This window comes from Mesoplodon bidens, assembly GCF_964165515.1.
Source record: "Mesoplodon bidens genome assembly, chromosome: X".
Classification (NCBI taxonomy): Eukaryota; Metazoa; Chordata; class Mammalia; order Artiodactyla; family Ziphiidae; genus Mesoplodon; species Mesoplodon bidens.
In genome coordinates, this window is record NC_138163.1 from 93,983,446 (window position 1) to 94,244,508 (window position 261,063).

A 261,063-nucleotide genomic window follows, 5' to 3' on the forward strand; every position below is an offset into this window, starting at 1 on the left:
AATGTCATGAAGAACCTAGGGGCAAAACGAGAATAAAGACACAGACCTACTTGAGAATGGACTTGAGGATATGGGGAGGGGGAAGGGTAAGCTGTGACAAAGCGAAAGAGAGGCATGGACATATATACACTACCAAACGTAAGGTAGATAGATAGTGGGAAGCAGCCGCAGAGCACAGGGAGATCAGCTCGGTGCTTTGTGACCGCCTGGAGGGGTGGGATGGGGAGGGTGGGAGGGAGGGAGATGCATGAGGGAAGGGATGTGGGAACAGATGTATATGTATGACTGATTCACTTTGTTATAAAGCAGAAACTAATTAAAAAAAAAAGAGAGAAATCTAGAAACAATAAATGCTGGAGAGGGTGTGGAGAAAAGGGAACACTCTTGCACTGCTGGTGGGAATGTGAATTGGTACAGCCACTATGGAGAACGGTATGGAGGTTCCTTAAAAAACTACAAATAGAACTACCATATGACCCAGCAATCCCACTACTGGGCATATACCCTGAGAAAACCATAATTCAAAAAGAGACATGTACCAAAATGTTCATTGCAGCTCTATTCACAATAGCCCGGAGCTGGAAACAACCTAAGTGTCCATCATCGGATGAATGGATAAAGAAGATGTGGCACATATATACAATGGAATATTACTCAGCCATAAAAAGAAACGAAACTGAGCTATTTGTAATGAGGTGGATAGACCTAGAGTCTGTCATACAGAGTGAAGTTAAGTCAGAAAGAGAAAGACAAATACCGTATGCTAACACATATATACGGAATTTAAAAAAAAAATGTCATGAAGAACCTAGGGGCAAAACGGGAATGAAGACGCAGACCTACTTGAGAATGGACTTGAGGATATGGGGAGGGGGAAGGGTGGGCTGTGACAAGGCGAAAGAGAGGCATGGACGTGTATACACTACCAAACGTAAGGTAGATAGATAGTGGGAAGCAGCCGCAGAGCACAGGGAGATCAGCTCGGTGCTTTGTGACCGCCTGGAGGGGTGGGATGGGGAGGGTGGGAGGGAGGGAGATGCATGAGGGAAGAGATGTGGGAACAGATGTATATGTATGACTGATTCACTTTGTTATAAAGCAGAAACTAATTAAAAAAATAAATAAATAAACTTAAAAAAAAAAAAGAATAAAATATCTAGGAATAAACCTACCTAAGGAGACAAAAGACCTGTATGCAGAAAATTATAAGACACTGATGAAAGAAATCAAATATGATACAAATAGATGGAGAGATATACCATGCTCCTGGATTGGAAGAATCAATATTGTGAAAATGACTCTACTACCCAAAGCAATCTACAGATTCAATGCAATCCCTATCAAACTACCACTGGCATTTTTCACAGAACTAGAACAAAAAATTTCACAATTTGTTTGGAAAAACAATAGACCCCGAATAGCCAAAGCAATCTTGAGAATGAAAAACGAAGCTGGAGGAATCAGGCTCCCTGACTTCAGACTATACTACAAAGCTACAGTAATCAAGACAGTATGGTACTGGCACAAAAACAGAAAGATAGATCAATGGAACAGGATAGAAAGCCCAGACATAAACCCACACACATATGGTCACCTTATCTTTGATAAAGGAGGCAGGAATGTACAGTGGAGAAAGGACTGCCTCTTCAATAAGTGGTGCTGGTAAAACTGGACAGGGACATGTAAAAGTATGAGATTAGATCATTCCCTAATACCATACACAAAAATAAGCTCAAAATGGATTAAAGACCTAAATGTTGTGAATGGACTTGAGGATATGGGGAGGGGGAAGTGTAAGCTGTGACAAAGCGAAAGAGAGGCATGGACATATATACACTACCAAACGTAAGGTAGATAGATAGTGGGAAGCAGCCGCAGAGCACAGGGAGATCAGCTCGGTGCTTTGTGAGCGCCTGGAAGGGTGGGATGGGGTGGGTGGGAGGGAGGGAGATGCATGAGGGAAGGGATGTGGGAACAGATGAATATGTATGACTGATTCTCTTTGTTATAAAGCAGAAACTAATAAAATTAAATAAATAAATAAAGACCTAAATGTAAGGCCAAAAACTATCAAACTCTTAGAGGAAAACTTAGGCAGAACACTCTATGACATAAATCACAGCAAGATCCTTTTTGACCAACCTCCTAGAGAAATGGAAGTAAAAACAAAGATAAACAAATGGGACCTAATGAAACTTCAAAGCTTTTGCACAGCGAAGGAAACCGTAAACAAGACCAAAAGACAATCCTCAGGATGGGAGAAAATATTTGCAAATGAAGCAACTGACAAAGGATTAATCTCCAAAATTTATAGGCAGCTCATGCAGCTCAATAGCAAAAAAACAAACAACCCAATCCAAAAATGGGCAGAAGACTTAAATAGACATTTCTCCAAAGAAGATATACAGACTGCCAACAAACACATGAAAGAATGCTCAACATCATTAATCATTAGAGAAATGCAAATCAAAAGTACTATGAGATATCATCTCACACCAGTCAGAATGGCCATCATCAAGAAATCTAGAAACAATAAATGCTGGAGAGGGTGTGGAGAAAAGGGAACACTCTTGCACTGCTGGTGGGAATGTGAATTGGTACAGCCACTATGGAGAACAGTATGGAGGTTCCTTAAAAAACTAAAAATAGAACTACCATATGACCCAGCAATCCCACTACTGGGCATATACCCTGAGAAAACCATAATTCAAAAAGAGACATGTACCAAAATGTTCATTGCAGCTCTATTCACAATAGCCCGGAGATGGAAACAACCTAAGTGTCCATCATCGGATGAATGGATAAAGAAGATGTGGCGCATATATACAATGGAATATTACTCAGCCATAAAAAGAAATGAAACTGAGCTATTTGTAATGAGGTGGATAGACCTAGAGTCTGTCATACAGAGTGAAGTAAGTCAGAAAGAGAAAGACAAATACCATATGCTAACACATATATATGGAATTTAAGAAAAAAAATGTCATGAGGAACCTAGGGGTAAAACAGGAATAAAGACACTTGAGGATATGGGGAGGGGTAAGGGTAAGCTGTGACAAAGAGAAAGAGAGGCATGGACATATATACAGTACCAAACGTAAGGTAGATGGACGGTGGGAAGCAGCCGCATAGCGCGGGGGGATCAGCTCGGTGCTTTGTGACTGCCTGGAGGGGTGGGATAGGGTGGGTAGGAGGGAGGGAGACACAAGAGGGAAGGGATGTGGGAACTGATGTATATGTATGACTGATTCACTTTGTTATAAAGCAGAAACTAAAAAAAAAAAAAAAAAAGAATTAACGTCAATCCTTACAAACTTCCAAAACATAGAAGAGGAGGTAACACTTCTTATATGAGGCCTGATACCAAAACCAAAGACATCACCAGTAATGAAAACTCCAGATTAATATCCCCTATAGATATAGATGCAAAAGTCATCAACAAAATATTAGCAAATCGTATTTAGCAGGACACAAAATAGATTATACATCATGACCAAGTGGCATTTAATCCAGGAGTGCAAGGTTGGTTTAATATGCAAAAACCGGACTTCTTTGGTGGTGCAGTGGTTAAGACCAACACAGGCAAAAATAAATAAATTAATTAAAAATTTAAATATAGGCATTTAGCAGGTGGGGTCAAGATGGCAGAATAGGAGGATATGGAGTATACTTCTCCTCACAAGTACATCAAGAATACATCTATAAATGGAACAATTCTCACAGAGCACCTATTGAACAATAGTGGAGGACCTTGGACACCTAAAAGGACAAGAAAAATCCCTGTGCAACCAGGTAGGGTGAAAGAAAAAAAAAAGAAAAGAGGAAACAGGATGGGGCCAGCACTGCTTGTGGGGAGCTGAAGGAAAGGAGAGGTTCCCACAATCAGGAACGCCCCTTCACAGTGGGGACATCAGCTGGAACACAGAGGGGGCTTTGGGGGATCAGAGGGCAATGCAGCAACCAGCCTGTGAAAGGCAGGACAGAGTAAGACATATGTGCATGGTCCATGCCGAAGCCCTGAACACCCCAGGCTGAATTGTGTGTCTCCTGGTGTAGAGGGGGGCTGGGTGCTGGAAAGTGATGTTTGGTGAGTGGACCCAGGGAGGGGACAGCTGTTGGCTGTGAAGGGACAGACTGAAGGGATGGGACTAAGGAGCTCCACAACCAGGAAAGTTTGTGGAAGAAGCCCGGACCAACGTAGAAACAAGGTGCCATTGTTGAGTGGTGTGCAAAGGGAAGGTTGCCATTGCAACCCCCTTCTCTACCCACCGGCCCCTGCCTCCGCAGGCAGTAGCAGGGACATCCGCCTGAGCAGACTTGTCCACACCTCAAGCCAAAGACTCCTCCGCCTGTGCAGGCCCCAGTGGACCCGAGTACCACACCTGCCAAAACTTCCCCTGTGCAGGCTCCAGTGGGCCTGAGCACCATCCCCGACAAAGCCTCCTCTGGCCATGCTGGCACCAGCAGCCATGCCCATCATCAACACCTGTGCCCGTGCTGGCCTGCACGGACACATGTGCTCTGGGGCAGCCTTGGGAGCAGACTCTGGTGGGAGGAACACATGCAGAGGTGGGGTTGAAACCACAGCTGAGCCCCAGGGACTGTGCAACTAAGGAAGAAGAGCTGAAATCTCTCCACACAGTTACACAAACTACAGAGCTACACCTCTGCTCATAGCTTCCTAAATTTAACGCCTGCAGAATATCCAAACGGACAAGTGCTCCTGCAGCTGAGACGGGTCTGGCTTCAGCAGCTGTGGACTTTGTGGGCACGTACACACAGGGTTCTGTGCTGCTTTGATAGCTCCCACAGTGGGTCCACGTGCACAACTACTGCAGTCCTGGGACCTGACCTCAGTGGATCTGTGCTGGTGACCTGGTGAAAACAACACCTGAGAGTCACCAGGGCCAATTGCCAGTATACCCATGGTTAAGATGGGACTGAGAGCTGTGCCAACAACAGTGTACTTTGTGAGCTCACACAATAGGTGAAAGGGGACACAACAGAGCACACTCACAGGTGAACAGCCCCAGAGGAGGAATACCCAGAGGCTTCTCACACAGTGGGAGTGCTCCAATCCCACCTACCTCACATTGCAGATCAGAAACACAGCTAAGAAACAGACCTCGGGGCCTCTACTTCAACAACTAGGGAGCACACCATGTCCCTGACAGGACAGTGACAACCACAGAACAAATGGGAGGCCCTGCTCAATATCCACCTCACCCACTGGGGGCAGACACCAGAAGCAAGAGGAGCTATAATCCTGCAGCCTGCAGAAAGGAGACCACAAACACAATAAGTTAGACAAAATGAGATGACAAAGAAATCTGCTGCAGAAGAAGGAGCAAGATAAAAACCTACAAGAACGACTAAATGAAGAGGAGATAGGCAATCTACCTGAAAAGGAATTCAGAATAAAGATAGTAAAGATGATCCAAGATCTTAAAAAAAAAAATGGAGAATGGAGGCATGGATTGAGAAGATGCAAGAGATGTTTAACAAAGCCCTAGAAGATCTAAAGAAGAAACAAACACAGATGAACAATACAATAACTGAAATGAAGAATACTCTATAAGAAATCAATAGCAGAATAACTGAGGCAAAAGAATGGATAAGTGAGCTGGAAGACAGAATGGTGGAAATCAGTGCTGCAGAACAGAATAAAGAGAAAAGAATGAAAAGAAATGAGGACAGTCTCAGAAACCTCTGGGACAACATTAAATGCACCAACATTTGAATTATAGAGGTCCCAGAAGAAGAAGAAGAGAGAGAAAGGGCCTGAGAAAATATTTGAAGAGATTATAGTTGAAAACTTCCCTACCATGGGAAAAGAAATAGTCACCCAAGTCCAGGAAGTACAGAGAGTTCTTTCCAGGATAAACCCAAGGAGGAACACGCTGAGACACACAGTAATCAAACTGATAAAAATTAAAGACAGAGAAAAAATATTAAGAGCAACAAGGGAAAAACAACAAATAACATACAAGGGAGTCTCCATAAGGTTACCAGCTGATTCTTCAGCAGAAACTCTGCAGGCCAGAAGGAAGTGGCATGGTATATTTAAAGTAATAAAAAGGAAACACCTAAAACCAAGATTACTCTACCCAGCAAGGATCTCATTCAGATTCGATGGAAAAATCAAAAGCTTTACAGACAAGCAAAAGCTAAGAGAATTCAGCACCGCTAAACCAGCTTTACAACAAATGCTAAAGGAACTTCTCTAGGAGGGAAACACAAGAGAAGAGAACAAAAGAGGGAGGGAAGAAAAAAGACCTACAAAAACAAACCAAAAAAATTAAGAAAATGGCAATAGGAACATACATATTGATAATTACCTTAAATGTAAATGGATTAAACGCTCCAACCAAAAGACAGACTGGCTGAATGAATACAAAAACAAGACACATACATACACTGTCTACAAGAGACCCACTTCAGACCTAGAGACACATACAGATTGAAAGTGAGAGGATGGAAAAAGATATTGCATGCAAATGGAAATTAAAAGAAAGTTGTAGTAGCAATACTCATATCAGACAAAATAGACTTTAAAATAAAGACTGTTAGGGCTTCCCTGGTGGTGCAGTGGTTGAGAGTCTGCCTGCCGATGCAGGGGACATGGGTTCGTGCCCCAGTCCGGGAAGATCTCACATGCTGCGGAGCGGCTGGGCCCTTGAGCCATGGCCGCTGAGCGTGCGTGGCCAGAGCCTGTGCTCCGCAACTGGAGAGGCCACAACAGTGAGAGGCCCACGTACTGCAAAAAATATATATATATAAAAAATAAAGACTGTTACAAGAGACAAGGAAGGTCACTACATAATGATCAAGTGATCAATACAAGGAGAAGGTATAATAATTGTAAATATATATGCACCCAACGTAGGAACACCTTATTATATAAGGCAAACGCTAACAGCCATAAAAGGGGAAATCGACAGCAACACAAAAATAGTGGGGGACTTTAACACCCTACTTACACCAATGGACAGATCATCCAGGCAGAAAGTTAATAAAGAAACATAAGCCTTAAAGGACACATTAGACCAAATAGACTTAATTAATATTTATAGGGCATTCCATACAAAAGCAGCAGAATACACTTTCTTCTCAAGTGCACACGGAACATCCTCCAGGATAGATCACACCTTGGGTCACAAATCGAGCCTCAATAAATTTAAGAAAATTGATATCATATCAAGCATCTTTTCTGACCACAATGCTATGTGATTAGAAATTAATTATGGAAAAAAATTGTAAAAAACACAAACATATGGAGGTCAAACAATGTGTTATTAAATGACCAAAGGGTCACTGAAGAAATCAAAGAGGAAACCAAAAATTACCTAGAGATAAGTGACAATGAAAACACGTCAATCTGAAATCTATGGGACACAGTAAAAGCAGTTCTAAGAGGGAATTTTATAGCAATACAATCTTACCTTAAGAAACAAGAAAAATTGCAAATAAACAACCTAACCTTACATCTGAAACAACTAGAGAAAGAAGAACAAACAAAACCCAGTCTTAGTAGAAGGAAAGAAATAATAAAGATCAGAGCAGAAATAAATGAAATAGAGATGAAGAAAACAACAGCAAAGATCAATGAAACTAAAAACTGGTTCTTTGAGAAGATAAAAAAATTGATAAACCTTTAGCCAGACTCAACAAGAAAAAAAGGGAGAGGACTCAAATCAATAAAATTAGAAATGAAAAATGAGAAGTTACAATGGACACCACAGAAAAACAAAGGATCATAAGATATTACTACAAGTAACTATACACCAATAAAATGGACAACCTAGAAGAAACAAGTTCCTAGAAGGGTACAACCTTTCAAGATGGAACCAGGAAGAAATAGAAAATATGAACAGACCAATCACAAGTCCTGAAATTGAAACTGTGATTTAAAAACTCCCAACAAACAAAAGTCCAGGACCAGGTGGCTTCATAGGCAAATTCTATCAAACATTTAGAGAAGATTTAACACCTACACTTCTGAAACTCTTCCAAAATATTGCAGAGGAAGGAACACTCCCAAGCTCATTCTACTAGGCCACCATCACCCTGATACTAGAACCAGACAAAGATATCACACACACACACACACACACACACACACACAAAAGAAAATTACAGGCCGATATAAAACATAGACGCAAAAATCCTCAACAAAATACTAGCAAACCGAATCCAACAGCACATTAAAAGGATTATACACCCTGATCAAGTGGGATTTATCCCAGGAATGCAAGGATTCTTCAATATACACAAATCAATCATTGTGATACACCACATTAACAAATTGAAGAATAAGAACCATATGATCATCTCAGTAGATGCAGAAAAAGCTTTTCACAAAGTTCAATATGCATTTATGATAAAAACTCTCCAGAAAAGTGGGCTTAGAGGGAACACACCTCAACACAATAAAGGCCATATACAACAAACCTCCAGCTAACATCATACTCAGTGGTGAAAAGCTGACAGCATTTCCTCTAAGATCAGGAACAAGACAAGCATGTCCACTCTTTCCACTTTTATTCAACATAGTTTTGGAAGTCTTAGCCATGGCTATCAGAGAAGAAAAAGAAATAAAAGGAATCCAAATTGGAAAAGAAGATGCACTGTTTGCAGATGACATGATACTATACGTAGAAAATCTTAAAGATGCCACAAGAAAACTACTAGAGCTAATCAATGAATTTAGTAAAGTTGCAGGATACAAAAATAATACACAGAAATCTTTTGCATTCCTACACACTAACAACGAAAGATGAGAAAGCGAGATTAAGGAAACAATCCCATTTACCATGGCATCAAAAAGAATAAAATACCTAGGAATAAACCTATCTAAGGAGGCAAAAGACCTGCATCAGAAAACTGTAAGAGGCTGATGAAAGAAATCAAAGACAACACAAACAGATGGAGAGATATACCATGTTTCTGGATTGGAAGAATCAATATTGTGAAAATGACTATACTACCCAAAGCAATCTATAGATTCAATGGAATCCCTATCAAATTACCAAGGGCATTTTTCACAGTACTAGAACAAAAAATGTGGCAGTTTGTATGGAAACACAAAAGACCCCAAATAGCCAAAGCAATCTTGAGAAAGAAGAATGGAGCTGGAGGAATCATGCTCCCTGAATTCAGACTCTACTACAAAGGTACAGTAATCAAGGCAGTATGGTACTGGCACAAAACAGAAATATATATGAAAGGAACAGGATAGAAAGAGCCCAGAGACAAACTTACGCACCTATGGCCACCTAAACTATGACAAAGGAGGCAAGAATATACAACAGAGAAAAGACAGTCTCTTCAATAAGTGGTGCTGGGAAAACTGGACAGCTACATGGAAAAGAATGAAATTAGAACACTCCCTAACACCATACACAAAAATAAACTCAAAATGGGTTAAAGACTTAAATGTAAGGCCAGACACTAAAACTCTTAGGGGAAACCATAGGCAGAACACTCTATGACATAAATCACAGCAAGATCCTTTTGGACCCACCTCCTAGAGCAATGGAAATAAAAACAATGATAAACAAATGGGACCTAATGAAACTTCAAAGCTTTTGCACAGCAAAGGAAACCATAAACAAGACCAAAAGACAACCCTCAGAATGGGAGAAAATATTTGCAAATGAAGCAACTGACAAAGGATTAATCTCCAAAATTTATAGGCAGCTCATGCAGCTCAATAGCAAAAAAACAAACAACCCAATCCAAAAATGGGCAGAAGACTTAAATAGACATTTCTCCAAAGAAGATATACAGACTGCCAACAAACACATGAAAGAATGCTCAACATCATTAATCATTAGAGAAATGCAAATCAAAAGTACTATGAGATATCATCTCACACCAGTCAGAATGGCCATCATCAAGAAATCTAGAAACAATAAATGCTGGAGAGGGTGTGCAGAAAAGGGAACACTCTTGCACTGCTGGTGGGAATGTGAATTGGTACAGCCACTATGGAGAACAGTATGGAGGTTCCTTAAAAAACTAAAAATAGAACTACCATATGATCCAGCAATCCCACTACTGGGCATATACCCTGAGAAAACCATAATTCAAAAATAGACATGTACCAAAATGTTCATTGCAGCTCTATTCACAATAGCCTGGAGATGGAAACAACCTAAGTGTCCATCATCGGATGAATGGATAAAGAAGATGTGGCACATATATACAATGGAATATTACTCAGCCATAAAAAGAAATGAAACTGAGCTATTTGTAATGAGGTGGATAGACCTAGAGTCTGTCATACAGAGTGAAGTAAGTCAGAAAGAGAAAGACAAATACCGTATGCTAACACATATATATGGAATTAAAAAAAAATGTCATGAAGAACCTAAGGGTAAAACGGGAACAAAGACACAGACCTACTTGAGAATGGACTTGAGGATATGGGGAGGGGGAAGGGTAAGCTGTGGCAAAACGAAAGAGAGGCATGGACATATATACACTACCAAACGTAAGGTAGATAGCTAGTGGGAAGCAGCCGCAGAGCACAGGGATATCAGCTCGGTGCTTTGTGACCGCCTGGAGGGGTAGGATTGGGAGGGTGGGAGGGAGGGAGATGCATGAGGGAAGGGATGTGGGAACAGATGTATATGTATGACTGATTCACTTTGTTATAAAGCAGAAACTAATAAAAAAATAGATAGCTAGTGGGAAGCAGCTGCATAGCACAGGAAGATCAGCTGGGTGCTCTGTGACCACCTAGAGGGGTGGGATAGGGAGGGTGGGAGGGTGGGAGGGAGATGCAAGAGGTAAGAGATATGGGGATATATGTATATGTATAACTGATTCACTTTGTTATAAAGCAGAAACTAACACACCATTGTAAAGCAATTATACTCCAATAAAGATGTTTAAAAAAAAAAAGAGGACCCACTCCACTTGATTTCAAAACATAGTGTATAGCTACAATAATCAACACTGTGTGTTATTGGTGGAAGGATAGACACATAGATCAATGGAACATGTAGAGAACCCAGAAATAGATCCACACAAGTCCAGCCAACTGATTTTTGATAAAGATGCAAAATAAATTCAAAGGAAGAAAGAGCCTTTTCAGCAAATGGTGCTGGAGCAATAGGGTATCCATTAGCAAATAGAGGAACCTCAACCTAAACCTCAAACCTTACACAAAAATTAACTAAAAATGGATCATATATTTAAATATAAAATGTAAAATTATATTAGAAGAAAATATAGGAGAAAAATCTCCAGAACCTAGGACTTATTGAAGTGTTCTTAAGCTTGACACCAAAAAGATGATCCATAAAAGAAAAATATCAACAAATTGGACTTCATCAGTAATTTAAGCCTTTGCTCTGCAAAAGACCTTGTTAAGATGATGAAAAGATAAGCTATATACTAGAAGAATACATTTGTAAACCACATACCTGATAAAGGACCTCTATCTAAAATTTATAAAGAAATCTCAAAACTCAATGGTAAAAAATAGACAATCCAATTAGAAAATAGGCAAAAGATATGAAGAGACATTTCACCGAACAAGACAAGAGGATGGCACATAAGTTTATGAAAAGTTGTTCAACACCATTAGCCATTAGAGAAATGCAATTTAAGATCATAAAGGGATGCCACTACACAACTATTAAAACAGCTAAAATAAAAAATAGTGGCAAACTCAATGCTGGGAAGGATGTGGAGAAACTGTATCTCTTATGCATTGCTGGTGGGAATGTAAAATGGTACAGCAACTCTCAAAAATAGTTTGACAGTTTCTAATAAAACTAACATACAATGACCCAGGAATTGCACTCTTGGACATTTATCTGAGAAAAATGAAAACTTATGTTTACACAAAAACCTGTACACAAATGTTCATAAGAGCTTTATTCCTAACAGCAAAAGTGTTGGCAACAACCAAAATATCTTTCAATGAGTGAATGGCTGAGCAAACTCTGATACATCCATATAATGGGCTAATACTCAACAATAAAAAAGGAATGAAATATTGATACATGCAAAAACTTGGATGGACCTCAAGAACATTATACCAAATGAAAAAAAAAAGCCAATCCCTAAATATCACACACCGTACAATTCCTTTTATATTACATTCTTCAAAAGACAAAATTATAGACATGGAGAACAGATTAGTGGCTGCCAAGGGTTAGAGATAGTAGGGGGTAGAGAATGGATGGATGTAACTATAAAGGCATCAGGGGATCATTGTGGTTATGGAATAGTACTGTATGTTGATTGCAGGGATGGTTACACATATCTAGGTACTTTATACTAATACCTATTAGGGAAACTGGGTGAAGAGTACACTTCACCTCTTTGTACTATCTTTTTAACTTTCTGTGAATCTATAGTTAGTTCAAAATAGTTTCTTTAACAAACAAATCAGGTTGCTTACAAATTAAGCTGACCTTCCCTTTAACACTAAATGCCAAAAGACAAGAGACTTTTTTCTATATTTTTGAATGGAAATGCTTGTGACCCAAGAATCTTATACTTAGCCAAGTTGTCTCTCATATGTGAAGGAAATATAAATATGTGTTCAACTTCATTCATTTGTTCTACAAGATATTTTGAGCTCCTATTCCATAACAGGGAATGTGCTATGTGTTGCAGATAAAAGAGTGAAAATAAAGATATATTTTCTGCCCTCATGAAACCCCCCAAAAGTACTGTGAAGTAGGTTTAGAATAAATAAGCAAAGAAACAAATGAAGAAATACTTTAAAACTGAGATAGATCCCATAAAGGAAACAAATAGAGTGCCATGATTCAGAATAACATGGGAAAACCTAATTTAGAAGATGTGAATTTGCACTTACACAAGAACTAGTACTTACTTTTGGTTTCCTGTTCCAAAGCATTCCCAGCCCCTTTATTTGTTGACAGAGACACGTTCTCATCACAGACGCTGAGAGAGCTAAACACCCACTTTCCCAACCTCCCTTGCAACTAAGGGGCAGACATGTGATCCAATCCTGGCCAATGGGACCCGAGAAGTCAGCTGTGAGGCTTCTTGGAAAGGTTTCTCTCCCTGATAAAATGCAAAAGAGAACTTTTTCTTTTCTATTTTTTGATGTGGTTGTATGGGAGCTTGATGTCCAAAGCTGTGGCAGCCCCCTGAGGAGACTGGGTTGAAAACAAAAGCCAAAAGTTTTTCTGCTTTAGACCACTATTTTCCTAGTCCTTTGGCTAGAGGACCAGGCCATTCTTGGAGTTTTTGTGTGTGTGCCTATTGGCAATTCAGGGTTGGAGGTTTCTGCAGTGCCCTGTCCAATTGGGATATATGGGAGGCACTAAGGAAACCCAGGGAACTCACTGCTGTGTTGTTCCTCAAGTCCCAAGGTCCCTAGGCAGTCTATCTTCTTTCCACCTTTCAGAGTCTTCCTTTGCTTATTTGCTGTGTTATGTCCAGGACTTGTTAGTTGTAGGAGGGAAGACTTGGGAGGAATGGGATTATTCCATCTTGGAAAGAAGTGGAAGTCCAAAAATTAGTTTTAAATGTTTCTTCTGGCTGCTTTGTAAGAGTTTGGCTTATATGGAGGCAAAGATAGTATAACATGTATACTTGTTAGGAGACAATTGAGTTGTTCCAGGGCCGAGATGGTAGCTTGGACTAGAGTGATGACAGTGGAATCAAACAGACACAGATGGATCTGAGATATATGTTGGAAATAGAATTAGATGGACTTGCTATTGGACTGGGTATGAGGAATGAGGAAAAGAAAGGAATCAAACAGAAACTGTTCAATATCTTCGGCATTTTCTGAGATAGAGGAGACAGAGGCAGAGATGGGTTTCAAGGGGAGGAGTGAGGAAAGCAGCATTTTCATTTTGGACATGTTGAATTTGAAATGTCTGTATGATATCCTAGCAGAGATGTCATGTAGGCAGTTGGATGTATAAATTTAGAGCCTGGAGGAATGGTCTGGGCTAGAGAGTTTAAATTGGGAATCTTCAGGTTAAAGCCATGAGACTAGACAAAACCACTTAGGGAGGACAGGTAGAGAAAGAAAGGGGCCAGGACCAAGTCCTGAGGAGCTTGAATATGTAGAAGAAGAGAAGTCATAAAAGAAATACGGGAAAATAAAGCCAGTGATAATAGGGGCAAACCTACAAGTCTTCTGTGACTGTGTTGTCACAGAAGCTGAGAAAGGAAAACACTTCAAGAAGGAAGGAATGATAAACTACCAAATTCTGATGAAAGCAGGAATTAGAAGTCAGCAAGTTGGCCATTGGATTTGGCAACGTGGGGTCCACTTGTCATATTGACAAGAGCAATTTCCGTTAGATTATGAGGGTGGAAGCCCAATTTGAATGGGCTGATGAGTAAAGGGAAATCAAGAGGTGGCAGCAATACGTAAGGGTATAGACAACCATTTTGAGAAGTGTGGTTGTGAAGGAGAACAGAGATATTCATTCATTCACTCTGCAAGTAGTTACTGAATGACTAATATAGGTTAGGCATTATTCTAAGTTCTGGGGCTATATCTGTGAACAAGACAGGGCGACACATGCCCTAATGTGGAAAAGTATCTGGATAAGGACTCCAAAGAGGGTTCTTAAGGTTGGATAAACTAGAGTATGTCAGTAATCTAGTGGAAAAAGAAATACTCTTATGCAGCAGAGGGGATAACCCAAGGATAGAAGTCCTTCAGAAGGCAAAAGATAATGATGGGTTCAAAAATATACATCCTCATTACCTGCTTGTGAAAATTACTTGAATATGATCTCCAAACAAATGAGGAAGCAAAGTTTAAGAACTGTCTTCCAGTTTGAAAATAATTATTTTTTAACATTTTACTACGATTTTTTCAAACATATAGAAAACTCATAAGAATTATACAGTGAACACTAACATACCCACCACCTAGATTCTATAATTAATATTTAGCTATATTTGTTTTATCATATATCTATCCATCAACCCATATTACTTTTTGATGCATTTCAAAGTAAGTTAGAGACATCAATATGCTTTTTCACAAAGTATTTCAGTATGCATAAAAGATAATGATTTCAGCACATGTGTTTGTCTTTTTCTTTCATAATCCCACTGAAACAACCCAAGAACTATAAAAATAGGACAAAGTCTTTATGAGTTAACAATGAATAGATCAGAAACTTTTTAAAACAACTACAAGACAGTTTGATAAAAGCAGTGAGTAACCTACAATTCAATTCAGGCAAAGTAGTAAGAAGTAAGAGAGCTATTACCCAGAAGAGCTTTGGAAATGTCCAAAGTCAGCAGCAGGGCCTGGGAACAGAGGCAGGCCATAGGACAGATGCCAGGGAGAAAACCAAAGGACTGGAGTAACTGTTCCAGCATGCCACATGTGAACAAACTGGCTGAAGTCTGACTCTAGCCTTCATTTCCTGCAGATGGCAAGCAAAGTTAGAGGCATCACCATAGCAAGATTCTAAAATAGATAGTTGAGGGGCTTCCCTGGTGGCGCAGTGGTTGAGAGTCCGCCTGCCGATGCAGGGGACACGGGTTCATGCCCCGGTCCGGGAAGATCCCACATGCTGTGGAGCGCCTGGGCCCGTGAGCCATGGCTGCTGAGCCTGAGCTTCTGGAGCCTGTGCTCCGCAACGGGAGAGGCCACAGCAGTGAGAGGCCCATGTACCGCAAAAAAATAAATAAATAAATAAATAAAATAAAAATAAAATAAAATAAAATAAAATAGATAGTTGAACCAGTTAGAGAAGGGCTGTTGTGCCCCAACTAGCTTCAGGCTATCACAATAAGCACTGGCACATCGGGAACATTCCTTGTTGTACTGTAGGCTCCCTATTTTCCATGGGCATTTAGACTTATGACCAGTCACAGGAGTTCCAAATCTCAGACAGCAGAAGCCTGAGGTGAAAGGAATGAAAGGTCACTCTAGCGAGAAAATTCGAGTCATGAGAGACACTGGGACATGGTGCTGGCACATGGAATGGTTGGGGGGAACATTGATCATTTTATAAAACAGTTAACTTCCCCAGCATATGATCATCTTTTGGTAGCTCATTCCATCCTCTTTGTGTCCCAGTTGAATTCCCCCAATATAGCAAAATAAAACTAAAGGAAATATAAACTTCCTCTTTTCCCCTTGGTCTTGGATAGCATCTATCCTAGACAGAGGGAACCAATCTCTAACATCAGTAATAGACAAATATAGGCCCCCTCTTCAGAATAAGCAGTCAGAGACAATTAATGAGCTCAAAAAAAGATTCAATAATTTAAGACAGGAGACCATTCTGAGAAACTGTTTACCTTTGATAATAGGTGACAACTTTAGAAAATTGCAAATAGGTATATCTCAATGAGATTTGAGAGGACATTTCAAAAACAAGTCAAGCTTACTTTCAGATGAAAAACTTAATTATCAAATTTGAAAACACAATGGAGATAGTGAACAGTACATTGGATCCCGCTGCAAACCAGGTCAGTTATTCTTGAAAGAAATTCTTCTATAACCTAAAAAATAAAAAGATGATGATAATGAGTAAAAAGAAAAGCAACATGAAAGAATTTCATGAGTAAGGAAAGAAATCCTGTAAGAATCCAGAAAGAAAAAAGCAGGTTAACAGCAAAGGGGGAAAAAAAATCAGGTCACCCTCAGATTTTCTTTCACACCACAAAATGTGAGAGGACAATTGAGCATTATCTATGGAGCCAAGGTTATGATGCCAGAATTCTATATCCCACCAAGCTATCACTCACATATAAGGGCAGAAGAAGAGACATTCCCAGATATGCAGGGACTCGGACAGTATACACATTCATTTCCCCTATGTCTAATCCTGTTCTGTAGAGAAACTTCCCTGTGCACAGACCATGCAAGGTGGTCCCAGACAACTGGCCACAGCTCTTTGGACCAGTGCTGGACACATGTCCCAAACTGAACCAATCAGGTTATTCTGAGAGCTAGAAATGGGACCCTGAGATACTGGTCAAAGAGATAACTCTGGGCATTTGAATCGAAAGGTCATTTAGAGTCAGCGTGGGAGTCACTAGCATTGTAGACCCTCAAGTTGAAATTGTGGTGGAGCAGTGGGGCTTTGAGAGGGAGGAAGAACCTGATTTGCAGAAGGAAAAGGAGGATGGAGTGGATCCAGAGAGAGAAAGGAAATAGAAACAATGATTTATTTTCCTGTCCTTGATTATCTAAAGAGGCCACCTGTTGTTTTTGTTTTATAAAATCCATTTTTGTCATTTTCATGTTTTATTTCTGTAGTAGTTAATGTTCTTATAGACGCAAGTAACAAAAACAAATTCTAGCTTATGCAAGAAAGAGAATACTTTATAGAGATACAAGAGTAGCTAAAGAAATCCAAAGACAGAAACTGGGCCTCAGGAAGGAATCAAATTCTCAAACACCCAGAAAGTCCTCTCTTTCCATCTCTAGTCTCTGCTACTCAATACATATTTGCTTCATTCTTCTCTCTCTTACTGCCAATTGATTCTCACTGCTTCCTGGTCTACAGGGTGGGAAATGATTATCAACAGCTTGAGAGTTTCCATCTCCTCCATCATTTGAGAGAGTTATCAAACTGAGACTGGAATCTCTTAGTCTCAGTTCCAAGGGCCCCACGGAAAGGGCTTATTGTTTCTGTTTGGATCAGATGCCCACCCCCAGTCCAATCATCTGTGGCCAGAGAACAGGGTCATGTTTACAAACTTGGTGTCTGGAAGCCCACACCTGTGAATCTAGGGTGGTTCCTGAAGTCCTCCTTAGAGGAGTCTACTGTAGATTATTTTAATAACAAAAACGAATACATTGGACAATGACAAATGTTGGTGAGGATGTGGAGAAATCAGAACCCTCATATATCGCTCATGGGAATGTAAATGGTACCACTGCTTTGGAAAATTGTTTGGCAGTTCCTCAAATAGTATAACATAGAGTTACCGTATCACCCAGAAATTACACTTCTGTGTATATACTCAAATGAATTGAGAACACATGTCCACATGAATGCTTGTACACAAATGTTCATAGCAGCATTATTCGTAATAGCCTCAAAGTGGAAACGACTCAAATGTCCATTGGTTGATGAATAGACAAACAAAATGTGGTATATTCATACAATTTAATATTATTCAAGCATAAAAACGAAGTGTTACAACATGGAAAACTCTTGAAAACATGCTAAGTAAAAGAAAGCAACATAAAAGGCCACATATTGCATGATTTCATTTATATGAGATGTTCAGAAGAGGCAAATCTATAGAGACTAGAAGTGGTTGCCAGAGGCTGGGGGAAGGAGAAATGGGGAGTGACTGCTAAGGGGCATAGGGTTTCTTCATGAAATGAAGAAAATATTCTAGAACATTCAATACCTAGAATTAGATATTAGTAATGATTTACACAACCTTGTGGACACACCAAACATCATTGAATTGTACACTATAAAGGGACGAATTTTGGGTATGTGAATAATAATTCAATAAAATCATTGCATGAGAAAAAATAATGAAAGAGACCTTATAGGACTTCCCTGGTGGCACAGTGGTTAAGAATCTGCCTACCAATGCAGGGGACGGGGGTTCGATCCCTGGTCCCAGAAGATCCCACACGCCGCGGAGCAACTGAGCCCGTGAGCCACAACTACTGAGCTTGTGCTCTAGAGCCCGTGAGCCACAACTACTGAACCCGCATGCTGCAACTACTGAAGCCTGCGCACCTGGAACCCGTGCTCTGCAACAAGAGAAGCCACCACAATGAGAAGCCAGCGCACAGCAATGAAGAGTAGCCCTCGCTCGCCACAACTAGAGAAAGCCCACGCGCAGCAATGAAGACCCAACGCAGCCAAAAATAAATAAATAAATATATTTTAAAAATAAAATAAAAGAGACCTTTTTTAAACATCTTCATTGGAGTATAATTGCTTTACAGTGGGATATGGGATAATTGCTATCCCATATCTCCTGGGATAGGGAGGGTGGGAGGGAGACGCAAGAGGGAGGGGATATGGGGATATATGTATACATATAGCTGATTCACCTTGTTATACAGCAGCAACTAACACAACAATGTAAAGCAATTATACTCCAATAAAGATGTTTTTTAAAAAATCACGTTTTTAAAAAAATCTAAACAATAAAGAACTCCACAAAGTAAAAAATAGAAGTAGTTTCCTTATCACCTCTAATGAGTAACCACCGTCAATTGGTTACTGTATATTCTTCTAGACCCTTTGTTATGCATATAAAATGTATACATAGTCTCCATAAATAGGTTTGGTGAGTTTTTTTCCTTTTTCACAAAGATCAAATAGATGGAATCATACTGTATGCTGATTTTGAATTTTCTCTGAACCTTGCATGAGTGCTACATTGTGTTAACCAGAGCCTGCATTCAGTGTTGGGGTATGGGGTCAGGGTACTGCTGGACAGAGTACACTCCTAGGTAGTCTTTTGGGGATAGGAGAATTCCTTGCCTTCTGGGGGCATCAGCTGCCTGGATACTACCTTACCTCTGCAGCCCAAGTGCTTCTCCTCACACAGCTGCCCTTGTTTCATCCTTCAAGCAAACGCCTTTGGCTCTCTTTTGCTACAAGTTTCTATTATCTCTAAGCTTGGAGCATCTCCTCCTCTAAGATGCCTCCACCTTTTGCAACAATTTTTGCCTGTTTTTGCGATTCAAGGGTTTGGTTTCCTTTGTCTTTCCAATTATATTTGCCTTCCATCTTCCACAGATACCTCATAATTCTGGGTCTACTGGGAGTGCCTCTTCCAGTTTTCAAGCACAATACTTATTTATTTTTAAAATATATCATTTCTGTCCTTTCCAAATATTTAGAGTAGGAGCAGGATGCTGGAGCATGTGCTTAGTCCTCCATCTTGATCTATTCTCCTTCATACTGTTTTATGACTTGCCGTTTTCACCCAACAATATATACTGGGGTATTAGTTAGGGCCCCTTGATTGCAAGCAACCAAACCTGATTTATTCTAACAAAAGAACCAAAGGAATTTACTGGAAGAAGAATGAGATAACTCACAGAATTAATGAAAAAAAAACCCAACAACTGAATCTCAGAAAGGACAAGAACAAGGACAACTCCTAGGATCTAGCTAGTCAGTTCTAATTGACAAGATGCCATTGTCATGATGGATCTGCTCCAACGATATTTTTCCTATCTTTGTGTTATTACACAAAGGTTCAAGTTCCTGAGAGAGTCTTACTGACCTAACCTAGATCACATGCTCACCCTTTCACCATGGGAAATAAGAGGACTTAAATGGGAGTTTCATCAAGAATGTGTGTAGGTACATATATACAATAGAATGTTACTCAGCCATAAAAAAAGAATGAAATAATGCGATTTGCAGCAACATGGATGGACCTAGAAGTTATCATACTAAGTGAAGTAAGTCAGAAAAAGAAGACAAGAGTGTGTGTAATTATTGGGGTGGGATAGTTCCCCATAGGAAAAAGGAGGAGTTAGTACTAAAAGAAGGATGCTGCACAGGCACAAACAATTGCTGTCCACCACAGGCCACTTCTTGTCTGCCCAATAGCCACCTTCCTATACTTGTAATTTTAAAAATTGCATAATGCAACCCCTTATATAATGCAACTATTCCATGTACAACTGAAAGTACATTTACTCCTTCTTCATAGACAATCAACAAAAGTCTCACCAGTTATTACATCCAGCCCCAAGTCCAGGATCTCTATGTGATGTCTTTCCTTCTCCAGTTCCATCCTGATCTTATAGTCTGTAACCTTTGGACTAAATGATGAAGTTCACCATCACATCCATCACATCTACATATAGCAATGGATGAGAGTGAAAGAAAAATAATTTTTAAAAATATGTAAATATATACATACATATGTGTAACACATAAAGTAAAGATATTCAAGTGGAAATATTCATTTCTGTAACTGGCCAGGAGCTTGTGGCTGGTATTTATGACTCCCCTTCCCAACTACCCATTATAAATTCTTAGCCCTTAGAGGTCCTGCCTATATGGAGTTGCTTTAGTCTTCCACTAGCTTTTACTTCTGGATACGGTAGCAGCAGGAAGTGCCCCAGAAGAACCCCTTCAGGTGCCATCCATACTCATCCTTGACTCATTGGGCAGTAGTAACCCTATTTCCCCTTGATAAACTCAATCGTTCCAACATAATCAGTAACTCCCTCTTATTTTTCTGGCCTGTCTTCCCAGTGGCATTAGAAGCTTGGAATGACAAGGTGGTTGTTTTCAAATATATCTCAGGGGAAGCATTCCTCTCTTCAGTATTAAAACCTCTTAACTGGGAGAGTTCAGAGTCACAGAGACAGGAAGCAAAAATTTTATAAATAATTCATTAAGTGTAATAATGAGAGAGATCATGTCCCTTTTCAATCCTTGATTCCTGGATCCATGTGTTCTGGCTGTGAGAAAGAAGCACTGTATATTTATCAGTTACCGTAGAATGGCACACCAACCTAACAAGGTGCTGTCTCCCAACTAGTGCCATAACTTCCCTTCCCATTCTATAAGGCCAGTTGCTTTGGGGTGATGGGATATGTAGTAAGACCAGTGAACATCTGTCCATTGCCTGGCTTTTTCTGCTATGAGTTCCTTGGCCAGAACAATATTTTATGTAATATCATAATGGTGAATGAAGTATTCAATACACCCATGGATAGTGAGATTTGCAGAAGCATGGTGGGCAAGGAAGGTAAATCCATTTCCAGGATAATTTGATATTACAGAGACAACAAATCACTGCCTGCTGCATGAGGGAAGGGGTCTAGTATAATCGAACGCCACTTTGTGGCTGGTTTGTCCTCACTAGCCATAATCCCTCATTGGAAGCTCATGGCAAGGAATCAGGGTTAAAAAAAATAGTCACTCAGCAAAGACCAGTCCAGGTTTATAAGGGGAAGTTGGCCCTTTGCTCACGAGTACGTTGAGGAAGCACTGGGGTGGTTGGGAAGGGAGGGTGACTGACGTTCACAGGATGGGTCATCTTGTCCATCTGATTATTGAGAGCCTCTTCTGTAGCTGGGGACTTTCGTGAGTATTATCAAGTTATACAAACAGTTCCAAATTCTGGCACCATTTTGAGGGTTCTGTGTGCATGCATCTTCCCCAGGTTTTTATGCCATTATACCTCTAATCTTGTTCCTTTCCAGTTCCCAGCCCTCCAAACAAACCAATCGAAATTGTCTATGATCTAGTGTACGTCCCACGCTTCTATCTCTCCTTCCTGGCAATTGAACAACCAGTTTCATTGCTTGAAGTTCTGCCCACTGATAAGATGGTCCTTCACCACTGTCCTTCAGGAACATTCCTGAGTAGAATGGTAACACTATAGCAGTCTACTTCCAACTGGTAATATCAAACATAACATGGAACAATTTGTAAACTAGGCCAAATAGTTTTTTTATTCCTCTATAATCTAGCCATAGGTAATTCTTTTTTTTTTTTTTTTTTTTTGCGTTATGCGGGCCTCTCACTGTTGTGGCCTCTCCCCTTGTGGAGCGCAGGCTCCGGACGCACAGGCTCAGCGGCCATGGCTCACGGGCCTAGCCGCTCCGCGGCATGTGGGATCCTCCCGGACCGGGGCACGAACCCGCGTCCCCTGCATCTGCAGGCGGACTCTCAACCACTGCGCCACCAGGGAAGCCCCCGGTAATTCTTATTGATTCCATTGGTGTGAGATCCAGGAAATGTGAACCACCATTCATGCAACTTACTTGTGCCTCCAGGATCTGCTTGAATGCAATCTTGTATTTACTTCACTTTCATTATGGAATACTTATGGGAACACCATATGCTATTGCTTGGTAGGTCAGAAAAAAAATTACTGATAGGGCTTTCCTGGTGGCGCAGTGTTTGAGAGTCCGCCTGCCGATGCAGGGGACACGGGTTAATGCCCCGGTCTGGGAGGATCCCACATGCCGCGGAGCGGCTGTGCCCGTGAGCCATGGCCGCTGAGCCTGCGCGTCCGGAACTTGTGCTCCCCAACGGGAGAGGCCACAACAGTGAGAGTCCCACGTACCGCAAAAAAAAAAAAAAAAAAAATTTCTGATAGACAGCTTAGTTTATACACCTAGGGGTGTTGTATGCCTAGGGTCAAGGCATTCAGTCTCCACCAGAGCAAACCAAGATGTGTTACTCAAAAGGAGATCAGTGCTTGAGGAAAGGGGCACAGATATATTTCAAACCCCTAAAGATCTCAGTTGTGATTCCCCTAATAGGGCCTTCCATGGGGATCCCTACCCACTAAAGATTAACCTGTTAGTTCTGTAAAGGAGACATGGGCAAGACTCTGGGTGGATTTTGGATTTAGCAGAGGCTGCTATTCCACTCACCCAGCCAGCACCACAGAAGGAAAGAGAGAGGAGGATTCTTCTTCTGATTCTTCTCATTCTATTGTGAGAACCCAAGGTGGGGGGATTCCTGGAGGAAAATGCAGAAAGAAGTTGAGAATGCTGCTGTCACTACAGCTCCCAGGAGATCCAACTGTCACACTAGCTCACAATCCAGCAATTGCCTCCAGCAATTGCCTCCAGCAATTGCCTCCAGCAATTCATCAAAATTTCTAGTTTAATGTTCTTACTGGCTTATATGGCATCAAGTAATGTCTACCCCAGGGAAGCAAATGTTTGGGTCCTGTGTCTCCCTGCAGGCACCTGTGTCTCTCCATTTGACTTGTGGCTTCAGTTCTCTGAGGGGTTCATGAAGAGCCATTGATTTGCAGTCTGACCAGCTTTCTTCTTATTAGGGCAAGTGTGACATCTTTTCAGCTCTCTATACCTCCAAGTTGAAACTGGAAGTTCTTTGGACACTGAAATTTGAATTTCATATAATTTTCACGTCACAAAATATTATACTTCTTTTGACTTTTTCATCCCTTTAAAAATGTGAAAATGATTATTAGCTCACAGACCATATAAAAGTAGGCAGCAGGTTGTATTTAGCCCACTTGTGGTAGTTTGCAAACCCCTGATCTAAGGGATTTATGCAGTTTATGGATTATCATGTGATATAGGGAAAGGTCTGCTGGGGCTTTTCCAAGAAAGGTTTCCTCACTCTGAGAGACACATAGAAAAGACAGTCCAGATTCTTCCTTTTGATGTTGCATGTTTGTATGTGATACACAGAACTTTAGCAGCCACCTGGCAACTGTGAGGAGACCTAGCCTGAAGATTAAAGCCAGGAGGCTGAGGATGGCAGAGCAAAAAGATGAAAAGAATCCAAGTCCTTGATGACACTGTTGAGTAGCTGAATTAACAAACACTGGAGCCATCCTAGTTCAGAACTTATTATATGAGATAATAAATTTTTCTTATTTTTAATTATCATTTTATTATTGAGTTACATTTTCTGTTAGGAATTCTAACGAAAACAAAGAGTCAAAATTCTTTGTTTTTAATTCATCAAAATAAAGAATTCTGCTCATTGAATGACACTGTTAAGAGAAGGAATACACAGCCACAGAATGGGAGCAAATATTTGCAAATCATATATCTGATAAAGGACTTGAAACCAGAAGCTAAATCGAGCTCTCAAAACTCAATAATACAAATTGTGAAACTTTTTGCTCTAGTTCTGTGAAAAATGCTGGTGGTAGTTTGATAGGGATTGCATTGAATCTGTAGATTGCTTTGGGTAGTAGAGTCATTTTCATAATGTTGATTCCTCCAATCCAAGAACATGGTATATCTCTCCATTTATTTGTATCATCTTTAATTTCTTCCATCAGTGTCTTATAATTTTCTGCATACAGGTATGGAAACACAGAAGACCCCAAATAGCCAGAGCAATCTTGAGAAAGAAAACGGAGCTGGAGGAAACAGGCTCCCTGACTTCAGACTATACTACAAAGCTACAGTAATCAATACAGAATGGTACTGGCACAAAAACAGAAATATAGATCAGTGGAACAGGATAGAAAGCCCAGAGATAAACCCACGCACATATGGTCACCTTATCTTTGACACCAGAGGCAAGAGTATACAGTGGAGGAAAGACAGTCTCTTCAATAAGTGGTGCTGGGAAAACTGGACAGCTACATGTAAAAGAATGAAATTAGAACACTCCCTAACACCATACACAAAAATAAGCTCAAAATGGATTAAAGACCTCAATGTAAGGCCAGAAACTATCAAACTCTTAGAGGAAAACATAGGCAGAACACTCTATGACATAAATCACAGCAAGATCCTTTTTGACCCACCTCCCAGAGAAATGGAAATAAAAACAAAACTAAACAAATGGGACCTAATGAAACTTCAAAGCTTTTGCACAGCAAAGGAAACCATAAACAAGACAAAAAGACAACCCTTAGAATGGGAGAAAATATTTACAAATGAAGCAACTGACAAAGGATTAATCTCAAAAACATACAAGCAACTCATGCAGCTCAATATGAAAAAAACAAATAACCCAATCCAAAAATGGGCAGAAGACCTAAATAGACATTTTTCCAAAGAAGATATACAGACTGCCAACAAACACATGAAAAAATGCCCAACATCATTAATCATTAGAGAAATGTAAATCAAAACTACAATGAGATATCATCTCACACCGGTCAGAATGGCCATCATCAATAAATCTACAAACAATAAATGCTGGAGAGAGTGTGGAGAAAAGGGAACACTCTTGCACTGCTGGTGGGAATGTGAATTGGTACAGCCACTATGAAGAACAGTATGGAGGTTCCTTAAAAAACTACAAATAGAACTACCATATGACCCAGCAATCCCACTACTGGGCATATACCCTGAGAAAACCATAATTCAAAAAGAGTCATGTACCAAAATGTTCATTGCAGCTCTATTTACAATAGCCAGGAGATGGAAGCAATCTAAGTGTCCATCAACAGATGAGTGGATAAAGAAGATGTGGCACATATATACAATGGAATATTACTCAGCCATAAAAAGAAACGAAATTGAGTTATTTGCAGTGAGGTGGATGGACCTAGAGTCTGTCATACAGAGTGAAGTAAGTCAGAAAGAGAAAACTAAATACCATATGCTAACATATATATATGGAATCTAAGGAAAAAAATGTCATGAAGAGCCTAGGGGTAAGATGGGAATAAAGACACAGACCTACTAGAGAATGGACTTGAGGATATGGGGAGGGGGAAGGGTAAGCTGTGACAAAGTGAGAGAGTGGCATGGACATATATACACTACCAAACGTAAAATAGATAGCTAGTGAGAAGCAGCCGCATAGCACAGGGAGATCAGCTCGGTGGTTTGTGACCACCTAGAGGGGTGGGTTAGGGAGGGTGGGAGGGAGGGAGACACAAGAGGGGAGAGATATGGGAACATATGTATATGTATAACTGATTCACTTTGTTATAAAGCAGAAACTAACACACCAATGCAAAGCAATTATACTCCAATAAAGATGTCAAAAAAAAAGATGTGGCACATATATACAATGGAATATTACTCAGCCATAAAAAGGAATGAAACTGAGTTATTTGTAGTGAGGTGGTTGGACCTAGAGACTGTCATACAGAGTGAAGTAAGTCGGAAAGAGAAAAACAAATACCATATGCTAACACATATATATGGAATTTAAAAAAAAAACATGGTCAGAAGGACCTAGGGGCAAGACGGGAATAAAGATGCAGACCTACTAGAGAATGGACTTCAGGATATGGGGACAGGGAAAGGTAAGCTGGGACAAAGTGAGATAGTGGCATGGACATATATACACTACCAAACCTAAAATAGATAGCTAGTGGGAAGCAGCCGCATAACACAGGGAGATCAGCCCGGTGCTTTGTGACCACCTAGAGGGGTGCGATAGGGAGGGTGGGAGGGAGGGAGATGCAAGAGGGAAGAGTATGGGGACATGTATATGTATAACTGATTCACTTTGTTATAAAGCAGAAACTGACACACAATTGTAAAGCAATTATACTCTAATAAAGATGTTAAAAAAACAAAACAAAAAACTCCCATCAAGGAGGAGCACAATTCTCTAATTTTTTTCACAGTAGGAGTGCCCTCTGTGTCATTAAAGTTGCAGCATATTTGTTCCTCATGATTAGGTTATATTTATTTTTCTGCTAATTGATCCGTGTGAAGCATCTATAAGTCAAGTATGACTACTTTAATCTATAAAAACAAAACAAAACAAAACAAAAACTCAATAATAAAAAAAAATTTTTAAGGGACTTCCCTGGTAGTGCAGTGGTTAAGAATCCACCTGCCAATGCAGGGGGCGCGGGTTCAAGCCCTGGTCTCGGAAGATCGCACATGCCGTGGAGCAACTAACCCCATGCACCACAACTGCTGAGCCTGCACTCTAGAGCCCCTGAGCCACAACTACTGAAGCCCACGCACCCTAAGGTCCGTGTGCGGCAACTATGGAGGCTGCGTGCTGCAACTACTGAAGCTCGCGCGCCTAGAGCCTGTGCTCCGTAGCAAGAGAAGCCACCGCAATGAGAAGCCCGTGCACCGCAATGAAGAGTAGCCCCGCTCGCCACAACTAGAGAAAGCCCAGATGCTGCAATGAAGACCCAACGCAGCCAAAAAGTTTTAAAAATTAAAAAAGAAAAATTTAAATTAAAAAAAGGCAAAATATTTGACCACTCTACCACAGAAGATATATGGATGGCAATAAGCACATTAAAAAGGCGCTCAACACCTTTAGTCATTAGGGAAATGAAAATTAAAGCCACAGCGAGATACTACTACTACCATATAGAATGGCTAAAATTAAAAAAAAACTAGCCAACCCAATTGTTGGAGTATGTGGAGGAGCTGGAACTCTTACACACTGATAGCAGAATATTAAACAGTCCAGCCACTTTGGGAAACCGTTTAGCAGTTTTGCAAAAGTTAGCTATATACCTGCCATATGCTTCAACCATTCTTCTCCTAGGATTTATCTAAGGGAAATGAAAGTATGTTTTCACAGAAAAAGACTTGTACAAGAATGTTTATAGCCACTTTATTAAGTCTCCAACTGGAAACAATCCAAAGGTCCATCAACAGGTGAATTGGATAAAAAAAATTGTGGTACGTCCATACAATGGAATTCTACTCTGCAATAAAAATGAGTGAACTACAATACCCCAACACAGATGAATCTCAAACTAAAGTGTGCTGAGTAAAAGAAGCCAGACAAAAATGAGTACATACTGCATGACTCCATTTATATAAAGGTCTAGAAATTACAGCTAATCTATAGTGACAGAAAGCAGAGCAGTGGTCACCTGGGGGGGGGCAGGGGGGCAAGGGTAGGTGAGAGGAATTACAAAGGGGCATAGAGAAATTTGGGGTGGTGATGGATATATTCATTATATTGATTGTGGTGATGATTTCATATATGTATGTGTAGATATATATATATATCTACACATACATATATATGTCAAAACGTATCACAATTAATTGTGCACTCTAAATATGTGCAATTTATTACATATCAATTAAATCTCAATAAAAATATTAAAATAATAAATCTCTGTTTGCTTACACAAGTTCATATGGGTTTTCTATCATTTTTAACTAAAATTTTTAACTGATACAATTGTCATAGTTAGGCAAACTATGTCTAAATGATACATTTAATCAACCTCTAATATACCCAGTTGCACAATGGTGGAAGGAAAACCAGATAACTGAAATTAAAACTAGCATTTGGAAAAGAGGAAAGGAAACAGCACATAGCAGTCGGCTACCAGTCCAAAATCCAGACTCTACTTGGGTAGCAAAGGTTCCCTTCCTCTGCCAGTAGAATGCATCCCTTAATCAACCAATCTGTCTGCTCCCACCTCTGGGTCTGTCTTGGGAAAACTTATCCAGCCTGTTGTCCCCCTTGGCCCCATAGAAGAGGGTTATTGGGGAGAATTCCTCTTCTTGGGGCTGTATCACTTTAGTGGCCCACTTGTTGTTGGCAGATTCAGTGTTTCTGAAAGTATGATCCCTGATGTGTCTGAATCACAATCACCTGTTTAAAATGCAGGCTTCTGGGCCTCACCCCTGAACTACTGAATCAGAATACCTAGGGGCCTAGGAATTTATATTTCACTAAGCATTCTAGGTGATTCTTAGGTATATTGTAGTTAAGAAACATTGGATTAAGCCTTGAATTGTCACTCTCATTTCAAACAAAGAAAAGTCCAATTTAGGTTTCAATATTATTTCATCTCATATTGATAATCCCTTCTGAGGCTGTCCTAACCTAATGTTTCTCAAACTAAGGTCCATGGCCTGTGGGGGTTCCAAAAGCATATTCTCAGCTGTCTACATATTCTTCATAAAATATTTTAATTTTGTATTTTTCTTTTGATGATAATCTAATTACAACAATTGTGATTCTAGATTTGGATGATTATCTTATAGTCAAGTCCAGCCAACTAATTTGAATACCCATGTTACCACTGCTTTTGGTACTAAGGTTGATACTAAAACATATTATTTCAGTTGTCATGTGTATAACAGTGTCTATGCCCCTCTGTCCCTAGGTAGTGATATATTAACATGCCCCAGTTCTTGTCTCAAAGAGCTCCTCTCTGACACCTGCAGATGTCCAGGGTGACCAGAAAGCACCCCTTCAAGTGCCATGGCTAACGGTCCTCACACATTGACTAGATGATTGTGGTACAAGGTCATGAGGCAGAGACAGGATCTTGTTTCCACTCATGTAATAAGAAGGCAGTGAGAAGGTGAGGTTTGGAGGTACAGGCGGGGCAACAGTTCACTTATGCAGATGCTCAGGTGGCAAGATGTCAAAGCACAAATAAGGTGATGTTTCCATTCATGGGATGGATACTCTTGAGACTTAGCTCCTGGACATGGTTCTGGGTTTGGTTCTCTGGTCCAAATCAGTGTTTCTCATGGCAATATCCCTCATCTACTGACCTAGCCCTTCTCAGGCCACTGATCAGCTTTGTAACGACACCCAGTGGCTGGTCTCCATTACCTTAAAAGACAGGTCAATGTTTTTATTTTTTCATGATCTCAGCCTACTCCCAAGAAGGACTTCTTGACACAATATGTGTGTCACGATTTGAGCTCTCATAACCTACTACCTTATGCTCCCAGTGAAAATCTTTATGCCTCCACAAAGAAAACTCACTCTACATCCCACATCCCTCTCCATGAGAAAATGGAAAACATCATTTTCTAAAACGGGTTCAAAAATTCCTGCATGGTAGTTTCAGGGTTGATTGATTCAGTAATCAAACAACATCATCAAAGGCACAAGGGCTTCCATTCTTTTCTCTCTGCCTTCCTCTACTGACAGCAGATATTTCCTCCTGGTTGTAAGATGGCTGTAGCAGTTCCAGCACTGCATGCAGACATAGCAAAATCCTGTTAAAAAAGAGGGGAGTTTCCTCCTATACATCTCCTTTTATTACTGAGGAAAACCATTCCAAAATTCCCCCAGTAGACTTCCCCTCAGGTCCTAGGACTGGGTCACATTCCCATACCTAAACCAAGGAGAATCAGGCCATCAGCGACTGGCATTGACCATTCAAGATTCCACCACCACCTCAACATGGGGCTGGGGTACGACCCATCCCTAAGCACATGACCACTTCAGGACCATACCAGCAAGGAAGAAGAGGGAGAAATGGATGTAGGCAAACAAACAACTAGCCTTATCAGCTTTACCCACCTACATTCAGATTCCCCACATATGGACTGTTTGGTTCAAAGAGTGCTGCACAGGATTCTCCAAGGCTGTAGGTGGGTGGACAGCTTCTCCTTATTCCCACTTGAATTCACTGCCCAACTCCCTCACTCTCTGATGGTTAAGGTGCTGTTTCCTTCAATTTAGTATAAAGCTGAATCCCTCAAAGGATTTGTTCTTGCCTTCTGTTCTGGGTGTGGAAAGATTGTTCCCTGTCTACACTGGGGTATGTGGGGGTAGTTTTCCTAACCAGTTCCTTTATGAACAATAAGTTATTTTGGTAGATCACTTTATCTGGACTTGCCCCACTTTCTGACTACACTTTGTACACAGCAGAGGGACCCAAGTTTCCTTACCACATGCTAGGAAGTTGTTGCTCACAGGGCAGCCCCAAATTTCACAGCAGCACCCAGGCCCCTTATCCTGAAGTTCCCCTTGCTTTTTCCTCTTGTTCACGGTAAGAGGCAGTAGTGGCTAGCTTACCAGCCACTACTGAGGATACTAACGGTAGATGAACAATAAGTGAAGTTCCCTGTAGCCTTGCCTCCCTCACCCATTCCAAGTCAGAGATCAGTGAACAGCCAAGTGTATTTTCCAAACACCAAAAAGCAGCAGCAAAACTTATGGCATTACTTTGTGACCACCTAGAGGGGTGGGATAGGGAAGGTGGGAGGGAAGGAGACGCAAGACGGAAGAGATATGGGAACATATGAATATGTATAACTGATTCACTTTGCTATAAAGCAGAAACTAACACACCATTGTAAAGCAATTATACTCCAATAAAGATGTAAAAAAAAAAACAAAAAAAAAACTTATGGCATTAATTCCTCCTGGTGGCATTTCAGATGTGTTCCAAGAATGCCTCATATTGGTTTCACTGCATTTTCTGATTAGGCCTGAGCATCCCAAATACATTTAATAAAAGTTAGTTAAACCCCTCTGGTTGTGGGTCTCCCCAGGCACAGTGGGGCTCAGTCCTGAACCTCTGCACCCCAGTTAATTGAAGTACTGTTGTCAGCAAATGTCAATCTAGGGGAAAGTTCGTTCACTGAGAATTTTAGGGCAGGAACTTCCTAAAGTTGTTATGCATAAACCTCTTAGTTTTGGAACCAAATGGCTACAATCAGGACGTATACTGTGGTGCCTGATTTTGTCCCTAGGTATGTTCAGGTGCTTCTCGTCAAAGGATCAAAGGCAATGGCTTGCTGAGAAAAGCACTCTAAATTCTCTCCCTCCACACACCACCACCACCCACTTGCTCCCAGATCACCCAAGTCATCATGCCACGGTCTCTAGACAAGGAAGTTATGTATTCTGAGGATGACACTGATTGCTTCCTCTGCCTTGTACAGGGCACTGAAGCTCCGGATACATCCTCCACCTCCAACGATTAGGCACTTCTCATTCCCTCCAACCTTGCAAGAAAATATTAAGGTCCCAAGGGAAATAGAGCCCTTGTTTCTTTCTTTGATCACTTTCCTCAGCTCAGGGTCAGCCCACTCTGTCTTCCTCTACTCTGCACCCAAATGATGTAGCAATGACTACTAACTTGGTGCCACGTGACACCAAGCAGCCCCCCAACCGTCAGCCTGTGCTGGATCTTTTGCTACTCTTTCTGGGTGTGCATTTGAACCCACTTCCTCTGGTTAGGGACTTCCCCATCTTACGATTCTTGGAAGGAGGCAGGGCCTGCCTCCCGCTACATACTTGAAAATGCCACATTTACTCTCCTTTGCAGCTAGGGTGTTGGCACATAACCTAGACCAGTCACCTTAGATTTTGTCAGAGTTAGAAACAAAGAATCAGGGACACAGGCAGAGTCTCTCTCGTGGGCAGCACTGGCATTCACAGAAAGACAGAGCTCTTTGCAGGGCGACAGTGCTGAAAGCTGCAGACTGGAGTGCTCAGAGGTGCTGCAGTGGGCTCTTTACCAGACCAGTTCTGCGGCTGGTTTGAGTGCTTGTTCCTGTGTGAAACCTGCTTCTCCAGACCACCTGCAGATTCTGGGAGCTGCCCAATATCCTTTTAATGAATTCTTTTCCTGCTTAAATCATCCAGTCAAATTCTGTTGCTTACAGTCAAAGACCTGGACTGATACACAGCTATATCTCCTTCAAGAATTTGTTCTACTTCTGAGAAGCCCCTAAGGGCTTTTTTTTTGTCCCTAGGGAGAGTTGAAGGGGATTCTTTGTAGATGTCCATTCTGTTATGAATGCCAAAATTAGAAACAGTAAGTCTACCCACCATTGTCCCACAGTATCTCATTTAGTATCAGTGAGCATATATGTTCTGAGCAATGTTGGAAAGCCCCTTTCAAAGATATTTTGCCCCAGCAAAAAACTTTACAACGTTTCTTGAAATAATTAGTTTCATGACTTCCTTTATACAGTAGACCTGCTCTCTGTGAATACGTTATTTTGAAATGGGGATTTAAAATGTGCTTTGGCAGGAACTAAATATTCAAATATAATGAGTTTAATTGATTGTGAGTGTTTCTTTTGAGATGATGCAATAACTGCCTCGTATTGAGTCTGCTGCTCCAGAGTGCGCTGGCAGGAAGGCTTTCAAACTTTATCTTGATACATTTGAAATCTGGTAAGTGATTGGTTCTCTCTCTAAGCTCTGGTACAGAATCTAGCCCTAAATGATAAGGTACTAACATTTCCCTAAAACCTGACCAAAATAGGGCCACCCCTTGCTAAAACTTTGAATTCCAGCCATGTGGGTCTATCTGGGAAGGCTCTGGGGGCCACCACCTCCCTCGCATGACTACCAGGACTCACCTTTCGTATTTACCTCCACCTGCTGTGCCCACTTCAGGATGGTCAAAAGTGGGCTGCACTGGGGTTTGTGCCAAAACTGTCTACAAAGGCTCTAAGCATCTGGGGCTTGGGGGGATGCATACCAAGTATATATGTGCTGGTAAAGGAATTTGGGGTGTAAAGGAACTGTTCTATACCTTGATTGTGGTGGTGGTTATATGACTCTAGGCTCTGTCTAAACTCATAGAACTGTATACTAATAAGAGTAAATTTTATTACATGTAAATTAAAAATGAATTAAAAAAATTTAAAGAATATGAGTGCTATAATATCCATTTTCGTGAATTATGGCTGTGCAGTGGCACAGCATGCAGGCACAAGACCACAGTGGAAGACAGTGTCTCTAGCTAATCTGAAAGTACTATGTGGCTATCAGTTCATGCTCAATAGCCACCTCAAACATGAAATTCTAATATTTGTGAGTGACTGCCCTTTTTAGGGCCAAGAATTCAAATTTGTAAGGAGGGTACTGGGCATGGCTTTTTTTCAGGCTCCTGCAGAAGGCTAAATCTGTTCCCCTTTTGTATTGCTATAGTACTATTTATTCCTAGACCCTAAAAACTGACATCTATGTGCATAACAGGCCTGGTAGAATCACTGAATGCCAGGAAAGCAGTTTGCACTGAACAACAGTCCACAGGATCCAAATTCCCAGTAATAGGACCAACTTTCCCTAAACGTTGTATGGAGTGGCTGGATTCCTACCATTCTCTTGCTTTGTTGGTGAAGCCCTGGTTTCATTCATCTCCAGTTGCTGTCCCACACAACTCTTGGTTGACCTCCTATCCTAACAGTTCTCAAACTCTCAACAGTTTAGAATTACCTGACACCCAGGACACCACCCAGACTAATTGGATAAGAATCTTTGGGGTGTGGAGCCCAAATAGCAGTATTCTTTAAAAGCACCTCAGGTGATGTCTATACTTCTGAAAGGGGGTGAGTTTCTATATCATGGACTGACAGGAACACAGGAAAAAGAATACCACAGACTAAGTGACTTAAACAACAGAAATTTAGTTCCTACAGTTCTGAAGGCTGGAAGTCCAAGATCAAGGTATCAGCAGGGTTGGTTTCTCCTGAGGCCTCTCTCTTTGGCTTGTTGTCTCTTCACAGGGTCATCCCTCTGTGCTCACTTGCCTCTGGTATCTTTGTGTGTCTTAATCTCCTCTACTTATAAGGACACTGTCAGATTGGATTAGAGCCTACCCTAATTGAATTTCCTTTTTAAAGGCCCTATTTCCAAATATGGTCACATTCTGAGTTACTGTAGGGCTTCAACATATGAATGGAGGGGGTTACAATTCAGCCCATTACAAAGGAGAGGTTCCTCTAAGACTTCTCAACCTTTTTGTTATCTTAACATCTTGGGTTTAATAGTCAAACTGATGATTCTTTGGGAGTATGGCTGCCTGCATCAGGGGGAGGAACTAGAGTTCAACAGGGCAGTCCAGGTTTCACCTTCACGAGACCATTCTCCCAGTACTGACCCCTGCTCCTCCTAGGACCAATGTTGGGCACCTCTGCTTTGTCTTCAGCAGGCTCTGAAGTGGATCAGAATAGGACATTAATCAAATTAACTCCAAGTTCCCTGCCACATCCTAGGCCATAAAGTCTATCCCTGTTGTATTTTCCCATCCTAAATTAAGCCCAGCCACATTGTCCAATATGGTTCACCAGAAGTTACACATTCAGCCAAAATGATAGCATTAAAATGTCCCAAATAATATATAAATGTCCTAGATTTGAACAGTGTGAGATCTCTCCTCTTCTGAAATCCTTGGGAAGAAAGTAAATTCCAAAATTACAAAGAAATTTAAATCCAAAATCATTTCCTCCCCAATTTCTGTCTCTGCTCACTTTCAGCTAGAAGGATCTCACTCTGAGGTATGATGAGAGTGGAAGTTCCTTTGGCAACTGCAAACTGGGCTGTCATCCACTGGAATAGGTGAAGTTCATACAGGACCTCCAAAAAAAGAATTAATCCAACTCCAAGATTCACTTGTCTAAGAGTTCAAAAAGGATGCGTAAGATTTTCCCCGCACCAATGCCACATGTACAAACTTTAGATGAAAATAATGCAAGGAAGCAATCAGACAAACCCAGTAAGTGGAACACTCTGCAGAACCATTGGCTTGGTATCTTTGGTCAATCAGTATTATTAAAAATGGTGTCTGTGTTAGATTAAAAGACACTTAAGGGACATAAGGATCAGATGCAATGCATGGTCTGGATTGGCTACTTTTTTGGATGAAGCAGCTATAAGGGACATTTTTAGGTCATTTGGGGAAATATGAATATGATCTGGGTGTTAGATAAGTTGAAAATTTACCAAAATAGGAAAACAGGTTGATGACTGAAAAAAAAGCAGGCTATAGAACAGTATGTGTAGTAAGATCTCAGCTTGGTAATAAAATAAAAGCACATATACACAAACACACACACACACACACACACACAGTGTGTGGGGAGAAACTGCAGGTTACGTACTAGGGTCTCACAGTGGTGATTTCTAGGTAGTGGAAATTTTACTTTTTAAATCATTTATTATATTTCTGCTTGTCTATATTGTCTAATTTTCTACAATCCATCTGCACTGCTTCTGCATTACTAAAAAGTTATTTAAAAGAAAAAATTCTTAGCCACAAACAAAACTCAGGCCTTGAAGCAGTTATCCCAAGCAGAATTATGTTGCTAGAAACTAGTACATAATAGTGTCCAGACCCACACTGGTGTCAGAAAGCAAGTGTATATCCGAGACAGTGATATCTGGAGGAAAGAAGGGTAACCATAGAAAATGTGAGAGAAAGAGGGAATCATCTTGCTTTCAGCCTCAATAGGAGGCAACTTAGAGTGTGTTAGTTGTCTAGGATAGGGTTGACAACCTCTCAATTTAAACTCTACTGGGATTTATCAAGAGATTAACAATGGCACTCAGTTTACCATACAAGGGAGAGTGGAATTCCATGTATGTTTACTGTTTCCTCTCTTGGAGAGTGGCATTTGGGACAATCCTGTCTTCTTGAAAAGTTAAGAGATATTCTGGGGTGGCACCCCTAGTCCTCAGGTCATCATTGTTTCTGTTTGAAACCACTTACATCTCTGTTTAGAACCCCAAGCTCCTGGCATCCCAACATTGCCCTGAGGATGGGCTTGGTGTGGTGACCCAGCCTCCACACTCTTGTGAGCAGCTTCCTCCCTCTAAAGTAAAGTAAGCATAGCTCTGAGCCTGGTTCAGAATCTTGCTATAGGAGTTTCCTATTGCTGCCGTAACAAATTACCACAAAATTAGCAGCTTAAAATACACGTGTGGTCTCTTACAGTTCTGGAGGTCAGATGTCCCACACAGGTCTCACTGGCTGATAATCAAGTGTCACCAGGCTTGTTCCTGTCTAGAGGCTCCAGGTCAGAATCTGTTCGTTGCTCATTTGAGCTGTTGACACAATTCAGTTCCTTGCAGTTGTTGGACTGAGGTCCCCATTTTCTTGCTGGCTATAAAGTGAGGTTAACTACATTCCTCCTCTTGTGGCCCCTCCTCCACCTTCAAAGTCAGCAACATGGGTCAAGTCCTTCTCATGTCACATCTCTCTATCCTACTCTTCTTCCACTTTTAAAGACTCATGTGATTGTGATTAGACTGGACTCTCTCTGTTGCTGACCCCTGGAGAGCTCCTTTTTTGTTAGTTTTCAAGTTCAGCTGTCCATTTTTTTTAACTTCAAAAATATTTTATAAAAATGTGGAACAAAAAAATGTGGAACGAATGTTTCAAATTCAAACAAACTAAAAGATATAACAAAATGCAATGCATGAAACTTGACTGGATCCTGGTTTTTAAAAATGCTATGAAAGGATATTTGGGGGACAACTAGGGAAATCTTAATATGGCTTGGATGATATTATTAGATGATATTAAAATTTTATTGTGAGAATATTACTGTTCATTTCCTTAGGTGTGATAAAGGTGTTATATGTCAATTACACCTCAATAAAACTGGGCAGGGGGAAGAAAGAAGTTCTGGATCTGGAAAAGCATCCACAGTTCAACAATTGTTATCTACTTTCACCTCCCAGAATTGGATAATTCCACAAGGACGTATTCTCCCATTAAAATCAATGTCTATTCCAGGCTTAACTCAATCTATTACTGTCTTGCCTCACTCTCGTGTTATGTGTTTCATCTTCCTTGTTTCTTTCTCTTGGAGTCCTAACCCCATACTTGTTCTGAACTTCTGCTCACAAGGACATGTCGTACCTGCTTCTCCACCCATAATTTTTTGCCTTGAAACTCGTCTAAAATGCTTGAAGTAAAGGTCTCTATAAATGTATAAAATTTGAATAAATATTTTATATTGCTTCCAAGAAAAATAAAATAAAGTAAAACACTTGAAGTATTTTACAATGATATTCTTATCTCCCCTTCATAAATCAGTTCAAATGTTTTATATCCACTTAATATTATGGTATATAGTATTTTTCTATTGCTGTTGCAACAAATTACCACAAACTTCAAGGCTTAGCAATACGAATTTGTTATCTTACTGTTCTGTAAGTCAGCAGTCTGGATTGGCTCAACTGGTTTCTCTGCTCTGGGTTTCACAAGGCCATAATCAAGATATTGGCCAGCTGGGCTCTTATCCGAGGCTCTGGAATCTGTTTCCAAGTCCATTCAGATTGTTGTTAAAATCTAGTTCTATACTCTAGTAGACTTGAGAACCGTGTTTCCTTGTTGGCTATCATCTGAGGGCAGCCCTTAGCTCCTAAAGGCCCCTTTCCAGTCCTCGCACATCCTACCCTTGGAATCCCTCTGACTTCTGCCATATCTCTCTTGCTGACAGCCAGGGTAGGTTCACTGCTCTTAAAAGGCTCATGTTATTAGATTGGGCCTACCCAAAAAATCCAGGATAATCTTCCTATCTTAAAGTCTGTACCCTTATTTATATCTGCGAAGTCACTTTTGTCATATAATATATCATATTCACAGGTTCTAGGGATTAGAGTGTGAACATGTTGGGGGGGTATATTTTGCCTATACTATGTGGGGTTTTTTTCCCAGCTGTTCTAAATATACCGTCTAGGGTCAGCTTTTGGAGAACAGTTTTCTGCGGGAATACCTCCTCATAGCATTGTAGATCAGGACTCTTGCTGGTAGAGTAATTCCAGTGCACTTTTTTCTTCTCTCCTTGGTTCTTTGGGACCCAGACAACCTCTCTGACTTACTAACAATTAAAATATCTCTGTTTTCTAGTTACATCTTTAAGAACCTTTAGATCTGAGTGTACCTTCTTTTTCCCTTTCATCTTTGTATAGTTTGTTCTCCAAGATCACATTTTCCTAAGAAAATCTCTCTTTCTCCAGCTTAAATAGTATATCTTCTTAGATCTTTTTCTTTCACTCTGTCACTGATCTTGTTCTGATAGTAAGATCAAAGCTTATTTTTATTTTTTAATGTTTTATTATGGGAAATTTCAAACATACACAAAATTAGAATACTGTAACAAACCCCTATGAATAATAATGAATCACTCAGCTTCAACAATTATCAACACTTTGCCAATTTATTTCTTGCTTTTTTTTGTATTTGCTTGTTTAATGTCTAGTACATTCCTTGATAGACTGTTAAATTCCACCAGAGTAGGGACTAAGACTGTCTTGGTCCCTCCCATAATCTCAGCATGTAGTAGGTGCTGACTAAAATGTGTTAAACGGAGAAAAAGCTCTTACCACCTGTACTATAATCCCTCCCCCAGTAGGGGCTCCTTGCGGGCGAGGACCACATGTGATTCATCGTGTCTGACCCATACCCAGCACATACTTAGGAACCAAAAACAATGTTCTGACTTCAAGAAACTCACAGTCTAGCTGGGAAAGAGATCAGTTATCAATCACAGGGCAGGGCAGTAGCATAGTGGCTATGTTACTTATCCCCTCCGAGCCTTGACTCCCCACCTGTTGACGTTACTTCACGGGATCGCTGTGCACCTCAAACGAGCTGATCCACTGAAAGTACTTAGAACACGACTTGGCGCACAGTGAGCACTCACTGAATGATAGCTTTTATTACAAGCAGAAAGCTCTGTGGCCGGGAATTCTGAGGGGGGGGTTCAGGGAAAGCACTCCACTGGTGCTAATTTATAACGACAATTACAATTTGAGGGTCAGGATCTGCTGACACTCCTTTGCATCATCTCGTTCTACACATGAAAAAATCGAGGCTCGGCAAAACTGACTCCCGGGCCAACCGCAGAGCCTGATCGGGGCCAGTGGGCTGGGCTGGGGCAAGGGACAGACCGCCATTCAACCCGGGAGGCCTCCGGCCTCAGGCCAGCCCGAAGATGAAACTATAACAATGGCACCCTCCCTGCCTGGGGAAACTTGCCCTTCTCACGCACCTTCCATGCTGGCCACAGAGATCCCAGGAGAACACTTTGCCAATTTAAATTCATCTATTCATACATTTTTTCTGGAATATTAAGCTAATCTCAAACATCATGTCATATCACTCACAAATAAATTAGTATGAAGCATTATTTTGAAAGAAATCCAGTACCTCCTTGATTTTGTGAGCAAACTGTATTCCTAGAGAAGGTGGTCTTTAAAGTTTTTTGCTTAGCCTTTGGAATTTTAATAATTTTAAGACAGGTTTCTCCACAATACAAGAAGATGCTATATCCTATATATGGTAAGGACTCCCACTTCTCTATCTGTACCTTGATAAAGAACCACCTGCTTTCCTAAGTTAAGCCCATAGTCTGGGTGTTTAAAATCCAAAGTCATGGCCGTGGCTCATGTCATTAGTAAATTCAGAGTCAACCTGAGACCATGTGGAGATGGTGTATGTTTGGTGGGGTAAGTCTAGAAGTCTGTGGATGTGCCACAAAAGTTCAAGAAGGCAGCTCCTCCAGAGTTTTTCCTTGCCTCTGGGACAGGATGCAATTCAAATCAAGATAGAGAAACAGCACTGATGGAATGCCACCTACTGAATGTAAAGATATAATCTCACTCCTTAGTACTCACCTGGAACTTTGCTACTTTTGCAATTAAAAGCCCCAGCCTATGGTCCTGGCTAAGAAAGAGGAAAAGGGGAGCAAAAATTTTTCAGCCCTCTGATGCTGCTTTGAAGCTGCTTTGAGGTGAACCTTAAGAGGTACCAAAATATTATTTTCCTGATACCCTAACCCCTGTCTCTGCCACAAAAGCATGCACAGTCTGTTCTTGCTAGGGTTCACTTGGGCCCACCTGCTTTTAGATACCAGCCATAGTTGTAAGGTCAAAAACCTATGAGGCCTGTGCTTTCTAAAGCTGCTGTCTATTAGAAGCAGTTGTGTGCCTTCAGACACCAATCATAATATAAACTTCTGCAAACTCCCAAAGTCAATGATGTGCATGGCCAGTGCTTTCTAAGGCCTACCCTTATGAAAAAAAAAGCAGCTGCAACACATGTGCATGCCAGCCACCACACTCCTGCAAGGAGAGCTGCCTCCCTCAAATGTTACTCTAGATCTCAAAGGCCAGACACTGTATCCACTTCCAAAGTTTCTTGACCCGACCCATGGGATCTCTCTAAAGGTCCTATAATCAGCCCAATCTCTCCCTTTGAATTACAAAGTAATTGAGAGATATACATAGCAGTCAAAGAAGGATAGGAATATTGAGATTTACTGTTGACAAGACTGGTTTGGAGAATAAGTCTATGGCCTGCAGTCTGAATCAGGTTTTCAACTTTTTCATCCTAAGCCTAGACTTTTGTACATTTCTGAGGGAATAGGTGGGTCTGTATAGCAGACCCTCACCCTGCTGAGCTCACCCTAGTGGGGCTGACTACACAGAGGGGCAGAGAGGAGGACACAAGCATGCTATGAACAAGGGAGCTCTGAAAAATAGAGAGCAGGATGCTCGACAATCCTCGATGACATTTTGGAATCTCACCCAGCAGTCACTGTGGGGAGGAGGTGAGTGAAGGTGAGGGTAGTGGAGGGGGTGCTGAGAAGCTCTCTTCCTAATATTTCTGAAAGGGCAAAAGTTTCTAGTTCAGGGCTTCCCTGCTGGCGCAGTGGTTGAGAGTCCGCCTGCCAATGCAGGGGACACGGGTTCGTGCCCCGGTCCGGGAAGATCCCACATGCCGCGGAGCGGCTGGGCCCGTGAGCCATGGCCGCTGAGCCTGCGCATCCAGAGCCTGTGCTCTGCAACGGGAGAGGCCACAACAGTGAGAGGCCCCCGTACCGCAAAAAAAAAAAAAAGTTTCTAGTTCAGGTACAGATGGGAATACTAGAAAGGGAAATATTACGTCATTAATAAATATGGTCAAAGGAGAAGCACCAAGAGAAGGGCTCCCTTCCCAAGAGGGCAGGGCTTTCTCCAGTGGCTTACATCCTCACTGCATGACTGGAACAAACTAGAACACAGTGATATGTAGAAATGGGTGCCCCAGTGCCCAGTAGAAACAGTGTAACATACTGCTTTCATCCCATGAACATCTCTTAAGAGTCGTGCCTGATTACTGTGGCCATTTGGGAGAGAGAGAACTTTAAAGTCAATTTAAACCCAGTTATTGGTGGTGGTTTTTTTCTTTTGCCCCAGATGGCAGAAGACATCAAGTCCAAATGTAAGACAGAGGATAAAAGAGAGCTTAAAACAGAGCTTGCAAACTGGTAGCCTGCTGAACAGACCCAGTCTACAGATGTGTTTGATTTGGCCTATAAGAATTAAAAAATATATTTTAAAGTACTTGCCAGCATATAAAAATTGGTAGAGTTCATATAAAAACTCAGATTTTATGGCTTCTCTGGAAAAGTCGGGAGATTCTGGCTATGTAGATGTGCATTTCTGTATGGCAAAATTAGCTGTACAAAGAAGTCATGCTTCTTTTAGGAAGAGGCACAGTCTCCATGTAGGCTTTTGTGTGACCTGCCTAGCCCTTGCCTACATTTGAGCTTGTGATCGCTGATTTAAACTGACCAGCATTAGATATTGTTTGTGATCTGAAAGACATGCAAATCATCCATCTCCATAAGTTTTTAATCACGTCAGAGCAAGTATTTGGCAATGTGGAGAGTGCCAGGGAGGTGTGTGCCAAGAATCTGACCATCCATCAGGAGGGGGAAGAATAAGAAGACATCTGTCTATGTAATGAGGATGGAGAGATTGTTATGAAAGGCCGGAGAAAAGGGAGCCACAGCCCGCAGTGTGGAGAAGCAGGCTAGGTTGGAGCAGGTGACAGCGGGAGTCAATTACAGCCAAGTGTTGCTAGGGCAACTCAGGCTTCATGAACAGCCTGGAGGGCCTCTGGCCTTCTCACTGCTAAGGCAGCTGATTTAGGAGGCTAGAGCTCTGAGGTCAGGGAAGCTTATGAGGAAAAAGATAAGGTTGCAGAAGCATTGTCCTGAGGTTAGGGCTCAAGTGTTGGTAGTAGATACAGAGGGAGCCACAACGTCCCACACAGAGCCAATGGTGGCCACTCTAAAGGCCTCTGTAATTGAAAACTATTACATCTCCCCCCTTAAGGGCACCTTCTTCCAAACTATAGGTTGTAACACATTGGTGGGCTGTGAAGTTGATTTAGTGGGACGAGATCATAATTTTTTAATGAAAAGAAATAAATACAAGTTTTTAAAAACAGAGTTGTATTACACACAGTAAATACTGTTTTGTGAAACGCTGGTTTCAGGTATGTGTGTGTGCATGTGTGCGCAGGTGCACGTATACTGAGTTGTGATGTTGGATATGTTTCTTACTCTGTGAATTGAGCTCAGAAAAGTTTGAGAGCCCCTGTCACAGGCTACAGAGTGAGTCACTGTGGCCAGCTGACTGTATGTGCCTAATTTGGCAAGTCTAGTGGATTTTTTTCTCTTTTGTTTTTGTTTTTGCTGTTGTGAGCAAGAATGGCAGATGTAGGCCAATTATAGCCTTCTAAAGAGGACTCTCCAGTATCAGAAAAAACACAGGTAATGTTGGGCCAGCTGGGAAACAGGTTTTGGGGTGTGGCTTCTCAGGAGAGGCACAACTCCACCTGGCTGCTCAAGACTCTCCCTCCTGGGAGTGGTAGCACCGCAGGTGAGTATGCAAATGAAGCCGAAAGGAGAGACTGCTCTGCAGTGCTGGACCCCAAATCTGTTTTTGTCTGGAATTTTCCAGGGTTCTAGGAGCAACATCGTTCCCATCATTTTTTGCATGGTCCGCACTGTTGGTACCCTACCCAATGGCCATCCTTCACTTTACAGTCCCCATTTTTGTGAATATTTAGGGCAACCCTGTGCATCATGGGAGCTGGGATTCTCAAATGAAGACCTACCTACAAAATGCCAGCCCCCAATTTTTATTACATTCAAAAGGCATAACAACTACTCAGTCAACTTGTTATAAAAGTTGCCAAATGATAGACAGAAGACAAAGGGGGAAAGGAGGGAGGGATAAATCAAGAGTTTGGGATTAACAGATACACAGTACTATATGTAAAATAGATAACCAACAAGAACCTACTGTATAGCACAGGGAACTATATTCAACATCTTGTCATAACCTATAATGGAAAAGAATCTGAAAATATACATAACTGAAATGTATATAACTGAATCACTTTGCTCTACAAGTGAAACTAACACAACATTGTAAATCAACTATACTTCAATTTTTTTTTAAAGTTTCTAAACATATAATCTCAAATTCTGCACCTAGCTGGTAACCAACAGTTTGCAGACTAGTACCAGGCTAGGGACCATACTGAGAGGGGCACTCGTCTGAGGCAACTAATCATGGTAATTCTATTTACCTTGCCAAATACTTGGTTTCAGCATGGGCATGAGACATGATTTCTGGCCATTGAGCTAAGAGAGGATGTCTACTGGGGGTTCCTGGAAAAAGTTTCTCTTAGTCTTAATAAGGGATACATGACAGTTATGTTCTTTCTTCCAGCCTCTTGATGTTGGTATATGACAACGTGATGACTGAGTAGCTACGGCCATTTCGGGATCATAAGGTGAAGGACCAATAGGCTGAGGATAGTGGTACAGGATGGAGGTAAAGTGGGTACTTAATGATGTTGTTGAGCTGCTGAATCACCTACTTTTGCGTCCCTCCCTCTATGTATATATGGGAGATAATAAAATGGGCTTACTTGTTGATCCACTTTGTGTTGGCTTTGCTGCTACTTGCAACCGAAAGAATTCTAATTGATGCACCTTGCAGGACATGACAGGGTTAACTAGTCTAGTACAGAGGCCTAGCTGTACTTAGGATATTCTATTGTGAGCTTAGAATTCTCAGAAGAAATTTTTCAAATAAAAAATGGTTAAACAAAGCTGCAGTTGTGTACGGACCCACCAGACATAGCAGATGTCATTCTAATTCTAGTATCATTTTTTTGTATTTTCTTTTTTAATTAACATACAGTAAATTTAAATTTTTGTGTATATAGTTCCATTTTAACACATGCATAGATTTGTGTAACCACCACTGTAATCATGATACAGAACAGTTCCATTGCCCCATAAAACTCTATCATGCTTTGGCTTTGAAGTCACACCCACCCCCCACTCCTAACCACTGATCTTTTCTCCATCACTATATTTTTATCCTTTCAAAAATATCATATAAATGGAAGTATACAATATGTAATGTTTTGAGATCATATTCCTTCATTCAGCACAATGCCTTTGAGATTGATTCAAGTTGTTGCATGTTCGTTTCTTTTTATTGTTGAGTAGTATTCCATTGGATGGATGTACCACAGTTTGTTTATCCATTCATTCCACAAAGGATATTTGTTGTTTCCAGATTTTGGTGATTATGAATAGAACACTTTAAGCTTTTATGTACAGGCTCTTTGTGAACATAAGTTTTTATTTCTCCAGGGTAAATACCTAGGATTAGGATTACTTGGTCATATGTTGTGTATATTTAACTTTATATGAAACTGACTAATTCTTTTCCAGGGTGGCTGTACCATTTTTCATGCCTCCCAGCAACATAAGAGAGTTCCAGATGTTTCTGTATGCTTTTTTCTAAAAAAAAAATATAGTTTTATGATTGATATTCTGATCTATTAGCCACTTTGAGCTAATTTTCATAAAAGGTGTGAGGTTTTGGTCAAGGTTCATTTCTTATACATGGATGTCCAATCGTTCCAATATCATTTGTTGAAAAGACTGTCATTTCTCCATTGAATTCTTTGCACCTTTGTCAAAAATCAATTGACCATATTTGTATGGGTCTATTCTCTCTTTGGTTGCATTGGTCCATATGTCTATCCTTTCTCTATACCACACTGTCTTGAATACTGTAGCTGTATAGTAAGTCTCAAAATCAGATGGTGTGATTCCTCCAACTTTATCAATATTTTCAATATCATTTTGGATTATACGTCCTTTGCCTGTCCACATAAATTTTAGAGTCAGCTCATCTGTATATACAACAAATCTTACTGGGATTTTGATAGGAACTGCATTACATCTACAGATCAATTTAGGGAAAACTGACATCTTTAATATGTTGAGAGCTCCAGTCCATAAACATGGTATATTTCTCCAGTTATTTAGGCCTTTGGAGATTTCTTTCATCAGTGTTTTGCAGTTTTCAGCATATAGATCCTGCACGTTTTGTTTGATTTTTATCTATTTCATTTTTTGGAGCTACTATAAGTAGTATTGTTTATTGCTAGTATATAGAAATGTGATTGATTTCTGTGTGTTGATCTTGTATTCTTGAACCTTGCTAAATTCATTCATTAGTTCCAGGAGGGTGAGTGTGTGTGTGTGTGTGTGTGTGTGTGTGTGCGTGTTATTTGTGACTGTCTGTGTAGACAATCATGTCATCTGTGAATAGGGACAGTTTTACTCCTCTCCCTTCTTTCCTCTCCTCCCCCTCCCTAACCGCCTAGGATTAAGATGCCTAATTTGGATGAAATATAAGAGTGGAGGATAAGTAGAGTTGTTATAGGTCATCTGCAAATTATTCAAGTTGCTTAGAAGTCATTCTACACGCAAGAGGGAGGGGATATGGGGACACATATATACGTATAGCTGACTCACTTTGTTATACAGCAGAAACTAACACACCATTGTAAAGCAATTATACTCCAATAAAGATGTTAAAGAAAAAAGAGAAGTCATGCTACAACAAGATAATAGAGGGCTTCCCTGGTGGTGCAGTGGTTGAGAGTCCGCCTGCCGATGCAGGGGACACGGGTTCGTGCCCCGGTCCGGGAAGATCCCACATGCCGTGCAGTGGCTAGGCCCATGAGCCATGGCCGCTGAGCCTGCGCATCTGGAGCCTGTGCTCCGCAGCAGGAGAGGCCTCAACAGTGAGAGGCCCGCATACCACACACACAAAAAAGATAATAGAAATACATATGCAGATGATATCATGTACTATGAAAAAATAATTAAAATTTTAATAACAAATATTATAAAAATACCAGTACTCCTATGTGCCAGGGACTGCTCTAATAATTATACATAAATGAACTTATCTAGTAATCACAATGCTATCATATGGGTACTATTTTCCCCATTTTACAGATGCAGAAACTGTAAATGGCAGAGCTGGGTACAAACCCAGGTAGTCTGGCTTCAGCACTTGCACGCTTTACTATTACACAATGGAACATAAGATTCTAGAAGCAAACTCTAAGATATCTGGGAGATTAGCATTTAATAAAGGGGGCATTTCAAATGAATGAGTAAAATGTCAACTATTCTATAATTATGTAGGAACAATTGGATAGCCATTGGGAAAAATTAAAGTTGGAAATCTACATTTGTTCTGTACATCAAAATAAAACCTGTATGGGACAAGTATTCAAAGGTAAAAATTAAAAGCATAAAGTTGCTAGAAGAAAACATGGAGAAAGAGTTTTATAATCTTGATGTAGGGAAAGCTTTTCAAAGTACAACACATATGCCAGCTATTATAAATGAAATGAACAATAATTTGATTATATAAAATATTTTAAATTTGTATATTCTAAGAAAAAAATTTACAAGTTTCAAAAACAAATAACAAACTGAGGAAAATATTTGAGACAGGAAGACAAAGGGTTATTATCCATAATATAAAAAAGAGCTATTCCATTTTAAAATCTGGTTGTTTGAGGTTTTGTTGTTGTTGTATGAATTCTTTATATGTTTTGGATATTAGTCCCTTATTGGCTATATGATTTGCAAATATCTTCTCTCATTCAGTAGGTTGTCTTTTTGTTTTGTTGATGGTTTCCTTTGCTAGGCAAAGCTTTCTAGTTTGATGTAGTCCCATTTGTTTATTTTTGCTTTTGTTTCCCTTGCCTGATGAGATATATTCAGAAAGATATTGCTAAAGTCTATGTCAAAGAGTGCACTGACTCTGTTTTCTTCTAGGAGTTTTATGGTTTCAGGTCTTACAGTCAAGCCTTTAATCCATCTTGAGTTGATTTCTGTGTATGGTATAAAATAATAGTGTAGTTTCTTTTTCTTTTTTTTTTTGCATGTGGCTGTGCAGTTTTAACAACACCATTTAGTGAAGAGACTATCCTTTCTCCATTGTATATTCTTTGTTATTTTGTTGTAAATTAATTGTCCATATATGTGTGGGTTTATTTCTGGACTCTCAATTCTGTTCCATTGATCTATGTATCTGTTTTTCTGCCAAGACCATGCTGTTTTGATTATTATAGTTTTGTAACATAGTTTAAAATCAGGGAGTGTGATACCTCCAGCTTTGCTCTTTCTTCTCAGGATTGCTTTGGCTATTTGAGGTCTTTGTGGTTCCATATAACTTATAGAATTTTTTGTTCTGTTTCTGTGAAAAATTTCCTTGGGGTTTTGATAAGGATTTCATTGAATCTGTAGATTGTTTTAGGTAATATGGACATTTTAACAATGTTGATTCTTCCAATCCACAAGCACAAAATATCTTTCCATTTATTTGTGCCACTTTGGAAAACAGTATGGAGATTCCTCAAAAAATTAAGAATAGAACTACCATACGATCCAGCTATTCCACTTCTGGGTATTTATCCAGAGAATACAAAAACACCAATTTGAAAAGATATACGCACTCCTATGTTCATCACAGCATTATTTACAGTAGCCAACATATGGAAACAACCTAAGTGCCCATCAACAGATGAATGGATAAAGAGGATGTTTTACATACACACACACACACACACACACACACACACACACCCCAGAATACTACTCAGCCATAAAAAAAATGAAATCTTGCCATTTACAACAACATGGATTGATCTTGAGGGTATTATGCTAAGTGAAATAAGTCAAATACTACACGGTTTCATTCATATGTGGAATACAAAAAACAAAGAAACAAAACAAAATAAATGAATAAACCAAACAAAACAAAAACAAACATGTATATACGGAACAGAGTAGCAGTTTCGAGAGGAGAAGTGGCAGGGGGGAGTTCAAACTGGTTAAAGGGGGTCAACTGTAGGGTGGTAAATGGGAAATAAATTTTTGGTGGTGAGCACGCTGGCATGTATTCAGAAGTAGAAATATAATGTAGTATAGATTAAACATATAATGTTATAGATCAATGTCATTGCAATAAAAAAATTTTTAATAAAAATTAAAAAAGGGAACTATTCATAATCAGTAACAAAATACTAAATTCAATAAAAACATGGGCAAACAACACAAACAGGCTACCCATTTGAAAAAGGAAGAAGAATACAAATGGCTAAGAAACAAATGAAAAGGTGCTCAACTTTACCAAAAATCAAAAACAATTAAAGCAATGACATATCACTTTGACATATCAGACTAACAAAGAAAAAATAAATGAAAATGCACAGCTTTGGCAAGGGTATGGGGGGAATCACTCTCATACTCTGGTACTACAAATATAAATTTGTATAATTTCTTTTAGAGGGCAAGTTGGCAATAGCTATCCAATTGTAAAATGTGCATACCCATTGGAGCAATTCCATTTCCAGCATTTGTCTTACAGAAGTACATACATGTGGGGCTTCCCTGGCGGTGCAGCGGTTAAGAATCTGCCTGCCAATGCAGGGCACGTGAGTTCGAGCCCTGGTCAGGGAAGATCCCACATGCTGCGGAGCAACTAAGCCCGTGTGCTACAACTACTGAGCCTGCACTCTAGAGCCCGCAAGCCACAACTACTGTGCCCACGCACCACAACTACTGAAGCCCACGCGCCTAGATCCCATGCTCTGCAACAAGAGAAGCCACTGCAATGAGAAGCCCGTGCATCGCAACGAAGAGTAGCTCCCGCTCGCTGCAACCAGAGAAGAGCCTGCACACAGCAACGAAGACCCAACACAGCCAAAAATAAAATAAATTAATTAAAAAAAGAATTATACACATGTGCAAAGCTATTTACAAGGATGTTCATTTTAGCACTCTATAATAATGAAAAATCAGTAACAATCCAAAGGAGCACCCACCCCATGCAACTAATTTTTTAGAAAGGGTAAAGTTTTAAGTATTTATATATTAAGAAACCCATAATCTACTGTTACCTTATCCACTTATTTCTGAGGATCCTCAGGGGATTCTTATAGGGTGACTATTACTTAAATTAGCACAGCTTTGTAACTTGTAGAATGGGCATAATTGTAATACTTGCCTCATAGGATTGTTTATTCATTCTTTCTTTCAAAAAATATTTATTAAATAGATACAAATGTTAGGTACTGTGCTAGGTGCTGGGGTACAAATATAAACAAAACAGACATAGTCCCTGCTCTCGAGGAGCTCACTGTCCACTATAAGGTGTGTGTGTAGGGTATATGTATGTCTGTGTGTGGTGGGGGGAACAGGCATTAATCACACAGCTGTACAACTGTCTTGGGTGCCTATGGAGTAAAATAGCAGAGTATCATGAAAGTGTATTACAGGCTGCCTTGGTCTAGTTTTGGGAGGGGTGAGGGAGGGCTTCCCTGAAGTGATATTTGAATTAAAAAAAGATAGTGATGGACCAGGCACTTTGTACAAATGCTCACTCCAGAGATTAGTTAAAAAAAATAAGGTAGATGTATATACACTGACATAGAAAGCATGTCAAGAATACATTGTCAATAAAGCAAGTTGTAAAACAGATATAGCATAATTCTCTCCCGTTTTATGATTTAAAAATCTATAGTATAATACATATATCTATCAATGTATAGATAAAAAAGATCTGGAGGAATATATATCATACTAACAGTTGTTAACTCTATTTGAATAATTTGTCTGTCTGACATTCTGTAATCAGAAAAAAACCAATAAAGACGTATATATATAGGAGCAACAGCATTAACGTTAGAAATGTTAGTATTTGAGGCAAAAAATTTTAAATAGGGTAAAAGAGATACTGATAAAAGATACTATCTATCAAGAATATCTTCTGTCATGAACATATATACCAAATGATATTCCATTAAAATATAGAAAGAAATCAGAAAAATAGATAAGTTATATTTTATAAGGTAACTTAAAAAAATGCCTATGCAACCCTTGCAAAAGTTGATCATGTACTAAGTCACAAAAGAAAGCATAATACATTTATATTAGTAGGAATCATAAAAGTCACGCTATTGGACCACAGTGCAATACAACTAACTTCTAATTACAAAAACAGCCAAAAAAAAGTTGTCACTTCAAAAATCAAACAACACTTCTAAATAACTCATGGTCAAAGAAGAAATCAAAACCAAAATTATAGACTAGAAATTAATGAGAATGAAAGTACTACATATTAAGGTCAAACAGAAAAAATTTATAACCTTAAATGATTTTAGAAATAAGTAAGGAAGACTGAAAATGAATAAGCCACATATTTAATGTAAGCCATTTCAAAGAAAACAGCAAAACAAACTTAGAACTAGAGGAAGATATTAATAAATATAAAAGCTGAAAATAATTTATTAAGTAGAGAATAGGATGGGAGAAAGTGGTAGAATAGGAAAATAAATCCGAGAAATATGGTTTGATTGATGGATAGATGATAGCTATGTGATAAAGTATAGCAAAACATTAATGATAAAATCTATGTTGTGGGTATGCAGGTGTTCACTGTAAAACTCCTTCAACTTTGCTCCATGTTTGAAATGTTCATAATTAAATAGATTAAAAACCTATTATCATCCAGAACATGAGTTTGTGAAACACTGCACTAGAAGTTTCACTAAACCAGGAGAAAGACAAAGATGTCCACTATTGCCTCTACTATTTAACCTTTTTTTCCCAGAAGTTCAGTAAAACATTATATGTCAAGTAAATGCATATAGGAATTATAAATATGATAAGGAGGGGAAATCATTATCCACCTGGAAAACCAAAGAAAATGAATAGAAAAACTATTAGAACTTATAAGGAAGGTAAGTAGGATGGCCAGTTACAAAAAGACATCCCATTATGCATGAAAAATATAAAGGGCTACTTCTAAATAGAGGTGGTAGTGAAGGGGAAGGGTGGTGAAACACGTCTTTCATGTGTTGCTCCGTGAATGGTACTTCCGTAATGTTTGAATCTTTTACAACAAGAATGATTCATGTAGTTGTTTGAAAAGGGGAAAATAAATCTATAGTAGGCAGAATTCTAGAATGCCCCCTCCCTAGATTTCCCACCCTAATTTCTGGACTTTGAATGTGATGAGATACCATACCTATGATATGTTACATTACCTGGTAAAAGAGATTTTGCAGATGTATTTAAGGTTCCCCTTAAAATAGGGAGATTATTTTGTATTATCCCAATAGCCTTAATCTAATCACATAAACCTTTTAAAAGCAGAGAGCTTTGAGAGATTTCAAGCAAAAGAACGATTCAGTGTGCCAGTGCTGGCTTGAAGATGAAAGGGGACACGTAAGGAAAAATGTGAGCAGCCTCTAGAAGTTGGGAGCATGGGGATCTCAGTGCTACAACAGTAAGGAATTAAATCCTGACAACAACCTGAATGAACCTGAAGTGGATTCTTCTCCAGAGAACTCCAGATAAAAGCCAAGTCTGGGGACACCTTGATTTTGGCATTGTATGATCCTAAACAGAGAACTCAATCAAGCCCACCAGGACATCTGACCTACAGAACTGTGAGACAATAAGGTGTTGTTTTATGGGTTTTTTGTTTGTTTGTTTGTTTGTTTCGGTACGCGGGCCTCTCACTGTTGTGGCCTCTCCCATTGAGGAGCACAGGCTCCGGACGCGCAGGCTCAGCGGCCATGGCTCACGGGCCTAGCCGCTCCGCGGCATGTGGGATCTTCCCAGACCAGGGCACGAACCCATGTCCCCTGCATCGGCCGGCGGACTCGCAACCACTGCGCGACCAGGGAAGCCCTAAGGTGTTGTTTTAAATGGCTAAATTTGTGGTAATTTGTTATGCAACTATAGAAAACAAATACAAAATACATTACATCAGCAAAACAATGATGTGTCCTCTATCAAATTTTCAAAAGTTCAAAATCTGTTAATGACCCAGTCATGCAGCAGGATAGGGAGATGACACCCCATACACCCCACGGAAACGTAAATTGGGAAAATCTTTCTCAAAGTACACTGAGCTATGCCTATCAACCTCTCCCAAAATGTGGATATGCTGTGCCTTATTGAAATTATTGTAGTTAAATAATTATAGTGGTGAGGAAAGATTTTTCTAAATGTCCTTCACAGAATTGCTTATTAACAGTGGAGAATTAGGAACAACATGAATATATGGCAATAGAAGACTAGTTTGTCAAATATAATATCCTACACCCATTTGATGAAATAAATTTATGTAATATAAAGCCCAATAGGAATTCTTATAGAACTTTACCAGCTAATTTAAAAATTCATCTGGAAAAGAAAATGCACCAGAATAGCCAAGAAATTTGTGGGGAAAAAGACAGAGGAGCTTGCCCTAGCAGAGATGAAATAATTTAAAGCTCAGATGTTTTTAAAAAGTATGGTATTGATGCTGGTATGGATTTTAGGACCATCGAACTGATGATTTACATTCAAACCCATACACATACTTAGGAATTTGGTTTTTATTTAGTTAGTTAGTTTTGACTATGTTGGGTCTTCGTTGCTGCACGTGGGCTTTCTCTAGTTGTGGCGAGGGAGCTACCTTTGCTGCGGTGCATGGGCTTCTCATTGCGGTGGCTTCCCTTGTTGCGGAGCACGGGCTCTAGGCACGTGGGCTTCAGTAGTTGTGGCATGTGAGCTCAGTAGTTGTGGCTCACGGGCTCCAGAGAGTAGGCTCGGTAGTTGTGGCGCATGCGCTTAGTTGCTCCATGGCATGTGGGATCTTCCCGGACCAGGGCTCGAACCCGTGTCCCTTGCATTGGCAGGTGGATTCTTAACCACTGCACCACCAGGGAAGTCCCAGGAATTTGGTTTTTGATAGAGGGAAAGAATGATCTGTTCAATTAATGCTTAGGGCCCTATGAAAAATACTAATAAGTAATTAGTATTACAATGGAATAATATTCACCTATGAAACATACCATTGTTAGAACATTTAATGACTAAGAAAAATGTTTACCAAAAAAATTCCAGAAAATTAAAGAGCTAAATCTATAAAATTCTAAAATATTACAAGGAAATATAGAACAATGTTTCTAATCTTGGAGTAGAAAAGTCTTATACAAAATTCAAACTGCAAAAGCTATAAAAGAAACCATTGATAAATTTGAATACATTAACATTTAAAACATCTATACTCAAAAAGATCCCATAAGCAAAGCTTAAAAATAAGGAAAAGTCTGCAAAAAAATTTCCCATACCTGTAACAAAGATTTATATCCAGACTACATAATTTAATAAGAAGTCAAAAAATCCCACTGGAAGACAGATAAAAGATATGAACAGGCAAAGTCACCAAACAACAAAAGCAAATGGCCAAAAAATCATATGAAAATATTCCTTAACTTCGATAATAATCAGGGAAATGCAAATAATGAGACATTTTTCAACCATCACATTGGTACAACATTGAAATGATTGGTTAATACCAGCATGGATAAAAATTTAGGGAAATGGTTATTCTTATTCACTCCTAATGTAGGTGTAAACTGGGTCTTTCTGCATGGCAATTTGGCATTACCTATTAAAATTCCAAAAAGTGCTGTTTGAGCCACCTATTTTACTTCTTCATATTTATCTTATAGAAATATTTTAGCATAGCACTGTTAATAGTAAAAAAAAAGCACTGTAACAGTATAAGATTGAAAACAATTTTGTATCTATCAATAGGTTACTTATCAATAATTAACTCTAGTACACTCATTCAATGGAATACTATGCAGTACGTAAAATGAATGAGGTAGATTTATATATACTGACATGGAAGGATCTTCAAGACATAGTAAGTGAATAAAGCAATTAGAACAATACATAAAATAGGATGCCATTTATATTTTTAAAAAGTAAAAAACACAAAACAAAGCTATGTATTTCTATATGTGTATGTAAGAGGAACTTTACATTTTTCTGTTTTGAGTGTTTTGCAATAATGTATTCATTCATGTGTAATTAGGCAAACATTTTTAAAATGAAAAAAGAACAAAAACGAAACTAATTACATGTTAAAGAAAGGAATGCCTAATGTTGCCATTAAAATTGTTACAGGGCTTCCCTGGTGACGCAGTGGTTGAGAGTCCGCCTGCCGATGCAGAGGACATGGGTTCGTGCCCCGGTCCGGGAGGATCCCGCATGCCATGGAGTGGCTGGGCCCGTGAGCCATGGCCGCTGAGCCTGCGCGTCCGGAGCCTGTGCTCTGCAACGAGAGAGGCCACAACAGTGAGAGGCCCGCGTACCGCAAAAAAAAAAAAAAAAAAAAAAAAAAAAAAAAAACTTGTTACAGACAAATATTTAATGGCATGACAAATATTCACTAGGTTATTAAATAATAACATGCTATGATAGTGTTTTTGTTTAGAACAATAAGGACATATGTAATGCATAGAAAAAGGCGGGGAGGACATAAAACCAAAACATTAAGAGTGGTCCTCTCGAGACTTCCGGGTAAGATGGCGCAAGAGTAAGACGCGGAGATCACCTTCCTCCCCACGGATACACCAGAAATACAGCTACACGTGGAACAACTCCTACAGAACACCTACTGAACGCTGGCAGAAGACCCCAGACCTCCCAAAAGGCAAGAAACCCCCCACATACCTGGGTAGGGCAAAGCGGAGAGATCCCCACACAGAGGATCGGTGCCGAGCAGCACTCACCAGCCCGAGAGGCTTGTCTGCTCGCCTGCCGGGGCGTGCAGCGCTGGAAGCTGAGGCTCGGGCTTCGGTCAGAGCGCAGGGAGAGGACTGGGGCTGGCGGCGAGAACTCAGCCTGAAGGGGGCTAATGTGCCACAGCTAGCCGGGAGGGAGTCCGGGAAAACTCTGGAGCTGCCGAAGAGGCAAGAGACTTTTTCTTCCCTCTTGGTTTCCTGGTGCGCGAGGAGAGGGGATTAAGAGCGCTGCTTAAAGGGGCTCCACAGACGGGCGCGAGTCGCGACTGAAAGCGCGGAGCCCAGTGATGGGCGTGGGACGCTGGGGCTGCTGCTGCCGCCGCCAAGAAGCCTGTGTGCGAGCGCAGGTCACTGCCCACACCGCCCTTCCGGGAGCCTGTGCAGCCCGCCACTGCCGGGGTCCCGGGATCCAGGGGCGGCTTCCCTGGGAGAACGCACGGCGCGCCTCGGGCTGGTGCAACGTCACGCCGACCTCTGCCGCTGCAGGCTCGCCCCGCACTCCGTGCCCCTTCCTCCCGCCCGGACTGAGTGAGCCAGAGTCCCCAAAGAGGCTGCTCCTTTAACCCTGTCCTATCTGAGCGAAGAACAGACACCCTCCGGCGACCTACACGCAGAGGCGGGGCCAAATCCAAAACTGAGACCCAGGAGCTGTGAGAACAAAGAAGAGAAAGGGAAACCTCTCCCAGCAGCCTCAGAAGCAGCGGATTAAAGCTCCACAATCAACTTGATGTACCCTGCATCTGTGGAATACATGAATAGACAACACATCATCCCAAATTGAGGAGCCCGGAGTCAGTGCTGTGCCTCTGAGGTGGGAGAGCCAACTTCAGGACACTGGTCCACAAGAGACCTCCCAGCTCCACATAATATCAAACGGCAAAAATCTTCCAGAGATCTCCATCTCAACACCAGCACCCAGCTTCACTCAACGACCAGCAAGCTACAGTGCTGGACACCCTAAGCTAAACAACTAGCAAGACAGGAACACAATGCCACCCATTAGCAGAGAGGTGGCCTAAAATCATAAAAAGTCTGCAGACACCCCAAAACACACCACCAGACGTGGACCTGCCCACCAGAAAGACAAGATCCAGCCTCATCCACCAGAACACAGGGACTAGTCCCCTCCACCAGGAAGCTTACACAACCCACTAAACCAACCTTAGCCACTGGGGACAGACACCAAAAACAACGGGAACTACGAACCTGCAGCCTGCAAAAAGGAGACCCCAAACACAGTAACATAAGCAAAATGAGAAGACAGAAAAACACACAGCAGGAGAAGGAGCAAGATAAAAACCCACCAGATCTAACAAATGAAGAGGTAATAGGCAGTCTACCTGAAAAAGAATTCAGAATAATGATGGTAAAGATGATCCAAGATTCTATTTCCCAGATCCAAAATCTTGGAAATAGAATAGACAAAATGCAAGAAACAGTTAACAAGGACCTAGAAGAACTAAAGATGAATCAAGCATCCATTAAAAACACAATAAATGAAATAAAAAATACTCTAGATGGGATCAATAGCAGAATAACTGAGGCAGAAGAATGGATAAGTGAGGTGGAAGATAAAATAGTGGAAATAACTGATGCAGAGCAAAATAAAGAAAAAAGAATGAAAAGAACAGAGGACAGTCTCAGAGACCTCTGGGACAACATTAAACGCACCAACATTCGAATTATAGGGGTTCCAGAAGAAGAAGAGAAAAAGAAATGGACTGAGAAAATATTTGAAGAGATTATAGTTGAAAACTTCCCTAATATGGGAAAGGAAATAGTTAATCAAGTCCAGGAGGCACAGAGAGTCCCATACAGAATAAATCCAAGGAGAAATATGCCAAGACACATATTAATCAAACTGTCAAAAATTAAACACAAAGAAATAATATTAAAAGCAGCAAGGCAAAAACAACAAATAACACACAAGGGAATCCCCATCAGGATAACAGCTGATCTCTCAGCAGAAACTCTACAAGCCAGAAGGGAGTGGCAGGACATAATTAAAGTGATGAAGGAGAAAAACCTGCAACCAAGATTACTCTACCCAGCAAGGATCTCATTCAGATTTGATGGAGAAATTAAAACATTTACAGACAAGCAAAAGCTGAGAGAGTTCAGCACCACCAAACCAGCTTTACAACAAATGCTAAAGGAACTTCTCTAGGCAAGAAACACAACAGAAGGAAAAGACCTACAATAACGAACCCAAAACAATTAAGAAAATGGGAACAGGAACATACATATCGATAATTACCTTAAATGTAAATGGACTAAATGCTCCCACCAAAAGATACAGATTGGCTGAATGGATACAAAAACAAGACCCATATATATGCTGTCTACAAGAGACCCACTTCAGACCTAGAGACACATACAGACTGAAAGTAAGGGGATGGAAAAAGATATTCCATGCAAATGGAAACCAAAAGAAAGCTGGAGTAGCAATTCTCATATCAGACAAAATAGACTTTAAAATAAAGACTACTAGAAGAGACAAAGAAGGACACTACCTAATGATCAAGGGATCGATCCAAGAAGAAGATATAACAATTGCAAATATTTATGCACCAAACATAGGAGCACCTCAATACATAAGGCAAATACTAACAGCCATAAAAGGAGAAATCGACAGTAACACAATCATAGTAGGGGACTTTAACACACCACTTTCACCAATGGACAGATCATCCAAAATGAAAATAAATAAGGAAACACAAGCTTTAAATGATACATTAAACAAGATGGACTTAATTGATATTTATAGGACATTCCATCCAAAAACAACAGAATACACATTTTTCTCAAGTGCTCATGGAACATTCTCCAGGATAGATCATATCTTGGGTCACAAATCAAGCCTTGGTAAATTTAAGAAAATTGAAATTGTATCAAGTATCTTTTCCGACCACAATGCTATGAGACTAGATATCAATTACAGGAAAAGAGCTGTAAAAAATACAAACACATGGAGGCTAAACAATACACTACTTAATAACGAAGTGATCACTGAAGAAATCAAAGAGGAAATTAAAAAATACCTAGAAACAAATGACAAGGGAGACACGACGACCCAAAACCTATGGGATGCAGCAAAAGAAGTTCTAAGAGGGAAGTTTATAGCAATACAATCCCACCTTAAGAAACAGGAAACATCTCGAATAAACAACCTAACCTTGCACCTAAAGCAATTAGAGAAAGAAGAACAAAAACATCCCAAAGTTAGCAGAAGGAAAGAAATCATAAAAATCAGATCAGAAATAAATGAAAAAGAAATGAAGGAAACGATAGCAAAGATCAATAAAACTAAAAGCTGGTTCTTTGAGAAGATAAACAAAATTGATAAACCATTAGCCAGACTCATCAAGAAAAAAAGGGAGAAGACTCAAATCAATAGAATTAGAAATGAAAAAGGAGAAGTAACAACTGACACTGCAGAAATACAAAAGATCATGAGAGATTACTACAAGCAACTCTATGCCAATAAAATGGACAACCTGGAAGAAATGGACAAATTCTTAGAAATGCACAACCTGCCAAGACTGAATCAGGAAGAAATAGAAAATATGAACAGACCAATCACAAGCACTGAAATTGAAACTGTGATAAAAAAACCTTCCAACAAACAAAAGCCCAGGACCAGATGGCTTCACAGGCGAATTCTATCAAACATTTAGAGAAGAGCTAACACCTATCCTTCTGAAACTCTTCCAAAATATAGCAGAGGGAGGAACACTCCCAAACTCATTCTACGAGGCCACCATCACCTTGATACCAAAACCAGACAAGGATGTCACAAAGAAAGAAAACTACAGGCCAATATCACTGATGAACATAGATGCAAAAATCCTCAACAAAATACTAGCAAACAGAATCCAACAGCACATTAAAAGGATCATACACCATGATCAAGTGGGGTTTATTCCAGGAATGCAAGGATTCTTCAATATACGCAAATCAATCAACGTGATACACCATATTAACAAATTGAAGGAGAAAAACCATATGATTATCTCAATAGATGCAGAGAAAGCTTTCGACAAAATTCAACACCCATTTATGATAAAAACCCTGCAGAAAGTAGGCATAGAGGGAACTTTCCTCAACATAATAAAGGCCATATATGACAAACCCACAGCCAGCATCGTCCTCAATGGTGAAAAACTGAAACCATTTCCACTAAGATCAGGAACAAGACAAGGTTGCCCACTCTCACCACTCTTATTCAACCTAGTTTTGGAAGTTTTAGCCACAGCAATCAGAGAAGAAAAGGAAATAAAAGGAATCCAAATTGGAAAAGAAGAAGTAAAGCTGTCACTGTTTGCAGATGACATGATACTATACATAGAGAATCCTAAAGATGCTACCAGAAAACTACTAGAGCTAATCAATGAATTTGGTAAAGTTGCAGGATACAAAATTAATGCACAGAAATCTCTGGCATTCCTATATACTAATGATGAAAAATCTGAAAGTGAAATCAAGGAAACACTCCCATTTACCATTGCAACAAAAAGAATAAAATATCTAGGAATAAACCTACCTAAGGAGACAAAAGACCTGTATGCAGAAAATTATAAGACCCTGCTGAAAGAAATTAAAGATGATACAAATAGATGGAGAGATGTACCATGTTCTTGGATTGGAAGAATCAACATTGTGAAAATGACTCTACTACCCAAAGCAATCTACAGATTCAATGCAATCCCTATCAAACTACCACTGGCATTTTTCACAGAACTAGAACAAAAAATTTCACAATTTGTATGGAAACACAAAAGACCCTGAATAGCCAAAGCAATCTTGAGAACGAAAAACGGAGCTGGAGGAATCAGGCTCCCTGACTTCAGACTATACTACAAAGCTACAGTAATCAAGACAGTGTGGTACTGGCACAAAAACAGAAAGATAGATCAATGGAACAGGATAGAAAGCCCAGAGATAAACCCACACACATAAGGTCACCTTATCTTTGATAAAGGAGGCAGGAATGTACAGTGGAGAAAGGACAGTCTCTTCAATAAGTGGTGCTGGGAAAACTGGATAGGGACATGTAAAAGTATGAGATTAGATCACTCCCTAACACCATACACAAAAATAAGCTCAAAATGGATTAAAGACCTAAATGTAAGGCCAGACACTATCAAACTCTTAGAGGAAAACATAGGCAGAACACTCTATGACATAAATCACAGCAAGATCCTTTTTGACCCACCTCCTAGAGAAATGGAAATAAAGACAAAAATAAACACATGGGACCTAATGAGACTTAAAAGCTTTTGCACAGCAAAGGAAACCATAAACAAGACCAAAAGACAACCCTCAGAATGGGAGAAAATATTTGCAAATGAAGCAACTGACAAAGGATTAATCTCCAAAATTTATAGGCAGCTCATGCAGCTCAATAAGAAAAAAACAAACAACCCAATCCAAAAATGGGCAGAAGACCTAAATAGACATTTCTCCACAGAAGATATACAGACTGCCAACAAACACATGAAAGGATGCTCAACATCTTTACTCATTAGAGAAATGCAAATCAAAACTACAATGAGATATCATCTCACACCAGTCCGAATGGCCATCATCAAAAAATCTAGAAACAATAAATGCTGGAGAGGGTGTGGAAAAAAGGGAACCCTCTTGCAGTGCTGGTGGGAATGTGAATTGGTACAGCCGCTATGGAGAACGGTATGGAGGTTCCTTAAAAAACTACAAATAGAACTACCATATGACCCAGCAATCCCACTACTGGGCATATACCCTGAGAAAACCATAATTCAAAAAGAGACATGTACCAAAATGTTCATAGCAGCCCTATTTACAATAGCCCGGAGATGGAAACAACCTAAGTGTCCATCATCGGATGAATGGATAAAGAAGATGTGGCACATATATACAATGGAATATTACTCAGCCATAAAAAGAAATGAAATTGAGCTATTTGTAATGAGGTGGATGGACCTAGAGTCTGTCATACAGAGTGAAGTAAGTCAGAAAGAGAAAGACAAATACTGTATGCTAACACATATATATGGAATTTAAGAAAAAAAATGTCATGAAGAACATAGGGGTAAGACAGGAATAAAGACACAGACCTACTAGAGAATGGACTTGAGGATATGGGGAGGGGGAAGGGTAAGCTGTGACAAAGTGAAAGAGCAGCATGGACATATATACACTACCAAACGTAAGGTAGATAGCTAGTGGGAAGCAGCCGCATAGCACAGGGAGATCAGCTCGTTGCTTTGTGACCGCCTGGAGGGGTGGGATAGGGAGGGTGGGAGGGAGACGCAAAAGGGAGGGGATATGGAAACATATGTATATGTATAACTGATTAAATTTGTTATAAAGCAAAAAATTTTAAAAAAATAAATAAATAAATAAAAAACTTTAATCAAAAAAAAAAAAGAGTGGTCCTCTCTAGGTGGTAGGATTATAAATTTTTAATCTTTTGGTATCTTCTTTATGCTTTCATATAATTTCTGAATAGTCTACAATTAAAAAAAATAGAAACAACAGGTGTGTGTGTGTGTGTGTGTAGGGGGATATTAGTTGAAATTAGGACTGCAAAAGGAGTGGAGCTGGCAAGAGAACTAAAGGGTGCTGCAGACTGAAATTAAAACTAGAGTTGTGGGGTATGTGGGATTTTAGAATTAGGAGTTGGGGAACTAGACTTTATGGGGCCTAGGAATTGACAATAGAAATTTAAGGGTTAGAATTAGGAGTAGAGACCATGGATTATTAGAATTAATTCAGATGGTGTGAGAGATTGTAATTAAAATCAAAGTCTGCATTAAATTAAAAGGTTTTTTGAAAACTATAATGGCAATATCGGTGAGGGTATGGGAATATCTGAATGAACTGGAATTCTCATGTATTTCTGGTGGGACCCTAGCTACTTCATTTCTACAAATTTCTCGAGAAGAGTCTCAGAAATATCCAAATATTTAGTTACATCAAATTTCATACCTGTATTTTTTATAATTAAAAAAGACAAACATCGAGTCTTGGTTAAATAATTAGCATTACAATGGAGTAACATTCACCCATTAAAAATAGCATTGTAAGAATATTTAATGGGTCAATCTACCTCAAATGGGCCTCCATAAAACTGAGATTATACACAAAATTTTATGTGTAAATATATATATTTGGCGGGCAGTGGATCCATTCATCAGATTCTCAATTTGGGGCATTAACCACTGCTCTGGAGGGCTGGAATTAGAACCGGAGGGTACAATTACAGTTTTTATTTCCTCTATGTCTCAAGAGTACTTCAGATAGTGCTTTTGTCTCTATACTTTACATGCTTTTTGTTAAAAATTCAAACCTTACTGAAGTATCTAGAGTTTCGAGTCAAAGCTCCCTTCTTCTGCACCCCAGAAGTAAAGCACGGTTAATAGTGGTAACTCTTACCTGATCTTTTTTATTCTTATGCATTCACAGATGTAGATCCTCTATAAGCTCTTTGCCAATCGCACTGTCACCCCAAATAATACCAAGGAGAAAAAGAGAATGTTTATTGAGGTCTCACTACCTCCCTAAAGTAAGGGTTTACCTGTGTAAACTCACTATGGTAGGCGCCCCCGTCATCTCCCGCCCTCCACACAGTGTCCCCGCTTGCCCTCTCGCCCCCCATTCTTCGCTAGGCAGCTGGAGAGATTAATTTTTAAACGTTAGTCACATCAAATCACGTCACCCTTCAGCGGTTTCCATCGTGCCTCGAATCAACTCACAATTCCTTAGTGACCCTACTATCCTCTACGGTTGGGTTTGCTGGGCCTGGAGTACCTCAGGCGCGGTCCCCCGTAGGGGACCCGGCTTCACCGCGGAGGGAGTGCCCTCCCAGGGGGCAGGGGCGGGGCTTCTCGAGCTGGGGGCGGAGCCTCAGAACGAGTGTGAGGAGAGCCGGAGGGGGAGGTTTTCGGCGGAGGGCGAGCGAGGGGAGCTGGTCTGAAGCAGGGCCGCGGACTCGGTACGCTCCTGGTAGTGCCGCTGAGGTGAGCGTCTTCCTCCGGGCTGGGGGGCGGGCTCTGCTCTCGCCGCCGTCCTCTGCTTCTCGCTGGGGGATGTTCCCACGGGACCCTGCGCTGAGGCGCGGAGGTGGCGGCCTTGGGGAGCCTACGGAAGAGGCTGGTGAAGGAACCCGGCGGCCTGCCTCAGCCCTCCCTCAACCCCGCCTTCTCTCCCCTCCCCCAGGCCTCGGCCGGCGCCAGTGAAGAGAGCTCGCCGCATCTCCTGGAGGCAGCCCGGCAGCGGCCGGCAGTGCGGCGAGAGAGCGGCCGACAGTGGGGATGCGAGGTACCGGCATTAGTCGTGGCCAAGTGGCCCTAGAGAGGGAGTAAAGGCCGGGCCTGCGGCGTTTCTCTCAGGGGTTCGAGGAAGGCGGCCTCAGAGGAGGGGGAAGATGAGGGGGCTGGCAGGCAGGCTTCGCGGGTAACTACTTAGGCGTCGTATATGTAGGTTTTGGTATCTAAATGGTACTACACACACACGCGCGCGCACACACACACATTCATTTCGGCTAATTGCTTTTTAAAAACTTAACAATATGTCTTGTAGATCTTCCTATATCAGGGAATCTAAATTTATCTCATTTATAAACAGCTGAATTGTATGATTGTACTACAGTTTATTTAACTATTTCCCGATTGATGTACATTGGCTTGTTTCCCTTTTGGGGGAGGGAAGGGGCTATTACAAGCAATGCTATAATGAATGGGCTTGTGTGTGTGTGTGTATATATATTTCATGTATGAGTATTTCTGTAGGAGAAATTCTTAGGAGAGTAATCGCTGGGTCAAAATGTTTATGCATTTTGAATTTTGATTAATTTGTCCAAACTGTCTTCCCAAAAGGCTATACTAATTTACACTCTTCAATGTTGTGCGAGAATGCCCATTTTTCCACAGTTGTGCCAACACAAATTATCATCAACCTTTGTAATTTTGGCCAATTTAAAGGGCAAAAAATGGTATGTCATTGTTTTCATTTGCATTTCCCTGATTACTTGTGAAGTTGAACATATTTTTTATTTGTCCGATTACAGAACTAAATAGGCAAATATCGATAGTTTTCCTATCTATAAGCAGTAAGCATTTCGAAAATTTAACACTAAAAAAAACCCATTCACAATAGCAAGAAAAAAGAATAAAAATACCTAGAAGTAAACTACAAAACTTTATTGAGGAATATAATGAAAGAACGTTTACATACGTGAAGAAGGGGATACTGTGCTTCTGTATAAGAAGGCTCAATTTTGTAGTGATGTCCATTTTTTTCTGTGTTGATTTATACAGTTCATGCAATTTCAATAAATATACCAAGTGTTTGGAACTTAATATGATTCTAAAGTTCATCCAGAAAAAATATGGCTAAGAACAACCGAGAAAATATTTTAAAGATAAGTAAATATGGGGTATTTGTACTACCAGATATTAAAATGTACTCTAAAGGAACATTATATAAATTAGAATAGACAGAACAATGCATTAGAATAGGAAAGCCCACAAATCGAGCCAGATTGGCTCCCAAGATTTATTGGAGAAACATTGTTGGCTAGACGTGGAAAAACTGCCATATTAAAAGCTTCAAGCACGCACTCCCCCCCAACCCACCCCCTTGGAAGCTTGAATTTTTCCTGAAGGCAGACCTCTTTGTTTGGAGAAAACCACTTTATTGGATCTTTTGGTTATGCCAAGGTAAAGCCTCAGGAGTTAAAATTTGTGGCTTTGGAGCTAGAACTAATGATATGAGCCTTTAGTTAGATTAAGATGGATTCAGTAGCCTGCAGTGCGGCGAGGGAAGGAGTCTGAATATTATCGGTCTTAAAAAATTTTTTTCCGATCTAATGGGCCAAAAATGTTATGTCATTGTTTTCATTTGCATTTGCGTGCTTATTGTGAGATAGAACGTCTTTTATGTGTTAGTCCAAAATAATATGTGATTCCTGGAGTCAGGTAACAATGGGAGATCTATTGCTCCTCTTCCAGAATGGAGTTTGGTTAATTGGTACAGCTCCGCCCGGAAGCGTGAGAATAAACAGGTTGACTTTTTAAATTTTCCTCAAGCACTAGGCTCTAGACACCTTAGATCGGGGGCGGAGGCAGTTTTCAGGACATGGCCGAGATTTGGCGCTGAGCTGTGTCATCGCGAGGTTTGGCAGCCAGCTCCGCAGTGGGTCGGAAACCTCGTGGTAGGCGAGATCCCTGCAGGACGGGAGGTTCCTCCCTTCCCCTGAAAACTCCCAGTCATTTTCATGGAGCCCCGCCTCTCTCCTTTTTAGGAGCGTGCCCCAGGTCTCGCGAGATCTCGTATTTCCTAAAGACGAGGCGCGGGCGGCATCCTGCGGTGAATTCGAAGGTCTCGCGGAGACCGAGACGTGTTATCGCGATAGTTCTGACCGCGCATGCGCGAGCCGGCGGCGGCAGAGTGGCTCCGCCCCTCGGCTCCGTGAGTTTGTGCGTCATTTGCTTTTTGCTTCGCGTAGGGTGAGAGCGGAGCCGTAGCGACTTCGGCTTTGGTGGGAGGAGGGGTCTGTGAAGGGCTGGGCTCAGGCTGTTCCCGTCGGGTAGAGGTTCTCGCGGGATCGCGCGGAGGAGGCTGCGGTTCGGCTACAGACTGCAGTAGCCGCGGAGGCGGCGGCAGCGTCTTCGACTCGTGCTGTTCCTAGCCGGTGAGTTCTCGCGGGAGCGGGGTTACGTTCTCTTGGAATCCTTCGGCGGTGGCGGAGGTACCTCGGGTGGGGGGTGGCAGTGACTAGGGTCGGTTTGCCTGCTGTTAAGATGGCGGCGGAAGCTGATGTCTGTCCGGCCAGGACCCGGGACTGAGATGTTGGCTGTTCGTGTTTGTGACATCTCTCAGGTACCCGACGTTAAGAAGGTGACGATTGGCGAAAAGCCGAGGTGCCGATAAGCCGAACCTGAGGCGAAGACCACTCCGTCTGTGGTCGGTTGAGGCGACACCATTTCCCGGGCCTCAACCGCGTGTGGGCCCGCCTTTACCCCACCAATCGGTCAACGCCTCCGTTGTCGCCGCCGCAGTGGGCGGGTTGGGAAGGGTGGGGGACGGGAGTCCTGGAGTTCGTTGGGGAGTGGGGTTGGGGGTTAGATTGGGCAGCGGGGGAGATGGGACCAACCTACGATGACTGATTTCCTCCTCCTACCTTTTTGTGGGCTCGCCTCGGTTTTCCGCTCCTTCGGGGCCCAAGTGAATCCTCTAGTTTTTCTTGAGTTGAGGTGGGCTGTACTTCCCCAACTCCCATGGTCTTTGAACTAAGATAGAGCGGGTCAAGCTTTGGTGCCTCTGACGTATTCCTTCCCCATTCTCCCCTAATTCCACCGTCCCTTTGAATCTTCCTCATCTACATGGATATTTGAGGCTCGTATTTAAGAGGGAGAGTCAAAGCTTTTCCCTGTCATCCCCTCCCCGGTCCTGTTAGGCAGAGCTTAGCCCAAGTCTCCTAATCCGTCCCGCCCCCGCCCCCCCCAATTGATCCACTTGACACAGGCGTTGACTAGAGACCCTTTCCTGTTTCCTGCAGTTAGTCCGTCTTTGTGGATGGTCATAGTAGCCTTCAAGCCTGTATGACCCTGATCGGAGCACAGGGCACTGATTTCTCCAGCTCTGCTGCTCAACCATTTTTAAGTGGAACAATGAATGGGATTGGTGGTTGGATGATTGCAGTCTTTGTGACCTCTTCGTTCTCAGGGCCGTTAGCCTTTCCTTCCTCATAAACACCCACTCCCCCCCCCCAAAAAAAAGGGGAAAAAAAACTTTTAAAAAGGCTGTAGAGAATAACCCTCCAGTGAACTAACTTTTTGCTCTTCTTCCCCCCCCACCCCCCTCCCCGCCCATCTCCTTTGCAAGCTTGGGAACCGCCCCTTTTCCCTGCCTTGCTCTGAGTTCCTGTGGCCTCTTGGTCTGGACATCTTTTTTTGCTGCTAACCACCTCTTACATGTTTCTCATGTAATCATTAAGGATTTATTACTTCTTCTATTCCCCGCCCCCACCATGCTGTTTTTCTGGGAGCTGAATCCCCTAGAGAGAAAGGTAGCCTCCTGTCAGTCTCCACTACATTTACCCCCACCATGTGCTGGCAAATAAAATAGCTTTGGTAGATTACGTCTTGCCCCTCAATCATTCCCCTGTTGTACTTTTTTTCTCCCCCCGCCATTCCACAATTACTATAGACAATTCCCTATCATTTGTTTCCTTTTTAGATTACATGTTCAGCATTGTTTTCTCTTAGCCCCGGAGTTGTGTATATTGAGGAGACACCAACATTTCCCACTCAAGGGAGGCAGCCTGGTATGGTAGAAATACTGTGTGCTTTGGGTTCACGTCAGACTTTGTGACCTTGGGGAAATTACTTTTCGTATTCTCAGTTTTTCATCTGTATAATGGGGACAGTAGCTCTTAATAGTTGTTAGAATTAAACAATTTATAAAGTGCCTGGCTTATGGTAGGCATACAGTAAATTGTGGTTACTTTTTCTTGGTGTAAAAATACGTTGGCAGATGCACCTGTGTCATATGGTAGTTTTATGACCTGGGAAAGAAGAGATTTTTGTTTAAAGAAACAGTTAAAGAACTGTAAATTTTTAGTATATTTCTAGGCCAGTCCTATCATTTTTGTATATTTCCCCCCCCCTCGTAAGCCAAACTTTTTATCTCCAATGGTTTATTATGTTTGAATGTGATTCCTACCTATGTTTCTGGTCTAGGAATTTTAATGCAAAATCACCTTCCTGGAATGACCCCTGGCCATAATGTTCCTGTCAAGAACCACACCCAGGTGTTCTGCCTTTAGGAAGAGATGTTTCATCCCTTGCCTACTCCCTCCTTCCACTCCTTCAAAGTCAGTCTGTCCTGTCATTCACCCTATGAAAGTAATGAAATTTGGTGCTGTGCTTTTCACAGTAAGAAAGAGAACATCTGCTAGCTAGTTTTTAAGTGTTCATACTGCTTTTCCCCTACCTCCTTTCTTTGGTCCCTCAGATCAGTGTGGGGATCTGTCATTTGGGCTTACCTGAGCAGGATAATTCCTATCTGAGAGGATTTAGAAAGGTTGTTTGGGATACCAAGCTTCTTTTCCAAAGTGAATTACTGACAGTTCTTTAATACACTATCCCCTGTTGTGTTTTTGCCATTTGATATTTTCCAGCACTCTTACTAAGTAGAAGTTACTGTATTCAATTGGATGTTAGTTTTCCTTACTGTTTATATTTTAATTAGACCAATATTAAAGTGAGTGCTTTTTTCTAATTACCTTGGATGGATGATGGGGTTTGAAATAGGAATATGATGGTGAAAAGTTTACATAGGATTAAAATTTTGCCATGGGTAACCATCTGTGAATTAACTATATGCAGACACTGGTTTTGCGCTTTAGGGTTTGCTTTATTTAGTTTGAAGTGCTTTGGAGGTAATGCAATTTTCCCCCTTTTTATTGGGAGGACTAGAGATCGCTTTCTGTTTTGAGATTTTGCCTTGGTGTTCTTCACAATGGGTCAAGTACTGATTAGAAATTAAACCTTAACTTGAGTTTTGTCATTCGGAACTAGAATAAATCTGGGAATGATAATCTAGGTGTGACCTCTAAAAGGTTTAATTTATTCTAGGTTGGTCTCTGAGAGGGGAGGAAGGAGTGGCAATACCAGTTAAAAACTGTCTAAGGTTCAGTGGCAGAGTTCAACCTGAGTTTCCAGGGTATTTATCATTTGTTTCCCAGTATGGCCAAAAAAGCATGTATGAAGGTGAAAAATAATTTATGTGTGCAGTTTTTTTCACAAAAAATTCAACGTTGTTTTACTGTCAACAAGGATATAACTTTGTCTATAAAATAATCACTATTCCCTATAATTTCATTGGAATTGAGAGCTGAGTTTTCAGGGGTGTTGTCTAAATGTCAAAAGAATTGCTTTAGCTTTGGTTCTGAATTCTTGTTGCTGCTCAAAGCAGGTCCTAAAAAATGAAAATTGATATGTGAGGGTTATTGCTTAAGAAATAATAACTGTGATTATGTTTGAACGTTGATATAATCGTTAGCTCCCCCACACCCTAATAAATGTGTTGTGTATCTCTCCCCCTCCTTTTTTTTTTTTTTTTTTTTTGTAGGTCCTCCAGTAGTCTGACCTGAGTGGGTTAGCACTCCAGAGGAACCAGCAGACCAACTTGGTCAGGAAGGTTCAGGAAGCTGTTGGAGCAGTGTTGGGATTTCCTACCAGGATGAGTATGATTGGCTGTGATTTTAGGTTAGTTTTTGTGGATCTTTGTGGGTAGTATTTATATTTTACTTCCTAGAATGGAGATGGTGGGGGTGTATGTATTTCCATTCTGTAATTGAGCTACTTTGGTTTCTTCCATTGTCTGGATCTGATGTGGTACTGACTGTTTCTTGTGTTTAAGTGGAGCTCATTACTAAATTAAAATTTAAATGAATTCTGTCTGTACATGATTTTTTAAATCACTCTAAGCATCATTCAAAAAATAAAATTGCAATATATTATGTCTAACCAATTTTTTGGAATTTTTTGAACATATGAAAATTGGATAATATAATGATCCCCCTGTGTACCCATCACCGGCTTTAACAGTTGCCAACTTGCAGCCATTCTTTTTCATCTATACTTCTACCCACTGAGGTGAGGCCCCTTACTCCCTACCCTCTGGATTATTTTGAAATAAACCCCTGCTGTTCTCTTTTTATTTGCAAAATATTTGTATCTAAAAGATAAAGGGCTCTTTTAAACATCAAAACCATTACCACAACTCAAAAAATTAACTGATTTTTTTTCTTTTTCTCACCGTATTGCACTGGCTAAGACTTTCAGGATGATAAAAAAAAAATTAACTGATTTTTTAAAATATCAAATATGAAGCTAGTGTTCAAATTTTAGTTTGAATCAGGATCCAAAGAAAGTCCATTTATCACAGAGGAAGATTGATATCTCTCTTAAATCTCTTTTAATCTGCAGGTTCCCTCCCTTTTCTTTTTCTTCCAATTTATTTGTTGAAGAACTTGTCCTGTAGAGTTTCCCCCACATTTGGTGATTACATTCTCAAAGTGGTATCTAACCCATTCTTACTAAGTTAAAGACCCTGGAGGACCCCATTATAATGGAACAATGGCAGTAATCTCCTGTATCCCAGTTGGAGTTGATACTGCTGGCCTAGGCACTATCCCAAAATAACTAGTCATGGGTTCCTTTTTCTGTGGCAGAGTCTGATTTAATTGATACCTGACTTCAGTTCCATGTCTTGGCCCTGCTTACTGCTCCACATGAAAAGTAGGCCTCCTTGTGGAAGAAGCTAATGTTTCCTAGATAATGACCTGATTGTGCCTTTGGGGTTTTTCATTATGGTTTCAATTTCCTTAGGTAGTTTAGTTATTTTTATACTATCTTATAATGTTGCTTTTTATTCTTTTGATGTTGGTATCTCAGCTGCTCTGACCCATAACTTCTAGGCTTTTAAGACTTAGTAATGAGTTCCTCTGGCTGTAATACAGTTTTTGAAATGGCAATACTAAACAGTTTTTGAGAGCTTCCACTTAGACATCCTGATTTTCAGCTATTATACACAACTGTAGTTTTCCTGTTGTTATTTATTGTTTCATTTTATTTCTTCTGGAAATGCTGTTCCCCCAGCATAGAGTCCTTTAAACTGTTCATTTATTTCCTTGTTCAGCATTGGCCATCGTAGGATCTACTGCATGTCCCTTCCATGGTCAAAACCTGAGAATGGAAGTTGGGCACATATGCTCCAGTCAGCCTTTGACTTAAGCACACGTTGGGGGCAGAGCAGGGCCACTTGTGCCTACCTTTGAAATGAGAGTGATTACAAGTTGAAGGGGCAGAGAAGGTTAGAGGTCATGAATGAAAGTTTCTGAGGTGTTTAGATGAAATATGATTGTGAATCATCAGTGCTATGGATCATGAGTTCAGGCTTTTCAGTTCTTTGTTCATTAATGGAGAAATCAGACCCTTAGTTGTAAATTGACTAAGTATTAAAGAAGTGATTTCTTGGGAATTACAGTGAAATCCATTTGTCCAAGAAAATAATTTGAGCACATTATGTATAGTGATTAGACATTTACCCTTGTTATCCTGAGTTTTCTGTAGTTAGGAAGTTTGAACAATATCGCTTAAACCTTGTAATCCTGAGTTTCTGAAACTAGGATAACTAGAGTTTTGGGAGAGAGCTTTGCACACAGTAGACATTTCAATATTTGAATTGTTTCCAGAATTACAAGTTTACAATGGAAATCTATTGCTTCTTTTCCCTTTTGTTGTGTTTTCAACCATGGATTCAAAGTATTACTGAAATGCCAGAAATGGTTGCTTTGAAAATATTTGCCTTTCACATTCTATGTTACCTCTCTTGCAGTTTGATTAAATTGTTAAAATCTGATGTGTAGCTGTAATCATATTTGGCTGCTTTACAGTGATCTCACTATCTGTAAAGTTGATAGTAACAAGCAATTGGGTGTTTTGCTATATTGTTCTCTGACTTGTTTCCTCAATGACCGGTTACCAGATGTTTATGTGTTAATGTCAGGGATAATTCAGCTCAGATTCTTTGGAAGCCCTCTCATTTGATGTGTCATAAGGGTTGAGTTGCTAAAACTTGATGTACTTGTTGACCAGCTTGGTACAGAAACACTTTCAGATAGTGAAGGAGTGGTTCTCTCTGAGTAAAACAGCTGTAGGTTTTGTTTGGGCTGTTAACCTGAGCATTTTCAACTTCTGGTTAAAAGTTTTAGTCATTTGGCTTTAAAAATTACAGTGGTGACATGGATTAGTTCCAGAATGTGATTTTACCGAAAATTGGAATTTCTTTCAACTTCTTATTAATATATCTTTAAATGGAGATTGGTATTGTAGATTGATTCAGTTTGGATTGCTGACTGGACTAGGTGAATGTGAAAATTCTTTTTCAACTCTGAGATTCTGATTGTATAATCTTAGATATTGAAAGAAAGCAGTTTTTCCTTCTCAGTAATCTTTAAGTAGTGACTGAAAGGGACAAGGAGTAGGGAGATGCAAATTATTCTGGAATGACTTTTTAGTATAATCATTTAGATTTTAAAGATTGGTAAGTGTGAACATACTGCCATGAATTTATGTACCATCTTTAGCATAACACAAATTTTAAGTCCTTATAATTAGGTACCAAGATAATTGCTCTGGAAATACTTGGGTATACTGTATTTGGTGGCTGCTTATATTTTGGAACACATTTGGAAGATTGCTTTAATGATTACCTTATTTGCTACAGTTATTTTCTTATTTTCCTGTCTTTATAGTGAGGTGTATTTTTCCTGGTCTTTTTAATTTGTTTTTCTGGCCACACCACACAACCTGCAGGATCTTAGTTCCTTGACCAGGGATTGAACTTGGGCCCTTGGCAGTGAAAGCGTGGAGTCCTACCTAACCACTGGACCACCAAGGAATTCCTGTCTTCTGGTCTTTGCTTTTTTTGTTTGTTTTTAAACTTCCCCTACTAATTTTCTATTACTGCATTCTGCTGATTGAATTCTTATAGGTGGAAAGAGCTTTCAGCACAGTGATTAAGAACCCAGACTCCCTGGGTTCAAGTTCCAACTCCATTGCTTATCAGCTGTGTCATCCTGTGAAAATTACTTAACCTATGTGCCACAGTTTTTAATCTGTAAAATGGTAATAATAGTGTTAACCTACCTCATAGGGTTTTTGAGAAGTTTAGCTGAGTTAATGCATATAAAGTTCATAGAACTTTAGGGAACATCACAATCACCTAGAGGGCTAGCTAAAACACTGAGTTTCTGATTCTGTAGGTCGGGGTGGGGGTGGGGGCTAGATTTTGCATTTCCAACAAGTTCCCAAGGAGATGCTGGTGTTAATGGTCAGGGAACCAGTAGAATAGAACAGTGCTTGGCACAAAGTGTTAACTTTTTATTCAGGACTACTTTCCCAGTCCCTGAGTAAAACACTTGACTCTTCAGTGCTGATTAGTACTGCCTTCAGCTAGAAGCAGTTTTGAAATCCTTCATTGCAAATGTGGTCCCCAGATCAGCGTCAGCACCATCACCTGGGAACTTGTCAGAAATGCAGATTCTCAGGCTCTACCCCGGTTTTATTTTAAAAGTGTGTCTTGACTTAATTGAGGTGTCTTAGACTTTTATTAACAGCTTTATTGAGGTATAGTTCACATACCATACAATTCATCCATTTAAAGTATACAGTCGTTTTTATTTAGTACGTTCATGGTTGTACAACCATTACTACACCAATTTAGAACATTTTCGTCATCTTTAAAGGAAACCCAGTGGCCATTAATCACTCCCCTTCTCCTTTCTCACAACCAACCACTAATCTATTTTATGTCTCTATAGATTTGCTTATTTGGGGCATTTCATACAAAATGGAATCTTACCATATGTGAGAAACTTTAATGTGATTAAAATGTTTTCCTTTTATTGTTAAAAAAATAGAAAACAAATAGGAAAACTATCCCCAAACAAATTTATGGTTTAATAAATTATCTTAAAGCACTTTTGTTACTACCACCCAACTCAAGAAATAGAATTTTGCCTGTCACCCTAGGAGTCCCTCCATGTGCCCATCCCCATCACAGCATCCTCCCTCCCTCTGGAAAGTAACTACTGTTCTGACTTTATAGTAGTCACTTCTTTGCATTCTTTTATGGTTTTAATCATACAAGTGTGCATCCCTGGACAGTGTAATTTACTTTGTCCATTTTAAAAAACTCAATTTGTCTTTTAAGTATCTGTAGCTTCCCTTTCTTCCTTTTCTTTATACTTTGTCTATTGACGAACTCAGGCCATTTGACCTGTAGAATTTCCCAGACTAAATTTTGCTGATTGCATACTCAGTATAGTTCAATATGTTCTTCTGTCCTCTGTATTTCCTAAAAATTGATAGCTACATCCAGAGGCTTTATAAATTCAGATTCATTCCCTTTGGCGGTGGTGTGTTCATTTACATTTGTTAGGTTGTAGTGGTCTCTTGGATTTTTTTTTTTTTGTTAACAGCTACTGCTGCCCAAAGCTTAGATCCATTATTAATTCATTGGGAGTTGCAAAATGGTGTTTTAACTCTCATTTTCTTTTCATGTATTGGCTGGAATAATTTATAGTTTATATAAGAAAGGCAGAATAAATGCTCAGATTTTAAATTTTTTTCTGGCAACTTAACTAGTTCTGTCCCTTTGGACAAGTTAACCTATCAGTTGCTTCATCTGGGAAAAATACCTTATTTGTGGGTTTATTGGGGTTAAATGTGAAAATATAAGGTGTTAGTATACTGTAGGTGGTTAAGTATATGGTAATTTCTTTAACATACTATTTCACTTAACCCCTCTGACAGCTCAAAGATGGGCAGTCACGGTGGTGAACTGATGGCCAGTTAGCAAAGCCTGTCTGGATCCTTCAAGGCTGTGCTTAAGGAGGAATGGTATTTGTTCTTTGATCATTTGGGGGCTAAGTCTCTGGCCAGTGATAACTGAACGCTCCACCAGAGTAGTTTTTCGCTTTGCCAAGCCTTTGGAGTCACATTCATACCCCCTGAAGGGTCTTACCCAGTTCTATGGTGGTGTGCAGTACATTGATTGCCTTGATCTCCCACCCTCCAGCTACACAGCCCCCTAGTGTTTTAGTTTGTTCAAGGTTCTCCTGTAACCTTAGTAACCCATGATGAGTCTTCCTAATGGTTATCAGTATCACCACTATTAACATACTGGAGTAGCACTTTTTTAAAATAAATTTTATTTATTTTTGGTTTTGGCTGTGTTGGGTCTTCGTTGCTGCATGCGGGCTTTTCTCTGGTTGTGGCGAGCGGGGGCTACTCTTCGTTGCGGTTCGTGGGCTTCTCATTGCAGTGACTTCTCTTGTTGTGGAGCACGGGCTCTAGGTGCGTGGGCTCAGTAGTTGTGATTCGCAGGCTCTAGAGTGCAGGCTCAGTAGTTGTGGCACATGGGCTTAGTTGCTCTGTGGCATGTGCGATCCTCCCAGACCCAAGGCTCGAACCCATGTCCCCTGCATTGGCAGGCACATTCTTAACCACTGTGCCACCAGGGAAGCCCTTGAGTAGCACTTTTAACATTTCATCTATTGTATAAAATATAGCATATGGCACATAGTAAGTCCTCAATAAACTGGAAACCATTGTTGGTTTTGTTGTTGTTATTGTTGTTAATATTATATCTTCTTTTTCCCTCTCACATCTTACTTCTCTTCAGTTCAACAAGCATTCTCTGAGTGTTTCTAAGTACAAGGAGCTAGGGACATACATTAGTATATGAGAAGAATATAAACGTGGATATATCCAGTATCATTGTTATAGATGCCTCTCTCTTTGTATCTATATCTGCTGCCATGTTTTACAGGGACTAGCTTGACTACTCCAGCTTAGAGTGCCTTGCAGTCTGTTGACCTAATCTGGAGTTCCAGTTCCCTGCTTCTCAAATTTCCTTAACTGTCTTGGTGAGGCTAGCCTTAAAAGGAAGTATAGTCTGGAGAAGTATAGATGTCACTTGAATACAACCTCTTACATAGAGCATTTTAGATTTTTGCTTTTCAAAAGTAAAGGCAGACTGCCTGCATGGGTGAATTCACATATCTACCTCCAGCAAAACAAATTACCAGTGGCATAAAAATGGTAGTCTTCTCCATGTCCAACAGAAGAGCTGGATAAGACGCTTATATTTGGTATTGTCTACATCAAACTCCTTATTTTATAGGCACAGGTTTTGGGGAAATGACTTGCCCAAGCTAACATGGCTGCTTAGGGGTGGAGTTGGCCATTGAACCCAGGTTATCTAGTTTGGTATGTTTCCACTTTGCTGTATCTTTCCTTAAAACTGAATTTATTAATCTGTATTTCTAAATATGCCAGCAGGTGTCATCCATAGAAGTGCAAAATAAGTGGCCCCCTTCCTATGAGAAAGTTAACCAAAAAAATGGGGGAAATTTAAGGGAGTAGAAAGGTAAATGAGAAAGTCAGAAGTTCAAAGAAAGCTCAGTTTCTTTTGCCCTTTTGACTATGGTTATTACTTTTCAACATAAGGTCAATTTGGAGCTCTTTCATGGGACAATTCGATTTGGTTGCGTGTTTTCATGCATATTTATGGATGCCTATAAATCTATAGATGTGACTAAATTTCCTGCTTGTAAAACTTTCAAATTAAAGTGATGTTTTCTAAGCTCATCTTTTTTTTCCCTTCCTTTTCAACTGTTTTAAATTATAAAAGTAACGTTTGCTATTTTTAAAAAAGATACAAACAAAATAAACATTTCAGTTAAAAATTAGTACTCCCCCCACAAATGATGATCTCCTTTTATATCTGTTAACAATGTGTACATATTCTTTTATAGCTTTTAACGTTTACATACTATACTTATCCATTTACGTACTATACGTATTTTTATACGTTAGAATATATGGCTGGACTCCATTCTTTTTAATGGTTGCGTTGCATCCCAAAAGCATGAATCTGCTATAATTTCATCATTCCCTGTTGTTGAGCCTTGGAAATAGAATTCATCCTGGGTCAAAGGGTGGTACCCATTTAATTTTTTGATAGGTACTGCCAAAATGACCTCCAGAAAGGCTATATAGAATTGCCATTTCCACCGAAGTGTTTGTGAGTGTCCTTTTCTCCACCTACATTTGCCAAAACAAGATACAGTTGGTCCTTTTAATTTTAACCAGTCTGTTGAGCGAGAAATCACATCTCCTCGTTTTGATTAGCATTTTTGTAGTTACTAGTAAGGATAAGCAAATGTTTATATCCTCTGCAAATTACAAGTTCCCTTTTACTTGGTTTTCAATGATTGTCTTAGTGAGTTTTGGATGTTCTTTGTATATTAGAAACATTAACCCTTTATTTTTCCTGTTGCAGATATTTTCTTTGTTTATGGTTTGGAATTTTTATGTAGTCAAATTCTTTCGTTTATGGTTACTAGGTTGCACATCTTTCTTGGGAGATCTTTTTTGGGGGTGGGGTAGGGGGAGATCTTTTATTTGCCAAGATTACAAGAATATTTCCCTGTGTTTTATCTTCTAATATTTTTTAATAGTTTTTTTTTTAAGTTGGAATTTGGCCAAGTAGCAAACTGGGTTGGTTACTTTTTGCTCTATAGGTTTTGAGAATAATTCAGGTTGTTCATGTTTAATACTTTTAACATTTGTCTTGAACTGAAGGCATAGTATTATAGACAGTGTTTTAAGGGATCTCATTTATTATATTTCCATTTTACGTTTGTTTGAGGCCCAGATTGTCCTAAAGTCACAAAGTCAGTTTGTGTCAGGGAACTAGAGTGCCTTTGCATACTATTCTTACATTTTTAGCAAACACCTTTCAGTTATAAATGTTTTAAAGCAGCAGATTGTTCACATTGTCTGGTTTATTTAAAGAACATTGGAAATGACTATGTGCCGGGCTGTATGTAGTGGTGTTAAATTTACTCAAACAGAGCCAGTTTAGTCTATATGTTGGGACATAATCTTTTTTTCTAAAGGCTTTGTTTTAAAGCTTTCTTATCAGTGAACTAATTTGATCCTTGTAACAAACCTGTGAAGCTGGAATTGTTTTCATCATTCTGAAAGGAGTTTGCTGCTATGTTGATAATTGCTATAAATAACTTATTCTTTTAACCATGTAAAAGAATCTTTGTTCCTTCCAAATTCATTAAAAGTAGCTCAGAATAGTTGAGGTACACTTAAAATTTTTGATTCTTAAGTGGCATGGCCCAAACATTATTTAGTAGACTAACCTTTGGAGAACTATAACTAACTTGAGAGTGAGACCTGGAGCTTCCTAATCTTGTTATCAAAGTTAAGTTTATGTCCGTAATTAAGGCAAACAGTTTGGAGATTAATAAATACTTTATGTTCTTCATATGCGGATAACATGTAGAAAGGCTGGGGAAAAAAACAGCTTTTTTTGGCTCTTGATCCTGTGTGTGTGTGTGTGTGTGTGTGATACCCAGCATAAGATTGCTGCCCTTAGATTAATCTGGAGCTAAAAGAAATAAGATATAATAATGTGGCTTACTCTTTGCCAGGCACAATCCTATGAGATAGACTGTGTTGTTTATTTTACAGAGGTTACTGACTTGGAGTAACTTGTCTGAGATTATACACCTAGTAAGTGGAATTTAAGCCCAGCTTGACTCCCAGGCTTTTCCATTCTGTTGTTGTCCTCTATTTCACTTTTACTTTCTTCCAGTAGTATTCCTCAGTTTCTACTTTTAAATTAAAAAAAATAATAATCCTTATGTATGGTAGCATATAAATACTAAGTTCTCTCTTCCCGTCATACAGATATATCTTTAGTCAGAATATTTCTGTTTGTTTGTTTGTTTGCGGTACGCGGGCCTCTCACTGTTGTAGCCTCTCCCGTTGCGGAGCACAGGCTCCGGACTCGCAGGCTCAGCGGCCATGGCTCACGGGCCCAGCCGATCCATGGCATGTGGGATCCTCCCGGACCGGGGCACGAACCCGTGTCCCCTGCATCGGCAGGCAGACTCTCAACCACTGCGCCACCAGGGAAGCCCCTGTCAGAATATTTTAAGGCATTAAAACCTAGCTTTTATTTAGAAATATACTTAATCTAACCTTTTTATAAAAGGATTGTGCCTTTTCTACCTGTCTTCAGGATACAGAGCTAGAGTATTTTATCCAGGAATACAGAATTCCCCCTTACATAGAGGAGGTTTAATTTTAGAGATGCTGCATATTTCTTTATAAACCTAGGGACATGAGAGAATTGTAGCTGAATAATGCACAAGGGTTGGAATTCTGTTTCTTTGGTTTCCTGTACTGTCTTTATTGTATTTGACAGTGGCCTGTCATGTGGCTTTAAGGGAAATACCATACGCCTGTGTTTCATAAATGAAAGTGAAAACACTGTAGTGGCTAAGCACACGGTGTCTTGGAGATATTTCTGGGGGGTGATAGTTGCTAATGTTTTTCAGGTCACAGATCTCTTTAAGAAGCCAATGAAAGAAAGCTATCAACTATCTTCTCAGAAAAATACCCACATAGGTGAAAATTATCCATAGAATTTTAGGATTTTTGTGGTGCTCCCTCAATATAGGACACAAAGAAATCTAAAGATTTCTCCATGTGTCATTAAGAGGATGTCCAAATTGCTGTTGTTTGTGCTTATATTTCCTAGTGTGTCTGTGTGTATTTTTTTTCCCTAGACCAAAGCATTATGCCCAAAGGTGAAAGCTGGGCTAAAATTGTTTCACTTTCGCTGAAAGTGTACTCTGCTTTATGCAACTTTAATCTCTAAAAATCCAAATTTTTTTAAAAAGCAAGAAGATTATGGTTGGTGTTACATAAGGATTTATCCTATGTAGTGTGTTGATCTTGTAATTGATTGTGTTTCCAGCTTTGCTTTGACCACTAGGAAGCTGTAATTTGTGTGTTTTGTATACTGGCTTTTTGTTGCTTTTATTATTACCATTGCTTCTAGTCTTCCCTTTTCTCTGATTTACACCTGACCATCTCATAGCACCTATCACAATGCCCTGCATATAGCATATTCATAACTATTTGTTGAATGAAAGATGCAGATTGAATGAGTTGTATAAATTGGTTTTCTCAGTTGAAAATGTCACTTTAAAAAAGCGTTGAAAGTGATTTGGGATTTTTAGCTTTGTTAAACATTTACTGGGTAGTCAGTCATTCATTTATTAATCTACTAAGTGACAGTTCCTATGCTGGCAACAGGAATGCAAAGATAAAGAGAATCCCACTCATGCAGAACTCACTCTAGTGGGGAGACTGACATGTAAATAAAGAGAGGTGTGTTGATTGAGGGTATGTGCAGGACACAGTGGGGACACAAAGGAGAGAGTGATCAGTGTTACTCTGGGGGAGGGGATATCTGAAAAGGCTTGACAGAGGAAGTGACATGTAAGCTGAGCTCTAGGGAATATATGCAGGGAGCAGCCATTTTAGCAGAGAGAACAATCTGAGTCAAGGTATCAAAGGTCTTGAATGGTAGGGAAACTGTAAAAACTTGACATGGTTAAAGCATGTGGGGAGCCAAGAGGAATATTATGTAATGTCATGGCCCTGGTAAGAGAGGTAAGCAGGCATTAGGTCCTAGAGGTCTTGGATGCTGGTTAGGTAAGGAGTTTACACTTGATGTTGTAGGTAGATTTTGAGTTTGAGGGAGATTGCTCTGGGAGCAATGTGGAGGATGGAATAGGGGGATCTTGCAAGGTAAAGTCTTAATTTAAAATATTTCTAATTTATGAGATTTTCAAACATACACAAAAGTTTGCAAACAGTATAATGAACCCCCATGTACCTGTTACCCAGCTTCAACAGTTGTCAACACATGGCTATACTTATTTATATCCCATTCCCTCCCCCATTATTTTTAAGCATATTCCTAAATGAATCACAGATTGGCAAAGCATAATTAACAATATATAACAAAGTGGCTCTCAAGTCTGGCTGTGCAGCCAAATCACCTACACAGCTTGAAAAAAAAAGTTCCCACCTCTTATCTATTGAGTCAGATATTTATATGGCCAGACAGTTTTCGTTTTCAAAATAAGTGTCAGTTGATTTTACAAAGCTAGGGTTGAGAACTCCAGATTTAATTTTTAAGTAAATTATTTTAAAGATTTTTTTAAATTAGCTTTGACTTCTGACGGATGTGTTTTCCTGAACTCACTGAATGCCGTCTGTGGCTCTTCTGAGTGAAGATCATCTATTAGATAGTGGCAGGCTTTTGTGTGGTTAAGTTGTTGACAATTCAATAGAGCATATTAGTTTAAAGGCTGATGTCTTAATTTTCTGTTAGAGGTGGGCAAGACTGAGAAGTACTTGCATCTTTGAAATTGGATGTGATGAGATAGGGAATGATCCATCATTGTTACCATTGATCTTTTGCACCAAATCCAGCCACAAGTAAAGATGGGGATGGGAGACAGAGCATTCTTAAAGCGTAGACTAAGATTATTCCAGAGCACCAATTTAAAATGTGTAGACAAGGAGTCTCTTCCTCTTCTCCTTAATAAGCATAACTTTCACACAGGCATTGCTGTTTTTATTTTTTTTCCTAAGGAATGCTAGGAAGGGAGGTCTCCTTGGCATGCTGCCATTTCGTCTCTGCTGGCAAAACTGATTTACAACTTTGGTGAGCCCTATTTGTTGCCTAAATTCTTTTGATGCCAGTTTCTCTCTCTAAGTAATTGGGAGTAATGACCAGAAGGATAACTCCTGGATCTGCAGCTTCCCAGGACTGTAGGGTAGAGGACGTGTAGGGGATGACTTCTCAGACGCCATTCTCACCTCCAAAGTCAGTGTTGGAGTTTTCAGATTCTTCCTCCTCGGTATCCCTGCCCTTATTTTGAGTATACTGCAGTGCAGAAAAGCACCAAGAGCAAGCATGAAAACTTATCTGAGGTATAGTGTTTTCAGGTTTTGAGGGAGAGAGAGACCCTGTCGACGTATTTCTGCAGATAATTTCCAGATTTGTCTTGGGTGAGTAAAGGCTATACCTCATTTGCTTTATTACTACATCTTACTATCAAATGTCCAATAAAATCTAGGTCAGAAGTTCTCAGGGTCATATTTTATGTGGCCAAGGACAGGAATATCGGTGTCTATAGGAGGGGTGTAGCAGGGTGGACTGTGCATAGACATTTTGTGTACTGTACAGTTGTGGAGCAAATTTGGTTTGAATCTGGGTTGTACCACTTACTGGGTATGTGGCTACTCTTGGCCTCAGTAAACCAGGAATGATCTTCATCGCCAAGGTGTTATAAGGATTAGAGATAATACATAATAGGTGGTCAGTAAATGTTATCTGTTGTTACTATGGTGATAAATGGGTTCTCAGAATATTTGGTGGGTATTAATGTAAATAATCAGAAACTAGACTGGATGGAAAGGCCTGATAATCAGGTGGTGTCCCCTTGTCCCCTTTTACAAATCAGTCAATGTGATGTCTCTGCCTCTAATCAAATGGTCAATAGCAGGCTGGGTTTCAAGTTTCAGCTTGCTGTTTCCTGACATGATGGATGGTCTGGGCATTTCTCACCCGAATTTACTTTCAAGAGACTGCAGAGAGGCAAAAGGCAAATATAATTAAGTATTTTGCTTTGTAGGACGTTGGAGTTCAGTATTCTCTAAAGCATTACTTTAAAACCACCATAATGCTTTTCCATGATTTCGGTGGGAATCTTAGGCTGACTTTTTTGTTTTGTTCTTTTTGTTTTTCATTTAATTAGCCAATATTTATTGTTTCCTATAGGAGCTTAGTGTACAGCTAAGCTGTGAACAAAACAATCAAATAGGGAAAATGCCTTCACGGAGCAGCCGTTCCCATGGGTAGGCTGACTCTGATTGATCCACACTCCCGTACATGTGTGCAGCATTTCTTAACCTACCAATAATAAACCAAATCAATAAATACTGAATGCTTGCTGTGTGCCATACTTCAGGATTAACCAGCAAGAGGTATAGGAAAGAGGCTCCAAGAGCCAACAGCAGCCAATCCAAGGCATTTGTTTAGAGGATATTTTTCTTAATTTGATACATGCCCTTTGGTTCAGGGGCCACTGTTTTCTACCTTAAGAAAAATTGTACAAAAGAAAAATTCTCATTATAAATGGATGCATGATTATAGAAAATTTGGAAGGCTCTGAAGAGCATGAAGCATAAATAAAACTGTGTTATCCTGCCACCTAGAGGCAACCACTGATAATGTTGTATATTTCTTCCCTTCCCAAGGTTGGTTGGTTGGTTGGTTGGTTGGTTGGTTGGTTGGTTGGTTGGTTTTCTTCCTCATCCTGTGGCATACATTTTCTCATTAATGTCAGGAAGTGATAGGTACAGGGTACAGTGTGAGCATGTAGGAGGGACACTCAGTCAAGTTTTAAGAGATTAAGAAGAGGATTGTCCTAATTCTGGTTAGTACTATTTCTGCTGTTGAAAGCCCACGTAAGTGTTCACTACGTTAAGGTGAAATAGTGAGATTCTATATAGTCCCCTACCCTCAACTTTCTTAGGGATTTTCTTTCCATTATCTCCTTTTCCTCTCCCTTACCCTCTACCTTTCAGTGAGACCCCATAATTTTCTGCTTGTATTTACAATCAGCCTTTTCAGGAGTATTCTACACATGCCATCTATATTGCCTCACTTCCTATTGATTCCTTGACTCATTCCAGTCTGACTTCCTTTACAACCATGCCACTGGAACTAATGCTTGTCAAGTTATCTCTAGTCCCAATTTCAATGGACATTTTTCTGGACATACCTCATTTTGACATTTGACCCAGTTGATTAGCCTTGCCATCTTGTGTCTTTCATGATGCCGTGATGAACTAGTTTTGCTTCTACCTCACCAGCCTCTCCTTTGCTGGATTCTCCTCCCATGGCTTCAAGTACTGTCTATATGCTTACAATCACAGATTTTTTTTCTCAGTGCATACTTCTTTCCTGAACTCAATTCTATAAATATTTGCATATCTATCACATGGAAGATGCTGTGCTAGATGCTGAGAGCTTAACACTGTAGGAAATCAAACCAGTTATACTAATTGATATTTGCGATGAGAGAAATAAGCAGGGTTACTATCATAAAAAAAAAATAACAGACAGCTTTAGGCAGGTTGCCTTGGGAAGCCGCTTTGGGTCTTAGTTTAAAGTGAATTTCTCAAATAGAACTAGCTCTGGGAAGAATGAGAGTGTGGAGCAGAAGCATTCCAGTAGGAATAGCACCTGTAACTGTCTAGAGGCTGGAAACAATTTAGAGTGTTCCAGAAACTAAACGGAAGGACTAATGTGGTTGTGCAGAGAGGAGATTGGAGAGAGTTCCAGGAGCCAAATCATGCCAGGGCCCTCTGGCTCATGGTTAGAATTTGGAAATAATTGTAGGGAAACTGTTGAAAGGTTTTAAGCAAGGAAGTAACGTGAGCTGATTTATGTTTTAAGAAGATTACTTTTGCTGCTCTCTGGAGAATGGATTGGATGAAAGTGAGTATGAAAGTGGGAGATCCGTTATCCATATTTCACAGTTGAGAAAACAGAAGTGCACATACGCTGATTTGTCCATGCTCATACAGTGAGTAAGTGATATAGCAGGGATTCTAACCTGGGTTTCCTGGTCTGGAGCCTGTGTTATAATCTGGTGCTTCTCAAACTTTAATATATGATCTTATTAAAATACAGATTGATTCTTCACGTCTGGGTGGGGCCTGAGATTTTGCGTTTTTAGTAACTCCCAGGTGATATCAGTGCTGCTGATCCTTCAACCATACTTTGAATAGTAAGGCTAGTCCACCACTGTACTCAACTGCTGTTGACCCAGATTTGGAACTATAGGTGTCCTCTGCCCTTAAGCTGATTTCAATATTGAAAGTCATTATAAATTTGATCAACCGGAGGTGGTTACTACAGAGTGAGTTACCCTTTAAAGAGTGACTTCCCTCACTGTATTTTAATTGTACCCTCTTGTCTTGATGTAAACCCTATAAAACCAAGATTCAAACTTCAAAGATAAGTGAAGTTGGGGGGAATGAAGGAGTGAAAAAAGAAATGGTTAATTAAATGGAAGTATTTAAGTGTAATGGTAATCACTACAGATGGTGATTCATAATAATTCATTAGTTTTCTGAAAGTTGATCTTTCTAACCTGAGTTAAGGAAGAAATATTTATTATGTGTAGAGTTTGCTTGGTGCACAGAGTTCTGGTCTGACCCAACAAAGGCAGTAGGCTATTTCCAGGGATTTGTTTAGAATTCACTTCTTTTTGTTAGAGACTTTTTTATGTAATGGGATTTTCATCTGTTTAACTTCTAAGCATTAGGTAGAACTCATTCTCTAGTTACTGTTCCATCATTAGTGAGATTGATAATATCTCAGCTTTTCACCCTGTGCCCCAGCTTCCTCTCTTACAATATTTTTTGTGAACAATAGGATCCAACAGTGTAGAGGAATTTGTCACAAATTTGTATTTTCATCTGTAAGCATTGTTGTAAAACTAGTAAATAAAGTGAACAGCATGTTATTGAAGCATGGACTTGGGAGTCAGAAGGGCCTGGATTTAGATCTTGGCGCCAACATTCACTAACCAGGCAAGGTTCTGAATTTCTCTGAGCCTCTGTTTTCTATCTGTAAATGGGGAAAGAACTTGGCTTGCATGGTGAGGATTGTAGGAAAGACAAATATGAGGCCCCTGAGCAGCATGTCTCAAAGTGTATTCTTTGGGGTTCTTAAATTGGACTTTCAATAGATGCCACCTGCAGGAAAAATGTTTCTATGTCCTAATAAGTTTCCTTTACCCGGGATTTCTTGGAGCTGTTAGTAATGTCAGTCAGCCATGTGACTGTCCTAAAGGAAGAGAAATTTGTAACATTTCCTAAATTACTGGAACCTAGTCTTCATGGAGCAAGATGCTCTAGAATGCTTTGAGAAACACCAGCCTAAGTATTATCTGGTTTGTACTGGGCACTCAAAAAGTATTCTCCCTTCCTACTGTGAAACCAGCTTAGAAATAGAACAGGAACAAAAAAGACTTGAATTTTCTTAATTGATGTCTCACAGGCAGTGATATCTTTTTTAAACTATAGGTATTTCTTGCAACAAAATTATAGAGGCCAGGTTAACAGTGTACTTGTTACGGGAACGTGTGCTTGATCATTCATTTGTTTTGGCTTGTTTTTTTTTATTTGGGTGCCTATCATCTGAATCTGTTTATGAAAATTTGGAACCTGAACAGTGTGGAAACTGAAAAAGCCAAATGCACTTGCTCTCCCAGAACCTTGACAGCTAGAGCATAGGCATGGGACCTCAGCTTGACCAATCAGATGCTCACACTTGGGACAGTGCATCTAGAGCCACTGATGCAAATACCTGAGGCCATTTAGAAATCATATCATACTGCCACCAGCAGTAGCTTCTAGGCATTCAGAGTCCGGTGTTGGCAGCGTAGGCACCCCCAACTAAGCTGTGTCTGTGGGAGGTCTTTGGCTGTAGTTCCAGGATGCCTCGCTTCCTTGGTTCTGTCTGTTTTCTGAATGTGGATCTCTAAGCTTTCCTGTTGATTGCGTGAGCTATCAGTTACCCTTCCAGTAAATCACATTTTTGTTTTAGTTAGCCAGAGTCTATTGTTTTCAGTCCAGACCCTTGAATGGTACAGAATAAGTCAAAATAGCTTTAGTTAAAGTGAGATACATATTTGTGTGAAGATTTGCCAGTGACTTCATCTACATTTTTTTAAACCAGTAAAATCGTGGTGAGTTGGTTATTTGCACAAGTTTTAGTCTGTGCTCTTGTTCTGGAGGATTTTTTTTTTATTGTTGGGTTTCAAGAGTTCTTTATATATTCTAGATAGTATGTATGGTTTGCAAATATTTTCTCCCAGTAGATTTTTTCTTTTGTGGTTTTTTTTTTTTTTTTTTTTTTTTTTGCGGTATGCGGGCCTCTCACTGTTGTGGCCCCTCCCGTTGGCGGAGCACAGGCTCCAGACGCGCAGGTTTAGCGGCCATGGCTCACGGGCCTAGCCGCTCTGCGGCATGTGGGATCTTCCCGGACCGGGGCACGAACCTGTGTCCCCTGCATCGGCAGGTGGACTCTCAACCACTGTGCCACCAGGGAAGCCCCTCCCAGTAGATTTTATAGTTTTACATTTAAGTCCATCATCCTTTTTTTTTTTCTTTTTTGAGATGTAATTGGCGTTTAACATTACATTAGTTTCAGGTATACAACATAATGATTCCATATTTGTATATATTGTGAAATGATCACAATAAGTCTAGTTAACACCCATCACCATAGTTACAGTTTTTTTTCTTGTGATAAGAACTCTTAAGATCTGCTCTTAGCAACTTTCAAACATATAATACAGTATTAACTACAGTCATCACACTGCACGTTATATCCGCATGACTTCTTTGTTTTATAACTGGAAGTTTGTGCCTTTTGACTACCTTCATCTGTTTCACCCACCCCACCCCCCAGCCCCTGCCTCTGGCAAACACCAATCTGTTTCCTGTATCTATAAGTTTTGTATTTTTGTTTTTTTGGGGTTTTGTTTGTTTGAGATTCCACATATAAGTGGGATCATACAGAATTTGTCTTTTCTCTGTTTGGCTTATTTCGCTTAGCATAATGCCCTTAAGGTCCATTCATGTTATCGCAGATGACAAGATTTCCTTCTTTTTTGTAAGAGTGAATAATATTACATTTTATATATCTTTAATATATATAAAAACATAAAATGTGGTGTACATTTTATCTATCTACAGCCACATTTTCTCTATTCATCCATCAGTGGACACTTAGGTTACTTCCATGTCTTAGCTATTGTAAATAATGCTGCAGTAAACATGGGAGTGCATATATCTTTTCAAGTTAGTTTTTTTCGTTACCTTTGGATAAATATCCAGAAGTGGAATTGATGGATCATATATTTAATCTTTTGAGGAACCTCCTTACTGTTTTCCATAGTGGCTGCACCAATTTACATTCCCACCAGCAGTCCACAAGAGTTCCCTTTTCTGCACATCCTGGCCACATGATCCATTTTGAGTTAATTTTTATATAAAATATGAGACTGAGGTCAGAGTTCATCTTTTTGCATATAGATGTCTACTTGGTCTGGCACCATTTGTTGATTAAAATATCCTTTGATCGTCTTGCTTTTTCACCTTTGTCAAAAATCAGTTGGGCATATTTGTGTGGGTCTATTTCTTGGTTCTCTATTCTGGTCCATTGGCATATGTGTCTATCCCTCCTCTATTACTGTGTATACAATCTTGACTACTGTAGCTCTGTGTGTGTGTGTGTGTATGTGTGAGAGAGAGAGAGAGAGAGAGAGAGAGAGAGAGAGTCTTAAAATTGGATAGAGTGATTCCCTCTGTCTCCTTTTTCAAAATTGTTTGAGCTATTGTAGTTCCATTGTCTTTAATATGAGTCTTCTTAGTCCATGAACATAGTATATCACTTCATATTTTTAGGTCTTGATTTTCTAAATCAACATATTGTGGTTTTTAGCATACAAGGCCTGTACATGCTTTGTTATATTTACGCCTAAGTATTTCCAATTTTTTTGAGCAATTATGAGTGGTGTTGTAAAGTTTTGAGTCCACATGTCCATTGCCAGTATACAGAAATATGATTGATCTGTGTATGTTTATTTTGTATCCTATAACTTTGCTGAGATCACTTGTTAGTTCTGGGGAGTTTTTTGTAGACTCCTTGGGATTTTATACTTAGATAATCCTTTGTTACCTGCAAATAAGGACAGTTTTATTTCTTCCTTTCTGATCTGTATACCTGTTACTTCCTTTTTTTACCTTATTTCAGTGGCTAGAACTTCCAACACTGTGTTGAATGAAACTGGAGAGAGCAGACCTTCTTACTTTGCTCCTAATTTTGTAGGGAGAGTATTCAGTGATTCGGGTTGTATGGTGTTGGGGCTAACTGCTACTTCCTGTAGCTGAGGCAGTGTAATAGCCTCCCACAAATGACTACAGCCACAATGATGTGACAGCCACTTGCTCTAAGTAATGGGTGTGAGGTTTTGTGAGACAAAGCAAACCTGAGAGTAAGTGTACAAGTAGCTCACTTATAGTTTCCACTACATGTATCAGATTGTTGCCAGAATCCTGTTGGCCTCATTTTAGATATTTGGAAGTTATTGGCAGAAGGCATCTTGCTTATTTTCTCTTAGATGCTGAGGTAATTTTTTAAAAAAGTAAAATCTGTAATCACATACCCTAAATGTGAACTTTAGAGGGGAAGCATCTTTTTTTCTTCAGGAATGATCCCTATAGCAACATTTTAGAACATATTCTGGATTTTGTACCAACTCTTTCTGAATGCCCATTGGTTGAATGGATGCCAGCCATACAGACAAATACATGTTATTTCCAAAATACTGAGCATGTTGGACTAACTCTAGACCAAAAGCTGCCTAAAATTTATACTTGTGCTTAGTCAGCTTTATATTATGCCAGCCTTCTTGGAGGAGGGACATTGACCCCCAGTGACTGCTGTATAGCAAATACATTATTAGAGGTAAAGAGCCCTGCAGTTCACCTCTTCCTCTGCATATGTGCTAGTTGCTAATGGGGGAAAACCTTTGTTTCTTCCTGTGCCTTGGCCGGAGCATCATAATGGACCTTAGTAAAGTGATTGTGTTCTGTGCTTAGGATATTTCTAGTGGGAGTTTTATATACCTCATTTTCTAATGAAAAAAAAAATAAAAGTATTTTGTTTCCTTTGTTCTTATGACATAATATATTTTTATGGGTTAAAACAGTACAGATAAAGATATAGAAAAGCACAGGTAAAACAATCATACATAATCCTTTTGGTTAGATTGAATTAACATTTTGATGCATACCCCTTCTAAGCTGTTTTCTTTAAACATGGGTTTATACTATTTATTCTGTTTTGTAACCTTTTTATTTCACCATGAACAGCTTTGCTGTTATGTAATTGTGTGCAGTGTTTTTAACAGCTGTGTAATAGTCTGTTTTAAACCAATCCTATTTTGGATATTTGATCCTTTTCACTTCTTCACTGTTATACATGGTCATGCAGTATGGATTCTTGTGATTAAATATTTATATACATTCTTATGATTTTCTTTGGGTAAATTCCGAGAAGTGAAATTGCTGAGTTTTCCAAAAAACTGCAGGATATGGTGAATTTTTCCATCCTGAGGTGTGTTAAAACATTTTACTCTTACTTTCAAATATGAGTTTGAGAGGTCAGGGTGGGGTCATTTTAATTTTGGCTTAAATTGGTTACAAGCTTGTGTAACTTGAATGTGGGCCAGTTTTATTTGGAGAGATTGTTTACCACTCTTTACCTCGTATCTGTGCCTCTGAGTTGGCCTGCATCATAACTCCAATTTTACTTTAAACATTTTGCATGCTCTTTGTTCTATATTGTCTATGTCCAAGCATGTAAAGCTCAAGCTTGCAGCTTTAAGTCTCACATTTTGGGGAATTTCTTTTCAGATCATAAAACAGAAAATCGAAAACATGAAAGTAGACAGGACTAAACTGAAAAAGACACCTACTGAGGCTGTAAGTATCCAAAAGTTTGCCTGTTTTTTCATTTCAGAAAAAAATCTTTGCAGTCAGTTCACTCATATTGATCTTCCAAATATATCATCACTTATATACACACAGTGCAGTAAAACAGCAACTTGTCTTGAAACAGTCAAATTTTCTTTTGAACTTCCCTTGGTTAAAAAGGTGAATAAGCTAGTGATCAGTGGAGAGTGAGCACTAAACAGTTTATAGCTATATATACCTGAAGTAGGCTGTCTGGCTGCTGCTTCTGTGCATTGAAAGCAGCATGGTATAATGGAAAGAGCAAGTACGGATTCAAATTCTGTCTGTATTTGCAGGATCTTTCTCAATTTTGTTATCTAGAAAATTAAAGTGGTAACACCTTTCTCACTAGATTTCATGTGAGGCCAGTGTTTTAGCTTTCTTTATTACTGATTCTTAATCATACAGTTCAGCTTAACCTATATTAACCTATGTATTGGGTGGCCATGTCAGTTGATCCTATGTCAGCAGTAGAAATCCCAGCTTCTGTCCAATATTCTATTGGCCTGCTTAAACTGCATTATGAAATTAAGACAGTATTGTACTGTTATGACACTCCCATAGACCCCGTGTGCTGTAGTTCAAGGAGCACAAGCTTTGGAATTAGACATGGGTTTGAATCTTACTAGATTTTTGTGTCTGAGAGTTAACTTGCCTGGTTTCCACAGCTGTAAAATGGGGTTGAAAATTCCTCCCTCCTTGATGTGAGGTAGCTGCTCAGCAAAGTATCTGGCACATAATTAGTTGGTTCATTTCCTAAATACAGGCCACTTGGTTTTTTAAAAACTGTAACTACCTGGCAAGTATCACCCAAGGGTATCACTATTGATATTTATTCCAGTATTGCATGGGCAGTTCTCCTGCCCTTTTCATTCAGTGTTATACTAATGAGTATGAGAAGTGCTGTCTTCCTACATCCTCTCCAGCATTGCAGATCATCTTTTACATTTTTGTTAATAGGTGGAGAAAAAATATTTCACTGTCCTGATTTGCATGCATTAATACATATATTTTCACATTTATTGGCCTTATATTAGTTGTCTGCTCATGCTGTTTTATTTTGTATTTGACATTGGAATGTCAGTTTTTTATTGAATATGCCATACATATTGAGTATATTCATTTTACATACCTGTTCATTTGCTTTTCATTTTGTTTTTGATATGTTTCGGCATCTAGAATTTTTGACAGTTAACATACTCAAATTTTTTGGAAACTGAAGAGCAAAAAGAAAACTTGCCTGAAGTCATTTAACTTCCAGGATAATTCAACCTTGTAGATAATCAGAGAAATTCAATTTCTTTTTCTTTTACCTAGTAGATTGTTATAGATTTGTTCTTGGAGTCACACTTACGTACAAATTCCTGGCTTATTTCAGTTAGCATAATGCCCTCAAGTTTCATGCATATTGTCACAAATGACAAGATTTCATTCTTTTTTATGGCTGAATAGTATTCCATTGTATATACGTACCACATCTTCTTATCCATTCATCGATGGACACTTGGGTGTTTCCATATCTTGGCTATTATAAATAATGCTGCAATGAGCATGGGGGTTCATATATCCTTTCAAGTTAGTGTTTTCATTTTCTTTAGATGAATACCCAGAAGTGGAATTGCTAGATCATATGGTAGTTCTGTTTTTAATTTTTTGAGGAACCTTCTTACTGTTTTCCATAGTGACTGCACAAGAAAGATATTTATTGATCACTTTATGTATCGGCAGCTGTGCAGAGGATTTTTTCCCTAGATTTGACACCTTTATTGGAGCAAATCAGTATAAACCATGGCAATTGGTATGCAGCCATTGAACTGGCAAGTGCTTTGTTTTGCACTACCATGAGTAAGGAAAATCACACTCAGTTTGCATTTATGCAGCAGGGACAAGACAGTAAAGATACAATTTTGTCCCTGGTGCATTCTGCAGACCACAAGGTCCATAGGGATCTTGATACTCCTGATAAAACAACATGGTGCTGGTACGTTTAATTGATGCTGTTATGCTAACTGGGGCTTGTGAACAGAAAGCACAAACACTTTAGATGCCTTAGACATATGTGTGCCAGAGAGTGCCCTTTGAAGGTTGAGGGCCTGCCACGTCAGGAAATTTTCTAGGGGTTCAAAGGTCTGGGAAATGTCAAAATTTCCCTTCTAAAGTGAGAGACATGTTTTTGCACCTTGTACCACACACCATGAAGAAAGAGGAACAGTGTATGGGGTGCCTCTTTGGATTTTGGAGCCAGCATGTATTACATTTAGGCATGCTGTTTTGATCCATTTACTGGATAACTTCTAAAGTGATAGTAGTGTTTGGATCTAGAGAAGACTCTGCAGAAGGTTCAGGCTATGATGTAAGCTGCCCTACTCCGTGGACATTATGGCCTAGTAGATCCAGGTGTCTGACTTAAGTGTCAGCCAAAGATGCTGTGGGATGCCTCTGGCAAGCCCCAATAGGAGAATCACAGCTTAAGACCTAGGGGGTAGAGTTTGGCCGTGCTGTTCTCTGCCAACAGCTATTCTGACATTCAGAAAAGCAGCTTCTGGCTTGCTACTGGACCTTGATAAAGACTGAATGCCTGATTATGAGATAACCAAATGATTACAGGACCCAAATGTTTGTCATGAACTGGGTGTTATCTAACCCACAGAATCATAAAATTGGATCTGCATCGTTGCAATCCATTAGAAATTGAAGTGGTATATTTGATAGTAGGCCCAGGTAGGTCCAGAAGGCACAAGTGAACTGCATGAGCTGGTGGTTCACACTCCTTTGTTATCTGTTTCTACTACTTCAGTACCTCTCCCTCAACCTGTATGACTTCAAGGAGAGGAAGAAAAATTGCAGGTCTGGTTTGTTGAAGGGTTTTATGCCAAGAATTTTACATGCCTTTAATTACCACAGAAATTTGAGATAGCTCTTAATAATGCTTACTTTAGAGAGAGAAAAGGTTTCAGACTTAGCTTAAAAAAAAATTTGCCCTTAAGCCCCTATTGTTCCACGTTCCATTTTGGCTGCTGAAAATGCCCCTAGTTTAAATCTCACAACATTGCTGGGTAAATAGGTCATGTTAAGTTCATTTTGCAGAAGAGGATACTGAGATTCAAAGAGGTAGCTTACCAACTACCTAATTCTAAAGTCCATGCTCTTTGTAACAGTAAGCTGTCTTTCAGTATTTAAGCTCCTATTATGTGAGATAAGTGCTTTATGCAAACACTTGAGCTTCACATTTCCAAGGTGGTTCTTAGGTCTTTTTTCTGGTAAGAAAACTGTGGCTAAGAGGTTGGATTTGCTTGTGATCAAACAACTTTGTAAACATCAAGCGAAAAACTGAACCCAGATTTGTTTGGTTCCAAATCTAGGCCCATTCCTAGGATACCATACTGCTTTACAGAGTCAAAGAGCAAGTGTAATCACTTCCAGCTGCCATCCATTAATAGAAGCATCTCTGTCCCAGTCCCTATCCCCCCGCCACCAGCTCCACTTTTGGAAACTTACTATGAACTCTGAATCCACACCTTGTTACCTGACAAACAGGCCCTTTCATCAGTAAAACAGCAGGAATATATGGAAATGGAAACCCCAAGTAAGAATGGAGTCCTAGTTTTACACAGTTCAGAAATTCTTTGCCTCCTATAATTGGACGGTTTAATGTTGCAGAAAAATACAGCCAGTGCTAATCTTCACCTTTGTGAATTCACTAGGGCTCCTCAGTGTTCCTCTAATTGAACATTTCTTATCAGGCATTCTGGTTAACTTTCAGACTATGATACAGATTCCTTCATTTTGTTTTTATTGATATTTAGCTTGTTTCCTTTATTTGTGTTGTCTGTACACTTCCAAGTAGTTTGTCTATATCTACAGGTTCATCCAGGTTTTAAAAAAATACACAGATGGATTGTTTCATTATAAGATTTCTGTATTAATCTCAAGTGATCGTCTGGCAAATTTCCACTTAAGTAGTGCGTTCTATCAAAAGTTAAATCATTGAGTGTGTTGACATAAGGGTTTTTTTTTTCCTATTCTTCCTTGTTGTGTCTCCCTCATACTCCAAAACACCCTTTTGTGAATACCTGTTTGTTTTTCTCAGCCTGCAGACTGCAGAGCCTTAATAGACAAACTCAAAGTTTGTAATGATGAGCAACTCCTCTTGGAACTGCAGCAGATCAAAACATGGAACATTGGAAAGGTATGTAAACCCATACTCCCAAAAGAGAAATCAAAATGAGGTAGCCTCATTCAGCAATTACTTCATAAGCATCTAGTGTGTGTCTGGCACAGCTCTAGACCAGTAATTTTTAGCCTGTGAATGGTTGCCAAGGAAATTTTGAAAGAAATGTAAAAGGAAAATTTTGCTAGCCAAGGATGAAGAATGTTTATACAGGTGATGATAAAGAATCTCAACCACAAAATTCCTTTAGTTTGACTGACAGTATGAGTTTGAGATAGTCTCAGGATTTTTACTCTTAGCTTAAAAGACTCTTCTTTAGATAACTCTAAAAATGAGCACTTCAGATAAAGTGGATTCTGGCAGGGAAAGTCCTTGTGTTTTTAGACCTCAGAGGTAGCCGGAATTCTCCTTTTGAAGACCTAGCTGTAGGGGTTTTGTGGTGTCTCCTGGTGTTAGCACAAGTTTTTTGTTTGTTTGGTTTTTTTTTGCGATACGCGGGCCTCTCACTGTTGTGGCCTCTCCCATTGTGGAGCACAGGCTCCGGACTCGCAGGCTCAGCGGCCATGGCTCATGGGCCCAGCCACTCCGCGGCAGGTGGGATCTTCCCGGACCGGGGCACGAACCCATGTCCCCTGCATCGGCAGGCGAACTCTCAACCACTGCGCCACCAGGGAAGCCCTACCTTATTCTTATATCTTCCTCTTTCTCTTCCCCTCTCCAGTGCGAGTTATATCACTGGGTGGATCTGTTGGACTCCTTCGATGGAATTCTGGCAGACGCTGGACAGACAGTGGAGAATATGTCATGGATGCTCGTGTGTGATAGGCCAGAAAGAGAACAACTGAAGATGCTTCTCTTGGCTGTGTTGAACTTCACAGCCTTGCTCATTGAGTACAGCTTTTCCCGGCATCTGTATAGTTCCATAGAGGTAGGAGAGGTTCAAGCCTATGTGATCTGTTCTTAACTAGAATTGTTCACGTCCAGAATAAGGAAATTGTTCTTTCTTTCTGATGATTCTTTCTTTTTCATTATGGAGTTCTGGGGTTTTCAATGTCAAAGCCAATGGTAGGATGTTTCTTGGCTAAAGATACCCTTCACAGGGTTGATGGGAAGGTTCTTTACTATCACCTTCACCTTGCCTTTTAAGATTTAAGAAGTTAATGAGAATGTAATACATGTATTGATGTATTCTTGGGAATTTACAGGAATTGATCTTGGTCCCAGGTTATCAGAGCAGCCCCAAATTACTTTTAAAATATTAGACATAATTTGATTTCCTTGACACATTACTGCACTTACTGCTTTTCTAAGTTTTAGTGTGCTGCTTTTTAATTTCTTCTCCCCCTCCCCAAAATGTATATTAATAGCATGCTATGTATTCTTAAAGAGTAAAGTGGGCACAGGAATTAGTGAACTTTTGAACTGGTCAAAAATCAGTATAAGAAGAAACTCTCTTCCTTTAGCCTAACTTAAGAGTTTTTATCACTTGATTTAGTGCCCTGTTGTTATGTGTTACTTTTCCTAAGTCTTCATTAAAGAAACAGAATCAGAACAAACAGAAAGTAAATGACTTAAGAAGAGAAGTGGAATAACTCAACTAAAGACCTAGTACCTGAAGTTTTAAGTAGGGGATGGCTAAGCAGCCTGTTGAAGATGGCATAGATACGCTGCAAAAGGAAATCCATAGCCTTCTGTGGATAATCAGCAACCAGAAATACTTTGGTTCATTTCCAGCTAAATTACATACTGATTTTAACACTAACCAAATGTTTCAACATATTGGTGAATTCTGATTGTATTAAAAAGCAAAAATAGTTATTGGGTTATTGTTACATACGCTGTATTGTAACAGTCATAAGTGCCACCAACTGTTATTTTTAGTTTCTATATGAAGAACCCTGTGTTTTAATTAATTCCAATTTTATATTTGTTGTAAAGGATACAGAAGGAGCATAAAATTATCTTAGTCTATACTTTTAGTCTAGTTGGAAACTTAATGTTCTTGAGTTCTGCTATGTATTAAAATATTACATTTGTCTCTTTTGTAATCTGTTTCTTCCTGTGGAGACACCTATGTAATTTTGAACTGTTCACATTTTTTTAATTTAAATTGGACTTTCTGGCTTGCTGCCAGATTGTAAGCTGCTTGGGCATAAGGTTACATGTTGTAGGTGCTCAAATATTTATAAATTTTTTTTGTATTGTTAAACTTCTTGATAGCTTTATAAATCCATGGCATTTCAAGTTTTCAAGGTCTTGTATGCCTGATACCATGAACTTGCCCCCCCCATTTTTGTCCCCTGTAGCATTTGACAACTTTATTGGCTTCTTCTGATATGCAAGTGGTGCTGGCAGTCCTCAACCTTCTGTACGTATTTAGCAAAAGATCAAATTATATCACACGCCTTGGATCTGACAAGAGAACCCCACTGCTAACCCGGCTGCAGCACTTGGCAGAGGTGAGTCATGGGTGAAGAGTTGGAAGGACACAGAAGTTGGACCCTGTTATTCCTTTTCACAGGTGTTTCTTGCAGTGTCAAAATGAATAGGAATCCGTAAGTTAACTTTACTGGCCTAATTGAGTAGAACTATTGGGGCCCATTTAACTAAGTTACCCCAAAAATCCTAGGAAGTATTCTCAATTTTATGAAGTAATTTTGAGGGATTTCATGAATCTCTGCTCACAAAGAGAATCTCTCTTTGTTCAAAAATGGCCACTTCTCTTCTGGAAAGAAAGTTTAGAATCAGATTCTACTTGGAGGGAAACATTGGCTGCAATAAAAGATCTGGATTTTGAATCCTGGCCTACCTTATTAGCTCTGATAGCAGTTTTCTCATCTGAGAATTTAGTTATATCTACCTTAAGAGTATTTTCAGAATAAAATAAAATGTAGGGTTCTTAGTGCTGTGCTCAGTAATTGGTCTGTGGTGGTAATGATTGTTAATTGAAGGCAAAAATGCTCATGTTAAATTCAGCTTAGTCAAACTATTGTCCAGTGTTTGTAGAGGCAAACTGATAATGCATACTCAGGTTTGAGAGAGGTAGCCATTGCTAGAAAGCTTTCTTGGAAGAAAGTTGGTAGGGCTAACTTTTTAAAAGCTGAATAATAAATGGTTACCTCACAAGTCATACAACTCAAGTTTCAGGCTATGTTTAGGTGCATGGTTACTTTAAAATCATTTTTGTGTGATTATAAATGTAACATGTATTGCAAAAATTCTAGGATGTATAGGAAAGTATAAAGAGAATGTTAATCACCTGATATTCATCCAGATAGAGCCTCCCTTAAAATTTGAGCATATTTTATTTTCTTGGATCTGCAAATACAAGATTTTTTTTTTTTTTTTTTGGCGGTACGCGGGCCTCTCACTGTTGTGGCCTCTCCCGTTGCAGAGCACAGGCTCTGGATGTGCAGGCTCAGCGGCCATGGCTCACGGGCCTAGCCACTCCGCAGCATGTGGCATCTTCCCAGACCGGGGCACAAACCCATGTCCCCTGCATCAACAGGTGGACTCTCAACCACTGCACCACCAGGGAAGCCCCAAGATTATTTTTAACCATTTTCTCATGATAGTTTTTTAGTGACTCAGTTAACCCAGTGATGTGAGCCAGTTGTGACTATGCACAGATATTAGTGAACTGCGAATATAGCAGAAGTTCTCCAGGAAGACTTGAATCAGTTAAAAGCCAGTTGGTTGATTTTTGTAAGGGTCTAGGACACTGGTTCTCAAACTCGAGCATGCATGAGAAAGTTGATTTATTAAAGCATAGATTAGTCTCCCTCCCCTGACTGCTCATACCCCTTTACCTCAATTCCCACAACCCCCATTTCTGATTCAGTAGGCCTAGGGCAGAGCCCAGTAATGTGCATTGCTAATAAGTTTCCAGGGGATGTTGAAGCTGCTGGTCCAGGGATCATACTTTGAGAACCATTGGTTTAATCTATCCTATTGGGCAAAGTTACAAAATCTTACCAGATTCTTATAGTTCCATCCCAAAGGCATCAAGACCTTTTCCCTGATATCTGAATACATACCCATTCTTGAGCAAATCCCATCTAGTGAGGTGGTGTCAAATATGACATGGTTGATATAAATGTTATTTATTGGGTGTCTACTTAATTGCCAGGATCATATGGTAACTATGGAGTAGGTGAGGACGATGCGATTCAGAAGTTACATTATTTTTAGGAAAAGCCCATGGGCTTTTAGCCCCTGATAAAGTGTAAAATGTGATAACTGCTGTTTGTAGAGTTGATTGAGCATGGCTTATGTTCCAAACCTGGGTGTCAGCCTGAGACCCAGCTCCTTGAATCCACACCCAACTCTTCCACTTGATAACATTCAAGAAGTATATGGCTAATCCTGTGCTGGATATAGTATAAAACATGTTCTTTTCTCTAAAAAGCTCACATAGTAGTTGAGAAAGTGTTATGGGGGCATAATTAAAAGGACAAAGAACTAGTTATTCTTAGTACTAACTAGTAAGTACCCTTGAATCTTAAACATTCCATAGGTTTATCTTGTTGGCTGCAAAACAAACATCATAATAAAAATAGGTGCTTGGTATTTTAAAATTTTAGAAATGTACAGAAGGAAATTTATCATAATTATGTATCTACTCTTCACATTTTGGTACATTTTCTTAGTCTTTATGCATATTTCTTTACATAGCTGAATGCATATAGTATATGTAACTTGATATCCTACTTTATTTACTTAACATACTAGCATCAGTGTTTTCCCATATTAACTTTACATAATTTTGTAAGAAATGTTTCTTTGTATTTAATAATGATAATATCTCAGAAATGTCACAACATCACAGACTTTTCATGAATCAAGTTTGGCTTGACATGGTCTTTTAAGGATCCCAGCTTACCACAACTTTCTTATCGTAGGCACTTGATTTTTATTAGAACACAAAAGATAGAAAGATTTAGGGGTGACAGTGATAGTTGAAGTATTCTACAGAACAGTTAGTTGTGACAACAGAAGAAACAAAAGGAAGGTAATTGTGAAGATACATAGCCTTTCAAGCTTATTCCGCCTTGCAAATTCAGATCCTTGGTTTGACTTACCTGTCACCCCTCTGTGGCATCAAGTATTTATATTTCCCTTGTCCTCACAGTTTTCAGCAAATTCCATGTTTCTTCACTGGAAGTCCTGGGAATAGCCAAGAAAATATTGAAAATGGAATGAGGAAGTACTCTTCCTATTGGGTATTAACTTTTTTTTATAAAGCTAAAAGGAATTAAAATAGTGTGGTAATAACAGTGGAAAATTTCCAGAAATGGATCCAACGTGTAGGAATCACTAAGCTTAATCATTTTTAGCTTTTGATACAAAGTGAGAGATGTGCAACTGTTCCTTTTACTTGATCCTTAGAGGCCCTTGTAAGTTTATTGATTGGCCTAATTGCAATATTATTGTGTCTCAGGGAACAGAGAGGACTGAGGAGAGGGAGAGAGATGGTAGAACAGCCAGCCAGTGGAGCAGTCAGAACACATTTTTTTTTCCATTAAATTTGCCATCTTGTATGGGCATGGTTCGTGGCACCCCAAAATAATGACAGTAGTAATAACAATGATCACTGATCACAGATCATCATAACAAATATAATAATGATGAAAAGGTTTGAAATATTGCAAGAATTACCAAAATGTGACACAGTGACGTGAAGTGAGCAAATGCTGTTGGAAAAATGAAAAAAACAGTAGACTTGCTCAATGCAGGGTTGCCACAAACCTTCAATTAAAAAAGCAGTATCTGCAAAGCACAGTAAAATAAGGTATGCCCCTGTGCGTAGGCTCAATTTTGAGGTAAAGATCAGAGAAATCAAGTAACTTGTTCTGGGTGTTATCGAAGATGAACAGAATAGCTGTCTTAAATCTTTCCCTTTTCACTGGTTCCTCCTATATGTATATTTTAAAAGAACAAGCTTTAGAGAGCAAGAACATACTTTTTTTTTGGTCAGTGTAGCTAAAGGTTTGTCTATTTTTGTTGATATCTTCAAAGAAACAAATTTGGTTTAGCTGATTCTGTTTTTCTATTTTGTTTCATTTATCTCTGCTCCAGTTTTACTATTTCCATCTTTATGTTTGCTTTGGGTTTAGTTTGCTGCTGTTTTTCTAGTTCCTTAAGGTGGACTGTTAGGTTACTGATTTGAGATCTTTCTTTTTTAAATGTAGGCAATTAACAGCTGTAAATTTCCCTCTAAGCACTGCTTTATCCCATAAATGTATCCCATAAGTTTTGATATGAAGTGTTTTCATTTTCATTCGTCTTAAGGAATTTTCTAATTTCCCTTTTGATTTCTTCTTTTACCCATTGGTTGTTAATAGTATATTGTTTAATTTCCATGTGTTCGTGAATATTCCAGATTTCCTTCTGTTATGGATTTCTAATTTCTTTCTGTTGTTGGATATGATACTTTGTATGATTTTATTCTTTTTTAGAAGTTTCTTAAAGTTTGTTTTGTGGCCTAACATATGGTCTATATGGGAGACTGTTTTGTATGTACTTGAGAAGAATGTATATTCTGTTGTGGGGTGGATTGTTCTATATATATGTATATATATGTTAGGTCTAGTTGATTTAATGTTCAAGTCTTATGTTTTCTTGTTTTATCTTTTGTCTAGTTATTAATGTTTTCCCTGTGTATTACAACTAACATCTTCATTAATGAAAAGTTAGTTCAAATTAATACCAACTTAGTTTTAAGAATAGACAAAAACTTTCCTCCTATATAGCACTTTCCTCCCACTGTATGTTTTTGCCACAAATTACATCTTTATATATTGTGTGCCTGTTCAACATAGATGTAGAATTTACTTTTTTATGTAGTTGTCTTTTAAAACACTCAGAAAAAAAGGAGTTACAAACCAAAAATACATTAATAATTCCTTTTATATTTACCTATGAAATTAACTTACTGGTGTTCTTAATTTCTTCATATGGAGTCAGGTTACTGTGGCGTGTTCTTTCATTTCAGCCTGCAGGACTCCCGTTTAGCATTTCTTATAGGCAGGTCTACTAGCAACAAGCTCTTTCAGCTTTTATCTGAGAAAGTGTTAAGTTCTCCTACATTTATGAAAGATAACTGTGCCAGATATAGAATCTGATTGGCAGCTATTTTCTTTTAGCACTTTGAATATGTCTTCCCACTGCATTCTGGCCTCCATTGTTTCTGATGAAAAATCAGCTGTGAGGATCCCTTGTACATAACAAGTCACATTTCTCCTTCTGCTTTCAAGGTTATTCTCTCTGTCTTGGCCTTTGGCAATTTGATTATAATGTGTCTTTCTGTGGATCTGTGTCGTTTTATCCTGTTGAATTTCATTGAGCTTCCTGGATTTATAGATTCATGTCTTTTGTCAAATTTGATGTTTTGGCCATTATTTCTTTAAATAATCTCTTTGCCCCTTTTTCTGTCTCTTCTCCTTGGACTCCCATTATGTATATGTTGGTTTACTTGGTGAAGTCCCACAGATCTCTTAACCTCTGTTTACTTTTTTTTTTCTCTATCTGCTCTTCAGACTGGGTAATTTCAATTGACCTGTCTTCAGGTTCATTGGTTCTTTTTTTTTTCACCTTCCAATATTTATTTTCAAATAAATTTGTCAGAATTTTTATAAAAAGCGATGCATGTTCAGTGTTGAAAATTAAGAAAATACAAAAAAGTATAAAGAAGAAAATAATAATAATCCTCAACCACCACCATGTAGAAAAAACAACTAACATTGTGTTTCATATACTGCTTTCCCCCCCCCCCATGTAACCTATGGTGAGTATTTTCCCACAGCATTAAATATTCTTTGAAAATACCATTTTTAAAGTCTTAAGCTTCCAAACCACCCTCCTGGTCCTCCATTGTTGCCCTTCGATGTCTGCTTGACTGGTGCCTCCTCTTCTGCTGCCTCCGAGTGTTAGAGTGGCCCAGGGCTCCACCCCAGGCTCTGTGTCTTATCCAGCTATCAATACATTTTGCCTAGGTGATCTGATCCAATTTCATAGTTTTAAGGACCATTGACTCCAAAAATTGTATGTTTTCCTTGAACCTCAAACTCGTATATTTACTGCCTTCTCAAAATCTCTGCTGGATATCAGTTGTAATGTGTACAAAATCAGACTTTGACCTCACCTCACATTTCTTTCCTCCAGGCTCAGTCCATTCCAGATAACTGGCACCCTTGCTTTCCTGGACAGTGGCAGGCACACTCTTGCTGCAGGGCCTCTGCACAGCTACATCCCCAGTTGTCTCTATGGCTTCCTCCCTTATCTTCTCTAAGTCTTAAGAGCCACCATCTCAGTGAAGTCTTCCCTACCATCCTGTTCTAAAATTAGAACACCTACCATACTCCCTATTACACTTCTCTTCATTTTTTTCTGTAGCACATATTACCACCTAACATTATATATATTTAATTAAGTTCATTGATTCATTTTTCTCCCTGCTTACATCTGCTGTTGAACCACTCTAGTGAATTTTTCATTTCTGTTATCGTGCTTTTTCAGCTCCAGAATTTCTATTTGCTTCCTTTTTTATAACCTCTGACTCTTTATTGACATTCTTTGTTTGATGAGACATCATTCTCATGGTTTTCCTTTAGTTCTTTGTATATGATTTCATTTAACTCTTTAAGCATATTTAAAATAGATGATTTAAAGTCTTTGCCTACTAAATCCAGTGTCTGGACTTGCTCAGGAATGGTTTCTATTAATTAATTTTTTCTGGTTTTATGGGGATATAATTGAAATAAAGCATCGTGTAACTTAAAGGCATACAACATGATTTGATACACTTAATATATTGCAAAGTGATTACCACAGTAGAAGTTTGTGCGATTTGACCAACATCTCCACATTTCCCCCAATCCCCAGTCCCTGGCAACCACCATTCTAACCTCTATTTCTGTGTGTTGAGCTTTTTTAGATTCCATGTATAAATGATACCATACAGTAATTCTCTTTCTCTGTCTGATTTATTCACTTACGAGAATGCCCTCAAGGTCCATCCGTGTTGTCGCATAAGGGGAGATTTCCTTCTTTCTTGTGGCTGAACAACATTTCATTGTGTGTGTGTGTGTGTGTGTGTGTGTGTGTGTGTGTGTGTGTGTGTGTGTGTGTGTGTGTGTGTGTGTGTGTGTGTGTGTGTGTGTGTGTGTGTGTGTGTGTGTGTGTGTGTGTGTGTGTGTGTGTGTGTGTGTGTGTGTGTGTGTGTGTGTGTGTGTGTGTGTACAGCACATCTTCTTTATCCATTCATCCGTAGGCAGACACTTAAGTTGTTTCCATACCTTGGCTGGTGTGAATAACTTTACAGTAAATATAGGAGTGCAGATATCTCTTTGTCCTGATTTCCTTTCTTTTGGATATAGCCAGAACTGGGATTGCTGGATCATATAATAGTTCTAGTTTTAATTTTTGGAGGCACCTCCATACTGTTCGTCTTCTGTAGTGGCTATACCAATTTATATTCTCACCAACAGTGCACAAGGGTCCCCTTTTCTCCAGATACTCACCAATACTTGTTATCTCTTGTCTTCTTGAAAATGGCCATTCTATCAAGTGTGAAGTGATATATCATTGTGGCTATGATTCGCATTTCCCTGATGACTAGTGATATTGAGAACCATTTCATGTAACTGTTGGCCATTTGTATATTGTCTTTGGAAGAATGTCTATTCAGTTCCTCTGCCCATTTTAAGATCAGATGGTTGGTTTTTGTTATTGTTATTCAGTTGTATCAATATGAGTTCTTTATATTTTGGATAGCAATTTCTTATCAGATATAATGGTTTGCAGATATTTTCTCCTATTCTGCAGGTCGTCTTTTCATTTTGTTGATTGTTTCTTTTGCTGTGCAGAAGTGTTTTAGTTTGATGCAGTTTGCCTTTGTTGCTTTTGGTGTCATGTCCAAAAAATTGTCACCAAGACCAATGTTGGGGTGCTTTTACCCTGTGTTTTCTTTTAGGAGCTTTATGGTTTCAGGTCTTATGTTGAAGTCTTTAATTTAGGTTAATTTTTTTTTTTTTTTTGGCGGTATGTGGGCCTCTCACTGCTGTGGCCTCTCCTGTTGCGGAGCACAGGCTCCAGATGCGCAGGCTCAGCGGCCATGGCTCACGGGCCCAGCCACTCCATGGCATGTGGGCTCTTCCCGGACTGGGGCACGAACCCGTGTCCCCTGCATCGGCAGGCGGACTCTCAACCACTGCGTCACCAGGGAAGCCCCAAATTTAGTTTAATTTTTTGAGTGGTGTAATATAGGGGGTCAAATTTCATTTTTCTGTGTGTTATCCAGAAAACTGGTTATCCAGTTTTCCCAGCACCATTTATTGAAGAGAGTATATTTTCCCCATTGATTATTGGCTCCCTTTCAAATATTAGTTGACTATGTGAAGATTTATTTCTGGGCTCTTGATTATGTTCTGTTGGTCTGTGTGTGTTTTTAATATGCTAATACCATACTGTTTTGATTACTATAGCTTTGTAATGTTTGAAATCAGGAAGTATGATACCTGTAGCTTTGTTCTTTCTCAGAATTGCTTTAGTTATTTGGGGTCTTCTTGGTTCCATATAAATTTAAGGATTGTTTTTCCTATTTCTGGGGAAAATGTCATTGAATTTTGATAGTAATTAAAATCTGTAGATTGCTTTTGGTACTGTGGACATTTTGACAATATTAATTCTTCCAATCCATGAACATAGGATATTTGTGTCTTCTTAATGCCTTTCATCAGTGTTTTATAGTTTTCAGTGTACAGATTTTTACCTCCTTGGTAAAATTTATTTCTAAGTATTTTACTGTTTTTTCTGCTATTGTAAATGGGATTGTTTTCTTTATTTCTTTTTCAGATAGTGTATGGAGATGTGACTGATTTCTGTATGTTGATTTTGTATCCTGCAACTTTACTGAATTTAATTCTAACAGTTTTTTGGTGGAGCCTTGAGGGTTTTCTATATATAAGATCATATCATTTGCAAATGGAAACAGTTTTACTTCTTCCTTTCTGAATTGTATGCCTTTTATTTCTTTTTCTTGCCTAATTGGCTCTGGCTAGTATTTCCAATACTGTGTTGAATAGGAGTGGTTAGAGTGGGCACCCGTGTCTTGTTCCTGATCTTAGAGGGAAAGGGTTCACCCTTTCATCCTTGAGTATGCTGTTAGCTGTGGGCTTGTCATATGTGGCCTTTATCATGTTGAGGTATGTTCCTTCTATACCCCATTTTTGAGTTTTTATTATGAAAGGATGTTGAATTTTGTCATTGCTTTTTCTGCAACTTTTGAGATGATCATGTGATTTTTGTCTTTCATTCTCTTAATGTGGTATCACACTTATTGATTTGCATGTGTTGAAACATCTTTGCATCCCAGGGATAAATCCCACTTAAATCGTGGCGTATGTTCCTTTTAGTATGCTGTTGAACTTGGTTTGAACTTGGTTTGCTGGTAGTTTGCTGAGGACTTTTGCAAGTTTGTTCATCAGGGATACTGGCCTGTAGTTTTCTGTTCTTGTAGTGTCCTTATCTGGCTTTGTTATCAGGGTAATTTTGGCCAAACAATGGTAATTTTTCAAGCAGTGAGTTTGGAAGTGTTCCCTCCTCTTCAATTTTGGGGTAAAAGTTTGAGAAGGATTGGTTATTCTTTAAATGTTTGGAGAAATTCACCAAGGAAACCATTTGGTCCTGGAATTTTCTTTTTGGGGTATTTTTTGATTACTGATTCAGTCTGCATACTCATTATTGGTCTATTCATATTTTCTATTTCTCCATGATTTTGTTTCATTAGATTATATATTTCTAGGAATTTATCCAATTCTTCTAGGTTATCCAATTTGTTGACAGTTTGTTCATAGTAGTCTCTTGATGATCCTTTGTATCTGTGGTATCAGTTATAATGTCTCTTCTTTTGTTTCTCATTTTATTTATTTGAGTCTTCAGCCTTTTTTTCTTGGTGTAGCTAAAGTTTTGTCTATTTTGTTGAGCAGTTTTTTTAAAAAGAGCTCTTATTTTCATTAATCTTTTTTTTTTGCGGTACGCAGGCCTCTCAGTGTTGTGGCCTCTCCTGTTGCGGAGCACAGGCTCCGGATGCGCAGGCCCAGCGGCCATGGCTCACGGGCCCAGCCGCTCCGTGGCATGTGGGATCTTCCTGGACCGGGACACAAACCTGTGTCCCCTGCATCGTTAGGCAGACTCTCAACCACTGTGCCACCAGGGAAGCCCTTCATTAATCTTTTCTGTGTTTTTTCTAGTCTCTCATTTATTTCTGCTCTGATCTTTGTTATTTCCTTTCTTCTGCTAACTTTAGGCTTAGTTTATTCTTCTTTTTCAAGTTTCAAGTTGAGGTATAAAATTAGGTTTATTTGAGATTTTGTTTCTTAAGGTAGGCATTTATTCCTATAAACTTCCCTCTTAGAACTGCTTTTGGTGCATCTCATTCGTTTTCATGTGTTTGGTTCTCGTTTTCATTTGTTTCAAGATGTTTTTAATTTCCCTTTTGATTTCTTTTGACCCATTGGTTGTTCAGTAGTGTATTGTTTAATTTCCACATCTTTGTGAATTTTTCCAGTTTTCTTCCTGTTACTGATTTCCAGTTTCATACTATTGGGGTCCAGAAAGATACTTGGTACAATTTCTATCTTAAATTTGCTAAGACTTGTCTTGTGACCTATCATATAATCTATGTAGGAGAATGTTCCATGTGGATTTGAGAAGAGTGTGTATTCTGCTGTTAAATAAAATGTTATACATATGCCTACTAGGTCCATTGGTCTAAAGTATAGTTCAAATCCAATGTTTCCTTCTTGATTTTTCTCTCAGTACAGTCTATCCATTGTTGAAAGTGAGATGTTGACATCTCCTACTATTATTGTATTGTTCTCTGTTTCTCCCTTCATATCTATTAGTATTTGCTTAATACATTTAGATGCTCCAACATTATGTCCATATAATTTACAATTGTTATATCCTCTTTGAATTGACCCCTTGATCATTCTATAATGACCTTAATTGTCTCCCATTACAGGTTATGAGTTAAAGCCTGTTTTGTCTGATATAAGTAGCTATCCCTGCTCTTTTGGTTTCCACTTGTGTAAAATATCTTTTTCCATCCCTTTACTTTGAGCCTATGTGTGTCCTTAAAGCTGAGGTGAGTCTTGTAGGTAACATATAGTTGGGTCTTGTTCTTTTTTCCATCCAGCTACTCTATGCCTTTTGATTGGAAAATCAGTCCATCTACATTTGGAGTAATTATTGATAGGCAGGGACTCAGTAATGCCATCTTACTAGTCCTTTTTTTTTGTTGTTTTGTATTTCCCTTGTCCCTTTCTTCTCTTGTTGCCTTTCTTTGTGAATGATGGTTTTTCATAGTAGTATGCTTTCATCCCCTACTGTTCGTCTTTTGTGGTTTTGTATTTCCCTTGTCCCTTTCTTCTCTTGCTGCCTTTCTTTGTGAATGATGGTTTTTCATAGTAGTATGCTTCCGTCCCCTACTGTTCGTCTTTTGTGTATCTAATCTAGGTTTTTGCTTTGTGGTTACCATGAACCTTACATAAAACATAGATATAATAGTTTTGGGACTTCCCTGATAGCGCAGTGGTTAAGAATCCACCTGCCAATGCAGGGGACACGGGTTTGATCCCTGGTCCGGGAAGATCCCACATGCCGTGGAGCAACTAAGCCCGTGTGCCACAACTACTGAGCCTGCGCTCTAGAGCCTGCAAGCCACAACTACTGAGCCCATGTGCCACAACTACTGAAGCCCACGTGCCTAGAGCCTGTGCTCCTCAACAAGAGAAGCCACCACAGTGAGAAGCCCGCGCACCGCAACGAAGAGTAGCCCCCACTCACTGCAACTAGAGAAAGCCCGAGCGCAGCAGCAAAGACCCAATGCAGCCAAAAATAAATAAATAAAATAAATAAATTTATTTTTTAGAAAAAGATATAATCGTTTTATTTTAATACTGATAACAACTTAACTTTGCATCTGAAAAACTTTACTCTTTTATTCCCCTCCCATTTTATGTTTTTGATGTCACAGTTTACCTCTTTTTATATTGTGTATTTATTAACAAATTATTTTAGCTCTTATTTTTTTTTAAACTTTTGTCCTTTAACCTTTATCATCCATGGATGATTGTTAAGACAGTGTTCTCCTCGGGCTCTCAAACAGCTGCTGAGAGTGGCTACAGCTGGTTCACAGGCCACTGCAGGGTCCACAGCTGGGACTGAGGTCTGTATGCCTCCTCCCAGGTTCCTTTGCATATGAGGCTGGTTTCCACAGCTCCCATAAAGGCACTTTTCTCCATGAATGGATGCCAAATTATTGCAGGGGTGGGGGGTGCAGTGAGAGACATCTTATTTGGCCATCTTGCTGGCATCACTCCTTATGTTGCTGTAATGGGCATTTTGGGTATTATATGTGGCAACTCTGGAAATCAGATTCTCACCCCTCCCCAGGGTTTGTTGTTATGATTTGTCATTGTTTGTTTAGACCTTTCTGAACTGACTTCATAATTCTTTGTTTTGTGTGGTCATTGAAGTCTCTATTCTATTAGCTTAGTGGTCAGCTAGTGATTTGCTTTAAACTCCTGGAACCGAAATATCTCCGTCTTTGCTGGTGGGGTCTGTGTGTATGTTGGTATCTTCAATGTGAATACTCACTGTTTTCAGTACTCGGCCAGGAAGTTTACAACTCTTGACTTAGCCTTCACTTCTGGCTTGCATAGAGCCTGATGTCAGCCAGAGATGTGGGATCTTAGTGCTTTCTCAGGTCTTTTCTGAGAATGTGCCCAACCTTGGGCATACATGTGGCCTTCTAGATTCCCAGGAGTGTGTGGAAAGGGCTTTTCAAAGCCCTTATTCCCCAAAGCACTGCACGCCCCAGCCTTTCTTCCCAAGCTTTTCAGTTTGTCTATTATTTACCCCAATTGTATGCCTGTCCCAGGGGACTAATGCACTTACTCTTGAATGTTTTCAACAAGTGCCCACCCCACCCCTGGGAGAGTTCAGAATTAGGCAAAAATGATGGATATCTCAAACGCTGTTGAAAATGCAGGCTAGTTTTTAAGCAAGATTGTATGGCTGGGGTTTTGGACTTGGAAGTCAATAATAGTGTACAGTTGAGCCATTCTCCCCTATTACCTTAGGGGCTAGTACTTGTTGATGAGTTTTTTAGACTTTGTGGTGGCAGAGTACAGTAGTAGTAAGCAGTGCAGAGTCTTCTACTTTGCACTTTGGCTCATGTCAAAAAGTAAGAAACTGGAGAGCATGTAATTCCACCCTATGTGAGAGGTGAGCAGGCTGAGCATGGAAAGCACGGTACAGTACTGAAGACCCAATGGATCAAGACTGACCTTTCAGCAAGCCTGACTGCAGGCATATAAAATACATTTGCTTGCAGGAGCTGTTTATGTTCTTCTCAGTAGCATCCTCACAGAATAATGAAATTGATCTCATTGGAGAAATCACCTTTAGGCAGACCATGTTGCCTTGAGTCTTAGTGAAGTTCTTGCTTCTCTTTGCTCCCTCTTTTTGTTTGACTTTAACACTGGATGTCTTCTCAACACTGTGTTCCAGGCAGCCACATACTCATAAATATTTTATACACAAAGCTACCTTAGGCACTGTTTTAACACTGTCTTTTCTCTTTTTCCAAGAGCTGGGGTGGAAAGGAGAATGGCTTTGGACTTGCAGAATGTTGCAGAGACTTGCACATGGTGGTAAGTGACTCTTTGGGATATGGGTGTCCTTTGACAGCTGTGCGTGATCTCTTTTTCAGCCTTACTTTACAATGAATATATGGTATTTAAAGTTGCCACTTCACATCAGGACTTTTGAGGAACCTGAGATCAATTGAGATATAGCATACCTTTTCTAGAAATACTTGGGCTCTCAATGTTCTGGGGGTAAATGAAGAATCTCAGAAACAAAGTATATGATCATACCCATCTCTTGAGTAAGAAACTGCATTTGGTGAGTCAGTTTGAAAGTGATGAAAAATCCCAGAAAGTACACTTCCTTGTACTTTTTCACTGGAGCTATCAGAATTCTGGGCAGTCTGGCATGATTTAAGAATGGCTGCTTGGAGAACAGTTCTGCCATTTTGGTTATTGAGAACTTGTAGTGTTCTGTGTGCTTTCCATGTTTACCCCTCATGCCTGTCCTGCTCATACCTTTAACCCATGTTTAGACTATGAACTCAGGCCATCCTCCCCTCTGCTTTGATACATTGCTATAGCACCACAAAGCACAACTGGATTATTATGATACAGTTCCGTGCCAAGAAGCAGCTGTATTTTCCAACAGATGTACTGCTTCTTTTGTCAATTTGTCATGTATAGGACAAATGGCTGCAGTGAAATTTAGTGTATTTATCTTAAGAAGCCTTTTTAGCCCTAGGAGAATGGTTCTTTTTCTGGTCACAGAAAACTACAAATAGAACAAATTACTTTCCCACCTTAGCTGGTATACTTTCTTTAGTGTGCATTATATGAGTGGATATTGGGTAATATGAGAGGTGAATGTTGTCTGTTTTAATCATCAAAGCTATATAAATCTTAAAGGGTATTCAGTTTGGAATTCTAATTCTGAGAAAATTATTTTTCATCTTAAAGTTTAGTTGATTAATTCTGAAACTCCTTATGTATATCAAGCTTGTTCTTGGCCACTTGAGCAAAACAGTATGATATACTCTACTAGGCTTGCGTGATGTCTGTTACCCATCGTGGTCTCAGCCTATATATTAAGAAATCATGCATTCTTTTATTTACTGATATTTGGTATGTCATAGGACTTTGAAAACTTTGTGTGCTTTGAAAGGAAGTAATACATATACATGTTAAAAAATTCTAGGAGTATAAAGAGTATAATTCTCCATCCCCAGAGGCAACCACTGCTACCGGTTTCTTTCAAAGATACACTTTAATGGGCATGCTCTTGCAGTCTTACTTTGTTTTTCATGTTGCTTTTCTAGAGTTAAATAGGATTTGTTGTCAGGGTCTGGTTTATATTGACTTGGTATCTACCTGTGCAGAAAAGCAGTTGGATATCATGAGAAATTATGTAGGATAGTATGGAAAGGAGTATTTAAAGAATTATGAAGGTAGGCCCATGAGGCATAGTTTGAATAAAATATTTCAAAAGGCGATTATATTCACTGAGATTTCCATAAGAGTGTTCTTTTCCATTCTCGAACTGGTACCTAGACCCTTGTATTTATCCTTCATCCTTGGATTCTTATTAATTATTGGGGCAGACTTGCCTCTCTTTTTCCTCTTGAGAATAGCTGCAGTCAAAATTGATCTCTTGAAAGAAAGAACAACTGATAACTTGAGTTATCAAGTAAGGAATATGAAAGCTTTTAGAGCTCTGGGCTCCACCCTCCTGATTCTGTGTTGTTACATCTGAGCTCTGCTAAAACAAGGAGTGAAGGCACTGTAGCTGCTGACGATACTACTCATTCTGCTGTCACACTGAGTTGGACAAGTGGCTAAGTCCGAGGGAAGATTTAAGAGAAGATGGTATCTCATTCTTTCATGTGCTTTATACACAGAAATACCCACCCAGTGCAACTACACTACACTTCGAATTCTATGCAGACCCTGGGGCCGAGGTCAAAATCGAGAGAAGGGTGAGTCTCATTCACACTTGTTCTAATAAAGTCAGTAATCCGTAGCTGGGGTCAACTTTTCTAGGACTCCTCAGTAAAAAGAGGGAATGATGTTGAGCTACGTTGCTGCCCTTCCAAGCTAATATATCCAGCAGCTTCTCAGGAATAAGTGTTCATTGTTTGCCCAGCTCTGATAGGTTTGAATCTCACTTATGTTGGAACTGCCAAAAGACAGGACTCTGTTTATGTGGTACTGTTAGGACTGGTGTATTTTTCTCAGTCTCAGTTGAGAATTCCACCGTTTAGTATAATAGTCTAGGTAGTGATCGGCTGAACTTTCTCTACTTAAGCCAGCCTGCAAGAAGTCTATGTATTGCTTACAAGGTCCTGCTTCAATTGTCTGGACATTGCATATTCTTTGAGGAAATACCAAAATTCACTTTGGTTTAGAAGTGGCCTAGTGAACAAGATCTTTTTTTTTCCCCTTTCTACTTAAAATATATAATAATAATAAATAATCTTTCTAGGTTTTTGGTGCCTTGAGAACAGCTCTAATGCATATTTAGAAAGAAACCATTTTCATGGATTCACTCTACTGTGAATACAGAGGCTGTAGGTATTAAGTCAATACAGGTTAAAAAGAGATAAGGAAGAACATGAAATGTATCTGGCTATGTACATTATATATTTAATGTACTGGTTTCAGAGAAGCTTTGCTGAAAATATATAAGATGAACATTTGGGGGGATTCTAAAGAATATTTTGATTTTTGAGAGCATTCAGGTGAGGCTTCAACCTAGGGGGTGACATCTTGTTTTTCAGATAGCTCTTGCAGTCCTATGGCAGGGGGAAGCTAAGGTATACAGTGACTCCTAACAACTCTCCTATCTTTTTAATTTCAGACATCTAGTAACACACTACATTATATTCACATAGAGCAACTTGACAAGGTAAGAAGAATCTTTGACTATGGGTTAGTTCTTAACATTTGGTTCACTTTTTGTTGCTAACAGTTTTTTTTCTAATGTAGATTTCAGAAAGCCCTTCTGAAATCATGGAATCTCTTACCAAAATGTACAGCATTCCTAAGGATAAGCAGGTATGATATGTCTTAAAAATATCTAAAGGGTGTGGTTGTTATCCATATAGATCAGTGATATGTGCTGGGGCTGGGATATAGCATAGCAGAAAGAATGGAGTCAGACAGTGGGCAAATTAGCCTCCGTGGGCCTTAGTTTCCTCATCTTTTATGAGGCCAACACTTAAACTGACTTCCTAGGTCCTGGTGAGACTTTGAGGAAAACAGAAGCAGCCTTATTCACCATGGATATCTAATAAGTGGTGGTAGCTCGACACTTTGGATACCAAAGAAGAAAACGTTTAGTTGTGTTATTTTTTTCTGCTCATTGTAATGGTGATCAGATATTTGATTTGATTAATAACAATCAGAACTCTTGCCAAATGTCAAGTAGCCCAGTGAGTAAGATTTAGCCCTTCCTCAGAAAGTATAGTCACCTTTTCCATTGGTTTCCTAATTTAGGTCTTATGTCTCTACAGATGCTGTTATTTACACACATACGGCTGGCCCATGGCTTTTCTAATCACAGGAAGCGATTGCAAGCTGTTCAGGCCAGGCTGCATGCAATATCTATATTAGGTAAGAGAATAACACCCTATAATTAACAGGCCCTGGTTAGGCAGTTTAGACTTGATTTCCTTTGAACTTCGTCTTTGTTGCTATGGGGCTTATTGTAGCTACCTAGGTGGCAAGTTAAATTGCAAAATTGCCAGCATTCCTAGTGTTCACTGTATTCATCATCCTTGGGCTCCTTAATGTTGGATCAGAAAGAGGATATGATTGACATATATCACGTAGGTTTAGTCTTTATTTGGGTGGGGTGTTTTTGTTTTTGTTTTTGTTTTTTATGAGTGTTCAGATAGTCGTCTTCCTCTGGGCCCTATTTTTCCTCTTGCCATTTCATCTTCCTCTTCTTTGGGAGTATAATTTTGAAATTCATTAAATAGTACTGTGCATTTTACTTTTAACTGTAGGGTGGTATAGTGGAAAGCACACTGGTTTTGAAATCAGTCCTGGGCTTTCGCCCTGACTGAGTTTATTAGGCTCCTGTTTATCCTTTTGGCCTCAGTTTTCCTCATTTAATAAGTATTTTATAAGCTGATCTGAGGATTAAATGAAAACCTGTAAAGTACCTAGCACAGGCCAGGCACATAGAAGGTATAAAATGGTAGCTCCTGTTAATATTAGCATCCTTCATTATGTAATTACTTGTTTTTCTACTCTTGAAAACTATTGAGTTCCTTGAAATGAAATTCCTACTATTCTATTTGTATTCATACCTAGCATAACTTCTGGTATGTTAGTGGGTACCCAGGAAATGTTTGTTGAAAACTGAATGTGCTCAAATCCCATTAGTTTGCACTTCGGGGGACTGTGTTCAGTATTACCTTTGTGTGGGATTTATTGGAAGTGGATTACATGCATTCTCTCAAGTTTTACTACAGTGTCATACAAGTTTCTAATTTAGTCTGCAGTAGTCCATAAATTCTGTTCTTTACAGTTTGTATAAGTGTTTCCAGTGTAAAACAGAAACACATGAAGAGACTAAAGTGGAAGTCCAGGGTGTAATAGAGTTAGCAAGTAGTGATGTTATAAAATATTAATTCTTCATTCTCTTTTGATTCCTGAAAATCTTTGCTCAAGACAACATCATTAATAGGAGAATCTGTCAGTTTGGTGGGTATTTAGAGCTTATCACTGTATTTGATCCAACCCTCTAGAATTCAGTGATTCTGCCCTCCAATGCTGGTGGGAAGGGAGTCCTTCCCCAGAACCAGTAGGTGCCAAAAGGTTTGTCATTGGGCAGTGGCTTGACCACTGCCTTCTTGCCTAAAGTGTTTATTTCTCCTTTTGCAGTGTATTCCAATGCCTTGCAGGAGTCCGCAAACAGTATCTTGTATAATGGGTTGATAGAAGAGTTGGTAGATGTCCTTCAGATAACAGATAAGCAGCTTATGGTAAGTATTTATTAATATTTTCCTGTGTATATCAGGCTCGTATGTATTTATCTGATTTTTGGTTTTTCCCAGAGGTTAAAATGAACCCCAAGAGGGAAGCTTAGCCCTTTTCCTCTTTGTATATTTTGCTGCAAATTTAACAAACGCAGGATTTTCAATGTTATTCTCAACAGACCTCCATCTACTCCAAGCAATTACCAGTAGAATGACTTAAATTTTAGAGTGGGTATTAGCAACTTGGTTCAGTCATCTACTTCTTATTTAACACATCCCATGTTTACTTTCTGTTTTCAAAGGAGATTAAAGCTGCTTCTTTACGAACATTAACATCAATTGTCCACTTGGAGAGAACTCCCAAACTCAGCAGTATTATTGACTGTACTGGAACTGCCTCCTACCATGGATTTTTGCCTGTACTTGTGCGGAACTGTATCCAGGCCATGATCGGTAAGTTTTGGTGGTTATTGTCCTAGCCACCAAGAGGAACCCTACCCTTTGCTTTGTCTGCCTTTGTTTAACATCCTGCCAACTTAACACCCAATTCTGAGCTTGCTCTTTCTCTCCCTCTCTCCACTTCCCTTGTAGATCCTTCCATGGATCCGTACCCTCACCAGTTTGCCACTGCTCTCTTCTCTTTTTTATATCATCTGGCCAGCTACGATGCTGGTGGCGAAGCCTTGGTCTCCTGTGGAATGATGGAAGCCTTACTGAAGGTGCTCTACTTGTTTTAAAAAATACATTTGTGGGGAAATCAACTAAGAGGGTACAGAGTTGTGAATGGTTTACAGTGAGAACAGTTAGCATAAGAAAGCTTACCCAGAAAATGTCATACTTAATTTCTCAAGTTTGGCCTTCTAGTTATCTCATTAACAACTTTTAAGAGCAGCTATTTCCATTATTAAGAATTGCTCATAGTCCAGCATGATGTGGTAGGAGGCCCTGGGTACTAATTAAGATATTGCCACATCTTATCGTGACCTTAGGCATGATAGGCTTTGCCATGTGCTGGGCACTGGGCACCAGCTCTTTTCTCCCTGAATATTTTATTTAATCCTGAAAGGTAATTTATGTCCCTATTACCTCAGGAGGTTGAGTCTCAGAAGTGATAGAGCTATCATTTGGCAAGCACCAAAAATCAAACATATTTTTTTCCTCCTATACCGTGCTGCCTCTCTGAAACCCTAGACTGCATGTTTCCAGAAGAGCACATTATTTACAGCTTTGTGTCTTTTCATTTGATTGGTTTTACCTTTTTCTCTCCCTAATAGGTCATAAAGTTTCTTGGTGATGAACAGGACCAGATAACATTTGTCACCAGAGCTGTCAGAGTGGTTGACCTCATCACCAATCTGGACATGGCAGCTTTTCAATCCCATAGTGGACTTTCTATCTTCATTTATAGACTTGAGGTATACAAGGAGCACTTCGGAGCACTTTGCATATACTTGTATGTAGTGAGAGCTGAGCCTAGGAACTATCCTTATAACCCTAAAGAGCCATTTTATCCCTCTTTTGTTTTTAGAAACCAGTTCTGTAATCTGCCTGTGATATTCTTTTGTTATAATTGTTTTTAATCTCCGTTATTTATGTAGGATTATCTTGCTCTTTTCCCCTTGATCGTAGCATGAAGTAGATTTGTGCCGAAAAGAATGTCCTTTTGTGATCAAGCCAAAGATCCAGAGACCCAGTACTACACAAGAAGGAGAAGAAATGGAAACTGATATGGATGGTAATTAACAGTTACTATAAGTATTGGTTCATTATCTTCTTTTTCCCAATAAAGTGTGAGCTCCGTGAGATCAGGATACTGTTTTGTTCACTGCTGTAATCTCCAGTAGTGCCTGATATGTATATCGTAAGTGTTTAAATATGTGTTAGGGAAAGATAAGGAGAATGTAGACACTAAAATGGGACCCTGTGAAACTACCTGGCCATTTTGAGAAGGAAAGGGAGAGGTGAAAAAGTTGTTGGGTAGGGAACAAGTTTTAAATCATAAAATCTGAAAGATAGAAGACCAGGTATTCTTAATCTTGGGGTGCATCAGGTAAGTCCATTTTTAAAACTTCCCCCAGTTCATAGCTCTTAATAGTACCAAAAATAAAAAACTTCCACAAAACAGCTTTCTTAGAATTTAATCTTATTTTGACCCAGGATGTCATTACATATATCTGTTATCATGCTAATAATAAAGGTATTAGTATTTTTATAATGCTTTCATTCTTTACACTAAATATCCCTAAGTTTTCATTCCTTTTTTTCCCGAACACAATTAACTATGTGCATTGCTGCCCCTAGAAGCCCCTTTACCCAATTTCTATCTCTAGTCTACAGTGGGTGACTTGGCATTTGAGGTAATGGGTGTGGTCATGTTGTCCTGAGTATTGATTAAAATGTGACATCTCCTAAATGTGGTGGTGTAGAAGACAATTTAAAGACTCACTCACTGTTCACTATAAATCAGTGGTTGTCAAACTTTAGTAAGCATAAGAATAAAATAAAGTGCTTGCTAAAATAAAGATTTAGTGCAATGCTTGATTTAGTACGTAAGACCAGGAAATCTACATTTTTAAAAACTAATCCTGGTGATTATGATATACTCGTAGAGAAAATTGTATATTCACTGAAAAGCAGGTTACAAAACCATGAGTTTGTGTTTCCTGTGTGTAAGTAGGCACATGTATGTATGTTTGTATATGTATAAAAAAGACTAGAAGAAAAATCCACAGTTGGTTGAATCCACAGATGTGGAACCTCGGATATGTAGGGCTGACTGTAAAGATACATGCAGATTTTTGACTATATGGAGGGTTGGGCCCCAACGTTTGTGTTGTTCAAAGGCCAACTGTATTTTCATTTTGGGTTTCAATATTCTAATCCTTCTCCATTTCGATATCATTCATCTCACCTTATGGAAAAATATTGTTCTGAAATAATCTTCTCTTTGGTGGTGCCTTTTATTCTAACTAATTTCTTTATCATAACTTTTACTTTAGTTGCAGATGTGACTATGGAAAGTAGTCCCGGCTCATCCATCTCTATGGAGCACCGGCTGGATGTTGAATTAAGGGCATCAAGTTCCGGCAGCACTAGCATCTCCTCTGGCCCTGGCCCTCGTCCTGGTATGTAGACATAGAGAGACACAGCCGATAACAGTGATTGAATTACTAAACTAGTGAAGCAAGGTGCTTTGGGGGAGCTTAAGCAGTACATTTGGAGGTTTGCTTCTTATGACTGTGACTGTTACTTTGCCATTCTGGTATTCATTTTCTCGTATTAACATTTATTTCATAGCATTTTATAATTTTCCAACTATTCACACATTGATTATTTTATCAAAACATCCATGTTTGAGGGCAGATAATATTCAGAGTAGTAACTGAGGATCAGAGTTAATCTTTTTACTTTGTAATTTTTCTTTTTTACTTTAGACTTTTAATTTTAGTATAGGTTTTGTGTAGTCCTTGGTGATTTATTTTTTCCAGTTTTAAAGCTTAGGTAAATGTTCTTCCCAACATCCAGACATTTCACTTCGAATGTCTGCTAGTGTTGCTACAGGGCATGTGGATCTCCTAAAAATTTGTTTTATATACCTGCTCATTGTACATAATGGTGAACCAGTATAATCCTCTTTCTCCCTTGCCAGGAGTCCAGTGTATTCCACAACGAGCTGCACTTCTGAAATCCATGTTGAATTTCCTCAAGAAGGCCATTCAAGACCCTGCTTTTTCAGATGGCATACGACATGGTATTTGATTCTAGATACTTTCTGGAGGGGTGTTTGACTCTCTCAAAAATTGGTCCTTTTCATACTTTTTAGGAAAAGGCCATGCCATTTTGAATAGCTTTCAGTCCTTTAGTGTCACTTTTCCTAGACCTAAGGATTGTTCGTTCAACTATTTTAATAATGATTCACCTATTTTTTTCCTTTTCCAGCTTTTGAATCTGTGTTCATTTCCAGCCTGCTACCCCACTCTGTCTCTCAGTGTCTGTATTCTTTTATCCTTTGACCTACTGTTAAAAGGTTATTGCATGGACAAGGAATAAATAATAGAATATTAAGAGGAGACAAGTGGAGGCCATTAAATTGGAATCAACATAGACTTTGCCACCGTGCGGTATATGTAATATATTGATCCATCATCCCCACCCATCAAACTACTACTGGACTGATCATATTCTTCTTGATGTTTGCTTTTCTCTTAGTGATGGATGGTTCTCTGCCTACCTCCCTGAAACACATCATCAGCAATGCAGAATATTATGGCCCATCACTTTTTCTCCTAGGTAAGTGGAGTTGAATTTGTTCATACCAAGCTGGAATAACCTAGCAGTATTCTCTGTGTGTTTTATATCCTGGTAGAATTTTACTATCCACATTTGTCCACTGTGTGATTATGTATCTTTCTAGTTGGTGATGAAATAGAGAAAGGTCAGAGTCCAGTTTCAAATAAATATCCACTTGCAGTGTATTGTGTCAGGCAAATGTGATAACTACTACATTACAGAACTCTTTTTTTGCAGTGTATTGTGAATCATTTGTAATCAGTAGTATTATTGTACACTTGGATTTTTGTGCTACACTTACATTGCAGGTGTGATAGGAAACATGTCTTTATTCAATGGTTAGTCCCTAACCTTGGTCTAAAAAGCCCAATCAGAATGGTTTCCATTCTCAGAACTGAATGTCAGACCTGTAAGCTGTAGTATAGAAAATTGTTTCTTACTGTAGAAAATTGTTTTGGAACCTGTGGGTACTTTGTAGTTACTTATAGAAAATGTCCTTGCATTTTGACATCACCACTACTTTGAGTATTGCTGTTGTTAAAACCTCATATTTATTAACTGGCATTTATTGAGTGCCATACATATTCAGGACAATACACGAGATATATATGCTTCTAGAATTCTCCTTAAAACTGCAAAGGAATTTAGTGGGAGGTGTAGAAATAGAGAAAGCCTCCTTGTACCAGTAGCACACATATTTTAGTACTTTGGGGTGTCTAGAGGGAGAAGTTTTGGCTACTACAGACTCAGATGCTTAACTGCCTTGCTGAAGCAATTTAGGGGGTTTTTTGTATATTAACTTTGTATCCTGTGACTCTGCTAAATGCTTTTTATCTTATTTTATTTTATTTTATTTTATTTTTTGTTCCTGAACTCAGAGGGGAAAGCATTCAGTCAGTATTTCACCCTTAAGTTTGAGGTTAGCCAAAAAAGAAAAAAAAAGTTTGAGGCTAGCAGAAGATTTTGTGTTGAATGTTTTGTTCCTCTTGATCAGGTTGAGGAAGTGTTCCATTGTGTTACAGCAACTCCATTTTGACATGGAGAGGCTCCCTCCCAAGGTTAGTTTCAGGTGGAAAAACTCCTGACAGTAGTCCTTTGGTATGATTTAAAAAGGATTTGTTACACAGTTGGAGAAGTCCCAGGTCAAGGGACAGGGAAGGATGGCTCTCTTTGGGAGAAAGCCCCAGAACAGAGAAAAGCAAGTGCACAGACCTTTATTTATAAAGGGGAAGTTTAGAAGGCAGCAAGAGGATACATGTGCTTGTGGGTTGGGGTGGGGAGCAGGTGAGCCCTCTCAGGATGATGAAGGAAGCAATAAAGACTTAGAGCATAAAAGCAAACGTCAGTGTAGGTCAAAATTCCTTCTTTAAAGTCTTGATTCATCCCTGGCGTTTGAATTAGCATAACAACCTCCCAGGTTCCCTGTAAATAAACTTGTACTTGAAAGGGACCAGATTTGCAAAGCCAACCCAAAGTAATTAGTCCAGCAATTATTTTAGCTCCATAGATAATAGTGTAGAGCCTTTCACCCCAGGCAGAAGGAGATGGCCAGGAAAAGAAATTAATGGGGGTTTGAGAATCTCTTGGAGTATTTTAGTAATATAATTGGGTGTTTGGGTTTGTTTTTTTGTTTGGGTTTGTTTTTGCGGTACGCGGGCCCCTCACTGTTGTGGCCTCTCCCATTGCGGAGCACAGGCTCCGGACACACAGACTCAGCGGCCATGGCTCACGGGCCTAGCCGCTCCGCGGCATGTGGGATCTTCCCGGACCGGGGCACGAACCCGTGTCCCCTGTATCGGCAGGTGGACTCTCAACCACTGCGCCACCAGGGAAGCCCTGGTTTGTTATTTTATTTGTTGAACTATTCTGGATATCTTTCCTATATTATTAACCCACATGCAACAGGAGGTCCCCTTTAAGGCACAAGCTCCACTTCGAAATACCAGTAGGTAGTTTAATGTAATGTATTATCAATTGTCATAGCAAGTAGATTGCTTTGTCCCTCATTAAGGGCTTCTAAGACCTGAGTTTGGTTTATGTGGTCGACCAGGAGTTATGCCATTATCTGGGTAGCCTCTATGAGATGAATCTGTTACAGAATTGGAAACACCTAAACACCGTGTGTCTATTACACCAAAGCTGGTGATGAGGCTCAATATAATAGGTAAAAGGATGTCCCAGTGCTCCCTTTTGCAGCCAGTTGATGGTGGAGCCTAGGGGGAGGGCATGAAGGGGAAGTCAGTGAGGAAGCACCTGGTGAGGTTGTGGTGTCCTGCTGCAACAATTCCATGCTAAAACCCACCAAATAAAAATTCTGACTCCTTTCATATCCTACCTCTGGCTCTTCTACCCCACTTTTATACCCAATTGTGTCCCCTTTAACTTCCTCAACTGCCTTTTCTTCTCTCTCACCTCCTGTCTTAGCCTTGCCACATTTTAATCTGTTCAAGTTTGCATATGCTCTGTTCCTAGCCTAGCTGACACTAGTACCAACATGGTTATTGTGGGCTGCTTAACTGGAGAGGGTGACAGGTAGTCAGTATGAATATTGAAGACCTCCAGAGCAGCAAGAGTTATCTGTGTAAGTGGTTGCATCTCCTGGGGCACCTGGTAACATTGCTGGAGGTTTAGTGCTCAGGTGACATTCTCTGTTACTGTTACAAAAAATGTTGTCCATCAAGTTGAGGAAGAAGGAAATGTGGGGTAGTGATAGGGGAATAATAGGGAGTGAAGTATGAGACTGTCCGATGAGGGGAAATCAGCTCATGGGGCCATGGAGTTGTGATGAGTATAGCAGCAGATATGGGAGCAGTTAACATTTGAGGGTGTCAGCATCGAGTCTGGGACTATCAATTATGCTGAAATCATTATCTAGGATGCTGGGTTGATGGGAGTCCTGGCCTAGCCCCAAAACTTTGATGGAAAGTTTTATACATTGGAGAAGTACTTAGAGAAATGACTGAATATCAGTATTCCTTTGTCCCTAGGAGTTATAATGTAACTTCTTACAGGAAAACTGTGGACTGATTGAATACCCCAAACAAGTGAAGTCACAGCATAGACAAGAAAGGGCCCAAGGAGTTTGGCATTGAGCTGGAGTGGTAGAATCCCAGACCCAGGCCAGCCAAATGAGGCATTGCCAGGCCAACCAGAGTGTGGCATAATATTATGCTAGAATGTTGCATAATATTTTCAAACCTGTGGTCTCCGGGCCTTGGCATGCTAGAGGTGCCTATATATTATAGGGGCCACGGGCATTGTTATCCCAGATTATGTAGTGGTTTCTCAGTCAGTATCTCTGTAATAGCATGGATTCAGAGCTAGCATCCTATTTAAGAGTGTTGGTACTGGGAACTAATTTAAGATCTTCCTTTCCTCTTTGGAAGAACCATAAAGTTGTAGATGTGGGGCCAGCCAGGCACCAAGACCTCCATTTCCTGCAAAGAGGGATCTCCAGTTACTGAACCTTTAAAACTATTGGGTTAGCCAAAAAGTTACTTCAGTTTTTAAGTAAAAATAAAAGACACATTTTTCATTTTCACCAAGAACTTTATTGAACAACGTATTCACCCTTTTGTTCCACTACCTTCTGCCATTTTTCAGGCAACTTCATAATTCCATCTTCGCAAAACATTTTACCTTTTTGAGCAAAGAACTGTTCCAGGTGCCTTTTACGGTCTTCCAGAGAACTGAAATTTTTCCATTAACAGAATTTTGTAAAGACCGAAATAAATCCGAAGGTGCAGTATCTGGTAAATACAGCGGATGAATCAGAACCAGCCAAGCTGTAACAATTTTTGCCTGATCATCAAAGAAACATACAGTCTTGCATTATCCTGATGGAAGATTATGCGTTTTCTTTTGACTAATTCCGGACGCTTTTCGTCGAGTGCTGCTTTCAGTTGGTGTAATTGAGAGCAGTACTTGTTGGAATCAGTCGTTTGGTTTTCCGGAAGGAGCTCATAATAGAAGACTCCCTTCCAATCCCACCATATACACAACATCACCTTCTTTGGATGAAGGCCGGTCTTTGGTGTGGTTGGTGGTCGTTCATTTCGCTTACCCCACGATCTCTTCCATTTCATATTATTGTACAATGTCCACTTTCATCGCCCGTCACAGTTTGTTTAAAAACTGAACATTTTTGTTAGTTTAAGTAGAGAATCGCATAGAGAAATACAGTCAAGAATTGTTTTTTTGCTTAACTTATGTGGAACCCAAACATCAAAGCGATCACATAACCAAGCTGGTGCAAATGAATGTCAGTGCTTGATTTGGATATTTTGAGTGTGTTGGCTATCTCCCGTGTGGTATAACATTGATTGTTCTCAATTAATGTCTCGATTTGATCTCTATCAACTTCAACTGGTCTACCCGACCATGGAGCATTCTCCAGCGAGAAATCTCCAGCATGAAACTTCGCAAACCACTTTTGACACGTTCAATCAGTCACAGCACCTTCTCCATAAACTGCACAAGTCTTTTTTTTTGCATTTCAGTTGCATTTTTACCTTTCTTGAAATAATAAAGCATAATATGCCGAAAACATTGCTTTTTTTCTCCCATCTTCAATATTAAAATGGCTACACAAAAATTCACCAGTTTTGATAAGGTTTTTTTTTAATGCATGCTGATAGGACAGCTGTCACAACACAGTCTAACAAAATTGTTTCGAATGAAGTTAAAGACAGCTAAGCTACTAGAGCCATCTTAATGGAAAAAAAACTGAGCGAACTTTTTTGCCAACCCAATATATTGGGCAAGGTCTTTGGCAGAGGCCTTTCTCGTGGCATACAGAATAGTCTGTTTGGGAGTGTGAGGGCCCTCAATTTCCAGTGAATCCCAGTCTATTATCCACTCTCTATGTAAGTACCAGTCTATAGATTGCACCAGGATCAAAAAGGGAAGGGGTCTTTTAAGTGAGGGGGGATTTTCTTCGGGATCATAGATTCATATATGGGGAGTGTCCCCTTTTGTGGCCAGAAAAGAGAATGGAGAGGTCCTCATTGCGTTTCGTTAGGATGCCCTATGAATTAAAAGGTTAAGAGTTCAGAATAAGAAAGTGGGCAAAAGAGAGACCCATTTAGGAGACCATTGTCCATTTTGTAAATTTAAGAGAGCATCCTTGAGTAGGCCATTATGTTTCTCTGTTAGGCCTGCTGTCTGCCGACAGTAAGACAGATTGGAAGCTCAAGTGATGCCTTGTTTTTACAGCCCATGTCCAGACTGAATGAGCAGTAAAATATGTACCCTCATCAGAGTCAGTGTTACCAGGAAGCCCAAAGGGAACTAACGTTTTGTGAGGCCTATAATAATACTATTGTTAGCAGTAGCGTGGCAGGAAGGATAAACCGAGATCAGGCCTGTCTTAACAATCAATCTTTGTCGAGGGCATAGCAATTTGCACCAGCATATTGAGGCAGTGGCTTAACAAAATGAATTTGCCAGTAAGAGAAGGGGTGTTCATTCCTTGGTATGGATTTCCATTGGCCATAATGCCAGTGACAGGACAGGACACAGATCACATTGAGAAGACCTTTAGCTTGCCTTTACTCACTTCTTTTTCAGCATTCTCTTTGTTTTCTTTTTAGTAAACCTTGGCTTTCCCTCTCTTCGATGCATTTTTTTAATTTTGTTGGAGTACATCTTTGGGTAATTTTTAGGGTGTTATACTTCCTTTTCTTTAAGAAGTTTGTGGACGTTTCTCCACTGTCTTATGTTACATATTGTAAATAACCATGTTGTTAAACTGGTTCTTGTTCCTTTGTAGGTAACTTCATTTTCTCTTTACGCTTGAAGTTCACAAACTTTACCAGGATGTATTTATTTATTTTATAAATTTACTTATTTTTTTGTTTTTTGTGGTTTTTTTGGCAGGGGGTGGGGTTGACCGTGTTGGGTCTTCATTGCTGTGTGCAGGCTTTCTCTAGTTGCAGCGAGCGGGGGCTACTCTTCGTTGTGGTACGCGGGCTTCAGTAGTTGTGGCACACGGGCTTAGTTGCTCCGCGGCATGTGGGGTCTTCCTGGGCCAGGGATCCAACCCGTGTCCCCTGCATTGGCAGGCGGATTCTAAACCAGTGCACCACCAGGGAAGTCCCTACCCAAGGACTCTTAACATTGCTGATGGTATTTTTTAATTGCTGAAAGGGCTTTTTAGAAGACATTTTGTCCATTTTTTGTCCATTCTTAACCACTGTACCACCAGGGAAGCCCTCAGGATGTATTTAGTTCTATTTCTTTTCAGTGTTCCCTCATAGCACGTGGTTAGGCCCTTTTAAAAATCTAAATATTTTTTCCTGCTTCAGGGAAATTCCTTTGGTTCCATTTAACTTACATGTTCTCTCCTGGAAACCCTATTGTTTAGCTAATTAGACTACCATATTGATCTCATGTAACTTACTTTCTGAGAGAATTTCTTTATAATCTTTCAAGATGCCTATTGCATTATCAAATCTTTTAATTCTTTACAAATGTTTTTGATCACCAACTATTACCTTATTTTTAAGAGACCCTTTGTCTTAGATTATTGCTGTTTTATGGGTTTTGTGGTTTCTAGAATTTGATTTTAATCATAAATTTTTTAAGAGTTATTTCTTTTAGGAGTTAGTTGCTTGGTTCCATCTGGAACTAATTGGTTTTAGTGTGTTCATTCGAATTCTTAATCATCTATTAATTTTAAAAGAGGGCTTAAACTGTCCCCGTTTCACAGTAGCATTATGACATAGCATTATATTAAATAGTTAGACCTCCTTAAAATAACAGACTTGATGTCTTAGTAAGCTCTAATAGAACACTAATTTTAGTTTATGAATACTCAATTTTAATAGCTCCTTAGAATTTAGACATTTGTACGAATGGAAGTCTGTTGAAGGGTCTATCATATACCAATAGAAACCCCAAAAAAAGGACTTAAATTTTCCATAAGTTTATAGCTCATCAGAAATACCAAAGGCCATTGACAACTGTTGGTCCCAGTAATTGTCATATATCTGCCATTTCAATAGCATTTGATGAGAGGTGCTGTGTTGACCATCATGAACTGAAGATCCTCTGGTTTCTTTTAGATCTCAGGCATCAGCAATTATGAGTTTGTTTTATACATGGTTTATGGATATTGTATGTGCATGTGCCTTCCTTGTCAGGTTTTAATGAGACTCTTTAAACTCTCATTAAATGAGTTAGGAAGCCTTGTTTTAATTGCTCCTAGAAGGTTTAATAACACTCATGTCTAAAATTGTTGGCTTGGTTCCTTTCTGTTACTTGGTAGTATTTTTTAAAATTCTTGTAATGGTCTAGTCTGCTTTGCTATCATTTCTTGATAGTCGATTTTTATGACATTTTCTTACAAAAGCATTGCATTTCATTGTTAACATGCGGTTTGTAAAATTTTATTTGTTCTGAATCCATTTAAATCTTTTTTTTCATTGCTAATATATATTGCTCTCTTTATTAGATTTCCCTTAAGTTTGTAAGCTTTTTCAGTCTTTTCAGAGGGCTGGCTGGTTATTGGTTTTAATTATTTGTGCATTTTGCTTGCAGTTTCACTAAATTTTACTTTCTTCTGTTTTTTCTAGTTTCTCTTTTGTTTACTTTTTAATGAATGCATTAATGCTATACTCTTCTATCTTGCATAGAGTTTTTTCCATATTCTTTTTGCCATATTTGCATTAATGGTAGTCTTAAGGCATGTTTCTATATACTGTCAAAAATTGGTCAGATTAATACACAAGGACTCTTTTTTTTTTCCACGGCATGTGGGATCTTCCCGGACCAGGGATTGAACCCGTGTCCCCTGCATTGGCAGGCAGATTCTAAACCACTGCACCACCAGGGAAGTCCCTACCCAAGGACTCTTAACATTTCTGATGGTATTTTTAAATTGCTGAAAGGGCTTTTTAGAAGACATTTTGTCCATTTTCATCAGTAAGTTTACATTCACTTTGACCCAGCAAACACACACCACCATCTTACATTTTTTTCCTGCTTAAGCAGACAAAAAAGGGTATATTTTTAGGTTTATCCATTCTCACCATTATGGACTGGTTTATGTACATGGTGGTACATGTATTTAGTAGAACAGTATGCAGCCATTCAAATTGAATGAGTTGTAGTGACATGGGAAAGATAAAGGAGATTATATGGTGCATATTACAATTGAAAAAACAAGTTAACCTCATTCTTGTCAAAATTTGCTCATAAAAATCTTGAAATTTTCAGGTTTTATTTATATATTTTTTCTTAAATTTTATATATTTAAGGTGTACAACATAATCTGATATACATAGTGAAATGATTTCTACAGTCAAGCATTATCTCCTCACATAGTTTCCCTTTTTTGTGTGATGAGAGCACCTGAAATCTACTCTCTTAGCATATTTCCACTACTCACTACAATATTACTAACTATAACTGTCATGCCTATACATTGCCCCATAAAAATCTTGAAGAGTAGTCACTAAATTCCTAATAGTGATCAGTCTCTGATGGGCAATATTAGAACTTTTACTAAGCACATGCACGTGATTAAATTGTTGTGCATTGAGCTCTGGGTTTGGTTTTTTTTGTTATTTTGTTTTGTTTGAGCCTTTGAAGTTTTGCTTTTAATACCTGTGAAGAATCTCTCAGTTTCTTTTACTTTTCATCTTTTTTTTAGCTACTGAAGTGGTGACTGTGTTTGTATTTCAAGAACCATCATTGCTCTCCTCGCTCCAGGACAATGGATTGACAGATGTCATGCTGCATGCACTGCTGATCAAAGACGTGAGACCTTTCTGCTGATCTGTAAAGAATGCTCCATGCATACCCCTTTCCATAAAATATACAGACATACACACACACACACACACTTGAAAAGCAGTCTTATGGCATGAAAATCCTATCTTTTGTTTTCTATGTGTAGTATTGAAACTATTGGAGGGTGGGGGGAAGGGATAGTTAGGGAGTGTGGGATTGACATGTACACACTGCTGTATTTAAAATGGATAACCAATAAGGACCTACTGTATAACACAGGGAACTGTGCTCAATATTCTGTAACAACCTAAATGGGAAAAGAATTTACAAAAGAATAGATACATGTATATGTATAACTGAATCACTTTGCTGTACACCTGCAAACTATCACAACACTGTTAATCAACTATACTCCAATGTAAAATTAAAAGTTTTTTAAAAAAGAAAGAAACCATTGGGACCTGGTCATCAAGATCCCTTTGATCTCTCTGTGTAGTGCCCCTGGCCAAAGTTTCCTAACTGTACCTGGACTCTTTCAGATGTCTTCAAGCTCACTTTATTTTCTCTCTAGGTTCCTGCTACCCGTGAAGTCCTTGGCTCCCTCCCAAATGTATTCAGTGCACTCTGCTTGAATGCCCGAGGTCTTCAGTCATTTGTACAGTGTCAGCCTTTTGAACGTCTCTTCAAAGTTCTTCTGTCTCCAGATTACCTCCCAGCCATGCGGAGGAGGAGGAGCTCTGATCCTCTAGGTAAGTAAGGATTTGCCTTAAAATAAATAATTGGTTGGCTGTTGTGCCGAGAGTTAGGTGATTATCAAGCCACCACTTGGCAAGGAAACCCTTCCTTGACCTCACTTCATGTCTCTGGCTAGGTGTGCTAAGCTTAATGGGAATTACCACCATATAGTCTACTGCAGGGAGAAAAGAATACTTTATCCTTAACCTCTCCTTATAATATTTCCATGCTTCTCAACAGTTCACTGTTAAATGTACTGTTACATTGCTGGTGAGAAATAGGTATTAGAAAACCAGCAGTAGATTTTCAGGTCCACCATCTAGTCTTCAGCAACAGGAGATCCTGGTAATCTTCTGTTCTAATATCCAAGTCCCTAAGATAGTCACAAGTTAATAGATTTCCTTCTCAGTGTATTTTAGACCAGGTCATTGAGGCGTAGCAAGAAGGAAGGGTTCCAGAAAGAATCCAGCTTTCAAAATGTGCTTTGTGCTTTGTCACCACTGTAGCATTTTAGCCACTACCATTCTTCACCGGGGCAGTCAGGGTTAATGGTTTATGGTTCTTTCGTTTCTCGTTCTCTCTTCACCCTACAATAATAGTTCAGACCTTGACAGTAGAGATTACTAGGGTAGAATGTAGCATACATGGTTACTTTAAAATGTGTTTACTAGACTGATAAATTTCTTTCCTCCTCCCCAGTGATTTGGTTGCAGAGGTTGGTGTGAATTCATTTGAGAAAGCGTGGCATTAGAAGATCACAACAACCAGCTCAGTTTCTCCTTTCCTCCTTATATTAGCACCAAAAAAAAAAATAGCCCAAGCTCTATTTTCTTCAGTCTTTCTAACAGTTCCATTTTTGGCTTTAAGGGGATACTGCCTCCAACCTCGGGAGTGCTGTTGATGAGCTCATGAGACATCAGCCAACCCTCAAAACAGATGCAACGACTGCGATCATCAAGGTGGGAAGTGATACGGCTGTGACCATGGGCGTGAGAGAGCAGTGAAATGGGAGTTTTTAGGAAAAGGCATGACCTACTGGAGGTCATTTGGATTCTTAGACTGTGCCTATAAGAGGATTATGTCTGCCTCATTTTCTCCAAGTCCTTGGGTTGGTCCTTTACCCCACCCCCCAAAAAAGTCACTTAAGTATTGCTTTCTTATACAGGATACTAAGAAGTTGCCATGGCTTAGCTTCTGTTTGTAAAAGTATATTGCCCTTTCTAATCTTTGTTGCTTGGTTTTCGTTTTGGGGGGGGGGGTTTCCACATTTACTGGCCCTGCTGGTTGCCTCTTCGGATTGTTGAAACTGGTAGATGAGTTACTGGTGGTTGGTGAATTAGAACATGGAGTCACATCAGTCAGTCAGTCACTTAACAGCCATGTGACCCTGAAGAAGTTATTTAACTTCATAGGACTTCAGTTTCCTTGTTGGTAAAGTGAAATTAATGACTATATTCCAGGAATAGTGTATATAAAGTGTTTTGGCAATTCTGTATATAGCACATAGAAAGTGCTCCAAAAATGTTAGTCATCTCCCCATTCCTTAATTACTAATAAGTAATCTTGTTTCCTTTGCCTTTCAGTTACTTGAAGAAATCTGTAACCTTGGAAGAGACCCTAAATACATCTGTCAGAAGCCATCAATCCAGAAGGCAGATGGCACTGCCACTGCTCCTCCCCCAAGATCTAATCATGCTGCAGAAGAGGCCTCTAGTGAGGATGAGGAAGAAGAGGAAGTACAGGCCATGCAGAGCTTTAATTCTACCCAGCAGAATGAAACTGAGCCAAATCAGCAGTAAGTGTTCACAAGACAGGTTCTCTAGCCTTGTGATCTTGAGCGTGTTATTTTCATCTGTAAAAATGAGGGAGTTGGATTAGATCCAGTTATAAGGTTCTTCCGGCCCTAAATGTCTGTAATTTATCTTTCTTTGACCCTTGTGTGTCGTTTGTGCTTTGGTGTTTGTTTTCATTGCTTTAAGCAAGCTTTCTTTTTTAAACGCTGTTCATGAAATTGAATCAGAATTCAGTATATCAAAAGGCCGCCTTCAGAGGATTTCCCTTTGTTGATTTGGTATTCCATGTCATTGACTGATTGATGGTTTTCCATAAGTGAGCATACATTAAACATGTTGCACTTTTGAAGCCTATCTCCTAAGAAGTTCTTAAGAGTTACAGGGATCTGTTGTTGGTTGGTCTCTGTTTTTGTTTATTTCATCTGTTCATTCCAGATACATCAGAAGGCTTTGGAATGTACTATGATTGTAACTAGGCACAGTAGATTTTCCTTCTATTTATTTGAGGTTTGTTCTACATGAAAATTGATTACCTGGATGCTGAGATGGGGATGGGGATGAGCTTAAAGACTGCTGGTAGACCTGGTTCTTCAAGCTTACAGTGTTCGCATGCAAGGGATGAAAAGCAACTGCTGTAGCTGTAACTCTTAATCACCTTCATGCTCGAAATGGGCATGATCCCTCTGGACACTCATGCATTCTTTAATAAGTGCCCTTTTGGTGTATATATAGAAGTAGTTCTGAGAAAAGCATGAGCATTTTAGGTGTGGATTTGAATGGGTTTGAGCTCATCTCAAAGGGTGGCTTGGGACTTAAGAGAAGATTATGGTGGAGTAGACAGCAGGAGCGAAGGTCTAGAATCCAAAACAGGTATGCCCTCTTGGAACTCTAGAAAGTAATGAGCCTGTTGGTGTGAATTTTTTGGAGGGGAGGCATTATGTTTTAAGTATGTTGCTTTCTTGGGCAGATATATTTTCATTGTCTGAGAAGGCAACCCTGCCTTCATCTAGCACCATCTTCTGTTTTGATTAAAATGTTCTCTTTCTGAGAGGAGGTGTTTTAGAGTGCTGGTAGTAACATAGTGAGTTCAATTTGTATAAAACTGTCAAGCTGTTCACTTAAGTTGGTGCACCTTTTGCTTGTATGTTGTGTGTCAGTAAAAATTTTACACACACACACACACACACAAAATGTTCTCTTTCTGGAAAAGGAGGATACCCTAAAAGAAAGCAGGACTTTATTTGCAAAGGAGTTGGGATCTTAGTGCTTCATTGCCACATCCTTGATTGTCAGCCATCCTGCTGGCATAGGATTCCTGTTCCTGGCTACAAACTAGGGGTGGATTTCTTGAATGTTAGTAGTGGTGGTGGTTTTGAGTCAAGCTGTGTACATTCGTCTGCATATAACTTTTCTACCTGGATTTCTTAATACCTTTTGTCTAACATGCCCAGATTTTAAGCTGCCTTGGTAAATTGACATTTTCTCAAGCCCTCATATGTCTTCACTCTACATGCTTTTCTTGGAATATCATGAGTCACTGTATATTCTATTCATATTTATCCCCCATCCCCAAATTATCTTATCTCCTTCTTTTCCATCTACCAGATTCCTACAAGTTTAGCTCAAATGTCTTATTCTTGGTTTTTTTCCTAAGTTTATTTATTTATTTTTTATTTTTGGGTGTGTTGGGTCTTCGTTTCTGTGCGAGGGCTTTCTCTAGTTGCGGCGAGCGGGGGCCACTCTTCATCGCGGTGCACGGGCCTCCCACTGTTGCGGCCTCTCTTGTTGCGGAGCACAGGCTCCAGACGCGCAGGCTGAGTAGTTGTGGCTCACGGGCCTAGTTGCTCCGCAGCATGTGGGATCTTCCCAGACCAGGGCTCGAAGCCGTGTCCCCTGCATTGGCAGGCAGATTCTCAACCACTGCGCCACCCTGGAAGCCCAAATGTCTTATTCTTAAAAGAACCTTTTTAAACCTCCAAATAGGAAGTTGATCTTTTGTGTTCTCCCAACAGTTTTGTTTAAATTATTTATATATTCTAATGGTTTCCCCCACTAATCTATATAGTTCTCCAATGCAGGGACAATGTCTCATTCAACAGTGTATCCAGATCACTTTGTATATAGCAGGTAATCAGTCAATAACTCTTTATTTAGTGAGTTGATACAATGAATCAAGAGTATTAGATTAAGGAGTCCCTGAGTCTTAAATGCCAAGAGAGCTGGGCCTAATGAAACATGAACAAGAATGAAGAAATAGTTAAAATCTAGACCCACAGTAATACTCTATCATAGTGTTAGTCATATGTAGCTTCTAAGCTGCAAAGTACTCCAATAGTTGCTGTTCCATGGTATTGATGTTCTTCTGCATGGTCTGGGTGTTCATCAGCACCTCATTCGCGTAACATATCTAAGAATCTCACGAATATTGACACATGTACTTTTCCACTTCTGCCACCTTCACAAGCTTCAGTTGGGTCATTACGTGGATTATTAGGGCTGGAAGGGAACACAAAAGACTATCTAAATTCAACCTACATTTTGAAAGCCACTACCTATTATAGGTAAAATTCTTTTACCTCCTTATCCCAGGTAGTTGTTATGGTGGGAGTTGCTATGTACTTTTCTGCCAATATGGGAAAGTGGCTTTGAAAAATTTGCAGTGTGTGCCATCCCTCTCCCCAAAAGTCTTGTTTGTATCCTTCCCCCACCCAACGCAAAATTCTTCAGTGGGACTCCCGAACAAATTCTGATTTCCCATGCCCACATCTGTTTTCCAATGCCTTAAATACACGCATGAGTAAATTTTTTCCATTAATTTTAGTTGAGGTATAATTCCTATACAGTAAACGGTACAGATTTTAAGTTTCCTATTTCCCTACCCTAAAATGGGGAAGCTATCTATCTTATTTCTGTCCTTCGTAGAATAAGTTTGCCTGTTCTGGAACATCGTATAAATAGAATAAACGGAGTCTTATATGTATATCATATCTAATGTATGTACTTTTTTGTTTCTGGCTTTTGTTGCATAGCGTATTTTTGAGATTCATCCATGTTGTGTCTATCAGTATGTTGTTTTTGTTGCTGAATAGTATTCCATTGTATGAATATACTACAGCATGTATCCACTCACCTGTTGACGAAGTTTTGAGTTTTCTTTTTTTTTTCCCCCAGACTAAGACAGTGTTCTTTTCCCTTGGTTTTGTGCTACAAATCTGCAATAAGGAAACTTAGGCATTACAGTCTACCCCAAATACGTGGAGTTCTGTTCTACATTCAAAGGCATTCACCACAAGTAGTTCTAAATACTTGTCTTTAGGCCTCTTTCTTCTGCCTTCTGAATTGTTTGAGCTCAGCAAAACTGATATTGCTGGGGGTGAATATACTTGCCAGTAAGTAACCAAGGTTTTCAGTTGGGGCACCATGGTTTATTTTTGTGATTGATTCCATTTATTTTGCCTAACTTAACCACCTACCCTGAACAACTTGAAAGAAATGGGTTATATATATCCATGTGGTCTTTGGAACTTGAATAGCTACTGTCTGGGCTTTAAAGGCATCAGATGCAGAGAAGCAGTTGTTCCCTGAATCGTGGCCCACTGGGAGGGCTCTTTTGCCAAAGGCAGCTGTGTCTCCTCAGGAGTGGGAAGAAAGACCTGATTTTCCTCTCCCCCCGAAAAACCCCAAAACATGAGATCTGTTGTCCTGTACCCATGTACTATGACACTCAATTGGAATCCTTCTCCTCTACATCTGATTAAGGGCTCCAACATCATAAATACCCATGTAAAAGTGACTAGAGTTAAAATTAAGTTTGGGAATGTGTGTCTGTTTTGGAGAAGGCGGAGAGGCAGCAGTTTTTAATTTGACAGTTAAGATAAATTTGTTTCATTCTTCATGGAAATGCAGTCTTGCATTGTTTCAAAGATGCTATGGGTCAGAGTTTCCTATCAGGTTAGGATTAGAATGACTTTTCTTAAAACCAGTGGTAGGGGGATTTCTACTGAAGAAAGTTGATCATTTTTACTATTCCTATATGATGCCATGAGCCTGGAAGCCAAAACGATGAGGGTGGGGAGAAGAGTGGTTACTGAACAAGTTCATTCCTGGAGTTTAAGAACCACTGTTGGTTTGTTTTCTCTCTCATTCTCTCCAACTTCCATCTAGCAAATGAAGAAAGTACATTTCATGATGGTGCTTTGGGTCTTTACCATTATATTTGGCTTCTGCAAAGGGGCGGCAGGTATCTCCCTGGGCTTATTAGAGCCATACCTGTACTTCTTAGCTGTAGAGATGGATCTCTGAGTTCTTCCCGAGGAGGTGCAGTCAACTGGGGCAGATAATTGGTGTAAGTGGCAGGGAATGTGGCAGTGGTTCTGCGGAGGAAGTTTACAGTCAGGGAAGGCTTTGCAATCTTCCCATGGAATCATTTCACTCCTGGCTTATATATAGGTCCTCCCTTTGTACAAAGTTCTTCCCCATATTCTTCATTGAGCATGTTCACAACATCCTAACCAAGCCCTAGCTCGGGATATTTTAGCTCTAAAGCCATTCGTCATGCCTCTCCACTCTCTTTGCCTATTGCCTAGTCTCCGTTTTGCTGCCACATATCCCCATGCCTGGCACATTTTTGTTCACATTTTATCTTGCTCAGAGACGAAATTATTTCTTGCCAATTTTTCTGCCTTCTCCCCCTACCTCTCCCTTCTTCTATCTCTGCCCTTTTCTCCCAAATTTCTCCTAAGGGTCTGTATCTAAAATGTTCTTATTCAACTCAGGTTTTGTCCCTTTCTAGCGTTTATCTTTTAGGTAGATTTTGTTTCATTTCAATATACTTTGTGGGGTTTTTCCCTATGTTTATTTCTTACAAATGCCAAGGTGTAGTCATCGGTCTAAAGGCTGCATTTTCTGCAGCTATGGCATTATTGCAGCCTTCTTATCTTCAGTGCACCATTGAAGCATCTGAAGCAAAAGGACCTGATAACAGTTTTTGGGTAGTTCAGGAAAAGGTTGTTAGAGAAGGAGGCCTTGGGTGTTGCCTTCATCTTTGACCAACTTTGACTTTTCTGAATGGTTTACCAATCTAAGCATGGAATCTTGACCAAAATTAAATTCCATCTCCTGCTCTCTATAACATTAAATCTGATGCAAGAACACGGTAAGATGTTTATGTATTTGTTTCTTTGACTAGCTCCTTTCTTCAAGCAAATATTTAAATAGTCTCTTAATTGAACTTGCTTATTTTTAGTATTTTCATATTGATGAATTCCTCCTACAGTGGTTTGCCTAAGATAGAATAATTTCTTTTGAGATATGTACAAGTGCTGAGTTTGTGAAAGCTTGGTTTTTCCTTTTGTGCTCTCAACCTACCCAGGCTAGGAAAGCTACCTTCAGAATTGATTTTAGCTCTTTTCTTTTTCCTTCTTTTTTTTTTTCTGTGCTATATACTAAAGGCTATAAGTCTAACTGAGAGAAAGGACTAGAATTTCACGGTTTCCTTTTCTTCGCTTTGTTCTCTTGCACTGGTATTGTGAATTTCTGTGAAACTCACTCTTTTCTCCCTTAACAGGGTTGTTGGTACAGAGGAACGTATTCCTATTCCCCTCATGGATTACATCCTTAATGTGGTAAGTTAATGGCAGGGCAATCTGCGTAAAGGTGTGTGCTCTTCTGGAAAATGTGTGGGGTTACCAAATAGTCTGATGACTTGTGTTTATTTTCACTGGGGCCCTTGAAGTGCAGAGAGCAGCGGGGAAAGATGTGTAAACCTTGTTCTGTGTGATTTGCCAAAAATTAGCTAACAGTCCCTTTTTGAATATTCCCAATTTTCTGTTCATTCCCCTTTGGAATCCAAACAGGAGGAGAATGGGCTTTGTTAGGCCAGTCCAGTATTATGTTCTTTGAGTGCGTCCCAACATATTTTTTTCCCGTTACTTGCCATTTTTTTCCCATTAACTTCTCTTTTACCAATAATAATAATAATGATGTGGTGTTTTCTTTTAACTTCTGTGTGTCTCACAGGAAAAAAGGAAGAGTTTGAATTTTCCCAGAGTTATTTACCTATAAGGGGAAGCCCATTTAGCATTTGTTCTAGCCCAGTAAGCACTTCCAGACTTCCAGAGATGGTTTCTCTCTTGCTTGTGTGTTTGTTTCCCATATTTTACTTTCTTACCCTTACAAAATGCTCTGTTTAGTCTAAATCACTTCCAGAGTTCTAGGTTTCATTTGTATTATGAGCACATTTGAAGAAAAGTATCCATTATGTTTGCTTCCAGGGGAGAGGCAACACATTATCTGTAAGAAGCACTAAATGAGCAAATTAAGAGATTAGACCTGATTCTGCCACTAATTCATGGTGTGGCCCTGAGCAAGTCATTTAACCTCTCTGTGCTTCTCAGATTATGTGACTTTAGGTGTGGCTGAAAAGATACATTGGGAAGAAGTTGTAATTCCTTCTTTTCTGGATGTTTAGGGGTCATTTCATATACCTATTACTGCTTACCTGAGGTTTTGATAGTCTAGAAAATACTGATTTCATGACTATAAGGTTACCCCTGTCCTAATTCCAAGCTGGCATTTTAGTTCCAAGTGTCAGGCTCTAACTTTTTTTTTTAATTTTTATTACCTAGATGAAATTTGTGGAATCTATTCTGAGCAACAATACAACCGATGACCACTGCCAGGAATTTGTGAATCAGAAAGGACTCTTGCCTTTGGTTACCATTTTGGGTCTTCCCAATCTGCCCATTGACTTTCCCACATCTGCAGCCTGTCAGGCTGTTGCAGGTGTCTGCAAATCCATATTGGTAAGAAGCATCTGGTCGAATATTTTCATTTCTTTTAGAAATCAATTTTGCAATACTTCTATATACGTGTTTTTACTGTGGTCTCTCCCCTTCAACTAAAACATAATGAAGAAATTTGTGGTTATGTACTGTAAGTGGGTTTTGTGACTAATAAATAGTGTGCCATGTTATTTCTCATTGAAAAGTCAAAGTGTTTGTTCTTTGTTCCTGAGTTTGGTATATAGTTCTAACATACGAGTTTTTTGGAAGGGAAATAAATCTCCAAGAAAGCTTTGGAAGTGGCTTTTAACACAGTCTAGTTTGTTTAGCCATGTTTTTTTTTCCTTTCTCAGGCTTGATAGTTGTGTATTTTATGCATGATTGACCTGTAGTTCATTGCTCAAATTTTGCCCAAAAATGAAGTTGCTTTATTTTAAATAGTGGTAAAGGAGATATAACATGATATTTACCGCTTTAACCGTTTTTAAGTGTATAGTTTAATAGTGTTTAGTACATCACATTGTTGTGAAACCCATCTCTAAAACTCTCTTCCTCTTGTAAAACTGAAATTCTGCACCCATTAAACAACAACTTTCAATTCCCCTCTCCCTACCAGCCCCTGGTAACCACCATTCTACTTTCTGTCTCTGAATTTTGACTGTTCGAGGTATGTCATGTAAGTTGAATTCATGAAGTACTTGTCTTTCTATGACTGGCTTAATTTGCTTAGCATAATTTTCTCAAGATTCATCCATGTTGTAGCATATGAAAATTCTTCTTCCTTTTTTTAAGGCTGAATAGTCCAGTGTATGTTTAAACTGCATTTTGTTTATCCATTCATTCATTGATAGACATTTTGGTTGCTTCCACTTCTTATGAATAGTGCTGCTACAAACATGGGTGTGTTCTCCAGACCCTGCTTTTGTGTATGGTGAAAACACTTAAGATCTACTCTCTTAGCAAATTTCTAGTATATAATACAGTATTATTAATTATAGTCACCACACTATACATTAGATCCCCAAAACTTATTCATCTTATAACTGAAAGTTTATACCCTTTGACCAACATCTCTGCAACTTCCCCCAGCCCCTGGCAACCACCGTTCTACCCTCTGGTTCTGAGTTTGACTTGAAAGTGAGATCATACTCAAGACTCTGCTTTCGGTTATTTTGGTTATCTACCCAGAAGTAGGATTTGCTAGATCATTTGGTAGTTCTGTTTTTAATTTTTTGAGGAACTGCTATACTGTATTATTCACAACATCTCTACCGTTTCACATTCCAACCAGCAAAGCACAAGGGTTGATTTCTCTGCGTCCTCACCAATACTTGTTATTTTCTAGTTTTTTCATACTAGCCAACCTAATGGGTGTGAAATGAGATCTCGTGGTTATCGTTTGCATTTCTCTGTTGATTAGTGATGTTGAGCATCTTTTCATGTGCCTGTTGGACATCTGTATGTCTTCTTTAGAAAAATGTCTGTTCAGGCCTTTGCCCATTTTTTTTTTTCCGAAACAGTACATTTTATTTGACAACAAACTCCCCAGTTTGTCTCAGTTGTGACATATAGATGGCTTGAGATTGCTTTTTTGGTGGTCACCCATGCTGAACAAGATTTTTCAATCTTCAAAACAACCAAGGCTCAGAGATTCTGCGTGTCACTTCAGTCACAAATCCAAGTGTGTCCTCCATTCGTTGGAGCATTTTGGCATAGATTCCCTTTGAGGTAGAAGGGTAGAGATGAAGCCGTTCCTCCAAGTTTAAAGAAATAAGGTGTTGCTGGCTGGTGCTTCTCAGAAGGCTGGCACATCTGTGTGTTTCTTGCCTAATTCTTCTCATTGGCCTGGAGCACCTCTTCACTTTTCTCTAGATAGCCTGGCACTTTTTTTTCCCCTCAATTGCCTGATGCTTTCCTTCTCTCATCAGCCTAGAGCTTGTGAGGAAAAGGGAGAGCCCATTTTTTAATAGGGTTGTCTGTTTTTGTTGTTGAGTTGTAAGAATCCTTAATATATTTTGGATATTAATCCCTTATCAGATAAATGATTTGCAGATTATTTTCTCCCATTCCATGAGTTGCTTTTCACTCTGTTAGTAGTGTCATTTGATGTGAAAAGGGGTTTTAATTTTGATGAAATCCAGTTTGTTTTTTTGTGGGGGTTTTTTTGTTGTTTAGTTTTTGCTTTTTACTTTTCATTGCCTGTGCTTTTCATGTCATACCTAAGAAATCACTGCCAAATCCGGTGTCGTGCAGCTTTTATCCTATGGCTTTTTCTAGGTGTTTTATAGTTCTAGCTCTTATATTTAGGTCTTTGATCTATTTTGAGTTAATTTTTTGTATGGTGTAAGGTAAGGTTCAGTTTCATTCTTTTGCATGTGGGTATCCAGTTTTCCCAACACTATTTGTTGAAAAGATTGTCCTTTCACTATTGTACCCTTGTTTGGGCAACCTTGTCAAAAATCATTTGACCGTATATGCAAGGGTTTTTGGGGGGGGCTCTCTGTTCTGTTGGTGTTGATGTCTATCTTTATGCCAGTACTACACTTTTGATTACTGTAGCTTTGTGGTAAGTTTGAAAATCTGGGGATGTGAGACCTCTAACTTTGTTCTCTTTTAAGATAGCTATATCTATTTGGGGTCCCTAGAGATTTTGTATGAATTTTAAGAGAGATATTTCTGTTTCTGCAAAAAAAAAAAAAAGCCATTGGGATTTTTATAGGAATTGGATTAAATCTGTGAAGCTTATTTATTAGCTGAGTTGTGCAGTGATAAGTAATTTCTGGAAAGATCCATAACTGTGACATCTGCATTTGATATTTTATTCTGCTTTTCTTTTTGCAAATATTTAATTAAGTGCTATTTATGAGAGAGAGGGGGGAAAGGGCTGCTCCATCTTTATCCTACCTGTAAGATACTGTGTGAGGGTGGATAGATTTATTTAAAGCCATAGGAAAGGCACATAAGTTCTCCTATCTTTGAATGGCAAGTGATAGTGTTCACTGTCAAGATTTTTCTTCTTACTCAGAAAGAAATTGCAGGGGCCATATAATCCTTGAGTTGTCTCCAAAATAAGAAAATGCCTAGCTGATGCCTATCCTAGAATTGTCTCTTATTGTGGTAAGAAAAAAACATTTGTAATAGTGGTTCATTTCCATGCTTTGGAACCTTGCCTAACATTGCTCCCTGTTGTGCAAAATTTGGAATTAATCTTACAGCATGGAGTCCCTGCTGTAACAGTAGTCCAGTTTGGCCATCACAATCTTTTAAATTTGATTGGCCTACCACCTTGGAAAGCCTCTCATTCAAGAGAAGTAATGTGTTGCTCTAAAAGACGTTTAGGTATGTCATACCTTCATTCATGTTTTGGCTCCACCATTTACCAGGTGCAAGACCATGGCCAGGTCTGAAATTTGTGAGACTTGTCTTCCACTTCTTTCATTGTGACTATTAATACATGCATATGAAGTTCATTGTACATTAATGCTTTAATTATTATTCTTATTTCAGACACTGTCACATGAACCCAAAGTCCTTCAGGAGGGTCTCCTTCAGTTGGACTCCATTCTTTCCTCCTTGGAGCCCTTACACCGCCCAATAGAATCCCCTGGGGGCTCAGTGTTGTTGCGAGAACTGGCTTGTGCTGGCAATGTCGCTGATGCTACCCTCTCAGCTCAAGCCACACCTCTACTGCATGCACTCACTGCTGCCCACGCCTACATCATGATGTTTGTTCATACTTGTAGAGTTGGACAGGTAAGAATTATGTTAGGTGTGAACATGTTGGTTTAAAGTCGGTAAAATACCTAGGGCGTGTACGTGGCATCATAGTATACTTAGAAGCAGTTCTACCTAGGCGAGCTGCTGAAAGAACAGTTTTAGGGTGAGTTCTTTTGGGTGGATGACTTAAGTTTATGCTTCAAGTTGCTGTTTAGTTTCACTTCCCCGTAGTATTTTTTTCATTGGAAGTTGGGTGACCATATAACTTGTTTTGTGAACTGGACCTTCTTGAGAGTGAAAGAGGTTGAGATAAATACAGGTATTAATAGATCTGTAGCATCCATATAGGCCTTAAGGATGTATAGTCACCCCTTTTCGCAGACAAGCCTCAACTGGGTGCTCATCTGACCGAGTTACTTCCTAATCTTTCTACAAATGCCTGTAGGCTTGATAATAAGATGGCAAGAAGGAAATTTGACCACAGAACATTTAAGTTAATGGTGATTAACAGATTACTAAAGATTTCCTAAATATCAAACCCTATGTTTGCAGTCCATGTGAGGGTCCTCTTATGGTTCCAGAAAGTTGAAGTTTGGGGGCGGGGGGGTTTGTTTATTTGTTTTTTGAGTACTCACAGTTCTGCCACCCTTAGTTGTCAAGTAATCAAGTCTAAAGATTATTGATGTCGTATTTTTAGCAGCTCTGTTTTATGCTGTTGAGCTAGGAGTGTGTTCTTTGGATCAAATTAAATGAAAAGCACAATTATAAACTATTTAGAAAATAATTAAATTACATAGAAAAGCTTTAGGGACTGATTTGATTGATTGATTGATTGAAATAAAGAAATAAACAGGAAATAACAAGCCCCTTCACCATCTAAAAAAATTAGGAAACTGTCAATGAGTCTATAAAACTGTTTCTTCCATTTAGAAGAACAGAGTTGCCTATGACTCCTGTTTTTCACTTTACAAAGAAGAAATGAGAAGGGATGTTAGAGACAGATTGTAAATATTGTAAGAGAATACCTTCTGGAACTATGATCTCTTAAGTGTGGAAATTTTGATGAAGTACACAACTCTGAGAATAGTAAGGAAGGAAAAATAGAATCCCTTATCCTTTGTAAATAGCTAACAGTTGATTTTTGAATATAAATGTTCAGAGGGCATCCCAAAGATCACCTTTTTTACTTTGGCTACAGAGTGAAATTCGTTCCATCTCCGTAAACCAGTGGGGCTCTCAGTTGGGTCTGAGTGTTCTGAGCAAGCTGAGCCAGTTATACTGTTCCCTGGTGTGGGAAAGCACTGTCCTTCTCTCCCTGTGTACCCCAAACAGGTAAGGAAATGGTCATCTCTTTTACTATCTCTGTTGTCTTTCCTAACAGAAAAACTAAGCTTAGTGAGCCTGGGGCGTTGCTTTGGTCAAGGATTGAAAGGTAAAAAGTTCAGAGGCCTCCTTGCCTGTCTCAGTTCATTCGGGCTGCTATAACAAAATCCACAGATTGGGTCCTTATAAACAACAGAATTTTATTGCTCAGAGTTCTGGAGGCTGGAAGTCTGCATGGTTGGATGAGGGCTGTCTTCCACATTGCAGACTTCTCATTGTATCCTCACATGGCAAAAGGGACTAGGAATCTCTCTGGAGCCTCTTTTATAAGGCACTAGTTCCATTCATGAGGGTTCTACTCTTAAGACTTAAGCACCTACCACAGACCTTACTACTAATACATCTCATCAGACATTAGGATTTCAACATTTGAATTTTGAGGAGACACAACATTTAACCAATAGCATTGTCCTTCCCACTTATCAGCCAAAGGACTTCCTTACAAATGTGTCATCTTTGACCTGATATCTCAGTTATGCTGTGTCAGCATGGTGGGTGTTTACAGTTTGGTCCTGTTGTTAGCCAGATATAAAGAGTTGAGTTGGAAACCTGTTGAGTACTACCTCAGGAATTCCGTCATTGCAGGTGTTTTATTAGGTTAACTTACCTGCTTGCTATAGGAGGGGGATAGTGTCAGCCAAGCAGGTCAGAGACCAAGCACAACATTAAAAAGATGAGTTATCAGAGGTTTTTTTGCTCACTGTTTCTCTTCTTGCAGCCTGCCATCTGGGTGTGAATTTGGTCAGGCGGACATGCAGAAACTGGTTCCAAAGGATGAGAAGGCAGGTACGACCCAGGGCGGAAAAAGATCAGGTAACTCCAAGAAACTAAAATCCTAGCCATTAATTCTCTTAAGTTCTGTCTGTCTCTGTCTTTATAGGTCTATTGTGAAATTTTAGTAGGTCTATCATCTGTAGTCCTCAGCTTTTTCCATTCATTAATTTTTAATTATTTATTTTAAAATTAAACTATTTTCAGTTATTTTTTCTATTAAAAAATACATACCCACAATGATAAAAATTAGGAAATGTAGTAGAAAGAAGAATCCCCCATATTTATACCACAAAAAATATTTTGGAAGTATCTGCTAATCTTTTTCCCTGAAGGTATGTTTTATTAACATAGTTGTGATTATCTTAGACATAATATTTTACAGGTCTCTTTTCACTTAATATTAAGTGCCATGTAAAGGTACCATGAATTAACCCTTCCCTGTTAAGTTTCTAATGTACTATTTTGAAAACTGAACATCTTTGTATGTAGTGTTTTGAGAATGTAAGATTGATTCTTAGAAATTACAGTAACAAAGATTATGGTGGGTCTTTAATTTTTTGTATGCTTATTTTTCAGAAGCTTAATTTCTTACGTTAAAATGGTAAATGACTATTCTAAGTGGCTGTGGAGCACTTTTAGACCCACACTGTCCAATATGGTAGCCACCAGCCACGTGTAATGTGGCTACTTTACATTACTACTTGTAATGTGGCTAGTACAACTAAAAGACTGAATTTTCGTTCTTTGCTCCCTTGCTCCCTCCTTCCTTCCTCCTGTCCTTGTGCACGCTGCCTCACACTCCCCCCACCTCCACCCCCGTCTGTCTGTCTGTCTCTCTTTCTTTCTCTCTCTCCCCCCTCGTGTTAAGTGGAGGGTGTTATGGGTTGAATTGTGTGCCTGCCCCCAAAAATTATATGTTGGAGTACTAACCCCCAGCACCTCAGAATGCGACCTTATTTGGAAATAGGGTTGTTGAAGATGTACTTAAGATGAAGTCATAGGTTGGATGGAGAAAACTGGATTTTTAATTTTTATTAATTTTGTTCTTGTTGTTTGTTTTGGGGGTTGTGTGTGTGTGTGTGTGTGTGTGTGTGTGTGTGTGTGTGTGTGGTACGCGGTCCTCTCACTGCTGTGGCTCTCCCGTTGCGGAGCACAGGCTCCGGACGCACAGGCTCAGCGGCCATGGCTCATGGGCCTAGCCGCTCCGCAGCATGTGGGATCCTCCAGGACTGGGGCACCAACCCATGTCCCCTGCATCAGCAGGCGGACTCTCAACCACTGCACCACCAGGGAAGCCCCTATTAATTTAAATATAACAACTATTAACTCTATTCAGTTGTTGGAGGACTTTTAAGTATGTTTGGAAAACTTGGGTATGTGAATCTTTTTTTCCCCAGTAAATTATATGAAATATAAATATAGATCAATTAATGAAAACTTAATGTCTGTATTGAGATGCTCTGTAAGCATAACAATGATACCTGTTTTTTTAAATATTTAATATAAAAATGTATGCTCAGTCATTTTTATATTTGATTACATGTTAAAATAATTTTTATTATATTGGGTTAAATGGTGTATTAAAAATTATAGCTGTTTTTTACTTTTTAAGTGGTTACTAGAGATTTTTAAATTACATACGTGGTTCACATTATATTTCTGTTGGACAATGCCGTTTTTTTGTTTTGTTTTGTTTTTTTCACAGTTATACTCCTTTATTTATATTTTACTGTAGCTGCTTTTTGGCTACAGTGACTGAACTGAGTAGAAACAACAGACATCATATGGCGAATCTAAAATATTTACTCTCTGGTCCTTTACACAAGTTTGCCAACCCCTGCTCTAGAAAAGCGGGAAAAAAATTTTTTTTGAAACTCGTATGCTGGGATTTATACTTTTAAAACAGTTAAACTTTTAGAGAATTTTTTCCCTTGAAACAAACTTTAGGTAGAAGTAAATATGTTACATTACTCTCAGTAATCTCAGTTAGAATAAACACTAATTCACAATTATTCCTGCACTGAGGAAGGGAATCCACCTGCAGATTTTTTTATTTTCATCTAAGAAATAATCACAAATTAGTTTAACTAAAACCTAGCACCCACCTGAATTAGCATCAACTGCAAAAACTGCTAGATATTTCTGAGCCTCAAAATAGGACATTGTAAGCCATAAAAGTATTTACTTTATTTTTTTACATCTTTATTGGAGATAATGCCATTTTATAAAATAGCTTTTATGTTATATTGCAATAGAAGTTGCAAATTGCAGCAAGCAGAAATTATATTGGGTGGGCCAAAAAGTGCCTTCGTTTTTTGTTTTAAGTAAAAATAAAAGACATTTTTCATTTTCACCAAGAACTTTTTTGAACAACGTATTCACCCTTTTGTTCCACTACCTTCTGCCATTTTTCACTCAACTTCATAATTCCATCTTCCCAAAACTTTTTATCTTTTTGAGCAAAGAACTTATTCCAGGTGCCTTTTACAGTCTTCCAGGGAATTGAAACTTTTTCCATTAAGAGGATTTTGTAAAGACCGAAATAAATGGAAATCCGAAGGTGCAATGTCTGGTGAATACGGCAGATGAATCAGAACTTCCCAGCCAAGCTGTAACAGTTTTTACCTGGTCATCAAAGAAACATATGGTCTTGGATTACACTGATGGAAGATTATGCGTTTTCTGTTGACTAATTCTGGACACTTTTCATCGAGTGCCACTTTCAGTTGGTCTAATTGGGAGCAGTACTTGTTGGAATCAATCATTTGGTTTTCCAGAAGGAGCTCATAATAGAGCACTCCCTTCCAATCCCACCATACACACATCACCTTCTTTGGATGAAGACTGGTCTTTGGTGTGGTTGGTTGTGGTTCATTTCGCTTGCCGCACGATCTCTTCCGTCCCACATTATTGTACAATATCCACTTACATCGCCCGTCACAATTTGTTTAAAAACGGAACATTTTTGTTACATTTAAGTAGAGAATCGCATGCAGAAATACAGTCAAGAATTGTTTTTTTCGCTTAACTTACGTGGAACCCAAACATCAAAGCGATTCACGTAACCAGGCTGGTGCCAGTGAATGTCAGTGCTTGATTTGGGTATTTTGAGTATGTTGGCTATCTCCTGCATGATATAACGTTGATTGTTCTCAGTTAATATCTCGGTTTGATCGCTGTCAACTTCAACTGGTCTGCCCGACTGTGGAGCATCGTCCAGTGAGAAAACTCCAACATGAAACTTCGCAAACCACTTTTGACACGTTCAGTCAGTCACAGCACCTTCTCCATACACCGCACAAGTCGTTTTGTGCATTTCAGTTGCGTTTTTACCTTTCTTGAAATAATAAAGCATAATATGCTGAAAATGTTGCTTTTTTCCCCTCCCATCTTTAATATTAAAATGGCTACACAGAAATACACCAATTTTGATGTCTTTTTTTAAATGCGTGCTGATATGACAGCTGTCACATAAAATCTAACAAAATTGTTTTGAAGGAAGTTAAAGACAAGTAAGTGCTACTAGAGCCATCTTATGGGGAAAAACTAACGAACCTTTTGGCCCACCCAGTACAATCTTCTGACCGTAATGCAGCAAACCTAAAATTAATAAAAGTAGCTTTTCTAGAAAGTTTTTTTCTCCTATACTCTGCATCAAGGAGAAAATGAATTTGATAAACTATTAAGAAAACTGAAGATAATTCTGTGTATAAAAACCTATCACAGAGATAAACCCATGCACATATGGTCATCTTATCTTTGATAAAGGAGGCAAGAATATACAATGGAGAAAAGACAGCCTCTTCAATAAGTGGTGCTGGGAAAACTGGACAGCTACATGGAGAAGAATGAAATTAGAACACTCCCTAACACCATACACAAAAATAAACTCAAAATTGATTAAAGACCTAAATGAAAGGCCGGACACTATAAAACTCTTAGAGGAAAACATAGGCAGAACACTCTATGACATAAATCACAGCAAGATCCTTTTTGACCCCACCTCCTAGAGAAATGGAAATAAAAACAAAAACACATGGGACTTAATGAAAGTTAAAAGCTTTTGCATAGCAAAGGAGAACCATAAACAAGACGAAAAGACAACCCTCAGAATGGGAGAAAATACTTGCAAACGAAGCAACTGACAAAGGATTAATCTCCAAAATATACAAGCAGCTCATGCAGCTCAATTTCCAGAAAACACAGATTGCCAACAAACACATGAAAGAATGCTCAACATCATTAATCGTTAGAGAAATGCAAATCAAAACTACAATGAGGTATCACCTCACACCAGTCAGAATGGCCATCATCAAAAAATCTACAAACAGGGCTTCCCTGGTGGCGCAGTGGTTGAGAGTCCGCCTGCTGATGCAGGGGACACGGGTTCGTGCCCTGGTCCAGGAAGATCCCACATGCCGCGGAGCAGCTGGGCCCGTGAGCCATGACCGCTGAGCCTGTGCGTCCGGAGCCTGTGCTCTGCAACGGGAGAGGCCACAGCAGTGAGAGGCCCGTGTACCGCAAAAGAAAAAAAAATCTACAAACAATAAATGCTGGAGAGGGTGTGGAGAAAAGGGAACCCTCTTGCAGTGTTGGTGGGAATGTAAATTGATAGAGCCACTATGGAGAACAGTATGGAAGTTCCTTAAAAAAACTAAAAATAGAACTACCATGTGACCCAGCAATCCCACTACGGGGCATTTACCTTGAGAAAACCGTAATTCAAAAAGAGTCATGTACAACAGTGTTCATTGCAGCTCTATTTACAATAGCCAGGACATGGAAGCAACCTAAGTGTTCATCAACAGATGAATGGATAAAGAAGATGTGGCACATATATACAGTGGAATATTACTCAGCCATAAAAAGAAACGAAACTGAGTTATTTGTAGTAAGGTGGATGGACCTAGAGACTGTCATACAGAGTGAAGTAAGTCAGAAAGAGCAAAACAAATACCGTATGCTAACACTTATATATAGAATCTAAAAAAAAAAAATGGTCCTGAAGAACCTAGGGGCAGGACAGGAATAAAAACACTGACGTAGAGAATGGGCTTGAGGACGGGGAGGGGGAAGGGTAAGCTGGGATGAACTGAGAGAGCGGCATTGACATATACGCACTAACAAATAGATAGCTGGTGGGAAGCAGCCACATAGCACAGGGAGATCAGCTCGGTGCTTTGTGTTCCACCTAGAGGGGTGGGATAGGGAAGGTGGGAGGGAGACACAAGAGGGAAGAGATACGGGGATATATGTATATGTATAGCTGATTCACTTTGTTATACGGCAGAAACTAACACAACATTGTTAAGCAATTATACTCCAATAAAGATATTTTTTTAAAGAAAACCTATCAGATATACCGTATGCTAACACATATATATGGAATCTAAGGGAAAAAAAGGTCATGAGGAACCTAGGGGTAAGACGGGAATAAAGACACAGACCTACTAGAGTGTGGACTTGAGGATATGGGGAGGAGGAAGGGTAAGCTGTGACAAAGTGAGAGAGTTGCATGGACATATATACACTACCAAACCTAAAATAGATAGCTGGTGGGAAGCAGCCGCATAGCACAGGGAGATCAGCTTGGTGGTTTGTGACCACCTAGAGGTGTGGGATAGGGAGGGTGGGACGGAGGGAGACACAAAAGGGAAGCGATATGGGAACATATGTATATGTATAACTGATTCACTTTGTTATAAAGCAGAAACTTACACACCATTGTAAAGCAATTATACTCCAATAAAGATGTTTTTTAAAAAGATATGCTTAAAAATTGTATTGCTAAAGATAGAGAAAATGATAAGGAACTAATAAAGCAGACATAAGTTTTGAAACAACGAATAAGGATTTATATGACAGCTAATTATTGTATTGTGGAGGAAGGGGACAGAATTAATAAAATATACACGAAAATGGACGAAACCAAATGTTAGAATCTCAAATTTTGTTCACGTCTTAAATATACCAACTTTAAGTCAAGGAAAGAATAAAATAATTTACTAAAAACCAAGAACAAAATTAGACTCACAGTCAAAGAATTGCCCCACATAACAATTTAGATATATTTTTCCCCAGCAGTTTCTTTCACACATTTAACAAAGGTATCTTCATTTCCACATAGTTTTTCCAGAATATTGCAAAGAAAATTTGGTGTGTTTTATAGTTTGCCTAATGCTGTTTCTTAGATCAAGAGCACACCCCCCCACACAAAAGACTCATCTCACATTCATATACAAAAATCTTAAATTCTAGGAAATATATTTCTCCAGTGGTGATCTGTGATGTCCAAATTGAGTTTATTAACGAGCTCTAAAATTCTACCTGGGTATGCGCCTTGAGTGCATGGGGTCACCACACACACTGCAGTTTATGTGAAGTTTCTGGGTCATGCAGTGTGCCTACAGTCTTCCATGGTAGCCCTTGAAAGTTAAGACTTTTAACATGCTCTCATTGGAAGATGTCAGTGTTAGCTACTTAGAAGGACTCCAGGGAAAGAAGTACAGTTTTGTGTTTTTTTCTTTTCAGATTTAGGAAGTTGTGGACATTTAAAGAGTAACAAGCACTATAGGTAGCTCTTTCTTCTGACTCTTCAGAACAAGGAACCAGGTGAGTGCTGGCTCAACATGGTCTTATTGCTCCCCTCTTATGTCTACAGATGGGGAACAGGATGGAACCACTGGAAGTATGGATGCTTCTACCCAGGGCTTGTTGGAAGGCATTGGGCTTGATGGTGATACGCTGGCTCCTATGGAGACAGATGAACCTACTGCTTCAGACTCTAAGGGCAAATCTAAAATTACACCTGCCATGGCTGCCAGAATCAAGCAAATCAAGCCGTTATTGTCAGGTGAGTGATTCTCTTCCTTCTGCTCCCTTTTAGAGCCTGGTATGGCTGTATTGTTTCCTTTAAGGAAGTTTTAAACTTGGTGGCTCATTTTCAGGTGTCTGCCATGTGACAGGCTCTGTACTAACTGTTAGGGATACAGAGATGAGAGAATCGCTTTCTGAAAGCCAAGTCTACCCCTCCTTTTCTTCCTGCTCACTCTTCTACTACTGCAAATGACCTCTGCTCCTACCGTTTCCCTGAAATGTCTCACCAAGGTATCTGTAACCTCCTTGTTGCTAAGTCCATTGGATACTTTTCAGTCCACTTCTCACTTTTCCACAGCATGATGGTTGACCTATCACCTCCTTCTCAGAATACTCTTTTCTTGGCTTTTGTGGTATTAATATTAAGCCCTCCTGCTTTCCTGTTACCTGTCTGGCTACGGCACTCGGTCTCCTTTTCCTTTCTCTGTCCCTCAAATGTAGCTGGCAAGTGACATAGTTGATTTGTGTTTTAGTAGTTACTTTGCCAGCTCTGTGGAGACTACAGTAATATGATGCAAGACCACACTAAAGATGTGCACTGGGGACTTCTCTGGCGGTCCAGTGGTTGAGACTCTGCACTTCCACTGTGGGGGGTGAGGGTTCAATCCCTGGTCAGGGAACTAGGATTCCACGTGCTGTGTGGTGCAACCAAAACAGTGAATAAAGATGTGCACTGATCTGTCTTTGCCATCGTTTGCCCCTTAATGTAAAATCAGTGGGGAACCTATTTTCTATGTTCTGTACCTCTACCAATTTTGTACATTTGCCACTTTCTGACACCTTAATGTGAAGGAAAATGTAGACAACTCCTGGGAATTGGGGGCTCTGCCCAAAAGCAAGCAAAACTTGGCCTTTGGTGTTCCCATTTGGTATTTTAAACCCCCTTGAATTTTATGTTCTGTTTTAGTTTGTTTAATTCTGCTCCTTTGTTTTAATTTGAAAGTCTACTGCCACTTTCCCCAAATTGAAGGAAAACTGACCATCCAAGAAGATGCTAATGTTTGTTTCCCCTTTCTTTGTTAGACCTCTGTGACCTTGGCACATTCTGGGGTTTCTTTGTGGGCCCAGCCCATGCTTTTGATGTCTGTTTCTCTGTGGTTACTGGCCTTTTGTTTTTCTCTTTTATCCTTGCTGACTACCTTTGAGCCACTTTGTTGTATATTCACCTGAAAACGGTGGTGGAAAAGTACAAACTTAATGTGTACATGCGTTAGGCTTTCAGAGTCTAGGCCCACCCAACCTCCAGCCAGGCAGTGCGAGTATCTGTAGCTTGATCCCTCATTAGGATTGGGAGATCCTAATTTGGGTGGATTGGGAAAAAGAAAAGACCTGTTCCTGTCTTCTTATGCCGTATATCTCAGAGCTTACTGAGTTTGGGGGGTACGATATGTGGCACCAGCTCAAGTAGAGCCTTTTTTTTTTTACAGTGGGTTCATATATACATGTGTATAATTAAGAGATGTGCTTTGATTCAAACCTGGATCGTGATGAAATAATGTTTATTTCAGACATGCTGTGACAGCATTTTCATCTGTGATTTTAAGAGTAATAAATATTCACTATAGAAAAAGTACAGAGAAATGTTTTAAGAAAAGCAAGGAAATTACCCAAATATAATGTGTTTAGATATATTTTCTTTCCCTTTTTCTGTACATCTCCTTTTACATGTTTATATTTGGATTCTGCTTTTTTGGTTCAGCAATATATACCAAAAAGCATCCTACGAAGATGAAAATTTGAAATACTTGTAATCTACCTAACACCTTACAAGATTTTTATAAGAAGGCCACTTTTTCAATTTTTATGCTTTTCCTAACAATCTTTTTTCCTTTGGGGACCATACATTTAATGTTGTGATGAGACGTTACTAGTATATATGTGATGTTCTTTTCTGGTCTAAGTTGTCGGCATTTTTGCCATTTTTAAAGTTCTCTGTAGGCATTTTAAGTGACTCCATAATTCAATACATAGATATATCATTTACTTAAATAGTTCATATTGTGTATTGCTTTCTACAAAGGTGGTTTCAGTTTATATCTCCTAACAGTGTGAGTGCTTATCTTGTTTGTCTTTCATATTTATTATATATTGAATGCCAACATACTTCTCTGTCTCCTGCCTTCAAAAGAGGCATTTATTCCCTGCGGAGCTTCCTTTTCAGATATCATATGTAGAGACAAGTCCAGGTGTTTCATAGAATGTTTGAGTGGGAGGGAGTAGTCAGTCATTAAAATGTATTAACAGTAATGTGTCTGTTATAATGAAACCATTCTGAAAGTACTGTACAGCCTTATTCTGACTTTTGGGTTCCAGCTTCCTCTCGATTAGGCAGAGCACTGGCTGAGTTATTTGGGCTCCTTGTTAAACTTTGTGTGGGGTCTCCTGTCCGCCAGAGAAGGAGCCATCATGCTGCCAGCACCACCACAGCACCAACACCCGCTGCTCGATCAACGGCCTCAGCTCTCACTAAGCTCCTCACAAAGGGCTTATCTTGGCAGCCTCCACCATATACGCCTACTCCACGCTTCAGGTGAGGTTCCGCTTGAGATGCAGAATCTAATTGGTTCCTTCTCCACTTGAATGCAGAGTGAGCCACTGAATTAGAGGACTTGGAGGTCCCTTGTTTTACTCTTAAATGTGTACCCCAAATACTGTTTAAGCTACTTGTTTTGGTTCTGCCTAGTCTAAAATATAGACATTTTAAAAGCATTTGTAGTCAAACTGCATTCAGCTAGTCACCCAGTGCAATGTTCAGTTTTACTCTTGGCTTTTACTTGATTTTCCCATTGCTTCTGTGTCTGCCTCAGAGAAGGTTAACTTTTTGCTTTTTCCCTCTTCCAGGCTGACATTCTTCATCTGTTCAGTTGGTTTTACATCCCCAATGCTGTTTGATGAGAGGAAGTATCCCTACCACCTCATGCTGCAGAAATTTCTCTGCTCTGGAGGCCACAATGCTCTTTTTGAGTAAGGATCATGTTGCTTTACAGAGAAGCATTGTTTGGAGTTTGGTCTTTTCTGTGTACCTTAGCAGCCCACAACTTTCTAAGCCGCCTATCCTGTGACAGTGAGATACATAGAGACAGCCATTGGGTATACCCTTTCCCGTTTCAGGAACTAACTGTATTTATCTCCATCTTCCTGGAGGGTGGGATTCAGCCTGTCCTAGGAATGTTTGTAAGGGTCTCTGTTTTTCTTCATTTGGCTTGTAATGTCTGGTACATATTTTTCTAATAGACTTGTCCTTTTCTGCTATTTCTCTGAATATGATCATTTTTCTGCTTCTTTTGGTCAGAAGATTCTAAGCTAAGTTTCACTTTGGTGTTTTTGTTTGTTTTGGCTTTAAAAGTAAAGCTAGAAGTGGTAGTAATTTCACCATATATGCGTGTAACAAATATATGTCAATAATATATCAATAAAGCTGGAATAAAAACCCAAATAAAAGGTAAAGCTCTGTGTTCAACATCTTGTAATTACCTATAATGAAAAAGAATTTTATATATATATATATATATATATGTATGTATATATAAAAAACTGAATTGCTGTATACCAGAAACTAACACAACATTGTAAACCAGCTATACTTCAAGTAAAAAGGGGGGGGGGTTGGTAAAGCTAATAAATGTTGGACAGACTGGAAGCAATAGCTCCAAGAGGAGGGACTGGGAAGCTTTTGAATGTGTCCCTTTCTCTCCCCATCCCCAATCTAAAATACTAATATTCTATCTCTATACTTTCTCTTATTTGAATTTAGAACATTCAATTGGGCTCTGTCCATGGGAGGCAAAGTTCCTGTTGCAGAGGGATTAGAACATTCAGACTTACCTGATGGCACAGGAGAATTCCTAGATGCCTGGCTAATGCTGGTGGAGAAGATGGTGAATCCCACCACGGTGCTTGAATCTCCACATTCACTGCCTGCCAAATTGCCTGGAGGTGTTCAGAACTTTCCACAATTCAGTGCCCTCCGCTTCCTTGTGGTAACTCAGAAAGTGAGTAGTCAGCATTCTAAAACCAAGAGCAATTTCTCATGCCAACTGGGTAGCTCCCACTCTGTTTTGTCCTCCTTAGTGAAACAACTCGATTGGTAGAGAACCACTGGATCCTACTCCCAGATAGGACTGCCCTGCAGAATGGGATAGAGACCACTTGATAATTTTCTGTGGTGTAAACATTTGAACTGTAAACTTCAGATTGGTACTTCCAGGTTGGGTTAAATGCCCCTTCTCTGTACTTCCTTGCCCCCCACCCAACCTCAGTACTGCCTAGGATTTTGTTGTTGGCACTGACTGTGGAAGGACCATCTCATAAGTCTTTGACTTATTCTTCCTGGGGTTTTGAATTTGAGACAAAATGATCTTTACACAGCTTTTCAAATGACTTACAGGCAGCCTTTACTTGCATCAAGAACCTGTGGAACCGGAAACCCTTGAAGGTGTATGGTGGGCGAATGGCTGAGTCCATGCTGGCCATCCTGTGCCACATCCTCCGAGGAGAACCTGTCATTCGAGAGAGACTGAGCAAAGAGAAGGAGGGGTCTCGAGGAGAAGAGGATACAGGACAAGAGGAAGGTGGCTCCCGCCGGGAACCTCAAGTCAACCAGCAACAACTACAACAGGTGGGGTTCTGGCCTCACACTCCAGGACCAAGACTTTGCACCGGAGAGTATACTGCTCGTGGGGTTTCTAAGTTTCTTAATGCCTGGTCCTGTTAGGGGATAGGTTTAAATTTGTTCCCTCTTTTACTCTTTTATTTTTTTCTCTTGAGAAAGCTGGAGAACAGTTTCAGTACTCCTAATAGGTAAACGATTTGTGTCCTCCCAAGCATATTGTTGAGTATTGGAAGTCTTTTACGTATTCTCAGTAGGCTGTGGTTGCCATGTTCTTTGGAGGCAAACTGTCCTCAGCTACTTTCTCGTTAATCTATAAAGAGAAACAATATCGTGGCCCAGATTTATTTTCCATCTGGCGGACTAAGGTTTTCGGAAACCTTAGTCACCTACCAAACTTTTGTTTGCATTTTTAAATTTTAAAAAATTGGAGGCTAGAAGTGGGGGGGGTGCACTTAGATCCTCACATTTCAGTCTCAAACAGCATTTAGCATACTCCTCTTGCAATTTGTGTGTATGTATGTGTCTTCTCTTTATATCTAGAGTCCTGTTCAAACATGTCTTCTGTATGTACATGCCACTTTTTTTATTATAATAGTTAAAAGTGCTCACTTAAAGAAAAGTTAGAAATGTAGCAAAATACTTTTTAAAGGCATTCTTAATATCACCACACAGAATAGTCGTTATGTCCTTTTTTTCATCACTTAGTTCTATGCCTAATTTTTACATAGTAACATACGGTATGTAGGCTTATACCACTGTCATTAAGAAAATGGGTCTTTTTTACTTCTTAATCATTCTTTTATTGCTGGATATGTTGATTTTCTTATTATTTGATGTTGTAAAGCTGTGATGTATAGTTTCTTTTTCTACAAATTTTTCTATGCATCTCATGATTATTTCCTAGTTGTAGATTTCCTGGGTCAGTTTTTCAGGCTCTTGTTCTGTTGCCAGTTTGTCTTCAAGAAAAGTGAGACCAAGTTTTGCTTCTGTGTGTGAGTCTCAGTCTTTGAATTAGAATAATCTTCCTAATGATAATAACCATCTAGGTGAATTTTCTTAAAGGATGGAATTGAGAATCACCTTGGCTCCTTGCCTCAATGTGTAGCTCTGTGTAAATGGTATGGAGGCACCAGGCAGAAAGGATCATTCACGTTATCTAACTGCCTTACCTTATAAATGTTCTCAGTTCATATGAAGTTAGGGAAACTTGCTTACATCTTAAAAGGATTCCTTTCTTTTTAAAATGCATTTGGATTTCTCTTTTACCATGGTTCTGAGATCCTGCCTTCTTTTTGTAGCTCATGGACATGGGCTTCACAAGGGAACATGCCATGGAGGCCCTGTTGAATACCAGCACCATGGAGCAGGCCACAGAGTACCTTCTAACCCACCCTCCCCCGATCATGGGAGGAGTTGTTCGGGTGAGTTGGCTCAGGGGCTCTAATCTTTCAGGGTTTGGCTGCTGATGTGCTTTACTTCCCCGTGCCAATATTTTCTTTATATGCTAACTCTTATAGCTCTAGAATATAAGGAGCAGAAGCTTTCTGTCTCCTAGTCATGCAAATTACTGGACTTGCAGAGGAACTCTTAAATTATGCATAATCAGAAAGTAATAGGAAGGCTCTCTTTTGTGAGATGCCAAATAGGTGGTCACATTGAAGCTCCTTTCCTATATTTAATTTTGTTGTGATTTTTCCCTCTCGTTCGCGTAAGTGACCAGGTAAGCCTAATTGAGTTTGACTCTAGAGAGCAGCATTCAGAGCCCCTTCTCTTCCTCTCTAAAGCTTGAGCACAGGATGTCTGGCTCCTTATGAGTTGTGTGTGTAGTTCCTTGGAGTCTGTGTAGTTGCCGGATTTTCTGTTGTTGCTCTTTAGGATCTGAGTATGTCCGAAGAGGACCAGATGATGAGAGCAATTGCCATGTCTCTGGGACAGGATATCCCAATGGATCAAAGGGCAGAGTCACCTGAGGTAACTAGGAAATGGGGCTTCCAAGAGGGTCTGACACATTAATCTTAGTATTTCTATGAACATTCTGCTACTACTGCAGAGTAATTGGTCGAATTAAAGTCTAAACAAAGACATGTGAATACTCATTCATCCCAACCTTGCCATCGCTAATCTACATTACATTGACCTGAAGCTTTAAGTGAAACAGATGAAGCATTAATATTTATTGTCAAATAAGAGGCCCAAAATGTCCTTGGTAGTACCCATTAGGCCAAGCTTGGCTGTCTTTATTACCTAGGAATCTAGGTAATAATTACTTCAGTTTACCATACCTGCAGAGAATGCAGGACAATGTCTACAAATGATATTTGTGGGGGGTGATGTAGGATGATGCACGTAAGTTGCCAGTGCTTTGAGTATTGGAGGTGTCCTTCCCCTGTCTTGCCTTAGCCTGTGTGGCTGCCCTCATACTCGTTGCCACACTCTAACGAATGTATCACCTGCTTGAGGAGAAGGTAGAGAATATTCATATGGTAGGGCAGACACATTTTTAGTCTTCTCACTTTCTTCCTTCCCTGCCTCCAGGAAGTTGCTTGCCGGAAGGAGGAGGAGGAACGGAAAGCTCGGGAAAAGCAGGAAGAGGAAGAGGCTAAATGTCTAGAGAAGTTCCAGGATGCTGATCCATTGGAGCAAGATGAACTCCACACTTTCACAGATACCATGTTGCCAGGCTGCTTTCACCTTCTTGATGAGCTCCCAGACACAGTGTACCGGGTGTGTGATCTGATCATGACAGCAATCAAACGTAATGGAGCAGACTATCGAGACATGATTCTGAAGCAAGTAGTCAATCAGGTAAGTTCTCCGGGGGCCAGAAGAGGGGAGTATATAAAATGGTTTTCCTGCCATCTATCAAAACCGGATTTCTTTTTTTATTTTTTTAATCAGTATTTTTGCATTTTATCTGATGTGGATGTATTCTTTCTTTGAATTCTGTAGATCTAGTAATCTAGCTCTTTCTTGAGTGTTTTCCTGAAAAACATGAATTAACTGCTCCACACACAAAATATCTTGGAAAGAAAAAAACAAAGCTCTCTTTTTCTAGGTACCTCTTCTTAGATTCATCTAAAATGTCAAAAATGTCTCTCACTCTTGAGCCAAGTTAGGCCCCCTGGCCTAAATAAATGTTTTTCCCTCTCCTCCTATGCAGCAACCATTTTGACAGATGAGTCCCCATCCTAATGAGTATTTGTGACCTATTGTTTGTCTTTTTTTAAGCAGTGTTTTTCCTCATTATGAAATTAATGTATGCTAGCTGTTGAAGTAGAAAAAGAAATAAATTACCCTAAATTCCCACATAGCCGGTTAGCATTTTGGTTGTATTTCCTTTACTATTTTTTATGATTTATGTATTTAAATCATTGGAATCTTGTTTTATATATTTTTTTTAAGTTTAGAGACAGAGGAAGAAAGTAAGTGTTGTATGTAAACATAACTTCAGTGTATGGAAACATCACAAGAGTAAAAGGCAAACTGAATAAACCCTTTTTCTTCCCCCCACAAGATATGACCAATGTTTAGTTACCTTTAATCTATATTAAGAGCTTATAGAAGTGATTTTAAGCAAACTAAAACCTTAATAGACAAGAGCAATTACATAAAATTCATTACAAGAAATTTTTAACATGCATACTAAAGCAAGACCAATGTTTCTAACTGGGATTTTTGTTTTCTGTTTTTAATGATAATTCTGGGGTGAGTGTAGTGAAAGATTTTAAGTTGGTAGAACCTTTGTGGGATTGACTGTATATGCACCAGAAAATTTTTAAAAATATTCATTTTCTTTAACTTAGAATTTAGACTTCTTGTAATCTAGCCTAAGAAAATAATTTTTTAGAGGTGCTCCTTTAGTAGCATACATCTTCTTTTGATACAGACACCCTATAGTAAATATGTTAGTATTTACCCCCTCTCCTTCAGTGAATGTATTAGAGGTGGAGGGAGTATTTTACAAGGTTGAGAATGTTTTGACATACCTCATCATACTCAATCTACAGTTTTTGACTTGGCCACTTTTCTGCTTTCCTAGGTGTGGGAAGCTGCTGATGTGTTGATCAAAGCCGCTCTTCCCCTGACAACGAGTGACACAAAAACTGTGTCAGAGTGGATCAGTCAGATGGCCACCCTGCCCCAGGCCTCCAATTTGGCTACTAGAATCTTGCTCTTAACACTGCTTTTTGAGGTAAGATTTAGACCTTTTGGTCCTTGTGATTCATTCATCAAAGAATCATCAAACACCTACCATTTGAGACATTGAAGAAGGTAGAGAGAAATGTAGGACATGTCTGCATTTCATAGCCTACAGTTTCTAATAGGCTGTAATGCACACAATTAAGTACAAAATACAGCATTCTATGCCACATGAATGGCATAAACAGTTTTACCTGAGTTCAGGGTGGGGCAGTATGCATCACTTCTGGATAATGAGAGAAGGGCTTCTCAGAACAAATGTTAATTGAATTGGGTCTTAGAGGATTGGGGGGTGGGGTGTAATTATAAGAAGGTACTTAGAATGACTATTAACAGTTAAGCTGTGGAATATTTTTGGCTTCTCTGAGGAAAACTAACTAGCAGCCAAAGAGTGGGGTAGGATGTGGACATTTGGTAATAGGTGTCAGATAGAATCTGACTCTTCTTTCCTACCTGGTCAGTCAGCAGATTATTTGAGGTAAAGCGTGGTTTGGCCAGGACATGTTCTTGTTCCAGCCATCATAGGAATTAGGAGGCACCTAACCTTGAACAAGTGATTCTTCATTCTTAGCTTATCATGTTTAATGGTAAAACCTGGATTTAATGGAGTAAACTCTTATAGCAACTCAGGAGTTAAGTCCAATATATGTGTCAGTCTGTGTGCCTACAGTCTCAGGGCTTTCCTTTGTGTTAAAAGTGGTGATTCTTATTATATAGCACTTGTGAATAGATACTTGTGGGAAATGTTGCAAAGTACTGGATGCTGGGGGTCCCCCAAAACATTACAATATAAAGAAATCACTCATGAGCCCCCCGTTTTTTAAAAAAATCACAAATGACAACCTAATATTTTTCTTCTAGTCTTTTTTCTGTACATTTAAACAGTTGGGATCAGAGTATTTAGAAAGTTTTGTATTCTTTTCTCTCAGTATTATATTACAAATATTTTCCCACGTCATGTATATATTATTCCATTTTTTTGAGGTCCCCTAGTTTAAATAACTACCTATTGTCGGCCATTTAAATTACTTCCAGTGATTACCTGTTGGATCAGTAACACTTCATGTAGCCCTTGTAAGGGGAACCATTAACTATGTTGCTGTGTTTAATTATTCCATCTTCCTTGGAAGATTATAAAGGTTCTCTGTAAATCAGAAGCTTTTCAACTAGCGTAGGTAACAGTTCTTAATGATATTAATGATACTAGTAACAGTTTCCATATTAAGCACATACTAATGTACCAGCCACTGTGTTGGCACAGTGTATCACAATTACCTTGGAGATAGAAATTATTCCCTTTGACCCATGAGGAAACCAAGGCCTAGAGAATTTAAGTAACTAATCTTGGACCACACAGATGGTAAGTGGTGGAAATGGAATTTGAATTCAAACCAATTCTATTAGCGTTCGCTCTTATGTTCTGTACCATGTTAATCCTTGATACTGAGTAGAAGCTGGTATTTGTTTTATTTTTTTTCCTTTGATTAATCAATCAGGAGTTGAAGCTACCTTGTGCCTGGGTGGTTGAATCTAGTGGCATCCTTAATGTCCTAATCAAACTCTTGGAAGTGGTTCAGCCCTGCCTACAGGCCGCCAAGGAACAAAAGGAGGTCCAGACCCCAAAGTGAGTGACCCTGTAATCTCTCTTGTTTTCATTTCTGTTGCCCTGGGGACTTGGGCCCTCAAGCTTAGGGCTTGAATCAGGGAGTTTTCTGGGTCATGTATGGGACAAATCTTGTATACTTTTTGTGGTTTGAAAATTGTGAAGTACCTGATGAAATCAAGATAAATTTTCCCATGTTGTGCAGGTTTCTGGCTTGCCTAGAGTAAATCATTTCTCCTGTTTTAGGTGGATCACCCCAGTGTTGCTTCTGATTGATTTCTATGAAAAGACAGCCATCTCCTCAAAAAGGAGAGCCCAAATGACTAAGGTACCTAATATGGTGTATGTGGTGAGCAGAACAGCTCAGCTTCTTGAGGCAAGAATAGACCAGAAGAGAATATGGGATAGTGGTAAAAAAAATGTAAAGCTCTCTGATCAAGGCATAAATCTCTTGAGGGATCTTGATAGCTAGAGTTTTCTTTTGAATTGGGAGTTAGAATTTTTTTTTTTTTTTTTTTAATGGAGCTGCTGGCTAAAGGGTCTAAGGACTTAGCCTGGAGGTAAATGTTAAAGAAGTGTTCTGTCTCCAGAGGAGGAGTGGCTCTTCTTTTATGTGAAGGACTGAGTGTGCAAGGATTCCTCCAAAAGCAAGTGCTCCTTATATGAAAATTATATACGCCACATCATCTTAGTACCTTCCCAGAAACAGAAGTTTTGTTCCAGTACATCTAAAATGTTTACCTTTTGTGGAAAATAGTTGGAAACAAAAGGAAAGCAGAGCATCACAGAATAAGGGTATAGAGTGTTTTGTGCCTATGGAGAGGCTCAGGAATGCGAGGGTTAAGGTATATAAAAACTTCTCTCTTGGTTTGCAAAACACTTAAAATGTCCAATATATTTCTTTTTCCTGGGTTAGCTTTAGCAGTGAACAATGATGAAATTACTATTTCTTCTAACAGTCAACCTTGTAAGGAAGTACAATGAAACTTTGTGTTCTTGTATTTAGTACCTACAGTCCAACAACAACAACTGGCGCTGGTTTGATGACCGCTCTGGACGTTGGTGTAGTTACAGTGCAAGCAACAATAGCACTATTGATTCCGCCTGGAAATCTGGAGAGACAAGTGTGCGTTTCACTGCAGGCCGAAGAAGATACACTGTCCAGTTCACTACAATGGTGCAGGTACATGCTCACTCAGTGCCATAAACTTGGTTGAAAAGAGGGGAAGGTGCTGAGTATGGCTTTCCATTTGCTTCTTCCTGAACCAGCAGTCCTGACATGTTATAAGAACAGTATTACCACTACTAAATGGGGTATAGTTTTCAGAGAACTGAGTCTTCTTACAGCCATGTGTTAGGCCATGAGTCTGTGGCAATTTGATACTGTCCCACCCGGAAATGATTTTAAGTGTTCAGTCAAGGATTAGGGAGTGGTTGGGGATGGAGTCTGCTCTATTGGAAAGTTTATAGTTTGCTGTAGGGTCTTGTGTATGCCACTTTCCTTCTGAGGACCTTCAGGCTTTCTCCCTGTAAATGATAAGGGGGGGATAACTTGCCAAGGTTCCTTCCTGTTACAGCATTTTGCTACAGAGTTCCAGCTCCCCCACCCCCCTTACAATTCTTTTTTCAGTAGAGATGTTTTTGTCTGCTTGAATTCCTAGGTTAATGAGGAAACAGGGAACCGGCGCCCGGTGATGCTGACACTCCTGAGGGTACCACGGCTGAATAAAAATTCTAAAAACAGCAATGGACAGGAACTAGAGAAGACATTGGAAGAAAGCAAAGAAATGGATATCAAACGTAAAGAAAATAAAGCCAATGGTATGTACTTTTAGTTTTGAGTCTTTCAAGGAGTGTCTTACACAAAGCTAGTGTGCCTTTATGGCTTAAATTCTGGCCAGATTTCATCATGAGTGATTTCTTATCCATCACATTGCTTGGTGACTTAAAGATACACAGTCCTCCTCTTTATGTGCCTTTTCATCTGGTCTTTGAATTGGTATTTGGTCTGTTTCTCTTAATAGGACCCAAGTGTTTGACTGGTTACTTAAGAGGGAAAGGATGGGAGGAAATGTCAAGTTAACTGTCTGAACACTTACTTTCCCATTTATAGATACCCCCTTGGCCCTAGACAGTACAAATACTGAAAAGGAGACAAGCCTGGAAGAAACAAAAATTGGGGAGATCCTGATCCAGGGCCTGACAGAGGATATGGTGACTGTTTTAATCCGGGCCTGTGTGAGCATGCTAGGGGTCCCTGTGGACCCAGACACTTTGCATGCCACGCTTCGCCTCTGCCTGAGGCTCACCCGAGACCACAAATACGCCATGATGTTTGCAGAGCTGAAGAGTACCCGCATGATCTTGAATTTGACCCAGAGTTCAGGCTTCAATGGGTTTACTCCCCTGGTCACCCTTCTTTTAAGACACATTATTGAGGACCCCTGCACCCTCCGCCATACCATGGAAAAGGTGAGTCTTTTTGGTGTCAGATGCTGGTTTAGCTTTACATAATACCTTGTTCTCCTTGCTCTCAGAACAGAGAGACTTCTGATTCTTCATCAAGTATATAGCTAGGTGTTACAGATGATATGCTCTGCCCAGCAGAATTTCCCAACTGTGTGCTCAGGTGCTTGCTTAGGTATGGTAGATTATCCCATCGAGTGACATTTAAAAGGTACTAGAAAATACATTTTTTACCTTTAAATTTACTATAGTGATAGCTCTTATCTAGAAAGTCCTCTCTAGCAATATAGGTTTCTTGAACCAAAACTTTTTTTTTAAACATCTTTATTGGAGTATAATTGCTTTACAATGGTTTGTTAGTTTCTGCTTTATAACAAAGTGAATCAGCTATACATATATCCCCATATCTCTTGCCTCTTGCCTCTCCCTCCCTCCCACCCTCCCTATCCCACCCCTCTAGATGGTCACAAAGCACCGAGATGATCTCCCTGTGCTATGCGGCTGCTTCCCACTACCTACCTATTTTACATTTGGTAGTGTATATATGTCCATGCCACTCTCTCACTTCATCCCAGCTTACCCTTCCCACTCCCCGTGTCCTCCAAAACTTGTTAATAAGGAACTAGAATACCCTCCACCAAGTTCATGTTTTAAAGGTCATTCTCCTATAGGAGTACTTCACCCAAGAGCCTGTTTTCCAAACTTTGTGTTTTGGGGTTGTAAAAGTACAGTTGACTCTTGAATAACACAGGTTTGAATTGCACAGGTCCACTTACATGTAGATTTTTTTCCCAGTAATAAACACTACAGCACTACCACAATCCACAGTGGGTTGAATCCACAGATAAAGAACCTTAGATGTGGAGGGCCACTATAAGTTATTCGTGGATTTTCGACAGCATGGAGGGTTGGTGCCCCAACCCCCATGTTGTTCAAGGGTCAGCCGTAGTAAAATTTTTGGAATGTTTATGACTGTGATAAGCTCTTTTCAAATATGCATTGTGCACATGAGAAAACTGAGGTTTATTTGTTTATTTTAGGAAACATATAAAGCAGTAGAAGAAATAACAAAGCAATTAGAAAAATAAAAACCTTTATGTCATCAACTTTAAGACATCAACAGAGGGGTTGGGGGCTAACATCTCACCAATAAGGCTTTTTTCTCCACAGTACTTTTTTTTTTTTTTTTTTTTTTTTTTGGCTGAAGTCAGTTTTGAAACAACTTTGGTATTTTTTTAAATTAATTAATTAATTTATTTTTGGCTGTGTTGGGTCTTCGTTTCTGTGCGAGGGCTTTCTCTAGTTGTGGCAAGCGGGGGCCACTCTTCATTGCTGTGCGCAGGCCTCTCACTGTCGTGGCCTCTCTTGTTGCGGAGCACAGGCTCCAGATGCGCAGGCTCAGTAGTTGTGGCTCACGGGCCCAGTTGCTCCGCGGCATGTGGGATCTTCCCAGACCAGGGCTCGAACCCGTGTCCCCTGCATTTGCAGGCAGATTCTCAACCACTGCGCCACCAGGGAAGCCCTCCACAGTACTTTTACAAACTCCTTCCTCTGCTAATTCTTTCTCAACAATCATCAGGTGAATGCTACTGACTTCACTTTCAATTTCCTCTCTTGGAACATCGTTTCCCACGTTGATATATAGTGTTGCTATTTGCATTTTTGTGCATAGCTTTGTCACATTTAAGGTCGTTTTTCTTATAAATGCTTAGAAATTGGATCAGAAGGTATATATTGTTTTTTAACTTGCTTGCCAGAAAGGTGGTGCCACTTCATACTTCTATGCATATATGAGTATATATCTCACATTCTTCAGACAGTTACTCTTCAGCCAGCCTGTTTGATTTCACCTGACATGAGCAAAACCAAAAGAAGGCTGTTAAAGACAGCATGTACACTGATCCAAGGTCAGGAGACAGCCCAACAGAGAAGAAACAACTATATACAGACAGGATTCTGACTTTAAAACAAACATACTTAAAATGTTTAAAGTTTATACAACTTTTTTAAATGCTATGAAAAAATATAGGTTCTTTTTGGATGACAGAAAACTTTGTAAGCTTAAAGGAAATTTTATTTGGGGGTGTGGGAAACAAAGGAAGATCAGTGGCATGTTTAATGTATCAAGTAGCAAAATGTAAATGCTTGATAATATCCATTGCAGGTACGGGTGTGAAGAACCAGGCATACTCTTACTTTTGGTAGGAGTGGAAATTGGTGCAACCACATTGGAGGGCAATTTGGTACTGTCAGTTTAAGATATCCTTTGACCTAGAAATTCTGTGGCTAAGAATTTATCTGATAACTAAAGTCAAGTATGCCAAGGTACATATACAAGAATGTTCACTGTAGAATTACTTGTAATATCAAGACTAGAGATCTCATGTCCAGCAGAGGACTGAATAAACGATGGCACATAGTGGAATTACACTTTTCTGTATTTAAAAAATGGGAGTTGGGCTTTCCTGGTGGCGCAGTGGTTGAGAGCCCGCCTGCCGATGCAGGGGACACGGGTTCGTGCCCCGGTCCGGGAAGGTCCCACATGCCACGGAGCTGCTGGGCCCGTGAGCCATGGCCGCTGAGCCTGCGTGTCCGGAGCCTGTGCTCCGCAACAGGAGAGGCCACAATAGTGAGAGGCCCGCATACTGCAAAAAAAAAATTAAATAAATAAAAATAAAAAATGGGAGTTATTTTACGATTGCAGCCTGGCAGGCAAGATGTAGAAGTTGTTAGGCTAAACTGAAGAGCATGACCAATTTGGTAAGAAAAACATTGAGTCCAAAAGATTTTTACCTTTATGAACATAATTGACAAAGCAGTAGATCGTGGGAAATACAGTGGAACTATTTTCTTTATACTTTCATATATTTTCCATGATTAACAAGTCATTTTATGAGAAGAGCAAAAGCATGACAATGTCTAAGCCCTGTGGTATCAAAGCAAACAGTCCATAAGTAGTTTGATATCTCCTGGCTGTCATTATCCAAGACTGATTATTGACTTCGAAACATAAAGAAAGCATTTAATTTTGTTCTTATACACTAAGTGGATGTCAATATTACATATTTTTAGAGTTTGAACCATTCTGGTTTAAAATCGGGATGGCATTTGGGAAGGCTAGGAGCTGGCACTTAAATTTGGGAGCCATAATCTGGATGATCAATGATCTATATACGTTACCCAGTTTCTATAAAGGTCACGTATCTAGTCTAATAGTTGATAATTTGGGGGGTATGCTGAATGCTGTAGCTTTTTGTAAGCCACATTTTTTGAATTGGGAAGGAATAGGACTTGAAAGACCAAGTGTATCTTTCTCCCAAAGATCAAAGGCTACATCCACTGTCTTGAGGCAGAACTTGGTTGGTATTTTAATCCTTGGTAACTCTTCCTTGAATGCAGTTGTGTTTTAGAAAGTGGTCTTTAATCAGCAGTGTTCTCCCTCTCTTTACTAGGTTGTTCGTTCAGCAGCTACAAGTGGAGCTGGTAGCACTACCTCTGGTGTTGTATCTGGCAGCCTCGGCTCTCGGGAGATCAACTACATCCTTCGTGTCCTTGGGCCAGCCGCATGCCGCAATCCAGACATTTTCACAGAAGTGGCCAACTGCTGTATCCGCATTGCCCTTCCAGCCCCTCGAGGCTCAGGAACTGGTACGTTTACCCTTCTCTTGGCCTTTGAGACATTGAGGTCTGTGGCTTAGTATAACTCCAAAATTTTTCTGTGAGGAAGCCTATAACTTGGAAAACCTCCTTAGGCAAGCGTTGGGACTTTGGCTGGTTGGTCAAGTGGGTCAATTCAGGGGTAGTTCAGTAGCTTCTCTGGTCCTTGCCCTGTGCTAATTCCTGCCAGAGATTCCAAGGACTCATTCAGTCTAGTCCTTGCCTTCAAATAACTTAGCTTGATGTGACAATAGTGAATGTAAACAGTGAATGGTTTACAGATAGAGTGATAGTTGAGGGACAAATGGACATGTGACTTATGTGATACAGTAGGAAGAATCACAGTGTATTCTTGCCAAAAATGTTTGACCTATAATTATGAGGAAACAATTAGATAAGTACAAATTGTGAGACATTCCATAAAACAACTGACCTAGACTCTTCCAAAATATTAATGTCGTGAATGGAAAAAATGCAAGGATCTCCTAGATAAAAGGAGATGAGAGAAAACCACCAACCTTGATGGGATGCTGAATCTAGATAAAGGAGATTTGGAGCAGTTAGGACAGTTACTATATATTAGATAATATAATTGTATCTGTGTTAAATTTCTTGGGTTTTATGGTATTCTGGCTATGTAGAAAAATATCCTTGATCTTAGATGCAGGTAGACATATTTAGGGGTGGACAAATGGTGATTCTAGATGAAAAGTATATGGATTTTTTTGTACTAACCTTTCAACTTTTCTGTGGGGTCGTGGGGCTTTAGGGGTTTTTTTGTTTGTTGGTTTGTTTGTTTTTTAAATTAAAAGTTGGGAAAGGGACTAATTATTTTGGGAGCTCCACCTGGCTCTGTGCTGGGCATTTCTCATGTATGGTCTCCTTTAATCCTCAAATTGTCAAGAATGAGAAAATTGAGGTTTGTTAATAATCTGGCCATGATCCTGTAACAGAACTGGATTTCAAAACCAAGTGTCCCCAACTCCAAAGCCTGTACTCTTTTTTTTACTATTTGATATTGCTGTATGAAATCCTATGGAATTTAGGGAAGGTAAAAGCCAGATTTTCTAATAGACTACTTGAACATTGTTTGGAAGTGGCCCCCCCGCTTCTGAGTCTTTATCAGTAACCAGATGTAGGTACCCGTTCATTATTGACTGATTTTTCTCTGTCTCGCTTTGGCTTAGCTTCAGATGATGAATTTGAGAATCTTAGAATTAAAGGCCCTAATGCTGTACAGCTGGTGAAGACAACCCCTTTGAAGCCCTCACCTCTGCCTGTCATTCCTGATACTATCAAGGAAGTGATCTATGACATGCTAAATGCCCTGGCTGCATACCATGCTCCAGAGGAAGGTATGTAACTAGCCCACCTGAGGAGGCTGGGCACTTTGTTTAGGTCACTTCAACTAACTCATGGCTTAGTGAGTACTCAACTATTTGCCCACTCTCTGGGAATCAAGATGAATAAGACACATAGCCCACTTCTCTGAAGAAGTTAATAGTCATACAGTATGAATGATAAGGATAAGGAGATTGCCAGAATCTTTTGTATGAGAGTACATCCCATACAGAGGGAAGAATGAACAAAGATTAAAAAGGAGATAATAAGCAGGTTGAGCAGGTTGAAAATAAAATACCAAGAAGTCTCCAATGTTTTCACTCTCAGAAACAAAACATAGTTGTTGCCCAAAGATCTCGGAACAATATTAGAAGGTGTGGCTAGGCTTCCTGACCTCTGAGACCACCATCCCTATCTTTTGTCCTTAGTTAAGGTGCTGCTTTTAAGTATTGGGAAAGTCATGAATGAATTGCTTGGAAGTCAAGTTCCATTCCAGTCAGATCCTTCTGGATTTTATTCAGGACATACTTATTTGATAGGTCCCACAGAATTGCCAAAAGTTGATGAATAGTGCATTTAACAAGTCAAGAAAATCTGAGTCTTTACTTTAGTGCTTTTCATCCATACATCACTCTAATCCTTATAGAGCTCCTTGCTTTTCCCACAATCGCAAAACCTTTACCCCACCTCCTAAACCCTCCTCCCCCCCCAAAAAAATAAAAATAAAAATAATAATAATAATAATAATTTAGCTATATATAGCAACCATTTATTGACCTCTCACTGTACTAGGCAAAATGTCAGGTATGTTCATTTAAGCTTAGTAGTGACAACTAAGGACAGTGCAGAGAGTAAATTGCCTGTGGTCACAAAACTAATGATAGAATGAGGCTTTCAACCATGCTTTCTCTACATTTCTCATTCTTAAATCAAAGCCTAGCAATATTAGTGTGTAAACAGTTGTAGCAACTTGGAGCAAAATTGACCAGCTACCAGATGGTCATTAACATTGCACAGTCTAAAGAGTTTTGTTTTGTTTTTATTTTTCTAGCAGACAAATCTGATCCTAAACCTGGGGGTATGACTCAAGAGGTTGGCCAGCTCCTGCAAGACATGGGTGATGATGTATACCAGCAGTACCGGTCACTTACCCGTCAGAGCAGTGACTTTGACACACAGTCAGGATTTTCCATTAATGTAAGTCAACTCCAACCTTCTGTCTGCCTTCTCGCTTCTCAGTACCTACTATGGGATATAGGGTTATGCCAGGGATATTTCAAAGGTATTAATTTTGATGTATCTATAAATTATCTGTTGCCTAAAAATGAAGATCGGGTTATCCCTGGGATTTTCTTTTTTCTCCTTGGATTAGAAATGTTTCTTTAATTCATTTTTCATTCTCATCTTCCCCTGTTCCCTTTCCCCTCAATCTCCCAGTTGCTGTTTATAATGATGGCTTCCCATGGATTATAGTATACAGAAGGAAAAGGTGGTTAAAAGATAGACAAAGAGGGTCTATAACATTTACGGCCAGTACCCTGAAAAGGAGTCCTGCCATTTGGGTACAACTGTCTTTGAAATTAATAATGGCTCAGGAGTTTTCTTCCTCCATAGAGTCAGGTCTTTGCTGCAGATGGTGCCTCCACTGAGACTTCCACATCTGGGACAGCCCAAGGAGAAGGTAATGGTTTGCTTTTCTCTTTTGTTCTTATTTCTTGAGAAGACAGCTTGAAGAAACGGAGTGTCCTGGGCAGGCAATAGGGGAATACAGGCATAACTGTCACATTTACTTGTAAGTGAACTTTCTCAGGGGTGAGCTCAGCGTTCTGTAAACAAAAGGTCCATCCCAGGTATCTGAGACCAGTTTAGTCTTTATACTCTTCAGGAATTCAGGAATACATGCAGATCTCCTTAGAGCTAGCAGCTCAGGACTGTAGGCCCCATTGCTACCAGCTCCAGAAATTACAATGCTTTCTTTAGGGTCTGTAGAAGACTGCCATTTGATTGCCCCAGTGAGAGCTGGTGCTATAGGCACAACAGTGATGTTAAAGAGTGTCCATTAATGACCAGAGCCAAGTAAATCAAAGACCCTGGGCCCAAATGCCAGCTTTCTATATCAGCATTTCACGCGTGCCTACGTTTTCTTATTGGGATCTATTCCATTTCATAGTATATGGCATCCTGGCCCTGCACCCACCCCTCATTATATGCTAAAATTAATGGAACTGGCCATTAAAAAGAGTGAAATTTTGCCATTTACAGCAACATGGATGGACTTGGAGGGCATTATGCTAAGTGAAATAAGTCAGACAGAGAAAGACAAATACTGTATGGTATCACTTACACATGGAGTCTAAAAAAATAAACTGGTAGGACTTTGCTGGTGGCGCCGTGGTTAAGAATCCTCCTGCCAGTGCGCGGGACATGGGTTTGATCCCTGGTCCAGGAAGATCCCACATGTCGCAGAGCAACTAAGCCCGTGTACCACAACTACTGAGCTTGCACTCTAGAGCCCGCGAGCCACAACTACTGAGCCTGCGTGCCTAGAGCCCATGCTCCACAACAAGAGAAGCCACCGCAATGAAGAAGCCTATGCACCACAACAAAGAGTAGACCCCACTCGGCGCAACTAGAGAAAACCCGCGTGCAGCAGTGAAGACCCAAAGCAGCCAAAAGATAGATAAATTTTTAAATATATGTGTGTATTTTTTAAAAACTAGCAAATATAACAAAAGAGGCAGACTCACAGATACAGAGAACAAACTAGTGGTTACCAGTGGGGAGAAGGAAGCGGGGAGGGACGGTATAGGGGTAGGGGATTAAGTACAAACTATAGTTATAAAATAAGCTACACAACGGAATTAGTTATAAAATAAGCTACACAACGGAATTAGTTATAAAATAAGCTACACAACGGAATATATTGTACAACACGGGGAATATAGAATAAATAAAGTTAATGGAACTGTAACTTAACTAACCCAGTAGTGGTTGCTGTGGTAACATCCTTTAGTTCTACTCTTTAAACCTCTCCGTATATTTCTTTTGGTAGCTTCCATGCTGGCTTATAGAACTTTGGTGCCAGTGACACTATTCTGGCTACAAGATTTATATGGTAGATTCTTACTTTCTAGCAGTTTCAACAGAGCCCATTGGCTACTTGCCAAGAATTAGAGAAATGTCATGTGGAAGCAATTCTAATGAGACCTTCAAGAGCTCCTTCTCCTTGACAGGGAGGATCTTTGAAATCTAAGTTGAGATGTTGTACTTAATGCCAGTTTAGTCCCTGGAGGATAAGCTTAAAAGGCTAATAATTAGTAAAATATTGGTTAACTCATTTTGGTGGACTTACTGCTCATATGTAGTATATAGTATGGGTGATGGTAGTATCATTCAAGGGAAGCATCATTGCCCACTATGTGGCAGACTATAGTAGACACCAAAATGAATCAGATTCATTCCCTGCACTTAAAGAATTTTGTCTAGTGAGGGTGACATGCAGTGCTTTTAGTACAAGATAACTGCTGGAATGGAGGCGTGCTGGGATAAGTTATAGAGTGGGCACATGATAATGATAGCATCTCAGTGTGCCTGGATGAAGCAGGAAAGCATTTATAGAGGAGATCATCTTTTGAGCTTAGCTAGATTAAGTAAATGTGTGCCACACAGACGTGGGAAGAAGAGGTAAAAGAGTATACAAGGCATGTTTGGAGAACTACTATTAGTACAGTATTTCTGGAACATAAAATGTATAAGAGGAGGGAAATGGCGGAAGATGTGTGAACAGTTGGGTAAAGCCTCTCTGTTGTAACTATATCCGGAGAGCACATCTGAGACCTGTGTCATATTAGCTATCTGTCTTTCCACTGCAGTAGGAGGAGGGCATTCAATTTGTACTAGTGGCCTGAAGTATCCTTTCCACCTAAGACTTGATTTTGCCAATATTCCAGTGTGGAATTGAACCAGTGTTTGGCTCTTTCTCAACAGCTTCAACTCCAGAGGAGTCTCGGGATGGGAAGAAAGATAAAGAAGGGGACCGGGCGTCTGAGGAAGGCAAGCAGAAAGGCAAGGGCAGCAAACCATTAATGCCCACCTCCACTATTCTTCGGCTTCTGGCAGAGTTGGTGAGATCCTATGTTGGTATTGCTACCCTGATTGCCAACTACAGCTATACTGTGGGCCAGTCTGAGCTGATCAAAGAGGTAAGATTTCTAATTTCTGCTTAATATTTTATACTGTTATAATTTGGATACCTGCTATGTGTTGGATGTTTTGCTAGGAGCCCGTGCATGCTAACCCAGTGATGAGAGAGGCAGAGGCCTCTTAAGACACATTAAAGAGCTAGGCCTTTTTTTCCATGATGTGGAGCCATTAGGCTCATTTGCAGGGAGTGAGTTGATATAGTTTGTTAATTTGTTTTGTAGAAAATCACTTGATCTGCCTTATTAGAGACTGCAAAAGGCAAGGTTGGAGTCAGAGAGACCAGTCAGGACGCTGATATAGTAGTCTAGGTAATACAGGACCTTGATGAAGTTGGAGGGGGAAATGAATGAGTTGAAGAGATGTTTTAACAGTAGAAATGGACGAGATTGGATTTGGAGGATAAAGGTGAAATCAAGGACTCAAGAGATGTTTCTTGTTTTGTGTTTTTTTAATTCCTTTTGTTAGAAGAGGAAATGGTTTGAAGAGAAAGTGTAGAATTTGAGAGGTATCTGTGGATCACCTAGGTAAAGGTATCTAGGAGACAGGAGAATAAATGAAGTACACAGTATTGGAGTTTATCTTCCAGATGTACTCACACCTGTGCAAAGACACCTGATGTGGTAACAGTACTGGTAATAAATAGAATATAAGAAAAGCCTAAATGTTCATCAATAGAGCATGGGAAAGAATGAAGTCATATTTTATATGTCCTGATACAGAATTATCTTCAGGTTGGATTTTTCAAGTGAAAGGATACTTTTAAGAAACCTTCTCATGTTCCCATATATGTAAAAGGGGTACCCAAGGAGGTTTTTTTCATAAAGGAGACCTTGTTTTGGAGGTCACATAGCTATTTTATGGTTAGTAAGCAGTAAAGGGTGTGAGAATGGAACAGGGGCAATAATGTTGCAAAGAATCTATGACAGCAGCTGCCATTTTTAAGCTATTTTTATCTTAATCCAAGCTTTTAAAATGCATACAAAAATACACAACTCCTAAATGATTCACCAGTTAATTTTTCTTGGATGACTCCCACTAAATTCAACATTAGAAACTCCACAAAAGCTAATCCCACTCACACCTTTGCACATCTCCCCTTCCCCTTTGAACTTCCATAAGGTCACCATTATCTTGCGTTCGTGAATTGGGTTTGCGCTTTATGTAAGTGGAATCTTACAGTATGTCCTGTGTCTGGCTTCTTTTGCTTAACGTGTTTGCAACTACATCTTTGTGTGTAGTTTTAGTTTATTTTCATTGCTGTATAGAATTCCGTTGTGTGAATGTAACAGTCTTATCCATTCTAGTGCTTATTGACAGTTGGCTAGTTTTCCTTTTGGAAGTATTAAAAGTAGTGCTGCTACGGTCGCTCTTATACATGTCTTGGTGAACATACATAAGTTCGTGTGTGTGTGTATGTATTTATACACACACACACACGTTCATACATAAGTTCATATATTTCTGTTGGGTGCTGTGTGCCTAGGAGTGGAATTGCTGGTCTGTTCAGCTTTAGCAACTGATAACAAGTTTTCCAGAGCAGTTGTGTCAATTGATATTGACACAGCACAGCATATGGAAGTTTGGATTATTTCACCTCCTTGCCAATATTTGGTATTCCTGTTTTTCATTTTAACCATTCTAGTAGGTTCATACTGGTATTGCATTGTGGTTAAAATTTCCCTGTCTTTGTTGGCCATTTGTATATTCTCTTTTGTGAAGTGTCCAAGTCTTTTATTCTTATTTTCTACTGAGTTCTTTACATATTCTGGATATAAGCCCTTTATGGAATGTGTGTATTAAGTATATATTAGGCATTTATTTCAAAGCTTATACTCATTTATGCCAGTTGTAGTTATAATAGCATACTTGTGGAATAAGACGCTTAATTGCAAATTTATTAAGTATCTGCTTTAATATGTGTCAAGTGACCCACTTACTGGTACTGGGTGCTCATAGGTGCTTTACAGATACTATTGATAATCCTCACCTCAGCACTGCAAGGTTGTTGGTATTGCTCCCCTTAACAGAGAGAAGAGAAGGCTCAGAGAGGTCAGTAACTTGCCCGAGGCCACACTTCAGAGTAGCAAGACTAGGATTAGAGCCCAGGTCTCTGGTTTCAAATCCAGATTCCTCCCACTCAGTCACGGTTGCACGAATCCACTCAGTCGCCCAAATTGCAAGGCTTTTTTTTTTTTTCAGTTTTTACTGGTAATGTTACACTTTTTTTCAGAAAACTGTTTTAACTTTGTATTTTATTCACTACTGGGAAATTTTTATTTCTAATAGTTAACAGGGTCACCTTATCTAATTTCCCAGAGCCTAAAATTCTTCAATGCATTTTTTTAAAATATTTATTTATTTATTTATTTGGCTGTGCCGGGTCTTTGTTGCGGCACACGGGCTCTTTTAGTTGCAGCATGTGGGCTCTTGGTTGCAGCATGCAGGATCTAGTTCCCTGACCAGGGCTCGAACCCAGGCCCCCTGCATTGGGAGCGTGGAGTCTTAACCACTTGACCACCAGGGAGGTCCCTTCAATGCATTTTTTAAATTGAGGTAAAATGCACATAAAACTAAGTATCTTAAAGTATACAGTTGAGTGACATTTTACATTCAGTGTCGTGCAACCATCATCTCTATCTAGTTCCAAAATCGCCACTGCATTTTGATCCAAAATCTACTTGAATGACAACAGAACTAAGTTTCTTTCTAAGATAAAGAATTATCAGGGCAGAAATCATTTTTAGAGGGGGAGGGAAAGTCTGACTTAATTTCCTTCCCTGTTATTGGGCCTTTTTTGCTATTTTAAGTAACCCTGCATTAACTATTTCTGCATATCCATATCTGTGACTGTGCTGTGTGTTTCTCATTCAACCCCTGCCAGTTTTTAGCCCAGGGTCCTGGGCACATTGTAGGTTTCAGTAAATACTACAATTTAATTAGAAACTGGAGTAATTGTAGTACTGAATTAGGGATCAAGGTTTGAATCATCGCCATTGACTTAAGTTCTTTGGCAAGCCACATTTCTTTAGGCCTCAGATTAATGAAGATGTGTAAACTTGGAAAATGAATGGAATTTGGAAGCATAAACTCGAGATTTGTTACTCACTTGGCTTGGACCTTTAAGTCTTGATTTTTTCGTCTATAAAGTGGGCCTGATAATCATTGACTGGATGACTCCAAGGATCAGTTCTGTGTGCGTGTACCTTGTTGATGTGCAAACAGTATGGCATAATTGTGCTTGTGAGTAAATGTCATGATTAATGACTTTTCAGGACTGCAGTGTGCTAGCTTTTGTCCTGGACCACCTCCTCCCACATACCCAGAATGCAGAAGACAAGGACACACCTGCCCTGGCCCGCCTATTCCTCGCAAGCCTGGCTGCCGCAGGGAGTGGCACAGATGCCCAGGTGGCCCTTGTGAATGAAGTAAAAGCAGCCCTGGGAAGGGCACTGGCTATGGCTGAGAGTACAGAGAAACATGCCAGGTAAAATCAATGCCTGACTTAGTGCTAATAACCAGTAGCATCCCCTAACTTCATTCTTGTCCCATGGATTCCTTGCATTTGAACAAGAGTTCTGGTCATACTGGCACTGTACATTCTCTGGTTCTCTCAGATAGTTCTAGTGCTACAAAATACCCAAAGCACTAATGACACTTGGAGGAGGTGGGTAAACAGCTCAGAGAAAACAAAGGGATGTTTTCATTATATTTCTAGGGTCTTCAAGCAAGAAGTTGAGGGGGTTATTCAACTTTACTTTTTCAAATTATGTTTAAAGAAAATGAAGAATGCCTCCACCCAGGGAGTGAGTTCTTTCTTACCTGTTTAGATGTTACTTCCAGAAGGAAACACAAAAGAAACCAGGAGGGTTATCTGAGGCAAGTTAGTGAAGACGTGGCCTAAGAATGGGCTGTATTCACATGATAGAGATGTCAAACTTCTCTCCTAGGCTTCAGGCGGTGATGTGTATCATCAGTACTATCATGGAGTCCTGCCCCTCCACCTCCAGTTTCTACAGCAGTGCAACAGCCAAGACCCAACACAATGGCATGAACAACATCATTCGACTCTTCCTGAAGAAGGGACTGGTTAATGACCTGGCCAGAGTTCCTCACAGCCTGGACCTGTCCAGGTAAAATTATTCCTGACCTCCAGCACCAGGCTTTTGCCCTCTCCTTAATCGTGCTTCGTACTTGTCCATTTGCCTAGTATTTCATGTATCCTTGCCAGATAAGTAATTAGCAGCCAGTGTGATAGGAAGAGTTTGGATGTAGGCGGGAACCTGAGTTCTTAGTATTGTTGCTTTTAAGCAAGGCACTTTCCTTTCTTTGGGCCTTAATTCTCTCATTTGCCGCAAACCCATGAGTTGGTCTGTATCGGTAGTTTTTTTCCCAAGCTTCCCCCCTCTTAATTATTGTAAGAAGATTATTATGGACCTTGTATTACATCTGGTTATGTCCTCTGAGTCTCTGTTATTCTAATACGGGTCCTTAATTTTTTTTAATCTTCATTTTATTGCTGTTGTTCATGAACGAATTTATTGAAGTGATCAGACCTGCAGAATGTTTTCCTAGATTTGGTCCACTTGGTTCCACACAGTGTAGTTTAACTTGTTGCTTTTACTCCCTGTTTGCTGTAAGCTTAGAGGTAGAGGCCTAATGGAGCAATTTAAATATTATTTGGCTAGGATATATCATAGATGATGATGTACATTTCATATTATGTCATGGGGAGGTGCATCTCTTTGAACTACCATTAATCATGATAAGATTGACCACTAGGGTAGAGTGATAATCATCATTGTACTGTTATATTTTCCTCCTTCTTACTAGAAAATAACAGTGTTATTACTTCAGCACTGTGCAAATGTCTAGTTCCCTATCAACCATATACCTAATTAATGGTCTTAACACCAGTTGATAATCCTTGCCTGCGTCTTTTAATTTCTTAGAGGGTTACCAATGACAACTTTGTAATTTCTGTCATTCCTTCTACATTATTAGCTGCTATATTTCTGTGATTATAGCTCCAGTTCAAGAGGGAAAGTTGGTTACTCTGTAATACAGTTCCTACTAAAAAGCCAGGATAAAAACTTAATTTTTTCCCTTCAGTCACCAATTTTCAGAGTAAAGTCAAAAATGGGTTAAACTCCACCTCAAATACGAGCTCTGGCTTTCTATTTTCTGTGTAGTATTATGGACTCATGAATTTTCCTTGATTTTTAAAATCTGATTGAATTACTTGGATCACTACAGTTATCCTTCTTTTCGTGCTCATCCTTCATGTTCTTTTTCATTACACCTTTGGGCTTGTGGGACCTCTTCAAACTGACTTCTTTGTTCTTTTGATAACAACCTCATCAGTTTTTTTCTTAATGTTTAAAAAATTTTGAGCTCACAGTATAATGAGCACTGTATGTCTCACCTAGATTAACCAGTGGTTAGCATTCTGTCCTATTTGCTTTAGTTCCCCCGCTCCTCTTTTCGTGAGGTAAATCATTTGAAATTTGTTATAAATGTGATGCTTAACCTCTGAATACTTCAGCATATGTCTCCTAAGAACAAACATTCCATTACATAGCTAAAATACCGTCATCACCTCTAAGAAGCTTACCATTAATATAATAATACTCACTATGTACTTCATATTCATCTATCTCCAATTATTCTAAGAATGTCTTTATATCTTGGGGGAGAGTGTGTTGATCCAGGATCCAGAGAGTATCATTCATCGCATTTGATTGCCACGTGTCTCTTATTTTTTTGACATTTGACTGTTTTGAAGAGTCCAGAAGGTCGAATGTCTTATAGAACATCCCATAGTCTGGATTTGTCTAATTGCTTCCTTATGGTTAGGTTCAGGGTAAACTTTTTTGGCAAGAATACTACATAGGTGATGTTTGCCTTTCTCAGTGCATCACATCAGGAGACGCATAATGCCAGTTTGTCCCATTACTGGGTGATGCTAAGTTTGATCACATAGTTAATGGTAGAGTTCCACTTTGTATTAACGAATTATCCGTGAGGTGATGCTTTGAGTTCACGTGAAGATCACGTGAATATCCTATGCCCTGAAGACTTTTTTTTTTTCCTGCAGTACACAGGCCTCTCACTGTTGTGGCCTCTCCCGCTGCGGAGCCCAGGCTCTGGATGCACAGGCTCAGCGGCATGGCCCATGGGCCCAGCCGCTCCGCGGCTCGTGGGATCCTCCCGGACCGGGGCACAAACCCGTGTCCCCTGCATCGGCAGGCGGACTCCCAACCACTGCACCACCAGGGAAGCCCTGCCCTGAAGATTTTTAACTCAGTAGTTTTAGCATTCACTAGTGGTCTTTACCTAGATCACTTAACATTGCTGGTTGCAGTGATAGTTTTCTGATTCTTTCATTCCTGTTTATTAGCCGGCGTTCTTATATAATAATGAAGACCTCTTTCTGCCTGCATTTGTATCCCTGTGGCTGCAGATTATATTTAATGTGTTACAATCTATTACCATTATCATTCTTTTTGATGCTAAGATTTGGCCTGTGGTAATGACCCCATTTTTTAGTTTTAAAGCCTTCTTGCTTTTGAAGGCCTTCTGGCACGACAAGATGTCTCAGGCTCACCTTGTACCTTCCATGTCCCATTCCGGGGATCAGTTGTTACTCTGATGAGCCTTGGTTCCTTTTAGTATGGATTTCCGTGCTCAGTTCATCTCTGTATCTTCCTTTATCTCAGTCCCAACATGGCCAACACAGTCAATGCTGCTCTGAAGCCTTTGGAAACACTTTCCCGGATTGTGAACCAGCCCAGTAGCCTTTTTGGCAGCAAGAGTGCTTCTAGCAAGAGCAAGTCTGAGCAGGATGCCCAAGGAGCTGCTCAGGACTCTAATAGCAACCAACAGGACCCAGGTAGGGAATCAGCCAATGGACTGGAGAGCTGGCCGGGTGGGTGTAGTTATTTTATGGGCATGGCATCACAACTGTTCTAGCTTGGTATTGTTTCCCTGGGAACTTGCTGGCCTTCCACAGATCTGTCATAGTGGCGTGGGAATCTGCCCCACAAAGAATTCCTTAAAATTGCAGCCTTATTTGGCTATCCTCACACGTAGCCTTGTCTTTTCCTTTGTCACCCATTCATTTATTCTCTGAGAACTTGTAAATTTGCCCAGGGAAGGGACCTTACTGTCTTACGCTTGTCTCATGGTGCCCTGCACATAGGCACCCTTTGATTATTTTGCTGGTTGGTTGATTGTTTCAGGCGAGCCTGGGGAAGCAGAAGTGCAGGAGGAGGATCATGATGTCACTCAGACAGAGGTGGCAGATGGGGATATCATGGATGGGGAGGCTGAAACCGACTCAGTGGTGATTGCTGGGCAGCCTGAGGTGCTCAGTTCACAAGAGATGCAGGTAGGGAGGCAGATCACCCAGCATATCCCTGTTGTGGTGCTGAACCAAACCCCCAAGTGTTGTGGGTGGGTGAGTACTTTAGATCCTTGCCTAAATTCATTTGTCTGTTTTGCAGAGGAGCACAGATGATAATGCTTAGTAGATGCTCAGTAAATGTGTTTGAATTGTATTAAATGAGGGGTGGGTGCAGAGCCAGGATGCCATATACTATCTCTAAAATGGAGTAGATCCCAACAAGAAAACATAGGCGTGGGTGAAATGCTGATATAGAAAGCTGGCCTGAGCCCTTTGGGCCCAGGGTCTTTGATTTACTTGGTTCTGGTTATTAATGGATGCTCCTTAACATCACTGTTGTGCCTATAGCACCAGCTCTCACTGGGGCATTCAAATGGCAGTCTTCTACAGACCCTAAAGAAAGCATTGTAATTTCTGGAGCTGGTAGCAATGGGGCCTACAGTCCTGAGCTGCTAGCTCTAAGGAGATCTGCATGTATTCCTGAATTCCTGAAGAGTATAAAGACTAAACTGGTCTCAGATACCTGGGATGGACCCATTTGAAGGACAGTCTGAGTGTGGATTGGCAGCACGTGGTAGTTGCTGTGCTCTTAGCACCAAGTGTGTGGTGTTTATGTAACATCCTCTGTCACATATTATCCTAGAAATATATGCTCCCTTGCTGGCTTTTTTTAGGGTTGAGCACCAGCACAATGATAGACTTGTGTGCATCCATATATATGTTCTATTTCTCTCCAGGTTGAGAATGAGCTGGAGGACCTGATAGATGAGTTGCTTGAGAGGGATGGCGGATCTGGGAACAGTACAATTATAGGTGAGAGCCCCAGAACTGAGTATAGCCTCTTCCTTTGCCTCAGTCTCTCTCGGGAGGACCCTTTTTCTCATCATCTGCTTGCTCAGCTCTGCCTGAGGGCTCATAGCCAGCCTAGATTGCTGCTTGTCTTGATGTTGACAGTCTTACAGATGAAAAATTCACAAGCCATCTACAGACCTGTGGCTGGTCTGAAGTGTTGCCTGTGTGGGGGAGGTGGAGGGGGTGGCCATCAGTATAGATAATACATCAGGCACATCAAGGGTGTTTATTCATGGAGGCCTAGAGGAGGCTATAGAGGCTGTAGGGTGAGAAAGTGCTTTCCTTTCAGTTCTTCAGTGAATCCAGGAGCTTTCTGCCTCTAAGTCTCAGTAGTGTAAAAAGAGTGATCATTCCCTAAGGATCTTTTACAACTTTTACAGCTGAGTTGTAAAAAAGTTGCTTTTTACAATTCAGGAAAAACAGCAAAGGTACTCTACTGTCACCTGGCTCCAAGGGTATATGTTACTTGTTTTTATTTTATTGATGAAGAAAATCAAAGGATAAACAGAAGTAGACATGTATTCTTAAACTTGACAAGGCTTTTTCACACCCATTATCCTCTGTGGTTTCACAGTTAGTGGGATTGGCAGGGCAGATGTGATCATCCCATTTTACATATGAGGAAACTGAGACTCAGACAGGTAAAGTGACTGGCCAAGCTCACCTAGCTAGTCAACAGCAGAGAACCCAGGTCTTCCTCATCCAAAAAAAAAGTGGATATCTGCTGGGTGTACATAGCTACTTTAGGCCCACCCAATCTGGAAAGGGAAGTCCTCTGTTGTTCAGTGAAGGCTCTGCTCTGTAACCTTCAGTGAGCAGAAGTGGAGAGGATGAATCACAAGAGGACGTGCTGATGGATGAAGCTCCTTCCAACCTCAGCCAAGCTTCCACCTTGCAGGCCAACCGAGAAGGTGAGAGTGCCGAGGCCGGAAAGGCCTCCCTTCTTGCCCTGCACGTCTGACAGACACTATACTAGGGTTTTCCTGGAGGCAGCTGCCCACATGTGCAGAATAAGGAAGCATCTGTCTGCATGCGCTGACATACACCATCCACTTTATCCTCAGCCAGTTTTTCAAATAACATGTTAACTACTGCTTGCCCAAAAGTTTGTCACTTCTTACTTGGTTCGCTTTCTTCTCACCCGCCTGCTATCATCGCTCCAGATTCCTTCTTACCAGCAGGATGCAGTCAGTAGCAAAGTAGGGCTGGAAAGGCAAGGGGGCACCAACAGACTTGGCCAAGTCCTAGACCATGGCTCCTCAAGCACCACCCTATAGCCAGCCTCCACATTCAGCCGCATGGCTCAGCATATTGATGCATTGGTTGGCACTCTCAGGAAATCGGGGCTGGCTCACTAAGTCTGTACATCACCCCAGATCTGGTTCTTCCTCTCCTAGAGTCAAATACCCCATCGCCTTCCCACTCAATCTGCTGGCCTGCACAGTAGCCTGTTTTCTAGCTACTCAGTATAGTCCTCCAATGTGCTCCCTTTGTTTTAGATTCCATGAATATCCTGGACCCTGAGGATGAGGAGGAGCACACTCAGGAAGAGGACAGCAGTGGCAGTAACGAGGATGAGGATGATAGTCAGGATGAAGAGGAGGAGGAGGAGGAAGATGAGGAAGATGATCAGGTGAGGGGGGACTGTGTTTGGGTTGGTTCAGACATCCTCTTCCACGGGAACACACAACTGGAGGAAACCAACAGTCTGGGTTGCTAGCCTCAGCGCCTCCCTCCCTCGTGTGCACATGTGGCCATGACACCAGACTTCAGAAAATCCTTACCTCCAGCAATTCTCCATCTCCTATTTTCCCCTTAAGGAGGATGATGAAGGTGAAGAGGGAGATGAAGACGATGACGACGATGGCTCTGAAATGGAATTGGATGAGGATTACCCTGATATGAACGCTTCTCCCTTGGTCCGATTTGAGCGCTTTGACCGGGAGGATGATCTCATCATTGAGTTTGACAACATGTTCTCCAGTGCTAGTAAGACACAGGGGCTCAGCTGGGTTTTATCTCTTGATTCTTATACCCTGAACTAGAGCAGCTATCAATCTGATACAGAAAGCACCTCTTTTCTTATGCCAACTTCCTGGGGCAAGGGATATCTGAATCCATCTCTCTCAGTAAGTGTATACCTAGAAGGAGGAATTGTGAGAGGCTCCTTTTGTTCTCTCCACCTCAGTAAACAGGCAGCCAGCCATTTTAGAGCCTGGACAACTTACAACTTGATGATTTGCTTGAATTAAAAAAAAAAAAGTGAGACCAAGGCTGACTGCATCAGGCACCCATGTGTACGCTACAGTGATAGGGCAATCACTAATCCTTATGTCTGTAACACTGGATCTTGAGAGTGGGTAGACACCTTTGAGCTTGGCATTGGGGAGTAGATTTGAACACATTCACTCTGTTCATCAAAAATGCATCTTTTCGGAGGAGAGAGTGAATCTCTTCTCTCTTCCCCCATCAACGTCAGAGTTCCCTTTTAGCATCCAGTTCTTAAAACCAAGCTGTCTTGAGAGGGCAGGTCTTTACTCCCAAATCACAAGCATGATATAGCAGAAAACACCGAACTGTTCTGGTCTGTTGTCTTGGCCAAGTAGTCTCTTACCTCTTTGAGCCTCAGTTTGTCACCTTTGAGCCTCAGTTTGTCACCTGTAAATGAAAAATGTGAAAAGAAAAAAAAAAATGGGGTGGATTACATAATTTTCAAGATACTTTTCTATTCTGTGATTTTCTTTGCATTTTTGTGATTTCCATCAATCTTCCTTACTAAGTTGAGCCTCTGTCCATTCAGCAAATTGAACAAATATTTGAGGAGTGCCTACTGTGTCCTAGGTGCTAGGGATACGGCAATAAAAAAGAAAACAGTCCTTTTCCCTCATAGGAGCTTATGGTCTATTAGGAATTATGAGTCAGCAGGCATTACATTGTAGTATGGTAAGAAAGCACAGAGTAAAGGGTTTTTAGGCCCATTTGTAGAATCCACAGAGTAAAGGGTTTTTAGGCCCATTTGTAGAATCAGAAAAAGTGATATCTAGGCCAAGAACAAAAGTACAGGTGAAGAAGGGGGAGAGGAGTCGTCAAGGTGGAGAGAACAGCATGTTTCTGAGGGGCCTACAAGCATCACTGTGGCTTAGTATAGAGAATGGATTGGGAGAAGGTACTATTTAGGAGGCTGTTGCAGTATCTAGGTGAGAGATGGTGGCATAAGCCATGGTAGTGTCAGTGATCGTAGATGAGGCATGGGAATGAGGGAGAAAGGACAAAGCTCAGGTTTCCGTGTGAGGAAGTAAGGCCCAGGAGACTTGGTTCTGCTTGAACAACCATAGAAGAAATTTCTTTTTGGCACTGACCCCTTTGCATACTGTACTTGCAGCAGACATCCCCCCATCCCCAGGAAATATCCCTACCACCCACCCACTGATGGTACGCCATGCAGACCACAGTTCCCTGACACTGGGCAGTGGCTCTTCTACAACACGTCTCACCCAGGGCATTGGGCGCAGTCAGAGGACCCTGAGGCAGCTGACGGCCAACACAGGTCACACCATTCACGTTCACTACCCTGGGAATCGTCAGCCCAATCCTCCTCTTATACTCCAGAGGTGAGTTACAAGGAAGATTGTTGGCTCAATGAGCTTCAGCATTGTCTTGACCTGGGGGGATAATGCTGTTGTCACACACACAGATAATGTATTTGTCCTGTTTCTTTGTGGATTATATGTGCAGCCTTTGGGAGAATACCAAATTGTATAACATGTTTTTCTGCTTAAGTGTCCTGTACATACAGTCAGCAGTCACTAAGCATCTCATATGCCAAACACTTAGCACTTAAGATATGGTCAGGACAGGATCCCTGCCCTTTGGCTTAGAGTTTCTCCCACTAGGGAGAAACAGTTTTAGAAGTGAAAGGAAGGAATATAGGTATCATAATGGTCAATGTACAGACGGTAGTGGGTGTACAAGAGAGGTATTATGCCCTAACACAGTGCCTGATATTATCAGTGACACTCACTCTGTTCCAGGAACTATGGAGTAATACGCAACCTTAGCCCAAAACAAGTTTGCAAACTGATGGAGTAGTTAGAAAAGTAACTGAGACTTATGTGCAATATGATCAGGTCCATAATAATGTCATGCATTTCGTAGAGGATACAGAAAGGATCTCACAATAACAGTTTGCAGTGCCCCTATGGATGTACAGTGACCATGGTACCCCACCATCACCCTACAGGTTGCTTGGTCCCTCTGCTGCTGCTGACATCCTTCAGCTGAGCAGCAGCCTTCCCCTACAAAGCCGAGGCCGGGCCCGCCTCCTAGTGGGCAACGATGACGTCCACATCATCGCCCGGTCTGATGATGAACTACTGGATGACTTTTTCCATGATCAGAGTACAGCTACCAGCCAAGCAGGCAAGTTTATGTGGTGAAAGAGAGGGTAACGTTTGTCTGGTTCTTTTTCCCTGCTGAGGGAAAGCAGAACAGTATCTGCCCTGCCTGGAGAAATCCCATTTTATAGGAGCCAGAACCACTCAGTGATTTAGCCAAGGGCAATAAAAACCGTATTACATCTGGATACCTATGATGTTCCAAACCTTGTGATAGACATTGGGTCCTGTTAGGGAAATACTGCAGTTTTGGGATCAATAGATGCATGACAATGCCAAGAGTCTCACTCTCCTTTGTTTCTCTACAGGGACCCTGTCCAGCATCCCCACAGCCCTGACCCGTTGGACAGAGGAATGCAAAGTTCTTGATGCTGAGAGCATGCATGACTGTGTTTCAGGTGTGTGGCAGTTTGGTTATCAGGGCAGTAGTGAGTCTTCCAGGGCTGGGACGGTGCATGGAAAGTTGTTTCCCTGGTTCTCTGTGGCCCCAAGCTCTGCCTCTTGGCTTTCTCCCCCACCTCCCCTGAGCAGCCTCCGATCTTTGCTTCTTTGGTCCAGTTGTTAAAGTGCCCATTGTCAATCACCTGGAATTCCTGAGGGATGAGGAGCTGGAAGAAAGGCGGGAGAAACGCAGGAAACAACTAGCTGAGGAAGAAACAAAGATAACCGACAAAGGCAAAGAAGATAAGGAGAACAGGGATCAGAGTGCACAGGTGATTCCTAAGAGCTGGGAGGATTCATCTTTGGCTGTGTCTGCCTTAACTTTCCCACGGTTTTAGCATACATGTGGCTGGCCCCAAGAGTCATTGAAGATTCTAGGACATTCACATTGAAACTGAGAAATGATCCACTTCACATTCACTGTATACTTGAATGGTTTTTAGGGGAAAAGAATTCAAACCCAGAGGGAAAATTGTTTCTCCAGTGTTTTGCTGGGGAAAACTGGAGCCAGAACCAGAGCAGCTCCTGACTCACCAGTTACACTGTACAGTCTCTACTTTCAGTGACTACAGCTAGACAAGAACAATGACCTTGACTAAGCCCATGCTCTTAATGGTTCAGTTCCGTTTCAGTGGATTGCCTTCTTAAGTGTCAAGGGAAACCTTACCAATATGATTCCATTCCAACATTTGAATAAAGTTGGGCTTAGGCTTCAGATCAGAGAAAATGTTCCTACCCTGAACCCCATGACCACATGTCATTTTCTAGGGCTCAATTTGTGAAATCTCTAACATGATTTTGGTTCTTCTGAAACCTCTGGAACCTTGAATAGTATAGCTTTGAAATAAATGAAGTAAATGCTGATTAAAAATACAAGGAAACTAAAAGACTTGAGTGAAAGACTTTATTATACCTCACTCAACAGGGCATCAGATTTAAAAGGATATTGTAATGTTCAATTATGATAACAAGCTTGATCTAACAAATACCTTTGTATAGAACTTTTGCCTAATAAATAGTAACATTGTTTCAAGCACGTGTAAAGGGATAGGAAATAAGCCTGGCATATGATTGAAAAAGCCAGAGTGTACAAAATGAGCCCAAGGAAGGGAAATATATATAGATGAAACTTTTAAGAAATTCTTGCTTGTCTCAATGATTGTGTTCAGGTCATGTCCTATGTCCAAGCCCATCTCCAATGTGGTTTTTATTATCCTTTCCTCTCATTGTTTAGTCAGCCCCCTGACAGTTTCTCCCTTGTCCCCAAGCAGTCCTTGAGCATGAGTATGTATTAGAGAAATTGGAGGTATGTTTGCATGCTAAACTGCTCATCTTCCATCCAGGTCATATGTGACATATGTGGGAGATGGCAACTATTAAAGTTGACCTCTGTCTCATGTGCTTGCAAAGTCCCACATTGGTCTGTCCCTTTTCTTTGCAGTGTACTACATCTAAGACAAATGACTCCACTGAACAGAACCTCTCAGGTAACTCTCCCTCCCTTTTCCCCTTCTTGCTAAATTGATTGTTTTTTTATCCTGACCCAAATAGCTGGCCCAAGTGGGCTGAAGATGAACACTGGTGCTCTGTGGGATGAGGTAGTAGATTGTATAGTTTTAGGGTCATACCCCATCTTGGAGATAACTATACAGTCTACTGTCTTTCCCACGGTGGTGCACTTCCCCTCCGACGTGCTGTGTTTTTAGGTTCTCATTCTGATTATGCTGTACTGCATTCTGGCATGTGTAGTGAGGCCATGTGTCCTGTCCCCTTTACTGACCCCCATGGTGTGGTGCTTAATGAGAACACCTGATGACAGTGGTTCCTAAATGCTAGTCCGCAGTGGAAATGAACAGAATAAGGGAGGTTTAATGAGTTTTTCAAAAAGCTGAGTTTGTTCAGTTTAAAGGACTATTATAAATTACAGAGATTATGTATTTCCTACTTCTTTGGTATCAAAATATTTTTATTGAATGATATTAATGGGATTTTTTTTCTTACTTGGCTAAATTAAAAGTTGGTGACCCTGTGTTAGTCTCTTGTCTCTTTTTATTTTTTCCTTTTTCTATAAATTTCGTGGGTCTGTGGAATCTAAAAGTCTAAGAATGTTGCCTTGAGCAATCTGCTTTTGGGGAAGGTAGCTCGGTGGGCTAAATGGTATTACTGCTATATGCTTTCTATTCCTCCTAATTTTCCTAACATCAGTAGCCATTTTGTGATTCTAATAACTGGTCCATATGGTATTATATGTCTCCCCCACCCCTATTTCCTCAGAACTTTCTTCTGCTTCCCTATACCTTCTGTCTCCTTTGGCACTTGAGTTGGGAAATGATTGTACCAAAGCCTACACAGTATTTTTTAAAGCAGTGAAAGAGGGTAGGTGTCCTGGTGCCCTGAATCTGGTAGAAGGTCTTTGAAAGGGTCTGTCATCAGGTAAAATGGCCTTTTGCCTACTGCCCTTGCTAGAGGATTCTGCTCCTGCCGGGGTGAGGTAGTAAGTTGTATTGTTGTGGGGTAGGGATTTTAAGCCCCAATTAGAAGATAACTATACAACTTACTACTTTCCCTGGTGTGTTGCATATTCACATTTAGTCTTAACACTGTTGCCTCCATCAGACAAGAGTTGTAGATGTTCCTTGGATAATCAGGACTGCGAGAAAAGGGAGGTGGAAGGGGACAGGTGGTATTTAGGGTGAGGCAAGTATTATAAAGTGACTTGAACTCTCCCCCTTCCACCCAGGGCACAGAATGGATTTAATTCTTAGGGGTCTACAAAGAGTCAGATCTTTTGGTTCTTGGGACTAAGATAGCACTGTGCCTTAGCTCTCATCCTGAGTATACCAGACCAGCCACAAGCTGTTCCTAGGAGCAGTTGGTGACTGAGAGGAATCCTGCATCACTGACTGAGTGGGATACTTGTCGTGCCATATGTGCTGATTGAGTGGTCCCCCGGTCCTTGGCTGATTGCCTTTTAACAACCCCATTGTCGTTCTTTCCGAGAAAGATGGGACTCCCATGCCTGACAGCTACCCAACAACCCCATCTTCAACTGATGCAGCTACATCTGAGCCCAAGGAGACCCTTGTCACTCTGCAGCCCTCACAACAGCAACCAACACTCCCACCCCCACCAGCCTTGGGAGAGATTCCTCAAGAGCTGCAGTCCCCGACTGGAGAAGCGGGAAGCTCTACCCAGTTATTGATGCCTGTAGAGCCAGAGGAATTGGGTCCCACAAGGTCAAGTGGAGAAGCAGAAACAACTCAGATGGAGCTATCCCCAGCTCCCACTATAAGTGAGTAGCATTTCAAGGTTTGGGGGTAGGGGTAGAACAGGGGGGAAGAACGGACAGCTCTGTAGTTTCTCTTTACTCTCTTACTTTAGAGAATTTCTAAAGTAGAAGCTCAAGCCCTCATAGTAGGGTCTCATATTGCACATTACCTTTTTAGCTAGAGTTGAGGTTTCTTCTCTGCGTCCTCAAGTGATTATATATACATCGGAGTGTCTTAATGATACTAGTGATGGTGCCAACAGTTTGAGGTGATCACTCTGTTCCTGGCTATCATGCCATGCTTATTATTTTATTATTTAACTTCTTTAAAAAACAATCATCCAAAGTAGAGGGTGTTATCTCCATGAATAAACTGAAACTCAGAAGTGAAATAATTAGCCCAAGGTCACTCAGTAAGTGGTTGAGCTGTGATTAAAATCCAGATCTGTGTAACTCTGAAGCTTGCTTTTCTTCAACATTTCCAGGAATGGGCAAGCACGTGACCGCACACTTAGCAGCTCTCCCATCCTGGCAACACCATTTATCTCATGGCACTATTTCCCACTGGTTTGAAATGGGGCCTCAAAATTCTTCTCAGCAGTGTCCCAACAGGGTAAACAAGCCTGTTTGCCGTTCCTGCTCTTTACTCTACTGCCTGTGACATGCTCTGGAAAAACCTTAGGGTATAGGGGGTTTTGCCTTAAAGGAACCTTGTTGTTTAGACAAGCAGAACCAAAGAGCTTGTGTAAATGATGCCTGCAGGAAATCTGAAAGTGACAGGATCCCTTACCTGGTGTGCCTAGAGAAGATGTTTCACAGGCATGCTTGGAACACCATAAATGTTCAACAGATAATAGAAAGGGCTTGAGATGAGTTTTTTAAAGCAAATGAGATTGAGGGGGGAGCATCAGGCCAGCGTGAAGTGAAGGTGAAGAAGTGAGAGGTCTGATCTGGCTACTTCTTAATTCAGCCTCCCCCTCTTCGAAGCACAGATCTAACCTCTCCATGTGACTTCCTCCTAGCCTCTCTTTCCCCAGAGAGAGCTGAAGATTCTGATGCTCTGACAGCTGTCAGCAGTCAGCTGGAAGGCTCTCCCATGGACACCAGCAGCCTGGCTTCCTGCACCCTGGAGGAAGCTGTGGGTGACACCTCAGCACCTGGCAGTTCTGAGCAGCCCACAGCAGGCAGCTCCACTCCTGGGGATGCCCCGCCAGTTGTGACAGAAGTGCAAGGCAGGAGTGATGGGTCAGGGGAACCTACCCAGCCCCCTGAGGACAGGTAAGCACTGTGTGAGTGAGAGGAGGGCAGGGTGTGCTGGTGGGTATTTCAAGCCACGTTCATACTTCAGTGCACATGCTTTGTATACTGGGGAAATCAACTTGGCTTCTGTGAGAAAAGGGGTACTACAGGAATATTTTATAAGTGGGAAAATATAATACAGAGAACCTGCAAATGATTTCCTTTAGCTCTACCCCTGCATCCTCTGAGAGTTCTTCCACCAGAGATTCTGCCGTGGCCATTTCTGGAGCAGATTCCCGGGGAATCCTAGAAGAACCACTGCCTTCAACAAGCAGTGAAGAAGAAGATCCTCTAGCAGGTGAGCTCCATGTGTGCTCAGGCCATCCTGGGGCTGTTTAGGCTTCTAGTAACCCTTGGCATGGAAATGCCCACCAGTCGAACCGTTCCATCCAGATGGCGGGTGGCATATATATGGGGGGAGGGCCTGCAGTAAGGGGATGCTGATGCTACACAATGGAATGAGCCCAGGCCTTTGGAGTCAAACTGATCTTAGCTCAAATCCTCTCTCTGCCACCTCCTACTTTTAGGACCTGGAGCCATTACTTAACTTCCCTGATCCTCATTGATACTGAGAGGGTAATGACAGCTACGTGGTGGGGTCTTGAAGGTTAAGTGACAGTGCACACACAGAACTTGGCATATAGCAAGAGCTGTTCTGAGCCTAGGGAAGGGTGGGTGGGTCTTCTCTGTGTCCCCTGTGTCCTTGGCATGAAATGAGGACAGAGAAAGCTGGTCTCCCTCATCCAAGGCCATGGGTTTCTTTGATCCAAGTACATCTTTAGGCGTCAGTAGAAGTGAGAGTCCCTTCACATCTTGCATCTCCCCTCAGGTATTAGTCTCCCCGAAGGCGTGGACCCCTCTTTTCTGGCCGCGCTCCCTGATGACATTCGCCGAGAAGTTCTGCAGAACCAGCTGGGCATTCGTCCACCAACGCGGACTGCCCCCTCGACAAATAGCTCAGCTCCTGCAGTGGTGGGGAATCCTGGTGTGACCGAAGTGAGCCCTGAGTTCCTGGCCGCCCTGCCTCCAGCCATCCAGGAAGAAGTATGTGAGCGGGGGGGCTGGTGGTGCCAGGCTACCTGGCTGTGGGTATGCCCCCATTGACTCCTCCTGCTCTGTAGGTACTGGCACAGCAGAGAGCTGAGCAACAGCGACGGGAACTGGCACAGAATGCCAGCTCAGACACCCCTATGGACCCTGTGACCTTCATCCAGACTCTGCCCTCAGACCTGCGCCGTAGTGTCCTAGAGGACATGGAGGACAGCGTATTGGCCGTGATGCCACCTGACATTGCAGCTGAGGCTCAAGCCCTGAGGCGAGAGCAGGAAGCCCGGCAGAGGCAGCTCATGCATGAGCGGCTTTTTGGGCACAGCAGCACCTCTGCACTCTCTGCCATTCTTCGAAGCCCGGGTACAGAGGGAGGCAAGTGGGAGGGCTCTGGAATGTCTGGCTTTGGCCACATGAGACTCTTTGTTCCCCCTTTGTATTACTTGGACCCAGCTCAGCACACACCCCCTCCCCAATTTCAGTTTCCTTTTTCTTTCCTTCCAGCCTTCACCAGTCGCCTGAGTGGCAACCGTGGGGTCCAATACACTCGGCTTGCCGTGCAGAGAGGCGGCACCTTCCAGATGGGGGGTAGCAGCAGCCATAATAGGTACCCTTTGCCTGTCTTTTTTTCCTTGCCATACCACCTTTCATGTCTACTACTAGTCCAACTCCCTTTATTTATAGGTGGAGAGGCTGAATGACCTCTCTAGGATGTTTACTTGAATGAATGGGGAAGCCAGATCTTTGGACTCCCCCTTCAGAAAGCCACACTTCTGGTTAGTGTAGCTACTGTAGACCATAATCACAAAGTAATGTAGGCAGGCAGCAGGCTCTAGCTGTGGTTACAACAAGGAAAGCCACCTGCCTCCCACACAAATAGGAAAACAGTGAGAACCGCTTGCCTTGAGATTACAACATCTAGGCTGCAGAAGAGTTCATTATTAACGAGGCCAGGGCGTGGAGTGATCAGTCCCTATTCAGCAGGCAACCTCCTGGTAGTCTACAGAAGGCCAAAGTAAGCATTGTGTCCTAAGACTTTATGGGCAGTCCAGTTTTAGCAGTTGATACAGACCTGGGCTGCAATCTCTGCTCTCTTCTCAGTCGTTGTGTGATGTAGGGCAAGTCACTTAACCTATCTGAGCCTCTTGCTCATCATCTCAAAATTGGGTGGTTCTCTAGTCTTTATAGGAGCCCCGTGAGGAAAGCTGTTACAGATATTGTAGGGTGTCTGGAACATAGTAGGCACTCAAGGGGACAGCTGTTGTTACTATTAAGAATACTTAAGAGTCCTTGGACTGGACACCTTCCCTGCTCGAGCCTCCTGGGATGTATCCAGCTCATCCCCCTCCCCTAGGCCTATGCCTGATCCCAGAGCTCTAGCCGAAGTATTACCCAGAAACCGTGCTCTATTCCAGGCCTTCTGGCAGTAATGTGGACACTCTCCTACGCCTCCGAGGACGGCTGCTCCTGGATCACGAAGCCCTGTCTTGTCTCCTGGTCCTACTTTTTGTGGATGAGCCGAAGCTCAATACTAGCCGTCTACATCGAGTACTGAGAAATCTCTGCTACCATGCCCAGACCCGCCACTGGGTCATCCGAAGCCTGCTCTCCATCTTGCAGCGCAGCAGTGAGAGTGAGCTTTGCATTGAAACACCCAGGCTCTCCTCAAGTGAGGAAAAGGGCAAAAAGTCAAGCAAGAGCTGTGGGTCAAGCAGCCATGAGAACCGGCCCCTGGACCTGCTACACAAGATGGAATCTAAGAGCTCCAACCAGCTTTCCTGGCTCTCAGTATCCATGGATGCAGCCCTAGGCTGCAGGACTAATATATTCCAGATCCAGCGTTCAGGGGGGCGCAAACATACTGAGAAGCATGCAAGTAGTGGCTCCACTGTCCACATCCACCCTCAGGCTGCTCCTGTTGTCTGCAGACACGTTCTGGATACACTCATTCAATTAGCCAAGGTGAGGAGCTTGGAGGAACCCAACTCCTGGGGATGGAAGACAGTTGTCAGCCATAGCGTAGGTGAAATCTGAACTCTGAGGGAGCTACCAGGTCCTCATCATTGGTGCTGAGGCCTGTATTGTTTCTGGAAGGTTGTCCAGTAAATAATTTTGTGGGTTTTTTGTGTTCACTCTTCCTAATTTTTATGCATTGTCTCATTCAGCCATCAAACAACCCTCAGTGGTCTGCATGGTTCCCATTTTACAGATGAAGAAGCTAGGATACAGAAATCTTTAGTGGCTTTGTCATGTGGCTAGTAAGTGATGGAGCTGGCTGGACCTAGGACTTAATTCAGTCCTTTTTTTTTCCAGTCCTCTTTTTCATAAGCTTTGCTGCCATTTGTTGAGGGCCTGCCTTATACCAGGCACTATGCAAAATGCATTATCTCTAATCTCAACAATTTTGCACAGCTGTGTAGGTATCCTCCCCATTTTGTAAGTATAGAGATAGATGCTCAGAAAAGTTTGCTAATCGTCTGTCTCCCTACGGAGCTTTTGTTAGTTTCTCTAGGCTGCTTCACAACATCAGTTGGATAAAACTCCTATGTTACATCTCTCCAGTGTTACTAAAGCTGTCCAAAGGAGTGGAGAGTCTAGGAGCCAGTTGTCTTTCCTTGTCACAAGACATTTTCTGTGTAGACCTCCTAGACCAAGCCTGTCCTTCTTTTCCTGGCAGGTGTTTCCCAGCCACTTCACACAGCAGCGGACCAAAGAAACAAACTGTGAGAGTGATCGGGAGAGGGGCAGTAAGCAGGCCTGCAGCCCATGCTCTTCACAGTCCACGAGCAGTGGCATTTGCACAGACTTCTGGGACTTATTGGTAAAACTGGACAACATGAATGTCAGCCGGAAAGGCAAGAACTCTGTGAAGTCAGTGCCAGTGAGCGCTGGTGGTGAGGGGGAAACTTCCCCATACAGCCTCGAGGCCTCTCCACTGGGGCAGCTCATGAACATGTTGTCACACCCAGTCATCCGCCGGAGCTCTCTCTTAACTGAGAAACTCCTCAGACTCCTTTCTCTCATCTCAATTGCTCTCCCAGAAAACAAAGTGTCGGAAGCACAGGCTAATTCTGGCAGCAGTGTTTCCTCCACCGCTGTTGCCACCTCAACCACAACTACCACCACTACCACTGCTGCCTCCAGCACACCCACTCCCCCTGCTGCAACCACCCCTGTCACTTCTGTTCCGTCCCTGGTTGCTGCCACGACTATATCCACCATTGCTGTAGCCGCTTCAACCACAGTGACTACCCCCACGACTTCTACCACTACTGTTTCAAGTAAGTGTGGATATAGGCTGGGAGCTGTGGGGTGTGTACACCCACCTCACCCCCAACTCTCCCCCACCCGGGTATTCCTCCCTAAATGACAACAATCAGCTTGGTTTGTGTTTGTGAGAGCCAAATGTGTTAATTCTCACCCTCATTCGTCCAAGTTCTCTCTCTCTCCGTCTTCCACTCCCTCCCCCCTCCACCACTCCTGTGGAGACCACTGAATGTGGCTTCCCCTAGGCTAAGCTCAAAAAAGGAGGAGGGGGAGAAAGTCCCTGTCTTTAAAGAATCCCCAGTCTTTCTAGCCTGGTTGAGGGAGCCAGTTCTCAGAGGAAGCAGTTCAAGAGCAAGCAGGATACAGTGGGAATCAGGGTAGAATCAAGTAGCCAGGCCACCGCAGGAAGTGAAGGGAATGAGCCCTGTGGCACACTAATAAGAATCATTTGAAGAAACAGATTTTGAAGGAAGGGGGGCTTTCAGAGGGCCCTCTGACGGTAGGGGAACAGTTGCGAGAAATATCTGGGATTCTTTGTCACTTTAGAAGGTACAGTCTTATAAGAGTCCTTGGTATCCCAAGTCATTTGGATTTGGCTATGTGGGGTGGATCTTCATTTTCACTACTTTTCCATCTTGAAGCCCTGGGCAGTGCAGCGATTGGCTCTGCCACTTAAGTCTCTGGCATGTGAGTTTCAGAGGCTTACAGTGTTCTGTCTGTTTCCTCAAAGCTTCTACTACTACTAAGGCCAGCAAATCTCCAGCGAAGGTGGGTGATATCGGCAGCAGCACAGACTTTAAGATGGTATCCTCTGGCCTCACTGAAAATCAGCTCCAGCTCTCTGTGGAGGTGAGTCCAAGCTCTTCTGACCTCCCAAGGTTGGGGGAGAAAGAGTTGACTGGGGTAGATAATATTTTAGTTCTCAAGTTGGGGCTCACCCCATCTCCTTTCTTTTTCCCAGGTGTTGACATCCCATTCTTGTTCTGAAGAAGGCCTAGAGGATGCAGCCAATGTGTTACTGCAGCTCTCTCGGGGGGACCCTGGGACCCGGGACACTGTTTTGAAGCTGCTGCTGAATGGAGCCCGCCATCTGGGTTATACCCTTTGTAAACAGATAGGTAATAATAGGAGTAAAGCACCCTGTTTTTCTGAAACCTTCCACTTAAGTGTCACCTCTTTATGGAAGCCTTCCCTGAACCCCCAGGCTGAATCAAACTCCTCTATGCATCTGTAGCACAGCCCCATGAGCTCTTCTGTCACAGCACTGATAATACTAGGTTGTCATCTGTTTTCCTCTGCCCAGTTCTCTGAGAGCAGGGCTGGTCTTCTCTCTACATTCCCAATCCCTGGCACACAGCTGGTAATTGGTGCTTAGTGAAGGAAAGTGAGCACCCATAGGACCAACATTGCTTTTCTATCCTGGGCACTCATAAGAGCCCTATGATGAGCCTGATGAGGCAGTTCACCACCTCAGAGATGCACCTATGCTACATTTAGGCTCGGGAATTGAAAGAATGATACTCTCTGCCTTTGTGCAGTTTTGAGGGTACAAAAATTCTAAGAATACTTGCAAATTATCTAGTTTCAGTCTTCCTGTTGTACCAAGAAGAAAACTAAAACCCAGGTGATGGGGTGACTGAATCAAGGAGTAGGGCCAGATTTGCTTTCAGCATAGAGACTCTCTTTGCTCTCTCCCACCCCCCATCCCAATCATGGGTCTCCCTAGATCTCAACCACCTGTGTAGTTATCTCCTCACAAACATCCCTGGAGCTGAGGTGATACGAGAGTCAATTAAACTGTGTGACCTAGGATGTTCTTTGTTGCATGAGAATTACAGAGTTCTTCCAAAAGAGGCCTCTGATCTTTCTTGACTGCCACCATTTATTCAACATCCATAGGTTAGGCAGTATCCTAGGCACTCTGCAGCAGACAGTTATCTCCTAATTCTCAAAGCAGCCTTGTGAGGTTAGGCAGTATGAGCCCCATTATTAAGATGGGTAAGCAAATTGGGAAAGAGGTTAAGCAATTTGCCTGAGATTACCACAAAAACCTAAGAAGTTTGAGAGGTATACGGGCTTCAAAAAAGATACTTTTTCCCCTCTGCACTGAGCTGTATTTCTTGTAGATTCAGCAAATTCTCAAGGCCAGATAAACCAGTGGCCCCTGAGCAGTTAGTTGATCTGTGAGCACACATAGTAAAATGAACAGAGCAAAATTTCTGCTCACTCCAGGTTCAGTGCAGCTGAGCAAAGCACCTAGGAAGTTTTCTTGGAAAGGTTTGGCTTTTCACTGCTTCATTAAGGAAGTCTCTGAACACTTGCTGGCTTCTCTGCCTGCCCAGGAACACTTCTGGCTGAACTACGGGAATACAATCTGGAACAGCAGCGGCGAGCCCAGTGTGAGACCCTCTCCCCTGATGGCCTGCCTGAGGAGCAGCCACAGACCACCAAGCTGAAAGGCAAAATGCAGAGCAGGTAGGTGGCAACTGCCCATTTGGCTGTGGGGTTGGGATCAGGGACATTCTGAAGAGTGGCTCTTCCTGGCTTCCTGGTTATTTTTTCCCTCTTCCCTGGACAGATTTTGTTTCTGTCCTGTACACACTCGGCCCTATTTTTCCTACTTGTGTGATTTTCTTCTGAGATTCCTTACCCCCTGCTTGACACAAGAAAGCCCTACCTGCTCTGGGTGTTGATGCTTTGATGCTCTCAGTATGCGCAAGCCACCTCTACACTCTCCAGGTTCGACATGGCTGAGAATGTGGTAATCGTGGCATCTCAGAAGCGACCTCTGGGTGGCCGGGAGCTCCAGTTGCCTTCTATGTCCATGTTGACATCCAAGACATCTACCCAGAAGTTCTTCTTGAGGGTACTGCAGGTCATCATCCAGCTCCGGGACGACACACGCCGAGCTAACAAGAAAGCCAAGCAGACAGGCAGGCTAGGTATGGAACTGGGGTGTCCAGTTGAGGGGCAGGGTTGGTGGTGGAAAAACAAGATACCCTGGAGGGCAAGACTTAATGTCATGTCTCCTTCCTGTTTGATCTTTTCTAAGGAAAATGATGATCCTATCTTAAAATGTTGGTGGCTGCATTCTGTATCTCACTCAAGCCGTCTGCATAGGAAATTTCACTAGGGCAAGTGGGAATTAAAGGGGAGTGGAAATCTGGCAAGGAAATTGGGGACAGATCTTTTGGTGAACAAGATTTAACTCACTGAGTTTGTCTCCTCTCTGCTTCCTTGAACACTCTTGGCTAAAATATTGTAGCCATGTTGCCTCAGCTGTGGCATGCCAAATCCAACATCTTTCCCCCTGTCCCGCAGAACTCTCTCACCTGCCACCATCCGTCTGCCCAGCCCCATGTCGCCTGTCCTTATCTGTAATGGTAGTTCTTAGTGCCTGATGATGAGCATTCTGAGGCTTCCTGAGCTTAAAGCTCAAAGACTTCAGCAAGGTGCCCTGTGGTGGCCCAGGAGATGGGAGAGAGAATATTGAGCATTCTCTCTTTCTACAGTTTGCATCTTCTTTTTTCTTTCTCCCAGGTTCTTCCGGTTTAGGCTCAGCTAGCAGCATCCAGGCAGCTGTTCGGCAGCTGGAGGCTGAGGCTGATGCCATTATACAAATGGTACGTGAGGGTCAAAGGGCGCGGAGACAGCAACAAGCAGCAACGGTTAGCATGATGCCTGTGGCCCCTCATTCATTTGTCTCTCCTCCCTCCCCCACCACATCATCAGTGGGGTTTCATTGCCCTTACCTTGTATGCTTTTGCATTAAGTTTGCTATATGAATGCTTCTGGACAACAGGGTTACTTTCTCTTGGTGCTTTCTTTACTGTTTGTTTATTGGTTTGGTTTGGTTTGGTTTGATTTAAAGCTTGGCCATCATTCCCCACTCCCAGCTATCCAGTCAACAGTGGCGCTTTTGCAAACTGCATAATGCTAAGTGTCTGGGTTCTGAGGGGATTCGTGATAAAAGATTTTTCACTCTCATGGAACAATGCAAGTACCTCAGAGACACGTCAGGAATCCTGCCCTTGAAAGTCCCCCAAGCTTGGTACACATCCCACACAGCCTCTTCTGGCCATGGCTGATCCCTCCACCCTGGTCTCTGCCTCTATTCTCCATACTCCTTTGGCACCCAGGCACTTGGGCACTTTTAGGAGGAAGCCTTTTCAGGTTCCTAGGTAGCCAGTTCATTGTTGGGATCTCAGCACAGAGTGGCTGTAGGAAAAGCCTGGCATCATGTATATACGCTGTGGCACTCATTGTTTTCCTGTCCTTGTAACAACATGCAAGTTGCCTTCCCAAGATCCGGGAAATAAGGATATCTCGAGGCCTGTTTTTTATTTGTCTGTAATTACTATTATACAGTGGGATTTCATTGAGCATGCTGGGAACAGCCTAGAATTTAAGGGCTGTAGCTCCAGCAGGGTAGAAAGGAAGAATAGAGAACTCTAATTCTGGAGTATTTTTTCTGCCCAGTCTCTTTCCCACACCTGATAGGACAGATGTTGGCTTTTTTAAAAAGCCAATCCCACCCATCAAAGATTGCACTAATTCATTGCCGTTATTTCCCCTTTTGTGAGCAAAAAGGAACAAAGAGTAAACCTACCTTCTGCCCATCTGAGTTTTATATATAGGTATATATACGTGTGTAAACTGTCCCTAGAAGTCTTGAAGTCCAGGAGGATGGTTCCTGACTGGACACAGGCCTGGAATAGAGTGGAGGCAAATGGGGCATCCAGGGAGCTCTTTGCAAAAGCTTGCTAGCTCAGGGTGGAGGACAGCAAAGGAGGTGGGAAGGCCATTCTTTTGTCCTGGAGAGCTACCTAAGGAAACTTCTTTCCATATGGGAAGACATGGGAGGCTTCTTTCCAAGCTTATGGTATGTGAGAGATTGTAGGACAGCCTCTCGCCTGTCCCTGAGGAAAGCAGAGTTGCACCCTTTATGTGACTTTGTCTCCCTTTTATCCAGTCGGAGTCAAGCCAGTCAGAGGCATCTGTCCGAAGGGAGGAATCACCCATGGATGTGGACCAGCCATCTCCCAGTGCTCAAGATACTCAGTCCATTGGTCAGTACTACTTCCCATTTCCAGCCCAACAAAAGGGAGAACCAGTCTTCATGGAATGGCTGCTGGATCCCCTGCTTCCAACATACATAAGCTCAGTGTTTTCCAGTTTGTTCAAGTGAACCCTGGTTTCTGTATGTTGATAGGCCTGTACCAGTCAACTAAGATCACTAACCATCACCACCTGGTCCTCATTGGAGACTCATAGCACACATTGCAATTTCTGTAGTAAAGAAACAAGAAACTATGATGATATCGTGTGGAGATAGCATACGTTTGAGTCTTGTCTCCCCATTTACTATCTCTGGGACCTAAGGCAAACCACTCTGTTTCAGTTTCCTCATTTAAAATAGGGATATTCATAGTTAGGATTGAGTTAACACGTGTATATATAGCATTTAGAGCAGTACCTGGCACACAGTGGATGCTATTACTAGCAGCATTTCTCAAGGTTAATTTCATATAGAATGCTTTTTGGCACCTTTTTTTTTTTTTTTTTTTTTTTTTTGCGACATGCGGGCCTTTCACTGTTGTGGCCTCTCCCGCTGCGGAGCACAGGCTCCGGACGCGCAGGCCCAGCGGCCATGGCTCACGGGCCCAGCCGCTCCGCGGCATGTGGGATCTTCCCAGACCGGGGCACGAACCCATGTCCCCTGCATCGGCAGGCGGACTCTCAACCACTGCACCACCAGGCACCCTTTTAACGCATTCCTGTGGGATAATGTTGTCATAGGACATCCAGTTTTTAAAATATATTAAATCATTTAATAATCCATAGGTTTTCTGGGAGCTAGTAAGGCAATGAGAAGACCAGTGCTGTCTGGTAGAATTTTCTTGCAGTAGCCGTTAGCTACATGTAGCTATTGAGCACTTGAAAAAGTGTCTAGTGCAACTAGACAAAGTTTTTCTTGTATTTAATTTTATTCAGTTTAAGTTTAAATGCCATCTAGTATAGGACTAGAGCTTGCTTTCACATGTCACTCAATTACGCAGTGGCCAGTGGACCGATCTACTTGATCTGTCTAATGGCCTGTGCATTTGGTCTGAATGAAGGAAAAACCTCAGGGGCTTCCCAATCTCTCCTCTCTGTGCCCTCTAGGCTCAGATGGAACTCCACAGGGGGAGAAGGAGAAGGAGGAGAGGCCACCTGAGTTACCCCTGCTCAGCGAGCAACTGAGCTTAGATGAGCTGTGGGACATGCTGGGAGAGTGCCTAAAGGAACTGGAGGAATCCCATGACCAGCATGCGGTGCTAGGTGAGTTGTGGTCTGAGGGAGGGCCCAGGTCCACTGATCTGCTCTAGGGCCCTTTCTGCCAGCTTAATTTTCTTCGTTCCAGATTACTCCTCTCCGTCAGATCTCCATAATAGGAGTTCAAAGAAGAGGATTTTTTTTCTCTGACTTCATTGTCAGAAAAAAGATTAGCCTTCTCTTTTGGTAGCTGGTATCTTTTACTTTTTAGACCGGGGAAATCTTTATAACTGGTTGCCTATCCCATTTTTCTCTGGAAGCTCTGACTTCCTCTGTGGCACCATTATATTTCTCCTGCAAGTTTTCATTACTTTTTCATGTAGTACTTTTGAAATTTGATGATGAGGGGGGAAGAGTTTTATATGTTGAAGTTTATAAAGTAAATTGTCACTATCCTATCGTTCCTACCTCCAGTACTACAGCCTGCTGTCGAGGCCTTCTTTCTGGTCCATGCCACAGAGCGGGAGAGCAAGCCTCCTGTCCGAGACACCCGTGAGAGCCAGCTGGCACACATCAAGGACGAGCCTCCTCCACTCTCCCCTGCCCCCTTAACCCCAGCCACTCCTTCCTCCCTTGACCCATTCTTCTCCCGGGAGCCCTCGTCTATGCACATCTCATCAAGCCTGCCCCCTGACACACAGAAGTTTCTTCGCTTTGCAGGTACAGGCAACGCTTAGGCCCCCGAATGTAGAAGGCTTCATTTTTTTTTTTACAGGGTCAATTCATACATTTTGTTCTTAGCTGATTTGCAGGGTGATGCGGGGGGCGGAGGGGGCGGGTTGGAAAGTGAGGCTAGTGAGGTAGGGACTGGGTCTGGAAGTCCTTGTGTGCCACACTACGTTTTTTTCCCCTGAAACAAGAGAGAATTGCTGGCTGGTTGGCTTTCATTCATTCTTCTGAGACCCATGATGTGCTGATTCCTGCTGTCCTTTCTCCCCCCCAGAGACTCATCGCACTGTGTTAAACCAGATTCTACGGCAGTCCACCACCCACCTCGCTGACGGGCCTTTTGCTGTCCTGGTAGACTACATTCGTGTCCTCGACTTTGATGTCAAGCGCAAGTATGTGCCCTGGTGTTGGGGGGATGGGAACTCTCTAAATGGTATCTCCTCTCCCAGGAAGGAGCCAAAATTTCTCCTGGGATGATGTTTTCAGGGAAAGAAGTTTCCCTTGGTGGCAGCCCTTAGAAGGATGCTGGGGGGTGGAGGTGGGGGAGAGACTCGTCTGTGCCACAGACAATCATTGTACCTAAATACTCCTTGGCCTTCTCCATCCCAGTCTCCATTCTTCATCAGAGAAATGCATGCCTTTGTTTAATCACATGATTTCTAAAGTCCCAGTCCTTCCTTTGGGGTAATACAGGAGGTGCAGGTAGCCACAGCAGGGCTCGTGGGGGGGGCAAGCCTCCACAACACTCCTGTCATTTTTTACTCTTCCTTCCTGTGCACCTACACATGCTTACCTGCTTATTGCAGAAATTCCATGCCATAATGTCTGTGGGCCCCTATTCGATGGAGGTGGGAAAAATTTAGAGTTGGTAGTGAATGACCTGCCTCTCCCAAACACTGGAAGGATCAGAGGGTCTGGAGGATGGGGGGAACATCACTGCGGATCTTCATCCTAATCGGGCAAACAAAAGTTTACTCTGCCACCCCTAATCTTATTTTCCTTCCTTTCCTACCTCCCAAGATATTTCCGCCAAGAGCTGGAGCGTTTGGACGAGGGGCTCCGGAAAGAAGACATGGCTGTGCACGTCCGCCGTGACCATGTGTTTGAAGACTCCTATCGTGAGCTGCACCGGAAATCCCCTGAAGAAATGAAGAATCGATTGTAAGAGCCCAGAGCAGAGAATAAACAGGATGGGGGGGTTGGGACCCTCCCTACGTGGTAGTGAAGGCTTACTTGGGGCCCAAATGTGTAGGGGAACTTAGGGAGGTGCTGCCCTCCCCAGTAGGAATTCCTAAGAGGAATCCAGCTTAGATAATCTCACTGAACTATCACCCGTCTTCTCCACCCAGTCTCATGAGACTGGTCTTCTGCTGGCCACCTGGCCCTTGGGCTGAGCTATCCAACAATTCCTATACAGACTGGAGAGTCTTTCGCATTTACAAAGGTACACCTGATGGCTTCGCAAAGAGAGCTTCCTCCGTTGTTACACTAGGAACGGGAACCCTGCTGAGCAAATGGTACCCTGGGTTGAGGGAGACCGTACTTGCAAGAGTGGCTCCCCACCAAATTGGTAATCCCTCATTAGTGATTCTGGCGCCACCTAGAGGAGATTGGCAGTTTGCAGTACCACGTGTCATGGGAGCCATTGAGATGATAGACCTATTGATGTAGTTTGATCCTCCTGAACTCAGGAACTTGATTCCTCCCTTCCCTTATGGCATGGGCTCACTATCCACGTAGTCACACAGGAAGTCAGAGAGGCTTCCAAAACAGACTGAACCCTACTCCTCCACCACCAAATCCTTACAGACGTCGGACTCTGAGCTCAGGTCTCTTTGATGCCACTTGATGATTCCTCCCTACTTTCTTATTAGGCCTTTATACCTTTCCTATTATTGTTTTCTGGAATATGGGTGAGGCTTTACTGATACTTCGGGACATCTCTTCCAGATCCCCACCACTCCTCTGGGCTCTCCTGGCACTCTGCATTTACCACTGTCCTCTGACCCTGCACTCCCCAGCTACTCCTTCACAATCGCTCACTCAGGTCATGCTGTGCAAAAGAATGGATTTGTCCTGGGCTTTCTGCACATCCCTGTTTCTGCTCTCTTATACAGGTATATAGTGTTTGAAGGAGAAGAAGGGCAGGATGCTGGAGGGCTCCTGCGGGAGTGGTATATGATCATCTCTCGGGAGATGTTTAACCCTATGTATGCCTTGTTCCGTACCTCACCTGGTGATCGGGTCACGTACACCATCAATCCATCTTCCCACTGCAACCCCAACCACCTTAGCTACTTCAAGTTTGTCGGACGCATCGTGGCCAAAGCTGTATATGACAACCGCCTCCTGGAGTGCTACTTTACTCGGTCCTTCTACAAACACATCTTGGGCAAGTCTGTCAGGTGAGGATGTGGCACAAACCTGGGACTGTCTTCAGTCCTGGAAATCTGGTCCCTTTTCTTGTGTCCCATCACTAGGCTACCTCTCCACCCCAACCCATGGCCCTAATTTTGTTTATCTAGATATACAGATATGGAGAGCGAAGATTACCACTTCTACCAGGGCCTGGTTTATCTGCTGGAAAATGATGTCTCCACACTAGGCTACGACCTCACCTTCAGCACTGAGGTAGGTCAGGAGATCCTGACCATGGCACATCCCAGCTAGTCTAGGAAGCCCATTATGGGGTTGTCCTTGAACTGGCATTGGATAATCTCTAATGCTTCTAAGGAAGCATCTTGATGTCTTAAGTCCCATTCCCCGTTCCCCATCTGGCAGAGAGCAGTGGGTATTTGCATGAGATGGCACAAACAGAAAAAACAGAATTTGTAAAAACAATCCAGGCTGTTTCCTGGTTTCCTCTATGTTTTGAAAAAGTGCTCTAGTACATTATTCTTCATTCCCAAAGGCAGTTCACTCTAGAAAAATTGTACAAATAGACATAAATGAAAAACAAAACAATTTCAAGGTTACTCTTCCCCCAAACTGCTTTCCATAAAGATTCTGTTGTGTTACATTATGTACGTTATCCATGCCCTTTTCCCTTTTACTATTGATAGTTTCTGTATGTTTTAGGACCAAACCCTTGGCCTTTCCCTATTAGGGATTTATGGGCTCATGAGAAAAGTCACTGTTTTTTATGACCTTGCTTCATCTCCTTGCCCAGGATACAGCAAAGAGTTCAGGGTGTGTTTCCAGGTATCTATGTAAGTTCCATCCTAGACCAAGCCTGATTCATATTATTGGTTTTGGATATTCTAGGTCCAAGAGTTTGGAGTGTGTGAAGTTCGTGACCTCAAACCCAATGGGGCCAACATCTTGGTAACAGAGGAGAATAAGAAGGAGTATGTACACCTGGTGTGCCAGATGAGAATGACAGGTAGGGGAAATGTCCGTTAGACCCCCTAGTTGCTCAGTATGGGGCAAGGTCAGGCCTCACTCATTTCACAGACATTGTTTCTTCTCTTCCCCTATGCCAGCCACAAATGCCTTGCATAAAAGGAGTCCAAAAACCTGACCAAAAAATATTTCCCTTCATCCACCCTCATATGGGAGCCTAGAAACAAGAGTGGTAGGTGAGGTAGGCAGATCAGTCAGCATCCTGCCAGATTGGGGATCTCTGACCTCTAACAGTTGTACGAGTTCAGATGCCACGTGGCTTGTTGGTTCTCTCCCCAGGAGCCATCCGCAAACAGCTGGCGGCTTTCTTAGAAGGATTCTATGAGATCATTCCAAAGCGCCTCATTTCCATCTTCACTGAGCAGGAGTTAGAGCTGCTCATATCAGGACTGCCCACAATCGACATTGACGATTTGAAATCCAACACTGAATACCACAAGTACCAGTCCAACTCTATTCAGGTGAGTTGCTGCTGGCATCCCTCCCTGTATCCTTAAGGCAGTGTTAGTTTATATGACACCAAGTAAACCAGTACTCTTAGGGGAAGGGAGTTTTGAGTGACAGCTTACCTGTACCTAACTCTTCACTCTTCTGGAGTTTCAGTTTTCAGGTGATCTCCTTGCTCATCTTGTGAATGGAGGAACTGAAACCTGTCTCACAGAAGGGACTTGCCTAACATTCCAAATCCCATCCCCCTTTCTTCCAAGAACTCTCTACCTAACACTGGCTTCTTGTGTTCATTCCTGTAGATCCAGTGGTTCTGGAGAGCATTGCGTTCTTTCGATCAAGCTGACCGTGCCAAGTTCCTCCAGTTTGTCACGGGTACTTCCAAGGTGCCCCTGCAAGGTTTTGCTGCCCTTGAAGGCATGAATGGCATTCAGAAGTTTCAGATCCATCGAGATGACAGGTCCACAGACCGCCTGCCTTCAGCTCACACATGGTAAGAGGAGGGGTTTGTTCTCCTTTTCAGCGTTTAGATTGAATTTGCGTATTTGCTACTTCTAGGCCCCTACCTGTGGTCAGGAGCGCAAATCTGGCCCCGGGTACCCCGGACCTGGGGTAACTCACAATTTGGTGGTTTTTGTGGAGAAGATGATATTTGAGATGAGAAGCTAGCCCAGATTCACAGTGGGGCTGGGGTGACATTGCAGGTGAACACTGCCATGTGAGAACAAGGTGTATTCCAGGGCTCAACGTAGCCAGAGCAAGGAGTTGCAGGGAGCAGAATGCTAAAGAACGGCAGGGGTGACCAGTGACCCTGAATGCCTCCTTGGAGCTTTCATGTAGGGCCATGGTGTTTAAGGAGGAGTGACAGGGTCAGATTATGTTTTAGGTGCCTGGTGTCCAGTATTGGGGCCAGATTAGAGGAGGGCAGACAAGGCTAGGACAGGATTGGGAGTCTACAAGCAGAAGTCAAGTGGGCACCATGGGAACACGGATTTGGTTATCATCTTTTGTCACGAGTTGATCTTTCTTCTTTCCCTAGTTTTAATCAGCTGGACCTGCCTGCCTATGAGAGCTTTGAGAAGCTCCGCCACATGCTACTATTGGCCATCCAGGAGTGCTCTGAAGGCTTTGGGCTGGCCTAATAAGGCCCCGCCCACCACTGTGGGGTTTTTCTACCATTGTTGGACCTGGGAAGGGGGGAAATGAAAACAAAAAAGAACCAGAAAGAAAATGTCAAAAACCAATAAGTGAAAATCCACCAACTCACCATGTGTGTGTCCCAGCTGCCCCATCTTCCCCAGCGCATACCCGTTCCCCCTTTCCTGCTCATTCTCTCTCCCCGCTCCCTTTTCCTCACCTCTCCCCGTTCCATGCCGTCCATGATCCCTCGCCCCACGTATTAAAAAGGCAATAGCCTTTACAGGGACCCGTTTGTCCCAACTGTTTGAACAGTGTGCTCCTCAGATTCTGTGTTCAGAAGGATTTGCTGCATTGAGACTTGAAACCTTTGGATAGGGGAAAAAAATTATATATATATATATTTTTTTGTTCTGTTTGCATTTCTTAATTTGTGCTTGGAATGTGTTGATGTGCACAGCTAATGATTCAATGCGAGACAAGATTGGCGTCTGTGTTGTGGAGGTTTCAAATAAAGAGCACTCTTCATAACTCACTTTTCACAATGGAGTTTTTTTCAAGTTTAAAAAGAAATAAACACCTCTTGAGCACATGCGAGATGGCTGGAGAAGAAATCCAATGGACTCTCCAGAAAGCCATCTCTGTCACCACACGGGTGCATCCTCCTCCTTCAGAGTCATCAGGAACTGGGGGGATCTTTTTCAGAATGGGATCTGCACTTGGGGGTGGTGATGGTGTTAGAGATTGCAGCCAAGGACAAAGCATCGCCTTGCTCTAGGGGAACAAACCAGCAGGTTGTAAGAGAATTCACTCAGCCCAACCGAAGTTTCTATTTCCTGAGCCTTTATAACAGTTTCAAGCCTGGAGCTCAGTTTAAAATTTTGATTTCATTTATTAATGTTTTAGTTTATTTCTAACAAATTTTAATAAGCAAATAATTTGACTAGCTCTCCAGAACAGTCTTTCCATCCTTTTTGGTTTGGTTTTGTCATCTGTTCGTTTGCCAGTGTGTTCACAGATCGCCCAACAGTCTTCTGTGGTTTTTTTACTCCATCCAGCACTTAAAGTTGATCTAAGGACTTTGATGGTTCCAGCCTTCAAAGAAAAAAGTAATAAAAGTTTAGTTAGAAAAATAACCTCAAGTGGTACTTGCTTTGTGTGGTTTTTCTCATTCTCCAAGGCTCTACTTCTTAGAGATTTTCCCCTTGACCATGTCCCAAAGTGTGGATCTAGGAAAGCAGTGGTGTGTCTGTCCTTAACCTGATCCCTTGGTCCTGATGCAAATGGCTGCTCATCTTTTTTTTTTTCTTCCAATGTTCACACTTGTCTGTTCCTGGCCCTCCTGACCACTGAGAAGACAGATGAATCAACCCTGTCCCTCCTATTGAGCTTCTAGTCAAGGGGTGGAGACAGATCAGTTCTGAAGGGGGTCTGGGTGCCCAGCAGAAGTACCTGGTCTAGCCTGGGAGATCAGGAAAGGCTTTCTATCGTCAGTGGCATTTGGGTTGAATTATAAGTCTGTGTGAGAGTGAAGATTAAGAAGAACAGGGTAATCTAGCTCAAGGCAGCAAGAGTCCAGTTGATAGGGCAAGGCTTGAGCAAAGGATAGTGGCCTGAGATGAGGCTAGGAGTCCACCAAGGCTTTAAAATAAAAGGAACAAATAAGCAGAAATATAGTAGAATTGATCAATACACTTAAGAACCGGTTCTTTGAAAAATCAAAGAATAAAGCTCTGGTCATTTAAATTTGAAAGGGGTGCAAGGGTTGGGAGTCGGGTGTAGAAGTTCAGAGTACAGATGGAATAATCCTGAAGGAAATAAATGAATCTAACTCAATGGCATACCACAAAAACCTAATGTGACTGAGTATGATTTGCCTTTGGGATATTCATCACCTCAATGTCAAAAGAGAAAAACCTTTTGACAGTAGATGCAAGGCATTTGCCAACAGTAACTATTCCTGGTTAACTTGTAAAGATACTACCTTGATAAGGTAGCATCAGACCAACAGTCAACATCACACTGCAAGCATGAAGTGGTCAATTATCACCATTAACACCGTTCTGCAAGTTCTAGCCATTTCCATAAAGCAGGAAACAAGGTATAGCTGTTGAAGAAAAACCATTTTGCTAAACCAAGAGAATCAGAAGTTATTAGAACTTAAGTGAGTCCAGCAAGAGGCCTGGTTATAATGAACAAAACATCCGTGTAAACATTTATTGTCCAACAAGTAAAATCTGATAAATTAATATAAAGAAATCCTATACAATAGTAAAAATATCCATTGCATATATCAGCATACACAATCTCAAAGATAAGCAAAAATGTATGAGACCTGCCTGTTTAAAAATTGCAAAACAATACTACATACGTGTGTACCAAGAACATGAAAAACCACATCCACATGTAATGAATATGGAAGCCCGTGCATAAGTATGACAGTACTGCACGATGTTCAGGATAAGCTATGGGGGACAAAAGGGGATGCAGTTGGGAAGAGGTACATTACCCCAGAGGGCTTAAATTAAATGTTTTATTTCTTAAGCTGGGTGGTGCTGGGTACATAAGTATTTCTTATAATACTATAATACTTTATAACTTTTCTACACCTGAGATATTTCAAAGTATGTTTTTTGAGATGGACAAGTGCATTTGAGGCAGGTATCAGGGAAGTCAATAACAGGCCTAATTCTACGTGAAGGCTAATTAATAGCTGCTTTCATGATATGATTAAACATGTCTCTTTTTGCCCCCTAATAATTCCCTCCACTGATGTGTGAGTTACAATTACTACCGGTTATCTCCTTATTAAAATAGTCCCCTTTTCTTATAATTAGGGTGACCATATAACTTATCCAAAGTTGGGCAAATTTTAAAATAAAAAGGGTGTTATTGGGCTTCCCTGGTGGCGCAGTGGTTGGGAGTCCGCCTGCCGATGCAGGGGACACGGGTTCGTGCCCCGGTCTGGGAAGATCCCACATGCCGCAGAGCGGCTGGGCCCGTGAGCCATGGCTGCTGGGCCTGCGCATCCGGAGCCTGTGCTCTGCAAGGGGAGAGGCCACAACAGTGAGAGGCCCGCCTACCGCAAAAAAAAAAAAAAAAAAAAAAAAAAAAAGGGTGTTATTAATTATGCCGTGGGACTTCCCTGGTGGTCCAGTGGTTAGTACTCCATGCTTCCATTGCAGGGGGCGCGGGTTCCATCCCTGGTCAGGGAACTAAGATTCCTACATGTCACATGGCACAGACACCAAAAAAATAAAATTATGCTGGGCCACAAGTGCAAACAAACCCAGATAAACTGGGATGTATGGCTCTATACTTACGAAACATAATATGTCTGGGCTGGAGAAACAATTATTACCCAACATAAACATTTTTACTGAGCGCTTACCATGTACTGACAACACTGAGAAGTCACTGCTTTCCAAAAACTCACTGAAGGGAAGGGGTTAGGTGTTGGGAAAGTTCAGGGAGCAATGGATACACAAAGACTCGATAGGCAGGGGTAGCAAGATTAAACATTTTCTCAAATACAAGCAATGACCAGTTAGAAAATAACAGGAAATAGATTCCCTTCACAACAGTAACATAAAATACCTAGGAATAATCTTAAGAACTAGTGTTTGGGATCCATGTGAAGAAGGATGCTACAAAACTCTTGTGAGAAGCATAAACATAAAAAGAGGCAAATAAATGAACAGGCTTACTGTCTTCATTTGCAAGTATAGCTGGCCTTGAGACTTTGGGAAACAGACATGCTAAGCAAGGTGGAAGCTGAAATGAGCAGACCTGACAGAATGGCTTCAAGCCATGACTATTCAGTGTGCTGTGGTCTACTGTAAAGAGAAAATGAAGCACCAAGAGCCAGTTGGGGAAGGAATAGCTTTGTCAGTGTTAAGTTTGGGAAACTTGCCTAAGTATTGGAAGGGGGAGAAATAGAAAGTTTGCTCTGCAATTCACACTACATAAATTCCAAATGGAAGATTCAAGTGTGAAAAACGTGAACTTATTTTTGGGGGCAAATAACAAGTGATCTGGGATATGGAAAATCTAACACTAAAAACTACAAAAGACATTATAATGGAAAAGACTGATATATTCGACTACTAAAACATTGGCAACACCACGAGAAGAATTAAAAAGCAACGGCAATCTAGGAAAAAATACATCTCTAACAGGCAATGGGTTAATCCTTACTGTATATATATATATTTTTTTATTTACAAATCACTAAGAGACAAACTCCCCAACAGAAAAACATCCAAGGACGTGAAAAGGCAATTCAGAAAAGAAGAAACACAAATGACAGATGGCCAACAAACACATGAAAAGATGCTCAACATCACTATTAACAGAAATGCAAATCAAAACTACAATGAGGTATCACCTAACACCGGTCAGAATGGCCATCATTAAAACATCTACAGGAACTTACCTTGGTGGCTCACTGGTTAAGAATCTGCCGGCCAATGCAGGGGACACGGGTTCGATCCCTGCTCTAGGAAGATCCCATATGCCGTGGAGCAATGAAGCCTGTGCGCCACAACTACTGAGCCTGCGCTCTAGAGCCCGCGAGCCACAACTACTGAGCCTGTGTGCCACAACTACTGGAGCCCGCGTGCCTAGAGCCTGTGCTCCACAACAAGAGAAGCCACCACAATGAGCAGCCTGCGCACCACAACAAAGAGTAGCCCCCACTCACCGCAATTAGAGAAAGCCTGCACGCAGCAACGAAGACCCAACGCAGCCAAAGATAAATAAATAATTAAAATTAATAAATAAATAATAAAAAATCTACAAACAGGGACTTCCCTGGTGGTCCAGTGGTAAAGAATCTACCTTGCAATGCAGGGGATGTGGGTTCAATCCCTGTTCAGGGAACTAAGATCCCACATGCCTCGCAGCAACTAAGCCCACCCACCACAACTACTGAGCTCGTGAGCCTCAGCTAGAGAGCCTGCGTGCCACAAACTACAGAGCCCCCCTGCTCTGGAGCCTGCACGCCACAACTAGAGAAGAGAAAACCTGTACGCCGCAATTAGAGAGAAGCCCGCGTGCCGCAATGAAAGATCCCACATGCCTCAACAAAGATCCTGTGTGCCGCAACTAAGGCCTGACACAGCCAAAGATAAATAAACAAAAACATTTTGTTTAAATCTACAAACAGTGAATGCTGGAGAGGGTGTGGAGAAAAGGGAACCTTCTTGCACTGTTGGTGGGAATGTAAATTGATACAGCTACTATAGAGAACAGTATGGAGGTTCCTTAAAAACCTAAAAATAGAACTACCATATAACCCAGCAATCCCACTACTGGGCATGTACCCAGAGAAAACCATAATTCAAAAGGATACATGCACCCCACTGTTCATTGCAGCACTATTTACAATAGCCAGGACATGGAAGCAACCTAAATGTCCATCAACAGATGAATGGATAAAGAAGATGTGGTACATATATACAATGGAATATTACTTAGCCATAAAAAAGAACAAAATAACACCATTTGCAGCAACATGGATGGACCTAGAGGATATTATGCTAAGTGAAATAAATCAGAGAGAAAGGCAAATATCGTGTGATTTCACTTATATGTAGAATCTCAAAAACAAAACAGACAAGCAAAACAAAACAGAAACAGGGACTTCTCTGGTGGTCCAGTGGTTAAGACACCATGCTTCCACTGCAGGGGGCACAGGTTCGATCCCTGGTCGGGGAACTAAGATCCTGCATGCCTCACAGCGTGGTCAAAAAATAGGAAAACAAAAACAGAAACAGACTTACAGAGAGCAAACTGGTGGTTGCCAGAGGGAAGGGGGGTGGCGGGTGGGGGGTGGAGTTGGGCGAAATAGGTGAAGGGGATTAAGAGATACAAACTTCAACTTAGAAAAATAAGTAAGTCACAGGAAACTAACATACAGCATAGGGAATATAGTCAGGAATACTGTAATAACTTTGTATACTGACAGATGGTAACTAGACTTAACATGGTGGTCGTTTTGTAATGTATCTCAGTTCCTGACCAGGGACTGAACCTGGGCCCTCAGCAGTGAGAGCTCAGGGTCCTAACCACTGGACCACCAGGGAATTCCCTATCTGTACTATTATTATTGTGCTAATGGTGGCGACGCTGGCGGCTGCAGTAGCAGCATTTTTGCTGTCTGTTTTTCATGGTGAGCATGTATTTCCACAATTAAAAATAAACAGCCTCGTCAAGAATATACAATGGAGGGGCTTCCCTGGTGGCGCAGTGGTTGAGGGTCCGCCTGCCGATGCAGGGGACGCGGGTTCGTGCCCCGGTCCGAGAGGATCCCACGTGCCACGGAGCGGCTGGGTCCGTGAGCCATGGCCGCTGGGCCTGCGCGTCCGGAGCCTGGGCTCCGCAACGGGAGAGGCCACAACAGTGAGAGGCCCACGTACCGCAAAAAAAAAAAAAAAAAAAAAGAATATACAATGGAGAAAAGACAGCCTCTTCAATAAGTGGCGCTGGGAAAACTGGACAGCTACATGGAGAAGAATGAAACTAGAACACTCCCTAACACCATACACAAAAATAAACTCCAAATGGATTAAAGGCCTAAATGTAAGGCCAGACACTATAAAACTCTTAGAGGAAAACATAGGCAGAACACTCTATGACATCAATCACAGCAAGATCCCTTTGGACCCACCTCCTAGAGAAATGGAAATAAAAACAAAAATAAACAAATGGGACCTAATGAAATTTAAAAGCTTTTGCACAACAAAGGAAAACATAAACAAGATGAAAAGACAGCCTTCAGAATAGGAGAAAATATTTGCAAACGAAGCAACTGACAAAGGATTAATCTCCAAAATTAACAAGCAGCTCATGCAGCTCAATATCAAAAAAAAAAAAAAACCCAACCCAAAAATGGGCAGAAGACCTAAACAGACATTTCTCCAAAGAAGGTATACAGATTGCCAACAAACACATGAAAGAATGCTCAACATCATTAATCATTAGAGAAATACAAATCAAAACTACAATGAGGTATCACCTCACACCGGTCAGAATGGCCATCATCAAAAAATCTACAAACAATAAATGCTGGAGAGGGTGTGGAGAAAAGGGAACCCTCTTGCACTGTTGGTGGGAATGTAAATTGGTACAGCCACTATGGAGAACAGTATGGAGATTCCTTAAAAAACTAAAAATAGAACTACCGTATGATCCAGAAATCCCACTACTGGGCATATACTCAGAGAAAACCATAATTCAAAAAGACTCATGCACCCCAGTGCTCATTGCAGCACTATTTACAATAGCCAGGTCATGGAAACAACCTAAGTGTCCATTGACAGATGAATGGATAAAGAAGATGTGGCACATATATACAATGGCATATTAACCATAAAAAGAAACGAAATTGAGTTATTTGTAGTGAGGTGGATGGGCCTAGAGACTGTCACACAGAGTGAAGTAAGTCAGAAAGAGAAAAACAAATACCGAACGCTAACACATATATATGGAATCTAAAAAAAAAAACAATGGTTCTGAAGAACCTAGGGGCACGACAGGAATAAAGACGCAGATGTAGAGAATGGACTTGAGGATACGGGGAGGGGGAAGGGTAAGGTGGGACGAAGTGAGAGAGTGGCATGGACTTATATACACTACCAAACGTAAAATAGACAGCTAGTGGGAAGCAGCCGCATAGCACAGGGCAATCGGCTCGGTGCTTTGTGACCACCTAGAGGGATGGGATAGGGAGGGTGGGAGGGAGGGAGACACAAGAGGAAAGAGATATGGGAACATACGTATATGTATAACTGATCCACTTTGTTATAAAGCAGAAACTAACACACCATTGTAAAGCAATTATACTCCAATAAAGACGTTAAAAATATATAAATAAATAAAAATAAATAAATAAACAGCCTTGGGACTTCCCTGGTGGTCCAGTGGTAAAGAATCCGCCTTGCAATGCAAGGGATGCAGGTTCAATCCCTGGTCGGGGAACTAAGATCCCACATGCCACGGGGCAACTAAGCCCGCAGGCCACAACTACTGAGCTCGCGCGCCTCAGCTAGAGGCTGCGTGCTGCAAGCTACAGAGCCCATGCACCCTGGAGCCTGCACACCACAACTAGAGAGAGACAACCTGCATGCCACAACTAGAGAGAAGCCTGCACTCCACAATGTAGAGTCCTTGTGCCCCAATGAAAGATCCTGCATGCCTCAAAGAAAATCCCACATGCTGCAACTAAGACCCGATGCAGCCAAAAATAAATAAATTAAAACAAATAATAAATATATCTTTAAAAAAAAATACACAGCCTAGGGAATTCCCTGGCGGTCCAGTGGTTAAGACTTGGTGCTCTCACTGCAGGGGCCCAGGTTCGATCCCTGGTCAGGGAACTGAGATCCCGCAGCCTAGCCCACAAGGACCTACTGTATAACACAAGGAACTCTGCTCAATATTCTGTAATAACCTAAATGGGAAAAGAATTTGAAAAAACATATATACATGTATATGTATAACTGAATCACTTTGCTGTACACCTGAAACTAACACAACACTATTAATCAACTGTACTCCAATACAGTTTAAAATTAAAATTAAAATTAAACAGCCTACCATCTAGTGGGAGAGCAGCCTGAGGGCCTGGCCCCATGGACTCGGCCAGAGCCAAAGCCCCAGGTATGCGGGCATCAGGAAGAGAAGGAGGGAAGGAGGGAAGGAAGGAAAGAAGGGAGGGAGGGAGGGAGGAAGAGAGGAAGGAAGAAAGGATTAAAGCATCCCATCCATATGATATTACTTATATGTGGAATCTAAAATATGACACAAATGAACTTATCTATGAAACAGAAACAGGCTTACAGACATAGAGAACAGACTTGTGGTTGCCAAGGTGGAGGGATGGATTGGGAGTTTGGGATTAGCAGATGCAAACTATTATATATATAGAATGGATAAACAAGGTCCTACTGTATAGCCTAGAGAACTATATTCAATATTCTGTGATAAACCATGATGGAAAAGAATATTAAAAAAAGAATATATATATATATATATATATAACTGAATCACTTTGCTGTACAGCAGAAGTTAACACATTGTAAATCAACTATATTTCAATTAAAAAAAAAAGAATGAGGGAGTTCTCTGGTGGCCCAGTGGTTAGGACTCGGCGCTTTCACTGCCATGGCCCCAAGTTTAATCCCTGGTCAGGGAACTAAGATCCTGCAAGCCATGCGGAGTGGCCAAAAAAAAAAAAAAAAAGAATGAAATTAGCTGTAGTTTTTATGTAGGTGCCCTTTATCAGATTAAAGAAGCCCCCAAATTCCTAAATTTCTAAGAGATTGTTTATTGTTTCTTTTTTATTTTATTTTATCAGAAATGGATGTTGGATTTTGTCAAATGCTTTACTGGCATCAATCAAGATGATCATATGGTTTTTCTCTATTAGTTCATTAATATGGTGAATTACATTGATTGGTTTTCAAGTGCTAAGCCAACCTTGTATTCCTGGGATTAAAACCCACTTGGTCATTATGTATTATCTTTTTCATATATTGTGTTGGATTTGATTTGCTCGGATTTTGTTAAAAACTCATGTATCTGTGGGGGGGTTTCCAGCTTTATTGAGGTATAATTGACAAATAAAATTGTAATGTATTTAAAGTGTACAATATGATGATTTTATATCTATATACATTGTGAAAGGATCCCCACAACTGTCTACTCCTCTCTTTTTTTTTTGAAGTAACATTGGTTTATAACGTTATATAATTTTCATGTGTACAACATTACAATTTACCTTCTGTATACCCTAGAGCATGCTCACCACCAAAAGTCTAGGTTCTGTCCATCACCGTACAATTGACCCCCATTACCCATTTCTCCCTCTCCCCACACCTGTTCCCCTCTGGTAACCACCAATCTGTTCTCTGTATCTATGAGTTTGTTCTTGTTTTGTTTGTTCATTTATTTTGTTTTTTTAAATATTCCACATATGAGTGAAATCATACAGTATACGTCTTTCTCTGTCTGACTTATTTCACTTAGCATAATACCCTCATCCATGTTGTCACAAATGGCAAGATTTCATTCTTTTTTAAGGCTGAGTAGTATTCCATTGCAAATATATATACCACATCTTTTTTATCCATTCATTTGTGTATCTATGTTTATGAGGGATATTGATCTGTAGTTTTCTTTGATTTTTTTAATAGACTTTATTTTTAGATCAATTTTAGATTCATAGCAAAATTGAGAGGAAGATACAGAGATTTCCCATATACCCCCTGCCCCCACACATGCAGAGCCTCCCCCATTAACAACATCCTGCACCAGAGGGGTACGTTTGTTACCATTGATGAACCTACATTAGCACATCATAATCACTCAAAGTCCCTACCTTACATTAGAGTTCACTCTTCGTGCTGTACACTCTGTGGGTTTGGACAAATATGTAATGACATGTATATTCACTTCTCTAAAAATCCTCTGTGCTCTGCCTCTTTATCCCTCACTCCTTCCCCCTAGCCCCTGGCAACTACTGATCTTTTTACTGTCTCCATAGTTTTGCCTTTTCCAGAATGTCATATAGTTGGAATCATACCTTTTCAGATCAGCTTCTTTAACTTAGTAATATGCATTTAAAGTTCCTCCATATCTTTTCATGGCTTGATAGCTCATTTCTATTTAGCACTGAATAGTATTTCGTTGTCTGGATGTACCACAGTTTATAAATCCATTCACCCACTGAAGGACATCTTGGTTGCTTCCAAGTTTTGGTAATTTCCACGTGCAGTTTTTTGTATGGACATAAGTTTTCAATCCTTTTGGGTAAATACCAAGGAGTGTGATTGCCAGATGACATGGCAAGAGTATCTTTAGCTTTGTAAGAAACTACCAAACTGTCTTCCAAAGTTGTTGTACCATTTTTCCATTCCCACCAGCAATGAATGAGAGTTCCTGTTGCTCCACATCTTAGCCAGCATTTGGCGTTGTCAGCATTCTGGATTTGGGCCATTCTGATAGGTGGTAGTGGCATCTCATTACTGTTTTCATTTGCATTTCCCTAATGACATAGGATGTGGATCATCTTTTCATATGCTTATTTGCCATTTGTATGTCTTCTTTGGTGAGGTGTCTGTTAAGGTTTTTGGCTCATTTTTTAATTGGGTTGTTCATTTTCTTACTGTTGAGCTTTAAGAATTCTTTGTGTATTTAGGATAATAGTCCTTTCCAGATATCTCTTTTTCAAATATTTTCTCCCAGTTTGCGACTGGTTTTTTCATTCTCCTGACAGTGTCTTTCACAGAGCAGAAGTTTTTAATTTTAATGAAGTCCAGCTTGTCAATTCTTTCTTACATGGATCATGCATTTGGTGTTTTATCTAAAAAGTCACTGCCAAACCCAAAGTCGTCTAGATTTTTCTCCTATGGTATCTTCTAGGAGTTCTATAGTTTTGCATTTTACATTTGGGTTTGAGTTACTTTTTGTGAATGGTGTCAGTTCTGTGTCTAGATTACTTTTTTGGCATGTGAATGACCAGTTGTTTCAGCACAATTTATTTTATTGTGATAAGAACTCTTTAACATGAGATCTACCCCATTAACAAATTTTTAAGTGTCAAAATTATTATTGCTGACTATATAGGTACAGTGTTGCACAGTAGCTCTCTAAAGATTATTCATCTTGTTTGACTGAAACTTTACGCCCATTGATTAGTAACCCTCCATTGCCCCCTCAACCCAGCCCTTGACAACCACCATTCCATTCCTTGATTCTATGAATTTGACTACTTAAGATACCTCATATGAGTAGATTCATGCAGTATTTGTCTTACTGTGACTGGCTTATTTCATTTAGCATAATGTCCTCAGAGTTCATCCATGTTGTTGCATATTGCAGTTTTCTTCTTTTTAAAGGCTCAATAGTATTCCACTGTATGTAAAATATTCATATTTATTTAGGCTGCACCAGGTCTTAGTTGCGGCACGGCAGGACCTTCACTGCGGCATGTGGGATCTTGGTTGAGGCATGCGAACTCTTAGTTGCGGCATGCATGCAGGATCTAGTTCCCCAACCAGGGATCAATCCCAGGCCCCCTGCATTGGGAGCTTGGAGTCTTACCCACTGGACCACCAGGGAAGTCCCTCCATTGTATGTATATACCATGTTTTCTTTATCCATTCACCTGTCAGTGGACATTTAGGTTGTTCACACATCTTGGCTATTATGAATAGTGCTGCAGTGAACATAGGAGTGCTCATATCTCTTTGAGATACTGATTTCAATTCTTTCAGATAAATAACCAGAAGTGGGATTCTTGGATCCTATGATAGTTCTATTTTTAACTTTTGAGAACCTGCCATATCATTTTTCCATAGTAGTTGCACCATTTTGCATTTCCACCAACAGTGTGCAAGGGTTCTTATTCCTCCCTATTCTCACCAACACTTGCTGTCTCTTGTCACTGTTGTGGCTGTTGTTTTTGATAATTACCATCCTGACAGGTGTCAACAGCCTGTTGAAAAGACTATCTTTGCTCCATTGTTATTATCTTTGCTCCTTTGTCAAAGATCAGTTGACTACATTTATGTGGGTCTATTTCTGGTCTCTCTCCTCTGTTCTATTGATCTGTTTGTCTATTCTTTTGCCAATACCACACTGTCTTAATTACTGTAGCTTTATAGTAAGTCTTGAAATCGGGTAGCGACAGTCCTCCAACTCTGTTTTTCACCTTCAATATTGACTTGGCTATTCTAGATCTTTTGCCTCTCCATTACACATTTTAGAATCAGTTTGTTGATATCCATAAAATAACTTACTGGGGTTTCTTTGTCTGGTTTTGATATAACATCAGGGTGATACTGAACTCATAGAATATGTCGGGAAGTATGCCTTCCTTGTGGTAGGCAGAATTCTAAGACAGCCCCTAAGATTTCCAGCCCCTGGTGTACACATACTTTCTCCCCATTATTTAATTAAACATGAATCTAGTTACTGCTGTGAAGGGATTTTACAGATGTAATAAAGGTCCAAAATCAGAAGGACAAAAAGTATTTGACACACTGTTGATGTCCCAAAGACAGAGGGGGGCCACATGGCAAAGAATGTGGGCGGCCTCTAGGAGATAAAAGCATCCCCAGATGATGGTCAGCAAGGAAGTGAGATCCTCAGTCCTACAACTGCAAGGAACTGGATTTTGCCAACAAGAATGAGCTTGGGAGCATATTTTTCACCAGAGCCTCCAGACAAGATCTTGGCTTGGCAAACACTTTGATTTCAGCCTTGTTATACCGAGCAGAGTCATGTTATACTGGACTTTTTTTTAATTTTCATTTTATATTGGACAGTGTTGTGTTATACTGGACTTCTGACCTACAGAAACTGAGATAATAAATGGATATTGATTTAAGCCACTAAGTTTGTAGTTATTTATTATGCAGCAATAGAAAATTAATACATGACTCTTCTATCCCCTGGAAGAGTTTGTGTACAACTGCTATTATTTCTTCTTTAACTCTTTGGTCAAATTCCCCAGTGAAGCCATCGGGGCATGGGGTTTTCTTCGTAGGAAAGTTTTAAACTATGAAATAAATTTCTTTAAAGACATATGGCTAGGGACTTCCCTGGTGGTGCAGTGGTTAAGGATCCACCTGCCAATGCAGGGAACACGGGTTCGAGCCCTGGTTCAGGAAGATCCCACATGCCGTGGAGCAATTAAGCCCATGTGCCACACTACTGAGTCTGTGCTCTAGAACCCGCGAGCCACAACTACTGAACCCACATGCCACAACTACTGAAGCCCACATGCCCAGAGCCCGTGCTCCGCCACAAGAGAAGGCACCACAATGAGAAGCCTGTGCACCACAACGAAGACCCAATGCAGCCAAAAATAAATTAAAAAAAAAAAGACATGTGGCTATTCAGATTGTCTTTTTCTGGAGTAAGCTCAGTAGCTTGTGTCTTTTAAGGAATGTCTCTATTTTATCTAAATTGTCAAATTTATGAGCTTTAGCTCTTCATGACATTCCTTTAACATAAATCGTACCAATGTTTTCTTAGGTCAGACTCCCAAGGCAATAGAAATAAAAACAAAAATAAACAAATGGGACCTAATCAAACTTACAAGATTTTGCACAGCAAAAGAAACCATAAACAAACCAAAAAGACAACCTACAGAATGGGATAAAACATTTGCAAATGATGAGACCAACAAGGGCTTAATTTCCAAAATATACAAACAGTTCATACAACTCAACAACAAAAAAACAAACAACCCAATCGAAAAATGGGCAGAAGACTTAAATAGACATTTCTCCAAAGAAGACATACAGATGGCCAATAGGCACATGAAAAGATGCTCAACGTCACTAATTATTAGAGAAATGTAAATCAAAACTACAATGAGGTATCACCTCACACCAGTCAGAATGGCCATGATTAAAAAGTCTACAAAGAACAAATGCTGGAGAGGGTGTGGAGGAAAGAGAGCCCTCTTACACTGTTGGTAGGAATGTAAATTGGTGCAGCCACTATGGAAAATTGTATGGAGGTTCCTCAAAAAACTAAAAATAGAGTTGCCATATGATCCAGCAATCCCACTCTTGGGCATATACCCAGACAAAACTATAATTCAAAAGGACACATGCACCGCTATGTTCACAGCAGCACTATTTACAATAGCCAAGACATGAAAACAACTTAAATGTCCACTGACAGATGAATGGATAAAGAAGATGTGGTACATATATACAATGGACTATTACTCAGCCATCAAAAAGAATGAAATAATGCCATTTGCATCAACATGGATGGACCTAGAGATTATCATACTAAGCGAAGTGAGTCAGAAAGAGAAAGACAAATACCATAGGATATCACTTATATGTGGAATTTAAAATGATACAAATCAACATATCTATAAAACAAAAACAGACTCACAGATATAGAGAACATAGTTGTGGTTGCCAGGGCTGGGGGGGCGGCGGTAGGGGAGGGAAGGAATGGGAGTTTGGGATTAGCAGAGGCAAACTATTATATATAGGATGGATAAACAACAAGGTCATTCTGTATAGCACAGGGGAACTATATTCAATATTCTGTGACAAACCATAATGGAAAAGAATACATACATACATATATATATATATATATATATATATATATAACCGAGTCACTTTTCTGTACACAACAAATTAGCACAACATTGTAAATCAACTATACTTTAATAAAATTTAAAAAATAAATAACATCCCTTTATTATTATCTTAATTTCTGTAGGATCTGCAGTGTTGTCCAAAATCTCATTCCTAATATTAGGCATTTGGGTCTTCTCTCCTTTTTCCCTCATCAATCTGGCTAGAGGTTTATCAGTTTTATTGATCTTCCCAAAGAGCCAGCTATTGGTTTCTTTGCTTTTCTGTATTGTTTTTTTGTTTTCTACTTCAGTGATTTCTGCTCTTGATTATTTTCTTTCTTCTGCTTACTTTAGGTTTGATTTCCTCTTTTTATCATAATTTCTTAAGGTAGAAGCTGAGGTCATTGGTTTGAGACTACTCTTCTAATATAAGCATTTAATGCTATGATTTTCTTTCTAAGCACTGATTTTGCTGCATTCCATACATTTTGATACATTATATTTCATTTTAATTTCATTCAAAATACTTTTTAATTTTTCTTAGGATTTCTTGTTTGACCCATGGTGTGCTGGTTATCAATTTATTGCCTCTCAACTTCAAATTCACCCTTTCTCCCTCTTCTCTGATAATGAAGCAATTTTAACCATTTTTCCTTTGACAGCTGGCACTGAAACTTTCTCAGTAGAGGGTGCTAGAGAGGTATTGCAAGAGGAAAAGAGGTTTCCTTCCTGACTCCTGCATGTTCGCTTGACAGGCTCCTTCTGCGTGGCTTTTTCTAGAAGCAGACTCCTGCAGTGCTCACAACTCTTCCAGTGCCTGATTTCTACCGTGCATGGTGGTCAGTAGTACGCAGTGATCAGCAGCTTTCCTCTCCCTGCAGAACTCACCCTCAGGCAGTTTGGTAGCAAGCACAATGCTCCTGGATCTTGATGCACTCACAGCTTCCCCAGGGCCTGGCTCTTGCGGTGCACAGAGGCCAGAAGCACTCAGTGAACAGCTTTCTCCTGCCTCCTAGCAGGCAGATTTCTGGAAAGTTCCACCAGTGCAGCACAATGACTTCTCTGCCCTGCAGTGAACTACAGTCATGTCTCTCCAACAAGATCTGGATCTCAGCCCCAGGAGCATTCTATGCCAGCCTAGGGATAGTGACTAATTCCTTTGCCACACTGCATGGCTTATTGGATCTTAGTTCCCCGGCCAGGGATCGAACCCGGCCCTCGGCAGTGAAAGTGTCGAGTCCTAACCACTGGACCACCAGGGAATTCCCTTGTGACTACTTCTTATATCTGCTATTTCTATATTCTTTCGAATTCTCTTCACATCTCACTAATCAATCCCTCATTATTCCAATCCCCTGTTATAGGTAATTCCTTATATTAACTTTCCCTGTTCAAATTACTGTGTTACTACTCTCCAGCTAGGACTCAGACTGATACAGAATTGTTAACAGGAGTGGTGCTAGGAAAGAGATCTGCAAAGATGGGACTTTGAGATTGGTTTGTTCACACCTCTGGCTTATGCACGGTGCTGAACTCCTTGCCAATGAGAGATGGATGCTAGTAATCCATGGCATGCCGTTGCATCACAATTAATCAACCTATGGTTGATTGTGATGAAGTGCCAACTGAAGCACATTCCCTGGAAGCCGAAATGGCTGCTGCACTTGACTATTATGGCCATGATCATGACTATGAAGACCGTGATGGGGGATAGATTATTTTGAATGAGCTTGAGCACTTACAAAGAGAAAAATAACAAGCTTGGGTCTGTTAATTTCTCAGCTCAAGTCACAGCCTAAGAACCAGAGAACTTTCATGATGTCTAGCAACAGGGCTAATATTGCTGAACATCAAACACAACATTTAATTGTATTAAGTTGTTGAATTACAACGACAGTTGAATTCACAGTCTTGACAATTTTCCATGTGAAAGTTATGGTATTGACTGTTAAAGAATGTGATCCTGAAACTTGGAATGGGGATATCTGTTTGGTCCCAAATGAAACTCACAGTCCTGAGCTACCAAGTCACTCTGAGCCTTCCTTACTAATGGAAGTAACTTGCCCTTCAGTGTCCGAAACTAACCTTTCTCTCCTTGAAAATGCTGTGATAAACTCACCTGGTCCAGGTGCCTTGAAAAGGGATACTCATTCTCCTCATGACCCACCACAACCACCCCTACTGCTGATAGACACATGACTGAGGTCAAATCTCAGCATGGTCCAGGGGAACAAGTGCACACTATGACCAAGCTGGAAATTGCTTATACACCAAAATAATCGCAAGACTTTGTTAATGTATACTGGCAGAAATCTGGGGAATATATGCAGAAGAGGACTCTAAGGGTGTTAGATGAAGGAGGGCAGAATATAACTCTAGATTAGGCAGAATTCATTGATATAGGTACACTTACTAGAGATTCTGGATTTAACGTGTCAGCACATGCTTTAAGGGTTTACTTGGTTGGCTGACTGAAACTGAGACTCAACTGTGGCCTACAGTTAATGAGGTTGAGATGCCAGAGGTGTCCTGGCATGATATGGAGGAGGGAATCCAAAGGCTTTGGGCAATGGGAATGTTGGACAGAACTTATCATGTATGACTTGAATGCAACCCCCAACTATGTTCCATGACAAGGCTCAGAAGACACTACTTCCACCGAGACATTGAGAAAGCATCAGTGAGAAGCGCACCTGCAAACTTGGAAAGCTTTGTGGTTGCTCTCTTTTGTAGGCCAGGAATGACGTAGGGGAAGAATGACCCTGAAGACAATCCAGAGATCATCAGGGCTGCCCTTCTGATCACAGGCCCAGAGTGCAAGGGCCCTGGGGGCAGAGTAATTTCAAAGGAGGAGCTGCTGGCACACTGCCCGGCACCGCTTCACGTGGTGGTGGGTTCTGCTAGTGCACTCGGCACTAGGCTCCCCACCTGCCCCAGGTGCAGCTCCAGCGGCCTGGGGTGGCATGGGCTACATCCAGCAGAACCAAGGGGACATGGTGCCTCCACCTTGATTTCAAAGGACTGGGCCTCCTGGCAGAGCTGCAGGCTCAGGACTCCAGATGCAAGAGCCATGGGGCCGTGGCACAGAACCACCTGGGAGCTGGCTGTCTGAAGCCTTGGGGGCCCAGCCCTTGCCCAGCAAAGCCACACCATTGTGCTTCACCCCAGTGTATCTGGAAGGTGGGCCTCCACCCCATTGGGCCTGGAGAGCAGAGCACCTGGCCAAAGAGGACTTGCTCTGGCCTTTGTCACTCCTTTCTTCTCTCCTATTCCTCCATTTTGGAATAGGAATGTCTACCCTATGCCTGTCCTAACACCGTATTTTGGAAGCACATAACTTGTTGGGTTCACAGCTGGAGGGCAATTTTCCTCAGGATGAATTGTACTTTGAGTCTCACCCATATCTGATTTAGAGGATATTTAGATGAGACTTTGGAATTTAGACTTTAGAGTTGATGCTGGAATGAATTAAGACTTTTCAGGCTGTTGGGATGGAATGAATGTATTTTGCATGTGAGAAGGATGTGATTTGGGGGGGGCCAGGGGCAGAATGCTATATATTGAATATGTCTCCCACCCACCCCCAGTTCATATGCTGAAATCTAATCCCCAATGTGATAGTATTTGGAGATGGGGGCCTTTGGAAGGTGATTAGGTCATGAGAGTGGAGCCCTCATGAATGGGATTAGTGCCCTTATAAAAGGGGCTCCAGAGAGATCTCTAGCCCTTTCCGCCATGTGAGGACACAGGAAGAAGACAGCCATCTACGAATGAGGAAGCAGGCCCTCACTGAATCTGCCAGTGCTTTGATCTTGGACTTCCCAGCCTCCAAAACTGTGAGAAGTAAATTTCTGTTGTTAATAAGCCACCAGTCTATGATATTCTGTTATAGCAGCCAGAAAAGGCTAAGATAGGCTTCCTGGCTTCAATGGTGATGATGGAAACCCAGAGAAGCCGAGGCCAAGTAGCAGCACTTAACTGCCAAAGACAAAGTGGGCACATCTGTAAAGGGCAGCATGGATGTACAGGCAAATTGATCATGATGTCCCTAGGAATAAAATAGATGAATAGCCTACTAGACTATCACTCAATCTATATGATAGGAAAAGTTCTAGATCTAGTGGCTAAAAATCTGACTCAAGTCACCACAGTGGAGAGTCAGCCTCTCACTGTTTTCAGAAGTCAGTTCACTGACCCAGAGCCCCTTGATTGAAGGAGATGCCAGGTCCACTCGAGGAAGGAGCCTGTACCATTACTGTAAGAACATACTGTAAATCTTCCTCCAAGCCTTCACCAGAGGGACCTGTGGCCATTTAATAGAGTGAGTGAGCATTGGGGAAAAGGAAATACCCAGACCTTATGAGGATTACTAAATAGTGGCTCTGATTTGACACTAATTTCTGGGGACCTGAAATGCTACTGTGGCCCAACAGCGAAAGTGGGGGGTTTACGATGGTCAGGTGATTGAGTCTTAGCTCAGATCTGATTCCCATTGGGCCCAGTTGGTCCATTAACCCACCTTGTAGTTATTTCTCCAATTCCTGAATTTATCCCAGGAATAAACATACTTAGAAACTGGCATAATCCCCACATCAGCTTGCTGATAATAATGAGAGCCATTATGGTAAGAAGAGCTAAATGCAAGTGAATTTCCACTCCCTTCAAAGTTAGTAAACCAGAAGTGATAACGCATCCCTAGGGGAATGCAGAGATTAATGGCCCTGTAGAAGAAGTTAAAGAAGTAGATGTGTTGACACCTCCCACATCTCCATTTAACTCACCAGTTTGGCCTGTGTAGAAGTCAGATGAATCTTGCATAATGACCATAGACTATGATAAATTTAATCAGATGGTGACTCCAATTGTAGCTGCTGTTCCAGCGATAGTATATTTACTGCAACAACTCAACATAGCCCCTGGAACTCAGTATGCAGGTATTGGCCTGGCTAATGACTCTTCCTCCATACCGATTTTCAAGGACTTCCAGAAACCATTTGCTTTTACCTGATAAGAACAACAGTATAACTTCAAGGTGTTGCCTCAGGGCTATGTCAAATCTCTCGATCTCTGCCATAATACAGTCTGCAGAGATCTCCGTAACATTGACACTCAACAAAACATCACACTGGGCTACTACACTGATGACATGTTGATTGGATCTGGTGAGCAGGAAGTAACAAGTACTTTAGATGCCTTAGTAAGAATGAAAGTGTTGGGTGATGGTTAACTTTAAGGGTCAATATGGCTGGGCCAGTGCCCAGATATTTGGTCCAACGTTATTCTGGATGTTTCTGTGAAGGTGATTTTTTTGGATGAGACTAACATTTAAATCGGTGGGGAGTTCCCTGGTGGCCCAGTGGTTAGGAGTCCGTGCTTCCACTACAGGGGGCACGGGTTCGATTCCTGGTGGGGGAACTAAGATGCCACATGCTGCGTGGCGTAGCCAAAAAAAAAAATTGGTTGACTTTTAATAAAGCAGATCATCCTCCATAATGTGGGTGGGCCTCATCCGATCAGCTGAAGAACTAACCTTCCCGAGCTAGAAGGAATTCTGCCAGCAGATGGCCTTCATACTTGAGCTTCAACATTGCCTTTTCCCTGGGTCTCCAGCCTGACAGCCCACCCTGCAGATTTTAGACTTGGTAGCCTCCATAATCATATGAGTCAATTCCTCAAGATAAAGCTCTCTCTAGTATATACACATCCTAGTTGTTCTGTTTTCCTGGGGAAGCCTGATGAATACAGTTGTATATAAACCCTGCAAACATTCAGGGGCCTGTTGCCTCAGTGAAGTCTCTAGGAATAAATGGTCTAGAGCATGTTGAAAAATTCCCTCCAAGGGGAAAGACAAGCTGCCACACTTCACACCTTCTACCACAAAGAGGTATAATTCTTGTGCTATAGTCTGAATGTTTGTGTCCCCCCTCCAAAATTCGTATGTTGAAATCCTAATTCCCAGTGTGACAGTATTAGGAGGTGCTTTGGAATATACTTAGGTCATGAGGATGGAGCCCTCACGAATGGGACTAGTGCTCTTATGAAAAAGACCCCACAGAGCTCCCTCACTCCTTCTACCGTGTGAGGTTACAGTGAGAAGATGGCTGTCAATGATGAAGCGGGCTGTTACCAGACACTGAATCTGCCAGCGCCGTGATCTTGGACTTCTGGCCTCCAGAACTGTGAGAAATAAGTGTTTGTTCTTTTTTTAATATAAATTTATTTATTTTATTTATTTTACTTTTGGCTGCTTTGGGTCTTCGTTGCTGTGCACGGGCTTTCTTAGTTGCGGAGAGCGGGGGCTACTCTTCGTTGCTGTGCGTGGGCTTCTCATTGCGGTGGCTTCTCTTGTTGCGGAGCACAGGCTCTAGGCATGCGGGATTCAGTAGCTGTGGCACACGGGCTCAGTAGTTGTGGCTTGCAGGCTCTAGAGCGCAGGCTCAGTAGTTGTGGCACACGGGCTTGGTTGCTCCGCGCCATGTGGGATCTTCCCGGACCAGGGCTTGAACCCGTGTCCCCTGAATTGGCAGGTGGATTCTTAACCACTTCGCCACCAGGGAAGCCCCTAAGTGTTTGTTCTTTATAAGCCACCCAACCTGTGGTATTTTGTTATAGCAGCCTGAACGGACTAAGATACTTTTGCAGGCTTCTCTGGATTTTGGAAGCAACATTTGAGTGTGTTACTTTGAACCTATCTACAGAATTGCCCACAAGCTCTCCAGTTTTGAATGGGACCAGAACAAGCTAAAGCTCTGCAGTTCAGGCTGAAGGACAAGCTGCTCTTCACGTTGGACCTTATGATCCAGCAGATCCAATGATACTCGAAGTGTCTATGACAAAGGAGAATGCCGTATGACATTTCTGGTAAGCACTAATGAAAGAATCACAGCGTTGGCCTCCAGGATTTTAGAGCAATTTGAGCCCTCTTTTGCAGATAACTATTCTCCTTTTGAGAAACAGCTGCTGGCTTAGTACTGGACCTTGGCAGAGACTGAACACCTAACCATGAGATAGCAGGTAACCATACAGCCTAAGATCCCCACGTAGGTGTCTTGTGTGACCCACACAGCCACAGGGCCATAAATAAGCCATGTACAGCAGCAGTCTAATATCAAATGAAAATGGTATAGAAGACACCAAGTTGGGCAGGTCCAGAAGGTCCAAGTAAGTTGCCTGAGCAAGTGGCTCAGACTCTTTTGACACCAACTCCTGTTGTATTGCCTCCTCTCCTTCAGTTGATGTCTATGATGTCGTGGGGCGTTCCTTATGACCAGTTAACTGAGGATGAAAAGACTCAAGCCTGACTTACATACGCATCTGCATGATATGCTGGTACCATCTGAAAATGGACAGATGCACATCACAGCTCTACTCGGGGGTGACCCTGAATGACCGTAGTGAAGGAAAATCCTCTCCAGTGAGCAGAACACGGGGCAGTATATTCATTGTCCACTGTGTCTAGAGTGAGAGATGACCAAAAGTATAGATCTGCGCTGATGTGTGGTCAGGGACTTGGAAGGAACAGGACTGGAATATTAGTGACAAGGAAGTCTAGTGAGGAGAGAGGTGAACGGACCTCTGAATGGACACAGACAGTGGAGATATTTGTGTCCCATGCGAATGCCCACCAAAAGGCACACATGCAGAGGAGACGCTTAATAATTGGGTGGATAAAATGATGTGCTCTCTGCCTATCAATCAGCCTTTTTCACCATCCTCTCCAGTGTTTGGTAAAAGAAACAATGGGCCCATGTATATTAGTCTGCTCAGGCGACCATAACAGAAGTACCATAGACGGGGTGGCTTAAACATCAGAAACATATTTCTCACAGTTCTGGAGGCTGGGAAGTTCCACCATCTGGGTGCAGGCCAATTTGGTTTGTGTTGAGATCCCTCTTCCTGACTTACAGGTAACCATCTCCTTGCTGTGTCTTCACATAGTGGACAGAAAGGGCTCTCTCATGTCTCTTCTTATAAAGACACTAATCTCAAAGTCTTCAAAGCCATTCTACCTCTCAATTAGGCTAGCTGCTTCTAGATGATGTTGCATGTGGTAAGACCAGTTAATTCCATAGGCATGAACACTTTGCTACACGTCCTTTGCTGTGAACTGAGTTTCTGGATTAGCTTTGAAGACTCAGTTATGATGCTAGTTGGGAAACAACACCCTAAAAGGAGGGGATTCTGTTTTATAGGATGCAGTATATATACTTTGAATCAGAGACCGTTATACGGTGCTGTCTCCCCCCATAGCCAGTATAAATGGGTCCTGAAATCAAGGGGTAGAATTAGGAGTGGTCCCTCTAAGTAGTACACCTAATAACTCACTCACAGAATTTTTGTTTCCCATCTTGGCAACCTTGATCTCTGCTAGTCTGTATATCTAAGTGCTTCTGATTTTTTTTCAAACATTCTTATTGGAGTATAATTGCTTTACAATGGTATGTTAATTTCTGCTTTATAACAAAGTGAATTAGTTATACATATACATATATCCCCATATCTCTTCCCTCTTCTGTCTCCCTCCCTCCCACCCTCCCTATCCCACCCCTCTAGGTGGTCACAAAGCACCGAGCCGATCTTCCTGTGCTATGCGACTGCTTGCCACTAGCTATCTGTTTTACATTTGGTAGTGTATATATGTCGATATATACACTACCAGTCTCTCACTTTGTCCCAGCTTACCCTTCCCCCTCCCCGTGTCCTCAAGTCCATTCTCTAGTAGGTCTGCGTCTTTATTCCCGTCTTCCCCCTAGGTTCTTCATGACCATATATATATATATATATATTATATATATATATATATATATATATATATACATATATTATATATATATATGTGTGTTAGCATACGGTATTTGTTTTTCTCTTTCTGACTTACTTCACTCTGTAGGACAGACTCTAGGTCCATCCACCTCACTACAAATAACTCAATTTCGTTTCTTTTTATGGCTGAGTAATATTCCATTGTATATATGTGCCACATCTTCTTTATCCATTCATCTCTTTTTTTTTTTTTTTTTTTTTTTTCTTTTTGCGGTATGCGGGCCTCTCACTGTTGTGGCCTCTCCCGTTGCGGAGCACAGGCTCCGGACGCGCAGGCCCAGCGGCCATGGCTCACGGGCCCAGCCGCTCCGCGGCACATGGGATCCTCCCAGACCGGGGCACGAACCCGCATCCCCTGCATCGGCAGGCAGACTCTCAACCACTGCGCCACCAGGGAGGCCCTCCATTCATCTCTTGATGGACACTTAGGTTGCTTCCAAGTCCTGGCTATTGTAAATAGAGCTGCAATGAACATTGTGGTACATGACTCTTTTTGAATTATGGTTTTCTCTGGGTGGGATTGCTGGGTCGTATGGGAGTTCTATTTTTAGTTTTTTAAGGAACCTCCATACTGTTCTCCATAGTGGTTGTATCAATTTACATTCCCACCAAGAGTGCAGGAGGGTTCCCCTTTCTCCACACCCTCTCCAGCATTTATTGTTTGTAGATTTTTGGATGATGGCCATTCTGACTGGTGTGAGATGATATTGCATTGTAGTTTTGATTTGCATTTCTCTAATGATTAATGATGTTAAGTATTCTTTCATGTGTTTGTTGGCAATCTGTATGTCTTCTTTGGAGAAATGTCTATTTAGGTCTTCTGCCCATTTTTGGATTGGGTTGTTTGTTTTTTGGATATTGAGCTGCATGAATTGCTTGTAAATTTTGGAGATTAATCCTTTGTCAGTTGCTTCATTTGTAAATATGTTCTCCTATTCTGAGGGTTGTATTTTCATCTTGTTTATGGTTTCCTTTGCTGTGCAAAAGCTTTGAAGTTTCATTAGGTCCCATTTGTTTATTTTTGTTTTTATTTCCATTTCTCTAGGAGGTGGGTCAAAAAGGATCTTGCTGTGATTTATGTCATAGAGTGTTCTGCCTATGTTTTCCTCTAAGAGTTTTATAGTGTCTGGTCTTACATTTAGGTCTTTAATCCATTTTGAGTTTATTTTTGTGTATGGTGTTAGGGAGTGTTCTAATTTCATTCTTTTCCATGTAGCTGTCCAGTTTTCCCAGCATCACTTATTGAAGAGGCTGTCCTTTCTCCACTGTACATTCTTGCCTCCTTTGTCAAAGATAAGGTGACCATATGTGCGTGGGTTTATCTCTGGGCTTTCTATCCTGTTCCATTGATCTATCTTTCTGTTTTTGTGCCAATACCATACTGTCTTGATTACTGTAGCTTTGTAGTATAGTCTGAAGTCAGGGAGCCTGATTTCTCCGGCTCCGTTTTTCATTCTCAAGATTGCTTTGGCTACTCGGGGTCTTTTGTGTTTCCATACAAATTGTGAAATTTTTTGTTCTAGTTCTGTGAAAAATGCCAGTGGTAGTTTGATAGGGATTGCATTGAATCTGTAGATTGCTTTAGGTAGTAGAGTCATTTTCACAGTGTTGATTCTTCCAATCCAAGAACATGGTATATCTCTCCAACTGTATCATCTTTAATTTCTTTCATCAATGTCTTATAATTTTCTGCATACAGGTCTTTTGTCTCCTTAGGTAGGTTTATTCCTAGGTATTTTATTCTTTTTGTTGCAGTGGTAAATGGGAGTGTTTTCTTAATTTCACTTTCAAGTCCCTCTGATTTTTATGTGTCAAATTGACAGGGCCATGGAGTGCCCAGATAGTTGGTTAAATGTTATTCTGAGTATGCCTTTGAGACTGTTTCTGGATGAGATTAACATTTGACTTGGTAGACTAAGTAAAACAGATTGCCCTCCCCAATGTGAGTTGGCCTCATCCAATCAACTAAAATCTTTAATAGAACAAGAAGGCTGATTGATGGAGAATTCACTTCCTCACTGCCTGACTATCTTTGAGCTGGGATCAGTCTTCTGCTGAAAAATCAAATGCAGAATCTCATCCTGTGACTAGCTGAATTACAATGCAAGTTGAACTCCTAGCCTCGCAGGGTGTCTACTATTAAACTGAGGGCACTGATAGGGAAGGAATAGGATCCTGTAAGATAGAATGGGTACATGTGGGAAGACGCTAATGAAGCTGGGGGCATTGTGCCCTAAATTCTGATGAGTCTTCTCTGCCAGTGGGAGAGGCCTCTACCAGGAGGCACATCAATGGGTCCACTGAATGGGAAGGTGAGACATTTTAGGCTCTATGCCAATGAAACTACAGGCCAAAAAAATTGGGGGAGGTAGAGTTAATTTACTGGCTGGAATGATTGATCTTCATTACCAAGGGGAAATTGGTTTGGTGCTACACAACACAGGCAAGGAGGACTATGTCTGCAACCCAGAGGATTATTTAGGGTGCCCCTTAGTACTTCCATGCCCAATAGTAAAAAGTAATAGAGAACTACAGCAACTAAAAACTGGCAGGATGATTGAGGACTCAGGAATAAAAGTTTGAGTTACTCCATCAGGTGAAAAAGCATCTGAGGTTCTGGAAGAAGGCAGGGGGAAATACAGAATGGATAGTGGAAGAAAGAAGAAGGAAGCCATCGATGGCGATTACAGCCTCATGATCAAATACAGAAATGAGTACTATTGTAGCCTTGCCAATTTCCTTTTTGCTTGTTATATTTATGTATTTATTTATTATTATTTTTTTATGTATTTATTTTTATATGCTAGCCATTTTCTTTTTCTCTCTCCTTCCCACTTTTATTTTATATCATTTTTATTTTATATACAAATAGTTGTTGGAAGTTAATTTTACAATTTAGTCTTTAGATAATAGAATATCAGTGGAACTGTGACTAAATTTGAGGAATAATTAACAGCCAGTAATGGATACAATGACTTTTGGAACTGTGTGGTGTCTCCTCATTTGGGGGAGAGAGTGATAACTTCCTCTCTTACGAGAAGAATAGTTATATCTTGTTAAGAAGAAATAAAATTGTTTTGTTGTGCAAGAATTCAAAAAGGGTGCACACAGAAGCTGAGTAGTCAAAGGGGTGGACTGTGCCACTTACTGATTTTTGCCTCTTGGCTTCAAATGCACTCTTTATGCCTGCTCTGCGCAAATGGATCTGGTCCATTTAAATATCTTTTCCTTCGCCAGCCCGCACGGAAGCTTTGCCAGTAGAGGGCGCTAGAGAGGCATTGCAAGGTGGAAAATGGTTTTGCTTACTGGTTCTGGGGTGCCCATTCAGCAGGGTCCTGCAGCACACACAGCTTTCTCCAGCACCGGGGGCCTGAAGCACCCACACATTTTCCAGTGCCTGGCTCCTGCAGTGCGTGGTGACCGCCAGCACCCAGTGGCCAGCAGCTCCTCCCTGGAATCCCCCATCAGCCAGCTCCCTAGCAGTTTGCCTCCGGCTTCTGAAGCACTCACACAGCATCTTCATTCTCCAGTTCTTACAATGCGCACGCATAACAGCCAGAAGTGCCCAGTGGCCGGCCACTCCCTCCAGCCCCCCCAACCCCCGCACCCTCCCTCAGGTAGTTCTGTAGCAGAGTGCCTCTGATGACACACCTCCCCATGAACAACCTTCTTTGGCACCCTAGAGGGTGGATTTCTGCCAAGTTCCAGAAAGCAGATTTCCAGCAAGTTCCACCATTCAGAGAACCACGACCATATTCTCTCCAACGAGGACTGGATCTCAGTTTGGGAGGAGCAGGGGCGGAGTACGGTCTTCCTTGGGTGCTGCTCGTGCTCTCCTCTACCTTCTTGAACGTATGGATTATATTTGCAATAGTTGTTTTAATGTCCTTTTGTCTATTGGTTCTCTCATCTGGGTCATTTTCTATGAATTCTTTTTCTCCTCATTATGGGTGTATTTTCCTGCTTCTTTGTTTTATTGGATGCCAGACGTTGTAAATTTTACCTTGCTGAGTGCTTTTTTTAAAATTTTTGGTACTTAAAAAATTGGGGGATGGGGGTGGGCTTTGTTCTAGGATACCGTTAATCAATTTAATCCTTTTGAGGCTTGCTTTTAAGTTTTTTTAGGCAGGACCTGAATAGCCTTTAGTCCAGGGCTAATTTGACTGTTAGTCTAGAGCTACTTTAGTACTGAGGCAATACGTTTCTGAGGAGGTTTTTCCACTCAGGCTGATTTGGAAATGAACTATTCCTGCCTCTGAGGATTGTTCCTCCAGATCCTTTTCAGTGGCCTTTCTTTGGCCTCAGGCAGTTTTATCACATAGGCGTGCTGATCGGTACTTGGTTGAAGACTTGAAGGGAACCATCTGTAGTTCTCCACACCTTTCTCTCTGTGCGCAGCTCTCTCTTCCATAGCACTCTGACCTGTCCTGCAAATTCTAGCTGCTGTGAGCTCCACAAACTCTTAACTGTGTCTTCCAAACTCAGCGAGACCACCAGGCTCGTTTTGAGTCCTCCCCACCACATCATTGCACTGCACATGGAAATTCTCTCCAGGTAATCATATGGTTTAGTCATGTTTCCCTTCTCTGAGGAAACATGGTCCCATGTTTCCTGTTGTCTCATATCTATAAACCATCATTCCGTATATTTTATCTGGTTTTTTAGTTGTTTAAGGCAAGAAACTAACTCTAGTCCCTGTTCCTGCATCATGGCTGGAAACAGAAGTCCCCAAACTCTCTTTTCTGACCCATCTCCGGAGATGTTGCCTTCTGGAACTCACACTTAGTCATCAGCAGAATCCCTCCATCCTCAACCTCTTCTCTGAAGGTTGAGTTTGCCTTCTCACTCCAGTGGGAACATGAACCTTCCTGGACAATAGTGCAGCCCTCTTGAGCAGTGAATTCGCTCCCACAGCTCTCAGACCACTGATCTAGGAGGCATAAATGTCCTTGCACTTCACACACAGCCCCCACATCATGTTCCCTTCCTACTCAGGAAGCCCTCCAGCTCCTCATCCAGACTGAGGCACAAGCATCAGTCTACAAGGCCTTCTCTGCATCTTTGTTACAGTCATCTACCACACCCCTCATCACTCCTCTTTAAGTTTTCACCCTCTCCAGTTCCTCTCTTGTTCAGAACCTTGGTGATTTCAAAATCTACATGATGGTGGATTCAAAATACACATTCCAAACCTCTGGCCTCTCTGTTCCATGAGCTCTTCTTCTCCATTAATGCTGTGCCCACCCTCCTTCAGCCACCCACTCCCATCATTATACCCTAACCTGTATGGATAACATTCAGTGCAGCCTCTCTACAATATCAATTTCAAGGTTCTCACTCTTTGGGACTTCCCCGGCGGTCCATGGTAAAGAATCCGCCTTACAGTGCAGGGGACGTGGGTTCGAGCCCTGGTCGGGGAACTAAGATCCCACATGCCACGGGGCAATTAAGCCTGCACGCCACAACTACTGAGCTTGTGCACCTCAACTAGAGAAGAGAAAACCTGCACGCCACAACTAGAGAGAAGCCTGAACACCACAATGAAGAGCCAGCGCGCCGCAACGAAAGATCCCACATGCCTCAACGAAGATCCTGCATGCCGCAACTAAGACCTGATGCAGGCATAAGTAAATAAATAAACAAACAAACAAACAATAAATCTTTTTAAAAAAAGGCTCTCACTCTTTGACCACCACCTCTTCTTCCAACTCACTTTCCTTTTGTATTAGTCAGGGTTCTCCAGAGAAACAGAACCAATAGGATTTATGTAGAGGGATTTATGATAAGGAATTGTCCTATGCAATTATGGAGGCTGACAAGTCCCAAGATCTTCACGGTGGTGACTCGGCAATCTGGAGAGCCAGGGGAGCCAACAGTGTAGTTCCAGTACAAACCTGAAGTCCCGAGAACCAGGAGAACTGTTGGTGTAGTTCCAGTTCAAAGGCCAGCAAGCTCAAGACCCAGGAAGAGTAGATATTTCAGTTCACAGCCAAAGGCAGGGAAAGGTGATGTCCCACTTCAAAGGCGGTCAGGCAGAAGGATTTCCTTCTTACCTGTGGGGAGAGTCAGTCTTTTTGTTCTATTCAGGCCTTCAACGGATTGGATGAGGCCCACTCACATCAGAGAGGGCAATCTGTTTTACTCAGTCTACTGATTTAAATGTTAATCTCATCCAAAAACACCCTCACAGAAACACCTAGAATAATGTGTCACTAAATATCTGGGTACCCCATGGCCCAGTCAAATTGACATATAAAATTAACCATCACAAGTCCACCCCTTGTCAGCTTGACACACATACACATCTCCTTAAGTCATACTTAATCTCCAAATGAAGGTAATAACAAGGTTATCCTTCTACCTAATATGATTCAGCTAACCTGCGTACACTAAAAATGCATTAACTCCTTCCCCAAAAGAGGAGGTAAAGTCCTTGGGTGATGTTTAATCTTCTCCTTGATATCCCATAACTTAAATACTATGATGTAAAGTTAACGACACTTAAATACTATGATATAGAGTGAATACATCTTATGTTCCATGATAAGAGAATACAAGCGGGAAGAAAAGGATATTTCACACACACACACACACACACACACACACACACACACACACACACACACGTTCATAACAAAATGTCTTATTCCATTTGGGCTGCTATAACAAAAATACCATAGCCTGGGTGGTTTACAAACAATATTTACTTCTTACAGTTCTGGAGGCTGGAAGGTCCAAGATGAAGGTGCTGGTAGATTTAGTGTCCAGTGAGGACCTGCTTCCTGGTTTATAGATGTTCATCTTCTCACTGTGTCCTCACATGGTGGAAGGGGCAAGGGAGCTCTCTGGAGTTTCGTTTATAAGGCCACTGATCCCATCCCTTTTATAAGGGCTCCACCCTCATGACCTAATTACCTCCCAAAGGCCCCACATCCAAAGTCCAACACACTGGGGAGAACGAACTTATGGTTACCAGTGGGGAAGGGTGGGGGGGAGGGATAGATTGGGGGTTTGGGACTGACATGTACACACTGCTGTATTTAAAATAGGTAACCAACAAGGACCTACTATATAGCACAGGAAACTCTACTCAATACTCTGTAATAACCTAAATGGGAAAAGAATTTGAAAGAGAATAGATACATGTATATGTATAAGTGAATAACTTTGCTGTACACCTGAAACTAACACAACATTGTTAATCAGCTATATTCCAATATAAAATTTAAAAATTATTTTTAAAATAAAATAAAATTTCAAAGAAAAGTCCAACACATTGGGGATTAGGGTTGCAACATATGAATTTGAGGGGCACAAAAATTCAGTATAGCACAAAACAAGGAGGAAGTACTCACAATTACAGTCGTCATTTCTGTAACTGGTCATGCGCTTGTAGCTGGTATTCATAACCACCTTCTTCCACAACCCATCCCATATTCCTTTTGCTTTTAGCAAGAACCTCAGCTTGTTGTGGTTCTTTACCTTCATTCTTGAAGGATCTGGGCCATTAGTGGCCCTGCCTGAATTGGGTTGTTGTAGTTTTCCATTGTCCTCAATCGCAGGGCATGGTAATACTAAGGGATCACCTGTATTCCAGACATACTCTTTCTGACCTCCATTGTGAAGTAGTGGTCCAATGTCCCCTTGGTAGTGAGGATTCACGCCAGCCAGCACAGTAATTCCCTTCTTTGACTGTTGATTCAGAGACACAAAAGGACCAAAGAGGTGGGGCAGCAGTCTTAACTTTCATTTCAATGGAATTACTGTTGCATCTCCTTATGGAAGCATTCCTCCCTTTTGAGCTAAGGCCTCTGGGCCAGCAGAGCACACGGTGTGAGAACAGGAAGCACCCCATGGTCCAGTCAAGTTGACACATAAAATTAACCATCACACCCTTCAACCCCATTAGGACCCAGAATTTATTGATGCCACTACCTTTTCACTGTTCCAGACCTCTCTCATGTCCTCACTTTCCTCCTTACCCAGCTTAAATTCTATGGTCCATAATTATGTTTGATAGTACCTCTCTTACTTCATTGGATTCACTACAGCCTATCTCCTAATGAAAATATAGATCCAGGCAGTGATCACTAATGATTGCCACATCCCAAAAAGAGACATACTGGATATCACCAGATGTGAAAACTATGTTCCATTCTGTGTACCTGTGTCTGACAGTGTGTTTTAGGAAAATTTCTATGGCTGCTTCTGGATGTGTGTGACCCCAGTCTGCATGCCCCTTTGTTTCTCAGCACCTTTGCTTGTGTATGTACCTGTGTGACTGTGTCTGCATAGGTCTGGTTTGACATTGCTGTGTGTTAGCCTGCATAGGCTCTGCTCATACCTGTGCTCACGGGCTGTGTGTCCACATGGCATGTGGGTCTCTATGGGATTTGTGTCTCTTTGTGAGTGACTAATGGTCACTATACTGAGTGTCTCTGGGTGACTGTATCTGCAGGTGTCTGTGTTTGCTGTTGCCATGTGTCAGAGTGTGTGTGCCTATGTCTGGGATTGTATGCCGTGGGTGTGTGAGCAACGCATGGTCACTGTACATGGGTGTGTCTGGGTCATTCAGGGGGCTGTGTCTGTACCTCTGACTGAAAGAGATAGCAGGAAGACTGTGATCTAGAATCTTCTCCCCTCCCACTCCCATAGGCCAAGGCATGCACTGCAAGAGTCAGGTGATCCACTGGGTGGGAAGCACCTGCCACCTGTCATAAACCATAATGGAAAAGAATATGAAAAAGAGTGTATAGGGAGTTCCCTGGTTGCCTAGTGGTTAGGATTCTGGGCTTTCACTGCCATGGCCCGGGTTCAATCCCTGGTCGGGGAAGATCCTGCAAGCTGCATGGCGCGGCCAAAAAAACCCAAAAAACAAAAAGTATACATATATATACATACATATATATATATATATATACATATATATATTTGAATCATTTGCTGTACAGCAGAAATTAACATGTAAATCAACTATACTTCAATAAAAATTTTTTTTGAAAAAGAAAATGGATTCTTAGGTATAACACCAAAATTACAGACAACAAAAGAAAAAACAGATGAATTGGGTTTCATAAACATTAAAAACTTATGTGGATCAAAGACCATTAACAAGAAAGTGAAAAGACAACCTACGGAATAGGAGAGAGTGTTTGCAAATCATATGTCTGATAAGGGTCTAGTATCCAGAATATATCTTTTTAAAAGTCTTACAGCTCAACAACAACAAAAAAAAATCTGATTTTTAAAATGGGCAAAGGACTCGAATAGACATTTCTCCAAAGAAGATATGCAAATGGCTAGAAAGCACACGAAAAGATGCTCAACATCATTCATCATTAGGAAAATGCAAATCAAACCCACAATGAGGTACCATTCCCAATACGACTGCTATAATTAAAAAAAAAACAAAAAAAAACAGAAAATAAATGTTGGTGAGGATGTGGAGAAATTGGAACCCCTGTACACTGCTAGTGGAAATGTAAAATGGTTCAGCCACGGTGGAAACAGTTTGGCGGTTCCTCAAAAAGCTAAACAAATAAACAAAAAAGCTAAATATAGAATTACCACCTGATCCAGCAATTCCACTTCTAGGTAGACACACAAAAGAACTGAAAACTCGTACTCACCAAATAGATATGCATACATGTTAATAGCATAATTATTCACAGTACCCAAAATAAGGAAACAGCCCATATATTCACCAACAGATGAATGGATAAACAAAATGTGGTATATACATACAAAGGAATATTATTCAGTCATAAAAAGTTATGAAGTACATACTATATATGTTACAACGTGGATGAATCTTGAAAACATTATGCTATGTGAAAGAAGCCAGACATAAAAGGTCACATATTGTATGATTCTACAATGGGTAAATACACAGAGATAGAACACAGACTGGTGGTTGTCAGGGCCTGGGAGGATAGCAGGGATGGAATGGGGAGCAACTGCTTAATGGGTACAAAGTTTCCTTATGAGGGTGATGAAAATGTTTTGGAACTAGATAGAGGTGGTGGCTGCATAATATTGTGAATATACTAGTTGTCACTGAATTGCTCACTTTACAATAGTTAATTTTATGTTACATGAACTTCACCTCAATTTAAAAAAGAAAGCAAAAAAAGAGGGAAGGAGGAGGAGGAGGAAAGAAGGGGAAGGAGGAGGGAATCTAACTCTCCGGTGGGGCCTGGGGGAGTGGGTTTTCCTTGAGACATTTTTTCCAGCTTTATTGAGATGTAACTGACATACAGTATTGTGTAAGTTTAAGAAGTACAATGTGATGGTTTGATACACTTATATATTGTGAAATGCTTATCACAATAAGGTTAGTTAATGCATCCTTTACCTCACATGATGACCATTTTGTTGTTGTTATGGTGAGAACATAAAAACTACTCTCATAGCAACTTTCGAGTATACAGTACAGTATTGTTAACTATAGTCATTTCGCTGTACATTATATCCCCAGAATTTACTCATAAGTGAAATTTTGTACCCTTCGACCTTCAGACATTTTCATCACAGTAATTCATGAGCATGGGACTAAGTCCCACAGTCCTGAGGAACTTTTGGTGAAAAACAAGGTTTCTGCGTGACCCTCCTCACCCCATATTTCAGGCCCAGAGACAACCATTTATACCTCTTCAACCTCTTTCTGGTTTTAGTTCTTCCAGTGCTTTCTCCCATAACTCTAGAGCAGCACTGTCCAATAAAACGTTCTGAATGATGGAAGTGTTCTATTTTTACACTGTCCAATATGGCAGCCACTAGCCATATATGGCTATTGAGGACTTAAATGTGGCAAGTGTGACTGAGGAACTGAATTCTTACTTTAATTTTTTTTTATTGTGGTAAAATATACAAAATAACATAAAATTTACCATCTTAACCATTTTTAAGTATACAGTTGAGTAGTATTAAGTACATTCACATTGCTGTGCAACCATCACTACCATCCGTCTCCTGAACTCTTTTCCTCTTGCAAAACTGAAACTCTGTACCTATTAAACAATCACTCCCCATTACCCTCTCCCCCAGCCCCTGGCAACCATCATTCTACTTTCTGTCTCTATGAATTTGACCACTCTAGGTACTTCATATAAGTGGAATCATACAGTATTTGTCCTTTTGTGACTGACTTATTGCACTTAGCATAATTTCCTCAAGATTCATCCATGTTGTAGCATGTGTCAAATACTATTAATTAATTTTAATTAATTTATTTGCAAATAGACACATGTAGCTAGTGGCTACCATATTAGACAGTGCAGCTCTAGATAATATTCTTCCATCACTTTGTCTCAAACTCGATATAAACTGTTCTAGAGTAGAGAAAAAGGAAATTCCCCAATGGACTTGTTGTGGCTCAAGTAACTCTATGTACTAGGAATTCACCTAAAGAATGTTGATAGAATTTTTTTTATTTAATCCAAATCACTTATTTAATCCAAAATTAAAATAAATTGGTGGTAAGGAAATAGACAGTTACATGACACAAGATAAAAAGCCTAATTCTATATTTAAAAAAAAATCAAACCTTGGAAAGTCCCTGGCGGCCCAGTGGTTAGGACTGGGTTCAATCCCTGGGTGGGGAACTAAGATCCTACAAGCCACCGGGTGCAACCAAAAAAAAATAAAATAAAATAAAACCTTTTGATAGTATTGAAAAATACCATCACCTCGTGTTGTGTGCATGAGCACCATAGGGTCAGGGATGCAGCAGCTGTCAGGTGGGCGGGGAGGAGGCTGAGGCCTCAGCTTGAGGGACCCCGCAGCCTCTCTGTGCCTATGTCTGGCAGAGCTGGTGTGAGATAAAGAGGCAACCCTTCCCAGCAGCCCGGATAATCAAGAGTTTGGGCCGGACCTTTGAGCACACACCAAGATACGGAGGAGCCAGACAAAAAGCACAGACTATGACACTGAAACGAATTAATAAGGAACTTAGTGATTTGGCCCACGACCCTCCGGCATAATGTTCTGTAGGTCCAGTTGGGGATGATGTTTCATTGACAAGTCACAATTATGGGACCTAATGACAACCCATATCAATGTGGTGTATTCTTTTTGACAATTCATCTTCCTACAGACTACCCCTTCAAACCAGGTTGCATTTACCATAAGAATTTATCATCCAAATATCAACAGGAATGGCTACATTTGTCTCGATATTCTAAGATCACAGGGGTCACCTGCTTTAACTATTTTTAAAGTTGTTGATAGAATTTTATTCCACACCTACCCCCACTCCAGGAAAAGGGAAGCAGAAGTTATATTTATTGTGTTAGGATTGAGGAAGTATGTTTTATGACAAAAGGTACAATAGCCTTTGAAGATGAGCTGTGAGCCCACATCTGCCTTAACATCCTTGGGGTGGGGAGCAGGGCCTTCTGATGAACAGAAAGCAGGTGGGAGAATTATCATGAGCACTGAGCTGGGCTAGAACTACTGCTCTGATGCTCTGCCAGATCCATTCATTCATGCATGCATGTACTCCACAGATGCTTATGCATTGCTTAACTCTGTACCCGGCCATGTTCTGGCTGCTGGGGACACACAACACAGCAACCAGACAAAGCCCCTGCCTTCATGAATGTCACTTTCTCACAAGACAGAGACAAATAATAAATGAGCAATAAAAATAAGAAACTCAGATGATGATACTGAGTGCAAATCAGAGCAAAGGGAGAGGGAGTGCCGGGTCGTTGAGATAGGGAGGGCTTGTTATTTTATATGACATGGTCAGGGCAGATCTCACTGAGGAGGTGACATTCAAGCGGAGACCTGAAGGAAGCCTGGATTATTAGGCTGACTGCTTCCTATGGTCTAGTTTAACATGTACTTCTGACGCCTGGAGATCTATAAACTGGTAGTTGGATCTAGAAATTGACCTTCTACACATTCAGTTTTGGGGCAAAAATCCTTCATAGGTGGTGCTGTGAAGTCTTCCATCAGGAGGCATGTACGTCCGGTTCTCTCTTGTGACGCTGTGGCCCTAGATAGCCGTTGCCTGGATCCACTGCTTCATTAGTGGTGTGCAAAGTGATGAGAGTCCGTCATTCCTTCTTCATATAAGAGTTATTTTTAAAATCCTTGTTACACAGAGATTACTTTCAAACAATTCTGCCTCCCTTTGTCCTAAAGCCCCTCAGTTAAAAAAAATTTTTTTATTGAATGAAAGACTATTTAAATTCTATAGTGCTTTATAATTTTCAAAAGTTTCACACAGGGACTTCCCTGGTGGCGCAGTGGTTAAGAATCCACCTGCCAATGCAGGGGACACGGGTTTGATCCCTGGTCCGGGAAGATCCCGCATGCCACGGAGCAACTAAGTCCGTGCGCCACAACTACTGAGCCTGCACTCTAGAGCCTGCAAGCCACAACTACTGAAGCCCGCGCACCTAGAGCCCACGCACTGTAAGAAAGAGTAGCCCCCGCTCGCCGCAACTAGAGAAAGCCTGCATGCAGCAACAAAGACCCAATGCAGCCAACAATAAAAATAAATAAATAAATTTATATAAAAAGAAGTTTCACAGACATAATTTCATATAATCCCATAATAACCCTTTTTTCCCCTACCCCTATATTATCCCTCCCCCCAAAGCCCCTCAGTTTCAATGCTCATGTTACAAGGGTCCCAATTTGGTCAAAGTCATCTACCACCTCTCATTTCTCTGGAATTTTAGCTCCTAGATTGCTATGCCTCTCTCCAATATCACCCCTCCCTTGAACCTTACCGATTTCATTTCCATTTAAATGACCCTTCCATTTCCACACAGAGACCTGGCCTCTCTTCCTTGACTTTCTCTCCTCCAGTGATCTTCTCAGTCACTCACTCCCACAGAAATAACCTTGACATCATCACCCAAACTGGAAAATGTACAATATTAAGTTCATGCATCCCACTCTCAGACAACTTCTTCCCATTGCTTCAGCTCATTCCCTCTAGTACCCCAACCAATCACGCTAAAAAACAGACACCAAAACATCTTAAAGACTTTGCACCCATGGATACAGACACCTAGGCATATCAGAGACAAGTCACCATGAAAACGTTCCCCCAAATCTTTATGACTTCAAATCCTGACAAAGATCCGTGAAAATCTCAGAAACCTCCCACATGGACTGAACCCCCAAAATTCATAACCCCCTAATCCCCCAGGTGCCTCACACCCTGGGACAAAGACCCCCCCCCCAAAAGTACAGGAATTTCACAACCTGGGGTACAGACCACCAATAGCACAGACCTCATCCTCCAAAACACACCAGCAAACAACTTAGATACCTCATACATTAGACACATAGTCCCCAAGAGTTCTGAGACCTCCAACCCTGACACAAGCCTGCCTGTTTAAACCTCAGAGGCCCCAATCACCTCTGACATCTCACACATCAGACACAAATCCTCAGAGAGCTCAGAGGTATCTCACACCAGTGATCTTCTCAGTTGGTGATCTATCCCAAACAACTTAGAAACTACACACCCTGAAAAACAGATCCACCAAAAGCTCATAGGCCACATATGGTGGGCACAGACCCCCAAAAGCCTACACGTCTCATACCATGGACACAGAATCCCAAACAGATTTGAGACCTTATGCCTTGGGACACAGAAACCCTGAAAGAACACAAACGTCAGATCCTAAGACAGAAGACTTAAATCAGTTCAAAGATCCTCATTACGTGGCCCATCTCCACAAAAGCATCATAGAGAACTTAACACCCAGAGGCACAGCCCTAGAAAGAGTACAGAGACATCCTGGAAACAGATCCCAAACAGAGGAGAGACATCTCATTCTACGACAAAATCCCCCAAACACCTGTAGATGCCACACATCCAAGGATGCAGACCCACAAACTGCTTGGGCACTATCATCTTGAACAGAAACCCAGACAGCTGAGTGACCTCACATTCTGGACATAGGTACTAAATCAGCACAGCTCAGAGGCCTGAAACATACCTCTGAACAGGAACCAGAATGAAAACCTTAAAATCAGAGCCTCCATACTCAGGGATACAGACCCACAGAATATCGAAACCTCACCATCAGGGAGAGTCTCACAAAAGTTTAGAGTCCCCACACCCTGGATAGCAAAAGCACAAAGGGCTCAGAGGCCTCAAACCCAGGTAGAAAATGGACAAATCAGCTTGAATTCACAACCTAGAAAACAGGACATCAGGGATTCCCTGGCGGTCCAGTGGTTAAGACTCTGTGCTTCCAGTGCAGGGGGCACGGGTTCTAACCCTGGTCGGGGAACTAAGATCTCGCGCGCTGCTCAGTGTGGCCAAGAAAAGAGAGAAAAAAAAATAGAAAACAGGACACCAAACAACTTAGAGACCTCACACTTAGGACATAGATCCCCAAAAAGCCCAGAGACCTCACACCATGGGACACAGAAGAGCTCAGAGATTTCACTCTGTGGAACAAAGACGCAAGTAACTCAGATAGCACGCACCATGGTATTGAGACTCTACATATCAAACTATAGATTAGGGACTTCCCTGGTGGTCCAGTGGCTAAGACTTTGCGCTCCCAATGCAGGGAGTTCGGGTTCGATCCCTGGTCAGGGAACTAGATCCCACATGCCACAACTAAGAGTTCGCATGCCACACTAAGAGTTCGCATGCTGCAACTAAAGATCCCGCATGCCATGACTGAAGATCCCGCACGCGGCAACGAAGATCCCGCGTGCCACAACTAAGACCCAGCACAGCCAAATAAATAAATAAATATAAAAAAATAAAATAAGCTACAGATTAAAGATATCATGACGTAGACGAAGGCCCTCAAGCAGCTCACACCCTGGGACACAGAGCCCCTAGACACCTAGTATCACCGTATGATAAAATGTCCCAATCAGCATTTGAGATTTCACAACTTGGAAGACAGACTCCCAAAATTACTTGTACATTTAACATCCTGCAAAGAGACTAAAAAGCTTACTGACCTCACATTTTGGACATAATTGCTAAATCAGCTCAGAAACCTGACACATGGCTAAACACCACCTTGGAACAGCAACGTGGCCTCAGATTCAAGGAGAGAACCTCAAAAATTCAGAGATGTTTATAGTCAGGAACGCCAACCCTCAAAATATCAAACACCTCACAACCATGGAAATGGACCCATAAAGACTTCAGAGAACTCATGCCACGGTCAAAAACAAATCAGCTCAAAGATTGCACAAGCTAGGAAGTGTGAGATGTCACACGTTGAGAAGTAGAACCCCAAAGGGTTCAGAGGCCTCACAGCCTGAGATACAGCCTAGAGACCTCACACTCTCAGACACAGACCCCCAGACATCCCAAGGAATTCACAGCCTGAGACAAAGAAACACAAATATCTCAGTGACCTCACATCTGTGACAATGACTCCCAAACATCTCAGAACCTCAGACTGTGGGTCAGCAACCCCCAAATACTTCAGAAGGCTCATACCCTGGACACATAGACCAAAGTACTCAAAGTCTTCACATACTGGGAAAAGAGGCCCAAACAGTTCATGGACCCCGCGCCCTAGGACACAGATCCCCAAAGAACTAAGAGATCTCACACCTGGGACACTGCCCCTTAGCCAGTCTAGAAGCCTTACTCTGCCCCCTCCAGGTAAGGGGACAGTGTAGGTGATCTGGTGTTGTGGCTGCTATCTCCCTCCTCCCGCCATGGGGCCAGGGAGGGAACTTTCTCCAGATTCTCCCTTATCCTTCCGGTGAGAGCTTGGTGGGGTTCCTGAGGTAAAAACCTGCACTGCAGCCCCCAGAAGCTTCACACTCTCTCCCTAGCCTGCACTCAGCCTCCAGCAATCTGTCAAAATTTCTGGTTTAATGTTCCTCTCAGCTCATATAGCTTCCAGTGGCTTCTGCCCCAGGTGAGCAAATGCTCTGGTCCTGTGTCTCCCTGCAGGCACTAGTTTCTCTCCAGATTTCAGGATGACCATCTGTCCTGTGATCTCAGTTCTCTGATGAGTTCACACTGTTGTTAATTTGCTCTCTGTCCAACTTATTTCTTGTTGTAAGGATGGGAGCTTCTTTTCTTCAGTTCCTTTCATGTCCAAGTTGAAACCAGAAGTCTTTTCATTTATTTATTTATTTATTTTACTTTTGGCTGCATTAGGTCTTCGTTGCTACGTGCAGGCTTTCTCTAGTTGTGGCGAGTGGGGGCTACTCTTCGTTGCAGTGGGCGGGCTTCTCATTGCACTGGCCTCTCCTGTTGGTGGAGCACGGGCTCCAGGCACACAGGCTTCAGTAGTTGTGGCACACGGGCTTAGTTGCTCTGTGGCATGTGGGATCTTCCCGGACCAGGGCTCGAACCCATGTCCCCTGCATTGGCAGGCGGATTCTTACCCACTGCACCACCAGGGAAGTCCGATTGCTGGATTTTTCTCATTCTGATTTATGCTGCTTTTTCATATCTTGTATCACTTGTTAATCTCTTAGCTCATTTGGAAATACCAGTATGGAATTTTCATTGGTTTCGTAGGCATGTCTTTCTGGTGTTCTCTCATTATCCATAGGGATGTTATTCTGCTCCTTATCCTCTTTTTTCTTATAATAACGTTATATGGGATTTGACCTCCTTTCTTTTATATGAAATCAATTTTCTTGAATGTTTAGAAGGGAAGCATGGTTCAGGATGGCTTTTTTAACTTCATGGCTCTATAGCTCCCTCTTCTATTTTTTGTGAAGAGCTCAAAACTATGGGTACTTGCTCTCTGAGATATTGGGGTTTCTATTCTCCTCCCTCAGTTTTATCTGGACCTTCTTTTTCCTTTAACACTATGTTCCTCCTACTCACATTGGATTCTATTCCCAGTGTTTCCAGTGTGGTTGTTTTGACAGTTCATAGGACTCAGACTGTTCCTCCTTTCCAGAATTATTCTTTATCTTTGTGTACGTATGAAAAGTTCTATTAATAAATTTTTTAAATCCCTATGAGAGAGAGAGAGAGTTGGGGCAGGAGGGGTGTGGTGAGAGAATGAAAACACTAGAATATTATTAATAAAGAATAATGTTAGGGAATACCCTGGTGGTCCAGTGGTTAGGACTCCACGCTCTCAGTGCCAAGGGCCCAGGTTCAATCCCTGGTCAGGGAATTAAGATCCCACAAGCCTTGTGGCAAAAAAAAAAAAAAGAATAATGTTAATGTTGGGGAAGGTGGACATTGGGTAGATGGACAGTGGTGGCAGGAAGTTTTCCACTGCACACCATTTTTTTTTTGCCACATTGTGTGGCATACAGGATCTTAGTTCCCTGACCAGGGATCAAACCCGTGCCCCCTGCATTGGGAGCACAGAGTCTTAACCACTAAACCACCAGGGAAGTCTGTCCTCTGCACACCTTTTAATCTTCATTTTTGAAGTAAATGCATATCACCTCTTCCAAATTTAAGTAATTCTTTAAATTGTGCCTACAAAAAAAAAAAAGACCTCAACCCATAAGGACAAAAAGAATTATAGAAGAAAATTCTGGAATGTATTTTGGTATGTGGGAGGCATATGGATGAGTGGTAATAGATATAGCAGACCAGAGAAAGCAAAATTATATACTAGCAGTTGGGAGGATAAAAATCAGCATAATATTGAAAGTGGAATCCCCAAAAGACTCCAAAATTAACAGTATCAGGTACCTCTGGAAATAGGAGTGCATCCAAAAACACGAAAAGATGCTCAACATTGTTAATCATTAGAGACATGCAAATCAAAACCACAATGAAATTTCACCTCACACCTGTCAGAATGGCTATCATCAAAAACAGATAACAAATGTTGGTTAGGATGTAGAGAAAAGGGAAACCTTGTACACTGTTGTTGGGAATATAAACTGGTGCAGCCATTATGGAAAATAGCATGGAGGTTTCTCAAAAAAACAAAAATAGAACTATCACATGACCCAGCAATTCCACTCCTGGGTATTTAACTGAAAAAAAAGCAAAAACACTAATTAGAAAAGATACATGCACCCCAATGTTCATAGCAGCATTATTTGCAATAGCCAAGATATGGAAGCAATCTAAGTGTCCATCAACAGATGAATGGATAAAGAAGATGTGGTACATATATACAATGGAATACTACTTAGCCATAAAAAGAATGAAATTCTGCCATTTGCAACAACATGGAGAGACGTGGAGGGTATTATGAAGTGAAATGTCAGACAAAGAAAGACAAATACTGTATGATATCACTTACATGTGGAATCTAAAAAATAAAACAACTAGTGAATATAACAAAAAAGAAACAGACTCACAGATACAGAGAACAAACTAGTGGTTACCAGTGGAGAGAGGGAAGGGGCGGCAAGAGAGGGGTAGGGGATTAAGAGGTAAAAACTACTATGTATAAAATAAATAAGCTACAAGGATATATTGTACAGCACAGGGAATATAGCCAATATTTTATAGTAACTAGAAATGGGGTATAACCTTTAAAATTTTTGAATCACTATGTTGTACACCTGAAACTTACATTGTACATCAACTGTACTTCAATATAAAAAATAAGAACTTAGACCCAAACATCTCCAGTTCCACTCCATGAATCTGGAAGGATATAAAATATCTGAACAACTATTAATAATTGACATAGGGAATTCCCTGATGGCGCAGTGGTTAAGAATCTGCCTGCCAATGCAGGGGACATCGGTTCAAGCCCTGGTCCAGGAAGATCCCACTTGCCGCGGAGCAGCTAAGCCCGTGCACCACAACTACTGAGCCTGCGCTCTAGAGTCCGTGAGCCACAACTACTGAGCCCACGTGCCACAACTACTGAAGCCCATGTGCCCTAGAGTCCTCGTGCCACAACTACTGAGCCCACACACCACAACTACTGAAGCCCGTGAGCCTAGGGCCCATGCTCCACAGCAAGAGAAGCCACCGCTCGCCTCAACTAGAGAAAGCCCACACGCAGCAATGAAGACCCAACACAGCCAAAAAATAAATAAAATTAAAAGAAGAAAAACACCCACCTTTAAAAAAATTTTGACATACACAGGACACCAGAGCCAATGAAAACAGAATAAACTTTTTGAAATACATATAGAACATTTACCAAAATTAGCCATATCCAGAGCTATAGAGTAAGCTTAATAAATTTCAAAGTATTGAAATAATTCAGAGCACATTCTCTGATCATAGTAGAAATATGTGATACCATAAATAACAATATGATAACTAGAAAATCCAGAACTGCTGGGAAATTAAGTAGTACATCACTAAATAACAGAAGGGTCAATGTAGAAATCAAATTAGAAATTAGAAAACTAGGGGGTACAGCCAAAGCGGTCCTTAAAGAAACTTTTATAATCTTGAGTGCATATGTTGGGAAAAGAAAAGCCTGGGCTTCCCTGGTGGCGCAGTAGTTGAGAGTCCGCCTGCCGATGCAGGGGACACGGGTTCGTGCCCCGGTCCGGGAAGATCCCACATGCCGCGGAGCGGCTGGGCCCGTGAGCCATGGCCGCTGAGCCTGTGCATCCGGAGCCTGTGCTCCGCAATGGGAGAGGCCACAACAGTGAGAGGCCCGCATACCGCAAAATAAATAAATAAATAAAATAAAATAAAATAAAATAAAACCGCTCCCATTAAACACAACTAGATATGTTGAATAAAAAAAAAGAAAACAAACAACAAAAAAAGAAAAGCCTGAAATTCCAAGGCAGTAGCAAAAAAAAAAAAAAAGGAAGTACAGAAAACAAACACATAGAAAACAAATGTACAAAAAATATATATTAATAACCAAGAGTTGGTTGTTAGAAAACTTATGTTAAAAATTGATAAGGGCGGGCTTCCCTGGTGGCGCAGTGGTTGAGAGTCTGCCTGCCGATGCAGGGGACGCGGGTTCGTGCCCCGGTCCAGGAAGATCCCACATGCCGCGGAGCGGCTGGGCCCGTGAGCCGTGGCCGCTGAGCCTGTGCGTCCGGAGCCTGTGCTCCGCAACGGGAGAGGCCACAAGCGTACCGCAAAAAAAAAAAAAAAAAAAAAAAAAAAATTGATAAGGGCTTCCCTGGTGGTGCAGTGGTTAAGAATCCGCCTACCAGTGCAGGCGACACAGGTTCAAGCCCTGGTCTGGGAAGATCCCACATGCCGCAGAGCAACTAAGCCCGTGTGCTGCAACTACTGAGCCTGTGCTCTAGAGCCCGCGAGCCACAACTACTGAGCCCGCATGCCACAACTACTGAAGCCCGGGTGCCTAGAGCCCGTGCTCTGCAACAAGAGAAGCCACTGCAATGAGAAGCCCGCACACCTCAACGAAGAGTAGCCCCTGCTCGCCACAACTAGAGAAAGCCCACTCAAAGCAACAAAGACCCAACAGCCAAAAATTTAAAAAATTAAAAAATTAAAAAATTGATAAACACCTAGAAAAACTAATCAAGAATAAAGAGAGAAGATATTAATAACAAATATCGGGAATATAAAGGACATCCCTACAGGGGACCGCCCTGGCAGTCCAGTGGTTAAAAGTCCATGCTTCCAGTGCAGGGGGCACAGGTTCGATCCCTGGTCAGAGAGCTAAGATCCTGAATGCCGCGCAGTGTGGCCAAAAAAATAATAATAGATAAATAATTTTTTTTTTAAAAAAAGGACATCACTACAGACCTTATAGACATTGCAAGTATTAAAACATGGTTATGAACAATTTTATGCAAATAAATTTCACAATTTAGATTAAAATAGGTAAATTCCTTGAAAAACACAGCTCTCCAAATGAACACGAGAAGATATAGACAATCAAGTTTTGGTCACAGTAAGCTGAAATAAAATGAGGTAAGATATATCCCCTTGTTCTCCATTTTCTGTAAATAACCATGTAGGATTGATATTTCCTCCTTAAATGTTAGATAGCATTCACTGGTGAAGCCATCTGGGCCTAGAGTTTTTTGTGGGGGAATGTTGTTGAATCCAATTTCTTTAACAGTTATAGAACAATTAAGAGTTTCTATTTCTTCTAATGTCAATCTTAGTCATTTTATTTTCAGGGAACTTGCCCATTTTATGTAAGATATCAAATTGCTCAAGTTGTTTATTGTATTTACTTATTAACCTTCATATATCTGTAGGATATGTAGTGATATCCTGATTTTTATAGCTGGTGTTAGTAATTTGAATTCTCACTTTTTTCTCTTGATCAGTCCTGCTAGAAATTTTTCAATTTTTTTGACCTTTGAAATGATTAGTAAAACTTATTTCATGAAAAAAAATGTGCCTACATACTGTCATACACTGCAGGTAGGAATGCAAAATAATACAGGACCTATGGAGAAAAATTTGGCAGTATTCATTGAAATTACAAATGCATATATACCCCTTGACCCAGCAATTTCATTTCTGGAAATGTACAAAACAATGCATATGTGATTATTCGTTACAGCATTTTGATAGTTAGAAACAGAGGACAACTCAAGAATAAGTAAATTAGGGTACATACACACAAACAAATGCTCAGGAACTGTAAAAAGAGAATGAGAAAGTTCTCTATGTATTGATTTGTAAAGATTTCCCGGATATATGGTTAATAAAGCAAGATGCAAAACAGTGTATCTAGTATGCTACCTTTTGTGTAAGAAAGGGGGGAATATGTATCCATACTTGCTTGTACACGCATAAAGGTATTCTGGACAGATACACACTAAACTAATAAAAACAGTTACAGAAGAAAGCCCAAGCTCTTTGGCCTGGAATACAAATCCTTCTAGGATATGCTTTGAAGCCAGATTGCCTGCCACTTACTTTGGTCAAATTATTCTTTCTTCACCTGCAACACAGGATAATAGTACCTATCCTCATAGGGTTATGAGGATAAAATGGACTAATGGAGTGTCTGCCACATAGTTAACATTCAATAAACGTTAGCTCATTTATCATCACAAGTATCTGACTCTAGCCTACCTTCCCACCCACGTCCTCAACAACTCCCCTACAGCTGTGGCTTTCAAGCTCAACTGCGTATTAGGATCACAGGGATTTTTTAAAAAATACTGAGGCCTGGACCCCAGCCCCACCCCAGACCATATAAATCAGAATCTCTAGGGAAGTGGGTTAGTGGAGCCCAGGCATTGACATTTTTAAACAACACCCCAGATGATTTTGATCATGCCTACCAGCTTATGGATTCCCTCAATGCACCTGACACACGTCAGGCTCATTCCTGCCTCCACACCTTTGCTCACACTATTCCCCGTCCCACTCCCACCCCGACTTGGGAAACCTTCTTCTCCATCCCACATCCCTGCCTGTTGAATTTCTGCTCATATTCCAAGACTTAATTTAGATGCCCTCGCCTCCATAAGGACCTTGCTTTTCTCCGCACACTCCTCCATTTGATGATTTCCTGCTGCCTACAGGATAAAGTTCTCCCCCACCACATATTTATTCCCTGTGCTTGTACCATACCAAACAATTTGCCCTTCTGCAGCCGCACTTATGCCTCAGCCTTTGCACATGCTCTTCCAAACCCCCAGCCTCAACCATACACTTAACCAACTCCTACTCATCCTTCAAGACCCAGCTCATGCAGCACTCCTGTGAAGCCCACTCTGAGCCCCTCTGCTAGTCTCCCTGAGGTAGAGTTAGGTATTCTCTGCCCTCTGTTCCCTCGCACTTTGGACTTATTTCTAACACTCAGCACACTGTGTTAATTGTCGTATATTTGTCTGGGTTGCCAGTTAGTCTGAGCTTCTGGAGGGCAAGGATTGTGAGTTTTCCATCTCTCTTACTTCCCTATAGCACAGACCCTGCACAAAGGAAGTACTTAGAGAATGTTTGACGAATTCTATTACTCTGTGGGGGTTTACTGGTATTCATTCTGAAAATTGCTGGTCTTCCCTTCAAGTTAAAGCCCTGATAACTGAACAAAATAATCTAAGACTTGTATGAACATCACTGAGGAAACCTATTTCATTTGGGCCCATTTCTGTCCATAGACTCCAGGGCTAAGATCTCAATACCTTATTTACATTGTATTATCAAGCCAGGCTTTGAGGTCTAAGATCTTATTAAGGTTAACAAGCCAGCCTTTCAGTACCACCCCCTCAACCAATTCACTGCCTGACAAATTGCTTTGCTTAGTCAATTGTCCTCACCTAGGCTATACATTAAAAAATCAGCTGGAGAGCTTTTCAACATACTGCTGCTCAGGACGCCTGGCAGGCCGGTTACATTAGAATCTCTGGGGGAGGGTTCCAAGCATCAGTGTTTCTTGAAGCTCCCCAGGCGATCCCAAAGAGCAGTCAAGGTTGAGAGCCACTGGTAGATTTAAAGCCATACAGCTCTCGCCACCGACTCTGCCCTTTTATTTTTCCCTCCTTCCTACCCTTGTCTCCACGCTCCTCTCCTCTCCCTCTCACTGGCTTGTTCTCCAGTCGTTCATACTTATTGAGTTGATACGACCCGCGTGGCAACTGAGTAGTGGAAACCGCACTGAGCTGGGAAAGCCTGCAGCGAGCCTGGACCTCTGCCCCTTTGTGGTCTTGGCCCTTCACTCTGGATCTTTGTTTCCTCTTGAGTTGAATGGGGGATCATAACACTTGTTCTGCCTTCTTAAGAGGCTTGTGTGAGGAGCACAGGAAATATTGGACCCTAAAGTTCTTTGGGTGCTGGAGAGCTCTGTGGAGATGTAGGGAATATCTAGAGCTGCATGTCCAGCATAGGGGCCACACAGTGTTAATACCACTCATGCAAAACAAGACTATATCAGGAATTCCCTGGTGATCTAGTGGTTAGGACTCTGAGCTTCCACCACAGGGGGCACAGGTTCGATCCCTGTTCGGGGAACTAAGATCCTGTAAGCTGCGCAGTGCAGCCAAAAAAGAAAAAAGACTATGTCATGTTTGCAAAATAATGAGACATGCATGGACATGAAAAATTCCAAATTCAGGACAGTGGTCCCTGGGGGAGGAAGGGGATGCGCCTGGGGAATTGCTGAGGGGGATTCAACTGTACTGTTAATGCTCTCTTTAAAAAACCAAATCTGGGGAGTTCCCTGGTGGTCCATTGGTTAGGACTCGGTGCTTTCAGTGCCGTTCAATCCCTAGTCGGGGAACTGAGATTACACAAGCCGAGGGGCGTGGCCAAAAGGAAAAATAATAAAATTAAATAGATAAAAAATTAAAAGCCAAATCTGAACTAACTATGACAAAATGTGAAGGTTTGATAAAACTGGGGGTGTTTTCTACCAAATGTAAAATAGCTAGTGGGAAGCAGCCACATAGCACAGGGAGATCAGCTCAGTGCTTTGTGACCACCTAGAGGGGTGGGATAGGGAGGGTGGGAGGGAGATGCAAGAGGGAGGGGATATGGGGATATATGTATATGCATAGCTGATCCACTTTGTTATACAGCAGAAACTAACACACCATTGTAAAGCAATTATACTGCAATAAAGATGTTAAAAAAAACTGGGTGTGTTTTATACTATTCTCTACTTTTCTGCACATTTGAAAAGAAGATAATAAAATAACTATACAACAGAAAGATATAAACATTTTTAAAGCAAAATAAAATACATTTTCTCAACTAGAGAAAGCCCGTGCACAGCAATGAAGACTGAACGCAGTCAAAATAAATAAATAAACAAATAAATAATAAAAATTAAAAACTATTAAAAAAAAAGAAGCCATTTTATCACACCGGTCAGAATGGCCATTGTTAAAAGGTCTACAAATAACAAATGCTGAAGAGGGTGGAGAAAAGGGAACCCTCTTACACTGTTGGTGGGAATGTAAATTTGTGCAGCCACTGTGGAATATGGAGGTTCCTTAAAAAACTAAAAAGAGCTCTCGCCTTCTGAGATGGCCTACTCTGTCTATGGAGTATGTATTTCTCTGAATAAATCTGCTTTCACTCAAAAAACAAAAAACTAAAACGAGATGCCATATGATCCAGTAATCCCACTCCTGGGCATATATTCAGAGAAATAGCAGCACTATTTACTATTGCTAAGACATGGAAGCAACGTAAATGTCCATCAACAGATGAATGGACAAAAAAGATGTGGTATATGTATACAATGGAATATTACTCAGCCATAAAAAAGAATGAAATAATGCCATTTGCAGCAACATGGATGGACCTAGAGATTATCATACTAAGTGAAGTAAATCAAGAAAGAGAAAGACAGGGAATTCCCTGGCAGTCCAGTGGTTAGGACTCGGCACTTTCACTGCTGAGGGCCCAGGTTCAATCCCTGGTCGGGGAATTAAGATACCTTGAGCCATGCGGCATGCCAAAAAAAAAAAGAGAGAGAGAGAGAGAGAGAGAGAGAAAGACAAATACCATATGATATCACTTATATATGGAATCTAAAATATGACACAAATGAACTTATCTATGAAACAGAAACAGACTCACAGACGTAGAGAACAGACTTGTGGTTGCCAAGTGGGAGGAGAGGTGGGGGAGGGAAGGACTAGGAGTTTGGGATTAGCAGATGCAAACTATTATATATAGGATGGATAAACAACAAGGTCCTACTGTATAGCACAGGGAGCTATAGTCAATATTCTGTAATAAACCATAATGGAAAAGAATATGAAAATATATATATGTATGTATAACTGAATCACTTTGCTGTACACCGGAAACTAACATAACATTGTAAATCAACTATACTTCAATAAAAAAAAGAGAGAGAGAAGTCATTTTAGGCCTAAACCATTTTGTGATCTAAGCCTGGCCACAATGCTTGCCCTTGAACAGGTCTCAGTAATAATGATCTTAAGGGAACAAAAGAACAAACTGTTGTCAGGCAAGAGAAGTAATAATAGCAAAGATAATAAATCAGTTGTAAGGACTCCCAGTTCTGTTTCAAGGGTAAAGATTAGCCTGAAGCACTTTCTTGAGCTGTTTTGCAGAATTCAAACCCCCCTCGAGTGCTCAACCACCAGATCAACTGGAACCTAAAGGATGATGATGCTGACCTTTGCTGACGTCATGACTTCAACTATAGCTTGGACTCTGACGACCTTTGCCCCAATTCTATGCTGAATTCTCCTCTGCTCAAGCTCCTCCATGTATATGCATACACTGCCCAATCCCCTTCATGAATATGCATGCACCCTTAGCTTAAAACTTCCCCAATTTTGCTGTTCGGGGAGATACTGCTTTGGGAAAAATCCCCAGTGTTCTCCTTATTTGCTGCAAGTAATAAGTCCTTCCTTCTCCTGCTCTTTGACTTGGTTGTATCTTTTGGCTTGACACCCACCAAGAGGCGAACCTAGTTTTTGAGCAACATAATTGCTCTTACACTGATCAACCCTCTTACCTGCTTTTTGTAATTTTTCACTTCCCTCACTCTACTTGAGCCCCTGCTTGCTCCTCCTCCCTCCTCTCTCATTCTCCCTTTAAAACACCCTGCACAAATTGGAACGGAGCTCAGCTCTTTCCCCTACTGTCAGTAGTTACTGAACAAAATCTGTTTTCACTGCTTTAACTAAAGTCCAGCTTTGTTGATCTTTGACACTCTCCACCGTCACCCTCCGAGACTCAGGGACAGAGACCACGTCTGTTTTGTTCACTGCTGAATCTTAAGTGTCTCCAAGAATGACACGCACAACAAACATTTGCTGAATGAACAAATAAATGTTTGTTAAAATGCATATAGTAAAAAGACCCTGTTGGGCTGCACCCCGCAGGCCTATAAGCCCTGTGCTTGCCCAGCTTCAAGACTGAAGAAAGAGCCCAGAGTCTGAGACAGAGACATCAGTGGTTTAATGGATGCGGGGATCTTACATGTCTGAAGCAAGGTCCTGGAGCGACATCCCACTGTGTGCTGCGGATGGCAGGCAGGACATAGCTATGGCGGGCAGGACATAGCTGCAATCTTTGCTCCGGGGGAAGGGGAGATTGCCAGTTATAGGGGGAATTGACGTCAGGTTGGCTCATCGGTTACCAGGGAAACTAGCAGAGGAGCATGCCCCTCATTGCCCCACTGATAAGAACATTCGTCAGTAGCTGGGGCCTGGGGCAAGTATGTAGGAAGGTCAGTCATGTGAGTAGGGGATAGGTGAAGCAGGCACTGGTCGAGCAGGGGACGTACAGAGAGCAAGAGAACAGCCATCTTCAGTGGTCTGACTACACAGACCCCAAGACTGTGAGACAGGAGACCTAGATTTTAGTCTCATCATTTGTCTTGGTTAACTTGTTACCTGAACCAAGTTTCTTCATCAGGACTTCCCTGGTGGCGCAGTGGTTAAGAATCTGTCTGCCAATGCAGGGGACACACATTTGAGCCCTGGTCCGGGAAGATCCCACATGCTGTGGAGCAACTAAGCCCGCGAGCCACAACTACTGAGCCTGTGCTCTAGAGCCCGCGAGCCACAACTACTGAGCCCACGTGCCACAACTACTGAAGCCCGCGCAGCCCGTGCTCCGCAACAAGAGAAGCCACCACGAGAAGCCCGTGCACTGCAACATAGAGTAGCCTCCGCTCGCTGCAACTAGAAGAAAGCCCACGCGCAGCAACGAAGACCCAACGCAGCCATAAATTAATTAATTTATTAAAGAAAGAAAGAATCTGCCTGCCATTGCAGGGGACACGGGTTTGATCCCTGGTCCAGGAAGATCCCACATGCCACGGAGCAACTAAGCCTGTGCACCACAGCTACTGAGCCCACATGCCACAACTACTGAAGCCTGCGTGCCTAGAGCCCGCGCTCCACAAGAGAAGCCACTGCAATGAGAAGCCCACGCACCACAACAAAGAGTAGCCTCCGCTTGACGCAACTAGAGAAAGCCCACACACAGCAACAAAGACCCAACGCAACCAAAAATATGTAAATAAATAAATAAATAAATGAAAAGGTGTTTCATTAAAAAAAACAGTTGCTTCATCAACTTGGTCCAACTACTGTCTGTGTAATCTGGGGCAGGATATGGAACCTCTCTTTTTCTCCGTTACCAAGCAATTCCTTCTTCACAGGATTGTTGGGAAGACTGAAATGGTGTGAGAGAAACACAATAGTGTGAGAGAAGGTGCTCAGGAAATGATTTCCAAGCTTGACCTTTTACTGGGTCTCTCTTATCTGGCCTCTTACCCAGAGCCTATAGCTTGTGCTCTTAGGAGTGCAGACTCTGGAGCCAACTGCCTTGAGTTTCAAGTCCTGCTTTGCTCCTTACTAGTTATGTGACTTTGGAAAGTGGCTTAACTTCTCAGCACTCTCTTTATCTGTAAACTGGGGATGATTGTAATCCCTACCTCATAGCGTTGTCGTGAGGACTAACAAAGTAAATACACTCACTTTGAGTGTATTTACTTTGTTAGTCCTCACGACAACGCCATATATAACGTCATATATAAGTGTTAAATAGTGTGACTGGGCCTAGGGATCCTCATTCATAAGAAGCATCAGGCTTCAAGGTCCCTGGAGCCTCGGTGACTTCACACCTGCAGCCGGAGCAGCCAAAGGCTTCCTTCCCTTTCCTTACAGGGGTCTGGGGGTAAAAGGTCAGAGTCATTAACCCAGTCTCCCACTGGGCCAGTTTGCATCTCCTTCAGTCTTCACTACCTGATCGGTGGTCTGAAGTCACTCCTCTGGGCGCTGGCTGGTCGTGTCTGGGATCTTCCTCGACCTCAGTGGCCAGTGAGGAAGCAGCGGTTTTCCTAGGCCACAAAGATGACTCCACAGCAATTTTCAACCCTGCCCTGCCCCAGGGACCCCCTTTTCGACTCAAGAGTCCCCCAGAGGGTGGTGTGAGCCCCTGGAACTGACCGAAAGACTGGGGGTGGGGTCTGGCGCGGTTACTGTCCAAATTTAGCTTTTCTTCAGGGGGATGATCTGGGGTCCACTGGACCTAAGACTGAGTCCCTTCTAGGGCATGGAGATGTGAGGACGGGATCGAGAGGGCTTTCCTCCGGGTCTAACACACCCACCCCCTTCCGTCTTCTGGTTTTCTGCCTCCCCAGGGGCCCCCAAATTGCAATCCGGGAGAAAGGAGCAACCACTAGTGCCTGTCTACCTCTGAGGGCTCTGCGCCTGCCTAAACCACCCCGAGCGGCCGCACTTCTCCTCCTCCTCTCTCTGTGACCTGTCGCTGTCACACGCCGCTTTGTCCACATCTCCTAACAGCCACTCCCTATGAGTTGGGCCGCAATCCTCCCCTCAGTCGCACCTCCAGCTCCTCAACGGACTCTCCGACCCCACTGGGAGCACAGGAGCGGGCCGCGCATGCGCGGACAGCACCTCCACGGAGGCCAGCTCGACCCTGCCGGAGGGCGGGGGGGGGGGAGCGCATGCGCAGATGCTGTGCACCGCTCCAGAAGGGAAGATGGGCTGAGTGGGTGGTGGCGAAGCTATACTTGTCAATCTCCGAGCCCCCTGCCGCCCTCCTTCCTCTCCCTGGGTCCGGTCTTCCCACACTCAGTCAGGACTATAGGACAGCCCCGTACTGGAATCTTAGTGTGAATCCTTCCGTTTAGCTAGCAACCCCTCTAATAAAGAAATAGAATGAGTGAGTAACAAGCATATTGAATCTGTTGACTTGCTTAGAGTGGGTGC

The 261,063-nt window shown here is 41.1% G+C and overlaps 1 protein-coding gene and 1 long non-coding RNA gene across 10 annotated transcripts; one reads left to right on the forward strand and one right to left on the reverse strand.

Annotated features, from left to right (window-relative positions):
* Nucleotides 1-54,771: 54,771 nt before the first annotated feature.
* On the reverse strand, nt 54,772-63,440 carry LOC308608477. The gene is made up of 3 exons (XR_014014174.1): nt 63,351-63,440; nt 63,031-63,094; nt 54,772-55,139 (listed from the first exon to the last, which is right to left on the reverse strand). It is a non-coding gene; the product is annotated as an uncharacterized lncRNA (long non-coding RNA).
* Nucleotides 63,441-63,530: 90 nt separating this feature from the next.
* Nucleotides 63,531-207,164, forward strand: HUWE1 (HECT, UBA and WWE domain containing E3 ubiquitin protein ligase 1). Of its 9 annotated transcripts, none has more exons than XM_081221600.1 (85): nt 63,531-63,614; nt 63,814-63,915; nt 69,733-69,869; nt 90,621-90,689; nt 94,810-94,908; nt 95,612-95,818; nt 97,197-97,349; nt 110,547-110,609; nt 112,442-112,519; nt 113,401-113,448; nt 113,529-113,597; nt 114,056-114,155; nt 115,413-115,534; nt 115,831-115,981; nt 116,120-116,247; nt 116,803-116,943; nt 117,158-117,263; nt 118,528-118,653; nt 119,178-119,279; nt 119,738-119,818; nt 128,472-128,578; nt 129,123-129,300; nt 130,154-130,245; nt 130,870-131,081; nt 136,646-136,703; nt 137,706-137,882; nt 141,369-141,614; nt 142,777-142,910; nt 143,680-143,774; nt 150,397-150,588; nt 152,925-153,141; nt 153,453-153,575; nt 154,366-154,603; nt 154,999-155,229; nt 156,522-156,644; nt 157,099-157,194; nt 157,759-158,028; nt 159,263-159,415; nt 160,920-161,047; nt 161,273-161,354; nt 162,033-162,209; nt 162,688-162,847; nt 163,140-163,498; nt 166,945-167,140; nt 168,337-168,504; nt 169,542-169,687; nt 170,105-170,171; nt 172,478-172,692; nt 175,966-176,177; nt 176,641-176,823; nt 179,410-179,582; nt 179,932-180,080; nt 180,833-180,908; nt 181,760-181,858; nt 182,447-182,580; nt 182,768-182,936; nt 184,330-184,558; nt 185,188-185,366; nt 185,650-185,739; nt 185,900-186,054; nt 187,224-187,269; nt 188,787-189,074; nt 190,073-190,328; nt 190,517-190,647; nt 191,179-191,393; nt 191,471-191,759; nt 191,901-192,003; nt 192,812-193,358; nt 194,074-194,677; nt 195,394-195,512; nt 195,625-195,781; nt 197,006-197,138; nt 197,403-197,605; nt 198,204-198,331; nt 199,636-199,732; nt 200,829-200,984; nt 201,393-201,638; nt 201,922-202,039; nt 202,668-202,808; nt 203,765-204,052; nt 204,173-204,278; nt 204,912-205,029; nt 205,329-205,510; nt 205,799-205,989; nt 206,536-207,164. In XM_081221600.1, exons 4-85 carry the CDS (start codon nt 90,645-90,647, stop codon nt 206,636-206,638), a joined length of 13,272 nt encoding a protein of 4,423 aa, XP_081077726.1. In that variant the 5' UTR covers nt 63,531-63,614; nt 63,814-63,915; nt 69,733-69,869; nt 90,621-90,644; the 3' UTR covers nt 206,639-207,164. The 9 variants fall into 9 exon arrangements, with proteins under 9 accessions (XP_081077726.1, XP_081077732.1, XP_081077730.1 ...); XM_081221606.1 differs by having other exon boundaries at nt 198,204-198,286; XM_081221604.1 differs by having other exon boundaries at nt 169,545-169,687.
* Nucleotides 207,165-261,063: the final 53,899 nt, after the last annotated feature.

Excerpts from the sequence above, each read along its gene's own strand:
- HUWE1 (XM_081221600.1), top strand. The coding sequence starts at position 90,645 with ATGAAAGTAGACAGGACTAAACTGAAAAAGACACCTACTGAGGCT. Across the intron at positions 156,645-157,098 it reads TCATGGGAGGAGTTGTTCGG|GATCTGAGTATGTCCGAAGA; the intron begins GTGAGTTGGCTC and ends GTTGCTCTTTAG. Across the intron at positions 190,329-190,516 it reads ACCCAGCCCCCTGAGGACAG|CTCTACCCCTGCATCCTCTG; the intron begins GTAAGCACTGTG and ends GATTTCCTTTAG.